This window comes from Buteo buteo, chromosome 15, assembly GCF_964188355.1.
Source record: "Buteo buteo chromosome 15, bButBut1.hap1.1, whole genome shotgun sequence".
NCBI classification, from domain to species: Eukaryota; Metazoa; Chordata; class Aves; order Accipitriformes; family Accipitridae; genus Buteo; species Buteo buteo.
Window position 1 is genome coordinate 10,587,042 of NC_134185.1, and position 262,060 is coordinate 10,849,101.

Sequence of the window (262,060 nt, forward strand, 5' to 3'; positions counted from 1 at the left end):
GGAAATCATCAGAAAAAAATCACAAGAGTTTGCCTATTTCAGAAACAAAAGGTTTCCATTTTTTGGGCTGGATTCACAAGAGGATTTGGGAGCTGACCACTTTCAGATGTGCACGCTGCAGAGGGGTGATTACACGCCTGCAGCTCCCGGCTCCAGCACCCCAGGACTGGGGATCAGAGCAGTGCTTGCCATCCCCATGCTTTTATATCAGGCCTCCCCGCAGAGGCAGCTAGATCTGTACGAAAGTGTTTGCGTAGGCAATTTAGATCGGCATGCTGAAACCGATTACGCTCAAGCCTTGTTTAGAATAGCGTAGCTGCCTTCATGTGAGGGATTTCTCAATTCAGTTAAAAATTGGCTCACAAACCCAACATAGCCAACCCTTGGGGTAAGAAAAGGTGGGGGGGGGTCAAGGATGTGCTTTGCTGGAGCATGTGGGGATCCTTATTTCTGAGGCCAGAAAGGACATAGTCCGATCTCTCCAAAAGTCCTCTATTTTTTTTAATCCATGCTTTTAGAGCAATGCAAATACTTCCACAGAGGGTCCTGTGGGGGCTTCCCCCTTTCCTCTCCCTCCAGAGTCTTCTTTTTAAGTTCTCTCCTTCAGAAAATATGGATATTTGGGCTTGCTCAGTCAAAGGGCAGTAACCTTCGTGTAAAGCTACCTTTCACCATACACTTACATGGTCTTCACCATGCAGCATCTAGGTCTCTTGCAGTCATTGATTTCATCCTCACAAGACCATTTATTAGATAAATGTGTTTTCTGCTTTTATCAATGCCAGACAGAAGCAGTGGGTGGAGGGAGTGTCTTGGCAAAGGTCATGGAGGACAACCTCCGTTGAAGCAGGGGGGACCTGGATTTTCCAGCTCCTGGGACATCCCTCTTTCCTCAGACAGCCACTGGGGAGGGGACGAGCTCAGCGGCAGCCATGAGGAAAAGGTCTGAGCTCAGCGAAACCTGGGGCTGGCCCGGGGGAGAATGAAGCAAAAAAGCAACGTGTTTATTTGAACGTCGGGTTGTTTAACCACACTGTATCTCCAGATGCGCTGAGGTTTGCTCACTGCTCTTAAAGTGCAGCTTGACTGTGAAACGTGACTGGAAACACGGCACTTTTCCTCAGAAAGTCCCTGTGTAGAAAGCAGGAGCGGGAGGAGAGCAGCTCCCATTCTGAGAGTGGTCCAGGCTCTCGTGAGTGGGGGCAAGGTGCCACTCTTCAGTCTCGGTACACTGAATAAATCACTGAGACTGATCGAGGGCTAAAACCCCCAACTTTCTCTGTCAGCTTAGGCACCTGGTCTTATCTTCCTACCCAGCCCTTTGTGCACAAACCACCCTGCCTTTCCTTCTGGGACGTGTCTTTTTTCTCTGTCTTCCACCCAGCCATGGCCACCAAGCCAACGCTTTCGGCCCGACGGGGCCCCTGGGCCTCCTCGGCAGCCGCTGCCGGGGCAGGCCTCGCCGCCATGCTGCCTACCAGAGGTAACGGTGAGCTGGCAGGCAAGCAAGTCCTCCTGCCTCTAAACCCTCGGGGGCGTTATGGACCCTGGCGGCTCCACAAAGCGAGAAACAACTCCCTGTCTCTACGAAACTAGTCTGGTGATACATTTTTTTTGTCCCAAGATTGATGGAAAAGCATTTATTTTTTAATGACGACCTCTGCAAATTAACCCTGAAAACTATTGAGACACAAAAAGGCTTTGGTCCTGTAAAGCCTGAGGTAAGCTGGTGCAGTACAGGAGTTTCTCACACCGGTGAAGCGAGGCACGTGCGTACAACACCATGGGATCAGGACCCCACACAGAAGGGCCATGCGTACCTCGTGGCCTTCATCAGTCAGGTTTATACGCGGTATTTGCAAACCCTTGTGTTTTCCACTGGGAAGCGGAAAGAGTAAAGCCGAACAGGGATCCACAAGCTAAGGACATATAACTGTACAGCATGTGTTCTCCCGGGCTGTTTGGAGGTAGTTTTTCCAGCTTTCGTGTGCTATTTCAACACCACTGCTCAGCCTTGTTTTCCTGGCAAAGTGTTAAATTCAAACAAAGGCTCCTTTAAACCACACAAGATCAAAATTGGGTCGTGGGAGTGCCAGAAATAATTTTGAAATACCCTCATTACCTTCCTGTTTCTTCACATAGTATTTTACTATTTGTCTGGGGAGGAGGGAATGGGGGAGCACTAGCATTTTTTTTCCAAACAATATTTGCAAACAAGCATTCGAGAAGCCAGGCATTTTGAAAGCCTAAAGCCTATTTCACTGTCTAAAGAGAATATCACTCTTTCAGACAAATCCCTCTCAGCCCAATAGAGATGCCATGGCTGAACTCTTTTATTTCACCCAGCACAGAGCAGTAGACACCCTGGAAGTTGCATACATCAAGAAAAGTTGTTTTAATCACATGTGTGTGTAATCCATGCTTTCCTACTCAGTCCTCCTTTTCCATGCTTAGCACACTCACTGAGCTGAGCTAACTTTCAATTTGACTCTTTATTACAATATTTAACTGCTTAATTGCAACCATTTTAACTCCAGATTTGTTGTAAGCAAAAATTAGCGACAGTTAACTATTAGGTATTTGCAAAAAGATGACAGAGTTAAGGAGCCTTAATTTAATATCCATCTTCAGAGGTTTATAACTGAATCCATACTTGCATTTAAATACCAAATAATCTGATGATTATTATGCATAGTTTTCAGTCAGTGTAACGAAAACATGATGTCGCAGTCATGCTGTGAGCTCTGTAGCTAGGTTTCCTTGTTTATATTAACAGCTGTAAACACAGTCTAACTCAGCCTTGATTTAAAAGCAGATTTCCCATACTTTCAAGAATTCACCGCATTGTGAAAGCTACAATTTCAGAACTTTTCTCACGTGCTTATTGATTATGCCCAGGAACAGCCTGCAATGCTACACATGCACTTGCAATGACCCATTTTAGAGCCTCTACATTAAAAGGGCCAGTTTTCCATTTTCGTTAAAAAGTAAAACCAGCTTTGCAAATGTTTGTGTATAATCCTGCCCCTTAATGTCCTGAATCCAGCCTGCAACCTTCTACATATGGGGTTGAACATGTACTTAAGTATTTTGCTGGTCAAGGTTTCACATGTTTATTCCTCCATTTAAAAAAACAGGTTGTAAAATCATCCTAAAGCCATTTAAAACAGTGAAAGGGATTTCACTCAGTCAGAAATGGTTTTTAGTGCAAAGTTTTACCTTCCTACCTTTAATAACAGCATTGGAAAACTTGAGCTTTTGGAAAAGCAACACTGCCTGCATAAAGGACTCTGAGCTCTCTTCGTTTTTTAAGAGTATGGTGAGAAGCAAGCTACATTTAAGTGGGAAGACAGGTGAAGCAAAAAGTCCTGCTAGGAGCATTTTGTAATATTTCTGCCTTGAGAAAGGCAGCAGTATGTCCTTCTGATGGGTTCCTCTGACACAGGTTAGATCTCCCAGTCTGTCAATCCTGAGCAAAGCCAGCCAAAGCAACCTTGAGGGCCAGGCAGGTGAGGAACCCTTCTGGAGGAAAACTCCCCAGCAGTACAGAGCTGCTGTAGCAATTTACCATCACAGAGGTTTCCATCCACTTGGTCTCACATGGAGAGAGAAAGTAAGGGAGAAGGAGGGGTTTATGTCAGATATTTGCAGGGTCCATCAACCCTATCAGAAGAGCCTTTGGGATCACACTGCTCTACCACAGGGTAGGGATGCTCCTGGGAAAAGTGATGACATGTCTCCACCAGTAACTTCACCACTGTAGCTCAGATTTCCTTGTTACATCTCTCCTCCCAGCAATCTGTGCCTGGAAAACCTGATTTAGACCATCACAGCATCAAAGCTCTGCAACTTGGTCACAGTCCTTATGCTCCAGAGGAATACATCTCTGGGTCAGGAGGGCCAAAGTGTGAGGCTGATCTCATGACTCTGCTCATCTACGACCAGCTGCAAAACCTCAAGCTCATACTCAGATCCTGCCTCAGTGCGCCCAAGGGCCCCTTTGTAGCTCTGCTGTCTTGGGGGGGATTGTACTCACATAGGGGCGAGCACACCACCAACCACCCACATCCCACCAGCTTCGCTCCTCCTAAGCATGCAGAGCAGGCTCAGGGTCCAAGCTGCAGCCAGGTTAGGGCCAAAGATACGTGCAGAAGTTAGGGTCCAAGCGCTCTAGTCTGCTCTGAGGCTGTTTCTCCATCAGGATCCTCCCTAGGGCGTTACTGCATTTCTCACTGTCTGTTCCAGGGAGTGAGGGCTGCTGGAGAAACACACCGTACGCCTCATGCAGGACTCTGGATCCACACCTTTGTAGACTAACACAGGTTAAGTAACCTCCCACTTGACACACAAGCAGCTCTCATGCTAAATACTGTCTCTTCTACCCCCTCTCCTTCAATGACTAGAAGTGAACTTGTTCAAAACTTCATTTTTCCCCCTTGGAAGTCACATATGAACCTGGTCTGCGAAGTGGCTAGTCTAGCTGTACTGGTGATGCTAAAATATAACCTGGATTGACAAGGGATCCACAAGGAGCTTATCCAGGCCATTCCACATCATCCTGTGCAGGTTATTTTTACATGTCCGAGATCTCATTCAACTTGCTTGGCTTCTCAGAGGACAATTAAAACCAATGTGTAACAGATGGGAGAGCTAAGACAAACAGAGGTTAAATGACTTGCCTGAGGCTGGTAGAGTCGAGCAGAATGGGCGACAGGAGTTCTGGATATTAATTAGTTAATATTTGTACAATGCTAGGAAAATATATAGCCCTATATAAGTATTATTGTAAGGTGGCCCCTGCAGTTTGGAGAAGCAGAGGGCAACAGTGCACAGGCGAGTGCAAACATCCTTCCTTGTCTCGTGGCATTTCGGTCATCTGTAGGGTCCCATAGGGACAGAGCATTCCCAGGGCACACGAAAGAGGGAATGGGAAAGCCTGGGGAAAGAGATCCTACTCAAGCAACACTGTTGTGTACCCCCAGGCTACTGCATCCGCGTGTTAAATCTAGGAGCAGTCGTTTGCTCTTTCCATTGAAAGCACTAAATCTGTTAGGTACAGTCAAATTGGGCTATGTGGTCAGCTGCCTTCAGCAGAAACCTTGAAGCCAAATTTGAGATATTTGTGGGTGTTTACAGCAGTAAGAGGTGCAAATCTCTCTGAGGTGCCACAGGACCCATGTGCCATGCTGCTCTGCGCTCTGCTGAAATCCTGGGAGGAAGGTCAGGCCTGTCTGTATTAAAGAAGGATCTATGGGAAAGGAGGAAAGGGTCATGGTGTCAGATTTCTCCTTTTTTTCCACCTCTCTGGGGCATTCATCCTGCTCCCATGACTTCAGCTCTGATTTCTTCAGATGCTTTTTTTCAGTCCAGCTTCCCTTCACACCATCACATATCCCAGCCTGCTGCTCTGAGCCTCCTCCAGATTCCAGTATTGGTCTGAATGAAATATGCATCATTTTTTTCTCCAGGACAGCTTGTGCTCTCCAGTGCTTTTAACATCATTCTGCCATGTAGTTTCAAGAGTGGTGAGCATTTTTGGCCATTCCCCTTCTTTCTGTTGGCTAGAATACAAAAATATAACCTATGTTGTGATGCATTTTCCTTCACAATTTTTAAATCATTCAGACTTCCCGTACAGTCTACAAGAATTTTCATCGAGTTTTCATCACCTCATGTCTTGATTATCAGGTTCTGCATTTCTTTTCCCATCAGTTTAGCTCAGACTTGACTGAAATGCAGAATTTCCAGTTGAACATTCCAACATCCATTTTTATCCAAAATAGAATAAAAATCTCAAATTTTAAAAGCTTCTCCTCAGAAATACTAACATTTTACCTTCTAGATTTTTAGGCAAAACTTTTCAGCATTTCTAATTGCTGAATTCTAAATGCTGAATTTTGTTTCATTTACTTGACATGCTTTATTCAGAGTAAAATCAACATCAGGCTGCATTACCCTTCTCTTGCAGATTCTGCTTGCTCTGAGTCAAAATCTATAGGAAACTACACGTCAGTGTAACATGGTCTTTCCTGCCTATACTGCATGGTACAGTGGGAAGACCATATAGTGTGCATTGAGAAATATACGGTATAGTGAGGGACCTCATCCAGAAAAGAACAGAGAGCAGAGCTTTTTGGCTGTCCTACAGCTCCCACCGGGCACCAAAATGATGCTCATTTCTGTGCTGTGTAACCTGGTGAGCTAACTGCAGATTACACAATGGGAGACACAGGTGTCCTCATCCCATTCTTTTCCCCTAAGGGATATGCCATGCTTTTATCTGAACTTTTTTGAAATGAAATGGTTAACATAATTTTAATTAAAAAAAAAAAAAAAAATTGATTGTATCAAAGTGACCCTAAATGAAGCCTTTTCCTTTTTGCTACAGAAAATGTCCATTGCTGAGAAGCTGTGTTCTTAACTGCAAAATCATCCTGACAAAAATGTCCCATAGCCTCCAGTACAGCTGCCAGAATCATTATTTTGCTACCGCTCTAATCTGAGCAACTTGATGCCTCTTTGAATTCTTCAGATTTCTTTCTTTACCACCAAACCCCCAAACTGTCACTTTTGTCCCTGATGTCATCCACTGCAACCTTCCTTGTGCCATCCATCCTCCTTGTGATTCCCCAGCCTGAACCAACCTGCAAAGCCATCCAAACTTCAAAGCCTGGCTGAAAAACATGTATGTTTGATATTCAGTGGCAATTAAAAAAAATAAGTTACTGATTTCAAAAGGGTTGTCGACAATTTCAGCCAGTTCCCTGAAAGGGTTGGAGAAAAATAAGTAACAAAACATTAATACATTTTTACTCAATTCTTACCAATATTTAAAATGTTCAACAACATTTTTGATTGCCAAAAATTGATGGCCTGTTCTGCAGACTGTTTTAAAAGATTTAAGTATGCGGTTGAGTTTGTGGTTTGAAAACTTTTGGAGCTTTTCCTCATCAGAATTGCTATTTCCAATAAGAAATATAATAAAAATATGAAGTGCAAGCCAATAAAAATATAAACATAAAAATAAAATCTTCAAAATACAGACCTTTCAGCCAGGTCTGCTCTCCTTTTCCAAATCCCTTATCAAAACTCTGCTTCAATGGCTACAGGAAATTGGCAAAGTAACGATTACCACTACAAGTCAGGAGGCAATGCTTCTAAATCACCCTGAAGCATCACATTCTGAATGTAATTAATGAATGCGGCCAAAAAAGCATGTTGCTGAGACCCTCCATGATCACGCCCATTCCTTCTTTTCATTTCTCATAGTCAGACGCTGTATTTTTGTCATGTATGTAACCTTGGGTCCTCTGGACTCTGAAAGCTCCTGATGAAACATCCTCTTTAGGATGAAGGGCTCTACGTTTGGCAGCTAGTATCTGACCTGCAGTCAAGGAGCATCATTCTTTGATTTCAGGAAGCGCACAAGCACATTTTCGACAGCTGCAGTCGGGGTTTGATTCTGTGCAGGGCTGCACACACCCAAGGAATGCCAAGTACCCTCAATTCCATTAACTTCAGTGGGAATTAGAGGGCTCAGCTGTATTTAATATTTTACAGGGTCAGGCTCTGAAAACTGTATTAGCATTCTCAGTTCCCAGTAGGCCTAAATTCAGCAAAGCATTTGGATTGAGACTTAACTGTAAACATGTGAACAGTCCCCTGATTTCAATATGACTATTCTCATGCTTAAAGTTAAGCATATGCCTAAGCGATGTGCTGAATTTGGGCCAAAAACTACTGTTTTCAAGTGCTACACGAGTTCACAATAGGCAAACTGCTGGTCTATAATGCCAGTTGCATAATCCTGTTTTTTCTTTTTCAGAAAGGCGGATACAAGACTATATGTTTTTAAAGTGGAGCAGCTACACTACTTGAAGAAGATGGGGTGTTCTGGTGAAACCTTGGGTATTTCTACAAAGTTATTAATTCACTATTATTATTGTTATTATTACTGTTACTCCTATGTGAATGCAGGAAAAGCACCTATCCCAGACTCTTGGAGCTTTTGCTATTCCTAAAAGAATATAATCCATACAGAAAAGAATAACAAACTCTCCCTACATGACAGCAAACATCAGCCAAGTGACAGCTAAAAATATCCCACCCTCCCCAGAGACCCTCAGCCTCTTGTACGTCTGAACCCTCCCAGAAGCACTAGAAAACAGAAGCGTCTCATGGCGCACTCTAAATGTCCCCACCTTTCACTTCTCCAGGGGCCAAGGCAGCCCGAGGGCTCCTGGAGAAGGGCGGGCTGGCACCTCTCGCCTTTTCTGAATTAGGAGGGGGCTTCACCCTTGAAATGGTGCTGGCCCCCAGGAGACAGCATCTTGGCCAGCTCATGGCGGGGGATAGATGTGACTCTCAAGCAAATTCCTTCACCCTGAGAAGCATGGTGGGATGTGGAGCCTGCTGAGATGGCTCTCCTCCTCTGAAAGCAAAAGGCTCCTTCCTCTGGGAGGACGTTGGGGCCTGGGGGTGGAGGGACAGCGGGGTTTCCCAGGAGATCTGCTAGGGCACAGAAAAGACACATAGCTGTGCATCACCCTGCACTTTGGGCCTCCATCTTGCATGCATCACCAGTTAAGGCTTTTATTACACCCCGCAGTGCGGGAAGATATAGAACCACCCAAACCCCGGCTCAGAGGCAGAGGGAAGGGAAGAGTCTTTGGGGCTCACTTTTCACCCAGGTCCCCTAAGCGTATGCAGCTTGTGGCACTGGAGCCACGTGCTGAGAAGCCACGGGGAGCAGCACGGAGGAGGAGAGGAACAGAATACGGCCCTGCCCCCTCCACCGTGCAAATAGGGGCCAAACCAGGAGTTGCTGAGGTGCCTCCAGGCCAGCTCCAGAGATTCACGCTGAGGCCATAGAGAAGCTCCCCTCCCTCCTCCCCTCCCTCCCCTTGATTTTCTTTCCCCCTTTAGCAGCAGGTTGTGACTCTGACTCACGATATCAAACTCTGGCTTCTCCGTAACTCCATGATCTACAAACCTTACAATGCAATTAACTGGCTGCTGCGAGGGCATGGTAAAGCCAGAACAAGGACACATTTAAGATGGGACAACTGCATATGGACATAGGCCCAGAACCTGCTGTTCTTAGTCTGCATCTCCCTTTTTTGACATCTTTCACAACCATTTCAGTACGCAGGTTTTGGCACGTGTGCAGCTACCGCACTGACAAGATAGCTTGTTGTGGTATTTTCTCAGCAAGGCTGATTGGAAAATGTCCCCTGCCTTTGCTCCAAGCTCTTGTAGAAGGATTATAGAATCAAAGCAACAGCATAGCCAAAATCCATAAAAAATAATATTCTGAATCCCAAACAAATCTCTCTTGGCACCCCTGACAGAGAAATGGCATCCACCGTTAGAGAAGAGCCTCGGGCATGAGATGCAGCGCTGGCAAGTCTCAGGGCGAATGAACGACCTGGACTGGTGGGCAAGGCCAGAAATGCCGGCACTTAACCTTCCTCCCTTTCTGCCCCGGCTGACTCTGGTGGCAGGGGCTCCCAAAGAGCGGCACACTTTCTCCGTGAGCATTCAAGTTATCTCACAGAGTGGTTTCCCGAGCAGCTCGACATCCCCGCCTGTGTGTGCTCTCGGTCCGGCGCAGGGCCGTAGAGCTGAGAGCGGCTGTACTTGCCGCGGGTGGCTGTGCCCGCGGTGATGCCTCTCCCGTCGGAGCCCCTCGTCCCTGCTGCCAGGGAGGGAAAGTCACAGGGGTGACAAAAGGATTTGCAGTATCCCCCTGCGATGACAGAAAGGCAGGGCTGGGGGAAAGGGGGGGCTTTCTGCACTGGACACGCCGACTCCAATGCTGTGGAAACAGCTGAGCGACAAATGGAGCCGGGACTTCTCCTGCTGCCACCTCGTGGGCGCCGGGGCTCGGTCGGCGGCGACCCCCGGCCCGTTCCCGTTGCCGTCGCGGCCGTGGGCGACCATGCGTGGGGGTGGGCAGGTGCACGCCCCAGCCCGCTCCTCCATCTCCCCTTCCCCGCAGCCGCCCTGCTGGGAAGTGGGAGCCTTTTCTGCCGTGAATGCGGTGCGGACGTGAAACACCCGAGCGGCGTGCCGCTTTTCCAGCCAAGTGTTTTTTGACGTGGAGGCGTCCTGGAGGGAAGACCCCAAAGCCCATTAATCACTTCAGGATGTCTTAGACGTGGGCAATAACACTGCAGAGAATGCAGGCCCTCTGACACCCCAGTGCAGTATCTGAGCATTTAACAATAACAGTCAACACTGCTGATGCCTGTGAAAATACAGATGTAAGCCAGCTGTCTGTCAGGGTGAAAAATGTGTTTGTCTTTTCGTTTTAACGTGTCATTTCCCTCTTGGACATTTGCTGTGTTACTGCCAGGATATCACGTGCTGCCAGCACAGACTCTAACCCGGGAAGACGAACCACGTTCAGACGGAGGGCGGGTGTCATTGTCCTGTTTCTGCCATCTTTTTCTTCATCTGAAGCTAAACAAAACATATCTGACCTAATTCCTTCTTTTTGCCCACAGCAACGAAATAATTTCCAATACCTATTTCTAGCCAAAGAGAATCACAGATTTATCCACAAAAGGACCACAGGAGGGGTGAAAGAGAGTGTGTGTGCTGGGGGGTGTCAGCCCATGAAACGTCTTGACATTTAGATTAATGCGTGAAACCTTGAGACTAATAAGAGGAAGTGGAAGTCTATATAATGGTCAAAAATTAATAGGCATAAAATAAGCTTATGGCGGGATAACTCCTACAACTGGCATAGTAGTAGAAAAGGATGAAGTTTGCTCATGAAGGACAAGAACGGGGAGAAGGGAAGCATGGCTGCCCAGTACATGGGGCTTGCTTTCAGCTCCAGAACACAGAGGGGGGGGGAAGTTGCTGAATGTCTGATCACAGCAGAAAGGAGTTTAGGTGCTCTCAGGATACCCATCTACTGTGGACAGCCCACTCTACAAGTGCTGGTAGAGATGGCATTTTGTGAGCTACTGGGAGGATCCTCCTGGAGGTGATGCTCTCTAGGGATTTTCACTCTTCAGCAACCTGTTGAGAAAGTAATAAACCAAGAAACAAGAGACTTTTATCTATCGCAGTAAGTGAAACAGTTCCAAAGGGAGCATGTTCCTCAGCATTGATGCACTGCCATTCATACTGAAGTGATGGGACATTCCCTGACATGGTTTTGCCCTTGGGTACCTGTCACTGTCCCGAAAGACTTCCCAAACACTGCTTGGAGTTAGCAGAGAGCAGCATCCAGATCCCATGAGCAGGGTATGGCCTCCCAGTTCAGGAGGGTGAGAGTTTGGCTGACCAGATGTGGGCCACTCTCTGCCAGCTGGTCTCAGTTTTAAAGAATAGCTGTGGGCACGTTTCATGTGTAGTGAAATGTAGGCAGAGTGTTCAGCAAGCTCTGGGAATGTGCCAATGACAATTTCTTGACGTGTAGGTAAAGAAAATCCAGGAGAGAGAGTAAGGGGAAGATTTCTACAGATTTGGAAATAAATGGCTGAAAATGCAAAGGTGGAAATTGAGATGAGGGTGACAAAATGCCAGCTTTTATGATCCACAGGAAAGGAAGGAGACAGCAGCAAGATCAAAACAGTGGACTTCAAGGACGCAGATTTCAATAAATTCAGAGATCAGGTACATAAGTTCTTATGTAAAGACAGTTTATGGGAAAAAGGAATTAAGGAAAACTGACTTTTTTTTTTTTTTTGAGAAAGAAATACTGCAGGTAGAAGAGTAAACTATTCCAAAGCAGGGGAAGAAAAAGCAATGGAATAAACCAACTTGGTTAAACCACAAGCTCTTCCTTGACTTCAAACCCTGGAATACACCCAAGCAGTGGAAACCTGGCTAGACTGCTAAAGGTGAAAATAAATAATGTGAGGGTAAAAGACAAAATCAGGAAGGCAAAGGCACAAAATGATAATGAGAAGTCACTCCATAAGAGGAAAATCAAGAAAGTGCTGAAGGAAAGCTATTGACAGATGGTCTCTTGAAGGCCAAAAGCTTTTTTGCTTCAGCCTTCATTGAAAGCAATGACTAAAATGGGGTGGCTTAAATACAGTATGGCAGATAAAAGGTAAGATCTCCTGCTAGAATAGGGGAAGAAAAAGTGAAGGAGTGCTTAGATAAATCAGAGCCTTTCAGATCAGCCACATTGTTAAATTTTAGGTGCTTATGGATTATTTTTATTATTTGTTCCAGTTGATCAGCCACTGCTTGCAAGTACTCTGCAAAAACTTGCAGAGTTCAGGTAAGGATCGAGAAGAGGGATAAGGATAAGCAGCACTCCTGTCTCTGAAGGAGCACAGCTGGAATCATAGATGCCACACATTGGCTTCAATTCCCGTAATAGGACTGGAACAAATAATAAAAATAATCCATAAGCACCTAAAATTTAACAATGCAAATAACAGCCACATGGATTGCTTCAGAATGCACTGACTCAATTTGAATTATTTCCCTCTCTGAGAGCTAGTAAGTGTTTGTATACAGTGATTTTAACAAGGGTTTTGACACTGCCTGATAAAGGCAAGCCAAGGAGATGTGGTCTAGATTAAATCATTATTGAGTGAATGTAAAAAAGGCAGGAACAGTGCCCTCAGATAATAGTTAACCATTAACTTCCTATGAAAATAGTATTCTTTAAGAGTCTTTAGCAACATTTGTATATTCATTAATGATCTGGATGTCATATGTTAAAGATTTTTATAACATCAATGTGGGAGAAGCTGCAGGACAGAAATATCTGTAAGAACAAATTGGAGAAATGGTCTGACAAAGAGACATGATGTTGTTCACTTAGGATTCCTGCCTACATGTTAAACTTAGCCAGGAATAATCACCTGGACAAGTAAAGGACAGGCAACAAATGGATAGGTTCTGTGGGAAAGATCTTGTGCCTCTAGCAGGTCATAACTGAACACAGGTCAACACTACCTTGTTGCTGCAAAGAAGACAGAGGCAGCAGTGGACTCCATGATTAGGACTTTGCCCTCAAAGCAGAGGAACGGTGTTCCTCTCAGCACGGGCCAAGCTCTGGCTGAAGCACCACACGCCGGTTTGATGAGGGTGAGTGGGAACGAGACCACAGAGCAATGGTTATGAAGGGAGATCTTGAAAACGTGGCCTATGAGAAAAGATTGAAATAACAATTTGATGAAGAGAAGGGGAGGCTGAGGTGAGATGGCTACCATGGTTTGCTCTGGATTTCTCCTGGGCAGCTGCCAGGGAAAGGGCCTGAGATACAACCCAGCAATGTTCTCAGTTGGCAGATTTAATGTGATCAGACTGTATTAGAGGTTGAAGGAGGTTGCTAGAATAGAACCAAGCTGCTGCATGCCAGTTGACCCAGTGCCAGAGAATGATCCCCAGCACATTTAATTTCTTACTATAAACCTGGATAATAGGTCTTCAAATACATGAAAGGTGACTTCAGTGAGGAAGTGAGTCCCCTGTTCTCCATCACCTAGGCATTTAAAGTTAGAAATAATAAGTGCAGTATGCAACCAAGAATTTTTAGTCTGGATGTTAGAAAAAATTATTTGGAAGCACCAGAATACATTGCCTTCAAGAAGGCTCCATCACTGAAGGGTCCTGAGGAGAAGCTGGGTAAATATCTGACAGTGATGCCTGGAGAACAGTAGATCCTTTCTCATGGCAGAAGGATGGAGTGGAAGTCTTTTATGTTCCTCTCCAGCCCTATTTTCTGCTCTTCTCTCAAAAGGTAGGGATGAGCAGTTAAATAGGTACAATTCTCCATTTCCATTCAGTGAGAAGTAGGACCTCTTGCAACAGGACTCTCCTTTGTCATTTGTTCTCACGATATTTCAGTGCTTAATTCTAGGCTAATTTACAAATTCCTCAGAAATGAATTGTACTGAATTAGCTTTCCCAGTGAGGACTCCATCACTTAACATGGACACTTTGAGGAGCTCCTTCACATTCACTATTCTGCTTTAATCTTTTAGAAATTGTGATTTCCTGGCAATTTTGACAAAGATTGCTGATATAAAGAGCTTAGACTCCCTGAGGACCTCATGACAAGTGCAGATCTTGGTCCAGCCAAGAACTAATTATACTGGTGAGGTTAAAAAGCATCCATAAACCATATAAAGCTATTGGAGCAGGTATCAGGGAGGCAACTATTGCAATCTGGCTGGCTCTTTTTTATGTTTTAGTGCAGTTCTGCCACCATCCTGGGAAGCACTTTAAGCCAAGAGCTTTTCATACCTAGAGAATGATTTAAGCAATGTGGGAGCAAACAGAGACAATCTATCAGCCAGGGCGGAGATGTTGTCTGGAGACCTGCAAGTTAAAAAACAGGTTTTGGTTTTGTTGTCTAACAGACCTATTCAACAGTGTAAATACATGTAAATATCTTTGACAACGACAACTATCTCAGGTCTGTTTCAATTCATTTTAGTTCAAGAAGGAAATAATTCCCCCTGGAGTCCAAATCGTGCAGATCACTTAGGCTCCATGACAACCTGTATGGAGGAAGCTGTGTTGGGGTGGCTGGCCGCTCTGTTTCATTTTTTAGAAGTCAGAAGAAATTATCTTGACATTCCTGAAGGGGAAAAGTTGCCAGAAGTTTCTTCTCCATGAGACACAGAGATTTTTCCTTTCAGTGAGAGTGAAATGGTTTCTGACATGCCGTATTGTCACACAAAATGGAAATCTTGAATTTCCAGCCATTCCTGGCTGGTCGGTTAGCTCCTTCCAAAAACTGCCTGTGCTATAAAAAGAAAAAATAGCTTGGAAGATTGGAAGAATTATAACCACCTCAGGGGTGGAGGGCTGGGACACAGACATTGCAGCTCAGAGGTTCAAACTTGCTCGCTTACTCCCTTTGGCTTTCACTGACATTTCAGTGCCCCGGTGCTACAATTGCCTTTGAAAATGTTTTTCTGAATTATTTTGTCTTAGTTTTACAAGAAATCTACCACAAAGGCAGGTGTGAGACTCTAATTTTCAGTATTGGCACAGGAAAAGTTCTGTATTTGTTTTCCTGTCCATCTGCTCTGCAGTGATGATGGGACCTAAAGCAGTGTTTCCACTCAGTTGCTACAGTTTAATAATCATCAAATTCTCATACAGAGTCTGTGGCCTGAGCCAAGTTTCTCCGTTAACCAGCCTGAAACATCTTTGCTCCTGAGATGAAATAAGATCAGATTCATTAAGTCCAGCATGGCCATAAGGAAAATATATAGATATTTATTTGAAAAGAAAATGCCTAAAATTCCTTCATCCCAGATAATTTACTCCTGCTAAATATCATGTGATGCAAATGTATGCAGTTCATAGCAATTTTATGAATCAGAGCTTGGGAAGGCTGATTAATGTATAACGAGCCACATGTCATGGGCCAGGATACAGGAGAATGGTATGACAAGAAACTGCGTTGATGATTTCAGGTTCTGCTGACACTTAGGTAAATTTTTACATGAAATCCACCTAAAAATAAATAGAGTAAAGCTACTTAAACACCTCTTCAAGCAGAACCTTTCCCCACTGACTTATTTGCAAAACACAGAGTGCCTTGGATTTTCAATGGTTGAGGATATTTTGAGTTCGACTACGGCACTAAAGTAATAAAATAATAAAAGTTTATTTTTTCCCTTGTCCTTCATGTATTTTTCCTTTAACATTAATCATAGGATAGATGAGAAGAAAAATGTAATTCAGTGTTTTATATTGTATTCTTGATGGATTTTTCCCCTGTAATATATCCAGAGGAGTTGCATTTTGATATTCAGATCATATGAAGATTTTCTTTTTGTCTTTGTAGCAAATGGAGTAATCACACAGTGCTTTGCCTTTTATTCATTGATTTTTTTAGCAATGGGCCTTAGGCTAGGTCTTTTCTATTCTGAATCTGCTAAACTGGAGTTCTTTACAGTGCCACAGTGCAATGCTATTGCTTCACCATGGACCTAGTGCTAAACACTGATCATAAATGGAATCATAAGGACAGCCTAATTATCCAAAAAAAGCTAAAAAGACAATGTGCCTGATTCTTCTCTGTAAGCACTGGGAGAAGTACCAGAAGAAATCAGCAATGAACATTTTAATTGAATATCAGATGGAAGAAAATTTCCTGAATATGAAGTTATCAACACACAGGACAGAGCTATTTTGTGAATTTAAGTACACAAGGGGCAATTATTTGTGGCTGATACCTTATCTGTTTCAACCTGCCAAGGAGTTGGGCTAGACCCTTAAGATGCATTTCATCTTTTTTTCCTAAACATATATTTTTTTATTCTAGCATATTGTTTTATTCTAAAAGATGGGAAGGAGTTGTTTCTAAAGAAGAAATACCCACATATTGGACATTGTATTGTTAGTGAAAGCATTATGGTCAGCTACCAATACGTTGTAAAACAATCAACCTAAACCCATTTTTTTAAAAAAACAGAAGGGCTCCTTTTATTCAGAATCCACACATAATGTAAATCTGCCTAAAATTATAGATAATTACAAATTTCAAGATGTCTTTGAGGATGTCTTTTCAGTGATGCTGCATTAAAGAGGCATCATCTCTTTCTATAGAAGAGTAGCCTTGTGAAGATGCCCCTGCCGTTAGATGATAGAATTCAGGTGCTCCAAAGCCAGTTCATACACCACCTCCACCAGACTGGAAAGCTGCTTCGTCCTTCAGTGGCCAGCTTGGAAAGCCTTTTCAACTTCTGAATAATGGAAAAGGCCAGGTTAACACTGATTATGCCTGTGGTGATTGGTGGCAATGGCATGTCTAGAGCTGAAATTATGTCAATGTTTGGCAGTACAGTTGCAAAAGTGCAATTGCTTATCACTGTACGGTGAAAGAGTGACACAGGAGACAAGGGGTCCCCACCTCTCCGGGAGACCTCAGCACTCAGCCTTCCTGACCCTCTGAAAGAAACAAGTGTGATGGTAGGGGAAACTGAAAACCAGAGCTGTCAACAGCCTTCCTTACTTACAAAGTAGGAGCTCCTGCATAAGCAAAGATGGTAACTCTATCACACAGACCAATGGCTTTCTGCAGGCTTCAGGTTTAAAAGTATTTGGAAGCACTGAGTCAGGGCCAGCCATAGCAAAATGAATAATTACACCAAATCAGACCATTTTCAACATTGGCAAAGCTTTGTTAGTGCTTGCTCAAGGAAGATGCTTCTGGAGAGGGAAAAAAGGCCTCCCAGTTGTTCCGCTGGGAAGGGACTCAGGGGAACTCAGGGTTTACGGGTCAGTACTTCTTCAGTTATTGCCTCTGTGACCTTAAATAAGTCAGCTGAGACTCGATTTCTTCAGAAGCGCTGACCAGGCTACATTATATATCCATTAGGAAGAGGTGGAGATGGCCACTGTGGCTGAAAAATCAGGCATTAATCTCCTTGTGCCTCACTTTGCCCGGACTAAAACAGCAATGATATTTCCCCAGGTATGAATTCACATGAATGGGTTGAAAAGGGCCATTTCAGTCCAGCACAGAGCTCTGTTCCTTTCCCTGGGGGAACAGCTGCACAGCAGCTCATTGCATTAGCTGCAGCCGCATAGATCTACATTATCAGCCCTCAACCCTGACCTCGCAGCAGTATCCGAAAGCTCGGTATGGACCAGATCCAGGTACTTCAGCAGTTTTACAGCTTGTGCTGTTTTACAGCTCTGTGCTGCCTCAGGCAGGCTGTTACCCATACCCAAGGAAGCGAGTTTAAAGCTGGCTTAACTTTTGTGGGTGACACTACAGCCCTGTCTCTGTGCTTCAGTATAAACATGACCCCAGATAAGCTGTGGGGAATACCATTAGCAATGCCACCTCATCAACCTCCCTGCCCAGCTGACGCTACTGGTACTGGAGCACAGCCCACCCCATAGCCATGCCCCCCTCCAAGGGATCGGACCCCACTGCTCCACCAAAAACCCTGGTGCTATGGCAGGAGCGAGCCGACAGCAGCAGAGGATGTAACTGGCAGGTTGCAGTCACCCGTGGCTTTCCAAAGTAGCAGCATCATTCGATAATACCAAAGGCCGTAATTTGAACACTGCAAACTGCAGGGCCTCAGTTAGAGGGGAAACAGCAAAGCAGGAAGAACGGCCATCTCTACACAGATTATGAGAGATAGATTACAGTCAACTGGAAAAAAAAAAAAATCACAGAGCAACAGAAAGGTGGCTGGAAACCTTGGAAAAACCCCAATTCAACAGAACATCAGTATTTTGAGAGTCCCAGCCAGGAAGCAGGACACAGATACCATGCAGTAAAGTGCTGCCAGACATGTTGGTTATTGATTTTTCTGAAGATCCCACCTGAACTGAATGTGTGGACTGAATCCCAACGAGAGTCCCAGATGGAGTAGGCAATTGTGGAGGCAATGGACTTATTACTCTTTAGGACTCAAGGGACCAAGATAGGTTTTTACAAGCAGCTAAAACGAAGAAAGAGATCATATGGGAAGGTGCTAGGCTCCTATTGTTTCCGGACATAAGTCCTATAACCCAGGGCAAAAGGGAAGAATTAACTGTGGTTAAAAAAAAAAAAAAAAAAAAAGAAAAAGATTTGAGATATAAAATGTGTCTGCATCAGTTTCTCCGGCTTGCCAAAGAGCACAGTTCATACAGTGAGAAAACCAGCATCTTTGGGGGAGCGGAGGTAGCACAGAAGTTGCTGTCAAAAGCATTTGAGACAAAGAAACTCTGCAACTGCTCTCTGCAATGTGCTGTGTCCCCACTGCTCCCCACATCCCAGTGGGTGATGGAGGAGTGTCCCCACAGTGGGGAACTGAATACTGGCACCATGTGGGAGTAGGGGGAAAGCTTGTTTCTTTTTCCTTTCTCTTTATTTTGTGTCATCTAGCCTGTGCTACCACACTACCATCTGAGTAGTGAGAAGTACCTGCAAGTGCTGCCAGGACTTTTAGGATAAGCACATCCAGTCCGTCACAAAAACGCATCTGACAATGGTACAAGGAGTTGGCATAATTGCTACACAAACACTACATGTACGGTTATCTATTTCGGTTATCTATTTCATCCCTCTCCTGACTGTGTTTAATATGTTACAAAACATTATCAGTAACATCAGAGCACCTCTGGCTTTTCCAGCAGGGCTGAACCCGAGAGCGCAGACAGTGTCTGCTTGGTACAGCCTAAAAATTAGCCTTGATAATATCAGCCCAGGTGCCCAGAAAGGTACTGACTTCTGTGTTTGCCCTCCTCCCTGGAAAGCTGGGGGTTTCTGAAGGGGGCAAAACATGACTGCTCGCCCTTCCCTCTGCCTGCAAGGGAGCCTGAAGGCTGCTGGTGGCTATTTGCCCCCCCAAACCAAGCCCCATGCTCTTGGGGGAGCCAAAAGTCTAAAGAAAAGGCCTGTATGAAGCCCAACAGGTGGTTGGTGGAAGGCCACAGAGAACTTGTGTGCAAACATCCCACTCTCTGGAGGTAGCTCTCCTGGCCAGGGCAGCCGGACACTGCGGGTTGCTGCAGAGCATCACAGGCCACGCGCCTGCTGCATGCCCTGGTGCTCCCAGTACTGACCCTGCTGCTGGCTGCCTGCAGCATCCCTCAAAGCCACCATGCTTGGGCTGTTGGCTGCACCCCCTGCATCTAAGGAACACTGCTTCAGGGATCCCACACCAGCTGCTTTTATTTTATGCATCTCCAGCCCTCTCCTGGCGCCTCTCCTCACATGCAAAAGCACAGCTTAAAGCCTGCCAAGAGATTTGCCACCACCAGTAGCCGCTGCTTCTGAAAACACCCCAGGAACCACTAATCCTCCCTTCCCCTTTCTCTCCTCCACACACCCTCCTCCTCCTCCTCATGGCAAGAAACAGGCCAGAAAAATAGACACAGTTTTCACTGCTGATTCCACAGATTTTCCTGACTGTGATAGTAATACTCCATCACCAGGGGCTGGACTTGTGCCCCCAGTTCATGTGAATACATGCTAATGTGTTGAACCAAAATAGCAAGAGCCACTTGCTAATAATATCCATTGAAGCATTTGACTGCCTTCCACTTAATCCCTTCATTTTCTTCAACAAATGAGATTTGCTGCTATTGCCCACATTACAGTGCAGTAATGAGTGAGGAAGGAGGCTCCCCCATGCAAAATGATGCTTAGCTAGAAAATAAACAAATAAATCAAATAAATAAAAAGCCATCCCACATTAAATAAAGCTGTATTGCCACCTCAGGTTACCATCTGTTTCTGCTTTGATTCCAGTGTTTCTTTCAGACCATTTTGTCAACTACGTATGAGTTCAGCTGGCGGCTGTTGTTTCTAAACACAGTGGGGCCCCAAGAGAACCCCAGCGCCCCTTTCTCCTGGTCCCAGATCCTGGGATATGATGTAGGAGAGAAAGGGAGGAAGAAGGAAATAGAGAATGAGAGAGTGAAAGAGCAAAAGATGAAAGAAAGACAGAAGAGAGAGAAAGAAAGAAAGAAAGGAAGAAAGAAAGAAAGAAAGAAAGAAAGAAAGAAAGAAAGAAAGAAAGAAAAGAAAAGAAGAAAGGAAAGAAAGAAAGAGAGATCCTTTCCACTATCCTGCATTCTTCTAATCTCTTTCTTTCTTTTTAAAACAGCTCTTCAGTTTGGAGGGATATTAAAAATAGAAGAGTGTTAGATTTGGCAATAAATTAATGTCCAGATGAAGGGAAAACAATTACAAATTGGAAACAGATTTATTCACACTCAGTGCATTAATGAAAACGTTAAAAAAAAGCTAAACTGGGTATACTGTGTGGAAAAAAATAATGGCCCAGCAGGTCTACTTTTTATTAACAACTCATCAGTAAGCAGGTTGTAATTCATAACAAAGAATTTACCCCAAGGAACACCACAGGACTGTGAGCTTTTTAGTTTCCTAAGAAAATACATATGTTGTTCCACTTGGTTTCCTTTCAATAAAACCCACCAGTTAGCACTTCATTTTCGAGCTGTTCTGACAAATCAGGTGAGTTAGCTTTGTAGAAAAAACAGAAGCCAACTTTTCAGCTGAGAATTTTAGGGAATTTTTTAATAACTTAAATAAATTTCCCAAACGGCAAGGAAGCATGATAAAAGGCTGTGAAATGAGTTTGTTTGGAACAGCTTGAAAGAATTTTTCTTTTAATTTGCTTCATTAATTTTTCCTGAGGAAATATTTAGGGATACATCCCTTACTGCTAAGGTATGTGTTTGAGACAAAAGGAATTTTTATGATTTTTGTTGTGTTTTTATAGTGTCTTGAAACCTGATTAAAGATACTGATGAAAACCTGCCCACTAGTTTGCAGCTACGTGCAAGGCCTAAAGGACGTTGAGGTGCCAAGAAATCGGTTTTGTGAAGGTCACTCTAATATGATGTGTCTCTTACAACATAAAATCCTGTATTGTTTCATTTGGCTGCTCCTATCACCTACATACAGAAAAGCCTGCTTGAAGGAAGAAAATAATCAAGGAGGCAAGTAAGAAAACAGAGAGAATTATCTGAAATGCAAAGAAAGAAAAAGGAATTGAGGTGCAAAATTGGGACAGATTTAAATAAACCACTCCAGCTTAAATTATTACAGCATGGTTCTGGTCAGGACATGCACTGTGTCCAGCCTGGGTTCAGTTCACAGAGGTGACAGACCTGCTCTAAGTGTCAGCGCCTCCTGGTTGTACCAGTGCCTGTTATAGCTGAGCAGCATCCTCCATTCAGTTGTTTTTCAGAAGGAAGAGGGCAATCTTCCCAATATTTTATCACCACACTCAGTCCTTTCCACACTGTTTGATAGAGTGGAGATCTGGTGCAAAGATCCAAGAGATCACTGAGAGTTTTCCCATCAGCGTATCATTTCATATACACTGCTTATCAAACATCACAGAAGCAAAACAAACTACCTGCTCCAGGATTTCCAAAAATACTGGAAGGTAATTTGAGATGCAGTCCTCTGGGTTCCTAGTTCTTTATCATTCCTGACTTGGCTAGAGAGGAGCACTGAAAAAGCAAGGACTATTAAGGAACACAGTACTCACATGGAAAGACTCCTTACAGCCAACGACATATTTATACTGAGTAAAAGCAATTGGAAATGAATGCTAAACCTTCTCCAAAAGGAGAAATAATTGGAGTTGAGAGCCAACAGTTTCTCTTCCATCTGCTGTGCCTCTGATGAACATCCATCACTCCCTTGGGTGTAAATCAGAGAGACCTTCAGCTCTCAGTGGAAGAGATGTTCACAACTACTTGTTTCACAAATGGTGAGATGTGGGAGTGTGCTGGTTCACATGTCACTGCCATAACTAGGTAGGGTCAGCAAGAGCTCTGAGAGCACCTGCATCAAGTAGCAAAAGTCTCTGTGACATGTGTAGATTATAAAGTTCATATGAATAAATCCAGGAACGCTCTCAGGCTCAACAGCAACCTTTTAGAAGGACTGACTCTCCATAAAGCTGTTTAAAGCAGTTTAAAGCAGTCAAGACTCTCCCTGGAAGATAATATTAGAACATTTCTAAGGCAGCACTTTTAGGCCTTTACCTCCAGACCCACTGTGCAGGATCCAGCTGTGGAGAAGGAGCAGCCCAGCTCTGTCAAAAGCAACCTATTTTTGTGAATGTCAGGCTGGAGTAGGACTCGAACATTGATATTTCCAAAGCGCTTCATCTGAGAAATGCTGGTCAGGCAAGTAGTTAATGCTCAGAGACCTCTGCAGTGACATACAAATGGAAACAACCCACTCCCTCTTCCATTACAGTAGGTCTGGGCCACGGTATCCTCCACAATTAGAGACAGTTTAAGTGCTTAAGGATGCAGCTCATAGCTTGGAAAGTGTAGGCAGCTGAAGCATTTAGGCACATGAAATCACTGCAAGATTAAAATACTTATTGTGTTCATCCACTTTTAGCCAATCTTCAATTTGTAATCTGTCCAAACAAAAATGAGATCATATATCTGCTACTCAAATTATTTTGCTATCTGCCAAAGAATGCTTCTGGGAAGGGTTATTCTTCCCAGCAGAAATGTAGGAAATAAGTTGGAAAACATTAATCCATATTAATAAAAAGGGCCTGTGAAGACAACAGCTGTTTGATCCTTAGATAAACTGTAGACAGTTTTCACGATTTAAGTCGTCGTGAGTGATGTACTGTAGGTTTAGAGGGGAAAAAGGAGCCAAGAAAAAGAGGAGAGAAAAGAAAAAAGCCTGGAGAAAATATTTACTTGCATACTTTTCCTAGGAAAATATAAATGTGGATAATGAAACAGACTTGTTTAGATACTCTGTAGCACTCCCCGAGGGATCTGGAGGAGATACTTTCCACCTACTCCTAAGCTCGCTTCAGCAGTCACGGCCAGGGTTTCTGCGGTGGGACCGTCGTGGGCACGGGCTTTGCAGGCATTTGCAGAAAGATGGGTGTGGGGGATTGATGGTGCCTTTTGGGCCAGAGGACGGCAGCCGTGCTGACGTGGCAGCCGTGGCTGTTTGGCAGGGCAGCTGCCCAGCCAGGAGTCCGTCTGCAGGGGGGACCCTGCCTGGGGGAGCCAGGGAGCTGGTGGGGATGGGGCAGCCGTGTCCAAAAAGAGCTACAGCATGTGAGAGGGAATCCAAAATATGAATCAGTTTAAATTGTCCTGCCACCTAAGAGGGGCTGTAGGTGCCTCTCAGGGTAGGCAGTGCCCTTGGGCAGACCTTCACACTGCTTCCTCTGTTGCAGTGGCTTTCCCTGTTCCCAGAGGCCACTCCTCAATAGCCACAAGTCATCTCTAGGTGCCTTTAAAACAAGAACGGTACTGAAAGAGAAAACAGAAACCAGCACACAGTTTCTGCTCCAGAGGCAAGCAGACATGTGTGGGACAGGAGGACGGACACAGCCCCTCAGGTGCTCTCCACTGCGCCTTGTCCAGGGACGGGGTCTTCTCAGCTATGTCCACCCTGGTATGGAGTCTCCAGAGACAAGAGGGAGGCTTTCCTCAGGTCACGGCCAGGAGAGAAGGGGGTCTGACGCTGTGGCTTTCTCCAGCCTGAGCCCTGGATGGAAAACCTGGGTAGCAGGAACGTTTCTTCACTCCCAGTCCTGACCTCTGCTTCCACTGGTGAAACCAGTCTGTGTGATCTCTTTGTGTTTTATTGACTTGATTGCTCTGGATACCAAATTGACTGGATGTCTCATACATCTTAAGTTTATATCAAATGTAAAACTTCCAGTTTGGGGATTGTTTTTTCCCCAGAATTCCAGAATTAATATTTATTCCCCGATGTCCCCACCCAACTCCCTTTACTGAGAGCCCAGCAGATGCTGGGGCTCACAGTGGAAGCTCACGCAGGGGTGAACCAGGTGACTTGAGGAACCCTCTGGGAGGCCTGTTGATCCGCGTTTGTCAGTGGAACAGACAGCTCACTGTGGCTCCCATTTACAAGCTTCTTAAACTAGCTTCTAAACTAGCTTTTAACAAAGAAAATGTGTTAAAGTACCAATAAAACTGCTCTAATAAGCCCTCCATAGCAAACTCCTAATTGAAGCTCATAAAGAGAGCTCTAAACAGTATTTAAAGTGCAAAGAAAACATATTGGTCCTCAATGCAAACAAGTAGATGTGGTGCTGATGCTTTTTATTTGACCAACATGAAAGCTGCAGAACACAAAAATGTAGGTGTGGGATGTGTGTGGTTAGAAAGCTGGTTATTGGACTTACAGGCAGGTTTCAAATCTCTCCTTCAACAAGCAGGCAGTCTGGCTCCAGTGCATACAACCTGCCCAGAAACTTGTACAAATGCCTTTTTCACTTGTACCCTTTCCCACACACATGGATGTACCTGTAAATGCAGGACAGAGCATGCACGCATTTAGCTTACTACTTACTGATTTACTTCTGTATTTTAACCACTGCAAATTGTGCTTCTCCTCTCGGTACTCCTGTGCCACAGTTTAGGCCCTCAATGACAGCGCAGAAACTGAAATTACTCTGAATCACGTTGAGGGCATGCAGTGACTCTTCCTGACTCCTGCCAAGCACCCACGTGCTGAGAACGTCTGGAGGGCTTCCCAGAGTCTGCTTTGAGAGCTCCTCCATGAGCAACAATGGTAAGTTTCCTCCAAATCTACAGGTTTCTCTGTGGCCTAAGGGAAGAGAAGCACACACAGATGTTAAAGAGGAGGGAGAGGAAGGGGAAATTACTTTTGAGAATGGTGTAGCTTGGGAGAGAACAGAGCAACTCATTGCAACCTATCTCACTTCAGTGCAACTCCTGTCCGGTGAAGAAGGAAACCTAGAAATAAAATTTATCTATCTTCCTCCCGGTTGTATATCCAGCTATGAGCTCTACAGAATGGATTTCCCAGCAAAAAGTAATTGCCTTAGTCCTCCTGATACTGCAGCACTTGTTCCCACGGAAGGCAATAAAGTTATGACAGCAGGGGCATCAAATGTCCTGCTGGCCAGGACACGCACCGGCGTGTCTCTAACTCAGGACATGCAGGTACCGCTAATGCACGTCAGAGAGCTCCAGTTATACCTACAGTCTGCGTGGCCCTTGGCTTCCCTCAGTGGTAGGGAGAGGCAGCCAGAGCGGCTGGGCAGCCACATGTGGAGGGGAGCGGGGATGGGAGTCAGTCTGGTGGGGGCAGGGAGAGTTAAAAATACCATGGGATGAAATTTTGGGATCAAAGGAGAGGAAATAATAGACTTTGAAGATGGGGAAGGAGGGAAAAGGAAGACTTAGAAGACACCATTAAATTAAAAATCTTTTGAAAAAGTACTCAAACCTTGTACAGCATATTTAGGCTGCAAGGCTGATACATTCAGTGGTGTCATCCCCTGATCTCCATCTTCCTCAAGCTCTTTTCAAGGCAGAGCTGCATTAAAAACCATTGTGCTGCTGATGAAACACTTTGTGGTTTTGCCTCAAGTAATTCACTGGTTTCCACAAAAACTAAAGGCATTTTTTATAGGGAAAAGCTGTCATTTCACTGTGCTAAGCTGTTTCTGCCATAAAAAGGTGTGATTTCACTTCCTGCACATGTGTGAAAATTTAGGATGTGTTCCAGTATAAAAGAACATGTTGCCACATGAAAAGCCGCGTTTTTAACAGCATTTGCAAAATCTCACCCTTGACCAAATTTGTCAGTTCTCACAAAATCTTAAAGACCAGACCATGACTTGTTTTTCTGTGAGTGCACAGAAGTGTTAAAATACTGCAGTGATGGGAAAAAAGAAAAAAGGAAAAGAAAAAGGAAAAGGAGAAAAGAAAAAAGTAAAAAAAAAAAAGAAAAAAGAAAAAGAAAAGAAAAAGAAAAATGAAAAAGAAGAAAAAAGGAGAAAGAGAAGAGACAAAAGAAGGGAAGGGAAGGGAAGGGAAGGGAAGGGAAGGGTCTCATATATGCAGGGGCTTGACACAATTGTAAATGTGGAATTTACAAAGACTTTCAGTGGTACAAAAATCATCTGCCTCAGACAGAAGCTGTTGCCCCTGTAAGACTAAGGCTCTCCGACCCTGGGATTCAGCAGGAAATGGGAGCCTTGAAACGTTGTGGGACTGTAGTATGCTGGAGGAGGAGGGGAGGACCCCTTCCCACAAGGCACACTGTCCACCTGAGGGATACAACAGACCTCCTGTTGCATTCAGAACCTGGAGGAGAGAACAGCAGGTTCAAGTGGATGATGGCAAGACAAGCAAAACTGAAAGTTTCCCTAAAATCACTCAAATACTTCTTGTGAGGCTGGACTCCAAAGCCTCTCCATGTACTGCAGGACCTACAGGTTAAATAAGACTGGAATGCATCATGCAGAATGAGGTTAAGAGAAGAAATGGTTGATGAAAGCTCTCAGGCCATCAGTACATCCTATGAAATCATCATAAGACCAAAATAGTTTCTCATTTTCAGCTACAAGGCTAGAAATATTAAAATAAGAAAGGTTGATAAAATTATTTGGCTGCTGCGAACTGAACACTTCTAAAGCAGAGAATCTAATGCAGCTGTTTTCCCCACATTGAGTAAGAAAAAAAAATTAAAATGGGAATTTTAGATATTTGGATTTTTTTTACTTCAAAGTAGCCGTGTACTGTGCAATACCTATGTTCTACATATGGCCTACAGTATATTCTTTAGTGTCTTGCTAGCACTCAGATGTACTCAATAATGCTTTATATCAACTTCATTATGAAGTTTCAGAAATTACTTAAAACACTATCAAAGGCCAAGGCATTGCAATGAAGTTCACCAAAAGCAGCAAGAAATGCTCCATTTCAGTTGGAATTGTGAGTCCTGATGAAAATTAAGTAAATAGAAAACTTTGGATCAAGCCCTGAATCGGCTTTCCAAAACAGGTGCTGAACAGTGAATAACTCTGGGGCTGAAGTCAATTAGACCCACTCAGGTTTGGTCAATTAGTCATTCTTTTGATCTCTCAATCTAGCAGAAAAGTAAAAAATGCTGCTTTTTACTCAGTTCTTCAGCTGTGTGGGCAGGGGGTCGTCTCTCAGTATTGAAGCAGAAAAACTTCCCTGGACTTCTTTTTCTTCTCTGTCTCACATGTTATTAGGTTTTGTGCAAGAGGGCAGGTTTGCACATGCAGGTGTTCAGAAGGAGTACTGAGGAACAGGTTCCTGAAGGGCACCGGGGGCAGAGCTTCAGGATATTAAAGGAGAGAAAGCTGATATTAAACCAGCATAGGCTCAATGTGAAATGGCACGGGGCTAGGCTCAGTGCTGCGGTGCCTAAACTTCCACGCACTGCAGCTGGGGAGCCCACATCTTCAGCAAATGCACCTGGAGAACAAGCTGGGATGGGTCCCACAAAAATCGCAAACCCACTGCATAAACAAGCTGAGCTTCGTAACTGGAAATGACAAGAAGAGCATGAAGTGTGCCTGAAGAAATGGTATGGGATCTCTCTGATCTGCAGGTATAGGATTGCCCTGATGAGCCCTCAGGACTCATGTCTTAGGATTCACAGTCAAAACCACCACAGGGCGGACAGCAGTGCCCGTTGGCCTTCCATCCCTGAAGGCTTCAAAACCTCTTAAATCTTGGCAGTTGCTTTACTCACCCTGGCTGTGAGAGGTTCAGGTGTAACTGTCCCTTCCTGACCACCCGACTCACCTGGTGCCCTCACAGCGAGGTGTTTATGTCCCTGTTCCTCGGTGCTCAACCTCTTTCACCAAGAGCGGAGACTCACGTGGTCGTGGGAGCGGCTGGAGGGAAATCTGCACTTAGTGCACTCACACAGGACGGGGTCAGAAAAATCACCCCAGCTTCCCTCCCCACCTCTCCCCTCCAGAAGTGGCCTTGGTACAGCAGTTTCCAACTCCTCATGTGGACCCTCTTTTCCAAAATAAAAATGTCCCTGTCCCAGAATAATTACCTCCACCTTTGCAGGTGGAATATTCATTATTTTTTAACAGAATTAGTCTTGTCTTACAAGATAAGTAGGTTTATCCTATAAGTTAGTTTTATCCTATGAGAGAATAAGGGATTTATCCTGGTATTGTTAAATTATACTGGAAGGACCCAAGCCAAACTGCTATTTTAGACTAGCCAATTCTGCATGCCCAGACAAGGCCTAAGAGATTTAATAGATAAAGTCAACATGAACCTGTTTCCCAAAGTAGAGCTAAAGCAGTTTCAAGGATTATTTGTAGTAATGGACATAAGATTTTGCATTCGGACACAAGCTACAATCTGCCTCATAGCACTGAAACTGTTGCTGGTAGAACTACAGATTAATTTCCTGTACCTTAGCATAGTTGTGTGTACTCAAAACCACGCCAGCTTGTAACCTCGGACCACAGCTATCCCTGTGGAGCCAAAGCAATAGATGTCTTGAGGATGGCATCAATACAATATTGAAGGCTCAGGCTGCTGAATACAAGACAAAGAACATAAATTAAGAAACGTTTTACAGTCTAAACATATTGGAAACTGTATGCAGATCTGACCCGTTTCAGGATGATTTGAAAAGCACCTGGATTTAGATTATTTTGATGGATTAAGTATTTTACTGAACTATTTGCTTTAGCAGGTTCTAATCAAATTTCAAAAAATAAAATTCTAACATATTTTTAAATATTTGTGCATTGTAAGATAAATCAAACAGTTCATAGAGTGAAACCTTGGCCCTACTGAAATCAGTAGGAGTTTCCCTTTTGGAAACTCCTGTTGACTTCCAGAGTGACAGGATTTCATCCTGGAGAAAATACTCCAAAATTGGACAAACATGGTATGCTTTTCTTCTGACTAAAGGACTCTGGAACTAAAAAAAATTAATACCTTTTTATCAATAAAGATACTTTGTGTAGGGTCCTTTAGAACAGAGGAGACAGAAGCCAGAAAGATAAGTTCACTGGCATTAACACCATAACATTTCCATATTCTTCCCCCATACAATTGGTTGTAGGAAAACTCTTTCTCATGCAGTATCTATTGAACTTGACAGGACTGCAGGAGCCTCTTCCAAGCTTGCCGGTCACTTCATTCAGTTCTTTATCTCTGTGTGCACCCAACCCTGGTAGCTGACAGACTTGATGTCAGCTGACCTTATTAATCTGCAGTTAATGGATCCATTTTTGGATAAGCAAGAGCTGGTATAATTGCAGTGGGCTGGTTGCTAGTGCAGATGTACATCCTTCAAACATCTGTTTGTGTTTCTTCACTGACAGTGAATACCCTGGCATAAGACAAACAGAAAGAAGAGGAAGGCACAGGAACAGAAAAGTCGTCAAACCACTGTTACAGCAAATTGGCCATGGCCCTGCTACCGATCCAGCTGTGCCCACACCCTCTGTGGGATGTGTTGGGGTGAGTGAAGGTTGAGGGAGGTGATTTTCTCCCTCTGCTCTGCTTTTTTGAGGCCCCACCTGCAGTACTGCATTCAGCTTTGGGGCCCCCAACATAAGAAGGACACAGACCTGTTGGAGCGGGTCCAGAGGAGGGCCATGAAGATGATCAGAGGGCTGGAGCACCTCTCCTGTGAAGACAGGCTGAGAGAGTCGGGGTTGTTCAGCCTGGAGAAGAGAAGGCTCCGGGGAGACGTTACAGCAGCCTGCCAGTACCTAAAGGGGGCCTACAGGAAAGATGGGGAGGGACTTTTTACAAGGGCCTGTAGTGGTAGGACAAGGGGTAATGGTTTTAAACAGAAAGAGGGTAGATTTAGATTAGCTGTAAGGAAGAAGTTCTTCCCTGTGAGGGTGGTGAGGCACTGGCACAGGTTGCCCAGAGAGGCTGTGGCTGCCCCCTCCCTGGCAGTGTTCAAGGCCAGGTTGGATGGGGCTTGGAGCAACCTGGTCTAGTGGAAGGTGTCCCTGCCCATGGCAGGGGGGTTGGAACTGGATGATCTTTAAGGTGCCTTCCAACCCAAACCATTCTATGACTCTGATTCTATGAAGGGATGGCTGGCTGCCAGCCAAAGTGGCCCCCTCAGCCTTTCCCCCATTGCCTGGCAGTGGCAGGGCTCAGCCTTGCACCAGAAAAACTATGCTACCTACCCTGTAAGGCAACACTGAGCCAGCAATCATTTGTGCCCTCGTCACCTGCACTTTACCACTCCAGAAACAATTTTTACAGGTTATTTGTTATTTAGCAACAGATGAGAGGCCAGCAAGATTGTCTAACAGACCTCTGCCCAAATTCGTCTGCAGACATATTTCTTTACATTGAAGAAGTCCTGTATCTTCCAACTTGTGTGCCAAAAATGTGGCTGATCAGCTGTCTCTCTGGGATAACTTTGGGATACTACCAGGAAAGGTACTGAGTTTCCTGCGATCTGACCCTGCGCCATAGGTCTGAAATGCACAATTCCCACTGGCTTTGAGAGTGCAGAGTCAAACCCCCATGACTGTGCTGGGGGCAGAGTATTCACAGGCATGTCTCTAGCGGTCCCTAGGACATGCCATATCATTGACTCTGGCATGTTATACACAAATGCCTTAAAAGGCCAGAGCCATACAATAGCTTAGGTACACAACTCCCACCTCTGTGCCCCTGGAGGTCTGAGCCCAAAATTCATTTCCTCTGAACTGAACTTGGCTGCCACCCATCCCTCTGGAGACCCTGAAGCCTCTGTGTACCAATATTTCCTGCAGTTAAAACCACTGGGCATCCAAATGCCTGCTGCTAAGAGCGGCTGGAGCTAAGTAAGAACAGTCCCTGTTCTGCTATTAGTCAGCAAATGTCTCCTCATCCATAAAAGACTTCCCACCCACCTGTCTGTGGGGACACAGATGTCCTCATCTAAGCTGTTGTATGAGTAGAAGGCAGCAATGTTTCTTGCTAACGTGGCAGCCTGGCAGGCAGAGAAGGCAGCCCCCGTGTCAGGAGCCCACGTACAGCCTCTTAGTGGCCTGAGCAGTTGAACTTGCAGCTCCCAGCTCCTCCAGTCTCTTCACTGTAAGGGGCAGAGGTGGTCAAGCTTCTTATCTGAAAAGGGAAAGGCCATGTCCAGTGCTGCTCCAGGGAAAATATAATGTTGCATGTTTCAATATTCAGCTGGGGTTTTTCAGTGCCCCCGGCAAATTGTGCTGTGGGGGAAAAAATTACTTAAAAGCAGCAAGAATTATTCAAAACTTGCGAGAAGGTGGCTCTTTTTTTCTTCTGTCTTTTTCTAGTACTCACATTCCAGTATTACTTATGAGCTTATGATAGTCTATAAACTGGCAGCAGATATGCAGCTGCAGCTGTCAGGGTAGCTGCCCCTTCGCAAATTTCCCAGTTTGCAGAAGTTATCAATGCAGAAACATCTCCCCACCCCTGCATCACATACTGATCCTGAAAGGTGGAATCAAAATAAGAAAGCAGTCCGTGCTGGCAAAGGCATTTATAAAATGAATATCTGTCTTTGCTGTTGCAAGCTGTGCCTTCACTAAGGGTTTTATCAATATAGAAATTTCCTAAAAGCTACCATACTGCAGACCAACATTACTGCATCAGCAGAAGTCTCTGCACAGAGTCAGTCTCAGAAGCAGCAGAAGTGGGAACTTGCTTTTGCCAGCCCCTGGGGAGGGAGCAGCTCCATGAATTTTGTACATATAGAAGTTGTTGATAAGCCCTCTTGCAACATCAATGCCTTTCCCATAGGCATTGGAGTAACCACTTCCTTTCTTCTAGTTTGCAGCTGCCTGTTTAGCTCAAGACAGAGAGCAGAGATTAAGACCAGCTTAATAGGAGAGAACACCTGGAGGAAAGCCTGCCAGTGGCTCCTGCATCTCCAGGAACAGCTCTGTGAAATGAAAGAGCCATGGCAAGGTCCATTCCTTTGACAGGGAACAGCGACATGATCCTAATTGCAATGGGGAATGCAGCGACCATCCTGCTCCACTCCACAGAGAGCTTGACCGCTATAAAGTTTTATTCTTATGGCATTTCGCTTTCCCGTACTTGGAAAGTTCTGCATTTGTTGACTTTGTGTCAGCTGATTAATTGGGTATTAGCGATGCTTTGGGTGAAATCCTGGTCCTGCCAAGCAGGAGGGGAATTACGCCAATGATTAAACTCAGAGTTTATGATTGAATTTCCATACTTTTACTTTACATATGACAGCTAGTGTGACTGGATCTCAGGGTAATTCACAAAGAGGAATACACTTCCTAATTGTTGCCCCCATCTATGAATACACTAGATATATTTCACATATTGAAAAAAGAGGAATAACCTTCCTTGGACGTGAAGATTATATGACATCGTGCAATGCAGTGTGGACAAGTCCTTGGCTACCTTCTGTAGGAAGTATGTGTTATGTTATTTATTCTTCAGGGATATGAAAATAGAGCCTAGACCAGGGACAGCCAGGGCTGCTGCCTTTGTTTGGGCTTGAGTCAGACCTGGAAAGCACACTGGCTGGGAGTCGCTCTGCCTAATTTTGGTAGCCAAGCTGATGCATGATACGCTTCCTTTGGCAGGGAAGTCACATTTTTCCTGCTCCCCTCTATGTCCCCTCTATGTTCATGTCTGCATCCTGTTTACCAGCCCTTACCTGAATAAGCAAGTATGCGTGTGGGGGCCACGCGTGTTCTAGGCTGAAAACAAAAATGACCTTCTCCTGGAAAAGATGTGTTGGGTTTTTTTTAACCTGGATTGTTATTGTTATTTTGGTTATAGCATGGCTCCCTCGGCAGCAGGGCCAGCCCCACTGCCAGGGCAGCGAGTTGCAACCAGGGAAAGAAGAGAGCAAGACAGCAGCCAGAACTGCCTTCGTTGCCTCTTTCTGCCAGAGAAAAAGTATCCTGAACTGCCTGCAGGCAGGGAAGGACCTCATCACTACCTGCTGCAGAGCAGGGGCTGGGGACAAGAAGCTGCATATGGCAAAGGCAGAGATGACGTGGGATAAAACATCCCCAGCCTTTCTGAGCACAGATGATACAGAGTGAGCCTTAACACTTCCTACCCCCTTCAGGTATCCTCAAATATCACAGCCTGGACTGGGAAAAAAATGAAGACATGATGGGTAAATCCCACACATCACACCTCGGGAGCAGAAACCCCAAGCTGCTGGCACCCTGGCCAGACACAGTTCCTGGCCACCTTGCCCATGGGATGTGAGGAGGGACCCTCACTGTACCACATCCTCGGGCAGCAGAGGCAACTGTGATGCAGAGGACACAGGAGGCTGTGAAGGACAGGGGCAGCAAGGTGGTACCTGGGGTTTCACAGGAGCAGCCTGGGCAGTGCAGAAAGCCCTGGGGCACCGGCCAGTACTTCAATGACAAGTTGCCTTTCCTACCTTCCAAGCTGTGATGGCAATATCAACCATCCACAATGCTGAAAGTCACCTGCTCCAAAAGTACCAAACATAGGGGTATTTTATATTCCTACATCTCCCATGCTGGCACCAGTGGCAAGGAGTCCTTTATCTTGGTGACACCTGGAAAACTGTTTGCACCTTTTTGCCTTTTAGGTGGCTCTTGCCGCACTCAGGGGTGCCACTGGCAGTGCTCAGCGGCGATGCTCAGCAGCGGTGCTTACACTGCACACCCACAGCTTGCAGGGAGGAGGGGAGTCAGATCTGCTCCTGGTACAGAAGCAGCGGTACGGAGCAACTCTACCACTTCCCTGAAGTCCACACCGGCTTGCTGTTGCTATTAGGCAGAATCCAAAGTGTTAGATGGGATAAATAAATCCTGAATGTTTTTAGTGCTGGCTACCTCTCCCAGCCGGGTGTGAGTTCTCAGGATTTTTCATAGCGATTACAGCACTAGCAGAGAATTTAGCGGAGGGTGAGAGAACTTTTTACTGCAAACGGTTGAGTTTCTGTTCAACTAGTAATGCCCATTTTATTCCTAAGAGACTGGCAATCTGCAGCAGAGATGACTGAGAAGCCACTTCAAGTGCAAAGAAGAGCATTGATGTTAGCCTGACAGGTTATGAATAAATAATGTCAGTATTCACAGCAAGGCTCTGTTAAGGTAAACACGGGATCACACTTGTTTTTTCAGCTTCTCTGGTCAGAGCAATAAACCCACCACCTGCTGATAAGGTTGGTGGGGCTCTCTGTGAAAGCAACGGTCCCGCTCAGAAAGATGTAATTCTCCAGGGTGGCGTGGAAGGAGTAAAAGCAGAGGCACCGGGGAGCCCTTCAGCTCTACTCACTAGTTAAACTCCACTGATGCAACGTTAAGCACATGCCTAAAGGATAACTTCCAGAATAAGGCCCCATAATATTTGCATTTATTTCTTTAAACCGGATCTTCTATAAATCTTCCTCACTCTAAAAAATGACTACTCAGCTAGGCTCCAGAAATGTACACAGTTTCTTCTAATTGCCTTCCTTCATTGCTTATTAGAAAGAATCACATCTACATTTTCAATCAATGATCTGTGATTTTATTTTGACCAGGTTTCTTCTTTCACCTGAGGGTTTCTTTTTGCTCTTGTGTTCCAACATAGCTTCCCCCTGGAGTTGGAAATTATGGGACTGTTCTTCCAATTACTGTGTGAACTTCGGTTTCTAAAATTCAAAAAAGCTTGAACTCAATGAGTTTGACAGGCAAGCAAAACCTGGGGCAAAAATAAAAAAAAAAAGGCAAAGAAAAAAGAAAAAAAAAAGTGAAATAACAGCAAGACAACAGTTTCATAAATTTGGAAAGAGGGTTTCTTGCCAGTTTGTTTTTATTAACTGCTATATAGGAAATGAGGCTCAAAGTATTGAAAAGATGGTGGGGGAGAAGGATCAGGTAAAGGGATTGCAAAACCACCACAGACAAGTTTAAATTGGTCCATTGAAGAACCAGGCTTCACATGCCTGAGAATCAATAACCAGGAATCACCACTGGCTATAAAAGTACTCACAACTAACCAGTAATAACCAGTAATGACCATTTGCTTCTTTTTTTCCCACCATAAAACACCCAGAAAGAAATAAAGAAAAAATACATTTGAGTTCGTATTGTCAGAAGTCTGTAAGAGTTTCTGCATGCCAGACCAGTGCTTTGACAGTTTTCCTTTGAAATGCTGGACCCACTGGCATAAACAGATTTGCAGATACTCCCAGAGCAACAAGCACAGGAGATACTGAAAGATACCGTCACTGACAATATATAAACAACATACTTGCAAGTAAAGATAGATCTGAGGTGTTTTGGGAGGGAGAAGCCATTGGTGAAGTCTGTCTTTCTGTTTGCATTTTGTTACTATGGTTTTAGGACTAGTTATAGTAGTTGGTCATCTAATAACTTCCACAGAAAGTGCTTACTTTCCAGTGAAATTCTCCCTTTGATTTCCCTGTAAACCATCCTCAGCCCTCCCCATCACACCCCAATAACCTTGCATCATGTGTATATTAATTCTTCTCTCCCTACCTACCTCACAGACTTTACATTTGAAATTAGAAGTGATTAGTTACTCTGATTTATCATTTTCCACCTGAAAAAAGTCCATATGAGTTTTCTAGATGCTATAAGTAACAAAATATGTTCTCAGATTGAATAACAAAGTTATAATTCAATCTGGGAGCTTTCCTGCCATTCATAAACCCTCAAGTTGTACCCTGGTGGTTCCCAGTGTCAGTAAAAGCCCATGATTGAATTCTACCCATGCAGTCAATCAAGGACCACATACTACTCACTTGGGGTATTTCTGTAAATGACAGGGTTTGAATACCCTGAAATATAAGGCAACGCTAGAGGAAGTAGGATGTTAGTCATAATGAGGACAGTTAATTTTTTATATACTTAATGAGACTGTGGCATGGCTTGTGGTTTTTCTTTTTCCTTTTCTTCTTCTTGGGGAAGTAAATCATGACCTGCACATATAGGAAATCATATATTGTAGATAAGCAAATGCTTTTGAGTTCACTGTCAAGATAATAGTGGGGAAAGGAAGGAAGAAAGGAATGAAGAAAGGATGGTGGAAGGAAGGATGGTGGAAGGTAGGAAGGAAGGAAGGAAGGAGGGAAAACTTAGCAATTTAACTGTGAATTAAGCTCTAGTTTTCTGTTACAAAAAATTCTCGGTAGAAATACACACAGGAGAGCCCTGTGTTTCCTGTTTGTCCTGCAAGGTGACAAACACTTTTGCACATGTTTCTAGTATTCACTGGCTAGTCTGTGTTGAGTGCCCACCTCAGCAGGCAAATTTCAGAGGGACAATATCTGTAATGGGCCATCGTATGGGGAACTGGTCAAGCACTGTCAGAAATTTATAGCCGTTGAAAGCATGAACATGCCCTGTGATGCACAGCTGGGTCCGTCACTGAAACATCAAACGTCAGAGCCTTTATAGAAGCACCTAAATGATTCACAAGTCACATGGGCTTTCATTTGAAAACCCTCCTTATATTTGTAGTGACAAAGAAGATTCACAGTTGTGTTGGGGCAGGGCTGGTTTTTAAGGGATTCACTGGAAGATCATCAGACAATTCTTTGAAATATATTCTGAGACGTGTTTCTGGGAACAGAACTATTGCACTCTCAGTACTTAGCAACCTAACTTCAATTTAGGATTGCGATATAAAGAAACATTCCTTTGGTTTTTGTTTGTTTGCCCAGGAAAAAAAAAATTATACTCTTTCTGTGGCCTTCAGAAGTGACCTGGTCCTTTTTCAGGATATAATAAAGGAAATAATTAAAGTCCTGGGAAAGGTTTGTTATGGAATCACTGTTTCTCTAGAGCCAGATCAAGTAATAAAGTATTTTACTAGGATACAAACGGCCCTGGTAATTTAAGAGAGAAGCAAACTTTTTTCCAATCTAGTTTCAGATTATATCATCTCTTAGGAATCCTTTGTGACTGGTCTTCTATTTAAAGAGAAATAGCCCCAAACTAATAGGATACTTGACCCCCAATTATAAATTGTCCTACTGTCATAGTCAGTACTATTTTTTATTACTGCTCATGTTTTTTTAATTTGTCTTTCAAATAAATCTAGTCTTTCCACTGTTTTCACCAAACATGGGCCAAAAGAATCAATTTTTTATTCCAAATTCCAAAAACCTGATATCTCAGGAGCTGGTTTCACAAACTCTTCCCTTGTGTTATTTTTAATCTTGGGAAAATGGATCCATGGCAGCAGCCAAATCTTTTGTTTCCTGGGGTAAGTGTCCTACCCCAGTAGATCTCTATCCCTGCAGGGAACTTTCAGTTACTTTCCTGTGTTTATGAAAAAGATCACCACTGATTTTGTTGCTTATGTCTGAGTTCTTTGTCAAACCTTTCAGATATGGCCCAAGGCATCGCTCTACTATCACATGAATACATATATTTATTTGTCTGACATTGCTGACCATATTTCTGAGAGCGGCAGAAAAAAATGTCACCAGAAGCTTGCGAGAGCTCTTTGCCTGAGGCCACCCAGCCCCTGTAGCTCCCTCCCATTCTCCTGGTTATGCTTAGCTTCCATCTGGCAACACAGATCCATCGAGACCAACACTATGGATTTCCAGGCCTTAAAATAGCTATTTGGGGGTTTGTTGCCTTAAACATAGTGAGCTTTCATAGCTCATTGGCTTATTTCTTGCAGCACAAACAGTTCAAATTATCTGCTTGTTAGATTTCTGGGCCAACGGTGGTACGAAAGTTGCAGTTATGATGTGCACTCAAACCTAACCTAGCATCACCATCCAAATGCCAACTAGACCAGTTTCAGCTGCTAAATAGGATGAATTCAGTACAGCACAGTATTAGTATAAAAATTATTGCTTGGGGCTAAGGTATTATTCTGTGTAATTCCCTTATTCAACAGCATAATTGTGTCCCCTGCATCACAGACCAGCTACTCCTGTTCCTATCTTTATTTCCTGTAATACCCATAAAATATCAAGGGCTTTCCAAATGTAGAAGATAGGCATGGATTTTTTTTTTCCCAGAATCTTTTATGTCATAAAATAATCACATTTACAGTCTAAAAACTGTTAATAAACTGATGGATTTTTCACTGAATTTTACCCATGGTTGCTTTCTTAGCCAGGGAAAGGAGAGATGTGTGTTTCTGTGCTCAGGTCTAAACAAAGGGCTGAATCCCCATCCCCAAGCAGCTGGGGAAATGCTCACATTAGGGGAAGCAGACTTTGGGCCTCCTCAAGAAAGATCAAAAGGTAAATCCTATGTCCTGCAAACCCATTCTGAACCTGGACATCAACAAGTAAGGCAGTTCAGCCAAAGCACTTTGCCTTTGAAAAGGAAAAAAAATAGATGCTTATATTTAGCTGCCTTACTATAGACACCCAAATTTGACTGTTTTAACCCTAGCTTCCCACTTCAACCCATTTCAGCCACTTCAGAGGCTGTTTTACAAGGAATAACTCACTAGAGTCTTTGCTATATTACGAAAATACAAGGTGGCATGGCACAGTTTGCTCTTGCTGTTGCTGCTGAATGTTATTGGACTTTCCAGAGATGTCACCAATGCAGAGGGGAAAACAGTCACTCCCCAGTTCCCTGAGGCTCTCTGTATTCCTCCATGCAGCACCTAAGATCACACTCCAGACAGCTCAGCTGAAAAATAGTCGCCATGGCTTGATGCAAGCAGATGAGGAAAGGCTACAAAGGGAATTGACAGGCGTGCTTGAGTATTTTTTTTCTGCTTGGCTAAAAGATGGCGATCTGAGAACTAGTCAGCACAGAACTATTATATACCAAGAGTCCAATATTGTATTTTTAAATGTAATTGGTTTCAGGGGTAGCTAAGGAGACTCGCAGCTATGCAAGAATAGGTGCTAAATCTATTTTGCCTACAGAAATTGTATTTTGCTTTGGAAAAGCCCCAGTTGAATTTTGAAAAGACTTTACAAGTTCACAGGCTGCACCTGTAGGTCTAATGTCTGCAGTGCTCTGCAGAGAAGTCTGTTTCTTGTGTGAATTCCCTGCAATTGTAATCTCATCTCCTGTAGCACCACTTAAGCACTGGCTATTAGCTATAACAAGCAAAGTAGTAGCTACAGCTGCACCTCATCCCCGTTGTACTTCATATTGGCTCACTTTACCTAGGACAACCCTCCAAAGCTTTCACAAAAACATTTGGGTAAACAAAAATTATTTATAAAAGATCTCATGTTGATGTGCCATGGCCAAAACTGAGAACAGCTATTAGCCGGCCTGTCGACCAGACCTTTGTTGGGCTGGTTCAGTTTAGATAGTCTGGAGTGCTATTGCTGATATGTTGCATCATGTCTGTATCTTTGATTACACCTCTGACTGTCCTGTCCATACAAGGTATTAAAGGTGAGGTATTTAAAACTGCACTTAAGACTGTCATATTCAAAGAGCTGTGCAGATATTAATTAAACTTTTCAACATCCCTGCCAGCTGGGAAAAGATCCTAGTATTATCATCAACATTTCAGAGGTGACAGAGGTGAAGTCAGAGATGCCAAGACCTCTATTTCTAACGTGTCTGCCTGAAGTTGTAGAACAAAACACACAATCAGAATTTTAAACAATCTTATATGGAAACAGCCAAATATTCAGACGTGTTGCCATTCTGTATCTCCCCCAATTTCAGCAAGCGCTTGGATAGCATCTATGAGATGAAGGACTGTCTCTGCACTTAGCATTTGCTATAAGTAATAAATATATATATACAGGTGGTTATTAGAAATGGTCAAGAAATGCCCCAACTCCCTTTCTAAATAAAAAAATAAAGTCTTAGTATTAAAAGTGTTTAAAGAAACACAAATGTTTCAATGAAAAAGTTGTCAAGAAGATTTTTAATCTCTGGGATAGAATTACTGTGTGGGATAACCAACTTGCATAGCCAAGATCCCCCATCTCATCTTGGATGGGGAGATGTCAGGTCAAGTTCCTCATCTGAACCATTGCCCTAACCTACTAGACTATTGAGGCTTTTTTTAATCTGCCTATTTTTTATTTTCTTCCCTCTCCCTTGAAAAAGAAAAAAAGGAAGAGAGATCTCATATTCTTTCTGCACTGGAATGAAAACAAATTTTGAAACCGCAACATTTTTCACAAAACAGAATTCTTGTTTTCTGGCCAGCCCTATTACTTATTATTATCGACCTTTCAGAGACTCCAATTCGAAATTTTTAGCTAAGTTTCAGCGGGAATCAGTGCCAGAGCTGCAGTCAGCGCTCCAAAATCCCTAACTGCCCATTCTGCTAGCTCTCTCACACCAAAGATGCCTCCCCTCCCCAAAACCAGCCCAGGAAGAAAAACCACTAATGATCTTCACCCTTGCAAAGAAAACCATCTGAGTTTTGCGTTTGTGCAGCAAGAACTTCTGTCCTTTCCCATAATAACCTGCTCAGATATTTTTTAAACAGCTGTAACCGATGCCGTCCTCAATAAAGTAAACGAAAGAGAGGAAAAACACGCGCCGCAGCACATTTGACAGTCAGACACCTAGAAGAGAAGTGGTTCAGGCCCCGGGGGACACGGCGTCAGCGTTCCACCACTTGAAACTCCCCACTCCGGCTACGGTTGGAAAGTGTCATGTTTTTGACACCTTTCTCCCAGAAATGCTTCCCTGAGGCAGATGCTGCTGTGATTAACATTAGGGAAGCTCAGGACGAGCATGACATCATTGTGATGTCATTCCTCCTGTCCCTGGGGCACCTGGGTAGCAGAGCTTCCACATACACTGCAGCACCCATAACTGCCTTCCTAGGTGCGTTTTGAGGCATCGAAACTTTTAAAGCCTGTCTCCTGTCCTCTCACATCCCTAAGCTTGGCGTGAGCACCCTATCCAGATTTACACTCCCCGTTTTACTAGCACATCAGGCCTGGGACATACCCTCTGGCAGAGACGTACGGAATGTAAGTAAGTGACTGTGTTACTTGGCAAAAGACAATTTCTCTGAGAAGCTAAAGATCTGAGGCTTTTTACATAAAGCACTTTTTTAAATTTTTTTCCTGAAGAAAGGTCAGAATTGAAGCTTTGGAATAGTCTAACATGTTTCCCAGACCAGTCTCACAAGCAGTCCTGTTCCCATCTTGCTAACCACTAGTCCTCCTACACCTTATCCTTTGTTGGAAGTGTAAGAATATCTTGTGTATGTATATATAACTAGATAGATACTGAAGCCTTCAAAATGCTCTGTTGGCTTGGAAGGGAATAGGGCAGCCAGTGTTTTTTTCTTGGATCCTCTCAGTAATGAGCATTTGATTAAAATGTTCTTGGCGCCTCCCTTTTATTCCATCCAGCAAATAAAGCCTCTTTGAAAATCTCTAGTTTTCCTGTATCAAAACTCAACATCTTGGAGGGAAAGCTTCGTTTGCTCCACCAAAATGGGTCACGATGATGAAGCAGCGCACTAAGGATTTAATGAACATTTCTGGGTAGGTGTCCTCCTATATCATTTATTATAGAAATTAGGGGTCATGCTCTTTCCTGATGCAGTGCAATTGCCTGCACCAACAGTCAGGGGCTGAATTTAACGTCTTAAAACATATAGGACTAGATCACTCTTGGGGAGGAGCCCAGAAAACTTCTGCCCTGCCAGTTGAAAACAAAATTTGAGTGTGAGCTTGTTCTTACTGCATATATTTAAGCATCCAGTAAAAAATAGCTGGGGCCCTGTTGTGCTGGCCCCAAGGAAGATAGATCTTTCTGGTTTTTATAGAGCGCTTTTAAGAGAAGTATTTTGTGGACAACAGAAACATTTAGAGAACCCGCATGCAGACACTTTCAAGAAAACCAAATCCTGGACATGCAGAACCAAATACAGATCATGTGCACGTGACCAGAGCTCCACTGTTGTCAGTCATTTACCCTGAGTCTGACTGTGGCTCTGTAGGCTTATTGCATGTAAATGTGGAGCACACCTGGATGATTTTAAGAGATTTGCCACTTCCATAAATGAGACATGGTCTGAAAGAGAGATTTCTTCTTTCTAACACAGTGGCTATCGTATCAAAGGACTACCTTTGCTATGCCATACCTATTAGCCATCTCAGAGAAGTCACTACCGGTCTGGTTTATATTTGGCATGTCTTCCTTGGGAAAGAAAGGCAACTCCCTGTGATTCACCTTAGCTGTTTAGAAAAGACAAAACATTTCAGTGAGTAATGGCCTGTTAAAAAGACTGATCCTCTGGAGAATAACTTTTCCATAAAGAGAAGATGGCCACTGGAGAGGAAAAGTGGGGGGAGAGGTGCTGAGCACTGTCACATGTTGGAACCATACGCTGGGTTATAAATCATGGAGATATCCTTAGCTGCAATCAGGCATGGGCTCAGAACAATCCCCAACGAGGGGTTCTAGATGCATGCTATTTCAGGATCTTATCTTGATGAATGGACGATGGCACTTCAGTGGATATTGCATTAGCCATTCTGCACTTTTACTGCTAATTGGCTGTAGGGTGAAGACAAATTGTCTCCTTTCCCCTCTGAACAGTGTCAAGATTAAACAGTGAAAGGACATGGAAAGAATAATTGCTTAAGGCTCTGGCGTGATGTTTTCTCCTGTACAAACATACAATTAGGCTGTCTTAACCTCCCAATGTAGCAATAAACACCACTTCACAAACTAATTTACAGGCAAAAGTCAGAGACGGGGCTGGAGCTCTGCTCTGCAAGGCGAGGGCCCTGTCATTCAGCCAAAGGGGCAGTTCCACTAATTTAAGCCAGCAAAAATCCTTGTATGCTTTCCTCCAACTCAAATGAGACTGAAATAAAGTCTATACATTTGAATCATGGAGCAAACCAGCTAATAAAAACTGCATTTGTGACTGGTCATAAAAAAAGAATGTAATTGGTCATACTCAAGAAACTACTCGGAACAGGGAAGCGAGGGGAGCAAGGTCTTAATAATATTGACTTTTCTAACACTTTGACATTTTTCTGCCTCCGTCGCTATCTGTCAGTCAGTAACACCTATGGACGGGAACTGCCAGCGCACATTTCTTCAGTCAGGCTGATGGCAGGGCCAGGTTTGCATTGGAGACACTGCGCTTTTCATGCACCATGCACTGCCCTCCTCTCACCGAGGGGTCACCCAAACCGAATCCAGTGCTGTATTTGGAAAGACAGGACAAGCTTTTGTTTCCTAAATGCAAAAAGCAGTACAAACTGTGAAATATGAATTGACAATCCTTGGCAGGGCTTACGAGGGAAAGCTGCCCCAGGTCCTTCTTGGGCTGGCAGGGGTCCCACGTCCACCCCTGTGCCACACTGGGCACATCTCGCAGCCGCAGGCACTGCCCTGACTGTATGGCCACTGGGCCATGTGCAGCTCTGTGTGAAGGACAGATCTCTGAGGAGATCCTATGAGCTTTCTGGATGCCAGAGTTTGCTGCTCCAATTTATCTGACTTAGGTGAAAACAGCCCAAAAGACACTGCAAGCTGAGCAAGCTGCTTGAGGCTCCTGTATAAACCTGGAGTTGAGATACAGGCACTGCCTAAAACCCAACTCATCTTGTTTTCACAGTGAATTCAGACTGAAGTAGCAAATTTGGATTATCTAACCAGAGTTAGGAATGTACTTTTTTTGGCAATGCTTATCTGTGTTAGACCAAGAAATCCACAGCGTAAACTTTGAGAGCTACACTGGTGTAAATAGTCCCGAGTTGTTGCCCGTGACCCCTGTTGCACAGACTCTTGGTGAACCTGGCTGGAATTCCAGTGTCACTGGTAACACTGGGATGGATCCAGTCCACCCGGTCCTTCGAATGCCTGACTTGAGAGAGTTCTAGTTTCAGGTTTTCGTCCCTGTCCCAGGGAGCAGATGGAGTCCTCAGCCTGCTGCCCTCATCCCTGCCACGTGTCCATGCTTGGGCTTTGCCAAGACCCCAGGTGGAGCTGAGGTTCCTCTCCAACCACACTGGGTCACAGCAGACTTCTGAGAGGGTGTGTGGGGGCAGATGGGCATCCCCTTCCCAGAACAGGTACTTCTGGCCACTAGCATTCATTGCTGCAGGATCCTTCAGCCTAAGGAGGGAAGTACCTAATGAATTTAGCTGCCTGTGAGGTTAGGAAAGTGGCTAGACTGAACTCTTCTTTAGGTCTTATGTTCTGGAGTCTCCATTTAGGAGAAATGAATCCCACACTGTATAAAGAGGCAACAGAAAAATATTCCCTGCCTCAGGGAGCTCCACTGACTGGCTTAGGCAATGTGCATCACATGTTATTCACCACATTCATCACTGGCTATTCACTGCAGTAAGTATCACCTTTTTTTTTTTTTTCATATACTTGGCGCGCACAATAGGTGTTTTCACTTTCTGTGACAAACCAGGACAATTGATATTTTCACCATTTGTAAAGCCATAATGTACTAACCTTTGTCAGCTGTCTTCATGTCAGCTTCACAGAAGCATAGTAAGCTTTATTTCTTTCATTTATTTCCTCCCATAAGCTGTCAGTACAGCCCATTGTCCATTGTTTTTTCTAATGTGTCCCTTAAGGGTAAACATGGCTCGGGATGACAATAACATTTTGCTGAGGCTCCTAACTAGCCCTTACTGTAAGGCTGTGCCTGGTTTTGTCGAAAGCAGTATCACTTTCTTCAATAAAATATCTTTGAACAGCAACAGCACCTCTGTATTTTGGAAGGTGGGCCAGCTCTAGCTGCGCCTCTGAGAAACTGCAGTCTTTCCATTCTTCCACAGCCTCCAACAGTATAACAAATAATAAGGTTACCAGAGGGTATGCAGCTTAGTGTGTCAAAAAACCCTAATCAGATATCTTTGTTTCCCATAAACACTTACAGCTGCAGCTTCTCTGCCAAAAAAAAAAGGGTGGTTTTTCCAGTGGGGTTGCTAAATTCAGTATCTCACTGGGAAACATCAATGGACAGGAGGGCAAGAGAGCTTTTACTTCCATATGACTAAGGAAGGCAAATCCCAGGAGTGAAAGACCTATCTCAAAGTAAAAGCTACCTATGCTGCTCTGAATTGGGGTTTTAGAGCAAGATATCTACCACTGGGTAAGCAAACTCTCTTCCAGCAGTGGAGATGTAGCCTAAGAACAAAGTTGTTTCCAAGAATTTTAAAACAGCTACAGAGGTATTTTCCTCTGAAATCTGAGTAAAGGCTGGTCGTGTACTGATGAAGACTGTAGATGATGTCACATCTTCAGGCTGGGACAGACTAACTTACACAGCAAAGGTGAAAAACTATCCTGAGGAGATCTGTCTGGGGAAACTGGGCAGCAGCAGAGAACGTGATTTAGGAAACGTTCCCGGCTGGGACTCGCCTACAGGTCTTAAACACTGAGACAGGATACTGGCACCTCCCCAAAGCAACATTTTTGTAAATCTCAGTTTTTGAAATGTATCTCAAGCCAATCTCTCTGAAGTAACCCTGGAAAATATGAGTGGTAACCAGGGTGGGCTTCCTCTACACGCAGTGAGGCATTATCCCTTCATCATCAAAGGAGAGGCAGAGGCACTTGGAGGATGCAGTTCGCCTCAGCCTACATTCAGTGCTTAGGGTCAGGTGAGATGAATCCCAACCAGAATGTCCCCATGGCACAGTGCAGTGCCACGTGGGACACCCACCCCAGCTCTGAGCAAGCATGCAGCGTGAACACACAGTGGCCTAATGTCCCAGCCAGGCTGGGAAGGCTTCTTGAACCACAGTAAAGGGACCTACCTCTTCACTGGGTGATCATGGGCATAGCAACCATGACATTGGTTTTCTTTTTTAAAGACAGCTCACATATTGAGGGAATTGCTGTTCACCATCAGGTTCCAGGGACCGCAGACATTCACCCATGCTTATCAGAGGTTTCAAGCTTTCTCTCATTACTTGTGGTAATCAGACATGTACTTTTCACCTGTTCTGACAGTAAAAAACTCCTGATGAAGTCGGCATGAAAGGCCTCGGAGTATTACAGCCCTGCAGGTGAGCTCTGTGAGAACACGGACAGGCAGAGCCAGCTGAGAGCCGGAAGACCTCTGCGTAGACAACCCAGTTTCCCTGTTAACCTTGGTGCAGGTGCTGGACATACAACCCTTCTGATGAACAGAGCAATTTCCAAAGGGAAAACACAAAAAGACTCAACCCCACTTGGCTGCCTCCTGCACCCATCCCACCCCACCCAAACATCAGTCATCTAGATGAAAGCACAATACAGTTGCCTGTATAAAATCACTGGCTTGGAGGGCCAGCAGACTCTTTGAGGTCCTACACTGACCTGGTGCAGGAGATGCAGTCACTCAGCTCCCACTGTCTTCCCAGGCTTTGAATTTGGGGGAGTATTTAGACAGCAAAACTTTGGGAACTGCATCTCACTCTGGGAATCTGCTTTGCCTGGAAGCATGTGCCTTCAGTCTCAGCAGAGCTAGCAAGCTGTTCACAATACACATTTTCAAAAGCATATGGGCCAAAAGTCAATGAGACTTTTTTCCTGAGTAATAAGACTGGGTTATCCAACATCAACACGCAGCTATTTCTGCAAATGTGTGACAACATGCCACAAACCTGCAGAGCAGTCTTCACAAGAAATGCCACCAATGCATTAGGCTTTCTGCCATGATATTCTGGGCTTACGAACAGCAGCAAGGCAGCCTGGGATCAGCTCAAGAGCTGAAGCAAAAGCTGGGGTTTGCCTGTGAGCAGCATTCTTCTCTAAATTAAAACCCTGATATTTTATACTATGGAAGTCAGTCTTGGAAAATGGGGGATTCGTCAAGGTAAGGAACAATTTAGTAGTTTAATTATGAGCCCTTTAATGTCTTTTCATAATCAGTTAATAAATACCTTAACAATAAAATTGAATTTAAGCTTTTAATAGGCTGTGTTGGATTGAACCTAAACAAAAGAATTAGCAGCTCCAGGCATTGTGCAATAACTTCTCACTGCTTGGTGCCAGGAGAAACAAAGCATTTCAAGTACATTTTTTTGTACCTCACTATAATAAACGCTTGTAATATTCCCCAATTTCTGGAGTGTAAGATGCAGATCTTATTTATCACAGTATGTGACACATCTGGCACATGGATCAGGAAACAACTGTTTTACTTCATTTCTGTCATCACCTTCCAACAGATTTCTTTCACATTCCAATTTGGACGAGAGAACTTGGACTTTCTCTCCATAAGTTCTCCATTAACAGTTTCACAGCAACGAGCACTATTGGTTCGTTCTCCTTCCACAGCAATTAGTTACACCAAGCTGCATATTTTGACTTTTATTACAAGCGAACATGTAAAATTGCTGGTATTTACTCCTATCTGCTCCCAGCGCCTCTGTCGCAGGCAGAGCAGAGAGATGCTTGCTGACTGTCATTACCTCCGTTTAGTACCACTTTCAAGCAGCGTTGCTGCCTGGATGCGCGTTGCTGGTTTCTGCCGCCTCCTGTCACTGTTATTAACATGTGTTTTATTTACAGTAGGGCTTTTGTTATGTCACTGAGTGTGTTTCACAGCTGAAGAGAGCACTCTGTCTTCTGCTTGAGCAGGGGCGGGCATATCAAACTCGCCGAGATGGGAGCTTTGCAAGCTGCACGAACGACTGTGCACTAATAAAGCTTGAAAAGCTTGAATTACACTGGAACCCACAAAAATTTTCAAATTAAAAAGCCATATTTAGAGGCCCCCTGTGGGCTGTGATTTTATTTAGTTTAATCCCCTCTTGAGGTCAATTAGGTAGACACCCTTCTGCACATGCACACACCAGCACACCCCCCCCAACCAAAAAACTAGTTAAAAAAGGGGGGTAGTATATCACTCATCCATTCAAAGACTGAAATTCTTTTCCCTTCTGTTGTCCCTGAAAACAACATGGCTGTCAGAAATCAATAAAAGTACATGCAAACAGTACTCATTTTATTTTTCTAGGCTCTGCTTTAACTTTCCCTTGCTTCTTTCTGCAACATCTAGTAAATTTTCACTGTCGCATACTGTTTCACCAAATGTATAATAAGTGCAAAACCGCCAGTGTTACTGGCAGGGAAGGGCCGGATGCCTTGTTTCTTAGCCTGGGAAGTAAAGAGGTGTTGTGAAAATAAATTCCTCAGGCAACTGATTGAAATGTATCATCTCTTGTGTAAAGTGCATGGATGGGGTGGGGTAAGGATGCGCTCCACTTTCCCTAGATGAATCCTGTTAAGTGCAATAGGCTTGTTCTAGCAGCGAGGCCAAAGAAAGTCTGACTCTATATGCACACATTTAATTCACCCCTCCCCATATTTTTTTTTTTTTTGCATATGCTGTTGGCAAGGAGCCAGCTTCCTCACTGCTGCTCTTTGCATCAGAAGTGCAAACTTTGTCTTCTTTGTACCAAGTGGCAGACACCACATGTCCCATATGAAAAAGGAGTTAATAAAACGCATGCTGAAAATATAAAAGAAGGTCAGAGGTGATGTTTTGGTAATGAGGACTTCTCCAAGTGGGGAAAACAAAAGATCAAAGTTATTGTAACCGTTACAGCTGTCTACAGCAATGGGCAAATAACAAATAAATATTCCCACTACCGACTAGTGCTTTCACTACCAGAGTGGGTTAAGAGTCCAAAATAATACGTTCTTAAAACTTTGTCAGATATTTAGCAACAAAAGCACCTTTCCTGAAGGTAACACACTCATGCTGAAGTGTTTACAGGAAAGGGTCTCTCCAGCCCAGATAAAACAGCCCTATGGCGTGCCCTGGATTGAACAGCCTCCTGGCCTGGCCAGGTGCCTCAGGGCACAGGCAGCCCAGGGGTCTGCAGAGTGGCTCCTGGCATATTTGGGGGGCAAACATGAGCTATGGCTAGGAGCCACAGGCTGCCGCCACAGTACAGGGAAAGCAACCGCTGGTATGGAAAAGGAAAAGCCGATTTGTGAAATTCAGCAGCTCAAGTGAATTTTCAGGATAAGCATCTTTCTGATTATCCGAGGAACTGCATGGGGTCTGTGCTCAGATACACCCACTTAAATCTTCAAGAACAACATAATGAAAACAAGGGCTAAGGAAATGTGCCTGAAATAAATGTAATTTTACGGCACTTTAAAACAGATTAGGGCAAAAAGTCTATTTTGTTTTACAGGGGCTCTTATCCTGTGCTCATTGCTGTAGCGTTGGAGCAGCACTTAGCATCTCCCATATGTTGTTTATTCTCTCATCTGCCACACAGGGGCAATGCATCTGCAACAACTGTCATGTTTGGGGAGGCTCCTGCTTCGCTTTTTCAGAGATTGCCCAAAGGCATGGTGGGGGGCACTTCTGCCAACATGCTTTGTTTGGGATTTATGTTTGAGAAAGTCAGGTGAAAAAGGGAAAGCTTATTTAAAAAAAAAAACAAAGCAAATTCAACCGATTTTTCCAGACCAAGGGTAAAGCTGCAAGGAAGAATCCTTATTCAAGTTACAGGTCAGGTTAAAAAAGTCACTTAAGACATAGGGAATAATCTCCTAAAAAGAATAAGGTTGTCATAACTTTTCAGATATGTAAAATCATACAACATGCGTACACAGACAATGTATAGACCCATCTCTGGATCTGATTCAAGTCTGGGAAGAGATGTCCTTTAGGCTCAAACTGAGATTGGGGCCAACTGAAGGAAGAACTCTTGCTGCAAAAAATTACATTTTGGGAACTCAGCCACTGCAGTGTACCCCAATTTTACCCTGGTCTGACTGGAATCCAGCTTTGCATAACGCAAGAGGAAGGATGCAAGGATGGAAAAGACTCACCCCCCAACCAGGAGAGAAAACCGTGGACCAGATTGTCAAAGTCTTCTCCAAGTCCCCCACAGGGCCAGCATCTGCCTCCCATCAGACACCTTCATGTGCACAGAGTTGGGTCTGGGGCAGTCTCCAAGTTCAGTTCCCGGGCTGATGAAGGTAGCTGCTGCTGTAGTGGTGTGAAGCAACAAATGCTACTGTACCTCATCTGCATCAGAGGAACAGGTTTCTTTAGACACTTAAGAGAAATTACACACGCCCTGTCTTTGTATATTGAGATATATATATATACATAAAGCACACATAATATAGGGAGCATTATAACCATCCTGCATAATTTCATGGAAACAATGCAATTTTAACTTATTCTAAAAACATAGCAGATCTCCTACTGCCCATTAGGACTGCAGGAACTCAAAGGCTGCAATTTACGGCCAAACACTGTGCCGGTGTGAAGGTCTGTCAGGGTGCCTGGAGCGCTGCTGTACGGACGCACAGCTCCCACCCCTCTCAGGCTAATGACAGGACTGGAACACACTACTTACTTGCCTGACTTTTTAAAAAAATGCATTTGTGAGGGGTACCTAATGATGACTGCAAAAGCAGTCTGTAGGACAGTTAACTAGCAAAGAGTTTCCTGACTCTCTGGGTTTCCCAGCATCTGTAAATTAGGGAGGCAGCCACTTTTTTTTGTCCCATGGAGAAAGCAAGCCCTAAGTCCTTACCCATCCCCCTCCCATGGAGAAATGAGCAGGAAACTGCATGCTGAAATTCATTGAGTTTCCTCTGCCCTACATGTGTTATTCCCCTGTAGGGGAGAATGGGGCCTTTTATACCTCCATAGCTCTGGGCTCTTTGAGTAATGAAGGGAACACATTTATTGGTACAAGGTTTGGTGTTTATTGATGCTACCCATTTTTCACCAGGTTTAGCACTCTGTGGGGAAGGCACATGGACTTTCCAAAACACATTTTATAATCAAGCCATTTCAAGGTTTATGCAGTATAATATGTTTAACTGTTAAATTGTAAATAAAAGTCACTGCCCAATGCTGAGCCTCCATCAAGACGTTACAGTCAGCTACATCTTTAACTATCTGATTTATAAGCAACTTGCCAGCACTGTTGCATGTGTTACATGCACATGCTGTTTACCTGGCAGATGTAGCATGCAAAATTATACTTCTAGAAGGGTTGTGGGCTTAATCTACCCCTGCCTCACCCTTGGCTCGGTGACCAGGGGAAAAACTCCTTTCCCACTGTAAAAACAAAACATATTCCTGGCTCATCCTCTTCCCAAGTAGGGCTTTGCTTTTTAACAAACCTGCCGAATGATTTGCCTTCGCTGCCCTCCCTAGCAGCTCCACTCCCTCTTGTGGCAGCATCGACCCCGAGGAAACCCCAGAGTGCAGGGGATTTATTCCCAGCGAAGGTCCAGAAATAAAACGCAGCTCCAGATATTATGAGGGAAGGTGTTTGAGGAGGAAAAACCACATCCATATGCACAAAAGCCTAGGCACCCCCAACCCGCACCAGATATTTCCCAGACTGTATTCCTAATATAAATCAGCAGGGAATTACCTTGCTGAGTGTGAGAAATCTCGTGCTGTAGTTTAACGGAGGAGACACTGCTGCCCATCACTCTGCAGGCAGCCCTGCACGCACCCAGCAGAGCTCCCTGGCTCTTTCTGGAGGCCATGCAGAGGGGTCTGTCTGATGAGGCATGAGGAGTATTAACCACTTCCAAAATCCTGCATCCGGTATTGATTTAACAAAGTCTGGCCCTGGCAAACACTGTTAGCACAAGGAAGGCTTTCTTGAGTGATTGTTCTGCCCTTGTTTGCCTTTTGCCTGCAAGCATAGCATTGCCCATCGCAGTGCCTGTTCAAAGACCAGCTGCTACAAATGCTCCAACTATTTACTTCTCAGTTTGTTATTCTCCACCAAAAAGCAAACCCTTCAAGGAAGAATTAAAGGAATAAAAACATACCATCTCAGATTAGGGCTGAGAAACAGGTACCCCATCAGTTTTAGTTAGTAAATCAAAATCCCCAAAGATGATGAAGTAGCTCTTATCTTTTATGACAGCACAGCCAGATCAAACACTTCTCATGGCAAGAGAGAAACCCACAGGGGGGAGCTCTTCTTTGCAGAGATTCATTTGCTATCTGTTATTGATGTGTTACTTAATTTACTGATCCACAGAGGAATGAAAATTCAAAGGCAGTACAAACTGCATTCTGCATAGGTTCTTAGGAAGAAAAAGGTTTTATCTCCTCTTCCTTCTTGTAACTATTTCTGAAAATGGGCACCCCTGTCATGGTCTCAGTGTATTCCCATGGTACAAAAAATTTCAGGCCAGTTTAAACCTGACAGCTTGTCAATAGGGCTGCACAATAGGCCTTACTCTCTGGTTCATTCCTGTTGCTCACTTTGTCGGTACAAACTCTGCAGCTGTCAATTTAAATAAATAAATAAAAGAACTTGCATGGAAACATGGTCTTTAATCCTTATTCTTCCTTATAAGTCCAAAACCCAATCCATTTAATGGAAAGGTGTTAGGGGGGCAGCCCAGATAAGATACATAGAGAATGGGTTAATATTTTCTCATTTATGTTTTTACTATTTTAGTGCTGTTCAGACATTTCAAACCCATGCACATGAAGGTTACAGTAGGTTACAGGGGAGCCTGTAAAAAAGACATACCAAGACAGGGTAAAGGATGGAGACCTCCACTGAGGCTGTATTCTACAGACCATGGTTAAGAAGGAGGGAAGGGCAGCACAGCCTGACTTAGCCTTAATGCAGCTGGACCCTTTCCCTGACATCTAACCTTTGTATCCCTTTCAGTCCAGTTGCATTTTTTGATGTGTTTGCAGAATCTCTTTTCAGGAAGGCATATTGCCCTAGAACAGCTTGCTTTTCCCCTGAATCCTAGATAATTAGAAAAAAATAAAAGAATGTAATTTTTCTACTGAGCAGTAGATTACTAAGAAATCACCCTCTCCCAGTAGAGTCAATGGGAGGCTTCTGTCTAACCTCAGGAGAGTAAGTTCTGGCCAATATTGGGCTTGGGCTCATCAGAACTGAGCAAGTGATGGTTTTCTCACCTCATAAGACTTTTTCAAGACAGTGGAAAATAAAGGTATCTCATTCTGCATTAGAATGCCACCAAATCCCTGGAATCTTGTCCATGACAAGAATGGAGCTGAAGGAGAAGACCAACACAATAGCCACTAGTTGGGATGGGACAAGAGAAACTGAAGTTCAAATCCTTCCATTTCCAGCTGCTTTTATATCTAAGACAATGCATTAAACAATGAGTCAGTGATCCAGTTTCACCTTTTCTGTCTTAATGAACCTTCATTTGCCTACAGAAGTGGGGCACCTTCCCCATGATCACTCTTAAAACATTCCTTGAAGTGCCAGAAGACTTTGGAGGGCTCAGGAGGTAGGTGTCTCCGACAGTCCATAGGAAAGCTTTAGCCATCAAATTGTTATTTGCTTGGTCCTGTAATCTCTCTTTGATTTTCAGATCAAATTCTACCCTGGAGCAGAGAAATAATTTCTCATCAGAATTGGTACATGTCCATGAAACATCAGTTTAGTATTTGCCTACTGAAAAATTGTTTCATTTAAAAAATCCCAGCTTGTTCCAGTCTCACAAATTACAGTCGATGGTGGCTATTCAGGTTGGGATCTATACTGCTAATAGTAGCTGGTTTGGTGAAATCTCACATAATAACCAAATCCTCTGAAAGAAGAATTGCAGTCTGGGACACATTGCACCTGATTACTATTTGCACCAAGTTTGCTGACATTTACCTTCTTAATGCCCATTTCAGTTGTCAGCACAGTAGGACCAGGATTTCCAGTTTTATTTTGGGGGCACATGGTGCTCCCACCTCTTGATGTGTTGTGCAGGATTCCACTGTGCTGAAGTTTGTGACTGCTATTTCACCTTCCTTCATTTCAGCAACTGCTCCTGTAGGAATATGTGCTATCAGACAGTGGGATGTCATCAGCACTACCCTGCAAGACACTTCTTTCCTCAGTTCAAAGTCTTCCAATTGGGGCTCCATTTGATCAGAGATTTACTGCTTTCACATTGTCTAGATATCCTGTGGATATCCTTGACTTAGCAGCTGCTGAGAAATTAATATGTAGGCTGAATAAATTATGCCAAACTTTCACAGTTCTGACAGGTTTAGAACTTCTTTCCACAGTATTGCTCGAAAACTTGAGCCCTTTAGTAGTAAAAATACTGGCTAACTAATTAAAAAGTAGACATATTTCTTAAAAGTTGCTACCCACTGAAACAGCGCCATTATTTTTGTTTACCTTATTTCCTACCAAAGAAATTTTTCTCAGAGTCATGACATCCAATTTTATGATTGTCCTAAGAAAGTATACAAACAAAAATATAAAGTCCCCCAAATATGCAAGTAAAAGGGTCTGTTTCTCAAATATACCCTGTATAGATTGCTGTCTAGACTCTTCTGCTCACTATTATTAGTCACGACCATGCATCCTTCAGTGTTTCCTAATTATTTTACTGTTCTTCATAAGTCTGCTGTGGGAGTTTACATTTTTTTTAATGCCTTTTATTTCCTTTTTAAATGGCCAAGCACAAGTTTGGTTCTGGTTTAGTCCCTTAATGGAGTTATTTCTCCAATGGTAATTGAAAGGAGAGTTGGCAATGAGTGCCTTCCTTTATCAGCACTCAGAATCAGTACCTTCAAAGCCATCCTTGTGTCCCTACTTACCCCAGACTAAACTTACTCCCCTGATGTTGTTCTTGTCCTCTTTGTCTACCTCATCCCTTTTTAGGTCACTGAAAAATATTTACAAAACCCATGAAAACAAAATCAGAAGGGCACTTCTTGATCCTACCCTCGAGGCAGCCTTGATGTATATTTGACCATGAGCCAGCGATGCACACTTGCAGCAAGGACCGCCAACAACCTCCTAGGCTGCATGAGTGGGAGCTTTACCAGCAGGTCGAGGAAAGTGATCCTTCCTCTCTACACAGCTCTGGTGAGACACATGTGGAGTGCCGATCCAGTTCTGGGGTCCCCAGACTCTTCTTAGTGGTATCCAGTGACAAAAGAAATGAGCACAAACTGAAACACAGGAGGTTCCCTCAGGAAACAATCTTTTACTGTGAGGGTGGCCGAGCACTGGAGCAGTTGCCCAGTGAGGTTGTGGAGTTTCCATCCTTGGAGATACTCAAAACCCCACTGGTCACAGCCCTCAGCAACCTGCTCTGGTTGACCCTGCTTGACCAGGGGCGTTTGGATGAGATCACCTCTAGAGGTCCCTTTCAGACTCATCTATTTCATGATTCTGTGATATATGACACTGGATTCTCAGACAGCTGACACTGCAGCTTTGGGCAAGCCATGCTGAGCATCCCAAAGGAAAGCAGAGGGACAAGGCTGTGCCAAAGATTCTCTCACATCTGTAAACTTGTCATCAGGAAAGCTATGAAAATGGGGATAGTCAAGAGCAGATTATTAAACTCTAGCTTTTGGGGGTGGAAGAAAAACATGTTATATGAATTCCTCCACAAGTTTCACAGAGACCTTAGTTTATGCTATGAAAGTCACATGCTGCTCATTCAGGGTATTATGTTTTCACTAAATCACCCAGACAGTATTGACATCTCTCCTTTTCTCATCTAGGAGGTAGGAAAAGCGTCACAATAAGAGCTGCCTCCCTCAAGACCGATTAACCCTTCAGTAAGAAGGAAACCCAAAAGGTGGACACTCTTTTCCCACTGCAGGAACCAGGTGTCAGCAAGATCAAGGATTCATGCTTTCTCCTACATTCTTACACTTCAGGCAGGTACAAGTGACTGGACTCCAGCTTGTCTGAAAAATCGTACCACGGGAGAAGCTTGGCTATCACCAGAGCACTGACTATCAATTTGCAAGATCGCAACAGGGAATTCACCCACTTAGAAGTTGTGGGGTTTGCAAAGATAAAGATCTCTTCAGCTTTCATTTTTCCCTGTGGTCAATGACCATGCACGTAGTGGCCAGCTGGCATCCAAACAATGCCACTGTAAAAAAGCAACCGGTAAACAGCATATCACATTGCTTGCAAAAGATAATTCAGCAAACAGAAGATGCAGTTCAGAACTCTATTACTTCAGCTGGTAGATGGACAACCAAGACCATGGATCTTGTAATTTAAAGTAATGATTTGTATTCTTGACATCACAAAACCATGCATTGATCTTGTACAATTTGTGACCTTTACATGTTCAGTACGTCAGTGATTCTGGGCGCTGGACAGAGCGTACCACTCCTACATGGTACTGCATGCTTAGAAACTCTGGATGGTGAGAACTGAGAGAGAAAAGGAAAATAAGGAGAAATCTCACAATCATACAAACTAATGGCTCCCATTTGCCTCTTTGCTGCCAGCAGTATATTAAGCCTCTGAACACAAGCAAAATGTCTAAGAAACTATTTTTTTGTAATTGTCTACCCTTTTCTTGGTCTCCAGTGATCATTATTAATTGAAGGTCCAACATATGTTTGCATTAGCATGTATTAGGAAATGGTATGGTCTCCACCCATGTTCAGTGGGATTTCAGGACTATTTATCGGTATGATTCCGCTCCCATTTCAGTGAGAGGTAGTTTTTCATTGACTTGAGCAAGGACAGTGTTAGGCCTACACTGAGAGTTTTAGAGGAGAAAAAAATTGCCAATTAGAACTGGCTCCAGACAATAATAGTATCATTTTCTTATATTCAGAGCAGTAAAGCAAATATAAAACAAACAACAAAAAACTGACAAAAAAGGGAGTTCATTCTAAGTTCAGACCATTAAGAATTATAGTTTGATACTGTTGATTTCCCCTGAGTTCAATAAAGACAAACTCACAAAAAAATAGAACATATCTGTCCTTTTCCAAAAGGCATTAATGAAGAAAGGTAATAATGAGATCTGACTTTATCTAATCAATGAATAGCCCCAGCAATAAAACTTTGTCTCTTGAAGTCATCAAGCTGCTGAGAGTCATAGAATTACATGTAAAACTTTACGAAGCTGCAGTGATAAAAGCAGTTTTTAAATGAACAGATTATCAAGGAAACAGAATTATCTTCACACACACACACAGACACTGAGGAGTGGTTTCTGTCTGAGATCAAAACTCCTACATGGAAATATCTACAAGCCACTGTCTGTGGGCAAGAGGAGGGTCAGAGCTCCCACTGTACTCCATGGAGATCCTAGTACAGTTGGAGAAGCCTTGGCAGTGATTCGCCTCATCCTTAGCTGGTCACTGAGAGCTTGGTCCAATTGACTAATGTAGATGTCTAGTGTCATTTGAGATGCTCTGTGGTATTCAAGACACCCTCATGGGGCTGGCAGATCTGACATGGGACCCTAGGGATACCCGTGTCTGTCTTTAGCAGAAGATGAAAGCTGACAGGATACCTGTGGGCAATCCAAATACCACTCGTTGCCTAAGTTTAGGCAACTGAGCCCCTTTACTGGCCCCCATGAGGACACCTAATTGTAAATGACTAAGATAAGGTGTCTTATTCTTGAACCCAATCCCACTAAAGTCAGCTGGAGATGCCAAAGAGCTGAAAAAGTAAATAAATAACCCTAGCAATACCCCATTTCTGAATGCACACCGATTTGGTCCTTCAGCAGGCTATATATAAACAAGCAAAATAATCCAGATGCTGTAGTGCTTGCAGTCACCTTGGTGAGTATCTTGTCCCAATCACAAAAAAAACACAACAAACCCAGCTCTTCACAATATGCACTAGATGTTTATGGTTTGGGGAGTAAAGCTGAAAGTGTTATTTTGGCCTTTAGAGCAATTTTTAAATAGAAAAAAGTAACCTGACATAACAGAAAAAGAACTCCAGTTTCAGCAAAATCTTCTAAATTCTTCACTTTTATCAGCAATTTGAATCCACCTCATGCCTCTGGCCATAAATTCTTAATGCCTTTGTGAAAAGAGCAGAATGTCTGAGTTCAGTTTGCAAAAGATGAATATAAACATCATCGGTGGGCACTTCTGGTCATAGATGCCAAATATGATTTGGGTTTTGGAAATTACCATTGCTTCTCCCATCACTGTTTCCTTTGAGCCAAATTGGACATAGATTACTGAAATACTTCTGCCATTCCTGTATCAGGTCCACACATACATGAAGGTCTAATATGTATCATCACAGCATAACACTTAAGAATATGTTGGGTTTAAAGATAAAAGCTATGAGTATCCATAGGATTTGAAAGATATTGGTGTAAATAGTGTACATTTATGGAGTCCACATAAGCCATATTTGGCTTATGAAGCCTTTGAGTGGTAAGTGGTTGGAGCCGGGATGTATTACTGAGAGGTATGTCATAGGCTTCACCTGATATGCTCAACTCCAGGTTTCTGGTTTTGGCCCCGCTCAACAACTGACCCAATATGGATGCTTTTTGGTTTTGATGTTCTTGTATACATTCAAGAACCAGACACAGTACTGAAACATGAATGAATCTATAAAGGCTATCTCAAGGAGTCAAGTAAGGGTTACTAGACCAAAGTTGCCAGTATGTCTGAGAAACAGAGACCCTCATTTGGAGAAAATACAGGTCTGACATAAACACTCCATCTAAAATATACCATGAATCAGTACCTATGGACAATTAATAAAAGGTGCAAGATTTCTTTCCTAGAAATGGAAAATAATCTGAAAATAAATATCCACATGCATGAGAAACTTTCTGCAAATCTGGTAAGCATATATTGCATGGCAGAAAGACAAAGACTATCTACAAAGTAAACCTATTAATCTTTCTTTTAATTTAACAGCTAGCCTACAGAATCAGTGCAGAATCAGATATAAATTTAATGGTGGTATGGATTGTGTGAGTAAAATATGTTCACGAGTGACATCTTGGAAATACGCTTACATGAATTAAAATTTAATATATTATGGAGAACAAAGTCTTTTGTCCTTTTACAGCCTGATCCAGCTATTTATGAAGACAAAAGAAATATTCCCATTCACTTTTGTGAGTGCTGGACCAGATCGATACCAAGAAAATAACAACCCATATGTTTCTGATTCCACTGGTCTTTTGGTGGTGACGAATAGTCATCTCTGACTAAGGAAGTACTATGACTCTCAAAAGAGAGTAATCCCTGATTTACACCATTCTGGGAGAAGAGTCTGGCCCACCCTTGAGTGCATGCCTTCTTAACCCCTTAACATGTGGCAGTAAGTAAATCCTGCAGAAAAGCTGCTGAACTTGCACATGCAGTAACTTCTAAAGTAAACTCCATGGCTGCCAAAAAGTGTATAAGAAGTCAGAAATAACTTACAATATGGCAGGTGTTACAGTGCAATAAGGGCATGTCTTAGGTACATTATAAAACACAGACTGAAGTAGTTCCAGGATCTGAGAGTTATTACGACACAGACTATGAGGTTGCTATTTAGATGAAATTCCTCCTACCATGTCTTCAAACCAGTTTTTTTCCCCCTTATTTGCTCCATTCACCACATTTAGATGCCACCATCTTGGATTTCCTTCTCTGAAAAGGAAATCTCCACTTCTCAGCATGGAACTTGAAAAGCTTTCAGTCTCAGAAGGAGCTGCTGAGCCTACGTTCTACACCCAGGTAACCTAAGCCATGTGGAAACATGAACTGTTCACAACCTTCGAGTCCTCCAAAGCGGGCCAAGCTCAGGACCTCAGCCAGCACCATTAGTACCTCAAGCAGCAGATGGCAGTAGTTAGTGGGAAAGTCAAAAGTCAAGGGAGGGAGTGGGGAGAGTTGCCAAAGCACCTAAGAACATACATGCATTAAAGCAACACCCTTGGAAAAGAGATGCTTGCAGTAATTCTGTGCATGGTGGTACATCCCTATGACAATGTTGATCCAGGAGATGCTGACTCTTGTCCTGAGAGTAGGATGCTGCCTCTCAACTAATAAGACCTCTCTCTGGTGGGATGCTGCCTCCTGACTAACAAACCTTCTCTCCCAGCCCACCGCAGCATTGCTTCTGCACAGCAACACAGCTGCCCATTAGGCTGGCACGTCCTCAGTGCCTGTGGAAAGCACATCTCTAGGTACGGCATATGCTCTGCAACCCCAGAAAGCCAGGGACTGGGGAAACTCTTGAGTCAAATCCATGGGACTTCACAGCTCTAAGAATTTGACTTTTTGGCCCTTTTGAAAAATCTCACACTAGATCTTACAAAACTGGCAGTATGCACAAGAGTATAAATTAGGACTTCAAATCACACACTAGATCTTACAAAAAGGGCAGTATTCACAAGAGTATAAATTAGGACTTCAAAAATAATTACTCTAAGAAGTAAAAACCAGCCTCTCATTAAGCCAAGGTTTCACCCTACAACAGCGAAAAACAGAAACCAGGACCACATTGCCTCATCTCTAATGTGAGACAAGAAGAGCTCTGGGTACAGCTACAAGCAGGATTTTGCTTCATAGGAGGAAATCCAAGATGGTGGCTGTGAAGTGACAAATTCCTGCTCGTGCTGTTTTATTTCTGCTGAACGTAATTTGGTTGTTTAGCCTGGCCTTCGCGTAAAGTTAACTCCTGCACACACATGGCCTTATATTTGCTGGATCAGTAGCAGAGGTATCATAAGAAGCACTTTTCATTTCAGTTTCCATAGAAGGGTACTAAGAATATGGAGCAAAATTTGTCTTCTCAAACATGGAATTAGTCTTCAATTTTTATAAAAACTTGGTTTTTTCGCTTGCTGATAGGAAAACTGTATACCTTCTTCAGATCTGCAGTTTTGTTGGTTTGGGTTTTTTTATTTCACAAGGAAGCAGAACTGCTTTCCCCTCCAAAATAAATGCAAGGTGGTAAAAATACGTCACAGGGCTTGTTTGGGGAGGAGGGCTGTTTGTTTTTTGAAGCCATTAAGGTGGTCATTCCTTCTACAGTGCTAACCCTTCCTCCTTGCTGGAGCTTATTCCTTATTGGCACCTCTCTTCTACCAGAGATCCGCATTATTTGGTCTCTTCTCACACTTTTTTGACATTGCAGTGCAGCACATCACAGAACAGCCATATCACAGAGCAGAAATACTACTAGCGCTGGTGGACGGCTCCCTTCTCATCCAGGATTTCAGCTTCATTTGGCTTGTGATCAGTAGTCGTGGACTCCCTAACACAGAGATGGACTCTTTTTTGCTCCTTCTGCCTTGCCTCCCTTTTTTAATCCTCCACTGTGCCAAAAAAAATTACTTTGAAAGGTATTTGGAAGCTTTTTGACTTCAACATTTTTCAAGGTGTCAGGCTGGGACTTTCCCCAAAAATAGCAATAGTTAACTTAGCTAGCTATCATGTTTTAAATGTTTGTTATATTTTTAAAGAAGTTTTTTCCTTTCTTCTGAAATGTGCCAGAAATATGGGGTTTCTGTTCCATACAGTGGTTCCCCTCACTTTTATTTTCTTGGTGTTAGTGGGAAAGTCAATGAACAGTGTCTTAGGAAGACGGGAAGGAGGCAGAGCAAAGAGTATGCACAAATCAGGGAGAATTTCCTTGTTCTTCCCTCAGAAAATCATGTCTGCTTTGTTTCCGGCTTTCTGTAAGGAATAGAAAAAGCCACTTAAGTTAGCAAATGAAGTTTCATTTCAGGTGGGGCAACTGATATAGCTCAAAGCATGTCAACTGAGTATGTTATGAAGAGAAAACCTGCTCAGCTTAGTGGGACTTTATCTTTTACTTAGACACTAAAAGGCAAGGGGTTGCGCTGTGCCTGCAAGCAGCTGCATGCAGATGGCAATGCATTGAACTCGCCTACAAGAGTTTGAACTGTAAAGCGTACAGTAAATAATTCTGGATTTTAAACACTTTTAAAAAAATTCCTTCTCATTTTCACTCATCCTGGCAAATTTTTGCCCTTCATGAGCTTCACAAGTCAAATCAGGCAAGCAGGACACCGCTTATTGTTCAACTCCAAGTGATGAAAGGTGGAGAAAGGATTTGTCATCGCACTAAGTGCTGGGAAGGGCTTTGGGTCCCTAAGATTTCACTGTTGTCAGTGGAGAGAGATGGCAACTCCCGGCTCAAATTGCAGGTATGCAAGAGTGCTCTCTGGAAAGGCTCTTTTCTCTCTCTGTGACTTTGGAAGGAACCCAGGTAATGAAGACAGATATAGATAGACAACAGCTGTAGAAAAAACTCTTCTTTTCTTTTTTTGTCTCTTTTTTTCCTCCTCTTTTTTTCTCTTTTTTCTCTTTTTTCTCTTTTTTCTCTTTTTTCTCTTTTTTCTCTTTTTTCTCTTCTCTTCTCTTCTCTTCTCTTCTCTTCTCTTCTCTTCTCTTCTCTTCTCTTCTCTTCTCTTCTCTTCTCTTCTCTTCTCTTCTCTTCTCTTCCCTTCCCTTCCCTTCCCTTCCCTTCCCTTCCCTTTCCCCTTTTTTCTCCCCTGCCCTGCCCTGCCCTTCCCTTCCCTCATTGCTGTAAGGAGGAAAATGCACACACACACACACACAAACACACTCTCTGTGTCCCCACTGCTACATTTTACAGAACAGGAACGAAGTCCCAGGAAATGCAAGGTACTTCTGCAAGACCTAGAGTCAGGCCAGTACCCTGGGACTTAAATGTGCTACAAGTGCATATATATTTATATTGTTTACACAGCAAATGCGTAAATTCTTGCACAGCATCAGGTATATAACTCAGCTTTGCATTCATGCTACCAGGGTGGTTTTAGAATAAACTTGTGCCCTTGCACCAGCAATCTGCACGCCAGGAAAACTGTGGCTCAGTTTAGTTTGGTGCAACTTGCACTGAGCATGTGTTTAGGGAACTATTGTAGGAGGAAGAGAGCTGTATATTCCAGGCTAATGCTGGGATTATGTGTCATCTGACTCAGCAGCTCTGGGGCATTAACTGACAACGCATATCAGGTTAGGTTAATAATCTACCACTTGGTTCTGCTTGAGCAGATCTGTGTGCTCAGGCTAGAGATCAGTGACAAAACAGGGAGTCTCTGAGGGATAGGATTAGTTGCTCTGTGATCAGCAGGATGGCACTTGCACCACAAGATGTACAGACTTAATGCCTGGATCTGCTCTGAATCAGAAGCTACATCTGGAAAGTAGCAATACAAATCTGACTCTCCAGGGATGCCCACAGCAATGAAAGCAGGCTTGGATGACAAAATGACAGATACTGGCAATGTGGATGGGATATTACCAGAATGGGAGAAAAACTTCAAGGATATAAAAATACCTGTTTGTTTTAACAAGATGCCCCAAGAGACTGGGAAGACTTTCCCTCACTGCAAACAAGTTGGGAATTACCTAGTAGGCAAAATGATCAACAAGGGCTCCTTTGCCAAGGTGATGGAGGGGCTGCACATCCCCACAGGGGAGAAGGTAAGCTCCTAATGAGAGGGTACCATGCACTAGGAATCGCAAGTAACCTCTCACTAATTTATGTCAGAAAATTTCAGACCATTTAATCCACAAACCACAACCTACTCAGTGAATTATCCTCTGAACCTTATCCTCATAAATTAACCTCATAAATTGAGTTTATTGCTTATGTATAATCAGTCACATGTGTGAATATGTATTGAGTGCAACTGTTTTCACAATTATAAAACAATATAGACAACAAAGATATCCTCCTGCTGAAAGAGAACAGGATGATGGCATAAGGACAATTTCAAATCTGCTTTCCTTGATAATCCTCATTGAGTAATTAGTGCCGCGTATCTGACCTTTAAAGCTATGGACAACACTTATTGAAAAGCCAGCCACTCCAACAGCAATCATTTATCTGGCAGGAGACAGACAACATCTGTTATCTCTAGCTCAGTTGGGCTAAAATAACGTAGCACTAGACGTAACTGTGGAAAGGTGGATTACTATCAAGTGGCTTTTTGATTTTTACTTTTTTTGTGGCTTCAGTAGCTTCACTGGCTGACTAGCTTCCCAAACTGCAAAGAGTTTAATCCCAGCCCTTTATAGCCAGCATCTTGAGTAGCTTTTAGACCAAGTCAGAAGGGAACATGTGAGAAAAAAGATGTGGTACAGCACAGATGCAGTTACCAGTCAAGCATGTAGGGATTTTTTGCATTTGAGAACATTTCATATATGCATATTTATTTATGCAGAGGCATAGATATGACAGAATTCAGCTTTCCTGGTTTGGCCTTCAAGAGAAATAAAAAGTGTATTCTTCCATCAGGAATGTCTCCCTCTCTGATACTGATTATCAACGCCATGTCAAAAACAGCTTCTCCCATGTCAGCTTACTCCCCATCCTTTTGAAAATTAATCTGGGTTGCAAAGCTTTTTGCCAATTTGCATATATCCTGCAATTTAGGTCGCCATAAAAGTCATTGACAAGAGAAAAGCCAAGCAGGATTCCTACGTTTTAAAAAACATGACGCGCGAGCCACGGATACACCAGATGATTAAGCACCCCAATGTTGTTCGGCTATATGAGACCTTGGAGACTGACAACTCCTATTACATGGTGATGGAGCTGTGCCATGGCGGGGACCTCCTGGACAGAATTTGTGACAAAAAGAGGCTGGCGGAAAGGGAAGTAAGGAGATACACCAGGCAAATTCTGTCTGCAGTAGAGCACCTGCATTGCCAGGGGATTGTTCACAGGTAAGATGTTCCCCCCTTCCAAACAGCAGTTAAGAAAGTGTGCAAGAGCGTAGAGTGGTCTTCTTCACTGAGAGCATTTCTTTAATTTTCCCTTGTAAAAACATGGATTGCCAAGAAGACTATGTTTCTCAGCCCATCTTAATAAAGTATTTTATTCTCAGTGGTGGTAGAAGATAAACTGTTACGCACTCCATGGGGAGTAAAGTAACGAAGTCCAGGGATAAGAGCTGACGAGTGCAACAAATCAATACTTTGCCACGATTATCTTAGAATTAGCTGGTGACAAACATGTATCTAATTCAAATATTTCAGTGTGGCTATGCATGTAAATATTGATTTCATTTGGTTAGCCACAACATATTGAAATAAGCACACATCACTCCGGACAGAAGATTGAGGAATCACAGCTCACTGCCTGCACAGAGGATGTGGTCCTGTGGGTCCAGGTCTGTGGCAGGTCGCTCACCTTCCACGCTGGCTTTTGCATTATGGGGACAGATCATGACTTCAGCCACTGCTAGAGGAACCTGAGCAGCCCATGCAAGGAGACCTGATCTTCTTCCCCGCATTGGGGATCTCGGCACACGTGCCAAGAACAGCAGAATAAGGACTTCCATTTTAGGTGGGACAATAGGCAAGAAGCAGTTTTTCCCACCATTTTTCTGTTTTACTTAGTAATTCATGGTCAATCATATCCTTAATTTTAAATGGTAAATGCACTCATCAAGAAAGCCCCCAGGACCTAACAAGTAATCCAGTTGACTGTATCGTTACAGCAACCCTGAAACAAATAAGCTGTGAATGTGATGGCTCAGCATTTACAAGTGCTTTGTGACTTGAAATCCTTGCAATCCAGCACCTAATTATATTGGATTTGCTAATTAAGAAGGAATGGACAAGAAAGAAACAGTCAGTATCTGACCTAGAGAATTTAAACAAACAAACAAAAAACCCGCCAAAAAATAAGCCCAAGGGGCTTCACCCATTTAGTCCAGGCTGACATCCCTGCCTTGCTGGTTCCCTAACTAATCTATTTTACAGCATTTCTTCAGTACTCATGATCACAACATTTACGTTCTTCCCATGACAACATTCCTCATGAATTTCTCAAGCCCTCTTCCTTTTTTTTTGTTTGGCAACAACTCTTCCCGGTGAGCAAGGGAGTAGCCTGACTTCTTCCCCTACTTTTATCTTCTTCTGTTGGTAACGTTTTGCTGGGAAAGCTTTGCAATAGAGAAGAATTTTGCTGCACACCCCAAGAGTAGTCAGGTACGAAGTGGTGTGAACTCCTCCGGAGACATGCTTTAATATCAAACCTGCCTAACCAAAGGAAAATTCATCCCTGGCTCTCAAGTGCCTTTTCATAGGGTTTATGAAGTCGCATGGTCCGGCAGGAGCCCAGCTGCCTTGCTAAGTCATGAGCATAGGTTTGGTGAGCTGTACCTCAACTCGTGACTTGCTGTTAGGTTTGAGATTCAGAGCTGTGGCCTTAACCTCATACCAGAATCAGACTGGAAAGGATCTGGAAGGGTTTCCTTGCTCAGGTCCAGTAATTTATAGCAACTCGCTGCTGAGGTTAAACTGATGAGGATAATTGTGGGTGTATCCTCTTCTGAAAAAAGGGCATCAATGTTTCCAGAAAGATGAGCACAGAAACAGGAAAGTTACCTCACAAAGTCAATCTGATTTTCTCATCTAAGCACTGAGCAAAGCTCAACTCTTTGTATTGCTTTAACATAAGGAAAGGAGGGTTCCCAAACTGCCTGTTGGGAACAGCTGCTGCTCCACGGGGACGGTGCTGGTAAAATCACACCAGGTATCATGGTTCATGACATGGATAATTGTGTGCCAATGCCTGGGTCTATGCCCAGGCGCCCTTTATTGTACTTGAATGGAGGTGCCTTGTGATTGCAAGTTTTCATTTCTAAGTGATGAGCTTAGGAATTTGCTAATTTAATTTAATTTTGCTCAGAAGTGTCTTACAGGCATTCCTGATTTTTAACCCTGGGATATACCTCAGGAAAACAGTATTTTCTATTGTCTTAATAATATACTTGATGAAAAACTGGCTGGTTTTGTATTTTTAGTCCAAACGGGTATCACTCACCAGAAATTCTGTGCTATGTTTTGACAGCTATTTTGTTTCTTGAGCTTTACTTTTCCTATTCAGCACTAACATCAGCACTGATCCAACAAATCCTTATGGCTTAAATTGAGGTTGAGTCTACATTTCACAGTGAAGGTAGTACCTTTCTTGTCCACGCAAGATCACCGTTGATTTTGATGCCACAGTTGCCAAAATGATCCAGAAGATGGATCATTGACTCACTTGCCTATTCTCCCAGCACACAGCATTTTACTGTGCCAGATATAAGAAGGCTCAGGCACAAGATCAAGTTCAACAGCTTCACAAGCTAACACTCATCAGCTGAGGTCTGCTAACTATCCCTATGCCTGCTCTAGACATGGCCAAGTGGTGAGGTAATGCATCTGAGCTTAAAAACCTCAAATAAAGACATATAAGCTAAATCACATTACCTCGCAATTGGATTGGGCTAGCGCATGCACACAGTCAGCTACCAACTCCTAAAGCTGGTGTTTGCTAAGTGACAGTAACTTGCTTGTAGGTACAGTTCCTAATTTTTCCTGGATATTTTTCCTGAATATTTTCCCTTCTCCCATATATCCTTTTGAATCACTGCTGGACCAAAGACCTGGAGAAGCATCACAAGCTGCCCTCTAGGCACTCTCTCTGAAGTCCCCAAGGGAATGAGAAAAAATTCATGATGTTGCTTAAACTTACAACATTTCTGGGAAAGTTTCCTTTGGAAAAAAAGAACAAGATGTATCTTTGATGCAAGATAACTTCTGACACTATGTAAACTTTAATAGTGACCATTATCAGTTTTTTCAGGCAAGAAAGCATACATTTTTATTAACTGTGTGAGCACTCAGCTCAGCATATAGAAGAGCAGTTGTGGCAATCCAATGTAACATTATTTGACTGTAGTGTAGTAAAAGTCATCAGGGTGCACTGTGGGGTGCTAAATCCGATAGAAAGGCCAGATTGGCAGTGGCCTGAAACACAACTAGTTTTAAACCACACAGTTTTAGTGCACAGGGTTATGTCACAGGGATAGGCTATAAACAAAGTTATCTTAAATCTACCTCCCAGCTTTTGGGCTCTGGCTTCCTTGCCACTCCAGAAAACATGCTATTGAAATTAAAACTGATTAAAAAGTTATCATTAAAACCATCTCCACCCCATGTTCAGCCTGGGGCAGCAGAGGCTTTCAAATGCAATGCTGTCCCATCCAGAACCATGGAGATAAAAGAATGCTCCCATAAAACCACCCATCAGGACCACCAGGTACACCTCCAGACTTAATCCCCTGCAGCAACGCAGTGCTGTTCCTGCAGCGCTGGTCCTCCCAGCCCTTGCTCCTTGCTCCCGTCCTTGTTCCCATCCCTCCTTCTGGTTTGTTGTCCTGTACTCTCCGAGGTCTTTGGGCTGATGGGAGGGAAACCCATGTACCCAGTTCCGCTTCTGAAACTTGCTCTGTCCCTCCGTGTCCCCCACAGAGCCGAGGAAAGCCCCCAGTGGCACATGAGAGGCTGTGATGGGAGTTGGCAAAGCATCATGGGCTCCTGGACCGGCTCCCAACACCCAAATTACACTGGCTGAGGATTCCTTCACACTGTGAAAGATTTGAGCTGCCACTTCAGGCGCTCCCCACAGTGGAGCAATATTCTGGCTTCTGGTTTGAATTTGTAAGGATATAAATGTTCCCACAATAAGAGAGTAAGCACCTGAGCCAGCTAACAGCATTTTTTCTGCAGCTCTGAATTACGTCCTCCTGTGGGGGCAGCTGATACTGGTTGACCCTGTTTACATAAACATCACTGTGGAGATGTCTCCACCTTCAGGGTATCTGTTCCCAACCCAGTTTGGTACATATCCCCTCTTCCACAAGCAAGGCAAACCTCGCTTTCCAGTTCCCTTCTCATCCTTCGTATCTCTCAGGCATGATTTACTCACAAAGAAAGCAAAAATAGTCAGCAGTGCTCAGTACTTCAAACAAAGACAAAAAAACTCTGGTCCAAGTATGTGTAACTTTCTTTGTTACTCAAAAGAAGAAATAAATGCTGTTCACTTTTTTAAAAAAAATACATAGGTAGAATGGATGATTCCTAAATGAATGGTCTATTTAAAATATATACTTATAAAATATTCCCTGAAATACAGAAAGGTTCCATTTTCCCAACTGAAAACTTCAGGAAGGAATAAGGATCTTGTTACAATTGTAGGCAGAGCTGTGCAGAACTATTGTTATTATTTCAATTAAACTTTGCTAAAAACTATCTGCAAATGGTTAGCTGGGACATCAGGCATCTTAAAGTTTGCTTTCTGTCTTCATTTCAGGGACCTAAAAATTGAAAATTTTCTTCTTGATGAGAACAACAACATCAAAATTGTTGGTAGGTGCACATTATCTGTGAAGCTTGGTTTCAGCTTTTTATTTTGTGTGGCTTTCAGTGACAGTTTAGCTACTATTTAAACAGCACATTTTATGACTGAGCTTGTGATTATTCAGTAAACATAGTTGAGCTTTTAGAATAAATAGAAGTTATGAAGTATAACTTAACAGCTTGTTTATTTGAGCTTTAACTAAAACATATTTTTAAGAGAACAAGGAAAACAATTTTGCCTATTGTTTTCCCTTGTGTATTGCTGGAGAAGCAAGAAACAATTACAGCTTTTATGTGTAGAAAGCTGTTCCTAGCAGAAGTGATTTGTAGACAAAGAAATAAATCTTCTGGGGTGAAACACAGGTATGGACACATTAGCTTCTGTCGAGTCACTACTCCAACTAGAAACCTCATCATTTGGTATGTGCTAAAAAAAAAAAAAAAAGACTGTTTTGGTCACTAACAGAAATCTTGCTAGGGTTGTGAAGCAAACATTTATAAAAATGAGGGAATTTGCACCAAGCAGTTAACACAGCTCAGAGAAACATTAATTTTATTCTATGGAAACCGCACAGAAAAATCCCCGCAAGGGAAGCTCACTCTTGGAGACGCCACATGTTTAACCCAGTGTTTCCCAAACTTTTAAAAGCTTAACACCTCTAAGAAAAAAGGCACTAACTCTTCACCCCTGTTTTATAGCCAGCCAGTCTTTCACAATCACACCTTTCTCTTCCCTCCCCCTTGCACACATGCACATATACAGAGAAAAAGGCTTAAGTTAGCACATTTTACCCCACATTTACAACGGGCTAAAGCACACCCAGCTGAGCCGAATGCCGTAGCTGATTAAGCCATGCTAATGCAGCTGTGTAGCTAAGCTCTTGTACTAGCATGCAGAAACCAAAATCAACCAAACCAGACCCATGGCTGGGTAACTTCACTGTTACTCCTCTGCTAATTCGTGGCACATGTATTTGAACCCAAATTGGTATCCACAGCTGAGACATCAACAGATGCTATAGCTAGCTGCTGTTTTTATCTTTCTCCTATCTTCAGCCAACTGGTAAAGTTGAAATATTTTGAGAAGAGACCAAAACTTCTTTGCCTTTGTTTTTGTGACTGTCAGATTTTGGACTGAGCAATACTGCAAAGTTCAAGGATCTATCCCAGGAGCTGTTACATACCCAGTGTGGAAGCCCAGCTTATGCTGCCCCAGAACTCCTTGCTCATAGGAAATATGGTCCAAAGGTGGATGTCTGGTCCATGTAAGTAGATCTAAAAATATACTTATCAAAACACTCTCAGCACTGAATGGTTTAGACAAGACTGATACAAATGGGTTGGTGGCACTTAGCTTTGGGGCATCAACAGCAAAAGCAGAGATATATCAGAGAAGGGTTGCCAGAAAAAACCCAAACTTATGGGTGTGAAAAAAGTATCTTGAAATGTGTATCCTTTGCAAAACACTGGACAAAAAACCAAATGAGCAATACACATGCCATTCTGGAGAAACCCTGTGGCAAGGGAAGTCAGCAGAAGGTAGGGTATCTGGATCTAGGAGCCTGTTCTGAAAAGACAGAGAAAGAACTTGTATGTACCAACCCCCTCAGGTGAAACCCCCACCCTCCTCTCCTGGCACACAAGTTCAGTTGATATCTGAGTAACTTCTGTCAAAATCAGAAGCCCTGGAAGCCCTGGACTGACAAATGGGCATTTTATGTCTAAGGTATATTTTGCCAAAAGAAGAAATCTAAACAGAAAAGTTGAATCTCAGGGACACACAGACCAAAGATGTGGCTATAGCAGAGCTATGAGACCTTCATCGATACCTTAGTGAGGCCCTTTATATCAGATTATGATAAAAAGGGGGAGTTATTTACTTCATAGGTGGCACAAACCTGAATGTACTTCATTTTCCTTGTTCATTACATCTACAGGATGTTTCTCTTATAATAAAGAAGAATGCAAAAGGTGCCATCAGAAGAGTAATTTTTCACATAAATTATCTCAGACTTTTCAAATGCATCTATGGTTCTAGCAGCCAAGTTGTGGGTTTTTTACTTTTTTGACAGTTTTTCTAGGTGGAGCTGGGAAAATGATAGTATATTAAGTCAATTTTTTTATCCTTTGATCTTCATGGATGTGGATAGAAGAGTGGCTCTCCATGTCCATCATTCGTCCAAAGGCAATTCATGTTTATCTATATGTATGTGCCCACATATCAGCTTCTCCTCAACTGTTTTGATAGTAACCATGTGCCCAGGTCTGAGTGTTCCACCTAGAACACATTTTTTAAGGACATTTCTAGCAGGTATGATAGATGACCATAGAAAATGAGCATGAGTAACATAGACTAAGCCAAATCTTCATCTAGAGCATTAAGATTAAAACACCCCGTGGCTGGTCAAACACATCTTTGTCCAGACTCCTCCCACCTATTTACAATTACAACCATAATTCCTTGCAGTATCTGAACTAACAAGTGGTAGGGTGAAAATCCAGCTATTGAAGCCGGTGATAAAACAGCTCACAAGGCTTGTAAGAGTGATCAGACTTTCTGGCTTAGAAGTGCCACCTCCCATCCCACCCCACAACCATATTATCTAAAGGCTCTTAATGTTCTGCTTCTGTTCAGCGCACAATGCTAATTTGATCCAAATTCAAACCACCTCATTCAGGACACCTGACAGAAGGAATGGGAGGCCTGGACATACAGAGCTGCTCTGAACTGGGATGTCCCACTTGCTCGTCCAGCTGTGAGAATATGGAGTCTCCTTGAGGAGTTCTCAGCAGTCTTTACTAAACTGTGTATTCACAGCGTTGCTGGTACCTACATATAGGCATCTGATTCAGATGTCTAAAATAGAAGTTTAGCATTCCTATATGCTCAGAAGAGAAAGAGCATTTATATACACATAAATATATAATGTACATTATTCCTCTCAAGACCTGCTTCTGGCAGGCATACTATATATTAGGGTTTTGACCTAACTATGGTTCTTATACCTCAGCTTCCTCTAAATTTACAGGGTATGAATGGTACACAAAGTTAAGGATGAAGGGCCAAATTCTACCAAATAACTTCAGTGTAAGTCTGGATTTCAAGAGTGCTACTCTGAATTTATGTAGACATAACACAGATGAATCAGGTCTAGAGGATGCTGTCAGCACTTAAATAGGGTAATACTTATTTCATGTTTCATATGTCTGAATGCGGGGAAAGCAGTAACCTTAGAACCATTTACTGAGCTCACTCTGTTAATAAACATCACATAACAGGTCAAGGGCTATATAAAACTTACATATGGCCCTTGGTGTTTTAACATCTGCATCTTAGGCATAAAACATATTTACAATTTAAATCTGAATTGTTCACATTATCATAGTGGAAAAAGGAATTCTGATGGACTAAAATTTTAATTAGAAAGATAAGTTACTTCTATTGTCACAAAATACATAAAGGATTACAGATCAACTGGACTCTGGAATCAAAAGGTTTCAGTGTAGTGCAGAAATACTGATTTTATGCAGCAGGACTGAGGAGTCATTACAACGGGAACCAGAAAGCCATATTCAGTCAAAAGCACGTTCAGAAAACCAACCAGATTGAACTGCAATACAGCTAAGGCTCCTATGAGGCAACAGCGAACAGCAGCGCCTGTTTTGCCTAATCATGACTTTCGTGCAGAAGATTTTAAAGATTCTTTGGAGGACTGGAAAGTGATTAGCTTTTGTGCACCAGCTGAACTGAGGAAACAGCTGCTGTATTCAAACAAATCCAGATAGTTCTGTGGGATAGAGGAGAAGCAGATTGTTATAGCTAATAAACTTTCAAGTTTAACATACCATCAGATTCCAGCTACAATTAACACTAAGTGCATTACTGTTAACTAGCTACAATTTGTGTCTAAGATTTGAAAAGAGATTTTAGGATGGCAGCTCCATCCATTCCCCAAATTCCTGTACCCTGGGGATTTCCCCAACCAGTAGGCTGATGAAAAGAGCTATTGCCAGTTTAAAGCACCAATTGTGCATATCATCACCAGCAATTTGAAGTGCATGGTAGTGTTTACAGTGTTGAAAAGAAAAATGTATTTAATGTTGTAATGACATTAGAGATCCATTTGCACTGCATATTACTCCACTCATCAGAGAATATTCAGGGGCCCTTCTCTTGCTTCAACTCCAGCTCCATTAAATTCACATGCTATTATGTATTATAGAACAACAATCCTTGCTACTTCAGTCAACTCAGTGTTGTTTCATTGCAGTATGTTTCCTTTGTATATCTGTACATTTTAACTCAAAGGATTCATCAGGAAAGTTTTCAAAAGCATTACATTCAAGGACTAGATTTACTGGAAGGTTTGGTAAAGTGAGAAGCGATTAATCTCACTTAAATTTAGCCATCTAACAACCAGACATTTGGATTATACCAGGCAGTTAGTGTCCTGTTATTGCCAGTGCAGGAGATAGCTCATCTCCTGAGATACTTAACTGTAGCCTAAAACAGCTGTATAACATAGCTGTGACGAATCTCTCTTGGAATGGCCCATCTCTTTCCATTGATAACTACTGATATCTAGGTTTTAGCTAGTTAAACTGAGGCAACGTAAGTCCTAGCTGAGAGTAATAAAATGCATTTATCCATAGGTCACTGGCTCAATTGCAATCTAATGCAACAATTAGAAAAAGGTGCCACCATCTTCTCATGGTTTTTCAATGATGCCATCATATTCTCATAGTTTTTCAACCATCTGAAAACATTAAAAAAAGGTTGCAGTTGTGCACACCCAGAGCAGATCTGTTTCACAGATAACATTGTGATCGTCTGCACTAATGTACAAACCAGATCAATTAAATTAGAATTGCCTGAATTCCTAAAATGACTGTCTCAACTAAGTTCAACAGAGAAATGGCAAAGGATGGCGAAGGGAAGTGCTGTTGTGGTGGTGTAGCTCAGCTGGAGCAAGGAAGTACCATGGAGAGTGTTCAAGGAAACCTCCCCATTCGCAAACTCGGACAGCTAAGCAAGTTTTCCTTTCCAAACGTCGGTACTTCTCCAAACTGAATGGCAAACCTTCACAAAGTTTGCTGATCGCTGCAAGCAGACTGTTAGTCTTTCGCAAGAGTTAAAGTTTTAAGTCTTCAGCCAACAGCAAGCTGTTACCAAACAAATGCCTTCTAGGCATAAGTCACACCTAATTTAGCAATCTGAGCAAAGCAAGAAGAACTGAATTACTATTTGGAACAAGATCTATCACATCAGTCCCAGCTCTGTGTTGTCACTCAGCCTCCAAACCGAAATGCTTTATTCTGATGGGCTGGGTACGCTACACTGACACTCCAGTGAGCTTGTTTTAAAAATAAACAGCAGGTTTCCACTTTCAACACTGCAGGCTTTCCAGTCACTCACTGTACAGTCTATTTTATACACACTTCCCACAACATTCTTTTCTAGAAAAAGTGGCATTTACATGAAGAAAAAAGGCGCAAGATGTGTATTTGGTACAAATTGCTGCTTAGAGGTGATTTGTAACCTCATTCTTGATACTGAAGGCAAATCTCTGAAACTTGAGTCATAGCTTTGTGGGATTTTTTAACAAATATTTATTAGCATTAAATGGAGCTCTGATGTTTTTCTTTTTCTTTGATAGAGGTGTAAGCATGTTTGTTATGCTAACCGGCACATTACCCTTCATGGTGGAACCCTTTAATATCAAGCAACTACATCAAAAGATGTTAATTGGAGAAATCAGCCCTATTCCGTCAGATATCTCCCCTGGTAAAGCACTCCAAGTTTTATAAAGAATACTGATGTATAAAAGGTCTAACCCATGTAGCAAAGTGAATTTAGCAATAACGTAATCTTCTGGAAAATAAAAGGTACCTTTTCCAGTTGCTTTGTTTGCATTTAGAAATAACTTTTTTGTGCCTTAGGCAAGATCTCTTTACCTCAGGCTAGTAGGAAAATAACATTGTTGTCTCTTTAAAAGACCACTATTCTTAGTTCTTCTTTACAGAAGGAATAAAATGTACATTGCTTTTACATAAGTGGAGCAGCTGTGCAGTAAATGAGAACACTGTCGTGTTTAGTATGTCCCACGCTGTGTGTCATAGCCAGGCATTCTTTCCTGTTTTTCCCAAAAATCAGTTATCAGAACCTTAGATAATTTTTCCTGAAGAGCTTATCTTTTGGCTACAGGCAGAACCCACAACACTGAGATAATTAAAGAAATGGGAGGGCTATTTTTGTGAGGAGCTTATTCATATTTTTCATGAGAAAGAACTGAAATACAACATTTTACAATGAATCTTACTGACAATCTTTAATGAGGTACAGTCTATGGAGTCTTTTAGGACAACTGGGAAAGATAGTTCTCAAAAGTTCTAGCCTGAATTACAGCCCATAGTTCTAAAACGCAGAAGTCATGTTAGTGTATATACACTCTGGGTTAGCAGTCTGAAATTTACTTCCTCCAAGCTCAAAATTCTGCTGCTTTACAATGACTCCTATACACCTCTGGCTTTAGTCCCTATTTTCTCTCCACCTGGACTAGCATCTTCTCTGTCGACCATCACCGGCTTGGGCCCCTTCTCACAGCTGTTATCGTGCAGCTTCACTGACCAAGTCAGAAAGCAGAGCAGAATGAGACATGTTCTGCCCAGCTATCTACCAGCATGAGTTCAGATCTCACCATCGTTTTGAGCAGCTTTACTCTGACATTATGCAAGAATGACCCTAGGAACCAAGATTAGCTTCAGCAGCTGCCTGCAGCCAAGTGCTGGGAAGCAGCAGACAGTTCCAGACTAAGCTAGCTGGATCTAGTCCGGAGTTACAGTATCAAGATAATGTGATGATTCTATTTCTTTTTTCTCCCCCAGTAAATGGTATGAGGATATCTACCATAGCTGTCCAGAATGTTTGTACATTAGTCTCTCATTTATCTTTCTTTGGAGATTGGTTGCCAGATAGCAGCTCCATTTTTCTACAAGCCCTCCATAGCTGCAATTATTATATTTCTAATTTTTCTTATTTATGCTATTGTTATAGCTTCTACTAATAAATGCATTATCTCTGCTTTTCTACAAAGCCCACACAGTTAGTGGAAGATTGCGGATAACTCCATTGTTCCCTTGCCCATTGGGAATTTAGTGAGAGAGCAGTAGTAAACAAGCTTTGCATACTTTAAATCTAAGTTCTTCTGAAGGAGATTACAAGTGAAAGGAGCAGTATGTTCCCAGTTTAATGCTCACTTGCCATTTTGCTCATTTCAAAACATCCCCAAGGAATATGGAAGAATTCAGTAGAGTTTTCCCAAGAAGAAAAAAAAGAGAGGGACTTTATGCAGTGTTGGAGCTGAGTGATAGACATACGGGAATGTGTGAACTTTCTCTGTCCCAACTCCAGGAAGCCAAAGTACAACACGTTACCTGAGCACACAGGTCCACCTCCCTCCTTCGATACAGAGAGTTTTATCAATGAGATTAGCTTTTTTGTGTGAGGAACATTAACTTCTGTGTAGTCAGCTGGCACAGAAGTGCCCCTTCTCAGAGCCTTGATCAAATGCTGAGTGAGCACAATGCTGAGATTGCTATTGATGCCGTAGGCTGCATTCACGGGCGTAAATCAAGCAAATTAGGAAGTGAGGTCCAGTGCTGTATCTACAGCAGCAGCTTCCACAGGTCCATAGCATGCCTCCCATCATGGTTTGGCCCATGCTGCCCACCCAACTCAGGTGTCCTTGGGGGAACAGGGTCACCACACAGGACCACAGCAGTTTCAGAAGAGAGCTGGAGCTGATTTATTCAGCAGTCCAGAGGCAGCCCTAGAGACTGGATTTTAGCTGAGTTTCTTACAATGTGGAGAAGCAGGGAAAGTGCCACATTTCTGAAAAAGGAAATTTTGCACTGCCCAAATAATCAGGTATTACTAGTAAACAAGCTATTTCATCTGAATACTGCACAGGAGCTGTACACTTCATGCAGTCCTTACTTGAGCCTGACCCTGCTAAGAGGCCTGGAGTCAAAGAAGCAATAAAAGACAAATGGTTGAACGAAGGCTTCACCAGGAAAATACTGAATGCTGCTACCTATGAGAACAGGTAACAATTTTCACATCTCTCTTCTAGCTTGGGATTTCAGGATTCAGGATTTGGCGGGGGGGGGAAGTGTTGGGGGTTTTAGGAATTTTGTTTGTTTGTTTGTTTTTAGAAGATTTTTGTTATCTGCTCAGGATTGTTCCAAAATGACAGAATTTTATTTCAGAAAACACCACATCAACTTTTCTCACCATGGATAAATTTTATATAAGAGGAAACATCCTCATAGAACTGCTTATATCCATTGTATTGATAATTTTGTTCTCAACATGCCTCACTGGTGCCACTAATTTCTACACAGTGTGCTTCTAATCCTTTCCTGCAAAACTAGGTCTCACATGCCCACCTGAGGGAATGAAATTTTTATATTACACTGAAGTTCTTGTTATTCTAATAATTTTTATTCTCATCCATCTTTGTAACTGGCCTTAACTAGTCTCCATTTTTTCTTAGCAAGCCACTTCACAGTTTAAAATGATTATAAAAGTTTGAAATAGATATGTGCAATATGACACTTCACCTAAATATTGCCAACTTTTGAGATGTTATTGATCTTGGGATATTGGGAGGCTGCCAAGTATACTTTGCATGTCTTTAAATACCTAATTTCAGTGATGGACCTTCTACATCTTCCTCACAGCTGAAAGTAGCTAGTCATGGGTCGAATATTTTGTGACCAGATCATTCTGTAAAAGCCAATAGTTTACACTAATTGAAAAAGAGAGCAATTTGGCCTGTGTAATCTGTACCATCTGCAATGATGTCTACAGGACACATGCAGGTTTTCCTACCACAATCCAGGTGATCCACTGCCAGTCCCAGCCAGGGCTATTAGAAATTTATGCACAATTTGTTCATTTCTCTGAGAATTGCCCACCACTCCTACCTTTGCCTTCCCTCCCCTCAGATGTGTGTGTACCCATTCATATTGAAGTTTGACAAGTTTGAAAAAATGTCTTAGGAGTCTCAGAATCCAAGGCTGTCATATTTCTAAAATGCCTTTACTAGACTTTAATGCTTACAGAAGCCTGTCACCAAAATAATTATGATTGTAACATAACCAGTTTTGCTTCACAATCTGATTTATATAAAAATAAAAATCCTTCTGTACTTTCCTTAGTTCTTTTTTTGCCCTTTGAGATTTTCCTGCCTTTGGGGCTCTTCCTTTCTTCCTACGCACATGCACACACACTATCTCTCTGCTAATCCATTTGAGACTACTGTACTGAGAACCAAAATATACACACTTGATTAAAATGAGAAAATGCTGTTTTCCATCTTTTAATTTTTCAAGCTTAATCCTGGTGGGTGTCCTTTCAGAGTAATCAATTATATCAACAATAGGATATTTAGCAATGCAGTAACAGCCTCAGCCCAGCAGTGTTAGCGTAGCCAGACAGAGGATTTTTGCACAACTGTGTATCATAATCTGTCTGTACAATCGACTTAGCCTACTCCAGCTACATCACAAGAAGTGTGTTGTCCATTTACTGTAAATTCAGACATTGTACCTGGATGCATCATTTGTATTTAAATACTTTTTCCTAATTTTTCAGACTTTGCCCCAGTGAGTTGAATCCTGTTGTTTTAAACTACATGACAGAAATTATGGAGTTCAGTCTTTCAGAAGTTATCAACATTTTAATAAATAACAGACCCTCTCCTGCCATGGCTTCTTATTGCTTATTGCTGAAGAAACTGCTCAGGTACCAGAAAGACCGCAAAAGAGCCCAGGTAAGATATCGTGATCATGACAGGCATAAAGTGCTCCCTGGATTCTTATGAGGAACATCACAACAGCCACACAGCACACGTGCAAAAGGTGGTTGTCCATGGAATGGAGATAAAATTCATCAAAAATAGTAGTGAAATTGCAGATCTGGGTGCAGTCTCAGGAAACCTACGTTCTGGCATTCTCAGAGGTGATTATTTTAAGAGATTTTTTCCCCAGAGATAAATATACCCTTTTTTTATGACTAATGAATTTTAAAAATGGGCTGCTGGTTGTAACAGGATTGAGAATTATTTTGCTTTACATAAAAGATTACTTTTCCATTGGGAAAAGGAGCATTAGCATCTCAGTGACCCGCCATCCCTTCCCTTTCTGACTGGTCCGTGAGGGCCTGATCCAAAGTCTGGGGAAGCGAGTAGGAAGCTGTGAAAGTTGTAAAATCTTTTCCCAGCATCTTTTTTTGTATTTTTACTGCTGTATCTTAGGCTCACACTCCAGCTCTGACTCACTCAGGGACATGGAGTGAGATCAGAGGGGACAAAAGTTTAAAAAATAAATTCAGAAAATTATGGTAATCACTGGTAAGGCCACAATTAGTTAAAAAGGCTGTAAGCTTTTCTTTTACAACCGTCTCCACTAAGGGGTTCACAGCCCAGTCATAAAAATTTTGCTTCAGGCAGAAACTAGGCAGACAGGAAGCCAAATTCCAGCTTCTAACACACAAGTGCAATGGGAAAAGTCTCAGCTACAAAACAACACACATCAGCGATTAGCCTCCTATTCAAAGCCTTCGCCCTGGAGAAGCTGTATTTTGAGAAGGTCCAGTTGACTCCTCTAGAAATTATTCAGATGAGCTTGAGCAGATCCAGATCTCCATCCCAGCACACAGCCCCAAGGTTGCAACAGCCTGTGCAGTGTTTGCAGGCAGAGCCATAACTCAAAAATATGAGTTGGAGAGTGTATGTGTGTGTGCATGCTTAGGGGGAGGAGGCTGTCCTTCACATATGTGATTTTTTCATATTATAATTTTAAATTGGATCTGCTAAATCATAAGTCACTCAAAAAGAGACGTATTGTGAAGGCTATTGACCAGCTTTCTTGAATCTCTGGATGTCAAGCTGATTTACAGCCCCTAGAGATCTAGCCTTCCAGGCAAGTGGTAGTGTTTCACGTCCTCTATGACCTCTTTCAGCATCCTACCCTGGTGGAAGAGGGAAGCGATCATGCGTATAAAGTAAGTTACAAGCTGATTAAGGGGCTGTGTTGCTTCCTGCCACTCCTGGCATCCAAAATGCCCTCTTAAGGCAGAGAGTCAAGCTGAATTCAAGCACAGATGCAAAAAATGGCTCCGATTGTAAGGTAATAACACTACAAATTATTGTTCTGAAGTCCTAGTATATATATATTTCCCAGGCAGGCTGGAGGTTTTGGTAGAGCAAGGAGAAAAAGAGGGGAAGTTTAACAAAGGAATGACTGACATTTCTTTCTCTGTGTTGACATTTTCCAGTCAAAGGTTTAAACCCAAACTGGTACCAACTCAAAATAACCTAGCCAGCTACCAGCTCAAAACAGTGGTGTCTTTCACAGACTGGCTGAGGTTGGCAAGGGACCTCTGTGGGTCACCTGGTCCAACCCCCTCACTCAAGCAGGGCCACCTAGAGCTGGTTGCCCAGGACCATACCCCGATGGCTTTTGAACATCTCCAAGGATGGACACTCCACAGCCTCCCTGGGCAACCTGTGACAGTGCTTGGTCACCCTCACAGTAAAAAAGTGTTTCCCGATGCTCAGAGGGAACCTCCCATGTTTCACTTTGTGCCCACTGCCTCTGGTCCCGTCACTGGGCACCACTGAAAAGAGCCTGGCTCCGTCCTCTTTGCACCCTCTCTTCAGATGTTTGTGAACATTGATGAGATCCCCCTGAGCCTTCCCTTCTGCAGGCTGAACAGTCCCAGCTCTCTCAGCCTTTCCTCATAGGAGAGATGTTCCAGTCCCTTCATCATCTTTGTGGCCCTTGGCCAGACTCTCTCCAGTATGTCCACGTCTCTCTCGTACTGGGAAGCCCAGACCTGGACCCAGCACTCCCGGTGCGGCCTCGCCAGCGCTGAGTAGAGGGGCAGCATCACCTCCCTCGACCTGCTGGCAACACTCCTCCTCATGCAGCCCAGGACACCATTCATTCGCCTTCTTTGCAGCAAGGGCACGTTGCCAGCTCATGATCAACTCGGTGCCCACCAGCACTCCCAGGTCCTTTTCTGCCAAGCTGCTTTCCAGCTGCGCTGTTCCTCCCCAGGAGCAGGACTTCGCACTTCCCCTTGCTGAACTCAACCTAGCAGGAACATGTTTAGCATGTAAACTGTGTACGCACTCTGGGGTCTATTCAGTTGTGTCATATCACAGCTCCCCATTTCTACACCTTCCTTATATCCCTTTCCATGTAGATCCCAGGCGTGCAGTTCTTTCTTCTGCACCACAAAACAATGCTGATCTGCAAATCTTCACAGGTTCAGTCTGGGGACTTCTTAAATTTGCATTTAGACAGACAGAATCTCCCTTTGACAGCTTTGCAGGGAAATGACTCGTTTTTAGGAGATCTTTGCCGAGAACCCGAAATACAGGCACAAGCTAAATGCCTAAATTTGGCAGAGTGGATTCTATCATAAATAATACCTTCTAATATCTGTTACTAAAACATAGAAATTAGGAAATTAGACCAGAACAATTCATACCATCCTTCCATGTTGCTAAAAGTTTGTTTCCTCTTGTTTGTCAGCACAAGGTTTGTAAATGTTACCTTTAAACACATAAACACAAAGCCTGCTACTAGTACCATTTAGAGATTATTCTGTTATCAAAGAATGTTTATAAAACTCATAGTTTTTTTCCCAGTCACTCTACATTGTTTATTTCTTAATTTTGTCCATCTACTTTCCCTTATATTCTTCTGTATTATGAAAATTAATATTTCTTCCCTGCTAGTAGTTAGGCTCTGCAACTATTTTTAGTTAATAATGATCACTGCTCAGTTGTTTCTTATTCAAGCCTTTTACACAATTAACCTGTGCAACCACTCCTCCCAGGAGCTCTTTTAAATCATGACTGTCAATGCTACCACCTTATGTCAGTTTCTCCAATGTTCAATAACATTCGTGTTGCCCAGAAAGGTTGGTGTTTGGGCAAAAAGAGGGGAGAGAGAGGGGAAGGCTGGCTAAGAAATTAATTTGGGCGTTCTTACTCAATGCTCTTATTTTTCCACTATCCTCTGGCCTGTTCTTCAGCAAAAGCTACTTTATGCACATGCTTACACAATGGCAAAACTTAGCCCTAAGCGTATGCAAAGTATATAGGGAAAAGAAAAAGAATGCATCTCTTGGATCCCAAGGCGGAGCCCCACACGGGTGGCATGACGTTTTTGGGCAGAGGCAGAGCTCCCCTGGAGCCTAGCCCACGCTGCGCTGGCGCAGCTCTCGGAGGAGGCAGCTGGCAGGGCATTATCTTGGGGGGAGGATTCTCTGCTTTGGTCTAAAAGAGGCCAAATTCAACCACCTCTTTGGCAGTCTGCAATGCACTTATCCGACCACCCGGCCACAGAGAGTTGAAACCAAGGAAGAAGCGTAAAGATTAACAGAGTGTGAGGGGGAAATTTCCAAGTTTTTCTTCATCTTCTTGAGTTCCTGATAATGTTACTGGAGCTTAATTACAACAGCATGGGTATTTGATATTTGTATTACAAATTATGCCAAGGATATTTCAAAATGCATAGATAGATGTTCTTTCTATTCTGTATAATGCCAACTATTTGCTATTTATTACTAGCAGTGTGTGATCTGTCTTTAAATCACATAATTTCCTTTCAGCTCTCCAGATCTTGCAAATGTATGCATCTGCTTTAACTTTAAGTATGTGAATAGTTTCACTGAGCTCAACAAGACAATTTGTGTGCATAAAATTAAAGCACAAAAATAAGCATTTACATCTAAATGAGTGCAAATTTAGATCTAAATGACCAAAACAGATAAGTAACAACTAACAGTCACAGGCAAAATGAAGTACCCTGAAAACAAGTTGCCATTCATTTACATTACTTCTGTCTAGGACCATAGAGGCTATTGCATATTCTTGTCTGCCTATGAAGAGATATTTACAGACAGCTAATATTTATAAAGGAGTAAATTTTCGGTAAAAAAAATACTCCAGTATTTTTGAGCAAATTAAAAACCTCCCCTCTGTAAATTGTAGAGAAAGTTGGCATCTGGCTCTTCTGAAAATTCTGTCCAAAAAGAATCAAGCATATCAAATATCAACACAAACAAAAAAGTATTTGCATTCATGACAATGCTCATGAATAACATGCAATAAAAAAATCCACCAACACGATCAACCCAAAACATTGTTTGGAATTCAAACACATATTCACAAACCACTGCGTTCAACTCATTCCAGGCAGCAGACTACGCTATGATTTTTCACACAATACTGAAGAAACATACAATTTCCTGGGGACAAATTTTCAGCAGAACTTCTAATCTACAACTGCAAAAAAGTCTGTGGAAATTATTTTTCATGTACAAAACCCCTGTTTGAAAAACCAGTGCAAGTCATTGTATTTGCAACTCCTTGTATACACAAGTTAACATTTGTACATGCAAATAATAGTTTTGGTGGATGCAAACAGATGTGATTCTCATTTTTCTGGGTGCAATTAGAGAAGTCTGCTGAAAGCTTGACCCTGAAAAAAGCATAAGATCCTTCCCGTGTTCAAATTTGAGCCATAAGTCATTGAATAAACTTAAAACACACCCTGTCCTTTTATGCATCGTAATTTCTCCAAGCAATGTATTTACATTTTATGTGTTCTGTTGTAGAAGAGGGAGCCTTAATGATTACAATTTGCCATCCAGAACTTTATAGCTAGTCCTTGCAGAAAATAGCATTTCTGCCAAAAAGCTTCCTGCCCAGGTGCTTAACCAATTAGCTCTTAAGAGGTCTGGCAGTAAAACCAGTCATGGCAAGTTTTCTGATATACTGTATATAAGGTGACAGCTTGCAAAATGTAAGATGAAAATTTGTTTTCTTAACTAGCAGTGTGTAAAATCCTGGGAGACTATTTGATTGCATAGCCTAAAATGCTTATGACATCTCAAATTCCCAATTGATCGAGTGTGGTTTTAGCAATATGTTGTCAACTTAAACATATTGTGTTTCTTTTTATAAATACTTTAAAAATAATTTCCTTAATTGTGATTGGGTGCTGCAAATATGTATGAAGGATGGAGTAACCCCACAAGTTTGAGGTTTGGGGCCCTTCAACTTTTTCCAAACATTTTTGTTAACTCACAAAATACACACAAGCTTTCAAAAGTGCCTTTTCTCCACAAATTACACCCACTTTTTAGAATGGCATGTTAGATTTAGAACATATTTTTCACAAGGGGAGTAATTTGCAATGCAGAGAATAGAAGAAAACAATGAAAGATAACTATACCATAGTAAAACAAATGAGTTCTCCAATTCTGGAAGCAAGAAGTTTGTATTACGTGGTGATGGCAGTGAAAAGATCAAAACTCACTACAGAAAATCCTTGAAGTGGTAGCTGCATAATGACAAAGTGGGTCTGTCAAAAATGATACAGAGAACATACAAAAAAGCTTGGTATTGAACTGGAATATCCATGTGGGTAGTCAATACATTTCAGAAATTTCATCTTCAGGAGTGCCAGACCTGAGGGAAGATGGTCTTTGGCAGAAGCAGTACATGGGACTTAGTACCATAGAAGTGGATTTATTTCACTGTTCAGCCCTTGCATTTTAACAAGGTTTTGATACCTGAAACTCAGTGTGCATGAGGCTACCATAGTGAGGACTCTGAAAACTTGGATCATGGGATAGGCAAATGTACTACATATGAGAACACACCCCCTCGTGCATGTAGGATGCACATAGGAGTAAGGGTGATGGCACTGCAGCAGGAGGGAGTCCTGGAGCCCATGTTCATGTCAGAAGGCTCAGTCCTGTTACCACAGCTCCATGGAGGTCTTCCTGCTGCAATCCCACTGCAAAACCTTTCCAGGACTGGGCTAGCCCTGTGCTGACTGCCTCTCCTCACAGCAGACAGCAACAGTCCCACAATAATCTTCCTCCTGGATCTGGGGATAGCTCAAAGCATCCTGTAATGTTTTTGCTTTGCAGCATGAGCTCTGTGGTACCCTGGTCTCCCTTAGACATCTATTAGCAGACTTTGTGAGCCATAAGCCTTGAAGGAAGACCTACGGGCTCTCCAGAGGTAGTGTTCTAGTCTCCAGTGGGTTTTCAGGAAAACTTGCTCCCTATGGCCTCTGTGGTAAAAGGCAGGGTCTGCCAGCCCCTGTGCAGCTGGGTTTCAGGAAGAAACTCTGCCATGGGGTCTGCTGAGATGAAAAGTTGGTGTGTGGAACTAAGGCTTGTGTGAAAACAAGATTTCCCATTGCCCGTGTTATACTGTGATATCCTTTAAAGTTCAAGATGCTTTTTTGTTCCATACTAATTGAATGCTGTCCCATCATTTTGCAGAGGGAGAATGAAGTAAAAAAACACAATGTTAATCCTGATAAACATTTGAATGAGGAGTCAGAAATTCAGATTTCCCAGAAGGCTGAAATGGACACTCTGGAAAACCTCAGGAGTTATGGCAATAGGGCATTTCCTTCTGTACTAAGCCTGGCAGTGCCAGATGCTATTCAAGAAGATGAGATTGCAATTAGATTGGAAAACCAAGAAAACTTGCCAGAAGGTAATGCTCTGAAATATAGTCTCGGCATCTTAGTCTGAAAGGGTACTAGGGTATCTGTCTTGGGGGAAAAAAAGGGAACACAATTTCTGAAAATGCTATAGAAATATCCTTCCACTTTGTTTTGAAATTACAAGTATTTTGAGCAATTGTTTCCCAGCCCCAAGTTTGGTGATTGATTTAATTTTGATCAGGTGAAAAAATTAGCAGGTGAACACCTGATCCACTTCATACTCTGCAGGTACTGATTACAAATAACTGTTCTGTGTCATTGGGCAGGTTAGTTCCTCTATGAGTCACCCTGGGATGGTACTAGTACATCAAGGCACTTCCAAGAACAGACATTTATGATTAAAAAAAAGGAAATTATTTACATTCCCAAGATTAACGTGGGCATGGCGCAAGTGTCACAACTTCACTATACTCAAGAAGGGGTTGCACTCGCATATATGGCATCATTTTCCGTAGTCTCAAAAATATAGAAGATGCACAGTACTGGATAATCAGAGTCCAGATCTGAATTTAGACTTATTTCTGCTCCTAGTCCATATTGCATGCCCACAGCTATTTGCATATGTGGCATGGTTAAATGAATGTGATATAGCACCAGAAGCATAGATGAATAATAGTCACTAAAATTAAGCCACACAACTTTATGCTGAGATGCTCATTTAAGACTGTTTATCCAACCAAAAAAACTGCCGATTGCCTACCTGCAGATCACCATTTGCTTTAAATACTTGGTGCTAAATTTCTACTAATTTCTACTAGAAATACTAAATTTCTTTCTATGTCAAAATCTACTTTTATTTATGCCTTTACAAGTACTGACTTTTTTATTACGGGATGAAGCTGTTTTGATATGAACATGTTATTTTTCTTGAAAATATCATTTTCACAGGAGCTGATCTGATTTATTCTATATTCTATTTAGTTTCCAAATTTGCAGGCAGAGAGTTGGTCCACCTTGGACCTCCTAAATCACCAAGCAAAAGTACACCAAGTGAGCCCATTTATCAGCCACTTTTGGACTTCCAGGAGAATGTGAATGATTTTGAAGACTTGACTGAAGACGAAAACCCATGTCTTCATGAGAAATCACCATCCACACCAACAGATAACCAACCTCCGTCTTCAAACATCCAAGCAATGACATGTACAAGCAAAGCACCTCGCAGGTTGCTAATAGAAAACAGAATTATTACCAGAAGTCCTTTGTCTCATCAGGACATGAGGTTTAAAGATCTTCTGAAGGCAGTACATGACAATATTCATATCCCAACACAGTGGCACCTTGATGAAGAGGGGACTGACGTCCTCATGATTGACCCTCTCCAGCTGTCACCTTTCCCCAGGCTGCGACAAGCTGCCCTGAGAGAAAACCCAGCTAGAAAGATTTCCTGGCTAGGGACATCACAGCAACATACAAGTATCTGCCCTCTGGTTTTATGTAAAAGTTCAAAACCACCAGCCTCCCCCATGTCCCAACAGCAAACATTTACCATAAGAAGTATGAGGCAGTCTAAAGAAAAGCCAACCCATTTTTTCAACAAGAAAACTAAGAAAAACTTTGTCCAACTCAGACACATACCTAAAACTACAGATTTAAATCTTCCAGTTTTATCTCCACCATATCAAACCAGGTTGGGGAAAAATGCAGAGATTCTAAGGTTAAATTTTGCATAAATAAAACACGCACAGAGCATCAGAAGAAAATAGGACGAAGGGGCAGGAAAGAAATAAAGATGGAGAGAAACAGAGAGCAAGAAACGGAAGGCAGGAGAGAGAAATCCAATCTTAAAATGAGACACCTCCAAACACAAAGAAGAATGATATGACTTAAGCTGTGTATCCTCTGATACTCATCAAACATTGGGCTACAAATTTTGCAGAGTTCACCAAAGACACAGAAAAACGGATGCCACTATAATAGTACAACATCAAGCATGTTTAAGCAAAAAAGTGGACACTGCAGGCAGAAGATATGATATTAAATATTTTGTATCAATACATGTTGTCCCAAACTTGTGTCGCTTGTACTTATACATTTCATTCAGGAAATAAACCTGGTGAGGCAATTTTCATTAAGCTGTGAGCATAATGCAGAAGGTAAACAAACAGTAACAATGGTGGAATAATTGATTTTGGGGGGATTGTAGTAATAAACAAAATAGTCATGGCACTGATCTTTTATTTATTTATTTATTAGTTTTAACTGTGTGTATTCTAATTAATGGAGACTAGGCAACCTAACTCCCCTGAAAGGAACAAATGAATACATTTTCCTTGTAAATTTAGCAGCTTAATTAGGACTGCCTATTTGTAACTGTGTGCCTTTGCAACATTTCTCCCTTACTACTGAAAATATGCATTTGCTTTCAGTTTCAATGACTGATGCTTCTTAGTTAGATTTTCATAGTACTAAGCTTTGAGCCGGATTCTGTCCTCAAACCAGTTTTATATCACTTTAAATCCCTTAAATTCAACAGATTTGAACTTGATTGACTCCAACAGAGGTAAGGATACAATGGGAATCTGCATGTTTACTGCTCTGTCAGCTCACATGTAGACGTAAAAGATGTGCAAACTGTTTCTAAGTAACACCAGATAGATATACAAAGAACAGCAGCAAGAAAAAGCCGCAGAAGGCAGCATAATCCTAGGAGCTAAACCCAAGGCTTTTATCTGACAAGCACCGTGGTAAGCCTTTGATCACACCAAGCGGGATCAAACCTGTGGTCCCATTTTACTCTGTCTTGCCTTCCCCAACGCGCCAGGACCAAATCGACGGGGTGAGCTCTTCATGGTCCACGCAGCTCCTGCACAAGCGTGCCGCACCGCCTCGGTGAGGGCAGCTTATGCAGACCTGCGTGGGTGCCAGCCACTCCGACCTCTCTTCGGCTGGGCTGAAACAGCTACTGTGGAGCCCTGCTCTCAGCCAGCCCTGAAACAACTTCTGAATAACAGAGCTGGTTTTAACTCAGTACATCTTTGCTGACCGGGCTTACAGGGCAAGTCCAGAGCTGCAGCTGAAGAGCTGGAGAGGAAGGATGGGTCGTGTAAGCAGGAATTTATTGCACCAGCTTCACCACTTAAGAAATCATACTGTGTAACTTTGTCCTGTGAGCGTGTGGCTGCAAGTCAGACGTGCCACCTGAGCTTGCAGCTGAGCTAGGTGGAAAAGCTAGTGCCTCTGCCTGTTGTTTTTCTCCAAAGCTTTAAGTCTCCTCAGAGCATAACAGCTCATGCAGTCACTCCAAAATCTAGTTGATCAGAATGATAGAGGTTGGAAAGAAACTTACTATTAAAAATGCTTGGAGACCCCAGCACAATTTGGCAGAATGTGGCCAGGAAGCAGATAGATACACATGTGGCATCTGCACTCCTCTGCTCAGAGGGCAAGGAAGAACCACTGGTCCCTGGACAGGGGCAGGTGGCAGGGAAGCTCAAATCCAGCAGTTTCACTTATGCAGACCTGAGGTAATGAGCAGCACAGGGGCCATTTGCTCTGCTTATAACTCTGGCACCATGCAATTCAGAACCTAGAGGTAGCTGAGTGATTTCCAGATAATGTTTTTCTCAGAAAGTCTGATTTCCTTAGAATTTAGAAAATGTTTATGTCTCAAAAATATTTTTAGCTTTGAATTGCCCTTACAAAACACTTTTTCTTTGAATATACAGTTTGAAACAAATTATTTCAGCTATAAGTTGACATTTCAATTTACTGTTTCCTTTCCCAATACTGAAGTGCTTCATTCTGACCATAAATGCCTAAAAGCTTTTTCCTCAACATCATTTCTTTCTGAGAAAAATTTCTTTCCTTGACACTTTTTAATATTTTGTCTTTATACTTCAATTCCAGATGACAATAATGTCAAAATGCTCTGACTTTTTTCAACGAGTCGAAACTCCATTTTTCCAAACAGCTTTACTACCATCTTGCAGCTCCTTCATGAGCCCTCAGAGACAGGAGAGCAAGAGGAGCTTATGCTTCTCCTTCACCAAGTCAGTCCAGGTGTGCCTATGTAGGTGCCAAGCAGACAACAGCTGCAGGAGAATACCCATTCCCCACTAAAACAAAGCCCAGAAAGATCAGTGTTAAGTGACTGTGCACCATGACCCAAGTGCAGAAGAGCCAGCTCTTCCTGGAGGAGCTCCAAACTATGATGCCTTCATCTTCCCGTGGCCTCAGCTGCCTCCAGCCCAGCCTCTGCTCTGGCTGCAGCAGAGGACAGGGATTTCCAAGGGGTGAGACACTTACCAGCGATCAGAGAAAACATCAAGCCTTTGTGGGGTCCCTGCCACCTCCCTATTCTTTCCATCTTCAAGGTAATATGGTTCTGTGGTGGGTTGACCCTGGCTGGACACCAGGTATCCACCAAAGCCACTCTATCACTCCCCTTCTCAGCTGGACAGGGGAGAGAAAATATAACAAAAGGCTCTAGTGGGTTGAGATAAGGACAGGGAGAGATCACCCACCAATTACTGTCACGGGCAAAACAGACTCAACTTGGGGAAATTAGTTTAATTTATTACCAATCAAAACAGAGTAGGATAATGAGAAAATAAAACTAATCTTAAAACACCTTCCTCCTACCCCTCCCTTCTCCCCAGGCTCAACTCCACTCCTGGTTTTCTCCACCTCCTCCTCACCAGCAGTGCAGGGGGACGGGGAATGGGGGTTGGGGTCAGTTCATCACAGGTTGTCTCTGCTGCTCCTTCCTCCTCAGGGGCAGGACTCCACAGTCCTCCCCTGCCCCAGCGTGGGGTCCCTCCCATGGGAGACAGTCCTCCACGAACTTCTCCAACATGGGTCCTTCCCATGGGCTGCAGTTCTTCATGAACTGCTCCAGCGTGGGTCCTTTCTGCAGGCTGCAGTCCTTCAGGAGCACACTGCTCCAGCGTGGGTCCCCGTGGGGTCACAAGTCCTGCCAGAAAACCTGCTCCAGCGTGGGCTCCTCTCTCCACGGGGCCACAGGTCCTGCCAGGAGCCTGCTCCAGCACGGGGTTCCCACGGGGTCACAGCCTCCTTCGGGTATCCCCCTGCTCCTGTGTGGGGTCCTCTCTCCCCAGGCTGCAGGTGGAGATCTGCTCCACCGTGGACCTCCCCAGGCTGCAGGGGGACAGCCTGCCTCACCGTGGTCTTCCCCATGGGCTGCAGGGGAATCTCAGCTCTGGTGCCTGGAGCACCTCCTGCCCTCCTTCTGCACTAACCTGGGGGTCTGCAGGGCTGGTGCTCTCACATCTTCTCACTTCTCTCTCCAGCTGCAGTTTCTGTTCAGCAGCAACTTTTTTCCCTTCTTAAATGTGTCATCACAGAGGCGCTACCACCATCGCTGATGGACTCAGCCTTGGCCAGCGATGGGTCCGTCTTGGAGCCGGCTGGCATTGGCTCTGTCAGACGTGGGGGAAGCTTCTAGCAGCTTCTCACAGAAGCCACCCTTGTAGCCCCTCCACTACCAAAACCTGGCCATGCAAACCCAATACAGGTTTCTTATTTCTAGGAGTGGTTTACTAAAAAATAAGGCAATATCCCTTCTTCTGCCCTGTCTGGCCCTTTAAAGGTCACAGTGCTGAAATAAATGTTTCTTCAACATGCCACAGCTGAGTATTGCTTTATGGACATCATGTAGAGAGAAAAGAGATTTTCTACCTTTTGCTTTCCATATACTCATTTAAGGACTAGCTTCAGCCTGGCCTTCTCCTGAGCTGTTCCAACACCTCTGAAACATATATCTGCAGCTAACACAGAGCAGCCATATCTGAGCAGGACCACTCATCAACCATGGATATTAACACTTTGAAATAAAAGCCCCTCATTCCTGGAGGGGAGAAGGAAGGAGTGCAGTTAACGGGTCAATGCCATAAAAGCGGGTCCGATAACGTAGCACATGACGATGGAAACACCTTCAGGCAGCCAGACTGCCTGGGTGGCCCAGGCAGGGAGATGGTGCCAATATTTTAACAAGTGGCTCCCACAAAAACGTTTTCCTTCAGCAGGTGATAAATTTATGCTTCAGGGATGTGAAGTCTGCAGAAAGAAGTGAGGGGCTCTGCAATCTGCCCTTTTATTTAACAATGTAAATTAAAAAATATGCTTCTAACTAAGGAAGGGGACATCGCTGCTTGGCAAGAAAATATACATTAAGACACACTTGGCCAGAAATGCACTGAGTCATGCAGAGGAGTGTTTGACCAGTGCAATTCATGTGGGGGGACAGGAGGGAGCTGAACACCTTGCACAGGAGTCCCACAGCATGCTACTTCAGGAATGGTTATTGAAAATACCTAACACTGAGTAAAGTCTTATTACAACCCTGATAAAAAGCCAATGCTAATAAGATGCAAGGCAAGGTGAAGTGGGATAGCAAGGCTTTCACACATCCTTTCTCACATCTGGTAGCAGAAATGAAACAACAGGCTCCCAAAGAAACAGCTTCTGAAGGAGCATTTAGCTACTTCATTACATCTATAGCAGTCCCTTGTACAAACAAACTTCGCACAGAGTCTCTGCTGGGACTGACACTGGATCTTTAGGTCCTTCAAGTCAGTCTCTATAAGTGGATCCTGCTATTTGCATGGTCTGTCAATGCAATCATGAGAGATTCCCAGCCCTCCATTTCATAGGTTTTCCATTTACACATAGGAAATGGCACCTTTTACTTCTATCCTGTTTCTGAGCCATATTAATAAGTTCAACTGCTTTATGTATTACCAGTTTCAACACTGTTCTGCTTTTCAAATCACAACTGTTTTCATGTCAGCAAAAGAATTTCAAACCACAGGAAATTCTGGGGATGAAGTACAAATATACACTTAGAAAAAGCTATCAGGAAGCAGAATCAAACCTACAGTTGGAAAAATATGAAAAAAATGTCACTGCTTTCACACTGCACTTTTAATTTCATCATTCTTTAAACACATAAATGAACAAGATTAATAATTCAGCCAGTAAAGGAATTTCTGTTTAGCCTCTGAGAAATCCCTGAATAATTCAGAAGTTCTGACATTAGATAGCCTTTGTCATGCTGACCCATCCACCCTGGGTAAAACACTGAAGAGAGATCCAAGTGACTGACCCATTCTCTCACAGCTGTCTCACATTACAGCTTATGAACAACAAAACTCTGCAAATCAGAAGCTCACAAAAACAGAGAAAGCAGCTCGTGTTCACCTGTTGTCTGTGCCAGCAAGATGATGAGAAAGGGCAAACAGGAGCATTTTGCTCATTCCTTATAAACAGGGTGTTAAAACTACAACACCTGATCTGCAGCCCAAGGAAATCCACTCCTTTGACTTGCCCGGGCTTTAATCTTAGGATATGTGTTAACGGTTTAAGAAATTCAGAAGATATTCATCATACAAAAACCATTTTAAAAGAAATCAGTGTTTGCCAAACTGAAAGTGAGCTTGAGAAATATATAAACACGTTTTCTTCCATAAAGCAGCACTTACAATTTTTTATGTTCCTTATATGTAACATACATTTGCCTCACCCATATATCTGAAATGAAAAATCTTTCAGCATCATAATGACAATGACTACATATACTTTTCCTCTCTTTCACCACTTTTTCAGTTCTGGTTGTTGGTTTGGGTTACAGATTACATAGATGGATACTACAGAAAAATGTTAAGGTAGTGAACTTAAGAAACATTGTCTTCTTAAGAATAAATATTTGAGATTTCTGCTAGGACTTCTGACATAAATTATTCCAGCATGAGAATCAGTAGAGACCTTCCCACCAAGTCCACCATTTTCCTGGCTGTAGTGTTTGGGCTCCAGTCCCTTATACATGCATATTTTGTGGCTAATCCATTAGAGAGAAAGCGAGAGGAGACTTTCAGGAAAGAGCTATTTCCAGCTAGGAAGGAGCTATCATAGAAGTTAAGATGTCTACCACCACTCAGGAGAGCAGGCAGAGGGGCAAAGGGAACAAACAGAGCTAAACACCATGAGGCATACTCAGGTTGAGATTTTGAGGAGCAGTAGGGTCCTGCAGTGGGATGTCACTTACCCAATGTTAAATAGAGAAGACATCTCTGACTAAGCTGGTTGTCTAGACTCCTTTGTTGTCAATTGAGATTATGAACATCTGGAAAAGAGGGAAAGTAAATTAGTTTTGGAGCTCCTTGGACAGAGTCTTCAAAGGCTGCCCAACTGCAATGCAATAAGGATGACTTGATCCAGCATTTTGGTCTTTGAGTTTCCACAGACTGGGGAATAAATACAGAGCATTCATCTCATCTCATGAACATTATAGCCAGCAGGACTCTTTCCTGACCTCCACAGGAGCACAAAAGTAAGAGTTCTAAGTCTGTACTGGAGCATGTATCAAAGGCTCAGAAAGGTAGAAGGGAGGATCAAATGGGTCCTTAAACCTCAACAGCTGCTTCTAGGCAGGCAGATATTTTACTTGGGACATCTGTATTTAGTAACTGTAACAGCTTTCTGAGGCCAGCAAGAAGACTGGAAGCCACTCTTTACAAATCCTTTCTTAGAAAGCAATTCCTCTGTAAAGCAGAAAGCGAGTATTCCCCTATTTAGACAAAAGAAGGATTTAAATATCAAGCCTATCCATTGTAGCAGCTCAAGCAGGCAATGAAAAGCATGAGGGACTATGTTACACAAGTCTTTTCTATGCTAATAAATACTTAACTCACATCAGCAGTTTCTACAGTACACTTCAATGGGACCAGAAAGGAAAGCAAGTGTTCCCCCAGCAAAGGAGGAGCCCTTTCGTTCAGATCTTCAGGGTGTCTTTCCAGCGAAGTTCTGCATACAAGCCCTTGTGGGTATGGCAGTATTTCAAACTACCAAGAGGTCTCTTTCACAGAACACAGCCTATACATCTGCCAGACAGCCACTCTTAGCCAGCCTACACCCTTTCCTAGCATAATCGCGAATTCCCACATTACAGAGACCCTGCTCTTTCTAGGCATTTCTACTTGCTGCTTCCCATATGCTTTAATAACTCAGCATCTCTCCTGCAACTAAGCCAAAAAATAACTCCCCAAGATGATTGACATATAAGCCACATACATTTACAGGCCTTTACACGTAGGGTAACATAGAGAGGTGCGAAGGATATGCTGTTACACGATGGATATGAAAGGTCAAATGACACATTCTGTGTTTGTGCATAATGCCTCACTTTTATTGCTGCGAGACCATTCCCCTCCTTGGACATTCAGTGAGATAGACAAGTCATAGAGATGATTATACAGTACCAGCTCAAGCTGTTTTGTTATGACATCCTTTTAGAGAAAGAAAACCATGTTCCAGTCACTTCGCTGCTTTCATCAGAAATAAGTAAGTAAGTGAATGACCCAATCCTGCAGCTGAGAAGAAAATTTATGTTTCAGAAAACCCATGTTTCAGAAAACCCACCCCCAAATTGTTGGAAACGCTCTAAGGATACCCTGCTCCAATGAGCCTGATTCTCTTCCATTAAGTTAATTATCTTCCTTCCACAAAAAAAGCAAGCAAGCATCCCTTGAGTTCCCAAAGGCAATCCTTTGAGAACAATGGACATTCGAGAGACTTCTGTGCTCATGATGGCAAAATTTCCCAGAAAGCCTGAAAAATAGCTAGCAGTGACTGAAAGTCAGTAAAATCATGACTGTTGTATAGCTATTATGTTATCCTGATAGATATCAGTATATGAAAGTATCAACTATTGAACATCTGAGCTCAAAGGGCACAGCCTGTGACTATAGATCATATATTACACATCTCTACGCAATACCAGAAAGAATTCATACACTGCCCTTTCTTGCTGCTTTCTCTGCAGGAATCTCTCTGCTTCTATGTCTAATTCTGCTTTTACCCTGTGGATATGATAGAAGAAATGCCAAGCACAGATTTCAATGTATAAACATATTATGTGGCATGGTAAGAGAACCTCGTAATAACCCAGTTTGGAAGTACTGACCAAAAATCGGCTTAGCAATAACTAAGAGCTGAGATTTTTACCCTTCCGTTACAGCAAGGAAAGCAAACCATGGCTTTAGGCTTAACCAGCTGCACCAAGCTCAGCGTCACTCCAGTGACTAAGCACACTCACTATACTTTATGCCCTCATATCCTGTGGTCTCTACAGATTTTTTCACTTTAATTTGTCTTATGAAAATGAATGCCTGCCCACCACATCCTTGCTTTTGCTTCCCTGTGCCTATCATTGACCCAGAATTTGCATGTTGGAAAAACCAAGTTCAGTGTCTGAAAAGAAAATAAAATCTCCCTTCAAATGGCACAAAGTTCCTTAAAAATGTTAATCTGCCTTATTTTTATGATGTGTTTAAAATTAAATGTTCCCATATGGGTACAACAGGGCAAACCACGTCCTTCCATTTAAATAGCCTGTTTACTTTAAAATCTGAAACTAGCTACAAATTTAAACCCTTTTTGTTTTTGTCCACCTGGAAAAAATTATCAAATTCTTAAGTGTGCATTGTAATAGGAGCAAACACTGAAGAGTGTGAATTCTTAGGTTTCAATATCTATTTTTAAATTGTTTTTCATGTAAGCTTTTAATTTAGATTTAATAAGATTCTAATTGCATTTTTAAAAAAATACCAGTTGATTATTGAAGACATATTTATGTAGGATTAACTTACATAGCTTAGACTTTTAAAATATTGTTTTAAATAATAATTTGGTATTTTATGATTTATGCTACCAAATCTAAATATAGTTAGTGTAAAATAATTACAGAATGTTTGCAAGAAATAAACTTATTGAGGATTATCCATTTTATAAGAGACACACATCTCCTATGTAATTATTCAATGTCAGTAAGTGTCTTCAGAAATCTGTTGGTAATTAATGTATGATGAGTGCTTAGTTATATTTTAACATATTGTGTAATTAAAGCCAATTGAAAGTTTTGCCATTTGCCGTACAGCTCAAAAACAGGAAGAAAATATATTAGCATGTTAAATGAAATGAGCTGTGTAGCTTCATTCTCAGGTCTGCTCCAGCTGCTTTTTGCCACTTCAGCGGTGCAAAAGAGCGAGAGACCCAGCAGTCTTGCTCTCCTGATGGTTCTCCACCAGGGAAATACTGGGTAATTCAAAGCAGGAATAGTGGCTGTATGCCACCCTCCCTTCTTCAGCTAGAGGGTGTAGTATCAATACTGTGTTCCTCCCTTGCTGCCAGATGTACTCTTTGGGCTCACAGGTAGCCAAGATTAATTTATAATAGTTTTACAGCAGCCTAAAGATCTATAAAGTAATTTTTGCCTCCCTAATCTGGCACTGCCTGCTATAGCAGATCTGGGCCTTTAAGCACAGGAAGGTCTTATTTAACTGTAGTCTTAGGCTAACTGTAGACTTTAGACCTGGATTGAAAAGGCATTAAAATCACCTGGAATCTGTCCCTTGCCCTCGCTGGGAGCTGCACAGGCCCTTGGCATGTTGCATGCTCCATTGAAACACCACTCTCCTGGCAGGCAAAAATCTCCTGGAATAGTTATTATTATGGATATTATAGGAAGGACTGCACTGGCAGAGATGTTAATGAGATAAACTATTTCTTCTTTTTCACTGATTTATTTTTACATTCTCATAAATACCACTTCTCATTCCACTCACTATTATCATGACACTCCCCACTGCACCCCCCAAGTATTATTTAGAGCATTCTCTTCAGGAGTTTTAGGATAGAAAATGCTTCCCTGCCTTTTTTTTCTCTGTTCAGGTTGTCACATGTTTTGATTTTTACCGTAATCTTGATGTATCAAACCTGAGCTAAATCAGCCATCCAACAGCACAGCCCAACATTCAACAGGCACTGAGAACTGGAAGAACCCATAAAGGTAACATGTGCCTTGACAGTGTGCCTCTTGTGAGTAAAACTGCCCCTAAAAGGAAAGTGTTGCAGAACAACAGCAGAATGACTTCTCCACGTAGATGACTCTTCCCTTAAGTGCTTTTAAATACTTTACAGGCATCTTCTGTACCACCCTCCTTTAGTGTTAGCTCGTAAGATAAAAGTAATCTTTGACAACTTTATTTAACTTAATACTGGTTTATGTCAAAAGTTAGACCCTGCAAAACTGCCGTATGTGACAAGTAAGCCAAGCGCATGTCCCTCTGCACACCAGCAGGAACCTCCAAATAGCTGGAAGACTTCTGGCAATGCACATCATCACAGGCTAAGTAACTGCCTGAGACCGCACTGATCATGAAGCTGAGTTTCTCTGCCATGAATCACTCTTCAAGTAATTAAAACCAGTATACAAGTCAGAACACGACAAAAAATAAAAGCCTGAAAACCCTGATTTTGACGCTTGATCAAAGCCCTTGCTCCTTGTGCAACGCAGTGGCACTACCCTGCCGGGCTGCTGAAGGCAGCTATCAACCAGTACAAACATGCCACTGGCCAAGGCTGCACCAGCCCAGTGTGGGTTGGTAACGGCAACAGTCAATCACAAAACAAAGGTTTATTTGAATCTGAAGTACAATTCAAGTCATTGTTTTCTAGGCTTTTGGAAATTAGTGAAGACTAAGTTAATCAGCCTGCTCTGTCTTTATATTTACTGAAGAGAAGTATGTCTGATGGGGAGAAGATTAATGTGAATGTGGGCTCTCTGCTCAGTGGAGCAAGGGACTGAGTGACAATAGGCATGGAAAAAAGCTGAAGTGCTCCATCTGTTTTGTTTTCCCCTTAGTTTTCACTGGGTAGGTGTGTTGTCAAGCATTCCAGCCCCTGAAGGCTACTGGTAGAGTCTATGGGAACGACACCATGTCCGCAGGAGAGGAAGGCAGGGTCAGGGACCACTTAAGCAGACTGAGCACATGCAGCCCATGGGAGCAGATCAGATACATCTGAGGGTGCTGAGGCAGCTGGCTGACATCATTGCAAAGGAGCCATCATCTTTGAAAGGTCACCAGTCAGGGTTGGTTCCTGATGACTGAAAAAAGGTAAACATCACACCCATCTTTGGAAAGGGCGGGTGGGATGACTCAGGTCAGTCAGCACCACCTCACCCCCTGGGCAGACTATGGAGCAAATCCTACAGGAAGCCATTTCTGATCCCATGAAAGGCAAGAAGATGACGGGGATCTAGCAAGGGCAAATCATGTCTGACCAATCTGACTGGTTTGTATGATGAGATGACCAGCTCCATGGACAAAGGAAGAGCAAAATGTATTGCACATCTTGACCTCAGCAAGGCTGATACTGTTTAGTCTTTACTAGTGACTGGACGCGCTCAGCCTCTTCACGGGTGATAACAAACTGGGGGGATGAGTCAATATGCAGGACCATAGGCTGCTGTTCAGAGGGTCCTGGACAGGCTGGAGGAATGGGCTGACAGGAACCTCATGACTGCTAAGGCCAATACAAAGTCCTGCATCTGTGAGGGAATATCTCCATGCAGCAATAAAGGCTGGGGCTCAACCACCTGGAAAACAGCTTGGCAGAAAAGGACCAGGGCATCCTGATGGACAGTATGCTGAATGTAAGCCAGCAGTGTGCCCTTGCAGCAAAGAGAGCTGATGGAACTGTATTAGGAAGAGTTTAGCCAGCAGGTCAAGTGAAGCGTTTCTTTGCCTCTATTTGGCCCTTGTGAGACTGCATCTGGAGTACTGCACCAGTTTTAGGCTACTCGGTACCACAAAGACACGGAAATGCTGGAGTGAGCCTGGTGGAGGGCCACCAAGATGGGCAGGAGGCCAACACACAGGGTGCACGACAAGAGGCTGCATGAACTGGGTTTGTTCAGTCTTCAGTAGAGAAGAAGGAATGATGAGAAGGGGGACCTTATTGCTGTCTGTAACTACCTTATAAGAGGGAATATGAAAGACAGAGAGCACCTCTTCTCAGAGGTGCACAGGCGTAAAATAAGCTGCAAGAGATGCAAGCTGGAGCTCAGTTTGATCAGAAATTCTGATTGCATAAAAGGAAAAAACTTTTTGCCACAAGGGTGATCAAACAATGGAACAGGTTTCCCAGGAGATTTTCAAAACTAGGCTGGACGGGTCGCTGAACAACTGGCCCATCTTTGAGCCAGGAACTGGACTAGATAAGCTCCAGAGTTTGCTTCTAACCTGCACAATTTTGTGATTCTGTTTTAGGAAAAGACAGGTCCAGATGCATTTGCTCCCTGGGGGTGCCCATTTCTTTCCGTTGAACATATATGGAGATGAAGCTGACTAGCTTAGACCCCATTTTTAGATGGTTAATTTACAGAAGAGAAATATCACTTTTAGAACAGAAAACTTCCATAAAACAGAGACACAGTAAGCATAGTATTGCACATTAAATGCTAGAAGATCATTAGTGTTTAGTAAGATACATACTACTAGATATTGTTATCCTTGAAAAAGTTCCTAGTTTATTAGAAGTAGATGCTTTAACTCTTAGTTTCTTTCCTATCCCCTATATTTCACTTGAGATAGGAAAATTCAATGGTGGCATGGGCTTACCAAACCCAGAAGTATATTTGAAAAATATAATAGATAATTATATATTTTATATGTACATATACAATCCACAACATACAGAAACATACATCCTTAGTTGTGGGTTTAAAACAATTTGAGTAGTACAAAATAATCTTCTATACAGTTCTTCTAAGTGCCATCTTTAAAACCCAGGAATTCCATCACCAACATGACTGGATCCCAAGTTAAAAGAAAGGTTCCTATTAGACACAGGACATTTTAAATAAAATCTTGATTCTGAAGTTTTCTTTCCTCCGTTTGCTCCCCAGAGTCTGATTTTACTGATTTTTAGGTCTGTTGTACATCAGTATGCATTTTCTCAAAGAATCCCGTGGTGAGGCTGACTGGGAAAGGGCTGTGGGAGAGATTCAGTCTGTGTGGTTTGAGCAGACTATTAAGGTTTGTATTTTAGTTTAGTTGGTAAATTGCACTTTTTTTTCTAACTAAAATATATATTCAGGTTTGATTTGGGAAGGAAGCAGACATGTTTTCTACCAACACTACAGTTCAGACTTTAAGACCTATATTGCCTTCTAGTGGTGTCCATCACTTTCCATTGACTATAGAGAACTTACTTGAGGACTTTGCTCATTATTTAGGCATTTCAACTAGGTGCTTAAAGAGAGGTAGGGTAAACCAACCCCTACAAGGTTATGTGGCAGTGTATTGTGATTTTGTGCACTATGGAATTGTGAGATGGTGCCATTTTACTGCATTTGCTTTGTTGTTATTTTTAAAAGGGACATCAAGGGGGATGTTGGTGCATACTCTTGACATATTTGATAGCCTTATTCCCGCTTGACAGGTGCATATTCCAAAGAACTTCTCTTACCTGTGGCACCCTTGTCTGAGGTATGAAGCACTTCTTATATGTTTTCTGGGTATACAATCTGGGCAAAAAATTTCCAGGCTCATCCACACAGAGGATATTACAATTACTTCATTTATGAGCAGCAAATGGCAGAAAGTAAGGCATGTGATTATCTGAACACCTGTTTTCGACAATAACCACACCTCAAAATTGAGTACTTACTTTTAAAATTGTGTTTACTTATTCATCAAACGAGTCCAGATTCGGCTAAGAATGACCCGTGTGTATGTCTGTACTACATTTTCAGTAAATGCTAATACTTACATGGGAACTGGAATACTTCTGAGACTTTCAAAAGATGTGCTATATTTTGCTTTGAATATCCAATTTGGACCATTTCCCAGACCACTAAACACTTTCTAGACTTTCTCCATGATGTCTCCCTGCGTTTCCTGACACTAGCTAGAATATGGGATTGAAGGATCAATAAAACCACAAATCATTTGCAATGTACTTACAGTCCCCCCTCCCCAAATAAATAAGTATTCTAAACACAACTTAAAAAAGAAATAACTTCTTACAGTATTTCCAGGGCAGTTTTGCAGGCTTTGCATCTTGGCCTGCTACTTTTACCTGTTAGGACAGTTTTGAATTGATAGTATTTTACAAGTGAAGTTTAGTTAGTTCAGAGGAAACTGGGTACACATGCAAGGAGCTGGGGCAAAATTTGTACCACAGTTCTGTATTTTTCAAACAAACTCAGTCTACATAGATCACAGACCTTCAGCTTGTGCAAATCAGCACAGCACTACTGCAATCATCTCTACCAGAAGCTGGCATGGATAAACCCTTTCTTGTTAAACTAATAGTACTACTTCTTGTCAGTATTTCCCTCCCAGGCAGTCATTCTCAAGAGCACTGATTATGGGTGCTCGAATATTTTGTGACTAGAGGACTAGATCAATAATGACAGGCCACACAGCAACCATATTTCTTTCATCATTTATGTCTTTTTGTTGCAAGGAACAGGTGCACCCAGGTCCCAGTCCCATATTTCATCAATGTTGTCATTTAAAGTAGCAAAAAAGGCAACTCTTAATCCTCCTGTGAAGCCTGAAAATCAAAATTATGCAGGTTGGAAAATAGGAAAAGCCTTCTAGCTGGATTGCTTTCTAAATACTGGAATAGACTTCCTGTAGAAATTACAGCCTCTCTGGTGGATGTCCTTAATAACAGGAAAGATAAGCTCATCATAAGCAACAGAGCTATACTGCATCCTACCTCTAGGCAGGATAATGGACTAGGTGATGTCTTAGATCCTTCCTGACTTATTTTTCTGATTCAGTAATACTACCAATTATCCTTAAGTGCATGTGAATACTACATCTCCTTCCTACACGCTATGTCAAAACATTTGTTCCTTTTTCATCTCTTCCTGACATTGCAATATCATATTTAGTCCTTATTTGCTGTTGGTTGTTATGCAAATCTGTGTTCACTAATTTACAGCATCTCTCCTAAAATTTCTAAATACCATACATTTATTAATTCAAGCTTTCATACTGTCCAAAATGTTGTTCTAGTTTAACCAGAATGAAAGATGTGTTACAAAGCACCAAATTATCAGATGCGAGACAGCAACCCAAATTGGAATTCAGAGCTAGCTGTGTATGTGGTTACAGATACTGTACCAGAGAGTGAATGACTCAGCCTCCCTCTGGGGGGATTATATGCAGGAATCTCTACACAATTCTGGGTATTTCAATACCAGAAAGAGCAACAGAATGATGGGTATGTGAAAAAAAGCCATAAAAATGACTGAGCAGCTGGAGGGGCTGATTTATGAGGAGACATTAAAGGAATGATGTTTGATTGTCTGCACAATGTCCAACAGCCATATGTTAACCACTTCAAGTATCTGAAGAGTGTAAACACCAAGGAAGGGAATAAATAACCAGGCTGGAACAAGAAGGTGTAACTAAAAATACAGAAAATGAATATACTAGGGGACATTCTTAACAATGAGCTTTGTTAACTAGAAGTAAGTATCTGAAGAAAAGCAGCAAGAGTCTTGTTGTTCCTAGTAACTTCGAGAGCAAACTGGATAAATCACTGAAAAAAAAAATTAGGTATCTATCTGAGGCTGGCTGGCAAGAAAGCTTGCAAGCTATTATTGTTCGATATTTCCTTCCTTTATGATATTTATAAATCAAAATGCAAAAGACAAGTGATGACTCATTCAACTGCATTAGCCATTTATATCACTTAACCTTACTTGTCTAAAATGTTAAACAATGTACTACCCTTATGCATACTTTATTCATAAACACTTTCTGAAGGTATTTTCGGTCAGATATTTTTAAAATTAATAAAACCCCAATGCTGCACATTTAAAACAACAACAAAAAACTTACCAAAAAAATTGTTTCTAAACAATTGTTTAGGAAGCAACGTTGGAATTATTTACAGAAATCCACTCTCTTCTGCTACATCATTCTCGTGTCTCTACCTAATGAAAGTATAAATCACTGCAGTTGTAATCCAGAATTTAGGGATTCTCATTTTCCTCTGCAGCTTCAGAAAGTACTTTGTACTTCTCCTTTGCTGCTCAGTCTTCCTGTTATAACAAGAAAAGTTTGTTCCCTGTCAAAAATCTGGAATTCCCATCTATTTGCAAAAGAGGAACTTGATATTCCCACTACTCTTGCACAAAGCCGTATCATTATTTACTAATTCCCTCTTAGTCTTGCTTCTGTGTTTTAGAGATGGATTAGAAGGTGCAAAAGATAAAAATGTAGTCAAGGTGGACTCTGGGGAAAATTCCCCTCAAAAATCATATTCTATGCATATATATGTTTTGGAAATAATTAGGCTCAAGCTCAGCCATATAAAGGACACAGGGGTGCTGACTTCAATGCTAGTCAATTAGCTACTCAACAATGCAGGAAAGAAGCTTATATCAAGAGCTGGGTCATTTCAGAAAAAAGCCCAGGAGTAAACTAATGCCTCTACAGCTGGGAACCAGGGTCAAAAGAGGGTACAAGCCAAATGAACTTTGTTGACATGCCAATATGGCCTAGAGTACATGCTCACAGCTTCATCTAAGGAGTATAGACACCAAAATGCAAAATGCTTATAAAAGTATCTAACATAGAAAGGGAAACCCTTTTTTCCTAAAAACAGTTCTAATATAGGTTGAGAATTATTGCCTCAATCCAGTTATCAAGATTGCAGTTCTCAACATTCTCCATTCAATGCCTTTCTAAAAAGTATGGGCCACTTTTCCAAATTGAAATATTTTTGCTTTTCACAGTGTTCCTATTCTTTAGCTTTTTTTTTCCTTACTTTCCTGCTTGCTTTCTTTTCCATGCCATCCTTGAAGGAAGGAATCTAGAAAGTGAAAGAAGGAAAAGTGGGAAGAAAAGGAAAAAGAAAGATCTGAGGGAGAAAGCAAAGAAAATCAATCAATGAAAATATATTTCAAAATCTCAGAAAAAGCAAAAAAACTTGGAGAGCTGTCATCAGGATCCAATGAGGGTCTTTCATTTTACTATGAATGGACACCACCATCCCCTGGTGAAACTACTTGCAGAAATCTCCAGTGGAGCAATTAGCCAGCAAAGGAGTGATTCGGTGAAAATCCAGGACTGTGAGCGAGAATCCGTCCTGCCGAGCTGGCATCACCCACATGACCTCCTGGCTCTGGCTGTCTGCAAGGTTTAAGCCCACATCCTTAAAAGCAGTTAGTGCGCTTAATATGAGTCAGTGGAAATGAGGCACCTACATAATGGTTAGTCACCTAAATATCTTTGCAGATCAAGGTCTTATTTCAGCAAAGGGCACTGCAGGGCATTTTTTGTCATGGGAATCAGGATTTACCACAATACCAGTGACAGAAATTACCACAGAAGGTCTCCAGCCAAGCAGCTTTATTTGGAAATGACCACGTCTACAGCAGCAGTCAGTCTTCTGAGCAAATGTGCACATTTACTCTTGGTTCGCAGGGAAACATTTACAGAAACCCTGAAATATGGAAAGATTTTTGCCGTATCATGTGTTTTCATAATAGAAAGTTTGTCCACAAACACAGTTCTCAAAAAAAAAAAAAAAAAAAGTGTGACTCAAAGAAAATGGCATCCAGGGCAGAAGAGAAAGTGAGTTGACAGCCCTGTGAACCCAAAACAGCCCCCAAGAAGATCTGTCTGCCAGCAGAGCCAGCCGTGGCGTCAGCCAAAGAAGTCAGCCACAAATCCAGACACGGCTGCTGGAAAAACACATTCCAGGTCCTACACACCGCTGCCAAGTCCACCCCATGATTATAGCCACGGACTCTGGAGAACCCAGAGGAAGAAGGTGAAAAGGAATAGGATCAACATTGCCTACATTGGGAAGAGGCAGTGCCAAGGCAACACTGAAATTACCGGTAAGTCCCATTTTACTTTGTTCTTGCACTGTTTTAATGGAGAATCTAGCTATAGTCTTTCAAAGTTTAAAGGAGATTTTGTCATTTTTGGCAGCAAACCCAGCTTTCTTAGCAAACATGATGATGGCCTTACATTACATGGCCTTGTGCCCCAAAGGATTCCAAAGCGTTTTACAAACTTAAGCTGATACATGGCCAATGTACACAGGGACCTCTTCATCCACCACTGAAATGTGCTCAGCCTCTAGGACAACCTGTCACAAGCGCTTAGCAAAGCACAGAAGCTCTCTGCAGCGTTTTAGGCTAAGACGTGATGAATGCTTTACGCTACTGAATCTGAACAAGGTGGAACATAATTATGTGAGCAGAAATTCAGTTGCACACCACACTTTAACTCATGCTCCTTCAGCTCTACACCTACTCTTAAACTACTACAGTGCCTTTTAGTGTTACAGTTTGATGACAACCTTTGTTTTCCAAAGCCTGCTTCGATAATGTCCTCAGCTACATGGTTGGATTCTCCTTCTCTTCCGACTGGTGTATCTACTGGATCCATATCAATTGTTACTCCTTCATGCAGGTGTGCCACCACAGTTTCCCAACCAGACTCAACTTATTCTGCGACAACAATATATCAAGGCCAATAAAATTCTGGATGAAGTCTTGTAGATCTCTTCCCTTTCAGTTATTTACTGCACAGTGATAATTTGCCACATACGATGCTTTCTTTCATAAGCACTGCTGTGTTTTAACTCCTCCACAAAAAAAAGCATTTCACAAGCAGTACAAAGTTCTCAGGCCCAGTATCTACCTGTCCACGGTAGAAGCATTACTCAAACACAATTTGCTTCCTTTTCCTAATTCTACAATAAAATTATCATTTTGACTCTAATATCTTCACTATGCCACTTAACTCTCATGGCCTTTCCAAAGTCAGGAGAACACCAAATGACTTAATCCTTTAAAAAAAGATTTATATAGCTAAGCAGATTTGTGCAAAAGTCTACAGAGATTGAGGGATTTTGAAGTGCAACAAACCATCTGTTGTGGTTTAACCCCAGCCGGCAACTAAGCCCCACACAGCCGCTTGCTCACTCCCCACTGGTGGGATGGGGGAGACAATTGGAAGGGTAAAAGTGAGAAAACTCATGGGTTGAGATAAAGACAGTTTAATAGGTAAAGCAAAAGCTGCACATACAAGCAAAGCAAACCAAGGACTCCATTCCCCGCTTCCCACGGGCAGGCAGGTGTTCAGCCATCTCCAGGACAGCAGGGCTCCATCACGCTGAACGGGGACTTGGGAAGACAAACGCCATCACTCCCAACGTCCCCCCTTCCTTCTTCTTCCCCAGCTTTATGTGCCGAGCATGACGTCCTATGGTCTGGGATATCCCTCGGTCAGTCGGGGTCGGCTGTCCCGGCTGTGTCCCCTCCAACTCCTTGTGCCCCCCCAGCCTCCTCGCTGGCGGGGTGGGGTGAGGAGCAGAACAGCCCTTGGCTCTGGGTAAGCACTGCTCAGCAGGAACCAAAACATCTCACCATTACCAACACTGTTTTCAGCACAAATCCAAAACACAGCCCCATGCTAGCTACTATGAAGAAAATTAACTCTATCCCAGCCAAAAGCAGCATACCACCTAAAGGTTTTCAGAGAGAAAGCCATCCCAAATTCATGCAATGCTGACTGTGGTTGCAATTTTAAAAGCATCAGCAGAATCCCAGATATTCTGAACAATAAATAAAACCAAGCACACTTTTAAACTTCATCTCCAAGACAGGAATACAGGCACCTATTTCTCTTCAAGGGATGTTAGGAAACAAAATGCTTTCTAATTCTACTTGCTTTCAGCTTTCTCTTTTACCTATCTCTCTAACTGTTTTCTCTGGTAACAGGACCAATTTTTACAGCTGTCACTCATGCTGCATGCAATTCTGGCCACTCCCAGGCCACCATGGACTCATCTCAGAATAATCATTGTAAGAATGTCAAACTCAGATTTTTTTATTGTAAGCTTTTGAAAAGAGACAGTATCTTCTAAGTGTAAAATGTGTCTGGTCATACGTGAGTAACAAATATTAACTGCCAGTCTTACTCTGATACTTCATCCTAACTAATACTCAGCAGATGGTCCCATTCATTTCAGTACACCTGAATGTGTCACACAGTACTACATCATGCATCCAAGAACAGATCCAGGCCTTCTTCCTTTAGTTGATGAACTATCACTTCACAAGGACCAGGGGAGGAAACATCTATAAATCAGGTACCCGCTAGCCTTGAGAAACTGCTTTCAAAAGCTCATACACCTTAGAAGACTTGAAGTAAAACTATTTACTATACCTTTTAACTACGTCATTACACATCTAGTAAAAGCAAGCAGACGTAATAGAGTTGAGCCTGTCAGTCTCAAGCTGGGTATAATTTCAGTGCTCTTATTTTCCTTGCAAAGCTTCTCATATCCAAAACGTGAGGAGGATGTGCTAGAACCAGATCACAGTCTGGCTTCCCAGGTCTTTAAATCACACCCAGTTACTCCTGCGCTGAGCCCAGCAGGTTGAGCTTGGCTAAGGCATCTGCGCCTGGCTCTGGTGAGTCCAGCAGACAGATCTAGTGCTGGGGGTCTGGTTTGATTTGAAGATGTCCAGAGATGGAGACACTAATATTCCCCACAGTTGTATTTTCCAAAGGCTAATATTTTCCCTGTTAAAAACTCGTGTCTTATTTCCAATATGACTTTGTCTGGCTTCAGTTTGAGGCCATTGGTTTTCATTACTCCTTGGACAAATAAACCTGTTCATAATCATACACATAGATACACAGCCCTGATAATCCTATCCTGTCTTCTCTGCACTCCCAGAGATCTGAATAGATCGCAAAGGCAGACTAGCTTGTGTGTTAAAAAGGGGAAAGCCCAGCTAGAGAAAAGATTGCAATCCAAAAAAAAAAAAAACAACTTTTTTTTTTTTTTAAGAAAACAACAACATCCACAAAGACATGCAGCATTTTGAGACTGCAGTCTTTCCTTGAACTTCTCACCATCAGCTCCTTGCTGGAGAGCTGCCTCCACAGAATCCTTACCCATAGCGGCTAGTGGTGAAAATACTTTTCCTGCTCCAATTTTTCTTGATGGGGGATCCAAATTTATTCCTTGGTTTGCCACATTTCAAAGAGAAACATACAATCTCTTCCAGTGCTTCTTTGTTGGATGGCTACTCTCAGCTGAGGTGGCTGCAGAAAATCACACCAGCATTTTAATGAGGAATTCAGAGAAGTTAAAAGACCTTTCCATTGGTGTTTAAATCTCACACAAACAGCAGGCTGCAGCTGTAGCCTTTGCTGCCTCTGGATAAATGTATTATTTTAGAACATGGCCAAGACCTCTTTGTAGGAGGTCCTGCAGGAGTGGAGCCAACAAGTGATTATGAAAGGCAGCCTAAAGAACATTTGACACTGTTTTCTGCCTACGCTTAACAAGCACCTCGTAGTTCGGGCTGCAGTTTGCACGATTTTGGCTTTTAGAAAATATGAAACACCTTAGTAGATGGATTTTACGTCTAGGAGATTCCATCTGAGGCACTGAACCCACCCAATTTTATTACTTATACTTTCAAAAGGTTGGGAAAAGCTTCAAAGTCTCATCTGAAGAATTCATGAACTTATCCTAAAAAAATACCTGGAACTCTGGCATCCATGCACTTTTTTTAAACATAAACACGGACAAAAAAATCTACTCTTTAAATAAATCTCACCAGACTTATTTTCTTAAGCAAAAAATTAATGAATTTTATTCATTATCTTGTATTTAATTTCCTCTGAATAAACAAGGCTTTATTTACTACCTCTTGAGACACCATTCAGTATGTCACACACAGCCCTAGTCTGCCTTGTGATTCAGTCATTGAGATGGAAGAACCAGCTGGCAGCTGAGAACATCTGAGTCAAATAAAAGCAAAGAGCAGAAGCTGCTGACTGGGCAGAGCTACAAAGGTGAAGAGAAGGGCATCTTCCATTTCAGGAGAGAAGCTGGGACCACTGTTAGGAACACACTTCTTTCTGAGGACTGGAGACTGACTGCCTCCCCCTCCTCCTCTTTTCTCATGATTTTAATAAAGACACCCAGGGCTCAACCCACAAAGGGACTCAGGGAAGTGATGACAAGCATGTCAGTGGCTATCTTATATACTGCATGGCCATTAGTCTCAAATCCACAGCACTGAACAGTCACTGGTGCTCTCTACATTGTGCAGAGGACTACCAGGCAGGTGAAGATTAGATTAGTAACTGGGACCATAGTGGGAAGCCAACAAAAAATGCTACAGAGAAGTGTCTTATACCCTATCCATTTGGGATTTTAATTTTGGGTAAAATAGTGTAAACAGCCCTAAAAGAGTTGGTTAGAGCCCAGCTCTGGTCCTCCCCAGGTAACACTCAATTATTTGGATGCAAAGTCATCTGTCAAGGTCCATGAAACTTGCATTTATTTCTACAGTGCATCCCAGCTTCAAAAGGAAGATTGGAAACTGCCCCTTATTACCGTAAACCAGTGAATACTCTTCTCCTTCAGTACTCTTCTGAGAGAAGAACTGACCTAGGTTTCCTATTCCCTAGCAGTGAATAACACCATATTTGTAAAGTGGTGCTGACTGCTATTTTTTTGTCCTGACCTCACTAGTATGGGTTTGTGCTGGATGTGGCTTGGACACACTTCCTGGGTTGGCTGAGTTCAAGGTGTTCATCAGAGGAGCACCACCGAGTCTGAGGATCCCCAAGTGATGGAGGTGATATACCCTGGCAAAAAAGGTAGGAGGGGAAGAGAATCGAAGAGTTTCACTTGTGAATTCTGAGCACTGAACTGTAAGAACTGTGCTGATGTGCTGGTCTTATTGGCTGCTTTTAGATATATTGTAGTTGCTCGCCAGGGTGTGTTTTCTGCAGCATTGCCTTCTGCTTGTGACTTTAACCCAGAGGGAGTTTAGGTGCCAATGCATCAGAGGAATAGGAAGGAACCAAAAGCCTTTTACAACATCCTGCCTTGGCATCCCAGAAAAAAGGCATTCATCCACAGGAGGAGATCAAGAGAAGTATGGGGGCAAGGGACAAAAGAGAAGGAGCAACCAGAGGAAGGCAGCAGAAAGTAGGAAGAAGGGGAGAAATCAGCATAAGTGAGAGATGGATCATAACAAGTTTCCACACAAGCTTAAAGTCACAAATGAGAAAAGAAATTAGAAGCTCCCTTTGAGGCCATTAATGAAGAGAGAGCCTGGAGAAGCAATATAACGTATGAGAAGCAAGGCTGGACTTGTGCAGGCCTTCAGCATTTAATTGGGAATGGAGCAGCTTGACTCTATCCAAGAAGGAGCTGAGGCTAAAAACGAGGATGGAGGACAATATATACCACGGAGACCTGCAGGATTACTAGCCCTCCTTTAAGAGGTTTGAGCTTGGCAGCAGGTATCTAGGGACTCAAACACTTCAAGGACATGCACAAGGGAGCAAGACCGCTGGAAGGCTAGTTCCTAAGAACTCCAGACTGAGAAAAGTTAGCAAGCCAGACGATGGTGTGAGGAAAGAGCTTGCCCACATGTAAACAAAACAGTAACATGACATTTTGGTAGCCCAGTTAGCTCTCCAGCATTGCAACACTCCTTGTCCTCTGGTATCTGGCATCAGATAATAGGTCTAATTCAAGAAATTAAGGTGAACAAACTCAGCTGGCACTGCTGTGTTTCTAAAAAATATGCATTGCCAAGCTAAGAGTGCAGCTTTTCAAAAAAGTTGCTATGCTACTCAACCTGGAAGATGAATTACTGTAAAACTACCTGCAAGGACCTGGTAGTGATTCCCACCATCATACTGCAAAGCCTGTGGTTTTCAGTGCCTGACTTAGTCTTTGTGTGCTCAGTGCTGACAAATTTGCTCCAAAGTTAGCCCAGGAACAGGTTAGTTCTAGACTGTTTTAAATAATCATTCTAGAATTCAGATAGCAGATTTGGCAATTTGTGATCAAGTTGTTCAAGCTTTCACCCTCGGCTCGGCTTTCCTTGGATGTGTTACTAAACATATTACAGCTGAAAATAAACCAAAATGACTGTTGGGCTGTGGCAATGAAATTAAAAGCAACTGAGCATGTCTTCCAAAGTAAGGCAAATAATATATGGAGCAAGTTAGGTCAAATATGCTTGATGACTCTCAGTTGGGGTGCTAAGACTCTTACTTACGACACTGTTCACAACTAGTTGCCAGTCTACCTCATTCTCTCTTCTTTATTTACTTTTCCACCTGACGTGGAATATCAGGATATGTAGTGTTTTCAAATTTGGAGAGGGGGATGACAGTGTTCTTTTCTCAAAATGATCTTTTTTGTGAGAGTACGTAATGCCTAAAGCAGGACTGTAATGGAAATTATGGTTAAAATATTTTCTAGAGGAAAAGGTCAGCTCAAATAAGAAAGAAAGTAGAAGGATGATCTCATATGTCTGACAGTTCAGATATAAGCAAATTTTAGCACCAATAAGTTATGTCATCTGTTAAATTCACATAAGCAGAATGCCTCTGCACATTTTGCACTGTTATGACAAGGCTGTACAGAACAAGGGTAAATTCTCCATACAAAATAGCTATCTATACAGGGTTCCTTGTATCTATTCTTATCTTTAAATAAATCAACTGAGAATTAAAGCCAGCATGGTTTTCTGTTCTGTCTTGAGAGACCTAAGCTGTGCCACATTAAACAACATAGTAAGCATAAATTTATATTTGGCCAGATTGACACTGAAAGTTATAGCTTAGTATCTCACTCATTGAGATGCTGTCCATCCTGACCTTGGCTGTAGCTTCATATTTTACACACCATTACTGTCATAGTAACAGACAGAGCCAACAATAATTTGCTCATACAATTTACAATACATTGTCTCCCAGCCACACTGAGGGGTCTTTAACCATCAGCAGATGTGTTGCTTGTATTAGCTATATCTGAACAAAGCAGAATCTATTCAGCCCTAAAGTCCCTATGGCTGCTTGGCTGTGTCTTGAGCTTAGTGCTTAGCCAATTCGGAGTTCATACCACTGTAACTAATTACAGCATGGCTGAGGAGTTTTAGAAGTTTTAGCCCACAACCTGCTGCCTAAATTTCATGCATTTGTCCCATTCCCAGCATCTAAGTTTTGAGAGTCCACCCTTGGAGAGGTTAATCAGCAGCTAATACTGTAGCTGCTCTGTGATGTTCAGTCCTTTAAGTTGTTTCTATGTGAATACTATCCAAAGCTTCTTTCACCACAACCCTACAAACATTAAAGGTCACTTTTTAAATGCTCAATATTTATGCTTCATTATCGAGTCACAAAATCTTGTACAAATCTATATATTTATGTTAACATTCCTAAAAAAGAAACTAATATAAAGAAGATAAAACACCATCCCTGTTGTCCTGTGTGAAAGACAGAAGGGCTGTGGTGTTCATTAACATGTAGATATCGACCTACTTCTGGAGGCAAAGGCATTAAAGAAAGAGGAAAGTGGACAGAAAAAGAGGTAGCTCCTTAGTTCCAGGTTTAGCTTCCTGATATAGCAATACAACTGTATCCAGCACAGTGCAATAAAGCACAGCTATCGTTACATTTTTTCTGGGTACAAAGCCATCCTTGACTTGGTGAAAACTCTTAGCAAGGATCAACAAATAACTTAAACCACTTGTCCATGAACCAAAATTCATTTGGGCAGGAAAGCTGTCTGGCTTCAGAGATCAGTAGGCCGAGAGCTACAACTACTATTTTAGCAGCTGAAGTAGGCAAAGAATTGCCTTCCCAGAAAGTTCACCAGCCAACTTTTGCTTTGTATTGAAAGAATATGAAGGAAAAAGAAACAGCTCAGAATGCTGCAATATATTTTATATTTTTTTGCTAATTTTTGCTCTTTTACTCTTCAGAATAAGAACTAGATGACAAGTAACAAGGCAAGTCTGAAACAGATGGAGTTGACTTAGGCAGCTTGTATTTTCCTCTGCCTACTTGCCCCTTCTTCTACCAGTAGTTCCTTGCACGTTTTACCCACTGTATAGCCTTGTCTTTTTAATACCTTCATCCTGTCATTTATTTCCCTTCCTAGTATCCATAACATCCCTCTGTCCTGGTTTCAGCTGGGATAGAGTGAATTTTCTTCTTAGTAGCTGGTACAGTGTGTTTCGGGTTTAGTGTGAGGATAATGTTGATAGCAACGACTGAAACATCAGTGTGTTAAGTAGTGCTTATCCTAAGCTAAGGATTTTTCAGTTTCTCATGCTCTGCCAGTGAGCAGGTGCACAAGAAGCTGGGAGGGAACATGGCCAGGACAGCTGACCCGAACTAGCCAAAAGGATATTCCATACCATAGAACATCATGCTCAGTATATAAACTGGGGAGAGTTGGCCAGGAAGGGTGAATCGCTGCTCAGGCATCGGTCAGCAGGTGGTGAGCAACTGCACTGTGCATCACTTGTATTTTCCTTGAGTTTATTTCTCTCTCTTTTATTTTGTTATATTCCTTTTCATTACAAATAATATTTTTACTATTATATTTTATTATTGTATTTTATTTTACTTTAGTTGTTAAGCCATTCTTATCTCAATCCATGAGTTTTACTTCTTTTTTTCAATTCTCCTCCCCATCCCACTGGGAGGGGGAACAAGTGAGTGAGCGGCTGCGTGGTGCTTTGTTGCTGGCTGGGGTTAAATCATGACACCCTCCCTGACATCTGGCTATTAAACCTACTGTGGTAGCACAATGTAGAACATGATGTTTATAAAGCTTGTTGCCTATTTTGATGGTGTGGCTCCACAGCCCAAAGATTTGGTCTTAAGCCTGACACAGACAGCCTGCAAGGGAATCGTACAGCTGTAAAGGAGTGCTCTTATGCTCGCTAGAAAATGAGAATTTAGGTTCAGAATTTCCCCTCCTTCTTCTTACTGCTTCCACAGGAGATAGTATTTCTCTAAGCTGATCTCCAGCTGCTTTATTGGCCCCTTGAGTCCATTGCCAGATAATACATAACCCCAAACAGCCTTAAGTTTGCTGGAAGTTCCTCCAAGGGTCTGGATGCAGGAACACTGCATCCCAGAAAAAGGCAGCTTTACACTTCCTCTCCTGGGTGTCCTTTTTGCTCCTTGGACATAGTAGAGCATCCGGACTTCATATTTCATTTCTTTCTCTCTGCTTCCCTTTCTGCAGTCCTGATGCATCTCAGGCCTCCTGCCTCTTTGCAAAATCCAGGTGAATTTGCTGTAAAGTTAGGTGTTGGTCTAATTATTGCAGACTGGACATTTAATCCTTCTGCTGCTTCTCTTTGAAGGATCACAATGCCCGAACTGTCAAGCATTGGCAATGCTTCTCTTATATAATAATACCCATCATAGTTGTGATGATTATGAAATGAAGGACCTTATCCCTTTTCCTGAGCTGGTTTTGCTTAGCTCCAACGTGCCTCCAAATTTTCTGAACTTCAGGGTAGTAATTGTCATCAAAATAGATAATTTTGTTCTTATACAGCTCTTCAATGTTCTTCCCAGCTGCCTATAAAAAAATTATTGCTGAGTTTGATAATTCTGGAAACAGAAAACTACATATCTTAGCTGGATCTGGGGATTTTTGTGCTTCTGCCCTATAAGGTCTTTATATAATACTATCAAAATGCAAGGATTATGTAAGTGACAGAGGCAACATTCCCACATTTTTGTTATTTTCTGCATTTTTAGGAATGCCATAAATCCTGTCATTGCTTCTTCTTTGAGCGTTTTCTAAATCACCACATTTTGCTCTTTGGTGCCTGTTCTGTTTTACCAGTAAAAATGAGATGTGTGTTCCCTGCAAAAGGTTAATCAGTAAAATCTTTACAATCTCTTCTCATCTGGCCAGCCTCACTTTAATTTCAGTAACAGTGTTAGTCAACTCACTCAGAGGCAGTTTAATCTTTCTGAAGCTTTTCTACTTCATTTCCCCATTCTTTTACTCTTTGTTGCTAACCCTTTTGAACGTATTATCAAAGTTTCTGATAGTCAGTGGTTTCCACAAAGCCCAAGCTCTTCAAGTCATGTTATCTGGTGAAAATCTCAGTTTTTAAGAGTATCTGTTATTCCTCAAGGATGTGGAAGAAAACTTTGAAAATATGTTGTAATGTACAGTAAAGATTGAAAAAACAGTATACAAATATCTCTAAATGTGTAAAGTTTCTAAAAATTCCCCTTTCCTTCTTAATCTTGTGATTTCTGGGGCCTGATTCATGATTTTGGAATGCCTGAGACTGGCGTACTATTTGTTACCAAAAGTACAAAAAATTTTCTTTTTGGCCAGCTAAGTACCTTGGGAGAGTTCTGGACAAGAGTCATCCTGCATCTTACTGCTTGACCCAATCACTTTCCCCAGCAGTGCTTCCTTAATATCATACTTTCTTTCCTCTTCCTTTCTGACATAAGAGGCTCTTATACAGTTTTCCTAGTCCTTTTACATCTATTTTTTCAGCATCTAAGTGTCAAAGTGGATAAAGTCAAGCAGGCAACCTTTATTTTGAAAACATATTCTGCAATACCACAGTCACAGTTACACTTGCATCTCTTCAATGCTGGATTAAGGAGTCCCTATCATTCATCATCTCTTGCATACCCCATCCTGTAACAACACTACCCTCTGTGTGTACTTATACAGAAACACATCAGGAAACTGGGTGATCAGACACAAATGCAGCAATGAATGCTCAAGGACAGTTAGGGTTTGTTTCTGCCAACCTATTTGGCGCTTGTGCCAAATACCTCACCACAGCCTGAGATGTGATGAAGCTGAATGTTTTGGAGAACACTGAGGAGGCTGCCAACATTACCCTTAAAATTAAAACAGTGCATTAAATATTATTTTTAATTTTCTGATTCTGAGAAAAGTCATTTATGCAGGATAAGCTTTATGACTGTAATAGATTTTTTTTTAAATTGGCACTTTCACTGTACTTTATTTTTTTAGACATATCTGCCACATTGTAGGGAACAGGAATTGATATGGTGCATAGAACTACAGCAAGGTACCAAGGTTGTTTCCATTTGTAATATTAGCGTACTAAAAATATCTACACTTTTTTCAGTCCTGTCACTGTAATATTTGACAACTTGAGATTTTATAGTCATAGCATACTAATTTTTAATTAAGGAGATTAAAAATAAGATTAAATTATGGACATTAAAACCAAGGAAACAAGAACAGTGGAAAACAGTTACTCAACCATAATTCAAAGTGAATCTTCTGTCATGGCCTAAAGATTATTGCATAGGCAGCAAACTCAAGTGTGTTACAGGGTTTTCAAATAAAAATTACTCTAGACAGACGTGAAAGGTAGAAAGCTGGGTTGTTAAACACTGAAAATGATGCAAACCAGAAAGCATGAAAAAGTCTCTTGGATAAGTCTGTAAATAATATTTTTAAATATATCCTGAGGGGAACTGGGAATCATTGCAGAGATTTGCAAGGTAGGTTAGGCTGGTTTATCCTGAAAAATTTAGGCCAGTCTACAGTTTAGGGTAACATGAAGAAAGGTTCAACTATGCATGGCATCTTCCACTGCAAAGAGCCAGGAGCCATCAAATGGAGCTAGTAAAAGCCACATTTGAAACAAACAGAAGGAGGTCGCAGCAGCCTTTGAACTTGTGCAGCTCCTTGACAAGGGGTGTTGCAGATAAGGCACGCGTACATCATCACGGGAAGGTATGACACATGTTTACTGGACAGATCTACTGAAGATTACAAAGTAGATGACAACAGATCCAGGAAATCTCCTGAGGTGACAGGATAGTTGGAACTGGGAGAGTACAGAGGGTTTTGGGGCAGTACCAACACATGCTTGTCCTGTTCCTGCTCATTCCCAGCATCTGCCTACAGCCACTGCTGGAGCCAGGATAATGGTAAAAGGGGCCCTTGCTCTGAACTGCTAAGGCCAATCTAATGGTTTTATGACTTCAACACAGGTATTATGCATTTGTATCAACCTGCTGGAGCCCCAAGCAAGCCACTGCAGTGATTTTGCCAACTGACTTCTAATTGGAATGAATATCCAACAAATTTTAGATTCTGCAGCATCACATGCCTATATTTTTATTAAAAGAAATTATTATTATTATTCCAATAGTCACAGATTCAATCTTTAAAAAGATTTTTTTATTCCCCAAAGATTCCTTTTAGAGAACTTTTTTTGATTAAAAAAATACCTCAAAGTGAAGGTCTTTCTTTAAGTAAATAAAAAATTTTAAAGAGATGAGGAGTATCATGTTTTTTAAAAATTACCAGCTTGGTGTGTTAAATAACAAATACATAATACAAGAATAGATCTTTTTCTGTTCCCAGTTGTTTGAAAGTAATGTAAAAAATGTTTTTAAACAGCCGGATTAAAATACTGCACATTAGTTATTATGCTGTTAGCAGCTGCACTATCCTCTGCAAGCTTAGCTTTTCCAAATGATTAGATCTATATATTCCAGAATCATGCTTTGTTTACTTTTCTATCTAATATCTTTAATTGGCACTCTGAATAGAAGTGCTTTAGGTTCCAACTCAAATAACAGTAGATCCTGAAGCTGTAGCCATAAGAACTTTAATCATATGCTATATGGAACAAGTTCTAAATATTAAGGAGAATATGAGTTCTACCGGCTAAATAAAAAGCTGGGATCTAGGCAATACTTCTTTGCAAACACAACCTAAATCTCACTCTCTGTGTGACCTTGAGCAAGCTACTTGATCTTTTTGTGCCTTGTCAAGACAATTATTAAAAATTGGACTTCTCTGACTAACAGATGTTACTGTACATCAGCATAGAGAATACTAGAGTAAATGCATTACCGAAAACATTCATGATAATAAAAAGATGTGGAACCAAATTTCTTTCATTCCCTGTGATTTGTGCCTTCATAATTCTTACTGCACTCACCGTCAAAGCCATTTAAACCATGAGATCACTTGTTTTCCAACAAATTAAGTCCCAATACTTGCCAATCATTCTGCTTCAGAGGTCAAGGAAGATAAAGTCCTTCTCTTCCTTGCATAGATCCTTAAGACCTTTATAATTACATCTATTTGCAAGAAGTGCTCACAAAGCTAACAAGTTCCAAATGTTTCCTTTTCTTAACCGCATGTTTGTTTCAAATCACATGTTTTTAATCTGTGTAAACTGCCCACTTTTTATCTCAAGTGTATGCCATCCAAGAGATACCATAACTAATACAAGTTAAGCAAATACTTTTGAATGGCCTATCGACACAGACTATCAAGCAAGAGGAAAAAACACTAATTTCTCATGAGCAGGTTAAGAAACCTGTAGCACCAGTAAGTAAAATACTAATTATGGAAGAGTATCATTATTAAAGCTTGTTACTTAAAATAGGCCTAGCCATGATTAAGACTGAATACACCGTGGTAAAAGGTTTGAATACCTTGGAGTTAAAATCACATTTACCTAAACAGTATAGGATCGTTACATGCCATCTCAAAGTGATCATTCAAAGCTTAAATGCTTATACAAAGCTCATCTTAAATTCTAGCTGTAGTGAAGAGAGGGAGGGAAACCCTTTCAAGGGTGGGACATCCCGCCCTAGACCAGCTATTTAGAAAGAGGAAGGTGAAACACGGCAGTGCCTGTCTCAGTGATAGAGGCAGTCTAGACTAAACTCCTAGCTGAGTTTCCCACTTGAACACCTAAATTCCGGTGAGAGAAATCCCAGCCAAAAGTAGGACAAACTTTTTAAGGGTGCCAGGCAAAGAGTGTAAAAACAAACCAAATCCAGCAGGTCTATCTGATAGTGAAATACTTCTAGGTCTCTACTTCTTTTAGGTGCATTGTTTGGTCATTCTTGCCTGGAAGAAAGGGCTTTGCAGCATTTTAAAACTATATGTTTTGTTTTAAATTTATATTAAAATGACTATGTTTTGTAGAATTGTGACATCATAAAAGAATATGGAGAAAGAATATGCTTCAATATGTGTCCAACAGTTCTATTGTAAAAAGGACAGTGTTGAAAGAGACAATGTGCAAAAGGGGTAGAGAAAACATTAAACTTCAAACTCAGGAGAAGCAGTATTCCATAGTGTGACCTCTGGTTGATGCAGATTATTATTATTTAGGTTAATGTCAAAGAAACACCCATTAGAGTTTGAAGACTTAAGATGGCCCCATGAAACTTGCTCTCTCAGTAGACATCATTACAGATTCTGGGCATTATTTTATTTTCATAGCATTGATAAGCCTTTTTTCCTAGAACAGTTAAAATACAAGTGTTTAAACAGGTGTTGGGCTTGGAGAGTTTTGAGGGGATTTTTTTGCTTTCCTCATGGAATAGTTAATAGCAAAATGTTCAATAAAAGTTATCACTTTCACTTAGGGCTATTATATGTGAACCTGTGTCTTCCTAAGAGTATACTACAGGTTGTTTAACAATTAGGGTTTGAAAAATGAGTCCAAGTAAAATAGGGATAAACCAAAGTCTCTCTGGTGTCTCAGACTGATTCCAGAAGGTCATCCAACAGCAGCAATGGTGTATTTATTTACATGTTAAATTTATGGCATCTTGTCATATCACAGCAATAACCTATTTCATATCAAATGGAATCTGAAGAGATTTGGGCAAGGAAACAACATGACATCCTCAGGACATGTAACCTGGCATGGTTCTAGTGGCATACATTCTTCCAAAGAATTCATGGGGCCTGGAACTAGCTGAAGAGCTGGGAAGGAAAGGTAAAAGGGTAATTATAAAACATCTTTGAGTAACATTGTTGGAATTATGCTTCTAGTCTGAGTCTGGTGTGAACTCTAATGAGGTTTCCCAAAGAAAGTAGGAAATAATTTCTTTTCCACTCCTGTTGAAATAGCTTCAGCAATTTTGCACTTGGCTCTTGCTGCAGTGTCCCGAGTTTCTATTCTTATCTGATTCTTAGAGACATTAAAAACCTAACAATGCCAAGTGCTTGAAAGATGTCTTCACAAGACAGGTTCTGGCACATAGCATTGTCAAGGCTGTCTGGTCTCTCAGCCATTTCTATGCAGTGAATGAAATACCGACATGTAAAGATATTAATCCAAGAAGCATTTTTCCACTTTTAGGTTAAAAGAGCCTTACAATCAAACCCTGCTGTATGTCAATATCACACAGGCAGCTGTCATTACAACCAGCTCTGTCCAACTTTATTACTGTGATCAGAGCTTGATATGAAACCTGAAGCCTTTTGCCATACCTCTCAAGAAAAGAAAAGAGAAAAAAAACCAGCCAAAAAACTGACTTAGGTTTCTCAAAGATATAATTGCAGAGTAATGCTAGTCAGCAGGTTTCTAATGAATCTTATGTGCAATTAATCAGTTCCCTCTGAGGCAAAACAAGTCTTCAGACTAAGAGTAACATTGCTGACTAGAGGAAGAGTTGGTTTTGGGGGGGCTTTAAGACAGTAGGAGTAGAAAACTGTAGGGACTGTTCCTATGGAATGCCATTACCTTGCTGTACATGGAACTACAACGTACGCTTCTTTCCTGTACAGAGAAGTCCCAACTTAAATATAACATTTTTTCCTTTGAGAAGGAAGCTACTAGAAGGCAGCTTCCACCAAGTCATGGGACCTCTCCTCAACGATCTCCTCCTGGCCCTGGCCAAACTGGCCCCCCAGGTCCACTGGAGGAGGGTATGTGACAGCAAGGATCCCAGCAACTCGGGGGGGGGGGGGAGCATGACATGTGCATTCCCTCCTCCACCCCCGTTTCTGAGTAGAGCCCTGCACACCAGGCAGCTTCCACCAGTTCCCTGGGCACTTGGTGTCCCCCACCCTATCCCTTAGCCATCTCTTTCCCAACCCTCACACCACGTCCTTTCAGTTTTCATTAGTTCTCCTCCTGACTTAATTCTTCTCCTTCTGTTTGCTGTTTCTTTGGCCCCTTCCCAATTGGTGAAGACTTGACACTGGTTAGGGCTGGGCATTAGTCCTATAAGGAAAAGGACAAAATAACCACCATCTTGTTGCTCCAGTGGTTACAGATGCCCTTCTAACTTTCAGCCCACATGTATCTGCGTCAGTTTGCAGCCCTGTGTCTTCCTTCCAGAGTTAGGTAAGACTAAGTAGTTCCCAATTGTGTTTATTCTCTGTTGTCCTAACCCACAAAATATATTTACAAACTATTCACAACCCTTCTCAACCTTCAACAGTCAGGCTAAATACCAAATTTTTTGAGTCTGCCCTCCTAAAGCAGGCTTCCTCTTTCACCATTCTCTGCACCTGTACCAATTTGAATCTTTTTTGTGTTTTTTAACTCAGGCAGATAAAATTATGTAAGAATTCAGCTAAGGTCATATTCATACCACACAGAAAAATTCCTCTTTTATTTAATGCCTCTGCTAGCAATACTTCTCCTGAGATTTATATTTACTTTTTTCCCAGCTGTGCCACATCCTTGGCTCAGTCAGAAACCTTTGTCTTTCCCTGCTTTCAACTGCAGCTTCCTGCTTCACATAAAATTTAAGAGAAGCTACGGCAATGAATTGAAATGTGTTTAATAACTTCTTGTTTCATTTAATTTAGTCACAATGAAGATTAAATGTTATTTATAGTGCTATTTTAGTTGTCTAGATTAGAAGAATTTCTTATTCTTTAAATTCCAATAACTCAAAAATTATGCCAACAATTATAAACCAAAAGCGGGGTGAAGAGCAGGCATCTGTGCCAGGGTCTAGGGCTGCAGTTCCAGAAGCTTCAGCTTTGCTACTGTCAGCTTCAAAGCCTGACTACAGTTTCAAAGTTGTCATCATCTCACTGCAAAAAATTAAGGCTATTTTAAGAGGTTCCCCAGCTGTTTATAGGGATTCAGATCTCAGCACAGTCAATTCAAGAGGTGGGAGCACATGTCTGAGGACATCTTTGGACTCCTCATATGTGCATTGGGCTATCCCTCAGTGCAAGTTCAGCATCCTGTAGAGCCTGAGAATTATCATGGAAATTAGCAATGACTTGAGCACAGAAAGCCACAGTCACACTAACCTAACTCTGCCATGATAGTTGAAACATAAGGTTCTTTGTTTTTTCCTATTCCTTGAAAAGGTCATGGCAAAATGACTGATTTATAGATAGATAAGCTTTCTTCAGCTGTTGCTGAACCCCTGTCTCCTCCTATGCTTGATATGGCCAGTTAAGCCAGCATCATGGCTGTGAAGCATCAGTACAGCAGCAAAGCCAGGGATCAAGGCCTTTCATACATTATGAGGCCAGATAGATTATCTGATTTCCTTTATGAGAGAGGCAATAAAAGTCCTCAAATCTATATACCTTGCAGTTGAAATAGCTTTATCAGTGTTATTTAACTCTTCCAGAAAATGCATTATTTCCTTTATTATTTTACTGACTCACTTTACTGATCACTGGAGTGTGTGCACATTATGAAGCTGGCCTTCCAGGCCATGCTCTCAATTCTGATTTTGCTTTAATTCAATGATTTTCCATTGGATAAAACAACAGAGCCCTGGGAACATGGTCTGGAATCCCAATTCTGCCCTTGGTCCAGGCACAGCCCACAGTGCAGGGCTAGAGTCAGGCTCCCTCCTGCCTCCTGCTCTCCACCTCCCATCATGCAAAAGGCAGATGACAGCATGTCAGGAGATGACAGTTGCTTTCCTGACCAGATCCAGTACCAGACTGTGTAGAATTTCAATATCAGCGGGAAATGAACTCCTCTCTTCAGTGAGTGAGAGATAGACTCAAGACTAGACATGAGAGGATAAATGTAACTGTTGAGGCTGTCTGGGTTGGTGTCTAACAAATCTACGTGCCTATGGGGTTGTCAGGAAAAAAGTAGGTATATTGGGTCACAGCTTGGCCTGTTCCAGAATATTTCTGCCTCACTCCACTGTAAGGGTTAATGTGGATACGGGCTGTAATGAGCTGGCCAGCTCCTGACATGAACAGAATCTGATTGATTATATGCATAGTACACTAACTCTCTGCAGATGATAATGGCCATCCACGTATCATGCATTCAGCAATCACCAACATCTTTAATACAGATGTAAACCTTTGTATTGATGCCAGTTAAGCTACAACGAAGAGAGAAAGAATGTCAGAGAACATTCATTTTATTTCAAAGGGTCACTCCCAGCAGTGCAGCATGCCATTTTGTGCTGCCGTTGTTTCTCAGAAACATAATTCCTGGGAATGTACTGTTCCTAGTTTCAGAAGTAGGGACACAATGAAACTGAGAATTACTGCAAACAGATAAAAACCATTGCAGCACAGCTCTCATTCTTTATGTAATAACCCTTTGAGTTTGTGATAAGACACCAAAGTGGACATGGCGACCACTGTGCCCCACTAGACCAGTTGTGATGAGTTAGCCATAAAATGAGTTTCGGTAGGTTTTTCTCACCTTCACTTCACAAAATCCATTTTCAGGTATAAGGCCCTGGAGTTTTCAGAGGTTCTGAATAACCTCAGATCCTCCTGGAATCAATGGGAGACACAGGCGGTATCACAAAAGAAATCTGCAGAAGAATAACTCAAGGAGGAATTTGTGCAGGAAATGGAAGAGTTTTAAGAGGTATGGGTGGAACCAAGGATAATATGCAAAGGCAACAAGAAATGTCCCACAGCAAGAGAAAGGAAAGAATGGTGAGATACCTGCATTTCCTAGTTCTCAGTATGGAGATGCCACATAAAAACATGCACGACAGACTAGAAAGGCAGGGGAATGGACAGCAGGGCTACACAGGGCGGGTCATAACACAGGCATCTGAAATTGCCAAGATAATTAGGTTGAGCTGAAAAGAGAGAGGGGAGCCAGATAATAGATTCAAATGATATGTTTCTTCGCAATATAAGCTGAGATCAGTACTCCGAAGTGCAAGCTCTACATCATATTGATAAATCCTAACTTTGTGTTGAGCACAGCCTACTGCTAGAGATGGCCTTGCAGACCCTGCCCCTGCTCAGTGGCAACCTATTTCACTCTACGCTCAGTTCTTTTCTCCCTTGCGCCAACGCAAGCATTCAGGCAGCAACGCACCAAAGTGCTCACCTGGCTGAAAAGTAAGACGCAAAACACAGCCATTCCTCACCTGCATTGGTTTCCTGATCTAATTCAGTAGGAGCCATTGCAAATGGTTCTGTCAGCATAGCACAGGAGTCAGCAGGCAGACAGTGGTACAAAGAACAAGCGTTCATGGAATGGGGCATGGACAGATGCAATGAATTACACCCTTGACATTTGCTGTTTCTGCTTCATATCTGAAAGAGGGCTTGTAGGCCTGAAAGCTTGTCTGTCTTATTTTATCAGTGAGTCTAATAAAAAATAATAACAGAGAAGGCTCAGAATTAAGATCTGGAGCAAAACCAGCTCTATTTTGTAACTAAAATAGTTGCTTCCTTAAATAATTAGTTTCACAAAGTTACCTCTGCTTCATCTGCGTGGTTCTGTAGACTGTAAGCCAAGTTTTGCAGCAGTTAGAATTAAATCACAGAAATGGGATTGGTCAGAAAACAAATGACAAAGTAGAATAGCTTAAAGGTCAAAGCCCCAAAGAGCTAAGTATTCTTTGAGGAACATTTCCATCCCCTGATGTAGATGGGTGTAACTCTCAGACTTAAAGTCATTGGTAGGAGTGGCTGATTGCATCAGGTGCATGAATATGATCCCCAAGAGGCCCAAGTATCCCATGACATCAAATTAAATAAATGGGAGGTGTGCTTTCTCTTTCACTCTCCGCCTAGTATTTCTTGATTACTTCCTTTCCTTCTCTACCCTCCACCAAATGTGTAAGTCACTTACTTTTCATGTCAAAATGTCCAACAGGGCTGCTTATCCTTCCAAGACCAGCTCACACCATGTGATGTGCCATCTCAAATAACATGACAGATATTTAGCAGATTCGGATTTGCTTACACTGTATTTAGGCAACATCTTCACAGGGGTCATTTAACACTGGGACAAGTGAGATGTTCTTAGGTGTCTGTATTATATGAAGGAGGGGAAACATATTTGGCACCATTATTTTTATACATATGTCATTCTGACAGATCTATGTATTCTGATAATTAACAGTCATGTGTCCAGAAGACAAAGCAGCTACCAATTCAGTTTGTTCAGCAGTTCTTGCTGTATTAAGACAATAAGAAAAAAGAGAAGTGAAAAAAAAAAAACCTCCACGTGCTGGAAAACAATAGCCCAGGACTCCAGAAAGACAAAGGAATTCAAGTTCACTTAATGTATAAGCAATTCACCTCAGTTTATATTAGGAATTAATCTCACATCTTCCCATAAAGTAAAAAGGATGCAAACAGAAAAGAATACCTGATGAACGTATCAAGAAATGTCAAACTTTCCACATGTGGAAGTCAGGAGCTCAATTTAATTGGCAAAACACAATTAAGAAAGAAAACAGATGTAAAGACTTACTGGACTTCTCTATTTGTATAGCTAATTCCTGTGTCTGGAAACACCTTGCAAAAACTATTTGGCCTCAAAATGTCACATGTACAAATCAGAATTAAGTAGCCCTTCTGTCCCAATTATGTTGTTTCAGGAGACTAAGCTTCAGCATTTCAACTGCTCAGTAAATAAGTTTGTCTGACTTCTTCTAGAGCAGATTACTGAAAATAAGATCAGTTGCTCCTTTTTTTTTAATATAAAACTACTAGGGGAATTTCAGCCCTCTGTGTTTCCTCCTCAGGAAAGTGTCCCACTCAAACCTGGAATTCTGGCATGGCTTCAGTTGCCTGTAGCTCTGTTCAGACCCTCATCCCTTCCACTCAAGTGAAGACAGATACAGCCTTCCTACAGCCACAAAGTTAATGCAGAAATCAGCTGAACACAGTCATCAGAAACACATATAGCACTCATATATAAGAAAACAGTGCTGGTGAACTTCCCTTTTTCTCCTGCTTCAGAATTAAGCACACAGAAACTGATGACAATACTGCCCCTGCTGATGATGACAGTTCAGTGTGGTTACCCAAACCCAACTTCATCTGGTCAGATGCAGACATCTATATGGAAACTCATTGTCCAAGGTAAGTTTTCTAGACAATGGTGAAAAATCAGCATTTCTTGGGCAAAATCTATCTTGTAGGATAAACATCTAAAATAGGGAATTATTTGTGTGACCTTAGTTGTCTCCTTCTCTTGACCTTGAGTGACTAGTTGAGATGCAGAAATCTAGAACAAGCTAAAAATAAAATGTAGACACCTTCAGGACTTGGGATCCCAGCTAGTGACAGATTTTCTTGGAGCTCACACTGTTATTTTTCAGTGGCAATTCTGCCCTCCCCAAAACAGTGGGTAGCAGAACCCACACTGAGGTCTCTAACATTACAGTGAGGTGGAAGCTTGTTCCTCTGCTCTGCCATATCTCAGAGCATCAGTGGAGAGCTCCTTTGCTTACTGCAGGATTTGTTGAGCATCTCTTGTGGATCATTTTCAGCGCTACATGCTAAAAATGCAAGCCCAAATGCAGCCTCTGAGCACCAGTATGACATCTTACTGTAACAGCTGTCCTCACCACCACAACTTTCTTGGCTAAACAGAAGGAAGAAATGCCCACAGCCAAGAGACCTTAGACAGAATTTAGACACTAACGTCCAAAATTGCAGCATGTAGTGCCTTTTACCAGCCGAAAATAAGCTTACTTCTCCCCTGAAGTCACATGCCTAAAATCCATAGTTCCCTCTGCCCTCCAAACTTCATTTCTGGACAACCACTGGGAAACACACAAGGACGAACTGCCTGAACAGCTCAACACCTCCCTGAGGCCTGAACCTTGTTCAGATCCACAAACCAAGCACTCTCTCTCAGTCTCTCCTGAGACACTCAATGCAGCAAGTGCTCTCAGAAACACTCAAAATGCAGCAGCAGCTGCCATCCTTTTTCAAAACAGCTCAGTTTAACCAACATCATTTCCGCTCCCTCTCTTGCTGCCAGCTATGGAGACCTACCCTTCCCTTTCACCAGCTCTGGCATTCATTTGACCCCTTAGAAAGTGAATTTAGCTCACTAAACTGGCAGAAATCTAACCCAACAAAACAAACAAAACAAATCAAGAAAAAGTGAATAGTTTTCACCACTTTAGTGAGCTAATGGTTCAGACACATCCCAGAGATGACAGAAGGGAGACAAATGGAGCATGTGTCCAGGAACAGGCCTGCCCCTTTCACCAGCAGCAAGTTCGTGGGCTGACTCAGCTGCCTCGTGAAACCTCACCCGCAGGAGAGGAGAAAGCCTGTTGGAGAGGCCAGATACACTGAAGAGGACTAGGAGAGAGAGAGAGAGTGAGCTCTTTCCAGTCCAGCCACAGTGCTGGAGGGCCCAAGCTGCTAGAAAAGGAGGGCTAGGTAAGACTGTCTTCTCAGAGGAGTATTGTTGACACCATCTGGCTTCAAGTTTGGTCACTCATCAGCTCAGAAACGGAAGGAAAGGCAGGAAAGGCAAGGGAGGTTGTGAAAACATATCAGATCCTGGAGAAAGGGTACTGCTGGACTAGTCGTGCCTTTGAAAGGGTAATGCTACGGTTGGCTGTGAGCACAAAAAATGATGTGTCCTATAATAAGAAAATTAAGGAACAATCACATCAAAGTTTACTACAGCAACTGAGGACATTAAGGACTGAGCTGAAAGAAAAGCCGATCTAATACAGTAAAACTGGATGACTTGCAACATTTTCTGGACAGTATATACAATTGAGAAACATCAGAGAGTGAGAAGTCTGGGTTGACAAAGCTAGTAAATAATTTGTCAAAGAGAAGAACCTGCCCCATGTTAAATCTATGTATGGATATAATTGACCACATTTCATCTTAGGAGAAAAGAAAAGTTGTGGCCAACTTCAAAGGAAACTGAACAAAAGTATCTCTAATGATTAATGAATTAGCATCGTTGAGTAAATGAGCTATTCTGAATGCTTGCCCAGAGGCAGTCATGGGAAAGTTTCCAGAACTATTGTCATTTTTCCTGGAACTCATTGACTTTAAGGACTCCACAGCTGCAAGAATTGTGTGAGCATTTCAAGACTGTCAATTTCACCACTGATTTTCTGAAAAATTCTTCCTGAACTGAATTTTATTGGTTTCAGCTGGGGAATCCATTGCACCGAGCCAGGAAATGCCACATGCCTCCTAAGCTACTGCTCTATTCTTCTTGCACTGATACTATCAGAGACTCAAATTCACTGCAGGGAGAACACTGGGGGCCAAATTTGCCCTCTGATGTATGCACGCAGCTCCCATAGAGCTAATGCAGAATTTTTTCGCCTTTGATGCCTCTTATAAAATGCAGTTTAAAGAAGCCTGGAAGTATTGCATTAGAACAGGGAGTTCACACTATTGGTGGTCCCCATTGTCATTAACACAGTCAGTGGCATTCCAGTGAAAAACACAGAACAACTCTTTTGTTTGTTTGTTTTATAAGCAGATCTTTCAGGGTGGGATCCGGCTTGCTCAAATCCCGCCAAAGATGGAACTTCAGCATCTAAAACCCACGTACACCAACAGTGATCCACTTTGCCTGCTTTCCAGAACTGCCTAACCTTTTAGGCACCTGAATTCATCAGGCACTTCCCTCCTCTGACTGCAAACTCCCCAGGCAACTAATTTACAGTTACATGTTCAGCAGAGCCAACTGAGCGGACTCCCAAAAGGAGTTAGAGAGGGTGTCTCACTCCCCTTCCCTCCTCTCTTACTCTCAGCCATGCAATGCCATCCCTTCTCTTGTGCTAGCTGTGATGCTCATGGGACCCTTGCTGTGGCAATTTAACTCACTACACAGCAGAAAATCATCCACTTTGCTGGGCTTGTTTTCTGCCACTTCAGTGAGTTGAAGCAGCTCCCAGCAGTCTCAGTCCCACAGCCAGCCCAAGGTAAGTGGTTTGGACATGGAGGAGTGGGAGTGGGACCACTCTTCTGGTAGTGCTTTTCTCTCATGAAACCAGTTGCTCAGTTGCCAGTCTGTGTTCAGAAGCTCCATTTCTGGGGAGAGAGGAGCTCACTCCAGCTGAGATATCTGCTGCAACCTGTAAGCAGGAAACTACCCAGGATCTACCTCTAGCCCCAGAAAAATCTGAAAAATTAAGTAAGGCCACTGCTACAGTTAATGTCAGTCACTAACTCTTGGAAAACCTCCATCATGCAATTTAGTTCAGTTGGCTTAGCTTTTCCTTTGATATACAGTTTAGATTTTTTTCTGTGAAGTCTAATGAAGAAAAACAAATTAGAGTGAATCATTAAAGTAAATTAAATACATATAAACATAATTTCACATTGAAGGAAACATAAGCAAAGACACGTAACTTGGAGCAGAACTGAAATCCACACCCGTCCGCTGTACTCAGCTCACCTCTGCCTTCCCCCACAAGCACACACCCTGGGTGTGCTGCTCTGCAGAAGCGCCTCGGTCCTGTGTCCAGACTCCCATTTTCAGTAGAGCCAAGGAGCTTTGATCACAGCTCCTTCCTGAATGCATTCTTGTGTGCTGGAGCAGCCATGTGAGGGCCCTTGATGGGACTGAATGCTGAGAGCAGCAACAGAAATTCATTTAGTTTGATGTGACGAAACTGCTCCTCAAACAAATGCTCCATGGTGGTCCCATGGTAGGAACATGTGCAGAAGGCCTTGCTGAAGTAATAATACTGAAGTAATTTCATGCCTCCACCCACTTCCAGGCCTTTCATTAATACAGACCCCGGAAAATTGTCATCCTCAACTGGTATAAATGGATGCAGCTTCTCCGACTTCAGTGAAGCCATGTTAATTTACCTTTCAAATTTGCTGAGGATCTGGTCTTCATGGTCTTACAGTAAACCAGCTTAAGGAGCTTTATTCTGAGTCCTATTTATAAATAAAACTTGTTTTTCAGAAGTTCAACCTTCCTCAAGTCACAAAAATGCTTGCTTTTTTCTAGTCTGTGATTAGAGAACAGACCTACAGACTATCTGTATTTATAAATATCAAAATATTTAAACGTTCTTGTTTCCCAAAATTAGGGACCAAGTTCTGTAGGAGACATCCTGTAAAAGTATTCTTTCCCAGATCTACAGCTAGCCTTCAGGTTTGAATACCTACAAATCTGATATCCATAAATTACAGAGAAGCAACATTAACACCTAAAGCAAAGAAATCAATGGGTGAACTTTTACATTACTTTCTGAAGCGCTATTACATTGCACACATTAAGTCAAGTTCTTATGAGCTCATTTGTTAAACGAACAGCTCCATCACTTGCATAACTGTCATCAGTAACCTCTCCTTCATTGCCACATATATACAAACCTCATTCTTGGCAGTCTACTAAACCATTGGCAGCATTTCTCAACAGGTCCAGCAATTTTTCAGGCACAGAAAGGGTCTAGATCCCCATGGCCACCACTGATACAGAAGAAGAGAGGATACAGCAGGCTCCTCTGCTGTCAAAAGAGAGTGGCAGTGAATCCACCAGGTGCAGTCTTGAGCAGGACTCACAGATAAGTTTAGACTTGATTTGGGTGGTATGATCTCTAAAAGCACTCAGAATGCAACAGAAAAAGTTACAAAGAGCTTGATGTGACGTGTAGGCTGAGATTGCAAACAGCTTCACCTCTTCACAAGGGGCCAGTATAATCCCATATCTTACTTGCAAATCCAGTATTTGAACAATCGCCTGAAATTCTGAAATTGATGCAGAACATTAAACCTGTTAAGCCGTTTAAGTCTGATGGGATGCATTAGGTGGGGCCAGTTCTCTAGTAACTGGATATTAACTGAAATATATTGAAACAGTGTTTAACAGCTATTTTATTTAATGAAGTACAATCGCAACCAGGTTTGCCATTTTTCTGACGCCAGCGGAAAAAATGAGAGCGTTAGGGAATTTCATTGCCTGCCTAGAACACGACATTTCACACTGGAGCAGGATGGAAATCATGCAGATCACTGCCAAGCATGCGGGTTTGTTCTTATAAGATCTCTCAGACTCATACTAATTTTAGAATGAAGAAAAACCCTGCTTCAAACTACTCTGCAATACAAAATTTCCAGTAAGAAACTTCTACTCTCTTCTTTTATATTCATATACGCTATCAAGTTCCTCGCTACTACACTGTCAAGTTCTCTAAGCATCAGCACATTGTGAAAGAGACTGGGAACAAACCACACAAAAAAACCCCAAACAAACAAACAAACCAGTTTTACTAAAATAAAGCTGATTTTTTTTTCCTGTGAGCTGACTAACATTTTTAAAAACCAGCATTTTATTTTACTTTAGTGAAGAGGTTTGCCAGAACTGCAAAATTTTGGACAGAAACTTGATTTTTTATTTTGTCCTTCAAATTTCTGGTGAGAAATACTTTCAAAGTCAAACAGTTTTAGGCTTGTGTTTTGACCTCTTCTGCATGCTTTCTCCCCAGTGGCCTACCATCTCAATATCCTCCCTCACATCCTAAGCTTCCCAGTAACAAAGAATATCTTTGCACACTGGCTTGCTGACATAATGAGCAGAGTTTTAAACCAGAACTGGTAGAGACTAGAATTTGAAATTCTCAAGGTAGGGTTAAACAAGGGCAGCCTGCAGGAGAGACTTTAAATCATAAAAGATGAAGTTACACTAAGGTTACAGAAGGCCAAAGGAGGATGGTGGTCACTGAACCGTATCTTTTCCATGAACAAAGGGGAAAAAGAGCATTGAGCCCAAAGTCTTATACTAAGATCAGAATTATGACTTCATTGACATGGCATAATTAGTTGGACAATATATAGAATTGGCATATTTATATGCAGTTACAGTTCATTCAAGCAGGGGGGACAGGAAAAGTCTTACATATTAAGCACACATACACCTTCTCTGAGGTCCAAACAGAGAAAGACCTGCTGCTTTAAGGTCTTTGGACAATGTTAGAAGGGGTACAGGACTATTGGGACTGTCTTGGATTAGAGCACAGCATAAGATCACTTGGGAAATCCACATAGCAAAGCTTGTGATGATCGTAATCAAAATTACCTTAACTGTATAATTTGGCGTTTGGCAAAATCTGTTAAGATTTTCATTTCCCAACCTTTAGTTGAAAAAGGAATATTGCATGGTCTGTCTCATCCAAGTTGGCCAAATACTCAAATACTTTCATAGTCAATGAAGAGAGATAAATACTTGACACGAGTTATTAATCCTAGGCTGATATTGTAGAATGGAGTCAATCACTCCTGGATGTGCCCCTATGTATCCACTGACTGGAGAGACAGCCTGGACATCGGGCCTGGGTACTTAATGTCTAGATGTCTACGATCTGTGAGCTGACTCCCCCCCAGAAAGTTCTTGGAATGTGTCCATCCTGGGGCAAAAAGGAGAGGTCTTCTCTGGGCTCCACTCCCAGGAGCAGGGAGGGATGGGGTAAGGAAGGTGGAAGTGTAACTGTGACTGTGGATTCTTTAGAAGAGAAAGAGGCAAAGAGCAAAAAGGACAATGGACTTCAGGAAAAGAGCCATCAAGAAATGCCATTTTAACAGGTCGGAGGGGAAAAAAAAGAGTCCAGGAGAACTGGCAGTTCTTTAAAGAAGAAATGATGAGCGCACTGTCAAAAAGCAGTAATTCTTCCAGTCCATGTCTCACTGTCAGATAGTGGCACAGCACTTTACAAAAGTTGTGAGCCTCCTGTGGGGAGTCTGGAGAATATGTCTAGAAATACGAAGAAAATTTGGAATTATTGAAGGACCTCAAGCTATTTAAGTCTAGAAAAAAACAGACTGATTTGCAAAAAGATGATGGTACTTTAAAGATAAAGTAGTGCAAAGTGAATGGGATTAACCAGTTAGCGTTAACATGGTTCATTTCAAATTGGTCAAGAATGTTCTGAATTTACAGCAAAAGAGGTTTAGTTTAGACATTAGAGAATTCTTTCTCTGGCAAGACTAGGGAGGTAGTGCAGTGGAAATTCAACAGTCCCAATCTATTAACAAAGAGTTTTAAGAACAGCTTTAATCCATGCCTGCAATAAATGTTGTAGATAATTGCCTTGGAGTAAGTGGTGGAGTAGATGAGCTCTCTCAGTCATTTCCTACAGCAGACTATTACTCCATGATTCAGGCAGGCTAATTTTAGCCTAGAGATGCTAATTCCTCTTGGCTCTCTCCATAGTCAGTAGAGAACAGCTCCTTTAGATGCAGATTGAGAAGAGGACTATCCTCACTGGTCTAACTAACATGAATAGCCCCAACAGTTCCCAAAATCTGAGTACACCCATCCTGGTCCCCTTCCTCCACTACTGCCACAAATAGCTTCATGGTCCTCCCAATACACTTAAGATCTCCCCTTCCTGATCAAACGCTAGACCGCAGCCTGTGAATTCCATCTAGATTCACGCTCCTTCTCACCGATATCCCTGCCCCTGATTTCCTACTTTTGAACCAGCACAACTTATCAAGAAGTTTTACAAAACATCTCAGACTTCCAGGGTTGTGTATGAGGAATGCCATGGTCTTAATTACAGCCAGGTCCATTATTCAGGAAGTGTGATTACAGTATCACAAGTGTCCTTCATCTCCAATCTTTTTAATCAATGCTAAATGATTGGCAGATATTGGTGCTCTCTGTAATATTCCCTCAGGTTTGAAAAGTAGCAACAAGTCAGCAGTCATTCTTAAATACTTGCACAAGAAAACATGTGATCTCTTTGCCTTCCAAAAAAACCTTTGAGCCTCTTCTGAATTAGCTATAGATTAGTAGGGCACATTGCCCAATAGTAAAAACAAAACGAAAACATAATCCCTTACAGACAGAGGTCAACAATAACAACAGGCCCACCGACAGTCTCAGGTTTCTGCCAGTGATAGGTTTCAGCTTTCCCCGTACAGGTTTCTTGCAGGTTCAGTGACCACAGAACATGCCCTTGAGCCACCCACTTTCCTAAGAATAGGCTGGCTGCAAAGCATTTTGCCTAGTCCTATTGTGTGTAGATGCTTCAGTCTCTATTGCATGTGCAGGACTAACTGACAATTGACAGGGATCATTCAGGGTAAGACCACAGGCACTGCACGAATCTCAGATGCACGTGTGTGACCCCCATCACTTCTCCCAAAAACAAGGAAAAAACCCACTGTGGCCACCTGGTCATTTCATAAATTGCTTTTACTTGTTAAGAAGCTCTTGGGAACCCCTCGCTCAAACAACCCTCAGTTTAGAAATCAAGATTGTATCTAAAGCCTCATGAGATAAAGCATAGCACAAGGTGATCCAAAGAAACATGCAGGTTTCAAAATTATCAGAAGAGTTAACATTTAAATCAAAAGTACTACTCAGCCTTTAATATCAGTCTTCTAACTCCAATGTTATTCATCTTAAGGTCTTCTCTATCTTTCGCTTCTGTGTTATAAACTAACCTGCTGGGAGTCCCTAGGTGAGTGCAGCAGATGAAGTGGTAAGACAGACTGGTATCAACACAGACAGAATAGCACCAGTACTGAATCCAGCTAATTTGCCATTACATTCCCACTAGTCTGCTGGAGGACAAGAAGGGCTCTGAATATACTAGTGGGGCTGTAATGATTTGGAAGGAAGCAAAAAAGACATTTGAACGATCAAAGAGGTCCACAGGTCACAAGTTCTTCCTTGGGAGATACTAAGCAGTATCAAGCCAAGGCAGACCACTGGACTGAAGTGATGCTGGCAGGAGAGACTTGAGGCTTGGCAAAGGGACTCAGCTATTCAAGAACTGTGAAGGGAGCAGAGTGAATGAGCAGCTACAAACTCAGCCGCATTAAGAACACTAATTCTGAGTAAGATACCATGCAAAGTTAAAACAGCATACTTGCACACAATCAGACAACCCTACTACGCCATAAAGAAAGGAAAAAAGAGCCTGAAAATGGCAGAGAGAACACGTGCATTGCTCTGTGTAAAGAGCAGAATGAAAGACAGGAGTGATGGTTTGCTGAAAGTAATCAGACAGTGGCCAGAGAAAAAGAACTTCCCAAGAGAGAAAAGTGGAGCAGCACTTGGTGAGGAGAAGGTACACGCAACGGCCATTTTTATAAATGCCAAAACTAAGGGTCAAATACAGAAGTGAGGTCAAGACACATGAGATTAATGACATTGTCATTATAAACCCCCAGCTGGAAATGGGAGACTGTTCAGGAAAAAAGTAAGAGCAGCAACTAGGTACAAAACATACTAAGAAAAGTAAACAAACCAGCATATGTCATTCAACAGACACACCTAGTTTATTTTTCTGCTCATTGAATTGAACTCCTTTAAACAAGTTAAAATTATGATAAATACTAAGACCCCTTCTGTCTAAGAAAACCAACAATGTATTAACATAAGCCATGCCAAAAGAATACTGAATGCTCCATAGGAATGCTATTGAATAAGAATGAATAAGAAATATTGAATGTGCAGAGATTATTATCTTGATGATGCCTCTATTCTTCATGTCATGACCAGAGCTGAACATCCCTATAGACTAGCCCTGCATACCTCCCAGCAAACTTCTGTTTCTTTCCTATTCCAAATTGTGAAGTTTTGTCTCGGTGTTTTAAGAATGTTTATCCATGAAGGACAGATGACACATCTTGCTGAGGTATATGATCAACCATTCAGTCTTCTGTAAATATTCATCATATTTATGTATTTATAACAAAATTGTTTGGGGGCATTTTCAGGTGCTGGTCTACAGTTTTCCACACATCAGTTTTGGATACAAATAGCAGCAGAATCAAACACTGTACCAGCATTTTCAGTAGTCCATAGTCATCAAACTGCCAACCCTACTGCGCCAGCAATGCCACCTGTAACTTAAGATGCGGATGTAAATAAACAATGGCGTAAAAGTAGTCTGACAGTTTGTTTCTGAATGTGAATGCTACAGAGCAAATCATTGCAGTCCCTTTTCTGAGGTGATTTGGACTTGTACGGAACAATTTTCTCATGAGTTCTCAGAAAGTATGCAGACAACTGAATGTTAGCCAAAGCTCCAACACAAAGGTAGGCTGAAGCACAGGAAGAGAAGTGTAATAGTAGCAATATATAATTTATTCCAATATCCTAGTTACACTTGTATCTGCTTTCATCTCTACCCAGATATTTTCCTGCACCTTATAAAGAAATGTCAAGCACATTCCTAATCTGGTGTTGAGTGTAATCCGACATTTGGAAAAGTTTGGTAACTAGAAGGTGAGGTCACATACACCCCTGAGAGAATCTGGATACTTCAAAGGATGGAGCTACCAAGCAAGCAGAAATTATTTTTGCAACTTGCACCACAATACCAAGGTCACATCTTTCTCCGTTAATACTGGATGGAAAATAATCCTTATTCAAATACAAATCCTCAAAGACGGGCAGCCAGAGGTCCACAGTAGATAGCAAGGACTTTTCACTTAGCACCCAAAAACATGAAAAAAACCACCAACCAAACCCACATACATTTCTAAAAGAGGAGGAAGAGAGGTTCTCCATACAATGCCCCAAATAACGCTCACCATCGGAGGGGAAGAATGGCTGTTTATGATGGCAGAATAGCCCAGGTCCTTCCAGTGGGACCACAAAAATTCCAGTAGATCCAAAGTCTTTCCCTGGTTCCCACTCCCCATGGCCATGCCTGACCAGCAATAGTGCTGTGGTCCTCACCTTTAGATTATCACCAGGTTCCTGCTCTCCCTTCCCTGAACACAGGCTCCTGCCTTCCTCCCTCAGCACCCTGGCATGGGAGCTTCACATACGTTAGTCTTCAGTCTGGCCAGCACTTTCCATACGCACCTCATGCTCTTCCTTGGTAGCACCTCACAGCACCATGGGCCTTCCTTAGCCCCTTTCCCACCAGAGGCCAGCTCTACACAGACTCCCTTAGCCATTCTTACCCATCCCTGTCTTCTGGCCCTTTGTGAAAGATCCCTATCCCACTTGATGAGAGTAAATCATTGAGTCATCACCATTTCTAGCCTGTCCTTCAGTAGAGATCAGTTCATCTCCCCCTGCACTTCCACAGCTTCATTTCCATTCCCGTCTTCCCTGCTCACAACTTCTTTTGTGCAGCAGGCAGCTTGAAACGTCATTTTTACCCCCTGGCAGACAAGACAGCATGCTTTGAAGAGTTTCCCTCCATCATACTTAATCCAAATCCTTTAGCCTTCTAGGGATGAGTTGGTTTTGTGGGTAATTTGAGTAATAAGAGCACAAACATAATCGTCAACTGAGCCAAGCTGTTCCTAGCTTTCCTCAGTAAAATTCTTGTCCTAAATCACAGCTCCCTGTGTTTTCGGAGCTAATTGCCCACCCTCTGGCCCTGCCTTACAACCAGGACGGAGTCAGTGTCTTACACCTGCCAAACAGACAAAAGATTGCAAGAACCAAAGGGTTCAAAATTTGCTAAGGGGGGTTGTGAAGAAGAGCCGTGCCAGCCTGCTTTAGGCATTTTAACAAACAACATCAGTCCAATTTATACTGGCCTTCCTATTTTCTCTTTCAGATCTGTCCCTGCAGTAGATGAGAAATACTTGTCAGGAAAAATATTCCTAACTTCTGGTTTGGAGTTGGACCCTATAGTTAATATTTTTCTTTAAATTCCATTGCCTGTTTGACTTCATTCCTGAAGACTTCTTTTTTTTTTCAAAGCTTATGAAAGCTGTTATTAAGCGTTCATCTGAACACACACATTAGATCTTGTGTGCTGCCTTCTAGCAGAATGCTTTTAATTGAAAGGAAAACCCTGCCTCCTGCTAGGTTTGGGTGGGCTGCAATTAGTTCCATACTACTTAGTTTTGCCAGAAAGTCGTATAACTCTTCTACACAGGCATCCCCACTCTGGTCCAGCTGCAAACAATATGCTGAGTCAGCAAAATGAGGCAAAAGGAATTTTTCATTGAATTAAGAATCCGGTCTGTCCTCAAATCTGGTAAAATATGTGTTAGATTCCATCTGTCCTGGAGGATCCCCACTCTGATCGTGCCAGCTACTAGGACTCGCACGGGACCCATATGCCTGTGGTGATACTGCAAACTCCATCGACCAGGGGTGTCATCTTGCAAGCTAACGACATGGGACAGTGTGGGCAGTAAAATACAAACACCCCCTTATGCCCCAACAGCCATGCTTCCATGAAAAAACGTTTCTTCTGTTCCTTACCTGCAAGTAAAACAAAATCCACTGCCCTACTAGTAAGATGCAGTGACTGAAGCCAAGAGCAAAGCGTGCAGAACGTCTGAATTTTGGCAAATTCAGATGCAGACAAATGAAAGTTGGAGGAAAACTTTTTCTGGGTACTTCTGGTTTATGTGAAGCCAACGAAGCATGAAATGGTCTTAACAGTTTGTTATGTTTTGGTGTAACATGAGGATCTAGAATCTCTTGACAAGTAGAGTATGAGCTTGAGTTTCAGTTCACTGATTGGTGTTTTTTTTTGATTCGTCCAAGAAATGTATTTAAACAGTATGTGCAGGGCAAACCATTTTTAGTCACGGTTGTTCAATAGTACACATCTGAAAGTGGACATAAGATAATAAAAAAAACCAGCTGAGTAATTCTTTAAGTTTAAGTAATTTCCAAAGTGACAATTGTTGTAACTGGGAGATGTTTATCCTTTTACATATGCCCAGGTATCTGCTAAGATTATCCTACATTCTAACAGAAATCCCTGAGCCTCAGGCACATTCAGGAGCTCTCATTTGCCTCTACTAAACCTAAGAAACACTTACCTTGAGACCCCATGAATTTTGGGAGTTTTCATATCCATGACTTGGATGGGTGCAGTCAGTCTTCTAACACAACGACTACTGCATAAAAATTCGAAAGAGTGAGCCCATATTGAGGGCATTCCTTCACAGGCTTCTCTTGGTAGTAATAAAAGACACCAGGTAAATTCTACATTGTTAACTAGGAGTAAATGGAAAACCATTTTTTCATGTGGGAAATGTTTTATGGAAAAAAAACGTTATTTGAATTTTTTCCTTTGAAATTGTAGGTTTTCATCATGAACAATTTTTGACAATTTTAAAGGAGTGTTTTAGTTTCACTTTGACTTCAAATATTGTTATCTTTTCACCAAAACCCCCAACATGCTAAATAAAAATAATTAAAAAATACTTCATTCTGAAACATTGATTCAATATGAAAAACACTTTTGGATGTATTCGCTGCAGGGAAATTGAAAATTTCCAGTGGAAATAAAATAACACTATAAAAACTCAGCTTAAACAAAATAGTATTTTTGGTAAGAAAATTTTCTGCACTAAATACTGTGGCCAACAGTAATTACAACTTGTCCAAAAGTCTGGGAAAGCTACGATGGTTTTTGGGGACCTTTTAAATATCCCACCTAATGCAGTAATAATGTCACACAGTGGAAGAGTGTGAAAGGACTATAGTGAAAGGCTTGTATCCCAACAGCACCTGATTATAAACAATATGTTTGTTTAACTGACAACAGCTTCTTCCATACCCGATTTTAAATGTGCAGAAAACTATAAATAGATAGCACTTTCACTGAAAGCATTAAATTAGTCAACTGGGTACTCGACTTTGTAATGTGGAGCAATGTGGAGTGATAATGAACACCATGTGTGTGTGATAATGGGGGTTGTAGAAAATAGATCTGGCCAGCTGAGTGAAAAGGAAATGCTAAAGAAGAAAAAACCTGAAGTCCAAGCCAAAACAAGTGACCTAGAGAAGCAAGTAAAGGTTTGTATTTGGGGCAGGCTAGAGGCCTGAGAGAGATCAGCAATTCAGCAGGGTATTTTTAAGAATATGCTCAAGGCCCTCCTTATTCGGCAGGAAACTTAAGCATATGCTCAGAGGTTAAGCATCAGCTAAAGTCTCATTGATGTCAATGGGTCTTAAACACATGCCTAGAGATACATATGTGCTGAAGTGCTTTTACAAATAAGAACGGACTGGGGATCAGGGCCTCAGTCCCCTGGTATTTCAAAGCAGGCTAACCCTGCAACCTCCTGGCTTTCCAAATTCTTCAGAGTAGATCTCATTTATTATACACACAGGACCAGACTTAAGCGTGTAAGAACTTGCATTACTGTACAGAACTGCCATTGGCCCTTTGGTACTGAAATAAATAGGAAAGTACAGATACATTTATAAAACACCAGTAATTTCTACTGTAATTTGCCCGAAGAACTCTCCTAATAACAACAATGAAAGCATAAAATAAGAAATGCAACTTTTGAGCATGTCATTTAGCCTTTTCATTACTGATGTAAGAAAACTTCCACAAGAACAAATTTAAAGATAAACCTGAATCTTAACTGAAACCTCACTTAAAGTAACTTACTTTGAAACAGAGTGCATGGTGCTCTTAATTTTTGTGCAACCAATGGATCTGTACTTCCTTGTGACCTTCTGTACCTGAGTAGTCCACCTATCAACTGCACAGCTGACTGGGCATCACTGTAACAACAGAAAAGCCACTTTCTCTGCCAATCCAACTTCATGTAGGCAAATTGCAAAGCATTAATGTGCACTGACATAAATTTAGAAATCTACAACAATTATTCTCTGAATCTGAGATGGCAGATTAACATTATGAAAAATCTTCAAAATTTTTAGATAAGTTATGTCAGATTCAACATGGCTTCTCCTTCTTTCTCCTTCTTTAAAACTACATGAAAATATACCATGAAGTGGCAAGGGGAATTATACGGTCAGATTACTAATGATATTAAATATTTTTTCCATGCAGTTAATACAGGATTTGAAATTATCGGTAAAAATCCTTCCTGTGCATTTCAGTGAACCTGAACAACCACTTGGTCTCTACATTTTGTAATTCTCTGAGGATAAATATGTGGTGGAGGAAATGGTCATAAAGACGCACTGCAGGTCCAGCTGAAAACTTCTTTAGGTGGAATCTGTAAATGATGGCTCTCTTTAAAACACCCTTATGTGACAGCAGCAAACTGGGGTGCGTCTGAGCAGCAGGACATTGCCAGAGTACTGCTGTATGCAACCACCGTGCCGCTCTTCTCCAGTGATGCCACAGTAGCAGTTACCACACCACATAAATTACACAAAAAGCTGACTTCAACAAACCAAAAAAAGCTAATTTCTTCATTAAAATTTATTAAAGCAGGCAGAAAATAGATTGTAAAAGCCCAGTCATCAGCTTTACACGTGCATTTTCCTTTTGTCACATGACTCTCATGTTTTAAACTGGAGAGCATTACTGTTTGGCATTTCCTGCAAATGCACTGAGGAAAAGCCACAGCAATATAGTGTTACTTCCATAGATGTTAACATTTAAAGACTCACAGAAGTGGCTAACGTTCAATTTCTGGTCAAAATTTGCTCACTTTCTTGCTTTGTTTTTTCAGATGAAGACAACCTGGTGAAAGCATTCCCACATTCCTCTTTGCACTTTTGCCATGACAAAACTTAGCTGACGTAGGCAAATTCGAGTTCTAAAAACATATATCTTAGTCCGATTTTGTTTCAAGTTCCTGCCTCTTTATTAACTATGGAAGAGCACCTCTTCCTTCTTGCCCAAGCAAGCTGCTGGTTATCATTCCCATCCCTCCGGTCGGTTGAGTAACACATGACGCTGGCCTAGCATAAATACAAAACAGGTTCCTATGGAATCTGAAATACTGTTTGTACATCCTACCACTGACCACAGCGGAACAATGGTGTGCCAATGATACGGAAAAAAATAACTCTATTTGCTCACTCTTTCTGTGCCTCTGTCTGAAATATACCTAGCTCCAAAGCTATTATTTATAGTTATGAGGTGACAACTGAGAGCTAGCAGTCTGCTGAGTGAAAAAATGTTTGCGTTTATGCTTTTCAGAGATATCCTATATATACACACACACATACATGTGCAGCAGCTATTCATGCTGCATAAGGAGATGTAGCTAATCAACTACAGTGCTTATTCAGTGGTATGAAAAGTAAAGGAGTTATTTTATGTGAATTAAGTGACAAAACTTCATTTTTAAAGACTATTTGAAAAGAAAATAATTTTTTAGCAAAGCCTACAGCTGCACTAGCATTGTTTAAAACACTGAAAAGCAGTTTTGTAAGTTTTCTGTGAACACTTTTGCCTATCATTTTTAATATAGAAAATCACGTCTTCTAAGTTGCTTGAAAACAATGTTATTTTAAAGTCAAACTTGAAAAAAATCTTTACATCTTTCATACAATCATGGAAACGTTGGTGTTGGGGGGTCTTCTGGAGGTCATATAGTCCAACTGCCTGCCTGCCTGCAGGACTATCACTAGCACCAGACCAAGTCAGCCATGGTTTTGTTTAGTCAAGTCCTGAAAACCTTCAGGAACAGACATTCCACCTCCTGTCTGGGTAGCCTCCTCCAATCCTGCACTACTCTCCAAAGGCAAAAGTTTTTTCTAATTTCCATTCTAACCTGCAAAGCCACAAGTTGATGCTGTGGTCCCTTTTTTTTCCACCTGAAGCCATCTAGAAGGGTTTGGCTTCATCTTCTCCATAGCTTGCTTTCAAGCAGTTGCAGGCTATTAGACTGCCCCATAGCTGCCTCCTCACCAGGCTCTACAAGTACAGCTCCCTTCACCGTCCCCTGAAGGGCATGTCCTCCAGGCCTCTGACCACCCTGGTAGCCCTCCACTAGGCCCTCTCCAGCATCTCTACACTCCCAATGTTTCAACCAACCTCAGGCATCACTTCTGTAGTACTGAAGAACAGGATGATCTCAGCTTTATTAGGGTTGCTTGAAAGATTGTCACTGAACAACCCCTTTACTCTCTGTGGGCTCTATGGATCAGCTCTGCCAGGCCCAGCTGAGGCAGTTGAAGACACCAGTACCTCACTGTGTGCCTTTCCCCAATCCCAGAAGCAACCACCCCTAGTGCTGAGATGGCAAAAACTGGTGTGTCCCCACACCTCTCTTCAGTTATCTCTGCTCTGGGGTCAGCAGGGGATAGCAGATTGTGGGGGCTATAATGGCTGCCATCACCACACCCAAATGCCTCGCTTGAAGTCCATTCTCAGATGGACTTTATATCTGAATTTCAAACAATCTCATTATTCCTGGAACATTTTTCCCCATGAATGGATCATTTCAAGGCAATATAAAAACCAGTCCTATGATCAGATGCAGTGTAAGTCCTATGACTGCTGCCCTTGATTTAAGAGGAGCAGAAATCCCTGCAGAACTCTTTCCAGCAGACGGGCATTTAATAAATCTTGTGAAAGTGTGAGGAAAATATGAAAAAAAAGGAGACACTGATAAGAGAAATACTTTCGAAACAGACAGTCAACACCAGAAGTTTAAAGTTATTTTCCAGCCAAGTAATTACAATTGCTCTCTGTCATAATTTCCCATGGGTGGGAAAAAAAAAAGTCAAAAACAAATATGTAGTAATCTGCAAGTCTGAACCACAGAAAACCTGTTGTATTGTCCTTCTCAGGGAAGGTTAGAAATGACGTCAAAACAGGAGGGCTGTGCTTTTCTAATCACACAAAGCTTAATGGTCCACATCAGTTCTTGGCCCCTGACTGCCTGGATCTTGAGACATGTTGGGTATTAACCCTCTCACAAGTAGCAAGACAGGTTTTGGCCTCTTCATCAACAGTTAAGCTGTGTACTTCCCTCCTTGACGTGGAAGAGACAACTACTGAACAGAAGAACCATATTCCTTGATTCCACCCAAATCTCAGTTCTCCGCATGTAGGGACATTCAGTCCATGTTTCCTATTGACCAAAACCAACTCTTCTTCCCTGTTCCTTTAGATATCTCCCTGCTCAGCGTCTTGTTTAGACTCTCTGGGTTGCTCTCCAGATGCCATCAGAGCTGCCCAGCTCCCCATAGACTAGGCAGAGGGGCTGAGATGGGATTTAGGTATCTGACTGCAGCCTGAAGCAAAGAGTCCAAGTATCCTGCCAACAGGTGCCAACTGCTCAACTCTGCTCACCTTGGCCATCATGCACCCCTGATCCAGCAAAAGCTCACCCAGTCCAGGCTATCTGTGCCTACAAGCTTCCAGTAAACCTTTGGGAGTGCAGCGTATACACACACACACACCTCAGGCAGCTCCCCCTAAGTGTGCCAAGCCATTAAAAATGTATCTTGTTCCCAGCTTGGAAACATTTGACCTGCCGAAGAGAAATCAACCTTTGGCATGTCCTCCCTTAAGTCCTCCCAACCCACACTTTGTTTTCATATTCTTGCTATCAGTGAAGACATTTTAACAAGCCATAGAAAAGCTCTGGATGAATTTGCTTAGTTAAAAGCATTTCTGAATCTACAGTGTAAACAGAGAACTGACTCCACAGCACTACTTCCTAAAACCCCAAGTACTCAACAGTAAGTTACATACAGGGAACAAGATGGTTTTAGTCATAAAAAAACCCAACTCTACTCTTATACTGGTATTTCTGTCATCTATATGAGACAGTAAAAAGTAATCGGAGCTCTTTTGTGTTATTTGCCCATTGCCTTAGCATGCAAAATGAATTCTAGAAAAGTAAAATCTAATTTAATAAGCTTATTATGGCCATACGAAGGAGACAACATTCCCTCTTGTACTCCAGGCAACTTAAAAACTCTGAAACTGCCTCTGTATGTTAGCTTTCCAGCCATCAGCTGACACAGGATGGCAGTGGCAAAAGCCAGCAAATTCTCTCCAGAACTCTTCTGGAGACCAATTGATTTGGGCTGGGACTTGGGATTTTGAGTTAAGCTAGATGTCAACCCTGTTTGCACCATCACAGCAGCATAGAGCAATTTCAACACTGCTGAAACCACATGGACAATGAAGCTCAAATAGCAGAGTACTGGAGCTAAACTGAATGGCACAACAGATCTCTGAACACACAGTCCAAACTATGCAACAGGATCTGCCTGTTAAAATGGAAATCTTTTGCCAGGTTCAAGTACCAGCATCAGTGTCAGACAAAGCACAGATGGAAACACTGGGACAAATACAGAGCCCAGACCAGAGACCAAACGAGAACCCTACCGCTGAGGTCTTCAATCATACATGTTAAGCAGTGCTTGCTGTTCCCCCTGCTTGGATACGCTCCTATTTCTTGCACTGTTAAAATGAGAGTGTGTATAAACAATTGCATGAAGTTGCCTATTCTCAAGGATAAACATGCTAATATGCTGTGGGGCTGAGGCTGGGGAAAAAAAGAAAAGGTATGACAGGTTCCCCCCACTTTCCATGCCTGTCCTAAGAGTCAGGGGTTGCTATCAGGGCTTATAAAACATTGGTAAACAATATGCAAAGCATCTTAAAGGTGGGGGGAAAGGTTTGGTAGTTCATTTGTTGGTTTTGTAAGTATTCTGTTATAAACTCAGAAATTGAGCTGTTTTCAAGGTTTTGCTTTTGCAAGGAGAAAAAAAGTGCTCCCTTTCAAACAGAGGATACAACTGCATTGAAAAAAAAGAAATGCATACTTTATGAATGTTTCTCACAGGAAAAAAAAAAAAAGACTATCCTACAAAAGGACATATAAGGCAAAATTTGCAGGGGTGTAAGACTGTATGAAAGGAAATATTAAAGCTCACCACACTTCTCTACTAAGCACACACCTAACCTATCTGACTGCCTCTCCTCTCACAGCCAAATAAGCTGCTCCTAGGTGAATGTTAGTAAGAACATACTATACTATACCAGACACAGCATTTTGACCCGGACTAACACTCTTATATGGACGCTAAGGACATTGCTAAAGAAACACAGGCCCTATTGTTAATAATTTCTTTTAGCAAACTTCCTCCACAGCCTGAGCTAAGTACCATATTAAATTGTGAAGAAATCACTAGAACTACTATGCTGCAAGTGACTTTTAAATCAAGTGCATCAGTTATACAGTATTTAGCACTGTGCTGTAAAGGGTGGTAAATGGAGGTGTCATAAATATCTGATTTTATCATCTGTTGACTCATAATCCAGATGCCAATGGGATATAAATCATGTAAAGCATGTTTCCAGATTAGGAAAGTCTGACTGTTCACTATTGTTCTAGCAAACCACATTATTTCTTTGTAGGATCAGGAGTGCCCTCTGATGGTTAGTATCTATTACTGGGAAGTAAGAGTTGACTGGAAAGTGGCACATCCTAAATTGTCTACACAACACAAAATGTTCTCACTTCCTGCACTATACATTCACAGTCTTCTGTATGCTTAAATATTTTGATAACCAACCTTGTTTTGTTGGAAATAATTTTTTGCATATTTCTCTTTCCATTTCAGTTATTTATATTGCTACTTAGGGGTGCACACAGACATACTAGGGATGCAATCAGAGCACTGCTTATGCATATATCTAGTTTTAAAAGAAATAAGTTGAAAGAAATTTCAGACATAAATTAGAGAATTTCTACAATAGGCTCCAAGAAAGGCCCTGAAAGGCTCTGACAAATTCAGACACCCAGAAATTCAGATATTCAGCTGAATATCAGAAAACAGGATATGACTGGAAAAAACAGGCAACCTCTCTTAAGAAGTGCTTATGCGCCCAAGAGCTTGTACATATTTTTCCAACTGTATAAGCTAACCTAATAAAACATGTTAACTCTCTCTACACACCTTGCCTCACTTACATCCTTAGAACATCACATCTACAATGGAACTGTGAGAAAACAGGAAATCAATTTATTTTTTCCCCTCACCTGTGACTTTACCTGTCCTTCAGGTATTCAGCATCTCAGTGGTGCTTATAATTTTAAATTTTATCACCTGCAGTATCAACTGTCCTTTCAAAACAGAGCTGGTACCTGGAAGGGAGCCACAGACTTAGAGCTGTCTGTGAAGACAACTACTATGCCCACTACATAATAGATTCATGTCTCTCCCTTTAACTGAAGGAGTAGCAGGACTGAAGCTAACGCCTTTGGTGAGACAAAATCTCTCTGAACTGGTATCAACTGCACACTTTCTCTATTATACACTGGAAAAAAAATACAGATTTGCAGTATCCAAACCGTTATAATATTCATAAACTGCATCTTAGGGTTAATACTAGCCTGACCACCTGAATACCCTTAAAAACAGTCAGGCAAAATACTAAGATTTGCACATTGTTTAGTAAGTTACAAATGCAAACATCCACAAGTTTCAGTGCAAAACCCAATACCTTAGACTTGCAAAGGAGGATGGATAGCATCAAGCGATGTAGCTGGGGAGCAGACAGCTGTGTGCATTTTCCCTACTTTTCTATCGCTGCTGCTGATGTGCAAAGGCAGCTGCCATTTTGTTCGTAGGTCTGTTGCACTCTGTTAGCAAAGAGAGACACACAAACTCAGCTCTCTCACAGCTACTTTATCTGTTATTTTTTGTAACCTAAACCAAATGTCATTTTTAGATTTTCTCTCTGACAAGTAAAGCAGAAGATAACAGCTTCCGATGAGAGACCAGCGGCAAGCCTTTTCCGTGCCAGCTTTTACTCCATTTTTACACCCACTGCAGAACCCTAAATATTTTGAAATATGGCAATACTTGGGAATTACGACTGGAGCGTCCCTTTTCCACCTGGGATGACAATCGGCAGACTCAGACTGGGATTATCCCGACACTGATCAGGAATATGAGGCATCTCCTCAGCAACACCCACTTCTAGAGATCTCTGGCCCTCCTGTGTGAAGCCCAGCAGCCTGGCTAGCCCCCACGGGAGAGGGCATGCTGCCGGGAGCTCCCCCGGACCCGTGAGGGCTCTCTCCCTCCCCAGACCCGCGCCCGAGGCAGGCCCAGCCGCGGCCTCAGAGGGGAAGCGCCCGCCGCGTCCCTCGCACCTCACAGCGGCTCCCTTGCAGACGGAGGTTCCTACCGCTAGTTTTGCCTCCTTCTGGAGGAAAAACTACTCAACCTCTTGTCCCTCAGGGGTTTCTCCATCCCGAAGGGGGCCGAGGGGGTGCTCCGAGGCGAGGGCAGGAGGAGGCGGGGGCGCTGAGGCAGCCGAGGCGGGCGAGAGGCTCCCGCCGCTGCCCGCCCCGGGTCCGGCTCTGCCCGGCGGCCGCTCCCGCCCCGGCACCAGCCCCGCAAGGAGGGAGCAGCAGTTCCCCCGCTAGAGGCGGGGAAGGGAAAACCTCCTGCTGTTTCCTCTCCGCTGCCCACGTCCCCCAGTTAGCCAAACACCGCCTCGTGAAGTTTCACACTAACGCTCCCGCCTGACATTCCGTCCCGAGGCTTCAGCCTCCGCCGCGGACGCCCGGTCACCCCGGGCTGCAGGAAGGAGGCAGCAGTGGCGAGACCGAGCCACGAGAAGAGCCGGAGCCCCCTCTCAGGGAGGTCGGGGGAAAGGCCCCCCGAGGGGCAGGCTCTCCCTCCGCCGCCCGGGCGCCCTGCCGCGGCTCGCAGCCGCGGTGCTTCGCGTTACGCAGAGCCATCGCCCTTCCCAGCCACACGACGCTCCGCCTCGCCCGTTGCCAGCTGGGGCGCCGGGACTCACCGCCGGGAAGGGTGAGTCGACTGTTGCCCGCAGCGATCCACCCCCGCGGGGAGGCCCACGCCCGTGACCGCTGAGGCAGGGGGCGGTGGAGCGGGCTGCGCCGGTGAGTTGGGCAGCGGAGGCAGGGTGGGCACTCGCAGGGAGCCTCAGGAGCGCCTAAAAGCGCGCCGGGCAAGGGGCGCTGGAGCCGGGGCGCCCGCCGTCGCCTGGTGCCCTCTGTGCCCGCAGAACCGTTAGAAAAGGCGGGAAAACGGCCAGGGAGGGAGCTGACGCCAGCGCCGCCATTTCGAGGAAGCTGAGGTGCCGTGCCAAGCTTGGGGGCTTTTCTGGGTCCTTGGCACCTCCCGGGACTCCATCCGAGTCCGTCTGAGTCCAGATCCTGCCTCGTGGCCTAAATGCTTCTCCACATTTATTTTGTACTCCCTTGCATGCATCCTAAGCGGGGTTGTTGTCACCCACAGATCTGCTGTTGTTGGGCCTCATCAGTACCCACCCCTGGCGAGTGGTGGTGTAGCTGTGCAGGAAAGGTTTATAGCACAGAGCTGGAAGTCCTGCTCTAAAACCAGTCCAATAAACATTTTTGTGAACCAATAATCTGAATAGAAAATAAACCAGGTCCACTGAAAAATGGAAAGGACGTTTTATTTTGACCTTAACACTTCTCCACCCATTTCAGCATAAATTAGCCAAAATTCCAAATGAATGTGCACTTCCAAATTAAAAAAAAAAAAGTTTCAATTTAAAATGTGAAACAGGTTATGCGGGTAACTCTTAGCAACTTTTCTACACACTTTTGAGTCAAGATTAATGGGAACTGATCCTTTTAGCCTGACATTTTGATCCAAAAGTCAGCATTGTTTAGTGGAAGAATAATAATAATAATAATGATGATGATGGTGGTGATGGTGATGATGTCACCAACACTGTTTGGCATCACAAGTACCAAGAGATCCCAGTTCTCTTCTGAAATCCCAGTGTCTCTGGTATCTACACTTACCAGTGTGCAATACTTACTGTTACTCTTTGGCTATAGCGGTAGCATCTCAACAGGCAGAATAAGCACATAACTGCTTAGAAAAACTGTTTCTGAAATGTGAGATGGATGGTGAAAGGGATGAACTAAGGGCAAATACTTGTAATTTTCTAAGAGGAGTCTCCTGGCAGTCATGCTAAGCTGTATGGGACTAGCTCAGAAACAGCAGCTGGTTTATAAGTGTGCAAAATAATATGGCGAAAGAGGTCTACTGGGTCCTTTCTGTGTTTGTGGCCTTTGGGGATCAGGAATTGCTTATGTTGTGGGCAGCATCAGAAGGAAAGTACCAGAGCTGGAGCCAGGGAAAGAGAGTTACAGATTTTTGAGATTGTTCTACAGTGAAGTCTTTATCACTTGAAATTGTCCTGGGCTTCTGTAGAATAAAATACTGCCTTTTGTTGCTGCATAGCACTGGAGGCGCAAAATTAATGCCATTTACACTTTTAAGGGATCGGGATATTACCAGCTAAGTAGTATGATACCATTCCTGTGTGAACACATGGTTTAATTTTTTAATCCAAAGTTTGACTGGTCTTGCTCTTTATAGATGAGGCCTTTCAGATCCTGCATCACCGTCCCTGCCATAAATAAGGAGTCAAAAGTGCAGTATTGTGCTTTTGTTTTGCTTGTCATTCCACTGATGGAATCTTGCTTTTGCTTTGCTAACAATTCAGGTCAAACAGGAATCAAATGTATTAGATATGAGAAATACAGAATTAAACACAGTCCAGAAACAGAACTCCATGGGCCAAAAGCTAGTAAAGTCCCTAGCCACTGGGATGGATGGACTTTAATTTGTCAATAATTCATCAGTGTCATGGAGGAGAAGTATCAATAATAAAATGGTACAAAAATACTAGTCTTGTTGCTTTATGGACAAATTGACCTAGCCAGTCCCAACACCTTGAATGAGGGGAGACTGACATGCAAACCACGGTGTACACATCTTTACCCTTCAGGCATGCGGAGGTGATGGCAAGATCAAAGAGGCTTTTGAAATGCCAAGTTCTGAGAAAGGAAATTGGGAAATATAACTCCAGAGTTAGCTGGAGGGGGCAGGGATGAGGGTCATGTTAGAAGGTGTTAACCACTGTAGAGAGAAAAGAGACTCTTATCCCAGATGGTGCAGACATTTCATTGTTGAAATATAACTGCGACCAGCCCATGTTATAAGGTAATGAAATCTGTCACAACTTGAACATCAAAAGTGGTCACAGGCTATAAAGGAATGGTGTTCATGGGAGCAGTAGGGACAAGAAACGTTGGACACTAGAGGCTGTGTCTCTGAGACGCTGTAGTCAAGAGGATCAGAAAGGAGAGGAAGGAAGAGATTGTCTTGCTGACAGCTGCCCGAGGATAGGAGCAGAGGACAAGTAAGATACTGCTTCCTTTGTAATGAATCCAAGATGTACCTCCCTGGCCTGACATTTGCTGAGTAAACTGAGTTAGTTACTCAGACAAGTCCTTTCGGTCCACTCTGATTTTCCTATACATTCTTGGTACATTCTGTTTTAATTAGACCAGTTGAGTCCTTGATTGTTTGCAAATTTCATGCAGACTTTTTTCCTTAGCGGTGCTTCTAAGGAAGAGGAGCTACAGAAAGATGCCTGGAGCCTATCATAGTTGGGATGTTTGGTCAAAGGGGCATGGACTATGGAGACCTCTCTCACAAGAGATGGCACTTGTAGAACTGAGGTCTGGCAAACACAAAGGAAACACCTGGATGGTCGGATGTATTTCCACTCCTTCATCTTTTTTTCCTCCTCTAATTTTCTTATATCTGAGGATTTGAGTATAATGGAAGCCAAATCAGAAAGAGGGATGTCAGTCAGTTTACATGAAAACCAGTGCTGCAAAGTAGAAATAATCTGTGCTAAAACTATTTGTACTGAAAAGTGCTGAATACAAACTAATTGCAGGAAAATAAAAATGCAAGTGACAAACTAGCCGCATCCAGCAGAGTGCAGCATCACCCTAAATGAACAGTGCCTGAGCACGACGGCTGTGAACCGTTTGCCTTCTGATTAAATAATAGGTGTCAGCTGCAAATAAACAAATCTCCCAGAAAAAGAATTATACCTTTCCCTTTATGCATTTTGAATAATACTTAGATGCTTTAAAGTGATTTACTGTATTTTTTCAACATAATTGGTTTGGAGATGGAAAGTAGGAGAAAGAATATGGGACTGGAATTGGAAGTGGGAGCCAGGAAGATACAGGCTGGATGTGTGGAGAGAAGTGGAGGATTAGCCTAAGAAATCAGCTTGGTGGTAGGGCAGGATATTGAAATCACATGAACTCATAGGACTGACAAAGTGGAGTATGAAATGAGAGGTAGTACAGGCAAAGAGAATGGGATTAGTACCTGGAGCCAGAGACAGGGGAAAAAAAAACATGCTGGAAGAGATGAGACAGGAGGGATCAAAGAGGGAAGGAAAAAGCAGGAAGTGTATTCTGTTAACCAGTAAACAGAGGCCTTGGGATGCGTATGTGACACTATTCTGCTTCCTGCAAGTCTCTGTGAAACCCCATGTCTGACCTAGTACAATATTGCACCACAAAGGATGAAAACATGCTATGGCTGGCTGTCATTTTGGCAGGAGTCAGCAGGAAGAGGTCTATACTGTGGATTTAGAGGTTCCAAACCAACTGTGGTACCATGGAGATAATAATACGCTGCCACATGATAGAACTTCTGGTTTTGTTTTTCTTCTCATTTGCTTTTTTAAAAACCCTAGAACATTGCAGACAAAATGATTTTTAAAAACCTTGTTAAGGTTGTAGAGTCAAATCTAGGAAAATCAGGCAATGCCAGCATTAAAACTCTTTTTACCCAGTCCCCTGTGAAAAGGCATTATGGTGGGGTCTTGAAGTACATGGCCACCTGCTGTTTCTCCACTGGAATTCCCTTTCATTCTCTGTATGGAAAAAAATTGGTTTAGAGGTGATCAGGTTTGTACAGTGAAGGAGGGTGCTTTCCCTCCCTTCATACCTCATTTAATGCAGAAGTACAAAGGGCATAAGGCATGAGACAGGGGTTTATAGAAGAAGGATGGTGTCATGGTTAGAGTCACTGGACAAACCCTCAAGAACAGCACTTCACTTCAGCACCTCTTCACCTTTGTAGGCTTGCCATGGTATTTGGGAATTCACTTAGTGAAACTTTTGCTAGTCAGGGCTCACTTTTGTTTTGTAAGTGGTAATCATGTCATCTGGTGCTTGACTTGAGGATCAGTGGTCTGCAGTGTGTAGGACTACCAAAGGCTACAACTGAAGTTGTACCGTGCTTGAGAAAAGGGCTACACCCACCCAAGTACTCTGAAAAGCCATGTTTTAGGAGACTGAGGCTGGGGAAGATGACACTTCTTATCTTAATTTCTGTGCATCATAAATCTCTGATTTGTAAAACAGTGATGAGATCACTACATTACCCTAGAGGGGTGGTCTTGGAATTGAGTAACATTCTGGTAACACTGAGGTACAGCAGTAAGGGGTTCCATAGTCCATACTGCACAGTACATGAATCAGAAGTCCAATTGAAAAGCATATTTTATGATCTTATAATTAAAACCTGATCATAATACATATGCACAATAAAGTCAAATTAAGATTGTATGGCCAATGTTGGTTGTGAGATTTCCTGTCTTCTAAGATTATTTTACATCTTCATATTAATTTTATATACCACTATGATGCATGTTATGTGAGTATAAGATTGCATATGTATGTTGAGAGGTACGCTTACATCCTGTATGCACATGGGATTCGTCTGACCTAACTACAGTCATCTAGATTTGCTCCAGTCAATAAAGATTTTATTCTAAAGTAGGTGCCCATGACAGGTAGGATGCCTGTCTCTCTGCGTTAACTACTTGTTAGCTGTTTCCTTGTAGGAAATGTATTTAAGAACTAGGTATTTTGCATCATGGCTTAAAAAATACTATGATATTTCAGATTGTTAGTGACAACCAACATATTTTATTAATGGCAGGTGCAAAATATACAACTACCCAATTTAACGGGTCAGGCAAGAAGAGACCCAGCTAGTCTGTGGATTTGATTTCTAAACTGTATTTTCTGACCAAACAGTAAATGCCTAAGTAAAATCCAACTTTGATCTCAAAACATTTTTCAGATTTCTACATTATCTTTCCCAGACCCTTTTTTTCCATCTGATACTTTTCCCTACCCAATTAGTTGTTTAACAGCCTGCTCCGTGTACTCTTAATCTGGACTGTAAACTCTGGCCTAAGGACTCTTTTTTATGTCCTGCCTCGGTAACACCTAACATCTGAAACACTTCTTGGGTTGGAATCCAAGCTCTTCTGTAGAACAGGCAATAAGTACTCATAATACCAGTATCATAATGGTTTCCAGTCAAGTAGAAATGAAGCACTATATGCCAGAGATACATGGCTGAATCTAGGCACTGCATCCAGGAGGTCTAAGCAATACTGGTGAAATGCACTTTGTTTACAGTGAACCGTGGTGTGCAGGCGCCATGGGAATGGGAACAGAGGCTGAGGAAGTTAAATCTGCTTTCAACAGCAGCACAGGGCTCAACCAACCACATGTGGTTGCTGTTCCATTCTAAGGGAAGAAGTAATGACTGTTCCTTACCAGGTGGAAGAGATGGTATTAGTCACTGGCCCCTTCCTACTCCAACTCTACTGTGGGAAGGAAGGAGCCTTTTTTCTAGAGAGGGGTTTTGTACATTTCTGACTAGCCATACTGCTTGAGAAACCTGTGTATAGAGCCCCCCCAAAAAATTTATGGGTGGTAGATAGTGACTCTCCTTTTCCCTATCCCCTCAATCACATGCACAGAGTAGTTAATGAATTATTCTCAATAAAAGCAAAGTACTTCACCTTTTGATGTTATTAAAGTAAAATCACTGTACCAGAGATAAAGCAGTAGATACTACTTCAGTTAATGCCACGAGTCCAAGAACAATTAGTGATATCAAGAAAAGAAAGAAATATAGTTGCATCAAAAGGGACTGAGTCTGTTTGGACTAAGCATTACAATGAAATTTCATACTTGTAAACACAGGAGGGAGAGATAAGGGATGAAGATCCCCACTCCACCAGGATGGAAATGAGAATGATGTCCAAAGGATTTGCTGAGGGAAGGAACAGCGTGGGGGATTGTTCTGTCTTCTAAGGCATACCTAAGAGCCCACTGCCACAATGGTGGGAGTGTACCCAAGGAGGAAGTGCATCTTGTTCAGCCCCGGAAAAGCAATGGCAGCAAGTCTCAGAGGTTATGTGAGCTGGGGCAAAGCGAAGCTGTGCATGGAGGTGATGAGCTGTATGAGAAGCCAATGACGTTGTTTATGACACTGACAGTCTTCTGAAGTCCGCTGAGATGGTTCATTGATTCTGGGTACTCACTCTTGGGTAAGAAGTATCTGACCTCAGTTTAGACTCTTAATCGTACAGCTAGAAGGATAGCAGAGAAAGCCCCTTTCTATGTAAAGGCCAAAGAGGGAAGTCTGGTTATTCCTGTACCACCTCCAAGCACAGAAATGCCAGGGACCACCATTCCTAGCAGCAGAGTTGATTGCTGAGCCAGAGCACCCTGGAATGCTTGTGGTGGGGCTTGAGAAATTCCACCTCTGTGGGACTTTTACCCAGCTGGCTGCCAGAGTCTGTGACAGCTCTTAGTCATCTCAGAGCCAGCCCCTGAAAAGAGGGCTCCCGTGGCCTCAGTGCCCTGAGATCATCTAGAAGCCATCCAGCGCAGATGAGTGGCCCATTCTTGGCCCATTCCAGAATATTTTGAAACCAAATATGTTGCAATGCCTGCTGCTGGGCTCTGCGACAGAGATGCCAGGAAGAAATACAGTGGCAAAAGAAGCCCTTTAGTGGAAGCCCTCTGCAGAAACTCCAGAAATTATTTCTAGTAACGTTTAACCCAAAAAGTCAAGACATATTCATTATCCTTTGTTCCATGCTGGCTTCCAGAGTAAGACCAAGAGCTCGTTGCCCAACAGCTCTGCTGAGTGACCTAGAGGAACAACACAGAGCAACCCACTTCCTAGAGGGAAACCACAACGAAGGAGAGGTAATACCCATGCTCTTTCAAGGTACTGATGGCTGGCTGTGCAATTCACCCTTGCCCAGCAAAGGTTTGCAACACTTTAGCCCATGTCAGAACCAGTCCTGTGTGAGAGCTTTGGAAGTGATTAAAGAAGCTCTGGAAGAGCATTCCTGAGACATGTGCCAGTGCTGAATATGAAGACTGATCTCCACTGTCACGGGATGTGCCACTGGCATCCTGGAGCATGGCTTAATCGCTTCTTTCAGAGGAGCACAAGGGGAGAAAGGAAGGAGTCAACTAACAGTTATGCATGAAGCACTTTTTTCCTCTCTTTAGCCCTCTCTCATAGACTTGTTAGACACACACTTTCTGGTGCTCCCTTGTGTTCTCTAGCTTCAGTTCCAGCAGCCTCAGGTGTATTTCTGTGCATTTTCACAATGTTACACTTTTCCTTAAAACATCAGTGGTAGGCTGGAGAGGCTGTGATAGTAGCAGGTGGATAAGGTACCTAGTGGACATCCTGTTTTAGTAGCACATCCCTTGGCTCAGATACCGCTGCTCTGGGCATCCCAGCATGATTCTGGAGTAGGCCTTTTTAGCACAAGGCTCATCCCACATATTCTCCCTCTTCTTGCCTTAATTAATATCCAGGAAGCTGCTTCCCAGGATAAAGGCACTGTCATTAAAAAGCCCTTCCCACAGCAAAAGGATGCCTATTTATGTGTCTGATCACCTTGTAAATGCATGTTGCATGGGATGAGATCTTCGCAGAATCAGAATGAGAAGCTTGATAAGGGAGATGTCGTGAACGGCCAAAGCCAGGAGGCACAAGAGGCAGGGTGGCACCCCATTGTCCATCCCTGATACGTGAGGTGCAGTGTCTTTTCAGGACAGCCCAGGTTGTTTTTGCTACACCCTCCTAGACCAGACTAAAGCATGTACCGGACATGAAGAGCTCTGCGCAGTTTGGCTGTGCTGTAGAAGCCAAAGACAATATTGTGTATGCAAGAACATTCTGCTTTCTTTGGGTTTTTGCCGTGTCTCTGTGTTTGCACAGAGCTGTGGCGGGCAGAACCGGCATCTGTTTAGAAATGGTGTGGCTGGAGAGAGTGATTGATGAAGAAAGAAGACAAGGCCAGACAGATACTAACGAGGTAAATGCTGTTTGGTGCACACATGCATGCAAGTTTGGCTATCCAGAAGCAGAGTGACTGACCAGAATTGTCTTTGTTTCTGACACAGCTGACTTCCTAGCAGATTTGGGCCACTTGGTAATGCTGGCATTGCTGTTTGTCTAGCAGGTTCAGAGCAGGGCCACTGGGTCAGGATGAAGTGTCTGTGACTGAACTCAGGACTGGTGTTGACTGGTGTTTACTTTCTACATGTGACGAGCTGTTTAAACTCATGAAGTCAGTGGAGATCTAGGCAGTACAGGAAATGCACTCTAAAGAGCAATCCAGCAGACCAGTCGTGGCATATGACACTCAGTTGCCCAAAAAGAGACATCCAGACATCCAAGACAGCCACATGAGGCTGGCAGATATGACACAAGACCTACACAAGATGATCTTTCTGGAGGGAGACCTGGAGACCACCAAACAGCACCAACACCTTTGTTTAGGTGGTGAATCCCAGCCGGTGTTTCTACTTCAGGGTGACTGGATCACTCTCTAAGTGCCAGCGACTGTCCTGACAAGATTTCCATTGGCCACAATGAAAACTTAAGCAAAGTAGAGTGCAAGTAGGCACCTACTTGTGGATACCTAAATGTGTCTGGCTCTGAACTGAATCCCAGCCAGGCTGTCAGCACAGGCCAGTGGAGGAAGGAAGCACAGCCAAAGGGGATGCGAAAAGGAGGAGAGGAAGCACAACTCCAGATTTTGCTAGCGCAGCTCATGCCATTAGGGATTACCCAGGGATGGGGTAGGCAGTGCACAGCACAGTCAACCAAAGGAATGACAAGATACCACACAGCTGTTTCAATTCAAGTCACGTATGGGAGCACAGGGACAGTGGAGCATAGCCATCACAGAAGAAAATACATGTTCATTCACTTTCCAGCCATCTGAGGAGACAGACCAAATGAGTTCAGATTCCATCCTGCAGACTTTGGGTCCCCAGGAAACCAGGGCATGACATCATCCAGCGGAAAGGAGACAGCAACTTCTACAGTCTCTGTAATGCTGTAAGAAACGGTCACTTCTCTACACAGTGGGGAAGCTTCTGTTTTTAAGAAGAAAATCAACGAGTCAGTCACTGCTTACAATGTGCAATTGTCCAAGAGTTGCAAGAAAGTACACGGAAGTTACAGCACTTCAAAAGCTAACTTTGGAAAATTTCTTTATCCAGATAATTTTGTCATTTAATAGCAGTAGAAGATGTGGACCCACACGGTGGATGTGTGACTTAAAGGAGCAGTCAGTTTGGTTTCCCAAAGTGGTGATCAGCCCATGCCGTAGCCCTAAAGGACTCTTTATTTAAGGCATTGGCGGGTTTTCCCCTCAGCATGCATATGCCAACCTGCTACTAAAAGCTTAGCATTTAACCACGGAAGGAAAATCTTGAAAGTGGTTCGTGGATCTACGCTAAAAACACTAGAGCTATAATTAAATCAGCTCTTAAAGTAGTGTAATTCTTCCAAGGGCTGAGATGGCACTCTAAGCGTATTTGGAGAAAGAGGAGAGAGGTTGAGTGGAACCCTTAAAACAAACATTTTCATGTGAAGGTTTGGAAACTCCTTTCAGCGTACTAAACATTCACCAAGGCTTCCTGTAAGCATTGGAGTTTGTCCTTTCGCTGCTGGCTCAATTTTCATCTCGTTTGACCTCCTGCAGCCGCCTGAAGGCCCGTCTGCAACCCGGCGGCAGCTCTGCCCTGCGGAAGGACGGGACGGGACGGGGGGGGAGACCTGGGGGTCTGAGAGCCCCGAGGACCGGCGGCCAGCGCTGTCGGCCAGGGGCGCCGGCGAAAAGCGCCCGGGCGGCCGCCCCCGCCGAGCCCTCGCCCACGCCCGGCAGACGCGGAGCACCTGCGGCTTCCGCGCCCGAAGGGCGGCGAGGGCCCTCGCTGCGGGCGGCTTGGCGGCCAGAGGCTCCCCGGGGCAGCCTTGCGCGGGTTGCCCGGCGGCTGTCTCGCCCGCTCCGCTCCGCTCCCCGCCCCGCCGCGGCGCTCGCCGTCCCTCCTCCCTTCCCGGTACCGCGGAGCGGCGCGGAGCCCCCCCCCCGCCCCCGCGGCTATGGCGGGGCGGGCGGGCGCGCTGTGGCTGTGCGCGGCGGCGGCGGCGGCGGCGGTGCTGTGCGCGGCGGCGGAGCTGCGGCTGACCCTGCTGCACACCAACGACGTGCACGGGCGGGTGGAGGCGCAGGGTGCGGGGACGCGGAGGTGCGCGGAGGCGGCGGCGGGCTGCTTCGGCGGCGCGGCGCGGAGAGCGGCGCGGGTGGCGGCGGAGCGGGCCGCGCACCGCAACGTGCTGCTGCTGGACGCCGGGGACCAGTACCAGGGCACGGTGTGGTTCTCCCACTTCAAGGGCCGGGAGGCGGTGCACTTCATGAACCTCCTGCGCTACGATGCCATGGTAAAGCGGGCCGGGGGCGGGCGGCGCGGCGGGGGGCTCCCGCTCCCCACCTCGGGTGCTGGGGCCGTTCCTCGCTTTCCTCCCCTGCTGCCGTTCCTTTTGCATTGCCGCCTTTGGAGTGCGTAGCGTTGCATCGGAGAAGGCTGTCGGTTAGGGTAAAACCGTGGTCGAAGGTGGGCGGGAGGTGAGCAGGGAGAAGAGAAGCGATGGGATGGGTGACAGGCACCCGGCCGAATAAAGTCGTGAGCTGGCAGCCCCGCGGGCAGCCAGGGACCGGGAGCCAAGGCTGCACGGAGGAAAAGACAGTGATGCGGTGGAAGAGCTCCTTTGGGAGAGGCAGGGGCTTGAGGCAGGCAGGGGGCTGGACGGGCTCCGTTGGGGAGGGGTGGCAGAGGCATGGAAGCGAGCCCAGCAAAAGCTGGGCAAGGAGCCTGCCCTGCGATGGAGGGACTGAGCTCGGCCGAGGCTCGCAGCCTGCGCCGCTGGCTTCGGTCCTGCGGGAAGGGACAGGTGGCACATGTTGGCAGCGCTGTTCCCGAGGGCGAGGATTTTTGGTTTTCATCAGTCCCACCCTGGGCGTGTCCAGTCCCACCAGAGCTGTGGTCATGGTGGGGTGTAAGGGGCTGTGTGCGACTGGCCCAGGGACTGTAACGGCATCATCTCTGAGGGAGCTCTCTGAGACTGTGCCGGTCCCGCACCTTTACTCTGTCTCTTTTGGTCATCTGAGTGCTGAGAGGACAGTAGAAGAATTTGAGACTGATATTCGGGGATGTCACTCCATGTCCTTAACTCTTTTGTCTCAGGGCAACAGCCTGTTAATATATAAAGAATTATCATGCCTTATTTTGCTTGCGTACAACCCCAGAAGGGAGGAGAGAGATTAAAGTTATGTTTGAGGGTGAGTGCTGTTTGAGAGTGACTAGGTGTTTATTTCATCCCAATTGACAGCTTGAGGGGAAAATCTTCAGTGCATTTCACATCCTCTGTCTTCATCTTTTTAGCCTTCTCTGGAAAGGACTGCACTTTCCCAGGTAAAAATGGCTTCATCCATTTCTTTCCCTCTGCCTCAGAGCTGCTACCGAAGGGAAAGGGATGCCCTAGTGCACTCTCCTAGGCTAAACACACTTCATACCAGACAGACAGGTCTGTGAAGAATACTGCTCCCCGGCCTAATGAATGGTTTCCTAACCGTAAAACTAACATTAACAGGGTTTTTCCTCCCGATGGTGACAGGGAGGAGTGTGTGCATTCAGGACTCACCCTCACTGAGATCTAGGGAGCACTTTGGGGTTCTGCAGTGCAGAAATAGCTCGAGGTGTTTTTTCCTACCTTTCTTCCCAAAGCTTACTGCTGGCTGTCATTTCTTGTGATCATATCACAGAACGAAATTTTTTCCGGCAAAATCAGCAATGTTGAACTAGTGCTCAGTTTCAGAAACACGCTATGTAGGAAGCAACTGCTGACTGTTTAGGAGATCCCATGAGCTTTTTCATCAGAATAAGATTAAAAAATGATTCCACACCATACTGGATAGCCAGAGGCTTGTATTGGATGCTAATGCCTTAGGTGAAGTAGTCAGCCACTTGCTCTCTGTGGAGGTGCTGCATGTTATAATTGGAATATTGTCAGTGGATAGAAGGGGATAGGATAGACTGAGAAGCTACAGAGTTTTTAGCACTGCTACCCAAGAGCCTGAGGACAGATGCCTAATGTTGGGCAGCACTGCAGCATCCTTTTTGGTTCTTGTGTCCATGGACCGTGGGGGCCATGCAGTGGGGGTGGTGGCCAGGGGTGGGCACAGGGAGCAAGGTAAGAGCCACACTGCAGAAGGTGAGCTAGTGTTTCTTTAAGCAAAATTTGGGAAGTCACATTCCTAACAGAAGAGGTGGGGATTACTGAATTGGTTGAAAGTGAGATACAGGAGTAGGATTACAAACAAGCTGAAAGAAGTAAACGTGAGTCATAGAAGTTGTTGCAGGATGGGGGCAGGAGCCATAGGAGCATTTAGGGCAACCAGGCAGAGTTAGAGGTTTGTTCCATGAATGGGACAGATTTCCTTTTTCCTTTTTTAGGTTTCCTCTTTTCTCATTTATGCCCGTTATCACCTGAAGCCAATTTTCTCCTGTTTAGCTAGGTATTGCCTTCCAAATTTTCTTGGCACTAGCCTTGCTTTTTGGTGTAATTAACACCAAAATCCAAATTAAGTACCACAAAGGCAGTAATTGGAGGGGTGATAGAAGTCTTATAATTTTATTTTTAAGTTGCATCCTTCTGTTAATTTGTATCCTGATTTTGCAATATTTTTAGCCTGGTTTCTTGTGAAAAGGAGGATTATATGATCACATGCTGTGTGCCTGAATACTTCTGGTTTTTCCCCCTTGTGACTTACACTTACATTGGCCAGCGGATTTAGATTTGGTGAAGGCATATTGCACAGGTACAGAGACCTAGAAAGAAGCTCTGGACATGAGGGTAGTTAGGTAGAGTACAGGAACCCAAAACGCTCCACATCCTCCTCCCAAAAGGAGGAGCTGCATCAAAAATAAAACTATTATTAGCCACCAGTGATTTCTCATGAACAAGAGACTTTATAACCACCCACACCATGGGAAAAGTTTTGATCAAAGCTTGTAACCTAATGGACATGAAGTAATCCAAATGCAAGATACAAAGCCAAGAGAAACAATGTTTCATAAGTGGTTGGTTGGGGGATTCTTTCCCAACAAGCTAATGGCAGTTATATCCAATTCAAATTCTTACTTCATTTTCAACCTTTTTTGGGAGGTTTAATTGCATATTTAGGAGGAATGGAAGGCATATGCATCAGCCAAAAGGAAATAGCTTGATACCATTCTGAGATGCTGTACCAGTCCATGGATGTCTTTTCAGAACATCAGGCAGCATCTCCTTAGAGTGTTATTATTTTTTTAATTATTTTTTACAGCAAATTAGACTGCAGTTAGAATACAGTTAGAAATGGAATATAATTGGAGTGCATTGTGTCTTCCCAAGTCAGGATTTTCTTAAAGATAGTTCTCAGTTCTTTTGAAAAAGTGCTGCAGTAGCATGCAAACAATTTGGCTCCTTTCCTGCAGTGTGAGTAATGTTCTCACTAGTGTCAGAAGGTTGCCAATGCAAGCTACTGCCGATACCCTGATTTTTCACAGGGCCGTTGACTACCTGCCTGTGGGGATTAGAGGAGTCAGGAGTCTTTGTCTCCTCGAAAAGAATGACACTGCCCATCAGTTGATTGAAATACTGAGATTCCATGCCTGTAGTGGTTTCCTGGTCTTGCTGGGGTTGGAACATGATCAAGGTTAATGTAATCTGTTTGGGGAATAAAAGTTCAACAAACACATAGGAGTTGTTTATCTAAGTAAACCAGAGAGGTATATAAGTCTTTTTAGATGATGTATGTGACTTTCCTCACTTTATCTTCAGAATGAAATTATGAGCACACTTTTGTCTGGAACTTTTGGCACACTTTTGGCCCATTGGCTCTAGCACCCCTTTCATGCTTTGCTCCAGTTGCCACCTGAAAACTTGTACCAAGTTACCATGTACCAAGTTGCACTATTAGCACATTTCTGTAGATATATCTTTTCCTTCATTAACACCTAAATATGCTACAAGGTTCTTATGTATATTGTGCTTCTGCAAAGTTGCTGTCTGCGGAGGTTTTGCTGGCTATTGCCAAACTTGCAGGTACAGGCATGTGGCAACTTAGGCCGAGCATGAAAAAGGGGCGAGGAGGTGAAACTTCCATGGTCCCTTAAGGTAAGTCCGTTTTTGTCTGCTTAACCAACTTAGAACAACTAAACATTCTCATCTTGTTGGTATTACCTTGCTAATAAATAAACTGGGCTGCTCATTTTGTGTGATAGTCTTAGCACTTCACAGTGTTAGGCACACACCTGCATGTGTGCACACACACCTACTATGAACTGTCTATGGAGATTCTCCCTAGTTGATAAATGTTAGGGCTTCCACTAGGTAACGATACTGATGATGGCTAGAAAATTATATTTTCTTGTTACATATTAAAGCACACGAGAACTCTTACAAATGTGAATTAAAGATGTTTAAAAAACTGTAGTCCAAGCACAAACTCTTAAAATGCATGTTTTGTTTAAAGATAACAAATATTGTCATTGGCATTTAACATATTCTTCAGTATTTTTTTAAACAGTGTATTTTCCGTACACAAAATACATGTTTTCCTTTGTGGTTATTGTTAATCCTCTTTCTTGCAGTTACAGGATGAAAAAACAGTGGGTTTTAATCTGGTATATGATTACACTTATTTAGATAGGTTTTAGATTTTGACTTTCACATCTGTATTGATATAAGAGAGTCTGAAAAGCAAAAACCTAAACCTAAAAAAAAAACATTTCTGTGTTTTTGAGAAACAGGAATGTGCTCGTTTAGACAAGATAGGGTTTTCTTCCCTAGAACATAGTCTTTGTTTTCTCAAACATACCTTGTATACCATTTATGATTGTATTTAGACTGAATATTGGAGGTAGAGTCTTATATTTTCTTCTTGCTTTTCACAGGCTTTGGGGAACCATGAGTTTGATGAAGGTGTGAGCGGATTATTGGATCCTCTTCTTAAAAATGCTAATTTTACAATCCTGAGTGCAAACATTAAGGGGAAAACACCATTAGCAAACGAAATGATGAAATATGTTAATCCTTTTAAAATAGTACATTTTGACTCAGAATCAGTAGGAATTGTTGGCTACACTACAAAGGAAACTTCTTTTCTTTCACAGCCAGGTATGTTTTCATTAGTTTATAAGTTTATATCCTTTGTTACTATTTTATTACTTGCCCACTTGTTTGAATCCAAAGATGAATGTTTTCAGCTGAAAAATGAGAAGTTTGTTGTTTTATCAGTACTTACTTGTATTATTCAACTTTGTAACTGCCTGATTTTTAAACTGGAGAAGGCTTGTTAACATTAAAAGCCATTTTCATACAGACCTGAATTATTTAGCATCACTGAATTATCTAAGAATAAAAGAAGGTCAGTGAGATTGCAGGAGAGCTGGGGGTGGGGTTTTTATTGTTGTTTGGGTTTTTAAATTTATATTTTTTTATATTTTATTGTTATTTATCCATTTTAACAAATGTTAAAACATGAATACAGCTTGTCTCCAGAGTGAAATGTGTTCGAACCAAGACATTTCTCTGTGTGTTGAAATTTTGCTCTTGGATGCCTCCCTGCTCAAGCCCTAGTAAAAGCAAGGAGAGCTTCATAAGCGTTTTTGAAGCAGAAGTTGCCCAAGATGTTTTTAGCCTCTCAAATATTTCCAGAAATTAGACTACAGAAGGAACACCCATTCAGCTTTTACCACAATTGCTTCATTCATGAGTAAAATTAGAATTGATGAGGAAAAAGACTTCTCAATTTCTGACTATTTTTTCCAACATTTAAGGGGTTTTGGTTTGTTGAGTTTTGTTTTTCTTTAGTAAAATAAAATAGTCTATGGGAATGAGAAACACATTTAAATCAGCTGTAGGAGATCTGAGTCACTGCTTGCTCAAAGCTCAGCCCTCCTCTGACAAAATCAGACCTTCTTCCGTGGTTTTTGCAGTAGTGATGCCCTAAGGACTGGTTTAAAACATTTTCCACGTTGAAAAAGGACTTCATATTATTACTTCTCTTTCTATTGCTTAGTAATAAAGAAGTAATGCATAGCTTTCTTGAGAAAAGGAATATTCAATACTTTGAGGAAGTATTACAATATAAAGCTGTTCTTTCTGTGCTTTTTAATTCCTATGCTTCATGTTTAAACTATCAGGAAGTGGATGTCTGAGGTCAGAATAGACTTCTGTATCTCACTTCTATTTTACAGTGGTGTGTTTTTGGAGTCCTTTCTTTTTCTCCCCCAGTGAAAAAGTAAATTGATCTGTATTTTGTGTAGGCAATAGAATTTTACCTGTGCTTGAGGGCATGAGGGTAGATATCATCTGACATCATGCTAAGTTTGAAAAATGGACAGATGGCCAATATTGTTCTTCATTAAGTATTAATAAAATAGATCTCAGCTCTTCTTCCAAACAACTGTGTTGGTGCAGTAAGGTCATCAAATTAACTGTCTTGCAAATAAATGTACTAGAGGAAAAGCCAGATAGTGTTGGAATGATTCTCTGAAGCATTTAAGTACATTTCTAGTAACATCTAGACATCATACTGAATGCATTAGTATGCTAAGATGTTATAACAGAGACCACAACTAGAAAAAACAGTGTTAAAAGGGAAGGCTTCTTAGGTTCATAGATGGAGCTGAAGCAGCCCTAAGCCAAGTATATCCCACAGTGTAATTGAGCAGCAAGCAGGGCAAATTCTAACAGCAACATTTATAGTGATCAGAGTTTTTATAATTTTCCACTTTGTCTTCTCAGTGTGTGGAGGAGCATTTGGAAGCTTTGAAAATGTGAATTCAGGATATGTTAATATAACTCAGTGACTGTGTATCACCTGTGACCTAGCAATCCTTCAGACTGATAAAATCATGCACCGTGGGTCGGTGGCAAAATAATTATCAACCTAATTCCTTAATTCAACGAATAAGATACATTGTGAATTTTAAATTCAGCACCTTGCTTATCTCTACACACTTCTTCAGATGATTCAGTTTTCTCAGACTCTGCAGCAATTGCTTTGGCATGCTATACACTCTTAGGGCATTCTCAAGGCAAATAGGAAGCTTGAAAATGCTGAAACATGTGAATGCCTACAGGACTACATTCCGCGGAAATCTTTTGAGTGTGATTTCTTCTATTGTTAAATCTCAATAACTTCCACGCAATTACAAAATTACAACTTGTACTTTTCATAGTCTGCTTAAAACAGCTATCAACATGCTTGAGCAGAGTATAAAGCCCTTAAATCTCAGTGTTTCCATTGTGAAGGAACAATTAATCTCTGCTGAAGGTACTGTTAATGTTACTGTTTGGAAACCATAGGGATGGGGAACTCTTAGCACAATTTATAAATTACAGCCAATTGGCAGTTCTTCTAAAGTTCTCCAGCTGTACACAGCTATCTCAGCTGAATGCCCAACCAGTTTTTCCACGTCCTGCAAGAGTTGTTCATAACTTGGCACATAGACTGAGTTGTCTATGATTTGCTTTGCACTGATAATCCCAAGGCCATCCTTCCAGTGTTTGATGGTACCAGCTCACTTGCTTTAGTTCTGCTATGATGTTGTAAACCCCACAAAATAGTTAATGTCTTTATCTGTCCTCAGAGATGCTACATACACATTTGGTGCTGTGAAATAATAAGTCTCATTTTGTCCACTGTCTTTTCATATAAGGTGGAAACCCAAAGCTGCTTACTCTGTAACCCTACAGGAAGCAAAATATTTACTAAAACTATCAATTTGGCAGAGTTTTCTAAAATGGAATTTTAAATTCCATTTATTCCACTTTATTCTGGCTAGCTTGCATAATATTTTTAACATGCTGCCAGTTCTTTCTCCTCGTTCATTTATAGCACAGTTTGGATGTCTTACCTGAAACTACCCCATCTAAAAAGAGAAGGGGATGTCACATCAATTTACAGCCTTGAAAGAGAACTGAAATACTGACACAAGCAATAACTAACTCTTAAATAACCACTTTATTTCAGTTCAGATTGTTTTGAAAAATGTGCAGCTGAGTGCTAAGCTTTTTGCCTGGTTTCTTAGAGAAATGAGCACTGTGTAATTGCTCTTACAGTCCCCTGCTGTATAACTTTTGAACCTTTTGGCCCGTTTCAGCTCAATTAGATCAAATGCTGAGATGACTAGGATATGAAGCTGTGTGAGGTGCCCTGGCTGGGTCACGGAGAGGGGGTGCGAGAAGCCCCTGCAGCCCCCAGGCAGGAATCCCTTTCTGAGGGTGAGGTGGGCAGCAGGCAGTCGCTGGGTGGGTGAGGTTTGTTTGTTTTAGTGTGGGCTGAAGATTAATAATAATAGGTCTTCAGTGTATGGTGCGTTGTAGGCTGCAGTGGCGTAGAGGAGTGACAGAGCTGGTGTTGATGGGAAGAGCTTCGTTATCGTGGGCCACCTGGCTGCATGCCATGGGTGAAGTTAGCCTGCAGGCAACTGCGTGCTAGCACAGGTAGTCAGCGGCTCGCCCTTGCTCTTCATTTAGAGAACTTTTTTATAGAACTGGTACCCGGACCGTGGTGTGCATGGCCATTGTAGCTGGTCCATGGGTGGTGAGATGAGCACGGGAAGGGCCTACGCTCAAGGAGCATTTCTTGGACTTCCCCTTTTGCCAGTAGCTCTGCATCAGGCCCAGCTTCTGTCAAGCACAGGGATGTACAAGGAGGGGCTGAAGCCGGTAGCTTCCTCCAGCCTGGAGAAGGAAGGCTAAGGGGGAACTAAGTGCAGTCTTCCATTGTCTTAAGGGGGTTTATAGAGAAGACAGAGACAGACTCTTCCCAGAGGGGCACAGAGAAAGGACAAGAAACAATGGGCTCAAGTAGTACCACAGGAAATTATGGTAGGATGTAAGGAAAAAATTTGTCACGGTAAGAGCAGTTAAGCCATGAAACAGGTTGCCCAGAGAGTCTGTGGAATTTCAGCTTGCTCAGACAAGACCCTGAGCATCCTCATCTGGCTTTGAGTTCCTGCTTTGAGCGGGTTTTGGACTAGATGGCCCCCGGAGGTCCCTTCCAACCTCAATTAACTTATGACTCTTTGATTCTAAGAAGAGGTCCACAGGAAGAAAATGTGGGGATGCAGTGCACAATTCACTCTGCAATGTGCAGTACAGAGATCCCCTCTGGCAGTAACAGAACTATTCAATGGGTGTGGTGGTGAACCAGTTTATGTAACCCTCTTTTATCTCTTCCATTGTCGCAGCTTCCTCTTCATTTCCTGAGACATGTTGCACTGGATTGTGAATTCGTTTCACTCCTCCCTTTATTATGAAATAATGTAAATCTTTTGACTTTAAAAGCATATTGCAAAATGGTTTGATCAAAAAACGCTGCAGGAAGGAGAGGAATTAGGTAGAGGGGGAATTGGTAGAAATGTTACTTGGTTGTCTTCACCGGAAAGTTTAGGATTACAGTTTGTTGACTCTGTTCTTAAACTCTATTCTTAAAATTTTGTCAAATAAATTAGCCTCTTATATAGGGAGTTGTTTTGCACAACCCAAAACACTGTGCCCAGGATAGAAGAGCATGTTTGTCTAGGGCTCTTCTTTTTGTCACTTTAGAATAATATCAGCAGTCACAGAAACCTTGCAGAAAGATTGTGAGTTCCCCAACATTGTAGTCCAGAAAAGGCTTCTCCATTCTAGACTTTCTGTTCTTTATGTTCTTGTTTCAGGATGGTGGCTCAATTGTGTGCTGTGCTGTATTGGTATTACTGAGAGTGATTCACATTAGGTGAGATAATTTGTGTAAAAAGGCAATTCAGAGTTTAGTGCAGGACTTTGAAGAAGCTGCTATTTAAAGCCTCAGGGAGGGGCGGAGGAAAGAATGAGATGAGTGTGGAGTAAAAAGAGAGAGATTTAACTCTGGAGAAGATCTTAAATAAAATTTGGGAAGAAAAAAAGCTTTATAGTACAATACAAGTGTTTATACTCAAACACTTACTGACATATTTAGTTTCCTTTCTCTACTTAAATAATAAAAGCCATTCAATTTTTGATCCCACAGTTGGTGTCACTGGAATTTTTTTATGGAGTTACAAACTTGTTTAGTATGGGCAAGTACATACAGCTCAGTGCAGGAATGTTTTATTAGTCTAAGCACACAGGTGCTCATGAGAGACTGGACAACATCAGATCAGAAGTTTGAACCAACTAAGGGCATTTGAAAGCCACTGACATTCAAAGTTCTGATAGTTATACAAAATAGTATCTGATATCAACTACTTTTTTTTTTTAAACTAGTAATGTACTTTGTAAATACATTCATGTTTGTTTTTTTTATTTTTAAGGGGATGATATAATCTTTGAAGATGAAATTGAAGCGCTGCAAGTACAAGTCAATGAACTTACTGCTATGGGAGTGAACAAAATAATTGCACTAGGACATTCTGGATTTTCTGTGGACAAAAATATTGCCCAGAAAGTGAAAGGAGTGGATGTTGTAATTGGAGGACATACAAACACATTTCTCTATACAGGTATTTTACTTCTTGCTAAAGTGTTACTTCTAAATCAAAGCTGAAACTGTTTCTCTTTAAACATGGAGAACTTTCACAAATACAGTTTACTTCTGGCTGTACTGGGCCAGATTCATAGCTGGTACCTATCCATAACTACCATGGAAGAAATTGATTTAAAATAGTCTGTGAGCAAGAAGTGCCCTAACTCACTGAAAGGTTCCTTAATGCTATGGATGTTCAAGGTGATCTGTACAAAGCAGGATAGAGGAATAAAGGTAGTAATACTGGTAAATTACTACCGGGTATATTGTACCTATTTCAAGCTCACACATATAAAGGAGTAAATAAGATGTTTACATTTAAGCTTGTGTGTGACCTAAACAAAAAAATCAATCATATAAGACTTCAAAAGTGATAGAGATGTTGATTTTCTGTAGAATCTAATTCTGTATTCGTAGGTCTCCATTAGCCCTGCCATTAAAAAACTTTTCCCAAGTTACCTCTTTTTCAGTTCCTCTTTTAATCTCTGACTTTATTCTTCTTTTCCCTAGAGGTAGACATCATTCCAGAGATAGACATTGTTGATCTGACTTCTTCCACAGCAATGCTACTTTAGGCAAAACCTGCCATCAGCAGCTTCTCCAGTGCTGCTGCCTTCCCTGTGCCAGTGTGTAAGGACACAAGTAAAAGAAAGGGTTGGTTTTTTTAAACCACCAAAGATAGCTCATTAAATTTAGCAGAAACTTCATTAACTGGTTGAGACTATAATAGGAACTTTCTGTAATTTTCAGTGAAATTTCCCTTGTGCCCTAGTCACAGGGGTAGCACCATGTACCCTAGGAACTTAATCACTGTCCATTTCATGCTCTTCTCTCCCTGCTCATCTCCTCTCACTTTCTCATGCCTTTTTTATCTCATCCAGGTTCTCACCTTTTACTGTCCCACTTGTTAAAGAGAAACAATCACATGCTACATTTATACTTTAAACAGTTTGGAATATCTCTTGAATTTGGCCATAGGGAATAACTTTGATCACTAAGCTGGAGCCACAAAGCGTTTACACATCTAGCTACAAGTCAGAGGCCACAAACACTTAGCATAGGGGTGCAGCAGAGAAGTGACCAAACTGGAACAGATGACAGGGCCATCCATCCCAACGTTTTGTCTCCAAGAGTGACCGAGGGGGAACAGTGAGGGAAGAATGGACAAGCCTATAGAGATGCTGTACTCAAATCTGGCCCCATCTCCTACCAGCTTGTGGCTCAGGGACTTCCCAAGCCAGCAGTGGTGTCTTGGTATTTACTAGCTCCCACTGGAATTTCTCTTCCCCAAACTTGCCCCATCTCCCCTTGACTGCCTTCAGCGTTCATGACAGCCGGTGGAAGGGCATTCCACCACTGACCTGCATGTCCTGCAGAGACCTTGGTCTTTTGTCTGTGTGCAGCCTGCTGCTCATTGGTGGCATTTTCCAGCAGTTTTACTGAATTGTTTTTGAGATGGGAAAATCAAGGATGCACACAGTATTCAAAGTGTGCATTCATCGTGGGTTTACACAGTGGAATCCAGATTCTTACACACAGGCTCGTTAGTCAATGCCTGTGTAGCCGTAGTAGTCAAAATGCCTTATTGGTGTGCTGCAAAGAGGTGCCAGTGTTCACGCTTTGAAATCATGATCTGAAGTGCTCCAGGAGTTGGGATATCTGAGTTCATATCCTGTCTAGATCTGTAGGAGTTCACATGCACATCTCTTGTCATCCTAGGGAGTACCCCACTGTCAGACTTCATTAGGTCAAGCTGTTCCATCTCTCCCCATTTGAAGCTGTTCTAGATTCACAAGGCCAGAGAGAGCACACAGCATGGGACTCTGCAGCCTTCAGGTTAATGACCTCAGCTGGGAGTGGGTTCTGGTCCCTTTTCCAAAGGCTGTACTGTTTTGATAAAACAAGTCTCTCTTACTTTTTTATTAACACTGGAGAGGTGAGAAAAATAAAAAATAAGGAGAAATATCTGGGGGAGATACACCAAAAAATATGTATCCACTTATCTAGTCAAAATATGTTTTTTCACAGAATGTGGTCTGAGTCTATAATTTTTATTCCAAGTGCTGAGAAGCACTTGCTAGTCTGTCCAGGAGCACCATGAGTGCACTTGAGTCAGAGCCGTCAGCCAACATTCACAATGAAATAGCCACATCTCTGGAAGTGATTTGACTGCAGAGTAAAACATCTAATTTTAAATGTCTGCATGTGTGTGTCTATGTGTACATATAAGCTCTCATTTAAATCAAGAGATGTAATCAATAAATGGCAGCAGAATTTGGGAGAATGTTTCAGCTCGGTCTAAGTGGAGACATACCAGCTGGTCAGCTGAATCTCTGGCTGTCATGGGAGTTGAGGGACATACTGCCCATTCAGACACCTCCATAGAGATATCTTAATATAAGGGCCTAATCTTGGACTAGTCCAACCTATCTGTCTCTCACACATTTGCAAATCTCCAGTTTCTCCACAGATTATGTGGCAAATGTTGTCTTGACTCGTTCAGGTGTGCTTTGGGTTTGTAGAACTGATTCAAACACTAGTGGTAATTTTAGGCTAGAGCATTTTAATTTCTGGTTTTCATCAGAAAGGATGTTCTGAGAACGTAGTGTGTTGGCTAAAACAAGGTGAGAAGATAGGAAAGTGTTACAGGTTCTTCAGTTACCAGTGTGAATTTGTGCATTTGTAATGAAACAGCATCTCACAATTTGACTGAGATGCATGCGTGAATTCTAATGCTGTTTTCTTTGGTGATAAGATGCCCCGAAAAGTCTTCATTTCAGAAGGAACACATTTGTCTTACAATGGAATAATGTCATAGTGATAATTAATCCTGCAAGAAGTATCAGTATCACAAAGTATTTCTTTGAAAGCAAGAAATGAATAAGGCTCTGGACAAGCACTTAACCATGTGCAGCTGATGTAAACTAAAATGATGACCAGAAAGCATGACTTTGTCTTGCTAATGCTCTGTTTATTTGAGGACTACACAAGGGCAAGAGATCAAAACTGATTCCTTTTTCAGTTCCAAAAAACTCAAAGCCACTTTTGCGTGCATAAATCCTGCAGTGTTCTCATTAACTACAGGATTTCTTAAATTCTTCCCACAATAAATATCAAATAGTGAAGATGCACCACCAAGAAACCAACTCTGTCAGCTAGGCTGAAAGTAGAAAAACTAGTTCTCTGGTAAATTTTTTTCAGCTTGTAGTTTGTTACAGCCATTCTCCCTGGAGTAGGAGGAGGGATCAGAGATAAATAGGAATAATGTTGGAATTGTACAAGGAACATTTGTCATGCTGCTTATCCCAGGATTTCATATTAGGTAAACAACTTTAAATGGAAGGAAACCAGTTGTTCTGTGAGCAGTGGAAGTGAAAAGCCTGCTTTCCTCCAGATTCGTGTCCTCTGTGCCTGCTTCCCCATGCTCCCGTCCTGCTGGCGCCCCAGCTCTGGCCGACGCACGGGTGGGAAATGCTGCTGGCCTCGGGACAGGAGCGAGCAGCGGGCTTTGGCAGGGCTGTGCAGTGGGGCCTGCCGCGCAGCGCGTGGGGCCTCTCAGAGCTGCCCGACCTTGGTCTTGGCTGACGGTGGGGTAGAAATACTGACGGGAATAACAGGAGGGAGTGATACTACTCAGATAATATTATCACAGAGATACAGGGAGAAGGCTGGTACCCTTGAGACAAGAGCTGTGCTGCGTAGTTTTCTTTGCCACTTTCCTTCCCTGTGTGGTTTCTAAATCCTGTGGTAGCCTATGCCAGTTGAGCTGAGATCTCTTTTCTCTGTAAGTGCCTTGCTTTAATCTGTCTGTTTCCAAGTCCTACATCTAACCACCCTTCGAACTTTGCAGGCTGATAAGAGTTTTAAAACCATGACCACATAACTCTAATGCTAATGAAGTTTCCTTCTGCAGAGGGTTTGCAGGCTGTCATAAATTTTGGAGGCTGTTTGGCGTAGTAAAAAAAAATCAGTTGAGTGTATGCACAAATTCACAGAACTGCTTGTAGGTATTCCAACTGCATATTATCAATAAAAATATATTAGACTTTTCCATATCAAGAAGTCCTATGTATGTTTTACTAACATTCTCATTTTCTATCTGATGCAGAATAATGTAGTGTGAAAGCTTAACAATAAACTTTTCAGCCAGAGGCTGGTGTGTGTGTGCATTAATTACTGAGAGGTTTAGATTGAAATAATTGGAATGAAAAGTTCTTTTGTTACTATTGTGACATGATGTCACAACTTAAAAAACACTGTGGCAGTTATTATAGCTCATGTCCTGAAAACAACATTGTCTCATATGAAATAACATAACTGAACAATCAAGTGTGTGCTTGTCGTCCAATACATTCATTGTTGTTTCTGCTTAATATCCTATTTGGGTTTTTTTTAAGGCTGAGAAACATTTGAAATGTCATTCTAATAATTCCTTGAAGGTCATATGAGCTGAAGACCTGCTTTACATGTTTGTTTCATGCAGGCAACCCACCCTCTACTGAACAGCCAGCTGGCCCGTATCCATTCATGGTTGACTCAGATGATGGGAGGAAGGTGCCAGTTGTACAAGCTTATGCTTATGGAAAATATCTTGGTTACTTAAATGTTACATTTGACAAGGAAGGAAATGTAGTTGAAGCAGTTGGAAACCCCATTCTGCTGGACAGCAGTGTTCCTGAAGGTATGTGGACTAGATATTTGAATTTGCCTGCAGCACTCTACTACAATTCAAGTGTTATTATGTTAAATACACAGTACAATGTCAAAGAAGAATTAAGCTTTCTTCCTGAGCTTGCAGTTCTCTTCTGTGTAGGGTTGTGTTACAAATGTACCCATTTGCCTCTATTTCTCTTTCTGAACAGTGGCCTTTGAATACGTACAAATTCAGTGTATGTTTTTGTCCATTTAAAATCACTGAAAGTCCATTTGTAGGAACTCCGGTGGTACACTACCTTACCATTTAGCACAGCCAATTTAGCTAGCCTTGTAATTATGATTTAAAAGATTATGAGTACTAATTTACACTCTTTTGCCAGAGGGTGGGTTCTTCAGAACAGAGTTTAGGGCAATATAGGAAAGTGGAAATGTTCCAGAAAAAAATTTGAATACTCTGTCAATGTGCAAATATAATACATAAACCCCACGTCTTCCTGTTTTCAGTGCTGAGTGTGTTCAGTGTTTCAGGTCTGAGACATTTAAAGAACTGGGAGGAGGAGAGTCCTTCTGTTGCTTTCTGTTTGTAGCTCTGTCTGAGCTGTTACCTGTTTTTCATCAGCTCTGTAATTACCCGCAGCTGGTTCTCTAGTCTTTGCTTCTTGTCCAGTGTTTGCTGCATGAAGCTCTGAGGTTTTATCACACTTTCAAGGTTCTACCAGAGTCTTTATAAAATAAGTCCTTTAAAAATGACGTGATCATAGATACTCTTATTTACTATGTTATTCTCAGTGATCTGTTTATGTAATGAGATGCTGTAAAGAGACTTCTCTCTCTGACATCAGGAAGAGTGAAAGTTCAGATACATAGGTGCTCTCATTTTACAAATTATGTTGCTGACAGTTACATGGCAAATTGCTTAAAACGAATAGCTGATATAAAACATTTGTGACATTATCTGTCTGTATGTACAAGTATCTTTGTATCTGGTTTTTTTTCCTGAAAGAATTAGATTTGCACCTGGCAGAAAGATATACATAGAGAATTAATTTCTATAAAGGGTTTATTCCTTGATGTTGATATTAGAGCTAGTATTCCTTTTAGCACTACATTAAAGGGGAGGAAGCTATAAATAGAAAAAAAAATACTATGTCAAATAAAGACCAAGCTCACTTGCATATTAAAAATTCTCTCACCTGTCAAGGTAGGTGCTACAAACCCCATTGGTCAGTGGTCAGAGAGAATAGAACTGGGTAAAAATATTTTTAAGTGTTATAGAAGAGATAGCCTTGTCTAACAGGAATAGCTTGTTCACTTCATTGTCCTGTCCTGCCTGCTCCCTTTCCAGGCTTTGTTGGAAGTGAGTGTAGATGTCGTGTTGCTTGAAGAGCCTTTAGGGAAAGTGTAAAATTTTAGAATCATGAAGAACAGGGTTTTTTCCTAAGCTTTGTATTCACTGAAGTGTCACTAATATAAGATACGTGTGATGCTTATTTTACACTTCTATACTACTTTATAGATGAGCACATTAAAGAAGAAGTGGAAAAATGGAGGAAAAACCTGAGCAATTATTCCAAAGAGATTGGAAAAACTAGCGTTTACCTGAACGGTACAAGCCAAGCATGCCGTTTCCAAGAATGTAACATGGGAAATTTGCTTTGTGATGCTGTGGTAAGATGTTGCCACCACAGGTGGCAATCAAATCTAAGTGTTACTCCAGAGCTATCAGATTAAATGCTCCCAGGCTCCAAACTATCAGCGCACAGGCTCTGTGCTCCTTTCCAACACTGTAATATCTAGCACGCTCCTAGAAAGATCTGACAGAAGCAAGGCTATAATGAATCTTCCCGTGTAGAGTAAGGAGTGGTTTGTTCTTTGTGTATATCCTCCTATAGAGAACGGCTTGTTCACAGCTGGCTCTGAGGCTGCAGTTTTAAGAGACATGGCAGTCTGATCTAAGAGCCCATTTCTCAAGCAAGGAGGAGAGCTTGGCTCTCCTGCCCCTCTCCTGCCCTGCTGTCAGCCCCCTGCTCACAGCATTTGCCTTCTGCCCTGTCATTACTCACTGGGCTCTGCTGTCACTTTTTAATGCACTAGGCCAGGAAAAAAAAAATCTGGGTAGTTTCCTGCCAAGTTACTGATATGAATTGTCCCCTTGAAGAGCCCAGAAGGTGCCAGCTGAAGCAAAGGAGGGGGAAAGGCCATACACAAGGCTGGGCACAGAAGAGGTAAAAACCCCCAGCCCAGAGGGAGACACTGGCCCCTGCTGCATCCTGACAGGTATCACTAGGCTTTAACAGTCACATAACACCAGAAGGTCTCTTTATGAGAAGTCACTTCCAGTTCTTAAACTAGCTGGTTTTGATTGTTTTACTGTCCCACAGTGGTACCATTTCCTTTGGGTGCTCCAGGGAAAAATGTTCACTAATGTGACTGTTTCCAGAAAATGAGCATTGCCATAAACGTCCCACCGCATTGCGGACAGGAGCCAATTAATAATCATGAGTTTTCATTTAGATATGTCTGCAAAGCTATTTATCCAATCCATGTGATTCCTTTTATTGTAATCCTTAAAGTGATTCTTAGTTCATGGGATAATTTCCAAATTAGATTAAGATTTGGGTATTCTGCATACAGTTCTACTAAAATTGCAGCCCCTTGCTTTTTTTTCCTGCTAGACTTTTTAATATTTTTATTTGAAAAATGTGATCAAATGTTTTGGCACTTTTCAAGCTTAAAGAAAGTAAGCGTAATCTTTCAGAAGCCTGTAGATTTTCTTGCTATACGTTGTCTTGGGAGGTCAAATTCTACTTTAGTTAAATTGATGTCTCTAGACAACCACCTGCAGTCATCAGTGGATATATGGATTACCCTTCAGGTTCTTTGCCTTGCAAGTTCGACACTTGCTTTCCTGTCCACTGCCATGCATTCAGGGGTATGAAGGTGAAAAACAGACCTGCCTGTTCCACAGACTTTCATATTTAGAGTTGTCCTGGGAAATGCAGAGATTGCAAAATGTAGAAGATAGATTTATTGAAAGGTTGTACTGGGTCAAAACAGAAGACCATTTAGTTCAGAGATCCTTCTCCAACAGCAGCCCAAAATCTCCGAATAAAAGGTTGACAGACCCAGATGGCATTTTACAAAGGACTTTAACGGAACTCAGACGTGAAAAGGCTGTGAAATTGCTAACAGCACTGTGTGAGCTCTTGTTTCAAACTGCCTCTGCTCAGGACTGGAGAGTTGCAATCCACTCATTGATTATGAGTTATGAACTTAAGAATATGTCATGGATCTGGCCATAGGGAATAACCTCGATCACTAAGCTGGAGCCACAAAATGTTTACACATCTAGCTACAAGTCAGAGGCCACAAACACTTAGCATAGGGGTGCAGCAGAGAAGTGGCCAAACTGGAACAGATGACAGGGCCATCCATCCCAACGTCTTGTCTCCAAGAGTGACCGAGGAGGAACGGAGAGGGAAGAATGGACATGCCTGTAGAGATGCTGTACTCAAATCTGGCCCCATCTCCTACCAGCTTGTGGCTCAGGGACTTCCCAAGCCAGCAGTGGTGTCTTGGTATTTACTAGCTCCCACTGGAACTTCTCTTCCCCAAACTTGCCCCATCTCCTCTTGACTGCCTTCAGCCTTAACAACAGCCGGTGGAAGGGCATTCCACCACTGACCTGCATGTCCTGCAGAGACCTTGGTCTTTTGTCTGTGTGCAGCCTCTTGCCCACTGGCTGGATGCCCGCTGGAGGCCAAGGAGTAGTTCTTGCACTGGAACACTTGGTCCCTGTCCACCCTCTTCACACACTCATGATTCTCAAATATTTTCCTTCCGTTGTCTCTTTACCAGGTCAGACAGTCTGAGCCTACATGATCTTTCTACATTCAGAAGCTTTTCTCTGTCTTTGATGATCTTTGTCACCCCTCTGAATCTTTCTTAGTTTTTTTACCCTTCTTGAAATGACAAAACACACTGATTCCCACCCAGCCTCCACATGCCCTTCTTGATTTTATAGACTTCTGTCGTGTCCTTCCTGTATTCCTTTCTTTGTGAGACTGAAGAGTCATAACTGTAGTCATTCCTGTACGGAAACCTATCCCTCCCTTCCATTATCCTTGTTTCTTTTCTCAGCCTTTTCCTGTTCTACTTAGTTATTTCTGAGGATTAACACTGCAGGATTATCATCCCTATGCAACTGAGTAAATCCCTGGTCTCCGTTTTCTTTATTGCTTAGAATGCCACAAGCAAATATTATCTTGTCCTTGCATTTTGTCAGAGTCTTGCCACTGTTGGAGACAAGATGCTGTGCAGAGTAGACTTTTGGGTCTGATCACGTATGCCTGTTTCCTGTTCCTCTACTCTTCTACATCTTCCTAGTTTGCCAAGACCATTTGAAATAGTAAAAAACAATCTCAGAGAAGCCGAAAAATCTTAATTCCCTGAAACAAAACAAGGGCTAGATTTATTTGCACATTCCCCTACATGTTTTTAACACACAGCTATATTTAAGGTCTTTTTCACTTCTCAATTCTCCAAATACGCTCAAATCATTTGTCTTTATCACAAGCACTGGAATCAAAAAAAATCATCCTTCCTGTGTTCAGCTGGCCTGCCCTGGTCATGTTATATACATGCAGACTATGGGAGAGTCCAAGAGTTCCTTACAGAAAAAGGCAAATTTTTTTCTTGTTAAAAGTTTAAAAAAGCAAAATACTTATTTTAATGGGTTTTGCCTTGTGGTTTTTTAATAATTAAGTGTTTTACAGTGGGGCTGAAGGCAATGTCAAAGAAGATATAAAAAGTTTCTGTCTCTTTTCAGTCTCAGATTGTATTGGGTGTAAATTTCCAGAGCCTAGACTAAGTGAAGATTAAAAATCAGTTTAAACATTCTCCTTTGGTAGCTTTATGAGAATATCGGACGTCCAGATAAAAAGTCATGGAACCATGTTTCAATGTGCATCCTGAATGGAGGTGGGATACGGTCACCCATTGATGAACAGACCACTAATGGTATGTAAAATTACAAGTTGAATGACATTATCAAGGAGGAAGAATCAAGTTATCATGCAAGCCTGAACAGTGTTAGGTATGGGCTTGTTTTGATGGGATTTGCACAGTGTTTGGAAGAGATTTCAAACTTTCTGAAATCGTTATCCATCATTGGAACACAACTGCACTCAGGCTGACATTAATAGAAGTTACTAGCATTGTTGGTACACAATGCTTTTTATAATTTCTCTCTCTCCTTACTGCCCTGGAACAAAAAGAAAGACAGTGGATATTCACCTCCTACTATAGAGGGTCATCCAGTATGGTTGCTGGGAGCCTTCTGTAGTCTGCTGTAGAATAAGTAAGTTCTGTTTTTTTCTCAGTGGTAAGGTTTTACAGTTTTTATTTTCCTGATGCCACATAAATGAAACCTGAAAACAAACACCTTTTTCAGTTTAGCTAAATCTTTCTGTAGGACTATGTGAGTAAATCTGAAGCAATTGGAAAAATTGCCTGACATAGTAAGAATAGCTATGTTTCTTCATCTTAGGTTGGTGGTTTGTAAACTCTTCTAATAGAGTTATTTGAATAGCAATACACACAGTTACAGATTTATTGGCCTTGATACTTGCTGGATGATAAAGATGCAGCTTCTTTGATTGGGACAATATATGTGATTCTCACCTCTACTGGCCCTCATTTTCTTAAATTGTATTTATTTGCCATGTTCCTTGTCAAAAACATACTGTTAAATGAACATAAGATGATTTTGTAAACTTAAAAAAAAAAAAAGAAAGAAGTAAATAAAGTCTCATTCTCCCAGGTAGCATTACTTTGGAAGATTTGCTGTCTGTTTTGCCATTTGGAGGTCGTTTTGATTTGGTAAGGGTAAAAGGCTCCACTCTGAAAGAGGCTTTTGAGCACAGTGTGCACAGATACGGAGAAGGAAGCGGAGAGCTGCTGCAGGTTGGAGGTACGTTTTCTTCCTTCCTCTTCTTGGTTTTCCAAACGAGCCATCCCTTCTGTTGGCCTTGTTTGTATTACACCTGGAAGCCTCTTTAAGAATAGAAATCAAATTTGCCATACATCCGAGTCATGTGCCTCACATGTGCCAGCTAACTAACACTGTTTATCTTGTGTATGTTTAATTGAGCCACTGCAGAACACAGGCCATCGCTGTTCACTTCAGCAGAGACAGGATTCCCATTTAGTTCAGTAATCTGTAAAGGCAGCAGTTTAACACTTCAATTAACTACAGGAAGATATAATTGAGTATAGCTGTTAACAGAGTAATAGCTACAACAAACTCCTGTTTTCAGTTCTTGACTGGCAGCCTACCTGAAACCCCAGACTGGATGTCTCTGCCAATTGTTGCCAAATTTCAGTTTATCAAAATCATTTTGTGCCGTTGTCTGATGATTGCTGACAGTTTTGGAGTTAGTCCAAGTGGGCTATGGAATTGCTCCAGTGAATTTCTAAATATTTTAGGGATGAACAGTTTGTATTACAAACACGCATTGCAGCTCCCCATATATTTATCCAGATGTGTACTAGGCTACAGTCACGTTTATTCCTGGTCTGTGATGCAGTGCAGATTTTATTGTTTATTTAGCAGAAAAGCTAAACTTCAACAGCAGGGGCTGACGGATTTTTCCCCCCTCCATGCCTCTCCCCCCACGTAGCCTGGTGATGGGGGCATTACTCCCACCATGTGATTTAGAACCCCCACGTGCCAAGGACACAACCCACATCTCACACTTTCACCAGTAAGTTACCACTAAGGTAAAGCAGCAGGAGCCCCTTTGCTTGCTGCCTTCTCACAGAAAAAGAAGATAACTGGTAGCTCTGGAAAAGGTTCAGGACAGAAGATCCAGAGCAGGCAGAGCTCCAGGGCTGGAAGAGCCTCTGTGCTTTGGATGAGCTTTAGTGGCTTCTTGATCAGCAAATTCTTGGCAATGCTGTTCTGGGGGGCCTAGGTCTCCCCAGGCTTTGACTGAGGAAGGCTCACAGCTAGAAACGTTACTTCTCCGACAGGGAGTAGAAACCACAACTTTCAGCCCTGGCTTGGCTTTCTTTTTTCAGGACAGTACTTATTATCCATAATAGCTGCTAAGTTAGGGTGGCTGGCTGGCTTTAAAAGAAGTCATGTCTGCCAACAAGCCAGGGGAATGAGAAAGCATATGACTACAGAAATAAGGGAAGGTATTTTTATCTTGCAGTATGCTAATCCCATGAGTCGTAATTTTCTTCTGTGGAGTAGCGATGAGAACAGACGATCAGATAAGTAACTGAGGTAGGACAGTGCTTCAGCAATTCTCTCATCTCATGAATTTTCTTGCATAGTTGAGCAGCGTGCAAGGAAGATAAGGCATTAACTGGTGTAATTCAGAACAATATAACCTCTCAGTCACAGAAGCTAATGTAAAGAATCAGCTGAAGATGATGGAGGATGCTGCTTCTAGCCCTGTATGTTCAATAGGCACTGTATGAAGTGGCATTCAAACGTGTATTTTTGTAGGCATCCACGTGGTCTATGATCTCTCCAGAGACCCAGGAAGCAGAGTTGTTAGCTTAGAAGTGCTTTGCACAGCCTGCCGAGTCCCAGCCTACGTCCCACTCCAGATGGATGAAATATACAATGTGACTCTTCCGTCCTATATGTTATTTGGAGGAGATGGCTATCACATGCTGAAAGACAAAAATCTGGGATACAGTAAAGGTAAGTACAGGCACCAACAGGGTAGCAGACAAACAATTCCTAAAAGTTAAAAGATCTTTCTATAGTATAAGTCTCAGACTTCTTGCTTTTACTGGATAGATTCAGTTTGCTTCCAGTCTGACTGCTCTGGATTGGTAGTTTTCGTTGTAGCCAGTAACTGTATTATTTTTTCACATAAATCATAAGAGTTTCAAAGAGAAACTGAGCCTTATCAATTCAGCACTACTTAGAGAGCAGTTCTGAGATCATGCTAAACCAGAAAAAAAGCCAAGACCACACAATAGAGTACATACTACGTGTACTGCCTTGCACTTGTACTCATTACTGAACAATGCATCAAAAGGAAGGGTGCTATTTTCTTTAGACCTTAACTTTCCACTGTACATAAGTATTTGCAAAGACAGAATTGTCACCTCTACTACTAAAGGACATGCAGCTCAGGCGAGCAATACAGAGGCCAAGGGGAAAGATGCCGACTTGCTCTGTGGGAATTAGCCTGCCCCTCTGAAAGCAGCGGGACTCTCACGAGTTCTGCAGGCAGCAGCACGCAGGGTGCCAACAGATGCCGCGCTAGGGAGGCAGAAAGGAAGTGTTTTACAATGCTGTCTTAAGATCTGCTATAGCTGCATGCAAACTTAGAAATTCAGCATTCATACCAAAAATTCTGGCTACAAACCACCATAGATGTTTTATCCATGCACAAGAAAATTCTCCACACCCTTGCCCTGTCTTGGTGTATACTGATTCAGCATGGCAAACTGTAGAAAACAGTTTGCTTTAAAACTTGAGCTAAAACTGCAATTTTAGACAGGTTCTCAAATTTTGGTTAACAGCTAGGCTGCTGGAGAGAACACACTTTTGTTTGTTTGTTTGTTTAGGTGAACCTGATATTGAGGTTGTTTCCCGTTACCTCCAGAGAATGAAGAGAGTTTACCCAGCAGTTGAAGGTCGAATAAAGTTTTCTTCTGGCAGTCTTATTGAAGCAAGTCTTACCCTGATTTCTGTATTGTTCACTGTAACGTTCTTGCATACTTGATTTTTGCTCACTATGTTTTCGTTTGGAGGAAGGCAGGAGGAGAGATGATGCTGATGAAGGGAAAGAGAACTGTTCTCTTTTCTTACACCTTAAAATGAATGAGTGTTTAGGTTTCTGCATGTCAACAGTAAACAGCACAACCAGTTGGCTTTAATCTGGTAGAGTCATTGAAGCACACGGTGCAGAACGAGTAGGCAGAATTCATGACTTCTCTTCGTTTGGATCAGCAGGTACCTGTAATTCAGTCTGAGGTTTCAAGAAGCAAAGTTCCAGTGAATATTGATGTTCCATCACGAAACAACCACTTGCCGAAATGGGATATTTTTATTTTTTAAAAGTCTTTTAAAAGCTGCTTTAGATAGTGAGTTGATTAAGAATCTGATTCCAGCAATGTAAACAAGCTTCTAGAAATAGATTTATTATAGATGCATATACCTTTCTTTGATCTCCACTCAGGGTTGAAGCTTTCAATCTAATAATTCTACATTGCTTCTAGTCATATTTATCATACCTGCATCAATGCCTGTAAGAGCTGGATTAAACTCAGTGTCATTAAAAGCATGAGGTCCATTTACAAGCAATTAAAAAAAGTTTTTCCATTTTACTTTTGAAGATGCAGCATCGCACTTATGTTTTCCATTAATAAAGGATGGAATGAAAGCTTGATTTGATTTTGGTAAATGTTAACAAATTGAGTACATATACTTCACTATTTAACATGACCAGTTTGGGGACTGCATCTAGGGTGAGAACACAATCTATGATTATGTTTCATAGAAATATGCTCAATTTTACATCTTTTTCCAAAGACCAAAGCACAGGACTGCTGACCATTACTCTGTTATCAGTGTTCAGAGAGAATGTCAGATACACGCATTCACTCCTGCAGCACTGTGGCATCCTTTGGCAGTAGCCCAGTAATGGGGCTCTTTACAGCATAACCTGGCTTTATGGTAATTGTGATCACAACTCAAAAGCCTGTCTCTTCTATGGGAGGGCTGTGTTTAAAAAATACACAGTCGTAAGAGATAGGCTAATGAGTATAAAATCAGAAATCGGATTAAATTCTAAGTGTACATTCCTGACACTTTATCAAGAAGTGACTGCTTACAAATGAGTGCAAATGATGATTGTTTTTCTAAGATTGTTCACATTTGGAATTTTGACATCAACATGTTTCCTTGCTGTTTACTGCTGTATTAAACTGATTATCAGTGTTTTAAATAAGCCTGCTTTGTTTTTCTGGAAAGCGCACTATAGTCTTTTATGGACCAAAGCTACTTGCCTCTTAAATTGACTGTACCTGCAGACTTCAAGGAGAAAGTAAGTGCATTAAAATATCAGTATGCTTAATTTTTAAGACCTCATTAGCTTCCACATAAATTCAAGAGTTGTGCATGAAAAGATCTGGACTACACAGCTGCATTAGGTAAGCTATGTTAGAACAGGGAGACAAACAACAACTGACCTTGACACACTACTAGTTATAACATGGCATTGATGATTTGTCAGTACCAGTCCCTAAAGTTATTAATTTACAGAATGGTCTTCCCAAATCAACACAAAACCAGTAACAGAGAGTGCACTTATGGACCGAGCTGTGCCTGCACACCAAATTTAAGGAGTTGTAACAACTCCTTTGTCATATCTGGAGAGAAATAACACTTTTACCTTCTTTTGACAAACAGAAGGAAAAGGTATGCAAGAGTAATACAGCTAGATAATGCAAATTGTATTGACAAAGAACACTAATATGGCATTAGATTGGTTTGTTTGTAAAAAAGGAGACAATGGGTGTTGTCTGAAAAGAAAAATTGAGGAATGCCTATTAAAATATCTCTGTATTGTTCTGTGAGTAAAACTTGTTAAAAATCCACACGTGAAAAGTCCTTTTCAAAGTCTCTTTTATAAAGGATGGGCCAACAAATTAAGATTTACAGGAAAAATCTTCCACACATTTTTATACTAATAAATTTTTTAAAAATGCTATGAACAGACTCACATCCTCTTTCCTAAGCCTGTAAAGAGGATGTCAGAAAAAAACCCAACAAACCCAGATAAGAAATTGCAGAAAAATAAAAGCTACGGTAAAAGTCAAAACCACTCTTCACACCCATTATTATTTTAAGAGTGCTTTAGATTTGAAGGTCAGATATTAAATAAACTGAATTACACACATGGTTTTCCATGCTCACGAAAAGCATGGAGGCCAAAGATAGTTCTGAGATTATTTGTATGCAATAGATTCAATCATGTAATTTTGTTTTAAAAAAATTAGTAAGATTTGTTAAGACAGTTAAAAAAACTTCATGGGAGCATTCTACAACTTCCAAACAATTTTTCTATATACCCTTTAAGGAAGACAAGTGTAATTAATTGCTCTTTTAGCAAAGCACACATTGGCTGATCTCCCAGCTGTCTTATTTTGTGTCATCCTGTAATTTCACACACAGAGATTTGGGGAAAATTTGACTTTTACTGATAACAGCTAAAAAAGATTTCAAATAAAAAGTACAGATATATTATTTACTTGTAATTGGTATTAAATTTTAATGTCTTTATTGCATAAAGAGATTTTTTTTTAGAACTTAGATTTTATGTTATTTACAAGAAAATATACAATGCAAGGTTAAAATGTCACATGTCCATTATAATAGTGCACAGCAGATGTTTCTACCAGGTGTTCACCAAGGTCCCTGTATTCACATCCAACATGACACAGAGCTAGCTTCCTTCGGACCCTGTTAAACAGTAATGGGAGAAAAAAAAATACGAAGTTTGAAAATGCATATTTACAAATGACTGAACTGAGCTGCAATGATTAATGGTATTTGAAAACATCCACTTGAAACCATAGTTAAGAGAAAGGAAGGCTACTGCCTTCAGGTTTTTAATACTCTTTCTCAAAATAGGTATTTTCTTCTCTCTCTGAAGTTCTCACCTCCCCCATTCCTAACTGCTGAATACAATTTTCTTAACACAGCAATTTTCTGCTCTGGAAATGGCACTGGCATGATATTTTTTCAACTGGATTTCTTTCCTTCCTCTGCTAGGAATGTTTCTCCTTTCCCAGCTGCCCCTTTTACTTGTATCCTGTCTGACAGACTTCCAAGGGACTGGCTGTACAGTCTATCAAAGGCAAAACTCATAATAGGCATTTTTCAGCTCTTATCCTTAGAGCTTGTTCACTTACGCACGCTACCATTAAACACAGCATATATCAAGTGATCCAGTATATATCCAACTGGTACATGTAGTAGGATATACATTCAAGTTACCAGATCTCAAGAGTGGGAAGCAGACTGACATCCCCACTAATTAAAATTTTCCCATTTCTCCCATCGCTGTTTCCCCTGCCAAAGGAACAGCGTTCAAAACAAAACTTCCAGGATGCTCAGTTTTTTTCAAGTGCTGACTGACCTGAAATATTTTCTGTTCTTCACTGTAACTACAAATGCATTTTGGTATCAAGCAACTCAAAAAGGACCAGTTTCTGCTGAACAGAGAGAACAGTCACTGGAGTGATTTCCTCCTCCCCCCAGTAAAACTGGTAACTAAGCAAGAACCAGTCATTATTTTTAAGTTTCCCCATTACAATTGTTTGGGGGAAACAATTCTCTTCTCAAGTGGCTTCACAGTCAGTTTGCAGTGATTTGAGGGAATTTTTTAGATTTTTTTTTTGATTATTTTTTTTTTTTAGAGCTCCAGATGAGAACCACTGCCCTCCACCCATACCCTCTCCACCTTGCATTTCCCTTCTCATTGTGATCCCTCCTCAGCTGCCTCACTCAGTCCATCACAGACCTAGGACACTCACGACCAGGTCCCACTGTCAGACATCACAGAAGCAGTACTTTCTTTTGTATGACTCTCAGTAGATCCAAGATAGGAAAATAGCTGAAGTTCCTGGTTGGAGTATTTTCTGTTCCTTTTCTCCACTGAAATCTGGGCCAGAGAATTCCCTCACTCTGTTCCCATCAGCTTCAGTCACAGGGAACAGGGGGGAGCCAGCCCTCAACTCTGCGTTTTCACCAGGACCAAAGGTAGCACTGGAGGTCCCTCCTCAGCAGGTGGTCAGGCAGTGTCATAGTTACACAGAACAAAAGGATGGATTAAGAGGTTGTACAAACCATAATCTGGATTTAAATTAACTAACAAATCTTGATTTGTTTTTGAAGAAAAAATATTTCACCCCATTAAATGTACACACTGTTACAGAATCACAGCATGGTTGGGGTTGGAAGGTGCCTCTGGAGGTCATCTGGTCCAAAGCTCAAGCAGGGCCACCTAGAGCTGGTTGCCCAGGACCATACCCCGATGGCTTTTGAACATCTCCAAGGATGGACACTCCACAGCCTCCCTGGGCAACCTGTGACAGTGCTTGGTCACCCTCACAGTAAAAAAGTGTTTCCCGATGCTCAGAGGGAACCTCCCATGTTTCACTTTGTGCCCACTGCCTCTGGTCCCGTCACTGGGCACCACTGAAAAGAGCCTGGCTCCGTCCTCTTTGCACCCTCTCTTCAGATGTTTGTGAACATTGATGAGATCCCCCTGAGCCTTCCCTTCTGCAGGCTGAACAGTCCCAGCTCTCTCAGCCTTTCCTCATAGGAGAGATGTTCCAGTCCCTTCATCATCTTTGTGGCCCTTGGCCAGACTCTCTCCAGTATGTCCACGTCTCTCTTGTACTGGGAAGCCCAGACCTGGACCCAGCACTCCCGGTGCGGCCTCGCCAGCGCTGAGTAGAGGGGCAGCATCACCTCCCTCGACCTGCTGGCAACACTCCTCCTCATGCAGCCCAGGACACCATTCATTCGCCTTCTTTGCAGCAAGGGCACGTTGCCAGCTCATGATCAACTCGGTGCCCACCAGCACCCCCAGGTCCTTTTCTGCCAAGCTGCTTTCCAGCTGCGCTGTTCCTCCCCAGGAGCAGGACTTCGCACTTCCCTTTGTTGAAGTTCATGAGGTTCCTGTCAGCCCATTTCTCCAGCCTGTCGAGGTCCCTCTGGATGTATGCACAACCTTCTGGTGTATCGGCCACTCCTCCCAGTTTTGTGTGCCTGCAGCCTTGCACTCTGCCCCATCATCCAGATCATTAATGAAGATGTTAAACAGGACTGGACCCACAACTGACCCCTGGGATACCTCCCTAGTTACTGGCCTCCAGCTAGACGTCATTCCACTCATCCCCACCCTGTGGGCCTCACTGGTGCTTTAAAGACTATTTAAATGCTTAACACACAAAGCCTTTAGTTTTTTTCAGCATCAACTGAAGACAGACCAATGTTCCTATATATATTAGCTGCTGAGATACAAAAACGGTTCAGCGGAGTAAAACAGCAGGGCTAAGTCAGGTCTTTTTTGCAGCACACAAGTCTCCAGGCTAATTCCTTATTCCCTTGGTCGGTTGGGTCTTTTGTTTGTTTTAACTGTTTGAACACTGATGTGAGGAGGCCAGCTACAGAGCTGATGCACAAAGTAGGTTAGACTTGCTAAGCTGGCCTCATTTCAGCGAAAACAACAGAAGGTGCCCTAGCTTGTTCTGACATCTAACATTTGTTTCCGTTTATCATGCAAAACAAATCACTGCTGGCAGTCCGCAGTTCTCAGACACTGGGCTCATGCAACGAACATCCCTTGTGAGTGAGGGGTTTTTTTGGTTGGGTTTTTTATATCTAGTTAACTATCTGATATCTCCTGCTTACCGTGAAGACCAAACTGTAAAATTACTATGTAAAACTCTGTGAAGGTTTTATATACATAAGTACAAATATCAGATGGATCACACACCTAATGATATGCATTTATATAGCATTTTGTGTCGTGTGCATTCTTTCTCCTTTATCTGGATAGTTGGTGTTAACATTGCAGTGACTAAACTAGAGGTAAGAAACCCTTCTGCCAAATAGCCTCAAGAAGAATGCTGAAGCTCAACCTGACCTCTGCATGCAGAATTCACTTCCTAAATCAGGAAATGCATAAAATAGAGTGGAGACAATCCATCAAAAAGAAAGGCACAGAGATCCCGACTGCTGATTGCTCTGTCCAATTCTACTGAAAAGCAGCTCAGACTTGCTGTATGCTAGACAAATGGGCCTAAACTGATTTGCAAAGAGCTAATTAACAAAAATGTAAACAATTCAGATTTCAATGATTTCAACATATGAGTAAAATACAGATTTTCCCCAAAATTTAAAATTAGTATTACAAGGGAACAACAGCAAAAATGCACCAATGACCAGACTCGCTAGCAGCTTGAAAAATTCTACAGCTCTTGAACAGAGTTAGCACATACCTTACTGAGCTCTGGAAAGAGTTCTTGAATCCCGATGTCCAGCAGAACATAAGTTAACTAAAAGAAAGTAAAGAAAATTAAGAACACTCCAAGGCAACACTACTGCTTTTTATTTTTAACTCTGAATTAGAGCTCAATTCTCTGCTATAGCCATACATTCACTTCAGGAAATTCTGTGCCAAAAGGCAAGTTCCTCACATATTACGAGTTACCTGTTTGTTGAGCACTGGTTGCTGCATTCCATCAAACAGAAGTCTGATGCCTTCATATTTAGCCTCTTCCCCAATGCACTTGCCTATTAAGTCTAGATCAGATACCAACAACAAATACACAAGTCATTAGGAAGCACTGCAAAGCAGCTATACAATACAGTCATAGAACTCCAGTAGTTAAAAAAAAAAAAAGTTTAAGTTAAAGAAAGAGTTCAGATTTTATCCATCTAAAGTGGTAAATGGAAAAAACCACTCCTTTGATTCCTCCTTTTTTCTTCCCTTTCTTTCAGGGCTGCACAACTAAGTAATTATTACACTTTTTATATTATCAATGTATTGTCCTGATGCATTGTTTAATAAACCACAAGCTGAAAGTTTTTAATTACTTTCTGAATAACCTAGTAAATGGGCTCCTCTTCCCTAGTTTATACAGTGTAAAGAGAGCTCCAATTTATCTTCCAGCTTCAAGGTGTGCCTTTTTTGACTCAGTTTTCATCTGGATAAAATACAAACCATAGGAGCATTCTAAAGATGAAGAACTTACAGTATTAAGTATATTTGTAAAGCTCTTGATTTCCATCGTGTCTTTATTGATCACTATGCTACAACCTTAGTCAGCAACACTTAAGTGACAAAACTGAACTCCTGGTTTTTTTACACCTAGTATTCCAGTCAACTCAAATCTCAGCAGTGTAAGTATTATTTGTTTTGGAAAGCTAATGTGACTGTATTTGAGTTATATATCTGCTTGAACGATTAACCATACCAATATAGAGAGTCATGAAATACAGAACCTGGAATGTATCTCATCATTTCTTCAAAAGTCTGCTTTGCTCGCTTCTGTTTATCCTGGAGAGAGCGAGGTTCAGTATTCTCACAGAACACAGCATCTGCAGCAAAGACACATTGACAATAATGTCTTTAGGCAGCTATACATCACCGACATTTAAAATGTGTTTCGGATTATGGCTTCGAAGTTGAGCTTCTTTTCTGCATGATCTTGACTGGAAGGGAATTCTAGCCTTGCCAGATAATAGTCTTTTGCTGACATTAGCCTGATCGAATCCAGAATACCCCACCTGTGTGGAGGACAATGATCTTTTGCCAATTTGTTTCCATTCTTTTCAGATTTTTAAAGCATTATCTTCTAGGTTTGGATCAATTCTACGTTAGGATAGTTACGACCTCCTTACTTACAATTTCCCTTATACTTCTGAAACTATAAGCAGTATTTATAACTTGTGCTAAAACACTGCCTGGAATTGTCAAAAATTTCATATTTACCTATGAATGAGAAAACAAGAATTGCTGTTTATCAGAAATATTAGGCACTCAGTTTTGGTTTTAGGCTCTGAAAGACTTACTCCTTTCTTTTTTTGTCTTTCACAAGCTTTATTTTACCAGAGCTTTGGCCAGATGTGTTGTTTAGATCACACTGTAGTCAGATAATACTTTTCTACAATTTTGAGGTCATTTTTCAATTTTTTTTTTCTAACCTCTCTCCCTTTCCCTTATTTGAAGGTCAAGAACACTGAAGCCCTCTCAAAAGCCCACCACAACAAAGGAAACAAAAAAATTAACAATAAAGGATAGTGATGTAGCACACAAGTGAGAAGGAATTTAAAGACTGCATGAAATATTTGCACTCTGATATAATAAACCACTTTCATTCTGGTTTTCTTGTTCTTTGTGCACCTTAGCAAATTACTATTCATAATACTTTTTTCTGTAATCATCATTGACAGACAACACAGGTGGCCCAGCATCTTTCCAGAATGAACTTTTGGAATCTTTTATAGGCCCACTTGATCTTTAAACCTCCATTAGCTTTAGTCAAGCATTGCAAAGTTTAGTGCTTGGAAACTTAACAGAAGGGATTTCAAATATCAAACTAAAGCAGTATTTTCACATCAAAGATGTAACTTTTACTAACCTCGCAGCAGTGTTATCAGAGAAACCAACCGGTGCTCCTGAAATAGCTGTTCTAACTTATAATGCAAGTAATAGTCTGTGTACAGTTCCAATGTGTTTTTGAAGAGAATTCTTCCTCCCATCAAGAGATGATGCAGCCAGTCAGGAATGTGAAAAACTACCCTACCTGCAAAGTTACAGCAACACACATTTATTAAGGTTCTCCTAATACTGATGATAAAGGAATCACTTATTAAAAAGAAAAAAAAAAAAAAGAAGAAAGAAAAAAAAAGATTGCAAACAAGCAAGTAATATTTTAGTTTTGTTATTGCAACACTGAAAAAAAAGCAGTATTTTCCAGATTGCTTATCAAATACTTCCTTTAGCTATTTTCATTAATTAACTCCCAGAGTGTACAAGCAGCCTACGAACATCTGAGAAAAGGGAAGGGACTTACTCCCATAAGCTCTTACTCTGAAATGCAGAAAGAAAGAAATATAACAAAACAACTGAGCAATAATGAATGATAAATTATGATACTTTAGCACAGCAATAAAGTCTTTTAAAGAAGGACTGTGTTCCTAAGTTGTATATTGTTAAGCTTGCAAGTGCTGAATTATATTTGAGTACTACAATAGAATTTTAGTTCTTACCAAAGAACCTGAAATTTGTATTTGGCATGAAGTATAAGAATAACTAAGAGAAATCACTCCTTACCAACATACATTAAGTAGTCATAGACTCCTTCTACAGTCATCACTTCCATGAAGTAGTTCTGATTTTGTCGTCTTTCTGTATTCTCAGACCGGTTTGCATTATTCTTGAATAAATCATTGAAAAGCTAAAAATAGAAACATAAGACTGAAAACACTATATTCAAAGGCAAAAGGATAGCCATCAGTTCTTTGTTGTTTTGTTTTGGTTTTTGTGGTTTGTTTTTTTTTATTTTTTATTAGAAGTAGCTTTTTTCCAAAGCTTTCAAAGAACTAATCGGTTTTCTTTTTTTTTTTTTTTTTAAAAAAAAACTCTTCACTTTCTGGGGCAGGGGGGAATAAAGAGCATGTCACATGTTGCCAAGATACCCGAGAATCAAAATACCTGGATTCAGAACAAATCAGCAGGGTTACCAAGACATTAATTTGCGAGCCTTTTTGCTCCCGATACCTTCATGTATCTAGACTTTTATCACAGGCTTTGATTCCTTTGATGCACCCCATTCTGTCAATGAGGGGCATAAAGGATATGGAGTTTGCCAGCCTTAAATGACAGGGGAATCCTACGACATCCTGTTGGCTTCCATTTCAAAATAAACACAATGGTTTCTGGACAAAATATCCAACTTTTTACAAAGAGAAATCCCTTTTTCCCCTGCCAACTTCATTATTTATAGCAAAAACTTCATGAATCTTTGTAAGTTACCGAAGTTTGGGTTTCTTTCCTTTTATCCTTTTTCCCAGTTTATTACTTTACCCTTCTATTCTCCCATGTTCCCCCACCACCACCACGATCCCTTCATTTCCTTGCCTTTGGTTCTTCCCCAAAAGATATCATTATAATACTTGTAAAATCCCTGCATCCCATAAGGAGTCCCATACCACCTAGGCAGTACTCCTTGCCTGCTGCCCAAGTCTGCAGGCTCCAGCAGCTGGAAAGGAGGAGTTCTCCGAGTCCTAAGGCTCTCCACATTTAACAATACCTAGCAATCACCATTAACAGTTCATTTTAAATTATCCCCAAAACTGTTAATCTAAAGATAAAAAAGATTTTATACAAAATACTCTGTATTATGAAAAGAAAGCTCAAAAGTTTATGCCAAGCTTCTAAAAAAATAACACAGAACTAGAAGCAAATGCAATATAATTATAGTGTTGCCTGGGCTGAGATGATTGCTACTGACACAGATTTTTCTGCATCACACCCAAATTAAAAATAGTTCCAAGAAACGGGAAGTAATTTGCTTATATATGGTTCACTTTCTGTAGAGCAATTCTCCCTGAAATAAATAAGGCCATAAAACATCAGAATCACAACAGGCTCTGAATCATGCGAGTCTCTAAACAGAATGCTCTGCACTCTTAGGAAAAATTACATCAGGAAATCTGGCGAGACTCAGGTTTTGACTTGTACTTCTTTAGGCTCTCTCTTTTGTTAAGCGCTGAACTGCTGGCATTATCTTCACAAAGTTTACTCAAACTAAACACCACCAAGTTATTATATAAATTACATGAAGGAGCAAATATAGTTCATGCACTGGTGGATGACTGGTATCCAGGAAAGTAACAAGAACACATAGTTATTCACACCTACTGTGTGAAAGAGTCCCTGGTATGTTGTTTAAAAAAAAATGTATAAACCGAAGTCTATATCCTTCTCAATAATGAAACTAGGACACTGGGAAAAATCTTAGTTGAATTATTGTAACTTAAACAAGAGCCTCATTTATTTTTCAAATACACCCCATGACCTGACAGAGGCGATACATACTGAGCCAACTCAAAGCAGCCCATTGTGCAACATAGATAGGGGCTCAGAGGAGTGTGTACAGGCCAGACTAAATCATTAACAGCAGTCCGGTAGGTGATCTATGAAAAAAAATACCAAACATGAAGGCCATCTCCAGGCAAAGCTTTCTGACTTCCAAAAGTTATTTCAACTTTCACCCCAAGCAGTATCTTTGAATGTTGCATGTACCTCTGCACATGGATAATCTGTCCTGCGCCTTAAGTATAATGGTTCCTTGATCATTGTCAAGCTTTGAAAGCTTAGACTCTTGCACATGGCATTTCAGAAAGCAACAGCAGATCAATGCATGCCAAAATTACTGAACTAAAGAGCAGTGTTTATAAAGTATATACTTTGCACTATTCCAGTACAAGTGTGTATTCTACAGTCATTAGCAATGCATGTCTGAAGGATGCAGCAGCCGTAACACAAAGTGGCATTACATCTCTACTTAGGTGTTTTGCACTTTCCAGAATTTTGACTCAGAGGAAAGCTGGGTGAAAAACATACAACTGGATATCTAATACAGAAGTTGAGATTATATGCACAATTCAGATAAGAACAGGATTTTGCTTTTAAATGTTTCTGCGCATGTTAATATTTGAGATGTGATATAATGTTTACTGCTGTAATTAGACTAAAAGACAAACAAAGACAAACTCCAATGCTATCATTATTCATATCTTTCAGATTAAACAGTAACTGTGATTATAACCAGGAAACATTCTTAAAAGGCTTGCAATGAGGAAATTCCATGGATTGGTACTAGTTAAAAATGGAAGCCAAGCTCTTGAAGCAAGTGAAAGATATAAGGACTGTATTAAGAAAAAGACCAAAGTAACCTCTTGTACAATAGTCTAGCTATTGTACCTCGATGGGAAAAGCTAGCAAAAAAGAGTATGAATGCTTACATTAAGTGCCTAATAGAAAAAAGAAAGTTACTCAATGGTTAGTGAGTGCATATGCAAATATATGCCCATACATTCCAGCATAGGTGTGAAGTTTATAAAAGCAATACCACGATTACAAACAATATCCACAGCCAGGGGCATGAAACTCTCCACCATTTTTCCTGCTCATTTGCCAAGGACAAACAACTATACCAAAATGGTAAGAAGAAGGAATGTACATAGTGTCTGAACCACATCAGTTAATGTATTGAAAAGCAACAGTGTCTTCCTCCAAGTAACTATGCATAAACATACATTATACTGTTGGTGTTCCAGAAGCAGTTTTTATTGCTGTTGGCAGATCATCACAAGCCAGCAGAACAATGCCTTTGTAGGCATATTTTGCAAAGTCTGCATCAGCTGAGAAGTCCTGATCTATTCTAGCAAGTCTGACAGAAGTATGTTCAGAAGACGATCAAGCTGCTTACAGATCTTCAGTATAGAAACATAGCTGGGAAAGCCAGAAATCCTGTTTGTGCCCCTAGGAGGGGGAAGCAGGGTTTTGTGTTCGCTTGTTTGTTTTAACCAGGGAGGCTGGTAACTCTTTCAATGTAGTGGATCTGATACAGGATAAAATCCAATTGCTACTGGCTGTACTAAGGTTGACTACGCATGTCCATTCTGCATTTTTAACTGGAAGTCTTCCCACTAACATTTTAAAACATACAAAGATGCACACGCACCAGGAACATTCAAAAGGAAGCAGCATGCAGAAAATCTTTCAGAGAAGTAAGCACATTTCTGACTGAACTCAAGCTTCCACCTGCCCTGACAGACTTTCAGGCACTTCTTATTCAGCCTGTTGATGAAGACGTAGCCTGGGTGCACCCTATTTACAGCAACAGTTGGCAGCACAAGCACCAGGGAATGTGTACTCTCCTCTCAGCAGATATCAACATGTTGATACTAGAATAAACAGATCTGAGTCAGACACGGTGTACGGGAACACTGCAGTAAATACAAGCATCAGCTGGAAATTGATCATTTACCAAAAAATTGTGTGTTGAAGAACTTTCTTGCTATGAGATAACATGCTCTTCTCACAGATGGGCACTCAGAAAGTGCCAAGGTTCTCTCTTCAGCTGCCTGCCAGACCAACTCATTGACTCCATACAGGCAGCTCACACAATCCTGATACAGACATTTAGTATTCACCTCCATCACCAAGAAGTAAGGGTGCCAGGCGACTGCACAGTGCTTATATCTTCACAAAGACATCACGTGGCACAACAGAAGTGAAACTGCAGAACTGAACAACTGCAGTCTATGCCATGTGTATTTCGGGGGGTAGGGTGGGGTGTTACCTCAGTCTACCTTTGGTCTGGCCTTTGGACTGAACACCCTTGGTGCCTGCATCTCTAGACAACTTAGTTTCATCTGAAATAAATTCACTTAATGAGTTCTAAGACAGCTCCCTAGTACAAGAGAAAATGCGATAAGCAGAGATGATCAGGAGATTTGCTTCCAAAAAGCATCACTGCTCTGAACTAAAATGGTCTGGCAGATGAAACCAGTGTGGCTTACAAATCAAATCCAAGAAGTGACAAGATGTAAATGGCGCAGTGTCCTGGCACCTGACACAAAGCTTTTCACAAGCATGGGCTGACTTCAGAAAGAGAAAACTGTCTTCCAGAGAAGGCACATGCACCCCAACAAATCAGCAAGAGGGATGAATTTCACTATGTGCATTAGAAGACTCAGCAGAGACCGTAACACTGCACAACCTGGGATATCAGATCTCTAATAATTACAGTTATCGTGTGAGTAAGTGTGTGCGCTCTGGCTAAAATGATAGATGGGAAATAGTGAGAAAGCATTCAGCACATGAATTCTTTATGCATACATGCCTCTGCTGGTCAAAAGTGGTAGTATAATTTGAGCATAAACAGGTTCTGAGTATTTGGTCACAGAACTGTCTGGCAGCATCCCCTAAGGCAGTGTCTTTCTTGAGTGCCCATCATTAAATAATAATCATAGCTCTGCAGGAGATATATTGGTCTGAAACTTTCCATCCATTTACCGCAAATGGCTCCCCAAAACAAAACAGATTTATTTTGGGAAAGAAAAAAGAAAATCTAAAATATATGTAGAACCAATTACTTATTCATAAAACAGGTAACTAGAATAAAGTTGCTTAGAAAAACAGTGAACTTACTCTCACAATAGATAGTGAGGAGTAGAGAGCTGGGGCTAGCCTCATCTTTTTTGCTCTCTGCAAAGAAACTCGCTATCTCATTGATAAAAGCACCTCCTACGGGTAATCAGCAGTACTAGCAACAACTTTGACTCTACAAACTTCTGTCTCCAATGGAGTGCGTACATGGACAGCCAGCGGTGGTAAGGAGGCTTCCCCCACAATACTATTTCTCAAAATGACATTAGAAAACAGAAGGCAGTAAAGATCTATGTTTTGTTTAAGGAAACTTCAGTATTCCAAAACGAAAGCCAAAGTGCAGTCAGCTCTTTGCTTTCCTGGGATCACCACTGTTGAAAAGATTTGGGAAAACCTCATTTCAGAGCCTGAATTTCTGTACACATGTTCATTTACAACAATGACAGACTGACACTTCAGAGAATGAGTTTGTATTTTAACCAAGCAACGCTATACACTTTTTTTTAACCTTTTACAATCCAAAAGAGGTTTGAACATCACTTTAAAGAATTAATTTTGATCCTTTATTAAAGTTTTTCAAGCAAAACACAAAAAGAACCTTGTCTTCATAGGAATGCTTCAGAGTGAAAAGCTTGTTGCTCAAATACTTTATTTAAGCATGCTAAATGTTTTAAAACTACTAACTTCAGTAGTTCTTGACAGATTGCAGTAAAAAATTAACTGATTGTTCATACTGTGCTGTAGTATGCTGTCAGCTGTTTTACAAAAAATACATTTGAAGTATTTATGCATGTACTGTTTCTAGCATAAGTCAAAAAATCTACATCTGATTTTTAAAACTACTGATACATTTATACCACACTGACGAGACAGCAATAGCAAAATATCTTAACCTTGGAAATAGTGTCCAAGGTAAGAAACAGCTTGAAATGAAGGACACTAATTTTGTTTGTGTGCTCATGTAAGCTAGCACTACAATATTGGCTGTAGTAATTCAGACTTCGGGTTTATAAGGTGAATTCTAAACAAATTAATAGAATTAACTGCCATTGTACTTAATCGGTGTAGAAGTTCTGCAAATTCTGTAAGTGTCCTAACACTATAAAAATGTTCATAGTGAAGGAAATCAAAAGGTCCATTTTTTCAACAGTCCATCACCAACAAGAACCACAAATGGATCCTGGGCCTCTAGCTCTTGCAAGAAGAGAATGAGCATAGACAGTACTTTTCACCAATAATCTTCCAGCCTCCAACTGTCTTCAACCAAAAAAAAGTTCAAGAGCTGGATGCGGTTTCTCTACAGGTATTCACCCTGAATTTATTTCCTTTTTGTGAATTTGTACAGTCTCACCTTAGAGTTGTTTAAACTTCTAGTATTCACAACACCTTTTGGCAAGGAGTTCCACAACCTATTAACCATTGCAGGAGTTACCACTTTTTGTTTTGAACCTGGCTCCTACCACCTTCATTTAATCCATCTTAGTTTTTGCACTAGAAGACAGAGGAAAAAACCTCTATCCCCTGTCCTCTCATTATTCTTTAGACTATCATACATCTCCAATTTCTCACTTTGCGAAATGAAATGTCCCAGCTTACATAGTCCAGTTTCAACTCCTCTTCCCAAAGCAAATGAGAGAGCAGAAAAGCATATAGTACTGAGTTTTCTTTTAGAACCCCTCACATGGCAAAGTGTATGCACATCAAATATTTTGTCCCAAATCACATCAACTCTATAACACTGAGCTTAGGTCTCTTAAATCCTAGTCCAGAAACAATATTCCTCTGTAAATTCCACAAATACATTAACACTCTAAAGCAGTCTAACACAGAAATATAGACCAGTGTCTTTTTAAAGCCTCTGAAGCTAACATAAGCCTTTCAAGTAAGTTTCACCAGGCTCCAGCCACAAATACAGTAAGACTGATAAAGGAACTATGTTATCCTATAGTCAAGTAAAAGGTTAAAACTGGAAGTGCTGGGCTTTAACTGTGGCAATGATAGAAACTACAATTAAGTTATATAGTTAACCTGTTATGTACACCAGACATCAATGAACTGTATAGTAACGTTTTACAGGCAGATAAACAGGTATCAGCCCCTTGACAATTTTGGCTTGTAGCACTTTGACAAGCCACACTTTCATCAAACACTCAAGCTCTTCACTTTGAAAAGAAAGCTCCCTTATGGCACTAAAACTTTCCCCATTTTACACCTCTGCCTTCCCTTTTCTCCTCTCTCTACTTCCCAGGGTCTCTACTCTGTATCCTCATCTTCAAATCCAGTAAGAATTAAAAAAAAAAAAAAAAAAAAAAAGCCAAAATGAAAAAAAAACCCCACAACCCTCAAAAGTAATTCAGACTAAGATATTTACAAGACAGAAGATGACAAAGCTCTCTGCACTACTATTCTCTCTCATGTGAAAAGACAAGGCAGAATAGGTAAGCTGTTATATTTATGATTTTTTTTCTGTTTATTCTTTGCATTTTCAGAGTATGGTAAATTTTCCCCACTCCTGTAAAGCAGGGAAGGAAGATGATTTACTGTACCTTCTTGTTGTTTTCAGAAGTGGGACTCAAAATGGTAAGTTCAGGCCTACTTGGTTTAGGCTTGGGAGATTCACAGGAGTTGATAAAATTCATGATGAATGGCTCCAAATGCTGACCTTTCTGAAATAAGATATGAGTGAAACTGTCACTTGCATAATTATAGAAAGAAAAACAAAATACTGAGTTTCCAAACAAATTTTTGACTAGCCTATAAATTAGTAAGCACACAAAATTAGTTCTTGAAGTTAAAATGTTGGCAACCTGGAAGACTTACTCACCTCTTTCATCAGCTTTCCTGGAACAGATTTTATAATTTTACCTACAATTAGAAACAAACAAATAAAAACTTCGTGTTATCACTGCCAGATCTTAAAGACATTTTGCTCTGCTACATTTTGTGTACTTATTGTCTAGAATTTAATTTAAAAATTCAATAGGTTTTGAAATCTGTATTTTTTCTAATTTGGCACAATAAGCAATGAAAATAAAGTCTTCCACATATACAGCTTATAATTTAATGCTTAGTACTCTTCAAGAAAAGATACTCAAAATATCTTTTTATCAAAATATAAAAAATATACAGGTGATTATCTGAAAATTTTTAGAAAAAACTAAGTACTCTAGATCTGCCTTTAATTTTTCTAGAGGCTCAAACATACATAGCTGTAGCACCATACCAGCAGTACTATATGACACCTGTACAGGCATAATTTTCTGTATTTAAGTTATTCATCCTTCATGAACATTTATCACAAAAGAAATCACAAAAACTGAGATTATCCTCTTTCCCTGAAAAGATCAGCTAATCTGGAGAGATTCTGGGAGGATCCAGTCTTGAAAATACTGGTAATTAAAGTTTTACAAATTGGACAGGCTACAGCTGTGGCCTTAAAAATCAGCTCTTCTGTCCTGTTAAGGCTATCAGGATACAGCACAGTAACTTTGAATGCTGAAAAATGAAAGTGTCTAGGATCTGTTTCATTTTAAGCACTGCATTTACGGTAATATTTTTCTTACCTACATGTCATTACATTTTTAACTTACAATAAAAATTATGTACAATGATCAAACGATCATAATAAAATTGCTCATTCTCACAAAAAGCCCTACTGAAATGCCAAGGCTTGTTAAAATGACATTTATTGAAGAGAAGCATGGTCTCAGACATGAGATGCTCTACAGTAAACACCATCATTATAAGCTTTTTTTAACAATATATAGCTGGATCTAGAGGGGAGGTCTGAAACAAAACAAAACCCTTTAGCTGGAGGATGACCACCCAAATCTCATTGCAGAACTTACTAAGCACACTAAGAGAACGGCCACCTCAGCAGGTTCACACTATGACTGGGGGAAGCAGAAATGCAGTGGCACAGTTCAGACATGGCTTTCCTGGACACGCTGGTGCCAGAACCACAAGTTCTACAATACACGAAGACAGAATGGCCGTGAGGTTGACCTTACCAGCTCAGGCCCACTACCCTGAGACAGCTACATTGCAGCCAAGCTGTAAAGTCACGCTGCAGTCTGCTTTTTTGATTTATTATCAACCATTACATTAGACAGCAAGAATTTCTCAACTTCTCAATTTCCATTTGGCCTGCCTATATCACACACACCACTGCTTCCAATGCTACTAAGTAGCTCATATTAAAAGAGATCTAGCTAATACTAGAAATATTAAATATTACAGTTTTCAGATTAAAATAAACAGATTTTAATCAACTAACAGCCAAAGGTAGTTTATATTAAATCGTTTATACCATCACACCTGTAAATAATGACTGACTTGTGGAGATTTGACCCCTGACAATACCATAAGTCGTCTTAAACTATGAAATTTGTTACAGAAATCTTATCACCTTGCTTGCTGACACAAAGATTCAAAAGCAACCACTTAAATACTTTTTTCCATAATCTCAAAATGTCCTTTTTCTTCAAGGGAAAAGTATCAGCATGTCTTGCTTGCTGAGCTATAATTTTAAGGGCTGTGATGGAGCAGAGTTCCTATTTCCCACATCCATATCCTTACACAAGAGTTACCTATTCATTACTACTATCATTCAATCATGGTATCTACAATATTACTATTTGTCAGCATAAACAACTAGCGTATTACATACCAAGATTCACATCAGGCAACATTTTATCAAGAAACTGAGTCTCTCCTCCATTAGGGGACAGGAAGTCAGCTAAAAGCTGGCTGTTACTTAATTCTGGATGTTGCAGAAGTTTCTTTGAGACAGAAGGAAAGAAAGAAGTACAAGTACTTTAAAACTAATCTTTAAAAATCTGTTTCTCTATAGCAAAAAGATACTCAAAGAGCACTATATTACCATAGATACTGTCATTCACAAAAGATTTCTGTTTTCAGTCACATGAAACAAGTTTTATTTGCCCACTTGAACCCCTTCTATAACTCAAGTTACTTGGAAATAAAAAAAAATAGCAGTTATTCTTTTATTAGCTTTGTATCATTAGTTTTAGAATATTCTTTACTCCAAAAGTTTGTTTGATACCTGCAGGTATTCCTGAAACTCCTCTCTCTTAGATTTTAAGAACTCGTAGTTCTTGGGGCCAATGATTCTCTTTGAGGGAAGCTGAGCATCAGGAAATGTGCCTAATAAAGATATCAAGGAGATTAAATTATTCTTGTAATGCAGCAAACATTGATTTCATTATTTTAAATTTCAGCTCAGTACTGAATGATAATCACAGCAGCGGGAAACTGGCTTTCCAGATGATGGAGAACATACCGTGAAATTCTGTTAGCTTCGACTCAAGCACATAAAATTCAAGATACCGCCTGTAGACAGACCAGTGTTCAGGTTCATGCCCAACTGGGGAAAAAGAAAAATACAATATTAAAAACAAGCGAGGCTTTATGCCACTTGAGAGACAAATTAAGCAACTGCAAACGTATGCTGGATTATTGTAGGAAAAACCTCAATGATACTAGTCCCCCATATTGCAGTAACATTAAAAAAAAAATCCCAGCCAAGTAATTTAAGTGTTAAATTAAAATTCATAGCTGGTAGACAGATATGGTACTAGTATCATCTCATTTAGAGGATCTCTAAAATCTAAAAAATGGAGTGCTGCATAACTGCAAAGTTTATTAGGGCTGACTATGTTAGATCTACTTTCAAACTTCTAACCAAATGATTTACAGAAATACTACTACTTGTTGAATACAGTCTTCTGCACCATCAACTTGAATCCTGATCATTCTTCCTCCTGGAAGATATCAGTAAATAACTCTTAAACAGTTCCTGCTTATTGTGGAAGTATTAGTTTGACTAACAAATCTATGCAGCCGCAGGATGATGCTGTTTTCCTTACTCAATATAGATGTACTGCTATCTAGATACTGATAAACTACCTGCAAGCCAGGATGGTTCCCAATAAGCTAAAACATTTTCACTTCCTAAGAACTGTATTTTAAGGTTACATAAAAAGTTATTTACTGTTCATTATTCCAAAGTTCAGAGTGGCTGAAAGAAAAGTATGCCAAGTGTTTATTAATATGAATCATAGGATTAATATTTTTGGAAAGAGAAAAATCTCAAGCTTTGGCATGAAGTCTAAATGGAACTGATTTGTGCTGAGGAGTCAGTTCTTAACTTGCAAATAGTACATGAGATCATTTAGCCCTCAAACATGTTTCCTTCGAATTTTCAAGTTATTCTTTCAAAATCATAAGAACGTGTATGCAAAATACACTGCAACAGCCATCAGAATACAGCATACTAGAATATTTTGAGTTCATTTTTAAATGACATTTTATTTATCCACAACAATGCATACCTGCCCTTCTATCATTTCTCTCTACATCGATGCAGAACACAGGAATTCTCTCCTTTCTGTCTTTTCTTTCCAAGGAGGGATCATCAAAAAAATCTACATATGGGATGCTAATTTTCCATGCAGCAAGGTTGCGAGGTGTATTTGGGGTACTAACAGCCTCCTCAGGAGAATCATCTTCCATCACCATAACGCCTTCTTCAATCTGTAAAGATTCACACATCAAGATCTACAGTTCTATTTTAATTGGTTCAGTCTACCTTTGCAAAACTTATATATGATAATGAAACACAAACTGAGTCTTTAAGTATGTGTCACTAAGTAACAAAGGAACAAAACCACCATTTCATTAATGGAGTTTCCATGCAGAGGAACTTCTATTTTTAGATCCAGTGCAAATTTGAAGTTAGCAACTTTTAGTGAGATCTGAAAGTTTTTATAGCACTATCAAGTTCCGAATCTGATACTTCAGGGAAAAAAACAAAAGGGGGAGAGGGAATAGAAGTACTAAAGGAGACAGCTGGCAGAATGCATCTGACACAGACTGAATGCCACAGGAAACAGCTTGGGTCCAGCAGATTTAGATGCATTGCATTTTCCAGCATACTAGGACCCAAATTGAAGACTTGAGTCTACTAAGTCAGGCCAAGAAGCTATCTAAACACAAGAGACAGAAGCCAACAGTGCACCAAGCTAGCAGGTCTCCCACTCCCACAGCCGAGTGCAACAGAGTATGTTGTGGACACGTGAATCTGACTTGCTCTGCAAGGTGCAACACAACCACGATTGAGATTGAATTATTCCCACAGCCCAGAGCTATTTTAAGCAAAGCCATCGTAAGCATTACTGCATTCCCCAGCAGCTCCAGTTTCAGCAGCACACTCCCAGTAACAGAGACACCAGGGAGCAGCACGGACCTAACCCTTGCTGGCTGCACATAGGGCAGCTCCAGTGCATGGAGTTCATAAACTCGGACTCTACGCCATGAAACAGAACGCAGATTTTTCCATATGCAAGCAGACCTTAGAAGCGGCGTCACGTGAATGCTGAAGAAATCCTTTCAAACTTGAACTGCAGCCCCAGCACCACACCAACATTCACTTTATGCTCCCAACACTGCTTATCACAGACAGGCTGAGCTGCCCACAGGTAATAAATCACCAAGTACCACACAGCACACCAAATTCTCAGGTCCCCAGTAATGACAAAAGAAGTGCTACAAATCTTTTAGGACTATAAACAACAGAAATATTATCTCAAATATCTAAAGTGAAAACTCCAAGCTTCAACAGCTACTCTTGGAAAGCTATTTATTTCTGCAAACAATGCTTAACCCGATTTCATCTTCACCACACAGAAAAAAAGAATAATAAGAAAATGACCCAAAGTAATGAAAATTATTTTTGCAAATGAGAAGACGGCATCTGTGAGAAGGAAGATTAGGGCCAGCCTTAGACTCAAATAGGACTCAAAGTGGAATGCAGAATTTGTGGGGAGATTACCCCTCACTAAAGATGTGCTGGAGAAAAGAGTTCTTGTATTTTCACAAGTGTAGGCAAGCAGGTGAAAAAAGAGTAGTCCTATTTCCCTGAAAAAAACGAAATTGTTTGAATCTAATTTAGTCTGCTGTCACACTGCAAGGGCTTCTAAAACACTGCAACCCTGCAGGGAGGCAGGCGCTGCCTGGCAAGGAGCAATGCCCAAGCCCATCGTCCTGCTTCCAGCCTGCACCCACTGCAGCGGTGGTCAGCACCCCGCTCTTCCCACCACAACATACAGAACTATTAATTATGTCGAGACAGGTTAGAGTTAAATGACAATTCAGAAGTACATTCTTTTAGTAAGTCTCACATAGAGACTTGAGAGTACTGCCCCTTGTTACAATAGGAGATTTTAACATAGGAATTTACAATGTGAAACCATAGCAAACTGGAAAGCATGAATCTCGCTTTCAAGTTCTTCTCCCTTAGCTTCATAATTTAAAGCCAAATTCCCCTCAAAGGCCAAACCTAGGTGGTTTAACAAGTTTTGCCTGTATTGGGATAATCTAATTAACAGATTAAGGCAATACATTATCCCTGAAATAATTTTGGCTGTGTCTGTGCTACAATACTCACATTATCATGACTCAACTGCAGCTGAAACATAAATGGTTCAACACAGATGAGCAATCTTTGTTCAGTTTTGTTTTGCCTTTGCATATTACTGAAATGACCCTCAAACTCCTTACAGTGTGGACCACTGTCTTCCAAAACAGACATCTGTAGATCCACTGACCGAATCTCTTCAAAACACCTTTTTGCTTCTGCTTACCCGGTTTATTCAATGAAAAGAGAAACTGTGACAGGCAAAGAACAGTATCAGTTGCCACTGCACAGAGACCACACTCAGCTAAGGTGGTTCACAATTTGAGAGCTAAATCACAGGCTGTGCTGTGGGGTTATTAACAAAAATAACCCCAGCCTGGAATGAACAATTAGGGCTAACAAACTGCAAGACAAACTTGGATAGAAGAACGGAATAAATAGGACAGATGCTCTCTGAACCACAACAACAGGGTTGTCAGGTAGCTTTACATCTACAAAGTCTTCTGTATGAGGTCTTACCCTCATTTTCCCCCTTCCCCAGGCTTTACGCGATTGTCACCACTGGCTAGAAACAGCAGAACAATGTTTCAGGATAGTAACTCCAAGTCAACAACAGCTGAGTTTCTGCAGAGGGGGCAGCATGAACTGGGTGCAATTTGCACTCACTCCCGCACCCTGTGAGCCTGAGCTATGGGCTGCCAAAATTAACACTTTATAATCTGTCCTGACTAATTGTGTATATTTGCATTAGCACTAAATATATAGCCTCCGCTAGGACCTCCTTGCAAAAATGCAAGATCATTCTAGAAAGACTCAGGCTTATTTGATTCTGTAGTTTTTGACTAAACTAAATGCATAAGCATGGACTGGATCAAAACCTCAACTCTTGCCTACATTTTCTGATTCCTTCTTTTTTTAATTTACCACTGCTTGCAGCTCTCATCTCCTACCATTTATTTAGTTTCATGGCAGAGTTAGGACAAGGCTTAGAGCAGGTACGGGTCAGTCCTTTCCTGAACTGCTCACAAAGGGGCCATAACCTCTTCACTCGGCCCTTTGGAGGTTGTATTGGATCATCAGCAAAGTTTCACACACTCATAACCTCTTTTCACCAGATCTCTCACCTGACTTCTAGGTAATAATCCTATATAAATTTGCAGGCTTTTCCACTATGACAACCACAGCACCTACATTAACTGTAAGCCAGGAAGCATTAATTTCTGGGGTTTTTAATTCTCTTTCTGAACAGATCACCAGCCTATAATAGTTACAGGTTGCCTCAGTCTCTTTCCATTTGTTTTATCCAACAAAGCCACAAATTCAAGTCTACAGGTCTTGTGGATGCCTTGAGAATAATACCTGTGCTTTAATATGCAGAGTATCTTGTGCTGTATTTAAAATTTGGCTGACAAAGATTGAGTGTGGTTTCATGGAATTACTATTATCATGTTAGCAGCTTACAAAGCTGCTGCCCAGAGCCACAGAAAGCTGCTAACACATATTTCTAACCCTACATGATTTCCTTAGACTAAATAGATGTTTCCTATAGGCTTTAACAGCAACCAACATGACTTTTGTCAAAAAAAAAAAAAAAAAAAAAGCAAAGACATTGTTCAGTTTCTGTCCCAATGCACAGAACTCCATTTCACTGCCATTCCTTACATTTACCTTGAATCCACCAAGCTTACATTAACACCAATTACTTAAATACCTAATCAGGATCTGTGTAGAAGGAAATAACTCCCATATCCTCGGTACATAAGCTAATCAAAAAGTTGCTAAGTCGTATACTGCACTACCACCATCTTAACAATTATACTGTCATTTCCCTGATCACATTTTTCTTGTCCCAGAGAGCTCTTCCTCTGACCCTGTGATGCCTGCTAAGAAACTATACCTCAGCACTTATTGTGACATTATTAGTGTTGAATTCAGTATATTCAGTATTCACTCATGAAGTGAAGTCACAGCTCTGTCCAGCTGTTCAGATGCACAGCAACCTTAGAACAGTTCAGTGTTTTCTTTTCCCATTTCTTCTTCCCATCCACACATACCAAGTGAAGGGACTCAGGTATTTTCCAAATTTTGTCTAAGGTGATTTTAGTAAAAATGTAGTATCCTCCCTTTATTTAATGAAAGGATTTGAGACTATGCTGCACTTAAAACTTTCCATTCTTGCCTAAGCTAAAATCATTCTGCCCAGTCAAAAACCTTCCTTAGTAAGGATTAGACACTCTATTGTCTGTCTCGCTCACTGAATTCAGGAACTTCTCACAAGTAACTTCTTGTGCTCTGGCACAAAAACATATTCCTTCTTTGAGCTCCACTGCTTCAATTATACTTCTACTAATTCCTCTCCTACAGGGGAATTATACTTCCACGATCTTTGGCTAGCAGAATTTACAGCAGCAATGCTGCAAAATTAACCCATTTTCATTAGAATCTCATCTCAAAAAGAGAGAAGTTACAACAACAAGAACTGTCCAAGAAATTAATTGCAACAGTTCTGTCCCCTTAAAGGCATGACACATATGAAGATTTTAGCCTGTAGAGAGAATAGCTTTTTTTTTTAACTCCTCCCTCTTCTGAAAGCAATTCGGAATGAGGTGAATAATATAAACTCATGCTTACACTTTCATCTTTAGGCTGTGGAAAATGAGCTAGCAGTTTATCAAGGTGATAAATGCTTAAATGTGTTGTTTGTTAGGAACAAGTACAAAAGGTTGAATTGGCAGACACACTATAAAAAATACATGACTACCAATAGCTTCTGACCAATTCCCTCCTCTTCCCTTTTTAAAATTTTTCATTTGTCCCCCAACTGTGCTTCAGATACCAATGTCCCATGCAGTAATTCTACCATTAGCTCTATTCATTGCTGTTTAGCATGAAAGAAAAACATTAGTTCAGTGAGACACCCAACACAAATGAGAAAGTACTATTTGCTCATGATCTTTAGAGAAAATGCTGCATCACAGACTAACCTGACAGCAAGTTCTCCACTCTTTCTCTATGGTTTTAAGGTCTTGTGGCAAGCTTCAGATGAAAAGCCATGCACGCATACCTTATTATCCAGAATTATAAAATGTCATGTTAAGTTTTTAGAGAAAAATTCATTGCTTACAAAAATGTCTGACACCGCTATTTTTAGTATTTCTCTGTACTAAAGCAATAAGCTGCAAGGCACACTAACTGGAGTGTGGCCTTCCCTTGTGAAGGAATACAGGGAAAACAAGGCAAGTTAATGAGAAGCCAGCACATGGAAATGCAGCAGTGAAGTAAGACAGAGGTAAAGGCAGAAACTTAACATTTTCAAATAAGGAAAGAAAAAAAAAAAAACACCAACAACAAAGACTTAGACAAATTTAAAGCTTTTACTCACAAAGTCATCTTCTCCTTCATTTAAGTTATAGTTAGGCAACATAGCTCCTTCCATTGCAGAACTCTTGAATACACCTTTTATTTTGTTGCCTATTCTGCTGATTCCAAATGACTCCCCTCTCTTCTGTGTGGTCCTAGGATTACAGAAGCCAGAGTTCACAAAACAAGGGACATTACTACACAGCAGCTCAGTAGGCCATTGCACGTCATTTACAGAAAAGAAAGACAACTTCATAAACAAGTAGCCAATATATTTACAATTCCACTTAAATTGAAATTCATTTATGGCAAATTTGTTCTCTGATCAAATCAGCAAAGCTTCTTAATTACACTTTTAAGAGATATGGGATTCCCATATGTTTAACCACGAGCAAACATTAACACTTAACAATAGTATCCCAGAAATGCAAGACAGAATAAACAATTAATTATGCAAAACAATTTTGTTTTGACAGCAGAAACTGTCATATGCTACAGGCGCGCACACCAAGAAGGTCACTAACTCTGTCCTTTTCCATGTACTTATATTTAAATATTTATCTACTCTTGCCAAGTACTGTAAATGGTGTAGTTAGATGCACTTTTTTACATAAACATCCCAGAATTTTACAAGCACATATGATTCAAGATAGATTTTGACTTTTAAGCATTAGGGACAGACAAAAAGAATGTGAAAGGAGCAAGACTAAGCATGAGAGAAAGCAGATACAACTGAAGAATCTTGGCCTGAAGAGCCAGTCTGACTGAAAGATGAAGACTTTTTAAAGTCTTGCCACTTAGGACAAAGCATCCAGAAAGCAACAAGGTATAGAAAAAGAAAGATAATTGGGCAGGAAGTGCACTCCTTACTGAGAGAACAAATTTCTTATGCCCTTACAAAAGACTTGACACTGAAGATTATTTCATATGTAGAAATGCTAGTAATTCTGCAAAGAAAAACGTTTTTGTTGAATATGGAATCAACCTAAGGTTACTTATGTTGATTCAATAAATACAGTTGATAGGTAAGTTAAAAATCAATACTGTGAACTGCAGAATCAAAGACTCAAAAGAACTTCATAGATTACCGAGATTAAAAGCACAATTAGTACTTTAAAGGACCAAAAAATATCCCAAGTGTTTCTTTTTCCTTTAAAACAAAAAAATAGTACCAACAGAACAGCAGAGACCAGCAGGTAAAGCATCTTCATTGCCCATAAAACCATGCTGACAGCATCAGCTGTTGACTCAAAACATGCATGTGCATGTTACTAATGGCCTTCCTGTTTAGAATTTTACCCAGACTGTGTACATCACTAAAATTGCATAAACAATCCACTATTTTTCCAAATATTTTGCTTTTTCTATCTCATATTATTATCAGCTCCAAAGCAGACAGGCACCATCTATCTTATTTATCTCTGCTAAACAAAGATAAGGTTGTTCGTCTGTTTGTACTCTAAATCCATGTTTGAACAATTTTACTCCATTTTAAAACAATTTCTTCTATATGTTATTGTGCTGAACTGAACTTGGGGACCTACCTGATTCTTGTTCAAGAGCTTAAACACTGGGCTAGCAAAATACAAACCTTATTCAAACAAAACTTGACAGCTTTTCTAAAAGGTTAACACTTCGGACCTCTGGCTTGACTCTTGAAGAAGCTTTCATCATTCCTATGAAAACTTCTGCAGTTCTCAAGATTTTGAGCAAAAACATTAATTTGCACAAGCTCAAAGATTTGATAAGAGTACTCCAGGCTCAGATCAGTTCTTTCCTGCTCTGATCCTCAGTACTGAGCTGTAAGGGGCCAGGACTAAACCTGATAGCTAGGAACCACCCGTTCCTGCCCTAATGCCAAGCCCAAAGATCCCACCCTAGTAAGTACAGAGCAATCACTAAACTGGAACAGGTATGAAGTAACAAACTTTCACAGGGATTCTCTTCACAGGAAGAGACACAAATTCAGAACACAAACTGGTGAATAAGAGGGTACACAGACACATGGTGGACAACGCATGGAGAGAACACAGGACTGGTTTGGCAAAAATCCTTGAGCAAGCACGCAAAGCACAAACCAAATTAGATGAGCATGGGAAAAAAAATCTGTGGATGTTAGCAGAGATGGACAGACAACAGGATGATCAAAATTTTGAAGAAGCTGAGCAAGGACAAAAAATACAAACAAAGAAACAGTTATCAGAATGAAAATCTAATATAGATCAATGAACTGCACTTACATCTCAAGTACTTCTTATTGCTCAACACTCTAGCAAGTTATATATAACTCAATACACTGAACTGGCACATAAAAGATAAAAAGTGTCCCTATACCTTGAAAATGTTCCCTCAAGACTCAAGAATGTACGAGTAATATATGAAATACTGATGCTCTGACAAATTCTAAGGAAAAGACCATAACAAAAAAATTGTTTTCTGAGTTTGGATAGCATGTATTTGAAGAGGCATGAATAACGAGAAAACAAACCACTGAACAGCTATTAAGGCATTAATGGGTGATCACAGACTACCTAGAGCAAATTTTAAAAAATAACATAAGTTTTAATCAAACCTATAACAGTCACAAGAAAAGCTGCAGAGAACCAATTTAGGGAATTGCTGGTTTTGAGTGCTTGATAATATTCAAAACATGGTTATATTTGCATGCAATGTTAGGCAATGGTCATCTGGACACAGCTGTGCAAGATAAAACAAGCAGTTAAGTGGATAACACCTCAAACAGGATCTGGAAATGTGACATGGAGTAAAGGAAATTTTGGAGCAGCTAGCAGTCACAGGCCAACAAAAAAAAAAGTTTCAAGTTATGCAAATATATTTAAAAACTAATAACAACAGACAAATCATTAACAGCAAACAATATTAATATATTGCAACCTTGTGAAATTAGTAATTAAGCAATTTCTAAACACTCGTGAAAAGGACATGGAGACAGTAAAGCTTATTGTGCGAAAAAATGCAGTTTAGTCCAGACAGGACATTCACATGTTTTTTACAAATAAAATGGACAGTTAATTGCTGTTATAAAGGCTGTATGATGCAGTCATGATAGATGCGGCGTAACTAACACAGAACATTTATCGAGTGTTAGATAGACTTACCGGAAGTCATCCAAACTCAGGCTACTTCTGCAACAACAGGCACATAAATTACCTCAGAGCCCAGGAGAAAGTAATGTTAAAAGAAAGAAAAAAAAAAAAAAAACAAACACCAACCAAAAAACAAAACAACCCAAATTTGACAGACCTATCCCAACAAAACTGAATAGGCTTTGACTATCACTACAGATTAATAAAAAACGTGGTACAATTAGGAGTTCCTGACCTAAAATTCTAAGAAAGTGAAATACGAATGGTACCTGCACATTTCGTCACCACAATCTTGACCTTTGAATTTAAAACCTCAGTTATTGAAACTTTCAGGTCTTCACTGACATTCAGCACAAGCAGCTACCAATTTATAGAGAGCAACTTTCATTCTTAAAGTTACCTGTAGTGCCAAACAGGCAGCTAACTTTTTCTATAACCTAAGTTCAGAAGTCACGTAGGAATATAATTCATTTAGCCAATACAAAGAAAAGGCTGTGGACTTATTTTATGTAGTAACGCCACCCCCACTTCCCTGTGTCAGATATAGTAAAAACCACTATTAAATTTTTTTTTTTTTTTTTTTTTTATTTCACAGGTTTTAAGAACTGTCATGTCTATTTGACATTCTACATAACCTGGTACATGAAACCAATACCTCAGCCATCAACTCAGTAATTCCAACAGAGATCTTTAAATGGATTAACCATAAACATAGTCATCCGACACAATTTTAATTCACTGGAGCTACTGAATTCTGGACAAAAATATTAAAATATTCAAATTTTACATTTTGTTTTACAAGAGGAACTGATTCTAAGGCATCTTACACTGTCTTTAGTCATGTTAACCGTGAAACTGGAAACATAACCTGTCAAGTTGGAACTGATGGTGACAAAGAATTACACTGCACACAGCTGTTTACAGACTAAATTCTGTGGGTTTTACTCCTAACCACTCCCCAAAATTGTTAATATCTTTTCTACTTGGTTCTTTACTTGAATAATGTTTTAATTTTATTGCTATCCCAATGATCAGAAATCCGGATACATCCATTTCTATATGTGGTCATGGTGCGTAGAAAATCAAGGCAGATAAACAGCTATGCAGAAATCTGGGAATTTATATCACATAACGGCTTTTCTGTTTTTGTTAGACTGCCAACACAGAATACCCTTAAGTAATGTAGTAATGTATTACAGATACATAAATATGAGAGGAAGAGGGAATTCTTGTCCTCTCTTCCACACACCCAAAATTAAGTCACCAGAATTGGAACTTAAAACATCAGTTTTCATTGGCCACACACATTAAACATTAGGTGGAAAATATCAGTTACAGAGTTAAACTGTTGACAACCACAGCTAGCTATCAAGTTATCAGAATAGCGTCAATGTGACTTCTTTACACTCCAGAAATACTTGGGATTTCTCATCTATTACCTTAGCAGTTTTCATAGCACCTTATTTGTCCTATCTGTACACGAAAAGCTATGATTATTTTGTACAGTTCAAAGAAGTCATTCAAACCAGAAATTACACACTGATAGTCACTTTTTCCTACTTTCCCACTTGTATTTTCTAGAAACTGCTCTATAATTTTCTTGTCTTACAATAACTGAAATCTTTCAACACATTACCCACATGTACATTTCACTGGAGTTTCAGATCTACTACTTGATCTTTTTAACCAGCGGTATCTATGCAATACACACGCAGTACCTAGCAAAGCATCAAAGATATGGAAAACAAAACTCGTCTCTTTGCATATAATTACTCTCAACTGGAACTAATGCTAGAATAGGGAAGAGAAGGCTGGGTAAGGTATGTGCATATGGATAACATCTGGAATAATTCCATGAGTAACCTTTTTTTTCCCCCATGGCAGTGACTGTCTGTACCAGATTCTGCAGAGGGAAACTCAAAAGCAACAAGGCAAACTACTTTCAGATAGGATCTCAGATAGGACCTCTGTTTCATGGAAATAATCACTAAGGCACCACTTCAGGAACATACGGTATAGATGCATAGAATTGTTTAGGTTGGAAAAGACATTTAAGATCATCTAGTCCAACCGTCAACCATGCCTACTCAACCATATCCTAAAGTGCCTTGTCTACGCGCTTTTTAAATACCTCCAGGGCTGGTGACTCCACCACTTCCCTGGGCAGCCTGTTCCAATGCTTGACAGCCCTTTCGGTGAAGAAATTTTTCCTAATATCCAATCTAAACCTCCCCTGGTGCAACCTGAGGCCATTTCCTCTCATCCTATCACTTGTTACTTGACAGAAGAGACCAACAACTACCTCGTTACACCCTCCTTTCAGGTAGTTATCGGGAGCGATCAGGTCTCCCCTCAGCCTCCTTTTCTCCAGACTAAACAGCCCCAGTTCCCTCAGCCGCTCCTCACAGGACTTGTGCTCCAGGCCCCTCACCAGCTAGGTTGCCCTTCTCTGGACACGCTCCAGCCCCTCCATGTCTTTCCTGTAGTGAGGGGCCCAAAACTGAACACAGGACTCGAGGGGCGGCCTCACCGGTGCCCAGTACAGGGCAACAATCACCTCCCTGCTCCTGCTGGCCACGCCATTTCTGACAGAGGCCAGGATGCCGTTGGCCTTCTCGCCCACCCGGGCACACTGCTGGCTCATATCCAGCCGGCTGTCGACCAGCACCCCCAGCTCCTTTTCCAGCCCCTCTTCCCCAAGCCTGTAGCGCCGCATGGGGTTGTTGTGACCCAAGGGCAGGACCCGGCCCTTGGCCTTGTTGAACCTCATACGCTTGGCCTCGGCCCATCGACCCAGCCTGTCCAGATCCCTCTGTAGAGCCTCCCTACCCTCCAGCAGATCAACCCTCCCTCCCAACTCGGTGTAACCTGCAAACTTACTGAGGGTGCACTCGATCCCCTCATCCAGATCATTGATAAAGGTGTTAAACAGAACTGGCCCCAATATTGAATTTGTATCATAAACCAGCATATATACTCAGGGCATTCAAATTGTTCTATAATGTAAACCAGATACACTTTCAGTAATGCTATGGATGCTGTTTGAACTCCAGGGGAATATGTTGTAACAGTCCCCAAACAAGATTTGCTTATTTTGTAGCCAGAGGTGTATTTCAAAAACTCCAGGTAGAGACTGCCTGTAATTTCACCCTTTCTGTTTTGGAAAGCAAAGCACCAAGGAGGTGACCTAAATGTTTTCATACTTTAACTAGATTTAAGAAGTGTATGACAGGATACTTTCAACCCTTGACATGAATAATTTTGGGAAAGATACCAGAAGGCAGACTTAAACATCTGGATGAAACCCTGTAGCCATCTTCGACAGAAGCTGGAGTGTGTTTTAAGGTCACCATTCCTAGTGGAGTATCACATAGGAAAAAAATGCAGTTTAGTCTAGCTGCCTTCCACGCTTCTTTGCTAAGAAACAGAAGCTTGTCAGCACCAATCTGAGAAAGCACTACATCAAAGCTTGAGTCCTGGATCTACAAGAACTATAAAGACTACATAATAGGTGTCATCAACAGAGATATATTAAAGAGAATGACTGCATAGTTTTCAAAGAATGTTAGCAGAGAAGAAAGGGATCTCACAATAATACACCTCACAGCAGGCTGCAAATCAAGAGGGCTGCTGCTAGGTGTATCTCTAATGAAAGCAGAAAAAGTTAAATAATTTGCTGTTACTCCTCTAGAAGAGTAATCTAAGATGATAAACATTAGCATTTCGTACAGTACTGTGGATCTTATTTCATACCAAGAAAGCAAGCCTATCCAAATTAAAGAGCGTCTCACTGAAGTTTTCCTTCTTTTGGCTACACCATAAGAGCAATTCAGTTGGGCTAATCTACGACCGAGCCATCCAGTTTAAAATGAAAGACAAGAAATTATGAGACCTCAAGCTTACTCAAGCCAACCCCACGGCGGAAGATCACCCATCCATACCACAGGAGATGCTCTTCTCCTTCTCCACAGGCCCTAAGGAGCCTGAAGGTAGTCTGAAAGTATATAGCCAAAACCCAGAAACAAGGCTTCTGATGCTACATTTATGGAACGAATGGGGAGAGCTGGGGGACAGAAAACATATTTGACCTAGGAGAAATGGCAAATCCTCCTTGTCACAACAAGAAGAGATTCCCATTGCATGACCAGGTTGGTTAGACACAGGGTCCACTGTACCTATCCCTGTAAGACCTGAAATCCAAGACGACCTTCCACCAACCAAATGGTATTATCTATATACAGTCAATTACATCACCACTTTATTTCCACGTTACCTTATTTTCACTGTACATTTATTTTTCCCTTCCCCCTTCTCAAATGTTGAAGTCTAAATCACTGTTTAAATTCTTTAATGTAAAACACTTCAAAGCGATGAGACATCTCGTATAACATTACTTGCTCCTTTAGCATCTAATTTGTCCATTTAAAAAAAAAAAGTAGAGCTAAAAACTTAGTCCCAATTAGTATCAGGCAGTAGCAAAATTCCTATGGCTTAACATTTTGATGCTTTTAACTAAAAACCAAAGAAAAAGACTTAAAATTCTACCATACTTACCTGTTAAACTTTGAATTGCGTGTTGGTGACTCTGCTCCTCTTAAAAGGTGTCTGAAGTACTACAACAGACAAATCAGGTATCAAAGAAAACACTGGACTAACTGAGGTAAGGGCTACTATGCAACAACATTGCAGAATTCAGGAAACAAGAACAGAAGTAAAAGGCAAGATGACCATAATCTAGCAGTTGGAATGTTCATCTGGAAAATGACAGACCAAATTTGCAATACATGCTCCCAGGACTACTTACTTTACTTTACATAGTCTTAGGATTAAAAAGCAAAAACCAAAATGGAAATAAAACTAAAATTAAGCATCAAAATCCACATCTCCTCTTTGTTAAACAATCAAGCATTTGAAGCATTATAGCTATTACAGGCAAGATGACCATCAATACCCTTTTTGAGAAATACACTTTATTAAGAATAAAGCCAAGTAACGTAAGTACCCATTCCCAGGACAAGTCAATATATTCTGCCTCAAATAAATGCGCGAAGCTTAACATGCAACCTGATTTACACACACAAACTCTAAAAGGGAAAAGAATTCAGACTCACCCTTGCGTTTAAAGTGTTTCCTATTAGAAGGCTTTTGGCAACTGTCAACCCAGTGTGGGGATTTTTTTTTTTTTTTTAAACTTGCATTCAGACAGCAATCATAGAACAATCTTAAATGCCTACTAAACTGCTTTGAATGACTGTCCTGAAAACAGACACCTGACTTTTAACTGCTGGAATGCATAACGCTGAAGGTACCTAACTACAACCTTTGTATCTTCGTTTAAGTACCACTATATTTTAAAAAGTAAATAAAGAGATTCTTAATAGTGCTCTATGTCTATCACGCAGACTATTTTTGTACCAAATTTACAATCATAAAAGAAGGGGTGGAGAGGATTTTGTAAAGCAGTAATATATACAAATTTTTACATCAAAAAATGAAGGGTTTTTTTATTCTGCTGATGTTGTGTTGAACTAGAATAAATTCAATTTTCTTACTGAGATTGGTCCCAGCTCTGACATGCTAACTAAAGTGGAAAATGAAGACATATTTTTCAGTTTCACATGCACACAAGTGTTGTAAATAGGGTATCCTAAAAAAAAAAAAAATAGAAAAAATACAATTTTGATTTAAGACTACTCTTCAAATCTTTCACACTTACCTCATCACTGTGACAGAACATAGGAGTAAACACATTCTCAAGTAGAGATAGTACATGCTCATAAGCTTCAAAAAGACACCTCATAGTTTGAAGTTTCACAACATCCATATACGGACCTTCAGCAACTATAAAAAAAATTTATAAATATAAATAGATCTCTATATATGGGCATATAAAATTTGATCTTTTCTGGTCTGAGTTTACAACTGCTTTGCAAGCTACTGTAAGTCTGACAAAAAATAGAAATAAACTGACAAAACAAGGCTTAAGCACAATATAGCAAGGGGGTAACAATTTTTAAAACTATGACAAAAGTAAAGATTGATCACATTTAGATGAGTAAGTCTTCACTTTATTACAGAATGCTGTTTAAATTCCAGTGTAAATTATTCCTTTCAAATTCATACTTACTCCTTTGAATCTCTTCCACAATAAAAGGGTCAAATCTGATTTTGTCAATGCTTTCATCCAAACAATAAGTTTTGTAAATTTTCTGTACTTCCTCATGAAGAGACATCTTTTCAGTATCTGATAGTTCTGGTCGTAAAATTCGGTCATTGAATTCCTCTAAGACGTAAAGAAAAGAAAATGCATTTGTTGATCAACTTGGCAAACAAACAGCATCTTGAGCAACCTATAACATTGACTCATTTTCCAGAAAATATAGTAATTTGTAAAACTTTAAAATTAATAGAAACAGAAGACATCTCAAAATCTCAGGTAATAAGGTAGCTGCCTTCTTATTAACTATAATTCAGATTTGTTCATAAAATTTTACTAAAAATATACTGCAATCCAAACTAATTGTTCCTTATCACAGTAAGGATAAATCCATGAAGCTGTTCCTGGTAGAAGAATGAATCCGAAGAATGATTTTTTTTTCTTCCTAATTACCACATTGTAACTTGTAGTTTTCTTTTAGTGTGATTTCCAGTTCATGCTAAACACACACAGAGCCCCAACAACCCTTTATACCAGTTATCTGCCTATTCTACTGCTATTTCATTCCTAAGACCCAACCCATCATAATATTTTCAATAATGTCTTTAATATCAGACTAACTTGAGAATGAATGTCCCCTGAGAAAAACAAAAATTCTATTCAGCACAATTATGGTGCAATCCTATTGATATATTAGCCCACCGCGTTAATAGCATGGCTACTGGCCAGAAAGAAGGGAAAATAAGGTAGCATTTGATTCATTTTTCAATAGACAAAACCAAACTTCTTCAGAGAAAGTCTACCAAGACCCTTCTGGGATTTTTTTGGTTTATTTTCCGCAGTAAGTGCTTCTTATTCAAAATATTTCTATCAAGTGAAGAACCGCCAAGAGTAGACAGTTTGGGACACCATAACTTGAGAGACCTAAATCTCATTCTTTATTTTATCAGCCAATATACAGATTTGTCACCTATGAGAATGCAACAGAAGTTTAGAAGGAAGAAAATGCTGAGGTTTACCCAGAAAAAAAGATTGATCATGGGCCAGAGTTTGAGTAACCTTTCCGCTAGAGGAAGCAGTTCTAAAGAGTTCTAGAAAGGTCAGCTTAGAACGCCCCGCAGGTACCACCCGCACTGAAAAGGTAATTGCTTTGTTGGTTTTTTGGTGAGGAGTTTTTCTGACAGAAAGCCAACATGTCTGGAAGTATAATGAGCACATAAGAAGCTGTATGCGCAGAGATTATTGATATCTCCCTTATGTAGATTTCTGCAGTATTTTATGAGATAAAGTCTGTCTAATTTAATTTCACATCTTCCTGATGTATATATGGGCTTGGGATATGAAGACACACCCATTATTTCCTATATAACATGGAAATACTTGTTCACTAAAACAAAAAAACCCTATTACTTTGGTAAGCCAGTAATTAACTACTAGTTTACCAAAAAACTTGAAATAAACCACTCCAACTTACAGGAACCTCACAGAAAACCTTATCATTGCAAAGCAGAGGACTTTTCAAACAACACTTGTATAACAGTCAACCCAAATGCATGCTTTATAGCCAAGGTACCCGTTTCTGAATAGAAGGTTTCAACACCTTTAATGTTCCTGTTAACATTTCTGTTCTTTACAGAAATCATAATTTTAAAGCAAAAAGAACATGAGAAGCTTTTCATGACAAACAGCTCATTTTAGTAATACTTTAGTAACCACATATTAAAAAAAAAGGCAGCTGTACTTTCTATCAGTGGCCAGAACTTTTTTCTTACAAGAATATTCTATTTTAAAATGTCCAACCTTTATCAATAAACAGAAGTACATTTAAGACCTACAGTCCACACTGACATTAATGTTGCCGAGATTAGCATTCAAGAATCAGGACATATTAAAATAAGTGAACACAGATCCCGAAAAGTAATCTTTTGCTTAACAATGCTGCCTAGTTTTGAGACTTTGAATATTCACTTCAACATGCAAATGCTTAAAGCTTCTAAAGATCATCAAATATACCTCAGCACATGTATGCAATCTTACCTACAGTCAGGCAGAACTGCAGCACATGGACTGCCCCTTCCTGTTTCAGGAAGTTCATAAACCGAAATAAAAGGTCTTGCTGATCTCTGATCTCCTTTAGCTCCAGTTTCAGGACCTTAGTAGGTTAAAAATGCAGTCAGCCAATTTTCAAACTTTCAGTGAGTACATAAATAATGCAAAGAGTTGTAGAACAAAAACTGCAGGTAAAGTAAAACACTTATTCAAAACAGGAAAGGAAATAAAGGCTGCCTTTACTTACAGATGGTTTTTTATTTCTTGGCTCCGCAAATTTCTGAAGGAATGGAACCAGTGAAGAAGTAGGTTCAGTTGCTTTCTCAGGCTGCAGAAAAAAAATGACAAGAGACAACTGGGTAAGAAAGCTTTCTTAATGGGTGAACAAATTACTACTGTTTTAACTTTGTCAGTACTCACTGGACTATCATCAATGAAGATCAGCAGCAAATGGTTGACAGTGTCCTGCAGGAAAACACAATATAAAATTAATATTAAAGAAACTCAAAAAATTAGATAAAAATCACTTCACTACTGTGTTATGCCCAAGTTTAAACCTGTGAGTATATTAATACTTTAAGAAAATCAAAGCCTGGCAACACGTTTGAGAATTGACCTTCAGCAGTCTCTTCAAGCATTTGCAAGTCAGGGAATTTCTAAAGAGATCTGCACAGAAACATTCTTCACCCAGTGAAGGAAAGCTCTACAAAGTATTTTTACTGTTGGTGCAGATCTAATGAACTACTAATACTTCCACAGCTACAGTACTTTCTGCCTGCAGCTAGATGATACCTTCATAAGTATTGCAATTTTGCCTATTAAAATGCATGCATAAATAAAATCAAAGATGGCAGTGTTCCATCTTTAGCGATAAATGCCCTCTTATTTGCAGAATTAAGGACAGAAGAGTTTATTTCAATATAGCTGCAAAAAAGGCTGGTTTACTTAGACTGCTATAAAGATACATACATCTAGAGTTCAAGAAATCGAGCCCTTGTTTAAATGTAGCTATAGCAATTTGAAGGTGCTTGTACTAGCACAGCACTCTCCCATTTAACAGAAATTGTAGTCTCTCATTAAAAATACATTCTTAAGAGATCATGCCAATACTTTATTTTAGTCAGTTCAGTCAGTTAAGCACTCAAACCAGTTATAAAGAACAAACAAAAACATTAGCCACAAGATTTTTTTCTTTTATGCCATCAAAATGCACAGCAAGTAAGTCATTGTGCATGATTTGCTTTACCACAACATACTTAGTAGGAAAACAGTAATACTGAATAAATTAAGATTATTCCTGTGCTCCAGAGTCTTACAGGATCAGCTAAGAAATCCATTGAGGGAAGGAAAACAGAACCAGGCAGAATCTCTCTTATCAGAAGAGCCAAGGATCTGAAAAGGAAAAAAAAAAAAAAAAAAAAAAAAGAAAGAAAAGAAAAAAAAAATCAGAATCAGTACTAGATTACATAATTTTCTAAGTAAAATTTCCAATGCCATTATATTTTACTGGGAAATATTTTAGTATTTAATAATACCTTAAGCATGCTACTTTTAAGACCAGTCAAAGAACTCATAAGCAAAGGGAAAAGAAGGAAGGATGAGGATGACGACTTTGGAGTTCATTCTTTCACTCACCAAAATTACTGTACTACATAGTATGCAGATACTTTAAAGAATACAATTATAAGTAATTTCTATACCTGCACTCTGTTGACTTTGGGGGCAAAATATAAGGAAAAAGAAGTTCAGTAAGTTTTCTTAAGTAGTGAAGTTCATCTCTTCGGCTTCTCAAAGCAACATGGAGTTCTGGTCCATATTCTTCTAAAGCAGCCTGCTGTAAAAATTCTGCATTTTTTACTGCAAGTAAAAAACAGTATTACGAGTTGTTTCAGCTTTTTCTTATTGTGAAATAAGAGGCGATTGCATTTCATTTGAGCTAAAAAGTTAATACTTTTAGTACATACACAACTGCCAAAGGCATACAATGTAGAAACTTTACCAAAGAACCTTGGCTTAGACTTCGAAGCCTGGCTATGTAAAAATAAAACCCCACACTGAAATAAAAATTCCTTCACCAAACAATTGCAGTTTGCATGGTTTCCAGAATGTTTTCTCATTTATAGTTATTGAAGAACTCAACATTTTGATTTTTCTAAAAAACGGCACTGCCCAAAGTCTGCCTCTACTTGCTCTTTTCCTGACCTCCTTCACGGCCTCCTATTTATTGGACTTCTACCTGTTGACTTGCCTACAAGAAAATTTTAAATCAACTTTTATTCAATCCTGTTATATCTGTTTCCTGCTTAGAACGTTTAGAAACAAACATGAAGGAACACGAATTTTAAACACAGCGTAAACCAAAACCAGCATGCAGATTTGCAAGAGCGCTGCCTCTTACAAGTAGCTGTATGGAGTTGAAAGAATAATTGCTTTATCAGATTAAAAACTATACATATTAATAAGAAGCAACATGTTATATTCCCTCCTATCACTTCAAAGGCAAGACCTGAGCTGTAATAAAGCACACCTAGCTGCACTAGCAATCCGGCACAGCCTCATGCCAAGAACCACACCACGCACAGGTCAGGTACCTAATACATGCCTGTTATCTAGAAGGTTAAAGCTTGTTTCCAGCACGTTGAATTTAGTACAGAAGCCTGCTAGCTTGTCCTTCCCAACCAAGAACCATGAGTGGTATCAGCTGGGATGGGGGATACAGGAATGCAAGTTGCCTGATAAATCTGCCTAGCTGGTGTCACTAAAAGCAGAGAGGAGGAATGCGCTCTCTGGCAAGGACAGGTAATGAACGAATCACGGAGGTGTCTGTGCAAATAGTGAGGAATTACTAAGAGACGTAAGGGTGAGAAGAGCAGGGGAAAAGGAAATGCCTCCTAAAGCAATCATTTGAAAAAGGATATAGAAAATAAACAAACAGAAAAGGCTAGGCTCAACTAGCAACCAAAGCAAGGCCCGAAAGCTGCCTCTGAACCATGTATTACAGGTGGCTGGTTTAGCAACATTTACTAGGAAGCGCTACTAAAAGTCATTTTCAGCTGCTACTTCACATATCTGCCCTCAGGGAACAAGTCTTTTACTTTAAAACACTGACGAAAACAGCTATATTTTCAATGCCATACATTTAAAATCCAGTTCTTTTTTGCTGAAGAAAACTGTTTCCAACTCCTTAGTAGAAATCAAAGGACACAGGAAATTTGGCATAAACAGCACCGCAAGATAATCTAGTATCTTGAAATTGTTGTTGTGCCATGAAAAACATCTAACGTGATCACACTATGCCTCATTATTCATGATATTCATATCCACTACTCACAGGACCAATGGCATGTATTTATGAATATGAAGCAGATGTTTTGAGGGAAGGGAGGAAAGTTCATGACTCCAGTGAAAGTAAACATCTATGCTTAAAAGCTGAATGAAACCATATTTAGTAGATACAGCATTGTGGAACACAGCCAGTGAAAAAAATAAAGATAACTATTTTCCAACACCACGTGTTCTATTTTCTGAATATTCCTTCAATATGCAGTTTTAATATAATTTTTACATTAGGCTCGTGAAGATATTTTTATTTGGATAATAATTAAATACGCTACTGCTCAAAGTCCCTCCATGGCTTATAAACATAAACCTAACTTTTCAACATATTGAACTCCACTAACTGCTTACGTTAGTGTGCAGATGTGAAATCATTCTAGCTATAAGAGTTACAGTTACAGTACAGTGCATGGACATGCAATCCTTTCATTTATAACTACTCATCTGGAATACAGAGGAAAAACTTCAAGAAGCATTGCTAAATGATCCTGATTGCTCTGAATAGACAAAAACCACATTCCTGTTTACTATACAAAGAAATTTAGTATTTTAACATGGGGAAATGAAAATCAAAACTGAGAGATTATTTGTAATGTAATTTTTCCCCTATTTGTCTTTGCAACCTCCAGACGAAAAATGGAAGAGGATCGCTTTTTTTTTTTTAAAAGAGAAGGCAGTGAGGATGAAACTATTTAGCAAATATAGTAACAAACAAAGTAAAAAATAAAAACAAACAAAAGAAACATTTATACTTGCCCCTTGAAACTGACAACATATCAAGGCTTTACATTACCTTTCTGCCTGGCCTTGGCTATCACTTCGATGTGTTTCATTGCTGCCTTAAGCATTTTCTTTGTTACAACAGTTGGAATATCCACCTAAAGAACAGTTTTAAAATGAAAACAGAATTGTTCTAGTTTTTTCCCACATTTATTACAGACAACTATCAAACATACTAATTTGCTTATACATCCCCATTCTAACCATAAAATGAACCCTTAAGAAACAACCCATGAATTCTCCAGATGAACTGACAGTATGCTCATTCTTCTGGGTAAAGCATATAACATCATGTAGAACTAAATGCCATAAACAATACTGTTAACACATTTATTGGCAACCTGTTCCCATTATGATTCTTCCATTGCAATAATTAATGTAGCTTGATTTCCAAGTCACAGTATATGAAGCCTAGTTCTACATGAAGATTTGACCATCAACAAAAGCAAGTTAACTATGCTCTGCTTCTAGTACTTGTGTACCTTAACCCTCAGCAATCATGTCCAAAAGGACTAAAAGCAAAGCAAAACCCTCCTCTCTATATATATGCAGAAAAAATGTCACAGCTCAGGTGATGGCAGAAGCAAAAGAAAGTTTGAGTTACTGAGTCAAGACGACCGTTAGTGCCAACAACGATATCAGGTGATCATAAGACAAACAAAAAGCATGTATGATTTAATCAAGGATTACATTAGATTCCTGCGTTTATACTTTCCTTGACGGCTATGAAAATGAAAGGAGTATTATAGAACAATTCAGGCACAAATGGACCTCAGGATGTCTTAGTCCAACCTCCTGCTCAAAGCAGGCTCTGATTAGGGTGCTCAGGGCTGTATCCACCCTGGTGCTGAAAACCTGCTGAGATGAAGACAGTCACCTCCTCACAGGTCAAATGCTCCAAGCCCAACCATCTTGGTGGCCCCCTGGTTGAACTTGCCCCACTCTATCAATGTCTCTTTTGTAATGGGAAGCCCAGAACTGGATGCAGTGTTCTAGCTGCTGTCTAAAGAGCATCAAGTAAAGGCAGATAGTCACTTTCCTTGATAGACTGGCTCTACTGTTGGCGTTCTTTGCCACCAGTACACACTGCTGGCTCATACTCAGCTTACTGCCTTCCATGGGGCCAGGCCCTTTGCAGCAGAGCTTCTCTCCCCAGCCAGTCAGTCCCCAGCCTCTGCGGTTTCAAGGCATTCTTCTTTATAAGCTGCAGTAGTTTCCACAGAAATGTCTCTAGAAACTGATTTACACTTAGCATGCCCTTTATTTTAAGCAAGAGCAAAAGACGTCTCAAAGAAGCAGAAACATAGAGTTTCAAATGTTCAAAATGTAAGTCTTCTGAACAAGTTTCTTTCCTAATGGAGTTTGTCCCTCCTCAATACTAAGTCAAATAAAGACCTTAAGTAATGAAACAGAAGCATAAAAGTGCTTCTTGCCAGACAAAGAAAGAGACAGTGTAATTGCAAAGGCCACCAGAGCTGAGAGAAAAGCTGTTTTTTTTCATTCATTTGTACAAGGAGAATAGCATGTATTCCTGCACCCTCCCCAGTAACATTTGAGGTGCACAGCTATGACCTGAGCTGGCCAGCCCAGACAAGCTAGCACAATTGACTAGAACTGCCTCAAAATAACTAACTGAATTAAGGTCAACTCCTATTTACAAGCAAGAAAGTAGGAGCTTCTGCTCATCGATGGAAAACCCTGCCCTTTGGGACTCACATTTCAACAGTAATTTCAATAAATCAAGAGTTTCCTATGCAATGTAGGGATAGGGGAGTGTTTATTCCTGCAGAGGTAAGTCAAAAAGCACAGCAAGCAAACTGTTATTGACACTGGAGCAGACACTATCGACTTTTGACAGAAATTTCAACCAGATGCAGGGCTAGCTACACCACACAAAGGGAAACCCTCCACTTTCCCTTGAAAACCCATAACCAACCCAGAAATGGCCATAATAAAGAAAATGCGGGGCAGGGCAGAGAGAGAGAAGTATTTCAGCATATATTTAAGAGCTGACTGGCCTGAAGTGCTCAAAAACCATGCCTCAAAAAAATCCACCTAGGCAGCCTTAAACAGAAAACAAAGGAATTATTTTCACTGAAGCAATTCATAGTTTTAAGTCTTAATTCAAAAGCAGAAGATTCTTTGGCAAAAAAAGTATAAAAATATAACCTAAAAAAAAGGAAAAAAACAGTCTTTTTTCTTACACATAGTAGTTCTTGAATTTAAAAATTTTATCTCTATTAGCTAGAACTATTGCTTTCAAGCATTTAATAATAAATCCAAATCAAATTACAGCTGTTTGGCAAAGGTATAAGACTATTTTATTTCACAATCAGTGATGAGTTGCTCCTCAAATGAGGTTATAAAGGACACTTTACCAGAGCTGAAAGGCTATAAAACATTCTGTCATAACTCTTTTCAGCAAAATACTGAAGCTTTAAGCTAGGATTCCTAAAATGACAAAAAGTTGGTATTTTATTTGCAACTTGCACATCAACTCTGATTTCTACATACAACATTTTCAGTAGTATATGCATCACAGCTATTAACTGAAGCTGTTTGAATCTGCATGTGGGTGTGTGCACACAAAGAAACACTTGTTCAGCAGAAAAAAAAGTATGAGCTGAAAAATACAGCATAGCATGAAACACCATGCTCCCCTGCATGGCCGAGCATGCCAAGTTTCAATTTTGTTCCAAAACCCAAAGTTACTATGAGTATCATTTTGCTTGAGATATCTGTACCACTTCACACAAGGAGACAAAATAAATCGTACTATTCTGTAGGATGGATACAAATAAATCTAAACATTTGTAAAGAGAAATGCATTTCTGTGACGACCTTTATTTTGTAGTTCCCGTGACAGTGCTTAATACTTGTACATGTCTTGAGTTTTTGTTGCATGTACTGTCTACCCAGATACATGGAATTGAAGATACTACATTTACTTCATTACTGTCAAAGGCAGATATAGTAAATTAACACTCTACTTAAAGATGCTATAGCTGATCTAACATGATTAATACCTTATTACATGACCAATAGAGGAGACATCATCATTTTCTGAATCAACAATGGATCTACAAACAATGCAACTGACACCTGCATGTATCACAACTCCAAATTAAATTTTTAAGACCTTGCTCTAGATTTTCACTTTGAAAGATTTACTCCACTTTCACACCTCCATATAATGTCTGTGCTACACAGACATTTCGTAATCTTACCCCATATTCATTTTAAAAAGCAACATGCTTGAGTTAGAGTAAACAAGAAAGTCATCTGGATTTGATATATTACAAGGACAGAATCAGGCTGTTAATCAGTCATGACAGAGTACATGTACAACTTGTAGCTCAAGAAATATTGCTGTTACTAAGGAGGGGAAAAAAGAAACACATTTATGGTAGTTGCTCCAACAGAGGGGCCAGCACTGAATAAATCTGAAAACTGAGTTAGCAACTCTTCCTGCTTAGAACAGCCAGAAAGTTGGAAGCAGTTCCTGTGAAACAGGCTTGAAGCACTTTACCAGAGAAGAGAGTATCTATGCTAGTATAGTAAACACAGCAAATAAAAAATTTTAGCCTTCAGAATGTTTCTTAAGAACTACATTAATGTAAGAATGATACCTGGTTTAGTTCTTAAATGACAATCTATTCTTTATAGACAATATAAGGACCTTGTCTGCATTTAAAAGTCAAGCAAGCAGAAGCTATGATACAGGTACACTGCTAACCATTTTCTTATAGTTCTTTTTCAGTAATTTTCAGAACTGTTTCCAATTGGATTAAGTCACTAAAAGACAACTAAAAGATCATCCCAAGGTTTTAATAATGTCTTGCACTGGTGTAAAAAAAATATAATCATTTGCAAGAATCATAGAATACTTTGGGTTGCAGGGGACCTTCAAAGATCACCTAGTCCAACCCCCTGCCATGGGCAGGGACATCTTCCACTAGATCAGGTTGCTCAAAGCCACGTCCAACCTGATGCTGAACACTTCGAATGATGAATCTTCAAAGATGGTTTATAACCAGGAATGGGATAAGCTCCAGAAGGAGGGAACAGATAATGCAAAGAAGAAACTTAGATGGAAACTGCCTATACTCACTGTAAGACTTATTTTGGAATCACCATTTTAAAAAAAATTGAAGAACTCATTACAAATGAATATCAGTTATTCCTGATGGAAAACCAACACTGATACCTTTAAGTCACCTTACCTTGTGAATTCTCCGAACTAATACAGATGCAAAAAACCGCAGCGTGCCTCTCAGTTCATCCACTGAGGATTCATCATCAGTAATATTTCTGCAGTGTTGTAAAGCATGTCATGTAAGAAAACAGAATAAAATACATTTATATTAATCCAACCACAATATATTTGGTACTACTAAAAGCTGGAATAAGAACATTCCACAGTGAGACTTCAACTGGTATTAATTGAAATGAAAGCTACCAAGTGTGGGCAGAGAGTAAGCAGTCTTTTTCTCAAGCAAAATACACACCATTCCCACTATGTTTGTGCACACAACAATGGCTTAAGAAATATGTCAGTAAATTGGAATTATGTACCAATTCCTGCTCTAATATACTGTCTGCATGATTTTGACCAAGAAAAATCTAACTTAGTTTCCAACATGTGAATGTTTCCTAGTTCAGTGGCATGAAGTGAAACTTAATTAATATCGGCAAAGCCTTTGGAACAAGAGTACTGCAAGCACATACCCCAGTTAAGCTAGTCAAAATTGGATTTTTCATATTGCATACTACAAGACATTCTATACTCAAGATTTCAAATAATTTTCTTCTGGTTTAGTACAAATCTGGCTTTGTTAACCTCTTTTGTTTAAGTTTTATTATAAAATTGGTAGTTTCTCATGCAGCTTTTAATGAAATAGGTACATCTCCTGTATTTCAGCTCAGGCTTTTCCAACAGAAAACTTTCACTGGTATTTTTTCAACAAGTTCTAATACTTAGATGTCACTTAATACAATAATATTCTCTCTTCTAAATATAAAATTGGACCTATTTCTGGTCTAAATAGAGATTACCATTTCCTAGAAGGGAAAAGAAAGCATAGCACAGGAAACTGACAAATGGTGGAACTTATTTTTTAAAAAGTTGAACTACTTCTGAAGTAGTATGAAATGTGAAACCATCAATTACAAAGAAAACAAAACAAGAACCTCAACCTGTTGCTACTTGGAACAGAATTTAAATTATTTAACGTGGTTTCTGCTTGGAAACAAAGAAATAAAGGAGAAATTAAACAGGTTCCCAAATCACCATGTCTAAATATCATGTAAACTTTTTATCTGGCTTGCCAGTTTCCACCTGCTGCAATAAAGTATTTTCAGTGAAAAACCATGGTAAAAATACTTAGAGTTGATTCAGGAAGAAAAATACCTAACTCCATGTCTTTTTTGGGAAACCGAATGAAAATGGGAAGCACATCAAGTCTTAGATGCAGAAACTGCAACTAAACTGAGTGGAAAAAGAGACCATGATAACAGCATTCCACAAAATGCAACAGAAAGAATAAAAAGTCTACCTGCATTTAAGCACATATGGACATCAGATTATGACTAAAGATATTGGTAAAACTGCATTATAATAGCTATACAACAAAGAAAGTTACATTCTGCTTTAGCTAATGACCATACATAAAAATCATCACAGTTTGCAATGATAAAGGAGTTTGCATATGTGGCATATACAAATATTATTTGCATTAAAAAAAAAAATTCAGTACAAGCAACAACAGCACAGTTGAAAAATAAAAATTTTATGCCTATAACATCGTTTTACATTATTCAGCTTCCCATTTTTTAAAGCAATGTTAGCCTGGGTTATATAGCATTCAAACGCATGTTGAAGATGAACTGCTGGGTACAGATACTGGTGACCTGACTGTCAAAGGATGCAACTAATTGCATGAAAAAGCACCTTAAAGAAAGCAGCCTGGCATAAGGAATACAACCATCCTCTAACAGCTAATCATATGCAGATAAGAATACTGTAGGGGAAGGTTTGGTTTGTTTTAAGATCAGCAGCTGACATTCTGGAAGCAATATGGTTAGCAAATACCCACACTATCAAAAGCAGCCAAGGGATTAGCAAACAAATTGTATGACTGTATTACCAGTATTTGACAGACAACAAGATACTTGAAGTCATTTGGACCAAGGAGTTGTTAATTTATGGACACTTGGATAACCATAATCTTGGCTAATTCTACTTGGACATGACTTTATGCCACGTACTTTCACAATGCGCCATAGGTTTGCGGAGACATTCTGTTAACCACCAGCATACTGAAGACGGGTGAAAAAAAACATCAAAACCACGTAAAATCTCAAATCTCTAGTGACACAGTGGAAGGTCCAAATAACTTGCTTGGAAACATCTTAGAAATTGGCTGCATCTTCCCAGAATTTGAGGAAAAAGTTAAAAACACAACTGTCAGTGTAATGGAGAGATTTGCTAAAAGAAAAAGGCTCAGTCTGTTAATTGTAAACAGTTACTGAGTCCAATGTCTCAAAAGAGATACACCCAACTGCTATTGCAGAAAAACCTTATGGGAGCTACTGATAAATGAAAACCATATACAAATACCAAAGTGATTTTTTTTCTCTGTGTGTCAATTACTCTTATGAAATTTGGCCGACTCCTATCAAAAACATGTAGAAAATAAGTTGCAAGCTGATAAAGCTGTAAAGCTATGGTTTGTAACTCAACAGAAATCCAGAATTTTTCTTGCATTACTTGCAATTAAAATAGAAGCAGCTCCATATGTGAAAACACTAGTTTTAGTCACTATCAAAGAAAAATGTTTTCACAGTAATGTATCACAAAAATGTGGTAATTACTGGATTCTAATCTAATCTAAGAGAATTGGAGTTGCAGTAGCATCAATGACCAAAAAAATGCAGTAAACAGAGTGACTCATTCAACCTTTAAACTCTCTTATTTAAAATGAGGCTCGTATAAGCAAGATATTATATAGGTTTATCGTACAGCGTACACCATCAGCAATAGACTCGGAGCAGTGTTTCGTAGCTCTACGAACTTGGATTACTTACAACTATGGTCTATTCTTCGAATATAGTTGAAAAAATTCTTAAAACACAAATATTTAAATATAGCCAGTATAAATACTTTGAAAAATACCAAATAAAAAAATGCACATAGGTATAACTACCTATTTCAGTAGAGTTCACTGGATTTTAAGTACTAATCTTCATTACCCTAAACCAATCCAAGTTTAGGGATGTTTGCCTCTAAATTTTAACAGGCTAATAAAATATTACAAATTCTTACACAGTTTATTAATGAAACAAACATAAAACACAGCTTTTCCCTGCTTATAGCACTTTATTTCCTGAGCAATAAATGTATGATTTTATCTTGCAACATACGTTTCTGGTAAGTGTTACACTTCCCAGGCTTCTGAGTGAGATACGTCATGTTACCTCTCTAATGTCCAGTGTGCAAGGTGCTGCAAGACAGCATCAACTGGCAGGGCACAAAAAAAATTAAAATAAAACAAAATACAATTAAATTAAAAAAAAAAAAAAAAGAGAGGTAGCTTCTGCACAAATTCCATTCACTTGAGGAGGGGGGCAGCTAGCATAAGGAATTATGCCCAGACTTTTCTGCAAGGGAGGGCAGCAAACTGTTTCACCAACCTAGTCTGGCAAGTCTGAATTGCCTGCTGGTGGTTACCCACACTGCTAAACAACGATAGTCTGGATGCAAAGGCTTCTGATTTGGCTCTGTGAAGAATTATCCGGAGTCAGTGAGGTTTCTTAGCTCAGAAAAAACATTTCACGAATGCAAGAGTCCTTTCTCGAGGGTGAGCTGAACTATGCAAACAGTGCAGGTACACCTAAGTAGGAAAAGTCAGAACTACTATGCTCTACACGACAGACCTCAAACAGCTGCACACAGTTCGGGCCTCCCTGCATGACTGTTGCTGGAAATACTGGAAAGCAGAGAAACACCTGAATGTCTAGAGGGAATGAGACCAGATCTGACATTACTACTGTTAAGCTGAAACCAGTAAGACTTCCAGGACCAAGTTGCTTCCTGCAGAGTTACTCAGATATTCACTGCACTATAGCTCACTGAACTCCCCGTACTTCAGGTTCATGGAAAGCTTCTTAGGTCTGATCAGCATGGTGTGAATTTATGGAGCTACTTCAAAAGCCAGAGGTGCAGCCATGCAAAACTAAAGACAGTGCAGAATATCCACATGGCTCACTAGCGGGCAAGATGTAGCAGAATTTAGGCTCACTGGCTCCATACCAAGTATATTTTCCACTGCACTTCTAATTACACATTATTACTATCACCACCATATGATGTGTTCCAGAATTCCACTGTCTTGGGTGTCAGAGATGCAAGTAATATGTGGAATCCAAGTTTCCTTGTCAGTTCAAAACAAAGACATTGAAGACACCTTCCACCAGCCAAAAAATCCTACCTAATTTCAAATTATGACATACAGAAGATGGTTCCCTTATATTCGTCACTTTATCAAACAGCTCAATGGCACATGCTCTAGTTCTCTGTATTTGAAAGTTAAAAACCTTGAGTTTTCCAACTTGACCATTCACAATATGCGGTGCTACAGCTCCCTCTGCTGTTTGCATAAGCAGTTAGGTTTTATACTTCAGTGTATTCATCACACATAGATGTGAGACATGCAGGTACCGGCCACAATTAAAAACCAATCAGGCAAAGAAGTCTGCCCAGAAAGTTTTAGATCCCAGAGAGACAGAAAACAAACAGTGTGGTGTAAAAGAAAAAAAAGTATAAATTTCTTTTAGCACAAAACTGAACATTTCCATCCAATGAAAAAGTCAAATGCAGAATTGAGGCAAAATGTTGTTCTAACACATTAATGCCAGCATGATGAATTAAAACTATTTTTAGTATCTTCTTACAAAGTACTCTGAAGCACCAATTAATATATAAAGGTACAAGGCAAAAAAGCAGAAAAAAGAACTAGCCATAGTCTTTCCTTTATACGATATTTTAAAGTTATTTACGTAGTACTACTCTATTCAACTTAGCATAACCACTCGCAGCCTTAAAACTCAGCAAATCACTAGACATTCTGCAAGGTGGCCACAACGTATATTCAAAATACCTTTTCTATATTAATTAAAAGTATAATTTTTGGTTTTAAAAAACTATAAAGTGATTTATTTTTTTAAAAAGCAGTATGGAAGATCAGTATGCCTCTAATCTGGAAATAAATTTCTGGGGATTTTTGAGTTTTCACGTAGGTTTTAATGAAGCCAAATGTATTTCTAAGTAAGAGTTATTAGAAAATTAACATATAAAAATGAATAATCTAGAAGTGGTTTTAGGATTAAATACAAATTTCAGAACCACCTCTATCATGCCTAAATTATTAAAAACTCTGTTCTACTCTGCTAAGTGAAAATAAAACGATGAAACTGTAGCACTTAAAAGTATGTTTTTACAAAAGAAATAGAAATATTTATTTTCAGGTGACTATTTCTTAAACAGTTTGACAAATATTTATGATATTCAAAAATAGTAACTTTTAGGTAAAGCTCGTACCTGTACCATGGATAAATAAAGTTTTCCAGCACCAACTCAAGCACCTGCGCAGAACAAAGACAGTTGCATTACTCAATAAAGTTTACCATAAATCCCTGTTAGAAGAGTTAAACACACAAACACCTTCCAAAACTCATAGAACATAATTCATATATCACAGAACTTCAACATACAAATGTGTACATTGCAATCCTACTAACAGATCAATCATTTTGCATAATACTCAGTACTTTGGGCAAATACCAACAAAGCGATGGTTTCATCAGATATCAATGTGAAACAGCTGCCACTACTACTATCGACAACATAAGCACAGCGCTGTGGCCACTGTTAGGTGAATGCTATGAAAAATGTCATCTTACCTCAAACAGCCCTTCCCTAATTTTTCAGATCAGTCCCCATTCTTTTCTGATGTAGTGCAGAGTATCACACAGGCACAGTTACCCATCGTACACTTCTACACATCTCTATCCTTTTTCATCCAAACCTCTACCTTTTCCAGCTCTCCCCCACCCTCAAAGTAGGACAGTCAATTCTGTATGCTCGCCACTTACAAAGAAAGGAAAAGAAGAATCCTAAAAAGCAATTCCTAGGAAAGCCATTCTGCTTTCTCCACATCCTGCACCACAGCTTTCAACAAAGCCCGCCTTGTGGTCCAGCCATCTCCTGAAGTCACAACCGGAGCGCTTCCCAAAGTCCTTGTCCTACGTGTATCCTCATGGCCTTCTCCCTCCCGTTCCGTAGCCCCTGTATATCCCACCTGCACATATCTCTGTGGGAGAATCTTTTCCACCCTTTCCATCAAACCTGTCCCTCACAGGTCAAGTCTGTGGTTGTCTTTTCCATACCAGAAAACCTAGGTTAATCAGGAAGAACCAGTGCTGTTGCAGCCATGCCATAGGCACGTCCCGGTTCAGCTTGGCTTTCAATGTCACAGAAGGAATTGAGGCAGAGGAGGTGACAGACCCTGTGCAATCAGCGGGCTGCCACCACCATATACACAAGGCGTACTGCTAGCCGGACTGCAGCTTTGACACCTCTCCTTACACCTACACAGAAGTTTCAAGTTAATGCTACAGTCCTTGCACCATGATTAGCAAAAAGACAACTTCCGAAGGGAAGGGGAAACGCCAGACTGTGCCAAGACAAAAAAAAAAAAAAATCATGAGGAAGGAGAAAGAAGGATGAAATTTTCTTGAGATTTCTCTTCCTTCACTATAACCCCAAGACATACTCCGTAGTTCCTTCTCCTGTCGCAACCTATCCCTTAATTTGAATCATTGATTTAAAGATCAGTTTGTTCCCAGCAGCATCAATGCTGATCAGGGTAGGAAGACAGAATACATGTGTTGCTACGTGAGGCTGCTGTGCCATATTCTATAGAAGGAAAGGTTTTACAAAAGAAGCCACGGTGTTCAAAGAAAAATGTAAAGTCTGAAAGCAAAGCTGAATGTAACAGCTGATATACAAGTGTCACTTACAAGAATAAGTACTACTCTTCTTACAAGATTTGCTGCTGCACTCATTCATGCTGCATACACTGCAAGAATTCAAGACTTCCTGAATCTATACTATCTTTAGGGCACTACATGCCTCTGCTCCACTCATGATTATAAAAGCACACTGAGTAAAATGCACATGATGGCCTTTTTAACTCCTCTCAATTCTTCAGACTTGAGCACTTGATGAATACTCTTTTTCTGTTTTCACTACTAAGAGTATCACCTACTCAAATTTGATAAGATACTCTCTCTTTTGTAATTGTTCCATTTCAGTGATTTTCGCCCTTTTGCTTTTAAGGATGAAGGAGAAATTTTGTTCCTTCACCATCTCTCTGAAGGGATGTTTTCCAGTTTGGGGTAACTTTAGATGTCTGTGTTATGGACCATACAAAGTCATCAATGTCTTTGCTCCTACCCCTATGTGCTATGGCAGGAATAGATCCTGAAGTTGTAATATGATCATGTGTTGATGATGGATGGGTAAGCTAAATTTTGTGTCCCAACCCGTCCCAGATCTCATACTTCCATTAAAAGCGTGGTGGAAGGTTGGGGGGAGATGACAATAGTTGCTTTACTTCCCAGTCCAGAAGAGATCAAAAAATCCCACAGAAGCTTCTTTGGAAGTTATCTTCAGACAACAGGAGGAAGATCACATCCAGTTCCAGTCTGCAAACACAGACCATTGGCCTTAAGAGCAATATGTCAGACTACTCAAAACAATTTCCCTGATGCCTAGCACTGCCAGTATATAAACCACCAAGTTACTCCATAGAAATCTCAGTCTCACAGGTACTGCAGCATTATTTTTGTTCATGAAGAGTTTCTAACAAAATAAACCTCTTTCGGGGCTCAAACTGCAGACTCTTTCAAAAAACTGCTTCTCAAAACCAAAGGCCAGCAGAAAAAAACACGCTGTGCATATATCTATTAAAGGATCCCTTTTCTTTCTTCCTCCACTTTTGCTATGTGCATCCCAAGCAAGAGCACAAGACAGCAGATCATCTTCTGCTTGGAAGGGAAAGTGCACTTGGACAGCCTTCAAGCACAAGGCAGCGTACTCAAAGGGAGTACAATGCACTCCTCTTGAAAGAGCTTTCTTTATCCATGACTACTACTTTGGAACTGAAAGCCTATCCATCAGGCTTTCAGTGCCTGTGTCACTGCAATTTCAGTTCATCAGATCATAGAATCATAGAATGGTTTGGGTTGGAAGGCACCTTAAAGATCATCCAGTTCCAACCCCCCTGCCATGGACAGGGACACCTTCCACTAGACCAGGTTGCTCCAAACCCCATCCAACCTGGCCTTGGACACTGCCAGGGATGGGGCAGCCACAACCTCTCTGCGCAACCTGTTCCAGTGCCTCACCATCCTCACAGTAAAGACTTTCTTCCTAATATCTAATCTAAATCTACCATCTTTCAGTTTAAAACTATTACCCCTCATCCTGTCAATACACTGCCTGATAAAAAGTCCCTCCCCATTTTTCCTGCAGGCCCCCTTTAGGTACTAGAAGGCTACTATAAGGTCTCCCTGGAGCATTCTCTTCTCCAGGCTGAACAACCCCAGCTCTCAGCCTGTCCTCAGAGGGGACATGCTCTAACCCTCTGATCATCTTTGTGGCCCTCCTCTGGACTTGCACCAACAGGTCCATGTACTTCTTATGCTGGGGGCCCCACAGCTGAACGCGTACTCCAGGTGGGGTCTCATGAGAGTGGAGTAGAGGGGGAGAATCCCCTCCCTCGACCTGCTGGTCATGCTTTTCTTGATGCAGCCCAGGATATGGCTGGCGTTCTGGGCTGCAAACACATATTGCAGCATCAAGTTGAGCTTCTCATCAACCAACACCCCCAAGTCCTTCTCGGCAGGGCTGCTCTCAATCCACCCATCACCCAGCCTGTCTTTGTGCTTGGGATTGCCCAGACCCAGGTGCTGGACCTTGCATTTGGCCTTGTTGAACTTCATGAGGTTTGCACAGGCCGACCTCTCAAGCCTGCCAAGGACCCTCTGGATGGCATCCCTTCCCTCCAGCATGTTGACTGCACCACACAGCTTGGTATCATCAGCAAACTTGCTGAGGGTGGACTCTGTCCCACTGTCCGTGTCACTGACAGATGTTAAACAGCACTGGTCCCAATACTGACCCCTGAGGAACGCCACTCATCACCGCTCTCCACTTGGACATCAAGCTGTTGACTGGAATTCTTTTGAGTGCGACCATCCAGCCAATTCCTTGTCCACCGAGTGGTTCATCCATCAAATCCATGTCTCTCCAATTTAGAGACAAGGATGTCATGCAGGACAGTGTCAAATGCTTTGCACAAGTCCAGGTAGATGACGTCAGTTGCTCTTTCCCTTATCTGCTAATGCTGTAACCCCATCGTAGAAAGCCAAGAAATTTGTCAGGCACGATTTGCTCTTAGTGAAGTCACGTTGGCTGTCACCAATCACCTCCTTATTTTCCATGTGCCTTAGTATACTTTCTAGGAAGATCCGCTCCATGATCTCGCTGGGCACAGAGGCAAGACTGAGTGGCCTGTAGTTCCCCGGGTCTTCTTACAGCACCAAGGTGCTGTACTGAAGCTAAAGAGAGCTACAGTGTGAAATCATCCATACTGCAAAATATAAGCACTCCAGGAATAATAAGCGACTGACTGCCAGTTACCGGAGTTCAAAGCATACAGTCCATACAGTTTTCCTGTGAACCCTGTGAGCCTTCCAGGCTGTATCAGTGTGATTCTGTAAGTCAGAAAAAAACCTGTCACATCATCCACTGCACTTTCATAAAGCACCAGAAAAGCAGGACATGTGTACCCACTTCCATTCCAGCAACATCAACGATATTATTCAAGCTCAATTGCTCACACTACGCACACGCGCCAATAAAACAGATAGGACATCTCAAAGAATGACAGCTAACGACAAGCAATTTCCTTGTCTGTAAAGTATTCTCCAGTTTTAAATACAAATTATGAGTCATTTCATTTAAAGCCTACCTATTTTTCAAGCATTTTGCAAAATGACTCGTTTGACTACGTGTGAGCAGTTTTGAACTGGAAAGAGATTACAAGTGTAAAATCAAATGCAGCAGGTAGCAATACAAGCAGCAGCTGAAGAAAAAACAACAATTATTTTCTAGCGTGCACTGCAACACTGCAAGCTAGTCAGACTTTGCTGCTGAGACAAGCTTTCTGCAGACTGCCATAGAACAGACCCCAGTTGTCAGGAGGAGGAACTGTAGAGCTGAGTGATTAATGATTCAGTAGCAGGTCAGAACCACCAGGCCAAATTAGATTGGAAAGGAGCAAGGATTTGATAAGTAAGCCACAAAGACAATTTTAAAAGCCTTAAAAGATGGTACGAGTAGATAGCTGAGACCCCTTCCTGGGGTTAGAACAAGCAATTCCCATTAAGAACACATGCAGGCCACTGGGCTGCTACAAGAGTTCAGGACTGGCAAAGAGCACGTTCAGACAACTGATTTCTTGTCATGCATTTGTCCATTTCTTACTTTTAGAAAAGAAAAGAGGAAAAAAAAAAAGGAGAGAGAAAATTCTGGTCCCATAATCAAGTCAAGAACCTGAGAACTTAAGAATTAAAGAAAAGTTTGTGAGATCAATAGACAGCACCTTGATCCACTAAGGCATTTCTTTCATGACGCTGATCAAGAGTAGCTGAGCAGCTTTCCGCAGATTTGACTTGCAACTATCCCTCACACAGCAAAAATGAGATTGTAGGGAAAGAGCTGAGTTCATTAACTGAATAACAGAATTAAATTCTCCTTTATACAATCTGTAGCACCTAAAATTACATACAACATAAAACTGACCAACAGATATGACATCCTAATTCAAAAAGAAAGAAAACATTGGGGAAACTAACATAGAGCACAATGGATTAGAAACTGGAAACAAAATTATACTTAAGTCACTGCGCTATTTTTGTGCAGGATACAGCCCAAACTATCAAATATTGATAAATGCATGGTTGAGATAGTTTAGAGTTCAACTATAATAATAAACATAAACGAAGGGGGGAGGAAAGTCCAAGCACAGGTTTTCCCTGTTGTTCTAAACCATGTACAGCAGCTAGATAACTAAAACAAGAGTGCAAAGGATTAAGAATTTGCAAAGTGAGACAAACTGTCATGACAATCCAAGAGAGAAAAAACCATATGTGGGAGAAAAAAATTGATTTCTTCTGATTTAAATATGCATTAAATTATTCTGTAAGCACTTGAAAACACAAGTTTAAAGACTATACAACTAAATCAAATTAGAAACATTTAGAAATGAGAACATCTCCAAAATTCTTGAACCTGCAAAGGAAGAACTAGAAAAAAATAATCCAGAATAATACAATCCCAGAATTGCTCCAAGTATTTGAAGAATCTGCTTTTCAGAGGCAGGCTGCACTCTGCACTCTTTTAGAATCTCATTAATCTTAATTCAGTTCTCACTGTAGCAGCTTCCCTCTAATGTATGACTAACCCACAAAAGAAAATAAGAGCAGCCTCTCCTTCCAACCAGAAGCAGGCTATCCAATTCCAAGCACACATTACATGCTGCATCACCAGCAGATGGTCAAGAGGAATACGGCATGGGCAGAACCCCTGCTACCCTTTTAACCAGTACAGAAGAGTTGCAATAGGGAACAATGCAATGAGATTTCTCATCCCAAATAGTATCCTACACAAGTGAAAATGGTGGCTGAAACAGACTGCTTGTTTGGGGCCACTAAAGCCAACTACCCTGGCTCACTGCCCCAGGAGGCACAGAACTCGGGTCTGGCACTTCCCTCTAGTTAAACACCCAAAGAAAAGAAAAGAATGAGAAACACGGCATAGATATACAAAAGCCACGTCTACACTGCTAAATAAAGCAGGGCCAGGGACATGCCACTGAAGCAAAAAGAAACAGCAAAGAATAGCCCACACCACTTTGGTTAAAGCAGAATTACAGCAACAGCAATCAAATACAAAATGCCAATGTGCAGCAACACATTTTAAAGATCTGTCTTAGAAGATAACTATGGTATCTACTTGTATCTCTTTTGAATAACATACTACAAAGAACATTTGTAGCACTAAATTCCCATTTAAGCTAAACAGGAAAATTTCAAGTTCTTCAGCGTTTACCATATCCTTTGGTAAACTGTCACAGCTATTTACTACCCAAACTCCTAAAAATATTACACGCACAGAAGCATTTATTTTACATTCTATTATTAAAACAAGAGGTTTAAAAAAATAAGCCTACTGAAATGATATTTGCAAATATTGTTATTTCAATACACTTGAGCCCCAACTTACTAAAAAAATTAGTAAAGTAATTTTAAAATAATAAATGCTTGCTTGCTTCTTAAATTGCAGAGGAAGTCACTACATTAAACCAAAGGAAGTCAACATGTTGTTATCTGTGGTTTTTTTAAAAACATTCCTCAACTGTCCATCCCTCCCTTCCGTTGAGGTTTTCATCCTTTTGCTGTAGGCCATGCCCGGGACACCGTCACGCACAGCTGAATTAAAGTGTTAGCTTATACCATAAATGCACGCAGCTTTGACTTCATACACCATGTTGTTAATTGTGAGAGCTGACACGCAAGAATTTTCTCACTTCTGACATGCCAATTGTTCATCCTCCTACCATAGAACTCCAAAGTTGGAATTCTAAATAAATGGAGATTAAGCTACATATGTGCCTGCGTATTTTCCTAGCTTTAAAAAAGGACAAAATATTATCTGTTTAGCTGCCAATATATTTCATCAATTACTAATCGAGGTAAAGAAAAACAAACCCAAAGAAAAATTGTTCTTTGGACAATTGTTCTCTTTTTAAAGAGAAAAGAGCAAAACAAAATTCCTGATTTACAGTCCTATTAAAAAACAGGCATTTATGCTAGTCTTTTTTGAGTAAATCCACTAATCTCTTTTTTAGACAAATTTTGCTACAGGTTTGTCTGATGATTTTAAATAGCTACCATCACATTACCATCTTCACTACAGAAATTTTGTAGCTGGGGCAAATAATCTCTTAACCTCCACTTTAATGAACTAAGCAGGCTGAAATCTTTAACTTTTCAAGAATCGGACATGTTCAATTGTAACTGTTCTTTCTTATATACTTCCCAATTTACATAGATGTTTCTTCTATGTTCTAGACACACTACTACAGGAACAGTCACATCTGTGTTAACAACTAGGCCATCTCACTTCTCTGCTCCCAGCATATATTCTTTTAATTTGACTTTTACAGGAACAAGTCAGCATATGTATGAAGTACATCTGAACTATCTACTGAACCAGAAGCAACAGGTCTAAGAGATATGTAATAAAAACTCGCTGAATTTCAAAGTACTAAAGAAATGAAGCAGCAATTACCTCCGAGAGCGATGCATCAACCTTGGAAGGCACTTTCAGATCCAGCCATGGCTGATAGTTCTCCAGAAGCAAAGTAGGTCTGTAGGAGAGCATGGAAAAGTTGACGTGACAATATTTAATTGAACGCTTCCTACTGCTATGTGCAAAATGTCAGAAATACTAATCTTACCGTTGCCGCATATTTAATTTACCTGTGTCTCTTGCATTTGACCTTGCCACATACAGCACAACTGTGACCGTGGGGAAATAGCTCTGGCAATTCTAACTGCTAAGAGAAGATTTTTGGACAAGTTTACATTCTTCAAAATGATGACCCTCTTAATATAATGATACATTCACAAATTTCTTTTTTAGAATATGCAATTGCAGAGAACTGAACAGCATAGAGACAAAGTTGTTCTCCCAGCAGGAAAACAAGATAACAAGGCATGGTGTGAGAAACAACTGAACAGAACAGAAAAATCGCTTCCACTAAAACATCTCCAGTCAGCTCCCCATACATCAGTTAGTCTACTAACAGGCCAGCTGGTTTCTCCACAAAACTTGCTTTACTCATAGCCTTGGACTATTGCAACCATAACGTTTTCAGTCCAACGAAATTCTACGTTAAACCGTTTTAAGTTAGAAGACGGCAATTTCGTTTGGGAATGTGTTTTTTCTTTGAAATGCATCACCACTTAAAGAAGTTTGACTGCAATCAGCAAAGACGACTTAGCGCTGCCTTGCCAAAGGAAGAGCATCTTTAGAAAAGAAAAAGCCTCGATAAAAGAGAATACAACTACGTAATATCTCAACTGCTTGCCACTCAAATGCCAAAAGCGAAAAATGAGTGAAGCAGAAAGTAACACCTGTGAACACTCCCAACAACGGGTTTTACAGCCACACGTGGATTTGACAGGACTATGCAGAAACGTATGAAGAATCCAAAGTCTTAATCATTGTACATTTGCTACAAAACGTCTATCAGTTGGCGGACGTGAGCTGCACGGAGGTGTAGTGCTGTTGAGAGCAGCTAGAATTACACAAGAATCGCCACCCGGCATAAATTCTTACCAAATCTAAAGAAAGCGCAAGAACGTTAACAGTCGCGTTTACCTTGGGCTTGTATTTTATTGTAAAAAGAATATTGGGCAAGAGGGAATCCGGCCCCAGCGAGCAGTAGAAGGTGACGACGCCGGCCACAAACGACCAGAAGATCATCAAAACGTGCAGATACCTTTAGATAAACAGAGAGGACGGGAAGATTACTGCGTGACAAGGTACCAGCGCTCACACCGGGCCGGCCCCAGCCCCAGCCCTCCGGACCGGGCCCGCTTACCGGTTGAGGAGGAGGGTGGCGGCTCCCAGCCCCAGGAGGAGGCAGCAGAAGAGCGGGTACTGCCGACAGGTCTCCCGCAGCACCTCGGCCCCCCGCGCCCGCTGCCGCAGCCGCTGCCCGGCCGCCCGCAGCCAGCCCATGGCCGGCATAGCCAGCCGCGGGCCGGGGAAGCCGGGCCGGGCCGGGGCCGCGCCGCTTCCGCTCCCGGCGGGGCACGTGACCGGCGGCCCCCGTGACCGGCGTCGTCAGGCGGGCCGGGCGCCATCTTGTGGAAGGCGGGGGGGGGGCAGCCCGACGTGGCGGCGGCGGTGGGAGGTGGGTGAGGCGGCCCCGGCCCCAAAGAGCGCGGTGAGGCTGCCGGGCCGGGCGCTCCCGCCCATCCTTACCACACACACCCCCCCTCCACCCGGCGCCGCAGCTCGGGGGAAGGGCGGGCGTCGCGCTCCGGCCGTGCGCGGCTAGCGCTGAGGCGGTGGGGGCGGGCGGGCCGCCCTGGGCCGCGGCGAGCCTCGGCCTCGCTGGAGCCGCAGCGCCCCGAGACTTGCGGGAGCCTCGGCCTTTGCCGCCTGCCGGGAGGGGGGGGGTGGTGGGGAGTGAAGGGGACGGGAGGGGAGAGGAACCGGCGGGCCCGGCGGCTGGTGGTCCCGCCGATGGCCGGCGGGGAGGAGCGGCGGCAGGGTCGGCCGCGGCTTGCGCTTCTCCGACGGGAGAGGGGGAGCGGAGGAGGACGGAGGGGGGGCCCCTAAGCCGGGTCGGATGCGGGGGAAGCTCCCGGAGAGATCCTCCCGGCGGCAGCCCTCAGCTGACGCGGTCGGGTGGCATTTCCAGCTCTGCTGCGTAACATAGCGTGCTAAGCCCTGTAAATAGAAGATCTCTGATGACAGAAAGCTTACCTAGTTATAAATACTTAGGTTCTGGACAACTGGGGCTTCCCAGCGCTGAGCAGCCAGAAACTGCTACATCTGATTAAATGCTCTATACTTAGGTGATGACTGAACGAAATCATTTAGTGACTGGGACACCAAAACCATGTAAACACCTCTCAAAACTTCGTAGTTGCTTGTAAAGAAAAGGAACAGGGTAGGAACCGTAACAGACCCCTCATTAACATCAGTAAGTGTACAAGGTTAAGACATTACCAATACACTAATTCCGGAATGTAGTTTTTTGCTAGTGAGAACAATTTAAAGCCAACTTCACAGGAATAACTGTCTTTAGCTATTGCACAAGTCACAAGCTTTCAACTTGCTTGAATGCTTTCAGCAACTCCGTACTCAGTCTTAGAAAGCCGAAAGTTATACAACACTACTTGGTTACAGGAAGATTAGTTCAATGGACAAAATAAAAGTGCTTAAACAACTTATGGGAAATCTTACTGACAGAGGGGCTTCAGAGTTCCAAATATGAAAAAGACCTGCTCAGGGAGAAGCGCTTGCTTTTATTTTTGAGTTGATTTGAGAAGTTGCTGTTGCCTTTTATGTTCACTTGCAATAGCCCCACACGGGCATATTTGGGCAAAGGGTACATGAGTACATATGAAATACTTCTGTTCCCAAGAGTTGTGCTTACAAATCTTCAGTGAAAACCCTGCAACAATACTGTTAAGGAAAAGTCAGTATTTGGAAAGTGAGTCAATATCTAGAAATCAAAAGCTGAAAACAGCTTTCAGAATCTTTGCTCAGATGTCTTGTCATTTTATGCAACACTTCCCTTGACCTCTAGAGCAGGTGAAATGCTGCAGTTTGACTTCAGTATGTTGACCTTTCTCAGAGAGCTTGGCAAAAGCCCAGGGTCATCTTGAATTTCTTTAACAGCGCCTGCACAGCGTTATTTCACGTCGGTCCACGTGCTTTCTATCAGAAAGAAACCAAACAAATAGGGTGCATACACACAGCAAATCTCCATGCAGTCTATTCAGAGGATATTAATTTTCTTCAGAAGATGCATTTTTTTGCTACCTGCTTACTTTACCCTCAGCTTTACTGCTTGTGATTTTTAGTCATTTATTTTGCAATGTTTTTAATAAGGAATAACTTTTGAAAATCTGTAATTCTTAAAACATTTCATAAAGATGTCACAGCATCACATATCTCTTAACACAGGAAGTGACTTGCACAGCAAACCAGCAGGAACAGAAGTCAAACTTCTGCTTCCATTTGTGTTCTCTACTCTGGGTAAAGTTTCTTTCATTTGTAGCTTCATTGTTCAGGGTTATGTTTATTTAGTGTAAAATTGCCACATTCACATTTGGCACTAATTGTACCTTATCATCTGAGAAGCTGTGTGATTTCCTTCAATTCACAGAAGTGTCTGCTGGGCAGCCACTACAACAACCTGCTTCATCCCATCCTGCTCTGCTGGAGGTAGCAGTGTTAGCATTGCCTGTCACCCTCTGTCACCCTCGACCCTATGACTGCTCAAATTGTTCTGCTTATACTGAAAGACATAGCTGAGACTTGTTTTCCAACCAACAAAATATAAAGTATGGAAGAACAAGAGCAAAATATTGACAACAAGCTTTTCAAAATTCTCTTGGTTTTATGTGAGAAATAAGAACTTTATCCATTCCCCAGCAACACAGCAAGTCTTTCTCTCTTCACCTAACTGGAGAACTGAAAGGGAAAACATGCATCTGGAGGTGGGCTCTGAAGCAATGTGGCCAGGACTGGGTTATTCTGGAAAGCTATATTTTATTTTAACACTGAAAATGTAGAAGGATCTTTCACTTATCATACAAGTCGTCTTATAGAGTGAGTTCTCCATATTATTTTTTTAAGTAGCAACAGAACATTGCATATTCTAGCATTGAAAAAATACATTGGTGTAGATTTTCAACATAAATTAAAATACAAAGCTAAATTTGTTGGCTGACTAATATCAGTTACAAGGCTGAGACTCTTATCTACCGAAGTGCTTTTTTTTCTTTATCTTAAAAAACCCTTGTTTTAATAAACCATGTAGTGTACCATAATACACAGATTCTCACCAGCTGATTGCATTTAATTTACTCTGCAAGTCTGCTTTTGCTCTTTTCAAGGCATTATAATTTATCTTTTTCAAAGATACAGTTGTCTAGGCTAACTTACATAATGTAATCCTTCATATTTACCCAATGAGGAATTAATTTTCCTTTATAAATTATTCCCCACAAGTCCCTGATCATTTTTGTGCACCCTTTCCAGAAGTTTAAACAGAAGGCTTCATATTAACCTTTAACTTCAACCATTTGCAGAAAACTTTAGAGAACATTGATTTTAAATATTTAGCAAATAGCTAAGCTTAAATAAAAAGGGGAAACTGAAGTTGGTGACTCAGATCCCAAGAAAATTAAGCATTAGCAGGCACTTCAGACTTGACTTTTAAGTTCAGAACTTAAAGGGCATCCGTCAACAGTTACTGGTTTCAGTCTGTGAGATAATTCAGCTGTATGCAAAAAACACAAGGTGAAAATTGACACTTAATAGGGTTTCTTGGCCTTTCTGTATTAAAGGAACACTGAAACTTCAGAGGAGAGTAGAGACCAACTGATACACATTTCTGATTTGGTTTGGGTAGGAGGATAATAATTAGCATTTAGGTAAACAAAATTAGCTTTACTGGTACAAATAGTCACATTCATTTGTTAATGAGTTAATAAACTGCTAACAGATTTATGGCATTCCAGACAAAATCCCACACAAGTTGTCTTCTAGAAGAATGGGGGAGCTCAGCTGCTCCAGAACAGCAAGAAGCAAAATGGCAGGCAGAAAGGAGAAATTATTTAAAGACAGGCAACATACTTCTCAAAAGATCACTGGTCTCCACAATTGCAGGGGGATGAATTGCCAACTGATATTACACAGCTTTAAAAATTTTGTTTCTTTAGAAACAGATTCAGCAGGCAATTGAAGTTGAAGAGGAAGGGCTAAGGGGTTTCAATTGTAACAGGCCACCCAAAAATTCATTACGTTAAGAGACTGTAAAATACAATTCAATTAGAAGACCTGAAAATACCTACCAGTTTGTGTTTACGACTGAAGTCATGAAGTCAGTGACTGGCACCGGGCAATACAAAGACTTACAGGGGAAGAAAGGCAGGGAGACTGTTCTGGTAAGGAAATTCAAATAAAAGAACTCAGTTCAAGTGAGACAGTTTCCAGAGGGTCAGTTCAGTATGTCCAACAGGAATGATGCTGGGCAAACCAGAGGTGCTGAGGAGCGCTGAACATGTTAGAATTTCACCAGGACAAGCAAGGTCCATTTGGGAAAACGTACCACTGGGAAGAAGGGGGGGGGGGGGGGAGAATGTGCTAGAGGCAGTTTTGCCTCAAGGAACTTGTAACTCTCAAGGAGAAGGTAAAAAGGGTCAGAGCAACACTAGTATATATACAGAGCTTTTCTTCAAATTGTTTAAATGAAAAGGATTTTTCTGAATACATTCTTCCACAGACTAGATACTGGAGAGAATTTATATTATGTATTAGAGATGAAAATTTGTCCTGTCATAAACTACAGTTTATGGGACATTAAAGGAGAAGGATATAGAGCAGAAAGTTGCAAGGTGGGTGTAGAAGATGACTACAGACAATAAGAAATAGAAACCTGCAAAATTAAAACCAAACAAAAAAAACAGCAGCAAAAAAACACCATTACGGAACATGCATAAAGAGAGGCACTAGACCTACACAGAAGCCATTGGAAAAATGCTTAAAGAAATTAATATTAGGTTTGTGGCAACATTTGGCAAAGGTATAGTCTATGGAAATTTTGTATTAGCTCACCTGAGCAAAAGATAAGCCCTCTGGATATGCACCTTAATCGAGTATTAAGTGAGGTAGCTGAATTGGTCGGTATGTGCAGGGGAAAGATCTGGAAAACACAGTTCCTTCCAAAAACCTAGGCTGATCAGGGAGGAATGGGAGAGGGGAGGTAGCTGGATGTGAAGAATTTGTAACAAAAAGTCTGTGAAAGAGATAAGGAGCTGCACCAATGCAAATAGTAAAAACAATGCCATAGCACATACTTAAGAGCTCTAAATGAAAATTAAGCTTTTTACTTACTATGAGGATAAAGAAAACCCTGCCCTGGATACACATTTCATGAAAATAGCCGTGTCGGGTCCTGAAGGGAATTTCCACTGCCCAGCTCTGAAGTCAGTGGGGGAAATTTTCAAGTAGGGAGTTTGAGGAGGAAGTTGAGCCATGTTCCCTTCTTTCAGCTGAATTAAAAAGTGTCAAGAAAATCCTTGTAAGATGACATGTGTTTCTGTTAAATTATTGCAGTGTTGCAGCACCTATGCCTCGTAACTATGATGAGACCTTGAGAATTTAAAGCTAGAGTAAGTTTTTCATCATAGATACTTGATGGATTCGTAGAACAGCTGTATTGGATCAGCAAAGGTTCACCTAGGTAAGCATCCTGTTTGTGATGATGGCCATCAGGGGATACATACCTAGGAAAAAGTTGTAAAAACAAGAATATAGTAATACTTCCCCAGAACATTCTTTTATACTGATTCGCAATCTCGGGGATATCTTGAGAAATAATTTTCCCAAGTTTCAAGTTGCTTTCTGAATAGCCATGAACTTCAACATCCACAAAAATCTGCAGCAAGGAGTTCCACCACTTATTTACGCTTGTGTCAGTGAAGATACAGCTCTCCAAACATTGGTGTGTTTCATTTAGTATTTTGTTAGACAGTGAAAAATCATTCCCTACTCAGCACATTTGCTACTTAATCAAAACACGCTGGCCACCTGAACAAACCGTCTTTTCCAAAATGAAGATTCCTACTCCAGTGAATTGTTCTTCACATGAGAGCACTTTTGAACCCTTTATCATCTTTGTTGTTCTCCCTATCCTTTTCCAATTTTATCATCTCCTCTGTTTTGTAGTGCTGCAGTAGGGACAGGCTGCAACGGGGGGAAAAAAACTGTTCAACAAAATAGCATTTGAAATTATTTTTATTAGTAGAACTAGTGCCTTCTTAAATTATTCCTTAACTATTTTTTGCCCCACCTCACTGCATTTTAACATTTTAGCCTATGAAGATTTATGATCTGTTTTTCCTCATTTGGGTACAGCTCTAGTTTTTGATGCATTCATTTTTTTTCACCTTAGAAGAAAAACAGTGAAAAAAAATCCCGACCTGAAGTCTTCACATACTCAGGAAGTTCTAATCAACACACAGAACTTGTCAAAAGTGGGAAAAAGACTAATTGTAACTAAAGGCTGCTGCAGTAAGACAGCTTTCTACTGATACTAACATGTCCATTGGATGTGCTGATAATGACCATGTAAACCCAGACGTAGTGATGAGATCTGTGGGGGGTTTTTTTGGTGACTGGCAAGCTGGTATCCTGCAGCCCATTGATTTAGCTTCTGTGGATACAGCAGTAAATGCCTTGAGTGTTTTTGTCAGGTCAGAATTCCACAGAGATATTTTTAGTTCAAGCAACCAGTTTCTCCAACAACATGAAGTATGTAAAAGCAGCATAGTGTAAGAGTTAAACAACATTATCATCCTCAAAAAGTTATTTGTGCTTCAGTTAAGTCTTTCATCAAATGCTTTACAGGAATTGTTACCAAACCAACTGTATAACCAGGATATTGTTTTGTTTACCATTTGTTGGCTGAGGGTGTATGGAATCAGTTTGACATTCTCCTCCATTTAAATGATGTACTGCAAAAACTGAGGCATTTTCAGAACATTTAAAGAGAAAATAAAAAGCAATAGGACATAAATGTTATGTTTCCATAGCAAGACTACTGAATGCACGACAAAAGCAAAAAAAATCTGATTTACGCTAACAGGCAGAATGCACAAGATGATACTATGAAAGAGCCTGCACAGAGGGCTGTTCCTCCTCATACGTAAGAATGAGTTTTGAGGCTTTTTGAAAACAACTTTTTGAAGCACATGGGCAGCTTGCCTGTATTACTTATTTTCTGGTATAACTGGAACATATAGGTCCATGGTAAAGTTCCACTACAAGAGGAATATGATAGTTTTAATGAGAGAATTTAAGAAGTGGGGCTTAGTACCAAGCTCTACAAGGCCAGGCTTCTTTACAGCTCATAGCTGATCAATGCTATCATTATCAGACAGCTGTGCAAGTTCCTGAAACCTTTTTCCCCACCTAAAATGCTGGCAGATTTAATACAAAAGTGATCTGTTATTATATACCACTTCACCCCTAGCACTTGTATTAATGGTGCTTCTGTAGAAGCAGACAACTCCTCCATGGGCCTATCAGCAGACATACCTTGGCAGCACAGAAAGCCACAGTCTCTCTTCCGGAGCAGCGAAGAACAGTTACTTGTGATTCCTCCAGATGTTCTGCAAATGTAGTTCCTGGTTACGGTGCACACTTGCCACTTGAACAGTGGTTTTCCCTAAAGTCCCCTTTGGGGAGGGTGAATGCATGCTTAGGCAGGTGAGAGGACTTTGAGCTGTTTGGAAAAGGCACAAATTGTGAAATCAAGAAACAACAACTATTTGGGAAGACTCAGTTTTCTGCAAAACTCCATTACTTAAAGTTTTGCTTTGCTTTTAGTTTTCTAAGTAACTAGTATCCTAGCTAGGAAAGGCACTGGAGCTAGTAAGGTCTGATATTGTATGGGAGACTATTATTAACACTCAGTATTATTCTAAAGCTTCCTACGTCAATTTCTGATTTGTGACTGAATGACTTGCTACTGTATAAGCTACCTGGTTCATCTTTGTTGTTCTACGAAGTATAAAAGAAATGGTTTAAAATGCTAGGCGTGAAGTTTTTCCTCTTTCACAGATACATACATGTTTTTAAGTATATATTAATAAAGGGGCATTTTAATATGAAAATCAGCTTACCGTATTTCATATCAAACTGTCAGGAATAACATTTTCTTCCCTTTAAGGACCTCTGAGTCTCCTCTCAAGTTTGGGGTATTCTCTGTAGGTCCAGTTTGTAATATTTCCCACCCCCGTCCCCTGGCATTACAAGTGAAGATTAAGGTCTTTGGGGTTTCAGTTTAAGACAGCTCGTAACACATCACACAGAACTGGGAAGCCTCAGACAGACCTCAAGTTGGGGTCAGTACAGTTCAGATGCAAGAGGGAAGAATTTTGGGTTTTTTTTTTCCTTGAGAAAGATCTTGCTTCAGAAGATATCAAAATGGAGAAAGGATTCTCCAAGATCATCCAGGTTCCTAGAGGCTCATGTATGAGTCTCATAACCATTATTTATCTAGGACAAGTAGTAAGTTCTCCACTGATGACCATTCAGCTTGGATATGGTAAACTGTAGATCAAGTACTAACCTATCACCATACTGTGGTGCAGTGTCTACATCCAATGTGTTTCTGGGATATATTATGATCAGGAAACTTCGAATATCAGTCTCGATTCTGAAAAGCCCATGTATCTGGTGTTCTGGACCACAATGGTGGGGACCAATGCCCAGCTGTGCTCCCCTCTCCATCTTCCCCTTCAGTTGTTTGTTAGGTCTGGAGAAGTCAAGCTACCTATACAGTAAAGACTCTCTTCTTCCCTGAAGCCCAAGGGCAATAGTTAAAAGCCAGCAAAAGAAAGCAACAAAATTGAAATAACGGATTAACTGGAGGACCTGTTTTGGCAGTGAGGAGACATGGAGTTAGTGCATTTAGTCCAAGGTGTCTTAGTTCAAAGCTGCTCACCTGAGTTTCACCAAGAACTTAGAACATGCACCGATCTCCACTGGATGCTCACTTCACATTACTTCTACAGTCAGGAATGTTCCCATCTCCCACTGAGTCTTCAGAGATGCTGCTCACCATGCTCACCTGCAGAGAAAATGACAACTTTTCCCCACTGAAAGGTGTCTATAAAAACAATGGTTCTGTAGCTCCTGAGTGCTGATGAACAAGATACAAAGCCTTACCTATACTCGATCCTCTTTTAACTCAGTAAGAAGATACCATCCTAACAAAATAAAATTTGGCAAGTGTATTCTACCTTACCATATTCCTTCTTCAGCCTTCTCCTACCTTTTGATCTGATACAGGCTTCTGCATTTGACAGCCTTAGAATAAAATGCCTTTTTTCATTAAGGAAGTCTATTTTCTCATATTAAGACATGTAAACTGTAGCCTAGACTTGAGGAAACTGAACATCTTCAGACAAAATTCAGCAACCTTCATACTGGCTCTTAACTCTTTCTTATCTCTTGAGGTCCCAGATGTCTATTTCCAAGCACATACATTTTAAGTACCTTCACTTCTGAGCACATGAAGACCGCCTCCAGTGTAGAATACACCTATTTGGGCTACCTGCACCACCAGGTCTTTAGTGAAAAGTCCTGGCCTACTCCCAGGAAACGATCAGGCACTTCTCTCTCTCTCTCAGGATGCTGGGCTTCGATTGCATGCTTTTCCAGAAAAAAAATGCAACTCTGTACAAGAAGCTGGTGTACTCAGGCCCATCCTGAATTGAAATCTGCAAAGGGGCTGCTGAGTTGTTATTGATTCACCCCAGCTTTACAAGTGGAACACCTGTTCTCATTTTGTCCCCTGCATTAAGAGACACTCAAATCAAGACATTACATGCAGCTTTGCTATGAACACCACATTCCTATTAAAAACAGTTTTTCTCAAGTTACCCTACTTTTGTCCACCCTTTAAGGGATTAAGAGCAGTGAGTGGCAAACATGTTATATCAGTAAGAGATGGAAGAACTCCTCACCTATACTGAAAGAAGGTCCATCTTTGGAACATGTGTATCAGATATTCAAGACTGGCTCTTGCTCCCCTGGGGCTGAGACTATTAGTTCATCACTTCAAAACAGCATATTTACAAACAGCAGCTCTACAGTATCACTCACCTCTCAGAACAGGACATTTGAAATGGCAGCATTAGGTATAGTAACAGGGGTGTTTTTTCACCATTTTTACGTTTTGCTGTTTTCAAAATCTCCTCCCTTACAGGGATACTTCCAATTTTCTTCTGAAATTTCTACCAAGATAAAGTGGCCCAGATGATTATGACAGCCAGGACAGGATCTTCTTACCTTTTGACATGTAATCCAAGGACCCTGTGTCTGCTTTCGACCTGATGTTTGAATCTGGACAAGATCCATCACCTGACATTCCCTTCACATCGCGCTGTGGCTGCTAGATGGTGCCTGGCTTAGAGTGTACCTACCTTTCACAGGAAAAGGATAAACTGATTAATAGCAGGAAAGATCCTACAAAGCTAACACAGCTAAATGAAGTTGTTCTATGCTGTGGTTTGCCAGGTTGTTTCCCTGGCTATTTTGCCTTTAACCCTAGACTACAAACTTGCCAGTAGTGTAGTTCAGGCACATTCAGTGGCGGTCTTGTGCCCACAGGTAGATGATTTCTTTTCCCAACTGTTCCATCACGTTACGTTTTCTCAGGGAGAAAACAAGCATATGCTTTGTTAAGAGCTTTCCCAAGTGGGGAGTGTTTGTGATTCTATCACTCCTAGATCAACCTTTTAAATACAAGACAAATATACTCCTTTGTATTCCTCTGAGGAGGAACTCCCCTGGTTGTCATCACTGCTTTAGAAAAAACCAAGGTATTTACAGAAGACCCTGTAAATTTCCCTTTTCACAGGGAGGGACACTTGCTGCCCTTCAAGATATCCACATCAAGACATGTCTGTTCTTTTTTAAACTGAATGTTAAACACAATTTTAGTTTATTTGTGAAACCCGAGATCTCTCTACATCATTTTTAACATGTGATTGAGAGGCAGAAGTTCCAAGATTATCACATTCATCTCACTTGCCCCAGATCTAAGAATTCAACACCTATCACCTATTTAACCTGAATGCCCTTAGAAAGTGTTGCATATTCAAGTCCTCCTAAACACCTTTCGCTGACGGGGGGGGGGGGGGGGGGGGGGGGGGGGGAATGTTGCATTCGTTTTTTTCCATTATATGCATTTTTGCTAGATACAGGGATTCCAAGATAGATTGAGTATCCGTTTAATAGCAGGGCCTTTCTTCACAGAGTCAAAAAATTACCATGATTCTAAAATACATGCCTTGATTACTGGGCTCTAACTACACCCAGCCATCTGATCTTAAAACCGTAATTGCTAAGATAATGCGTCCTTGTATATCTTTAAGCTGCATGCAGAATTTGAACCTTACATTTTCATCTTCATGTATTAAAGTAGAAAAAGGTTGCTTCAGAAAGACTTAGAAATTTAAGAGATGCTTGAAACACATTACGCATGACTGTCTCTTGTTCCTCCAGAGACTACAAAAATCTGAGTGGATCATCATCTACCTGCTGCTGTACTGGAGTTACTGTCCTAGTTGCTCTTTACTAACTCCACAGTAAAACTACACAAGCATTTCAGCATACTTCAGTACCAAATAGTCTGCTTTAGCATAGGCCATCACCAAAGGTACTTTGAGCTAACGTTGCCGAGACATGACCACTACCTGATTTACCTCAACGCCATTTGTACCCATGTGATGAGTACACCTTAACACACCTCAAAGCGCATTACAAACTCGGAGGCTTCACTTTTCAAAAGCTTAGTCACCAATGATTTTTTACCATTAACCTGTATATTCCTCCTCACTCTTTACTCAATGAAAGCAGTACTCTTCAGAAATGTTACATTGAGGGCAATAAACTCTGCAAGTTTAGATACTGCTATTAAGAAAACAAAACTCTCTACTTCCTATTAGAAATCCGTACTGATTTCAACAGTTAACCTAAGAAAAGACCAACCACCTCAAAGAAACAACTATTAGGTCTGAGACTTACTGATCATTTTATGCCATACAAATACTAAAATCATTTTCTTGGACAGAAACATGACCACCTGAATGGCTCAGAACATCAGCAAACCAAACTCTATATATTTCAGATTAGTATACCATTAAAAAAAATGCAAAATGCCATTTATTACACCATTCCCATTTTAAGATCAATTCTATGCAAAACCAAGTTGCAAACAACACACACAAGTTACTTTAAATCCAATGGATTTAACACCTTCCAGATCCTTCTTAATTTTAACTGGAAGATTGATCTCACTGGTGTTAATACCATAATGGGATTTTTTAAAAAGAATTTTCTGAGAGGTTGTGTTAGCATTATGAAAACACAGTGGAGCAAGGCAGCAGAGATTACTCAACTACAAGAATCCAGCTCCCACTGTATTCACTGCTAAAGATTAAAGCCACCTAAAGCTTGTGGTACCTTCAGGACTTCCAGTGAGAAGGGTTACGACATTCCCCCCCACACTCTTTATATTCAAGTCTAGTTTTCCATTAGCATGAAACCTGCAGCATATTTCTTCATTCGCAAATTCTGACAGATTTTAACAATGTACATGCTGCGGCTTTCTTCAAAGTAGCTTTTACGCATATCACTAATTCAAAAGCAAGCGTAAACAAACATACTTCTGTAAAAGTGTAGGTAGTATGAATAAAGGACAGTTTCACTAGACTAGTCTGTCTAGACTCATTTGTCAAGTTACATATTGGTCACTTCTTGGTGAAAGTACTACTCACATACGTATCAGTGATTGTCACTGGAGGTTTGTCTTCTGCTAAAAATATCAATTTAAGCACATATATAAAACTCAAAAATCCTGTTGAAAAGTGTGGATTGGAAACAGGTTAGCTTGTTAGAACAACTGTTTGCACTGGAAGAAATAAGGTTTCATTGCACTATCCAAAGGTAGCCTTTGGCCACAATCTGAAACAGGAACAAGTCCTCCGATAGCCACTTCAGCTTTTCCAGATGCAGGGACTAGGTATTTTTATCTGTCATCTCAAATGCTGTATCATTAAAGATTAAAATCACCTTCCAATTGTGATACATCTGCATCATGAAAAGATTTAATTATAATTTATTTTAAGCTAGCTCTCACCAGTGTCTTGTAATACAGAGCTTCATTCTTAAGAATACTGAAACCGTACCTTAAGAGAAGCCCTAATTTACTAATGGGTATCTCCAAAATTGCCTTTGTTGAAATTCTCACAGAGGAAGCTTTTTAATCCCAAATTAGCTATGTTTAGTAATAGTTTTTAAATAACACTACTAGTGACAGAATTAGGTGCATTCTTCAACCCACTAAAGAGAAAATAAAAATCTGAAAAATGTTACTTTAGCTGGCAGAACAACTGGAAATGCTACACTTGGAACCAGGAACTCAGGACCCGATATATTCAGTTCCTGGCTTTCAAAGACTGTGTTCATGGAAATTCCCTTTAACTACTATGATTGCTAGCCCATCAGTTTAAAATACATACTGAATTATCTATGAAACATTTTGGAGATTTTTACATCTAAAGTATTTAACATGTAACAGTATCAGATTGCACTCAACAGATTTACACTCATCATTCACTTAGCACTGAAGTGGACACACTAGAATTGAAGAGTTAAACCCCACAACCTCCCTAAAAACTGCAGATAAGGAGTCAACTGAACAGTCTACCGAAGTTGGATTTTAGGTACTGCAAGTCATTTAAGTACTAGAATGTCTATTTTTACTTACCATTATCTTCTGTGCAGTCAAATGGCATAGGCTATTCTACTGGCTGTGTAGCAGAACTAAGAATGCATTTCATAACTTCCTTAGTGCAAAGAAAATAAGCAGTAAGATTCAATGTCTTTTCTACATGTTAGTGACCAAAACAAGTAAACTTTTATTGTGACACTAACTGTGCAAACAGATAGTAAATTATCACCATTAATCAGCCAAATGTATCAGACTAGAGGGAATCCAAATTTCTGACACTGCAAGTTTTACCTAAACAACTGTCAAAAAATAAGTGTTGGCTCTGGAGTAAACACTAGGTTTCATGAACATTCAGGAATGAAACAACTCTTGGAACCAAAGCATATCTTGTGATTCAAACTTTAAATATTCAAGCTGGCTTTAATTACCTACATACTATGACTCTGTTTTCTAGACTGTCACAGGTACTTTTTTTTAAAAAAAAAAAAAAAAAAAAAAAAGAAGCTTTTACCAGGTCCCTGGAAGTCTCACCATCTAAAGAAGCTTTCATGAAGATAGCTTTAAATAATCAACATCACCCAATGTTTCCAGATGAGGTCAGCTGTGCAACATCCACTTGAGAGCTGGCCATTTAAAAAATATGTATGTTTGTGGGAAGAAAAAAAACTAGTAACCAGTTAACATTGGCAAGAAAAAGATATCATTACATGAGACAATCACCCCTCTCTCCAAATTCCAAGTAAACTAACAAGCTAGTCCTAGTGGCACTTTTCAACAAATCTGTCTATTGTAACAGTCAAGGCAAAGGAGCAGAGAAAAGTCACTCTTTCATTTTATAACACGAGTAAGTATAATTAAACACTTGCAAAGTGTTGACTAGATGACGATGTGAAAAATTGGTGACCCAGAAAAAGTTTAACATCAGAGCTTCTAGGAAGCTTTATGTTTGTTTGCACTAGGTGGCTGTAAAGTAACAATCATTTATTCCTCCTCCCCCCCACTACCCGTACTAAGGATCAAGGAATATTCAGCTCGACTTCCTCTCCTGTTACCACATATCATTTTTATCTGACAGAGCAAATGACAAAGTACAATCTGGTGTTTCCTCTGCCCAACTAATGCAACTAACTAGCCCCAGCCAAGAGATGTCATGTGCTGGTGCTGGAGTTAATTCAGCAAGACACTCAGTAAAGACAGACTTTTAAGTCTATCACAGCCAGTCATAAAGTTGGGATTCATAAGCTTCAGGCTATGAACACAAAATCAAGCTCCAACTTTACTGATGTCAATTCTCAGAACACTACACTGTAAAGTTTATTGCCTTATTGCCTACTTCCAAAACCTGCTATTCCATTGTAAACAATTAATGTTTTCCACTAAGTTTTCACTAATGCAAGTGAGGGAGTAAGAGTCTTAATTTTGTCAAATGTATCAACTTGAACACACTCTTTTCAGAAAATGTTACACATGTGTTTATGTCCATGTTGCCTTTCAGTTTTACTTCTTTAAAGAAAAGTCTCCCCTCACTGATGTATGGAAGCATCAAAATAACCGCTAGGCTGAAAAAGAAAAGTTAAGCCTCTGAAGAATTATCAAAGGCACAAGGGGAAAAAAAAGAGTAGCAGCCATATAACATTTCTATCCTGAAATATTCAGTTGGGAATCCTACCTTCAGAGGAGGCTAAGTTTATTTTAAACTGTGTCATACCCCTCACCCCCAACAAGAACAGAATTACTATTCCTTATTTATGATTTTAAGACAGTAGAGTGGTACAATGCAGAAATTCAGAAACTGGTCTTAATATCTATAACAACAGCCTTCCTCCAACGCTAAAAACACAAACTTAAGTTCTGGGTCATAACAAATCTCTTTAAGAACTTGAAAAAAAAAGTAGTACAGTTTTATGTCCTGTATGAAACCCTTCAAACAAAAATGAATATTAAAACAAGAGTATAATTTAAAAAGCTGTGTATTGGAGTGTTTATAAACCAGAAGTGTTAAGCAGCAGCAGTTTCCAATTTCTTATTAAATTCAACTAGACTTGAAATTTAGGAACACATTACAAACCAATGCGGAACTATGCTAGCTCATACTCAAACCTTTGCAGGTGTTTCAGTAAAGAAAGCCTCCCATGAGAATAAACAGAGGCAGCATAATACATTAAGTCAACACTTGCCTTCAACATGCCAAAAAGAATGCGTTACATGTCCATTTGTCACCAAAGCACCCAGTAAGAGATGCGTTATTGCTGTAGAACATTTCAAGTTTACCAACACCCAAGTGCAAACAAACTGATGTTGTATATATGCACTTGCCCATTCTCACCAGTATTTCCACTTAATAATGAATGGTTTTTCTTTACACAATCAAATTTAAAGCTTTGAAAATAACAGTTTTTTGATTTTAGTTTTTTTCCACAATATTAATCACCACATGCAATTTAGTTTTCTGATCATTTTGCTAAAAAACTGCACCAATATCAGAACAGTGCAAATCATATTTAATTTTAAAAGTTATAATGGCTTGAGTTCATAATTAGAGGGAACACTGTCAAGATCTTGATATTTTGCTCACCCACCATTGCTTGCATTCCATTAAAAACAAACACTTTCCTGTCAATTTTGATTTTTTTTTTTAACAGTAGTCCCCCATGCTTTTATCAGAGCTGAAATTAAGGATATGATCCACAATTTCAACACATGTAGTGCCTTAATAGCAATGTTTTTATGCAATTCCATCAACTATTATAATTCCATAAATATATTCCCCCCCCGCCCCCAACACATTTCCAGACTAAGAACTAGTCACTAGCACTTGTGATCCCACAAGTGTTTTAAGTTTTTCAGCAATGGAGAGATTTCAAGATTAAGAAATCTGAGGACTTCCCCTCTCCTACAGCCCCCAGTGTTTTCATTTTATAGTAAGTTCAAAGTTGGTTTCCACATCTTGACAGTGTTCCTTATAAAACCGTATGACAGTAAAAGTGCCAGTAAGCATGGCAACCTCTTTGAAGGGAGCATTTAAACTCCTTGGCACTGGGAATGCCAGCACCAAGGATTACATTGAAATTCAAAATTATACTTAAGGCTACAATTAGCAAACCCACTTTCCATAAGCCTAATATTCTATCACTAGATTTGAAAATTCAGAAGCTAACGCAACCGTATACTTTTATGCTCAAATTTGAGGAAAAAGTTACTTTTCTTTAGCAAGGGCAGTATATGAAACTGTGGTAGCAAATGTTTCTTACGCATTGACTACTCATTTCACCATCATTCACTTACTTTGTCTTAAAGTTCAAAACTGGCAAGGCACATTTACATATTCCAATGAATACTTGACAATTTTAAATTACACTTCATGTCCCAGCTATCCCAGTAATTGACATACAACATACTAAAATGGTTTATTAAGATAACAAAAAAAAAATCAATTAATGTGAAACATACAGGCTATTGGCAACCACTATTCTAAAAATTATGTAAATACAAGTAAACATACTGAAATGTGTGCGATTCTAAGTTTTTAACCAGAAGATCTCTGTACTAACACACATTTATATTAATGACACATAAAAAAAATAAAAACTTTATTACAAAAATAAGTTACACTCGCCTCCAGCTTACAGTATAAAACAATTTTATTTGCAGGAATGCAAAATGATTGTTTGCCATGAGCATTTTCAACATATGACATGTCTAATTTTGTTAAAATTTGCATTTACTGGGGGAACTGGTGTGTATAAAACCTTAATTAGGTATAAGCTTCAATTTTCCTTGTGGTGCCTATGGGTATGTAGTATAACTGCAGTATCCCTTTGGGCAGGGGGTTAAGGGAAGCTCTTTATGCCAAGTCCAAAGTAAGTCATAATTTTATCTTTTACCTATATGAAGTTGGACTTGGCAAGGTTCTTTTGTTTTTGTTTTGTCTTTTTTAAGTAAGGGTGGTTCAATAGAGGATGCTTCACCACTGAACACTCACTGTCATCAAGGTGCTTTAGAAAATTAAAAACATAGCACAAATGATTGTACTCTACTCTACTCTACAGGTTATCATGATCTGCGTAAGAGAAATGGAAAGCCGATCCACATGTTTTTACAGTGATCAGCAATAAGAAATGCACTAATGAAAACATACCTTTTACCTAAAAAGCTAAACTACAGCCATATACTATTCTATGATTTATGAAAAACTTCAAAATATCCAAATGTCAGGCTTCACTGTACAGTTGTCAGTTTTAGTCTGACCTTTTATAAAGGGACACTGCAGTATTTAGTACAAGTTGCTGATGCACTTTTTTTGAACATCTGATGTCTTACAAAAGTAACATCTTGCTAAACTATTATACATCCAAATAACTACAATATCTGAAGAAGCAAGGCTGCTTTTTCAGCCACAAAATACGACAAAAGCAAGGCCTGTTATGATGGTCATGAGGAAGTCTTACAAAGCCTCTGGAACTAAAGGCAACTAAGAATGTTACATTTGGTATATTATAATCTTACCCTCATATCATATTAAACAAGCCTTGCTTTTATCTACAAAGATTTTCTATGTACAGTACAGACAGGGTATAGTTCAATCCTCTGCTACTGAGGTAGTTAACCAACCCTTTAAAAAAGGTTCTGAAAAGAACCACTATCTGGAATGCCTGACTAACCAGCTCTGATGATTACACCTGAAACTGCTGTATCTGAACACAATTCATAAGTGATTACTATATAGACAATCATGATTAACCTTCATGAGCAGAAATAAAATTTAAGGATACCAATGATGGTATTCATCTATACCACTGCAATAAAAATTTAAATGCAAGAATTTGTGAATACCACTTTTGGAATCCTTGACTAAGAAAACTTGGGGGAAAAATCTACTTAAAGCAGATTTTTTAAAGAACGACTTTATTCTTTATTAAGATACCATGCTAGACGTTAAGGATTTTGTTGAACACATTGGGGAAATAGAGTAGCTTTAGTTTAATAACTTGCACTGCAGAGAAAACTGTTAAAGAAATTCATTTCAAAGTCCAAGTATTAGTTCAAATGTCCCATATTTGAATCCATGATCTTCGCAGGAAGGTCTTTTGCAACAGAATATGCTCCTATACAGCTGAGATACTTAAGGTTGCTTGATATCCTTACCATTACTCCACTGCAAGCTTCTGGTGTAATCCCACATAGCAAGTCAGTCTTCATTGTAACAGGTCAGGACCGGCCTCGACCCCTTTTCCCTGCTAGCCAGGTAACAAAAGGAATCAATTAGATAAATCATTTTAAACTCTGGTCTGTACATTTGTTAACATAAAATCTTAGCAAAATGAATTATTTTAAAATAAAACTACTAGACAAGAACACTCTGCCTTCTGATTGCCACTAACTTTGGAATTTTGCTATGGGTATTTTACCACTTTGTCACAAACTGGTATTATTTAAAAAGTTAAGCTTTAAACCTTGTATCACCAGCTAAGGTTTTGCGCACTGAGTCACAGACAACTTTACATTATAGAAAATTCCCAGTAACAGTAATATAAAACTTGGTGGTTACAGTCATCATGAAAACATGTTGAAAATTGAATCAAGTCTAAGCATAATGTGACTTGTGATCTAGTTTGAATTTCAATGACCTAACTGCTTTAGGCACAACTTTTAAAAAAGATCACATCTTTCAAGTGCAATCCTTACTTTTTTTTTTTAATGGTGTTCAGAATCTAA

At 41.2% G+C, this 262,060-nt stretch overlaps 4 protein-coding genes across 14 annotated transcripts in view; 2 read left to right on the forward strand and 2 right to left on the reverse strand.

The window, feature by feature from the left end:
* Window positions 1-63,063: 63,063 nt before the first annotated feature.
* LOC142039894 (hormonally up-regulated neu tumor-associated kinase-like) lies at window positions 63,064-148,744 on the forward strand. Its single transcript, XM_075047020.1, has 12 exons — window positions 63,064-63,315; window positions 64,271-64,563; window positions 68,987-69,042; window positions 70,160-70,298; window positions 74,691-74,818; window positions 77,003-77,138; window positions 78,692-78,869; window positions 85,415-85,634; window positions 88,121-88,147; window positions 89,027-89,111; window positions 126,235-126,357; window positions 148,408-148,744. The coding sequence occupies exons 1-12, from the start codon at window positions 63,064-63,066 to the stop codon at window positions 148,742-148,744; spliced, it is 1,974 nt and encodes a 657-aa protein (XP_074903121.1).
* A 9,884-nt stretch (window positions 148,745-158,628) lies between these two features.
* On the forward strand, window positions 158,629-184,918 carry NT5E (5'-nucleotidase ecto). Its single transcript, XM_075046568.1, has 9 exons — window positions 158,629-159,319; window positions 163,876-164,098; window positions 169,270-169,458; window positions 173,965-174,162; window positions 175,654-175,805; window positions 179,048-179,156; window positions 179,959-180,108; window positions 181,654-181,854; window positions 182,733-184,918. The coding sequence occupies exons 1-9, from the start codon at window positions 158,981-158,983 to the stop codon at window positions 182,888-182,890; spliced, it is 1,719 nt and encodes a 572-aa protein (XP_074902669.1). The 5' UTR covers window positions 158,629-158,980; the 3' UTR covers window positions 182,891-184,918.
* Window positions 184,919-185,426: 508 nt separating this feature from the next.
* On the reverse strand, window positions 185,427-243,107 carry SNX14 (sorting nexin 14). Of its 8 annotated transcripts, none has more exons than XM_075046556.1 (29): window positions 242,894-243,104; window positions 242,671-242,791; window positions 241,767-241,843; window positions 241,576-241,654; window positions 233,695-233,738; window positions 228,320-228,407; window positions 224,110-224,194; window positions 221,681-221,837; window positions 221,297-221,372; window positions 220,401-220,445; window positions 220,228-220,308; window positions 219,969-220,083; window positions 217,902-218,057; window positions 217,491-217,615; window positions 216,329-216,387; window positions 211,787-211,813; window positions 208,690-208,822; window positions 203,224-203,425; window positions 202,173-202,256; window positions 201,936-202,036; window positions 201,540-201,651; window positions 199,695-199,735; window positions 199,417-199,536; window positions 192,023-192,146; window positions 191,328-191,492; window positions 190,189-190,284; window positions 189,395-189,486; window positions 189,183-189,239; window positions 185,427-185,631 (listed from the first exon to the last, which is right to left on the reverse strand). In XM_075046556.1, exons 1-29 carry the CDS (start codon window positions 243,040-243,042, stop codon window positions 185,593-185,595), a joined length of 2,850 nt encoding a protein of 949 aa, XP_074902657.1. In that variant the 5' UTR covers window positions 243,043-243,104; the 3' UTR covers window positions 185,427-185,592. The 8 variants fall into 8 exon arrangements, with proteins under 8 accessions (XP_074902657.1, XP_074902659.1, XP_074902654.1 ...); XM_075046553.1 differs by lacking the exon at window positions 185,427-185,631 and adding an exon at window positions 185,639-187,962 and having other exon boundaries at window positions 241,767-241,840; window positions 242,894-243,106; XM_075046552.1 differs by lacking the exon at window positions 185,427-185,631 and adding an exon at window positions 185,640-187,962 and having other exon boundaries at window positions 242,894-243,106.
* A 15,659-nt stretch (window positions 243,108-258,766) lies between these two features.
* Window positions 258,767-262,060, reverse strand: part of SYNCRIP (synaptotagmin binding cytoplasmic RNA interacting protein) — a 49,731-nt gene continuing 46,437 nt past the window's right edge. For 2 of the 4 annotated variants that reach the window (XM_075046564.1, XM_075046566.1), the window contains exon 12: window positions 258,767-261,579. In XM_075046564.1, the coding sequence (XP_074902665.1) occupies window positions 261,554-261,579 (26 nt within the window). In that variant the 3' untranslated portion in view covers window positions 258,767-261,553. Of the gene's footprint in view, window positions 261,583-262,060 lie in introns of all 4 variants that reach the window. The other 2 variants (XM_075046563.1, XM_075046565.1) reach the window with 1 other exon arrangement.

Coding starts and splice junctions, on each gene's coding strand:
- LOC142039894 (XM_075047020.1), top strand. CDS start 63,064: ATGCCCACAGCAATGAAAGCAGGCTTGGATGACAAAATGACAGATACT. Junction 63,316..64,270: donor ACATCCCCACAGGGGAGAAG/GTAAGCTCCTAA, acceptor CCTGCAATTTAG/GTCGCCATAAAAGTCATTGA. Junction 64,564..68,986: donor TGCCAGGGGATTGTTCACAG/GTAAGATGTTCC, acceptor TCTTCATTTCAG/GGACCTAAAAATTGAAAATT.
- NT5E (XM_075046568.1), top strand. CDS start 158,981: ATGGCGGGGCGGGCGGGCGCGCTGTGGCTGTGCGCGGCGGCGGCGGCG. Junction 169,459..173,964: donor AAACACATTTCTCTATACAG/GTATTTTACTTC, acceptor TGTTTCATGCAG/GCAACCCACCCTCTACTGAA. Junction 174,163..175,653: donor GGACAGCAGTGTTCCTGAAG/GTATGTGGACTA, acceptor ACTACTTTATAG/ATGAGCACATTAAAGAAGAA.
- SNX14 (XM_075046552.1), bottom strand. CDS start 243,042: ATGCCGGCCATGGGCTGGCTGCGGGCGGCCGGGCAGCGGCTGCGGCAG. Junction 220,446..221,296: donor TGGATTTCTTAGCTGATCCT/GTAAGACTCTGG, acceptor GTTTTCCTGCAG/GACACTGTCAACCATTTGCT. Junction 187,963..189,182: donor TCTTTCCAGAGCTCAGTAAG/GTATGTGCTAAC, acceptor ATGATGGGGCAG/AGTGCAAGGCTGCAGGCACA.